The sequence below is a fragment of the Lingula anatina genome, chromosome 10 (genome assembly GCF_051362555.1).
Source record: "Lingula anatina isolate TDL-2025a chromosome 10, LinAna3.0, whole genome shotgun sequence".
NCBI classification, from domain to species: Eukaryota; Metazoa; Brachiopoda; class Lingulata; order Lingulida; family Lingulidae; genus Lingula; species Lingula anatina.
Genome location: NC_141776.1, coordinates 7,957,603 through 8,203,410, shown reverse-complemented (window position 1 = coordinate 8,203,410; position 245,808 = coordinate 7,957,603). Strand labels below are relative to the sequence as shown.

Below are 245,808 nucleotides of genomic sequence, written 5' to 3'. Positions count from 1 at the left end.
ATTATTTTAATTTGTTAAATCGTGATCTTATTGTTTTTATATTCAAATAATTAAATACTGTGGGTAAAATTGGTCTTCCACTTCTTATTTGCATTTTTCCTTTACTACAAGATTATTTTGGAACAGTTGCAGCATTAACAATTTAAATAAATAGCAATCTGAAAGAAGAATTTTGCATAATTATTAAATGATGATAGGAATTTTGGATTAAGAGATTAGTTAAATACTGAGTAGTGATATGGTCAGTCAATTTATGTAGAATCTGATAATCTGATAAAATACTGATTGAATTCTTGACCTTGCACTGGGCAGTTTTACGTTTGTGCCAAGTGCTCTTTTTGGACTCCATTGTACAGTGGTAAAAAATCTTCAATTGCCATGAAATTTTTTAATCAGACTCCGTATGTTACTGCTATCAGCTGGTGCTATCGGCAACGAATTAATTTCCCTTTGTTTCTGAGTGAATCTACCGTCTAAAATCACTATTACTGAAAATATTTGCGTTTTGCTGAGGGTAGTCTAGGCAAAATACGGCAAACTTCTTAGTACGTGTGTACAACAGAATTTTTTTAAAAACCCTAGCGATATTTGGTCAGGAGTTGCTTGAAGCATAGCACAGCGTTGCTGTCTATCGGCATCAGGCCGTTAGTTTGTCAATTCTCACGCGCGAACCCATTCATTTTCCTATGGCAATCTAGCAACTCATTAAAAATGCACGCATGCGTAGTGGGCTTGGCGTGACGTTATGCAGTACATTTCTGGGGATGTAAAACTGGAGGATATTTGAAATATTTTGGGGGTACCATCTGGTAGTAATAATAATAAAAAATAAAAAATAATAAAAAGGGAGCGGGCTGATACCGCAGCATAGGTTACATACGTTTCTGAGCATAAGAGGTTACAACACGTATCACTGACCTTCCAGCAGCCGTTACTATCATTGGTGTATACTGAAGAGAAAGTCATCGCTAGAATAAAATAATTTCATAGTTAGAAAAAAAAAAAAAAAGATTGGACCTTGCGTTATTCATTTGACAAACCATATCACCGGGAAGAAGAAAAACCGCGGTGATAGTCATGAAGAAGGGATAATTTTGATGGAAAAACAAATTCTGAAATTTACCAAAATATTAACAGCCTTTTGTCATTGCCTCACTTTGTTCCTCACGACAATATATCGACTACTACTGTGGAAAAAGTCAAATGATTTCATCTGCTTCATTTTTTTTTGTAGATGACGGTAAGGTACCCTGAGCGTCAGAGCAACGTAAAAGCTAGCTTGCTAAATATACCTTGTGGTGGAGTCGCTTTTGCGACTATAGGTTATATATGAAATCAAGATCGAGCTGGCAATACCGGAATCTAGAACCTGGGGTACGGTAAGGCGGTGTGCCGAGACATTTCTGTCTGTATCTATAATCAATGTGAGTTCAATATTCAAGCTAAAACGTTAGCACTTTGGCTTGTTTTACTGGTCTTATGCATCCTTTACGCCTTATAGAGCCCTAAAATGTGACATGATTCACCTGTCTCGGTCTGAAATATTATTCGAGGTTTGCTCAGTTGGATTTAAAATAAGGTAGACAGATCGCACACTGTCAACGGTTTTGCATGTGGTCGATCTTGGAGACGAAAGAAAAAGTGTTGATATTCATAGAAAAAATCAGTTTTACATTCGTCATCATAAACACCATTTTCTTTATCTCATAGTAAGCCTACTGCTCTTCAGATTCACCAATACTGGCTCCATATAGCACGCCCAAATGTGGGTGCGCGAACGCCTGCGCACGCATGTGTGTATGTGTGTGAGAGAGAGAGAAAGAGAGACCAATTAAAGAAATAAAAAAGACATCTTACTTGAAAGAAAAATATACGACATGAAAAAGCACATTGAAAAAAACCCCGAAAACATTCAGGTATTTGTATCTTTATATGTTTAATCATATATTTACTTATTTATTCTTTCTTTCGTCTTTTTGTTTGTTTGTTTGATCGGTTTCTTATCCAAAACCGTGTTTGTTTGTATGTTAAATTGTTGATTTATTTGTCTTTATTTTCATATTTTTATTATGCTTTTCCGAAGCCAATGTCCATAAATAACGTATCCCTGATATCTGTCGTCCATCAACTATTTATAACTGTGAATGAAAAGAAAAACTCAACGGTTTATCAGCTCCGCGATGCATTCCCAGTGCTTCTTTTTTCTAATTTCTCTCTAATTTCCCCAGCGCACGACAAGCCCTTTGTGATGCATTTCATGTCACACAGTCATTCTTCGAGAGCTTTTTAATTCCCTTAATTCTACATAACAAAAGATAAGCGCGGTAATAAAATGTCCTTTCATTTGTAAAGCCTTATACAACGCGGATGAGCGCGTTCTTCTAAAAGACCTGAGCCATAGTTCATATCACAAACAGAATACACCCAAGCGTCTATCTTTTTTTCTAAACCGAGAGTTCTGTCGATTCGACACAGTGATTCTTGACAAAAAGCTTCACTTTCCTTCTCAACTAAACAAGTTCGTCAAAGCTGAGGGCGAGTTTAAATTTCCTTGCGTTTTCAATGTGAATTGATTATTTGCGGTGGGGCTTTTAACAGCATTGAAAGGAAAAATGAAAGGGTTGGTTGAGTGGTAATTCTCTACCGCCATTCAGTTCGAATTGCACTGCAAAGAATGGAGAAAGCGGCGCATCCTGCAACTTGCATTGTGCCCATTGTTCGCGGCTACAAAGGCATATATCAACACACACAAAAATAAGCATGATAAATGGGTTGGAATTCAGAGACTCTTTTATCGTCGACATTAATATTGCATAGTAATTTCCCATTTCAGCGAGATCTTCTATAGTCTTGCCACACTACTCCAGCGCCGTTGCCTGACTCTACGTTACGACCGTGGCACTGAGAAAAAGATGCATGTTTCACACACGTCAAACTAACAGACCAGGCCTCGTAAGCCTTGTGCTCGGTCGATTGACTAGTCCTCGGTGCGTTTGTCTCTGATTTGACAACGTCTTGCGGAGCAAGCGCGTCGAGTCCCCGGTGTGCGACGCGCACTGAACCCGGCGTCTTTCCGCATTCGAAGGGCTTCTATCGCACGCTAGGTATCGCTTCATGACTGGGACGACCGCCAAGGCGTCAACCACTTACAGCGGCACAGATTCCTTGAATGGAAACGGCACGCCAGTGTCGCACGAAAGTCAAAGAGACGGCGACCCAGAGGATCGACCTAGCGTCGCCCGTGTCAAACAAGAGGAGGTGGGTATCAGTTGCCGTGTGTTCGGTTCAAGCTGTTTAGTGTCAAGTGCCAAGCTAAGTGTTAGGTCGCGGGGGGCGCAGTTCATTTGCTCTTTGTCAACTTACTGTGCCGCTGCTGTAATTGTTTTTGTTATCAATAATGCAAACTTCATGGGAATCACATCGATTTGATGTTGGGTTGTTCAGTCTGGAGGGAATATCGCTGAATAAGGGAATGGGAATGTAAATAAAACTTACGTGTGTGTGTTTGTGTGTGTGTGTGCATGCGTGCACGTGCGTATTCTTTAAGTACAGTAGACTTAGAATAAGTGTAAAATGGTGTTATCTGTATCCGATCCTGCTGCATCTCAGAATCAGAATGGATTAGATTTGAAAATGTACATTATGGATAACAGCCTCTTTTATGTTGGTTGTTGACGCAGCGGAGCAAGTACCTTATACATATAACATGCGTATTTTACGTAGTGTAGATGTTTTGATATGCGGCCTTGTTGACCTGGTGTCATTTTGACAAGTTAGGGGGGACAGTTTGACAATTGACAGTGTGTTTATTGCTCTCGTGACAACCTGGAATATGCAGGACTGGCACCTGGCACCTGGCATAGGGCAGCTGACAGTTCAGCCAAGTACGAATTTAGTGCGAGTCAGGAGCGGGGAAAGTACATCTGCTTTACTCTTTATCCTTTCACTTCAAAGCCGATCTCTCTCTCTCTCTCTCTCTCTCTCTCTCTCTCTCTGACCCCAGTGAAACACACCGCAGCAGATTCAATTTCATTTTAAGCACACTTTTCGCTCTTAAACTGCGAAACACGATGGCCGATTAGTAAGCCAGAATGAAATATAAGGTGCTTAGTCTGATCTTATCTGGCGTTATTTGTTAGGTCGCGCTTCCTGCGTCACTATTTTTATGAAAGTGACAGGTGCGTTCCAGTCGGATTAAAGCAATAGTTGGCAAAAATGATAAATCTCGAGACTATTAGTTGAACTGCGGTTAGCAAAGTCCTGATGGTTTACAAAAGAATTGAGTTAATAAAATTACTCAACCCTCACAACAAACAAGTGTATTCATCCCGTGTACGTGTGTTCGGGCACGCATGTGTGTGTGTATGTGTGTGTGTGTGTGTGTGTGTGTGTGTGCGCGCGCGCGCGCGCGCGTGTGTGTGTGAGAGAGAGACAGAAATAATATAGTAGGCCTATATTCTGTTTAGAAAAGTGTAGTACGTCCAATTTCATCGTCCCGTCTGATAGTTAGATCATCGTGAGTATATGACGTTTAACAGCTGTTACTGTTTTCTTTGTATTTTAATTACTTAATTAATTAATTTATTTATTTGCTGTACTCTTCTTTTCCGATCTTTTTCACCTCTCTCTCTCTCTCTCTCTCTCTCTCTCTCTCTCCATCCGGGCTCTTATATCTTCTCTCCTTTTCGACGCGTTGAACAACCCTAAGTAATCCTAACATTTTCTTTTCATTTTGCCTACACACGCGCATAAACAAACACGCGTGCCATGTGAAAACAAACGCATTGCTCTCTCAACCTACTCTTGACGAAAAAACTGCGGTCTTCAGAGCAGGCTAGCTTCGATCTTTCTCTCTCGTCTTGAAGTAGAAGGCATTGTTCAAAATCACATAGTTCATTATGCCCCTTTGAAATTATCACTGATACTTCTTTACCTCGATTCGCATTCAACGGGCGTAATTAAGCGAGAGAGTTAAATATCTAACATAAGAATTGCGAAGTTGATTTTCAATCCGCATTTCAATGCTAATCATATTGTGTTTAACCCCGGGGTTGACGAGATTAACGGATACGTGAATACATAACGCAGTCACACTGAACTTATTTGCGGAAATGTCTTGAAAGCAAGTACTAGATGTTATTAAATCCAACACAGAGGTGCTTAATAGGCCGCATTAAACCCCGGAGAAACGCTGCATTGTCCGGTCCCGCTACTTAAAGACCGCGTATTCAAGCGCGTTCAACGCTTTGACGCAAGACGAGGCTCGCATTGAAAACGAAGAGCCGCATTAGCCGGGGAGCATTGAATGCCAATAATATGTTTTGTTTGCGCCTATTCCAAAGGGAAATTTATCAGAACGGTCCTCTGATAGTGGATGAATAGCCTCGACAAAAGAACCTATATTTCCTTATGCGACTGAACTTAAGTCACTCGAATATCTTTTTGCATTTGAAAACGCTTCGCTTTTGTTGGTTATCTACTCGCATTGAAGGCCCCCTGTACTCAATCATAGCGCCGCATTGTTCCCTCTTCAAATACACAAAAGCTTGCATTTCAGAGACTCACAAAAACGACCAATGAAAAGAAACAAAGAATTAAATGGCTGCGGTTATCATCCTGTCGAATATGATTATGGATCTCTTTTCATGCTAGTTGTTATTTCCCGTTACGAACAACGTACCTCCCACAGTTCGTGTTGGAGAGACCGTTGAGAGAGGGAGAGACGCAGGTCGCCACGTCCCGGCTGTGATCGCCGCCCTCTCACAGCCCGTATATCTCTGGAACGAAGCGTGCGGTGTCGTTTAAACACTTCAGCGTCGCTGTTATTATTTTTTTTGTTCTCCTTTGATTCTGTATAATGGCGATGAAGACAGAGAAAGAAATGGTTATCTACGTCTTACAGACCTTCGTGCTGCTGCGTGAAATCGGCGTCCTCTCTCCGCACCGTTCACTCCGAATTCTCCAAGCGCCTTTGAGTACGTACACAGTAAGAAGAAGACCTATTGCTAGTCCAGGTTAATTCAAAAGCTACGTATGAGAGCACAAGTCAAACCACGAAGGATTCACGGACATTCAAGTTCAGCTGGTCGCTTTAAATAGTGCCAAGGACCCATTTCTGCACTAGGTGAGAGAACAGCGAGGGACTGAGTGCGTTTAACTGTGAGCATCACACTACGTGACGTCGCGCGCCGTTACGAGTTTGATTTGTTTACTTTGTTCAGGTGATCAGTTATGAGGGAAAGGAGGACAGATTACGTCCCCGCTAACAAATGACTGTAATGATTCATCCCAATCCTTTAAAGCCAGTTTAAACCTTTTTTTAAAGAAGTGAGTATTCTTAAGCTTACGCCGGGGTACGGGCGTTGAAGGCTCTGTCACACCTAGCGAAAACACGTACGAGTATCGTATATGACATCAGTAATACGCACAGCTTTGAGCGTATGAAATTAGCCTGTTTACATCCAGTTTTTACATGAAGATAAAAGCTGCGAATGAAATTATTTTTAAACATGCTCAAAACTTTCTTCAAGTAGGCCTATATGAACCAACGTTTGCCAGCGAAAACGACAAAAGTTTGTCTGCGTATGGGTAATTTCTCTCATACGTTAGTGCTATACGCTAGGTGTGATACTGCTTTACCGAACGTGTGTGTGAGAGAGAAAGTCATTTTGATCGACGAGCTTTGTGTGTTTTTATTATTATTATTATTATTATTATTATTATTATTATTACTCAAACTCAAACCTTTATAACCACCCTCGTATTACCGTTCACACCAAGGTATTGAATATTTCCATATTCGTCCCTTCTACATTATGAAAGCCACCGGATAGCCAGCCAGACAGACGGACATACAGAGAGTCGTGGTAGATAGTACAGTAGAAATGGCACCTAAATCCCTAGTATTTGCTCTAAACCACCCTCCTCGGGGCCTCTTCGCGTGCTTCAGAGCCACTGCGGAGGAAATCGTTCACTGATGTTTGTCGACTAGTCATCGGGGATCTTTGTCACTCTGGCGATTGGTAGCTTATCCTGAAGTGATATTTACACAAAATCAGTAATCTGTTTGTGAACTTGTAATGAATGTCAATAGATGATTAATATAATACTATGGCGACGTTGCATCACGTCTTGGACGAATAAGGACGAATAAAACAAATTCGCTCCATTCGTCCAAGATCTCGTGGACTTCTGCTGGTCACTGGGTCACCTTATCGATGGCCTGACCAGTCAATGTCCAGCCTATGTGACCAGCTCAAGTGACCAGCTCAAGTCCTCGTGAGAAGGACGTAACGTCGTCATTGCCAGCGTTATGATCCTGTATTAGACATTACGAGTCCAGAAATAGATCACAAATAATAATGCTAGACCTAGTCCTTCTTTTCGAGGAAGACTTTCTGTGGGCTACTGGTGTTTATTAGTCCTCAAATAATATGATGCTTACAAATGATATATTAACTCAGCCGGGCGTCTAAAATTTCTTTATAAACGTCCCTTTTAATGCTGCCTGTGTGGACTTGTTAGAGATAATATAGGGGAGAACTAGAAGCGGGCTGAACGTTCGCAATATTTATCAGAAAAAAGTAAACAAGATGTTTCGGTATATTTGATCCACAGTAAGCTATAACACAAATTACACAGAAAAATAAATAGAGAAAGTGAAATTGAAAAGATATAGAAGTAGGAACAGCATATGTCAAGTATAAATACTAATAAACTAATTGATCTTATTGGAAATAATGCAACACATATAAAGCGGGAAATATACGTGGAGGGCTGTAGGTAATCGGCACAAATTGGACTTTTGGGGAGCGTTCCCACAAACCCATTGCACTAGCTGGATCGGCCTACCTCTGTGAAGATTCTCGATAAATTGGATTCAGTGTAAGCGACTTAAATGCCTGGCACGCCGATTCAAGCTGCTAGGGGGTGATTTACGATAGTTAGTTACCACATAGTTACTCAAGGGGGCGTGCCAGACAATAAAGCTGATAACACTGAAAGCACTTTATCAAGAAGCCCCGCTGAGTTAGATCGTTCTAGCTAGTACGATGGGTTAATGGGAACGCAGTTTTAGGTCTTTTTCACAGAGATTGATACAGATTTATCTGTATCGCACCAGTTTGATAGGTCTAAAGGCTGGTCTGTCACGTCTAGTGGTGGAAACCCCTTCGGTATCTGAAAAAACTCACACTCATATTTCCCTCTTTGAATTAGAATTTTGACTAGCTGATTTATAGTACAAAACTGTACCAAATGGCACCATTCGCCCTCTAAAATACCCAATTTTTCGGGGCCATTCAGCGGACCGGGGGAGGGGGGGGGAATCGGCTTCGCATCCGCGGACCCCCCTTCGAATAATTCTGGATGTGCTCCTGGTCACACCTAGCGTAAAGAGGTACTTATGAGCACCTTATGTGACATTGATTATACGCACACCTTTGAGCGTATGAAATCATCCTGTTTCCACCGTTTTAAAATGAAGGTTGGCTACAAGCAGCGTACCAGGGCGACAGATTAAATAGGGAAAAACGGAAAAATCCACACAGGGCCAAATGACTGTCTATTTATCTAGAGACGTATCTGTGAATATCTGTGGAAAATCAAACTGTTGCCCTGGTAGAGAGTACAAGCAGCGTATGAAATTGGTTTTGGACATGCTCAAAACATTTTTATCTCCCTCCAGGTATGCGAGACGTGTACGACGCAAGTCAACGAACTCCTTGCGTTTGTCAAAGTGTGGTCAATTTTTCTCAAATGTTAGTGCTATACGCTAGGTGTAACAGTGTCTTTTACACGTTATTATGCTTCAGGTTTTTAATTCTCTTTCATGTGCCCCTAGCACTTATCAAGATCAGTCTGTATTATCGGTTGTGTCGAGTGGAGGCTCTGTTAAAGTGATTTCCTTATGTAATAACCATACCGGTAAGTTGTCAACTTCTCAAACTGTTCACTCCACCTGAGGCCAACTGAGTGATGGCGTCAATTCTCGCTAGACTAAAAAAGTGCACATAATAAGCCATTGGCATTTCTGTGAAAATGTAGAGATAAATTCAATCTGTAACCCTGATAGAGGGTACTCAACCTCGGACGGGACAGAAAACTGCACCACTGGACGTGAAAACGGATTTTATTCAGACAGAACATACGCAGGGTGGATGTCAGTCTCGCTTAAATTACACCATACAGGTATTCTCCATTCAATTCACATATAATAATGCCATACATTGATTACCTATACACTGGTTGATCAACTCCCGGAGAGAGGACAATGCTCCTTTTATTACAGACAATACGTAATGTATTTTAGAGCTTCTGCTTTTCTGTTTTGTAATACGGGCAGTCTGTTCCTTCTGTAAGTCTATATGAGTGATAATTTGAAATATCCCCCGTTTCCTGGATTTCCATTGGTGCTGTATTGTCGGTAAAGTACCTTGTATGTGCTGTGATAGGCACAGAGTTAGAATGACTTTGTATATGATATGATAAGAGCACCGAACTCATGTTGATCGTCTGTCTGCAGTCTTACGACAAGGAAACACTTCCCACACGCGGATCGCCAAATGATTCTTTATGCTGAAAATGTCACTTACCACTGGGTGATTTTGCAAAGATATTTTCACGAAATTCATTGACGGGATTCATCAGGTATGAAATCAACAGGATATAAATAGTTCTTTTTTTTCCACACAACAATGGCTGCCGTGGGCGCTGTGGCGCTGCAAGTAGATATTCTGATCTTTTCAAGGAATACCGGTCAAAATGACCACTGGGTTGTTTAATACAGGAATTGCCACAGTAGACTAATGATAGTCTTCAATGAAAATGCATTATTAAGTATAGAAAGGACAAATTACAGGGTATTTGACTACAGTATATGCGTTATTATGAATGAGGGAGGGAGGGATGGGGGTCCGTCACCCCACTCCGAACCCACCCCCCACTCTGTAGCCCAATAAGGTTAAATTAAAAACGGAAGCTAAAAGTCATCGATTAAAAATCTGTTTTACTATTAAAAAGAGATGTGGCAGTTGGATTAAAACGTTTTAAGGCCGTTTGCTCTCTCTTTTAAAAAAGAAAGTCTGTTTTAAAAACCAGTAGTTAATGTTGTTAATGTTTATGTTATTTCAGGTGTAAACGTTTAACAATTACAACTTTTTCAGTGTACATGTTTTTCCGTTTTTTTATTCTTTCTAGAGACTTCCAGAAGATTCCAAGATCGTCTGATCTTCTTGTGATTGGTTGAAAACTAGATCCACGAAGCTGCGCTTCCACTTATGAAAGACAATGAAGGCAGATGATTCTTGCTAAATAGCCAATATTTGGGTGCAGTCTATGAAATTTTTCGAAAAGCAAACCAATAACTGACTTCGGTTTTTAGTTCCATATATGTTTTGGTGACACAAGGTGTATAAGTCCTCTTCGAAATCTCTATCTCGTTTTATTACATTTTGACGCTAGGGACGCAAAGGTCGGCAGTCTTCGCTTGTGAAAATTGAACCATCCTTCGGGTGACGATCATCTTTTTGGAAAAAAAGTTTAGTTCTAAAAAGGTTAGTTGTCAAAAGGAAATGTAACTATAAGATCTACAAATAAAACTTCAGTTTTGAAAAAGGAGGAAAAACTGCTACATGAATAGGTTCCTACACTTCCTTGGTGCTACACTTCTGTGGTCTTGAAAACGAGATCAGTGGCTTGCTAAATAATTTACGATGTCGATTCTCGATATCTATAGTTTTAGTACCACATTACTTCAGGCAATACGCGAGAAACCGTTTCTGCAATATATATTTTTTTGGAAAACTAAGCAACAAGACCTAAGATTTATGTTAAACAAAAAGAATGATGACTCTGAAATGCGATGGGCAAATTACGACACCTGATATTCAAAGAATTACGAGGAATACTAGCTGTAATTTATATTCGAATTGCGTCTGGGATCAATTCACGAATACGTTAGTCCGGGCAAGTTTTACCGAAGGTTAGACATCATTTACATTTTGATTTTTTAAAGTTGTAAAAACACATATCTAAAATTGTTAAACGAAAGGACAGAGGACCTACCCGAAACATCTTCACGTCAAAAAGAGAATAAAAAGGCTCAGTTGAAAATGAGGACGGAGACGTAAGATACGAGGCTTTCCCCTTCTGTGAAAGATTTAGCATACAACCGAGCCACCATCCTCTAATAAATCGATTCACAGAAACGAAGGAAAGACAAGTTAGGGAAACTTCAGACAGGCAGTGTTCGCGTCTCACAGAGAAGTGGTGTACGGCCAAACGACCCTGCACTGTTCATCTCACATGGAAATGTCTGACGCAAACAGTTTACCAAGATTATTGCTGTTCACCGGCGCCATCTTGCCTTTTATGTGACCAGCAGGACAGGCAAAGAGCGCACGCGGATTGCCCTTCGACCTAACCTCTAGGAGTCGTGTACAGAGCTCAAAGTAAACTCTACCTGTTTACCTACATTTGAGGGTTGTAACAACTGTCTACAGCGCTATCTAACAGTTTCAAGGTTGTCAAGTTGTCGGAAGTTTCCGTCTTAACCCTGTATTTCAATTTTCCTCCATTCCAATAACCATGGAACTATTTGGACTGCGATCGCTCATCGAACGTCTGTGCGTCTGTACATCTTGTTTGTATATCATTTCCCGAAGAAAAATTTCTCGAAATTCAGGTTGAATCCAGAGCCGGCTTGATGATGGGTCCTCTGGTCAGATGAAAATTGACAAAGAAAGCTCGTCGTTAAGTTAAGTAACGAGCGTTGCCATCACATTTCTTGGAAACTATTCCTCGGAATTTTACCCCTTTGGGAATTCGGTCCAGAAACTACGTTAGTACGCTGCTCAACCAACTTTCCGCCACAAAAATACGGATATCTACGACGATTATAGTGTTTGGCTGTATGGAATTCCCCTGGTTAAATTCAGAATCTTCGCTCTACGGGAAACAAGGCATTATACTTCGTTCATGCGACAGCGTGCCAGAAATACGGAATAATTTTTAAAGGGCCTCGGCGCATACGTCATTTTGACATTTATAGGATACACATTCTGCGAGGATACGTCTCTTAATGGATATGAATCTTTATACTAACGTTTTCTCATTTAGAAAGGTAAGTTGTAGATATTTTTACATTTTTAAAAATATATATATTTTTAAGATAAGAATGTATTATGCTTTCTACTTCAAACTCTTTCTATCACTTCTCTTTCAGCGCGGACACTTACATAAACTTTTACTCGAACTCAATTTCCATAAAAATATTTAAAAATTGTTTTAAGTAATATGTTATTCTCACATAAGGTTGGTTTGAAAAAATTTGTTTTTTCTACGTTATGGTTGGGCTTACGGGGGTTGAATTGGTGAGAAGTAAGGGATCAGTATGTGACGTCATAATTACATGCTTAGACTTGGTACCCCTCGGAACTGAGGTCTGTAACTTAGGGACCATTCCCACAGATATTTGGGTCGATCCATTTTCCTGGGGAGTCTCACAAAGTTGCTATCAACGTAATCGGCTTAAATAATGACACGCCTGGAAAAGGTGTTAGGGGGTAATTATCTTTACCCCTAGCTGATTCGGTAGGCGTGACAGACATTTATAAGTCTCTTGAGCTGATAGCAATTTAGAGCGAATCCCCAGGGAGTTAGGTCGATCCAGATGGATCGATCTAAGTATGGGAACCCAGTCTTATTTTCTTAACTCTTGTGTCCTGATACACTCCTACGTATCACGGAAAATTGTAACAAATATCACCTTTCTGTGAAAATGTTATTAATTGTAATTAATTTGACGGAAAAGATATATTAGTTACAATTGAGTGGACTCCTTCACTGACTTTCGGAAATGTCACATGTAATGTGCTTACATGGTACAAAATAGCGCAGTTTTCACCTCTGCTGGTTATTTATAGAACTTCATGTATTTTTTGCATTTTTCATAGTCTGAAATCTCGTTTATTTTCCTATCTGTTGCCAAAAAAGTCTGTTGATGATGTTTCAAAGACATGTAAACCAATTGTTAGTTTGTGTGTGTGTGTGTTGGGGGGGGGGGGGGTACATGTACTTCGTTTGCTTGAGAGTCGTGTTTTACACGGATTGCATGTAATCATTTGCTTAAGGTATAGCATACGTGTTTAAAAATGTCCCAAAGTCATATTTCTATGTCTAAATATCCTGCAAAGCTGCATGCTATAACCAATTGAAGAAACTATTCGCGTATTTCGTCTATCTGAAGCGGATTCTTAATTTACAATCTACACAGGGTGTTGGTACGGAAGTGCTAAGAGTCCTCCATGATGCAGGGAAATTCATGATTTGTTTATTTATTTATTTGTTTGTTTGACCGATTGGTTTTATTTCCGTTCCAATTTTCCTGTTCTTCGTCACTTACCTACTGTCTAACTGTATTTCAAGTTTTGACACTCTTTCCTGGATTTCAGATTAACTCTACTTGACAACGTTGCGTCTTCCTCCCCAAGACCAACTATAGGCTAAATTGTAAGCTCAGTAACAGTCTTAAAATTTTATCTATGTAAAACTGAATCTACAAAATCTCTCTCCCTCTCTCTCTCTCTCTTTATAATAACTTTCCTAAATCTGTAATAGCAGAAAGTTTACAGGGCTATAACCTCGGTCCAAGGAAGAAAATAAGCACGAAAACACAAGCAAAAAGTGATAGGCACATCTATACTATAACATTGGCAGTTCATGTTCGCAAATCACTTTCTTTTCCATTGCCCTGACATTTTTCGCCCGGTTTGTGAAAAACCTGTGTACACTGCATTGAATTGTGGTCGCAGGGCGACAAAAACGCGTTGAATAATAGATACAATAATCAAAACTACAAGAAGGGATTTCAATCGAAACCTTGGTATTTGTAAATTAGTTCTTGTATCACAGTGCGTATTTGTTTAGGTGTAAGGATAATTAACTTATTAATTAATTAGCAGAACAATCAAACTGTCGCAGCGTCAGCGTCTAGGACAGTTAAAACCTTGTTCTACACCTAGGATAGGGGACCATTCTTCAACAAATCAACAACTTTGGATTCTTAAACAAAACTATTATAACTTTTACAGCTCCCGAAACGCACCGAAATTTTCAATCAGATCTATGTACATATTTAAAAACTTTCCTTTCAAGAAAAAAGTAGACAAATTTATTCTTCTGAGTGGAATAGGGGAGTATTATGATACCTAATGCGATTAATCAAATACATTTTAATTTATAATGGGCGGTATATTTACTGATTCTTTTGATACAATATGCAGGATTGTGTGTATGTGTAATGGGTTGATGTTGCATTTTATTGTTTATTGTCACTAAACCAGAATACGACAACTTTCAGTGAAGCTTAACGTGGTTGAATTGTGGGTTCCAATTAAGCTAATTTTGCTACGTTTTTATACAGGGAAATACGATTGTTTGTTTGGTGATTTTTCTTTCTTTTTCTTTAACTTTTTTCTTTCTTCCTTTTGCTGTTTATTTATTACTTTATTACTGTTTTATACCATAAAGACAATACGCTTGAAATTGAACGTTTGGCTTTCAAAATTTTCATGCATTATCCAAATACACACAAGTAAATGTAATTTCTTGGGAGCAAAATTTTCGAAATATTTTATTTAGTAGTTTAAAGACAACGAAAAAATATTTGTTGTTTTGAATAAAATTGAAATAGACTGTGGTTTGACACAGAATAGGATAGGCGAATATTTCATGCGTAGCCCTCATGTTTTGTTTCATTAATACGCTGATAACAAAGACGAGTGTAATAAGTGATGAAGTTAATTATGTGTTGATGTTGTCTCGAAATTAAATGGCTAGAGTGTAGTTATACTAAGTTAGGACTGCTAGTCATAAGTAAGGATATTTTTAGTCTATCTCTCGTAAGTGTCTTTTAATAAGTAACGAGGTTAATTGCGTTTCAGTTTTGTCCGGGTATAGTTAGACTATAGCTACAATAAATTTGAATTGGTATTGAATTGGAATGGTAGGAAAGCGTTCTGCCTGATATTTAAAAGATAATTTTGATTTTCTTCCTAATGATAGTTTTCGCTTAATGCTTCAATTTATGTCGACTATAAGTGTGACTTTGGGTTGGATGTTTGGTTTGCATTGTTAGATCTATTGCAATAGCAATGGTCAAAACGAATAAGTACGGGATCTTTCGCTATAACAAATCTAATTGACAAAAAGGCTCTTCTTTTTTCTCCTTATTACTAGCCTTATTATTACTAAATCGTTTTTTCATAATGTGTTTCTTATTGTTGTGATTTAACGGTAACAAATAATTAGGTCTAAAAATAAATTAAAAATGGGGCCATCCACTTTGAAACTACTCAGAACATGACGGAAGCCATCTTGCCTATTAGACAAAATACAGACCTAAGGGTGGCAGAATCACAAGATGGGGACATTTCAGTATTTGTCGCAGACACCAAAAGGCTTTCAAGGTGTGAAGTTCCATCCGCTAACACCTATCTGTCTATCGTGGTACGGATATAGCTTTTACACTGAAAAGTAATTTCTAAATTAGGGGCTCAGCCTCTTTGGAATTACCTTGCAGCGCAGACGATCTCCCTCGTCTTCCGTTTATTTAGAAATTAAATTTATCTGACAGGCATTGTTGATATAGAATCGAAGGCTTTGAACTTCGGGGTTCTATGAATTATCGTTAAAGCAGTTTACAACGCCTGTTCGTATTAGTAAGGTTAAAAATGGGTGCGGCAATCTCCGCAAAAGTAGCCTGCATTACTCAGCGTCGCTTTCGTCCCCTGTTTAGTAAGAACCCATAGAAGACTAGTTTACAAGTGCCGTAGATAAGGCGCAGTTTTCCCTGATACCCGGTTGCGTGAATTTATTGGCTGGATTCTTTGCCAACGCCTGCCGCATTGAAGGATGCTTGTAAAGAGTTTTTGTGTTCTATTCATTGCTGCGGTTGAGATGGAGGATTCTCTGAAGCATTGGACTGGTAATAATGTAGCAGAAAGCGTCTGTTTTTATGAGGCGATATGTTAATTTTTTCGTGGTGTAGTTGGGTGTGTGTGTGTCTCTCTCCTCCTTCTTCTTTTCTCTCTCTCTCTCTCTCTCTCTCTCTCTCTCTCTCTTACTTTGTACGTTTGTGTGTGTGCGTGGGCACTTGTTCGTCTGCATGTCTGTCTGTGTGTGCGTGTTTGCATTTTTGTGCACGTTCGTGTGTTTGCTTGCGGTTTTACCTGTAGGTGCTGTGTGTGTGTGTGTGTGTGTGTGTGTGTGTGTGTGTGTGTGGAAAGACCGCCGCCCGCGTTCGTTCTGACGCTCATGAATGCGTGCGTGCGTCATTGTTTGTGAGCTTGCACGTACATATGCTTTTGGCTTGTTTGGTTGTGGATTTAAATATTTCTCAGTACTAGGAGAAAGATGTCCACTGCCTGTTCAATCCTCCGTGGCACCGGTGACTACTCTTGTGAGGGAATAGTATCTGACAAAAGGAAAATTTGAACCTTGAAAAATATCTTAATCCCGAAATAAAAAGTCTCCGAAAAGTTGCTATAAAACCCTGCAAGGATATAATTCCAATTCTAAAACTACATTTTAGTTCAACAGTTGATGTTTCTTTGGGCACTTAGTGTGCTAAAACCTTACACTGTTCACCCAGATATTACTCTTCAAATTTCATAAATTTAAGCAAGATCTTCTGCTCTTAGAAGAGGCTTGCCATATCACAGAAAGGAAACAAACTAGGTAGTCTAAATATCTTATGAAAAACACGACAGCGCCTAATAACGCTGTGTACAAAAAGAAAAATAACAGAATAAAAAACGCATAATGTTCGTTTCTACCGTTGTCAGGGCAACGGCTTGTAGATAACCTGGCAGCAGCGTTCTGGTATTGAATTGTCTTTTGTTCTGTTTGTATGGTGAACTAGAGGGCAACACGACGTAGGACAAAGAGTGATATTGATCCGTGTGAACACAACCTGCGGGGAGAAGACGGGCTCATGTGAGCTTTTGATTGGCTGGCACGCTGTTGACGTATTCAGAAAATTTGCGCGCGTGTGTGTGCGTGTGTGTGTGCGCTTGTGTGTGTCTTTCTCTTCATATATATATATATATATATATATATATATATATATATATATATATATATATATATATATATATATATATATATATATATATAAAGAGAGAGAGAGAGAGAGAAGAATCTATCAGTGCATATGTATAATATCTCAGTTGCAGAGGATTTTTCCTGCTACACTTACACGCCTAACATTGCCCCTATTGTTTTTTCTTCATCCCAGAAGTCTCATCAAACCCCTTTAAATTTTTTTTGCCTAAGTATATGTCTGTCAAGTTATGTCTTTCCGAGACTCCAACAATTTAAGTAAAAATGGTAAAAAGGCATTTAGAAAGAATTCTGTCCCCGAAGATTGGCCCACGGCAAAACAAAGATGCTAACTTGATATTAATTAATTAGTTAATTGATCCGAATAGTCTGATAAGAATAACCTTATGTAAACAGATTTTTTACGTGTTCTCTTAGATGGGTTTACCTTAGGTCGAGGCATTACGCGCATCATCAAGTTTCAAATCTAGCGGCAATTCTATCCGTTTCTTTTAGGAAGATTATCTAACCATGAAAATAGCGTGCATCCCCGTAAAGTTACCTGACTAATCTATTGTTATGATTTTTTAACAAAGACGACTGACATTATCATTATTACTCCCGAGAGATTGGAAAAACATCATCTCCATGTAATTGAGATTTTGATACTGCTTTGGAGGCATGTATTGCTATTTTTGAATCTAGCCTTTCGTGTTTTTGAGCTGTACTCTCTCTCTCTCCAAATGTATTTCCTTTATTATATTATATGCATTTTAACATTTCATTGCATTTCAATTAAAGCCATAGAATCTTAATCATAAATTTGATTTGACGCAATTCTGGCTTGTTGACGACCATAGGCAACTGTGTTAGCGGAGACCGAGAGTCTCACCTGATTGCGTTTGTTGCTGCGCATGGCCAAGTGCAGAAGCACATTCCAGGTAAACTTGAAACCTGTAACCTCACTGCTTCAGAAAAAAAGCTTTCACATAGGCAGGAGAGAGAGTTGAAGTGGGGACTAGGGGGATTGAAGGGGTGTGTGTGTGTGTGTGTATCCTTCCATTTATTGTTTGTTTCCTTTTATTATATATATATATATATATATATATATATATATATATATATATATATATATATATATATATATATATTTTTTTTTTTTTTTTTTTTTTTTTTTTGCAATCACTTCGGTCAAAATGCAGAAGGCAGAACAGCTACGGAGAATTAACCTCCGTGCGCTGTTTTATTTGTTCTAAGTGGTTACCTACCCCCGCACACACACACACACACACACACACACACACACACACACACACACACGTGCGCGCGCAATTAGAATGTTTCTCACTCGCCTGCTTAGAACACGAAAAAAAGTGACATTATTTTATGAAGTCAAATAGTAAGATGTTATCAAACAGGTGGATATAATTTCGTGAAAATTTTAAAACCTTTTAGTTGTGCTGGGTGCATAAGATGTATTTTTGGTATAAAAGATTGCAATTTGTGCATTTTGATCACCAGGCTGTACGTATAACCTCATTTATTGTTATCAGTGGACGTATTTGTTTTTATCCTCAAAATAATTGAAAATGTGTTACGATTATGATCAGAACTCTGTTTGGATACATAGTATTTTTATAAGCACATCCTCGAAATTTTCAATGTTCTTTGACCCGCCACCCCCCCCCCCCCAAAAACAAAAAAGGTAGAAAAACAAAAGAAAAGATTAAAAAAATAAATCATCATAATGACAAAACTTCTTTGAAGTTCTTCATGTGACACCTTCTTGTCGTCTATCTCATTAAAAATACTTGACACAACTATTGCTCAAAAGGATATAAATTCACAAACAAAATTTTAGATGGGAGAATAGATAGAACTCCCTTTCTATGCAGCTTGTAAATGACTTGACAAATAAGTCGGCGAAATACAAAAAAAAAAAAAAAAAAAACTTCATACACCTGTGTTCTAAAGACATGGCACAGTTATTTTGTATACAGTTTACATTTCATAATACATTACTGAAAACTAAAATGTTTACAAATTACATTTACAATCTCTCTACACTATTATTAGTTTCACACATATGTTTATACAAAATACATGAACAGTTAACTAAATTAGGTATGGGGCCTAAAACAGCTAGACTGGAGAGCATCATACTCCAAACAAGAGCAGAGAGAGAGAGAGAGAGAGAGAGAGAGAGAGAGAGAGAGAGAGAGAGAGAGAGAGAGAGAGAGGGGGGGGGGTTGTGCCTATTATTGTGACATGCAAGCTGACATTTTTATTTCTCATAAAAACCTTCAATATATGCACGTTAGGAGCGGCAGTTGAATGGTACTCGAAAAAACCCGGTACAGATTGTTATCAATTCTTCTTTATTAGAGAAAGGTTTCATTTTGTTAATGATCTGATCTTCATCAAGGCATTGTACTTGACTGAAGTTCTGTCTCTGTAGTTTTGTTTGCACCTTCAACTCTTTTTGTCCAAATCAGACTTAATCTCAATCAGCGAAATTGCAACCCGTCATAATCCACTGAGTTAATCCACAAAGTTGCGAGAATTAATTATTAATCCGCAAATGGCGGAGACAAATTAATTCCATACATTTAAGATGAGTGGCACTATTTTGAAAGAATATTGCGATAAAGTGGTCCACTCATCAGGGATAAAGCAATCCAGTCAGAAATTATGCCTATTACCTGGCATATCTGTTATATGTACTAACATAAAATGGATGGAATTGTCTATACCCGGGAAGGGCCTCGCGGGAAGAGTAGCGCGCCCGCATGCGGCATACGTAACAATTTCAACCGATATTTCCTCTAGCAAGACCAACGAGATTGTTGGTATCAATCAACCAAGACGTGTGTTTTAATTACTTTAATGGTTCCCTGTCTTTGGAGAATACCCATGTATTGTGCTGATTAATTGTTAAATCTGTACAGGTATTATACGTGGACTTATGGTAATCGACAGCGTCGTCGTAAGCCCAAGAAGGAACTAAATTAATCAGGCCGATGAGATCAGAGTGAAAGGGCAATGATATTTTCCTTGTTTGCGGCATTATTTCTGCTCGAGTTCGTCCGCCTTTGAGTAGAGCACGCGGCAGTTCTCATAGCACGTAATTCTATATTGTCATCTAGGTGCTGGTGTTAAAATGACACCAGAAAACAGACGGAAATTATGGCGAAAACGTGTCAAATGGGCTTACGTTTTTAATATTGGCAATATTACGATAACAAATACTGGAAATATTAGACTTAATAGTACATTTCCTCTAGCGCCATTAGATGTTCAACGGCTGAGGTTGCACTGCTGTATTTTGCTTCAGTAATAACTGGGTATTTACGCAGTACCATACGTCGGATTTGAATAATATGATAATTTTATTCAGCCAATATAAATAAAGTATACACTGAAATTTGGTTTCTATTATAAGTGAGATATAAAATATCAAAGTTTAAGATATTAGAATAAATTGTTTCATTAACTGACATATCAAAAAGTTTTAAAACGAGATCCAGCTGAAGTTAAAAGTCTATTGTTGCTTGGTAAAAATTTAAACAATATATGATAGCAATAAAAAATACCAAGAACTCTTTAACATTTACAACATTGGAACGATTTTCATGCATCTATATGTACTTATAAGTGTTGAAACAGCATACTTCTGGAAGTCCTGTGGTTTTTCTAGGAAGGAGGGTTCAAGGAGAAATGTATTTGCTTCGCTTTGCTGCCCAGAGTACTAGTCGACAACACTTTTACTTTATAATGTAGATCGCAGGATGGAAACATTGTTGTTTCGTCTAGATACATTTTGAGGAAGAGAGGTACGTGGACCATTGTGACCCTCCACTCCCCCCCCCCTCCACCCCCACCCCTACTGCGCTAAGCCATCGTCCTATAATGTGAAGGGAATAATGTTCTTATCTGACATGGGCGACTTGCCTTTTTGGACTTGTTTTCCAGCTGGTTCTTGATTTATTTGGTTCGTCGGAAATGGATTCGTAGATATGCAAATAAATATCATTATATCAATAAAGAAGAAAAGCCATGTAGATTTATATTGTTTTATTATAGAGTTGAAGAAACAAGAAGAGGGGGAGGAGTGGAATCAAAAGTATCAAAATTTAAAACAGTATTCTATTGCAGTTTGGAAAAATAGTGACATTATTGACATGACATGAACGATTACGCAATGCCACGAATTTTGAAATAAAAAATATAGAAATATGGCCTGAATTTGGAAAGCTGCAAAGGTAAAAAGGCTGAGGCAGAGTGTTTAAATTTATCAACCTGACAATTCGATTATTTTTTATGTTTACAAGCTCAAGATAATTTAATGCCCTTTTTACATCTCTAATTCCGTGGATTTCACTGAAAAAGTGAACAATACCATTCTTAACCCCTTAAGATACATAGCACTATTAATGTTACGATATACCTTGCCTGGAAGAAAATTAAGTCGTTATTGGGACCGCAACCGGAAGTTGGAGGACGGATCACCTGTGTGGTAATTTAATTAGATTAAGACAACTGCTGCACACCTGCCGAAATCAACAAATGAAATATACACGAATGAAATGTGCAGCGTTTATTAATGAATAATTCCTGCATCGGACAGCAATAGTGGAATACATAGAGGCAATTAACTACACAACTTACAGAGATTTGGTTTGAATTATTTGTACATTATCTATGGAATATTTCTCTGGGCGGCATGTAGTAATTATGATTCAGTATTTCTCCTAAGTATGCTACAGGAACAAGGACGGAATTCAATTGAAATACACGACTGCTGTTCAAATTTTATTTCATTCCAAAAATATCCAATTCAAACTCCTGTTCAGAAACTCTTGTTCAGATTTAGTTAATAATTTTAACCTTTTAACAAGAGCTACACTGGTATTTTTTTACAAATAGAATTTTGGTGGAAAAAATCGATTTTATAGTATGTATATACATGTACCCTCGCGAATAATCGAACTGCTAAAATCGTGTAATGAAATATGAAACTAATATCTTTTTCTCTTGTACTGTATAAAGCAAGCAAAAATATTCGACTTTGTATTAATATAGTCCTTATCTCACTATTTGTACGTAAGCAAAAAAAAAAAAAAAAAAAAAAAAAAAAAATTATGGAAGCTTCCGCGTTAGCTTACAATTAACAATCTTTGAATCCATCTTCATCAAGACGTTTTTATTTGTTTCTATTCTTATAAACAATTCATAAAACTATATTTTCAGTAATGTTTTACATAGTAGCAATTAAATTAAGACCATGTCGTCGCACCTGTCGAAATGTACGAGTGAAATGTACAAATGAAATGTACAAATGTAATGTATCGGACTACAATGACATGTGCTCCCACCGAAGAAAACAGAGGCAGGTGACGAGAGGGATCGCTGAGCGATCATTTACCTTTTGTAATGTTTTCCCCCCCAAATATTTCACCTTGCAAACAAAAACTGAAATGTGCCATGAATCAGATTACAAATCAGCTAAGCGGCGTTATGAATACTTGAAGTAAATGGTGTGCGTGGAATAGAAGTCAATCAGGAGAAGCAGTGGTGGAGCAAAATCATTTTTAACCCCCCTCCCCTTCCGACCCCCACCCACCCCTCACAGACACTGTCTTCTCCCCTCCTCATACAGAAATATCTCATGTCTCAGAACGCATGTAGGCTTTAAAATATATTAAAAGTCGGGTGATACATTTTTTCCATTTTGTCAGTTTTTCTATAAAGAAAATATTTTTGTATATGGAAGTTCTGTAGAAAAGGTCCCCCCCCCCAATCCCCCCCACCCCCACTTAAGGCCACACCCAACGGGGATGATATGTCGCCACTCTTCCTGTACCCTCTACCAGGGCCGTAGTTAGTATATGTGGACATTTTTGCTGAGGAGTACAGAGATTAGCCATCCATTTAACCAGAGACATATCTGTTAACATCTAGTGAAAAAAAATCAATCTGTGGCCCTGGTAGAGGGTACTGTTCATACTGGTTTCACTCGTGTTAAGCAACGCTGTACCATGCACAATTTATTTTATTTGAACTTGAAAGTACAGCTCACCCTGTCTTACTTAACCTCTGATCTTCGGCCATTCCAGTTGTCAAACTTATTGCATATTCATTTTAAGAAAATGATGAAAGCGTGATACAAAATTGACAATGAAGTGCATCAGCTGGTTTACCAACCTTAACTCGCCGTTACAAAGCGCCTGTACGCCCATTTAATAAAAACATTTCTTGTTGAAATCAAAAAGTAAAGTAACATACAAACATTCACATTATACACATCAATACAACACGTTTACTGATAGTCGGGACTGCCAGAAAGCATCACACTTCACGTCACTGAATACAAATACATAACAACTAATTAAAGTAGCACATATCGCAAAGGCAACGGACTGTACCATTCCCATTAATTATATTTTTGAATGATTCTTTCAAATTGAAAGAAAAAACACCAACTTCATATTTATTGCATTCACCGCACTTCAAAACCTTATATCCAGCGGTTTTTAAAAGAAAGTATTTCGTTGCACTGAAAATTTTACGTAATGTAGAAATTTTTGTGGTTAAAAAGTGCAAACGCGTTCAGTTAATGGCCATTAAGTGTTAATAAGCGTGTGCCACAAGGTGATTATCGGGAGATCTAGTCTAATAAAAGGCACGATTTTTGTCTTGTTTTTTGCCGACTGAGATTTCTACATGCAATACATATGACATACACTATTAATGTATTCTTATAAATTGCTAATAAAATTAAATGCAAGTCAAAACCTGCTTTTTATTACAAAACATCCATTTTATAAAGCTATGAAAGTGTGATGTATGTATGAGAGAGAGAGAGAGAGAGAGAGAGAGAGAGAGAGAGAGAGAGTATTAAACAGAAGTAAGCTATTAATTTTTTGTCAGAAATAGATACATTGAGAATGTTGCTATATTTTCCCTCACCGTCATCAACAAATAAAAACAAGTAAAAACAAACAAATAGCCCAGCTAAGAAATCAACCCTACAGCAACACAAATGAAACAAATCTCAGCATGTCGTGTCGCCGGTAGAAAACAAGGAATCATATTATTACACATTTATTACTGTCAATACAGTCCTCACTTCAAACAACATTAATCTCCTCTCCTGCGTTGCGATCGCAGTACTCACGCAAAGCTAACGGTTCGCTCGGGGTCCGGTTTCTCTGCCGAGAACATTGATGCAATTATTTCAGCATATCGTCACACCTGCCTCGGCTTCCAAACTATGTTTTAATATCGATATTACGGTCTCTATTTCACAATCAAAGGAATACGAAGCGATGGGAATATGCATTATCCATTTCAGGGCGCCTTTTTTTTTTTTTAGTTTTTTATGATGTTTGGTGATACGCGATTGAAAAAAAAAACGTACTGGTTGGGAGGTTAATATGCATTGCGGCTTTAGTGTTATTTTTCATGTTGTTTGCAGATTATGTAGATTGGGAGAAAAGTAGCAATTGCTCATATCCACTTTACGTAAGCTCAGTCTGAGAACTCACAGCCTTCATTTTACAATCATGCTAGCTTTGTTATAATCGAAGACATACATTCGCTTTTTTATCTCATTTGTTAATGACCAGTTTAAAAAGATAATAATAATAATAATAATAATAATAATAATAATAATAATAATAATCAAGTGATGATAGTGATGATAGGTCGTAGTAGCATTATATGACGTACTTACTTTATGGTGTTTATCGATGTACAAGTTTTATATAGAAAAAGAATGAGTTTACCAGTATTTTGGGCTAATTGTTCATGTTTTCTCTCTCTCTCTCTCTCTCTCTCTCTCTCTCTCTCTCTCAAAGACCCCCTTGAATTCTAAGTATAAATAATGCCCCCCGTTTGCAGTGAGTTTTAGTCTATAAATAGCGCCTTATGTCCATTTGCATATGGTTACATATTATTACACACACACACACGCACACAGACACTCACACACTCACACACGCACACACACACACACGAACACACTTATACAGCGACACGCGTGCTAAACAAGGTAGAAATTATCTAAACGCTGATTGGATAAAAGTTTCTAGCTTTCCATCTTTTAAACACAAGCAATTGTGATTATCAACGACGGGACCAGTGTGTTGGGGGGGGGGGGCACAGGACTATTCACCCCTTTAACGTCCTCACTACTTCCATTTCTCCCCCCTCCCCCACCAAAAGAAAAATAAAACATGCGAAAAGGACAAAACCAATCAATCCCCCAACTTCTTGTGTTTTTACACTGAAATTGCGCTGGTCTGCAACTTCACTCGACAAAAAATACTTCCCACCCCCTCAGGAAGATCCTAGTTCTTCTGTCACCGACTTTCCTCATATTTGCTGCTTCCCAATCAATGACACGAAGACTCCTCTGGTTCCTAAGAATGCGTTTCAGGGCCTACAAGAGCAAGCGTGAATTGTTGTGTTTTTCTAACAGCCTCGACGCAGCAGCAGCTGCGTTCTGGAAGCTATCAACTTGCAATTTGCATTGTTAGATGACTGGAATTTACATTTAATTCGAGGCGGCGGTCCTTTCATAGTGCTTGTAATATTTTATTCAGTGATGTTTGAAAGGTGGTCCGCATTACCTTATGTTAGGATACCATTTGCTTTGTTGGTGTATTCCTCTGTGTGTTTATTGTTCTTTTTGCCCCTTTAATATTTCAACTTTACCCTTTTCACATTTTTTGTGATTTTTCATTCTTTAGACAGCTTGTTGCTGACATTGCACATTACTTGATTGGCTTTTATTTCATTGATCAAAAGTCCTATTGTCTCCGTAACACATTGTTATTAATGTCATTATTATTTCATTAACTTCCGTATTAGTGTGTGTGTGTTTTTGCATTTTGTCCCAGATGCTCATTTCTACATTGATTTATTTATATTACTAATAGCATTATCAGTAGCCAGTTGTTAAACTTGATTTAAGTGCAATAGATGGGTATAGATGAAAATTATTATCATTAAAGATGCCGTGAAATAATTTTTAAATGGATGTTTTTGGACAAAACATACGAAATTACAAACCAATACTGCTAGGCGGGCATTAACTTCACATTTGAACATTCTCTCTCTCTCTCTCTTTCTCTCTCTCTCTCTCTCTCTCTCTCTCTCTCACACACACACACACACACAAACACACATCTTTGACTTGGATATAATTTTTCCTCTTCACTTTAGTTTTCTATTTCGTTTTGTTTGTTATTCATTGTATTTATATTTTATTTATCTATTGGTTTGGCACCACAACTGAATGATATAGCCGGTATTAAGTATAGGATATCAGTTTAAAGTGACCTTTCGTTATATATATATTTTGTGTGTGTGTGTGTGGTGACTAGTGATCGTCTAAGAGTTCGGCATCAACTCCGCAGTGTGCGCGTATCATAGTTAGGCGTTTAACGACAGTAGAGGCCGTGTTTGATCTTTATTCTACTTGAGTTTGACATGATGACGAAGGAAAGGATTGGTACCTTGACTAAATTTTCGAAATTCCCAAAATACAAAATTACTGTCTGCTGTCAATTTTCGTGGAATTTTTACATTTCAGTGAGTAGAAAAATCGACCTTTCATGCTGGTATTTGGCGCACCTAAATATGATACATTGAAAAAAAAAACCTCTGTGTAGGTCGAGTACCTTTCTTGTTCTTTTTTTAAAACCACAATCTCAATTTTTTGTTAGATGAAACAGGATGGGGTCAAATAAATGATTGTGCTGCACCTCTTGTTGGCTACTTTGGCTGTATATTCTACTATGTTACATGCTGAAAAATATGAAAAGGATGTAAAAATTATCAACTTCTTGACAGTTTCATCGATTGAATTTTTTTAAAAACTTTCTTTCTTTCTTTCTTTCTTTTAATAGGTGATGGGGGATTGTTTACAGCAAAATGTGTACAGTAAAATATAAACAGTAAAAAGAAACTATTAGTATGTTTATTCCATGAATGGAAAGTACTGTAAATAGAAAATAATCTTATCTTGTATATTTTGTGGACTTGGCTTTGCATCTTTGTGGCATGTTTTGCACAAAGTTCTACTTAATTATAATTGAAACGTACGTGCACAGTTTATTCTGATGCCCGCTCACATGGTACTTGTATATAAGCAGTACACTAAAACTCAGAAATTTTTTCTCCAATTTTTACCTATTACTAACAGCTTCGCTACGGAGGCACCTTAGGTTTGACGTTTCGTCTGTTCTTTCTCTTGTCTACCGATCTTAGTGTCGTCTGCCGAAATCTCGTGGCTTAAATAACAGACCAAATACCTCAAATTTTTTCCATTGTCATTTATGGCTCTCTTTCCCCCAGCGGCGCTGAGTGTGTCGGTAGGTTTTATTTTTAGTGGTGATAATTCCACCTTGTTGGGAATTTTATTACTTTTTAGCTTCAGTAACACTGTATCAAATATATAAAGCGTTAAGACTTGTACTATTAACCTGTTTCTAAGATGATTTAGAAAGCAAGGTACATGTATGCTTACCATCAAGTCAGTGTGTCTCCTCATTTCATAGATTTGTTTGTTTGTTTTCTTGTACTTTTGCCAGTTTGATGGTCTTGTTCAGAAGTTGTTCTACTTATTCAGTGTATATAGAATATATGGAGGTCCTCTAGGTGGTAAAATGTCACAGACAAGATTTTCACTTGAAATTTCGATCGACGTTAAGCACAGTTAGCGTATTTGTTTCGCATTTGATGTTTCCAACACGCAAAAGATTTTATAAAATTCCCAATGCTACAACATCAGATTAATAAAATAAAGCGTTCTTTTTAACCTACCCCCCCCCCCACACACACACACCATGCATCCAACTTGTTAGAAAACAATCAAAATCGAACTGTGTCACTGAATAATATATGCCGTCCATTTTATTCATCAAATTTCACTTAACAAAAAAAGCAAACGATCGTGGCCACCGTGCGAGCGTGGGATTGCAGGCACATCGTATGCGCGATCATGCTATCTAGATATTAATATGACGGAGGGTTTCCCCTTTTTAAACCCAATATCTGGGTTTACGCAGCCGGTTGTCGTCCCGCATTGCGTGCCTATTGTTCTCTGTTTTGCGCTCCGTTCTCGCACGCTCTGTTCTTTTCTTACCATTGCGTCACGGACTTCGTATCTTTGAAATGCATCCGACGCGAGCGCAGGGTTATGTATCAGACTTTTCGGCTCTGCTCACTCGAATCGGTCCTGTACCACAGAAAATTAGGTCTGACGCGGTCAGGGAAGGCAAGCGTTCTTGTAAACTTCATAATGATTTCAGGCAAACGAGAAAAAGCACCTTATTTTGACTTTTTGGTTTTACAACTACGTATCGCTTGAGTCAGACAAGATTTGCGCCAATCATTTCGTTTTTGGAGCAAACTTGCAGAACGCAAGAATTCGAATACATTGCAATTCATTTCACACTCGTGCACAGTTCACAGCACGGGGTGAAGCATTCTTTGTGTATTTGTGAGTTGGTGATGGCTATATATTCCAAACATATGTCACAGATTTCCGGTTTAATATTCTAGAACGAAAAAAAAACAAAAAACAAGACAAACAAATACGTTTTTTTATTCCGAAGATTACTCCTGCTTCTACACTCTTAGTTTTTTCAAAAGCTGATTGCATTCAGTCACGAGTTGGCTAATTTAGTGCGCGCTGTATACCTCGCTGAAGAAGCGCGTTTAGAATTCCCCGCGTCGTGCATACTATACGGCCGTGCGAGAGGAGCCAAATAATTTACGTGTCTTTTCTGACAAAATGTCGATCTTATTAACTTAAGGAAATTATGATCATGAGGAGAAGGCGGGCGAGTTGTGCTTCAATTATCGGTGGTTCTTTTCATTTTGAAATGGTCTTTTCCCTGAGAAAATTACCTAGACTTGTATTCTGTTAATTGCATACGGGCGATTTAGCGATGTGTAATTAGGCCTATGTTATTACAGTTATGTTATAAGAATAGATCGAAGTGAAGGAGGGAGCGGGCGAGTTGTTAGGGAAGAATGAAGAGATGAAGTTAAATATTTGCAAGGTAACATGCGCTCCAATTTTTTGTTATTTTTGACTGTTTGTTGTCCCGATATTTTACGACCTGGAAATAGGGAGAAGAAGAGAGTGATGGAATTTTTAGGAATAATCAGAATAAAGTGAATATTATATGATACTGTATGTGCATTGATTCTGAATTTTGGAAAGAATATATTTATTACATTAATTTCCTGGAGAGTTGTGGCACGGGTAAACAGAGCAAATTTGTGAGATAATTATAATTTTGAGAACGTTAGAAATAGGGGAAAAAACAAAAACGTATTGATCCGTGTGAAAATGGTGATAAGTTTTCTAATTATTAAATATTTTACCTAGTTCTGACTGTAGATTCCTTCTATATTTTGATTATAATAACATTTAAATGACTAACATTTGGAAACTTGGAAAGCTGTTAACCAGTATTGTATTAGTATTGCGGCATGGAAGGAAGGAATGTGGTATATGTTTGAAGGGATGAATGAAGAGAAACAACTGGAGTAGATACAAAAGGCAGATTATGTTGAGATCGATATTAATTGTACTGTAATAGGGAGAATGGCGGGTATTGAGTTACCAGAAGCAGGATAGAGTGTAGTAGAGGAGAGATTAGAGCTAGAAACCGATGCACCAGTTACCGAATTTCTGAACATGTCTGAAAGAATTAGCTGCAGGGTAACTCAGATGCTAGTTTATAGCGTTGTGGATGTAAGTGATTAATACTTATTACATACCACAATGTATTTACCCACTGAATCAGTTTACATGGACGAGAAAGAATTATATCAGTGAATGAAAACGGTTTTATAACGAAAAGACAAAACTCAATGACGAAAGTAATAAATGCAAAGCTGGAACATGGAAAAGGGAAATATAAATGGAAACATAGACAAATCATCAAAAAATTGTACAAAATTGTTAACAAAAATGGAAATATTCTGGAAACAGGAGGCGGGCGGGGGGGGGGGGGGGGGTAAGAATACAAGACGCTATAGGTTGTCCCATGTTTTAGTAAAATATTTCTTTGTAAAAATTCCAACGTCATGGCTCTTTTACTTTACATATGGCACATCTGGCACTGTCCGGATGTCTTTCGGTTTTATTTCAAAATTAAACAGTACCCCTATGTGTGTGGACGGCAGAAATGATACGTTCAAGATAGAAGGTGAGTTAAAGGGAAAATAAAAATCAAATTTGTGGAAAAAAAGATTTAGGACAAAAGCATGCACCATCAATTTCTTGACTGACGTTTTCTGGGGTCCAGTCACCGTGTAAGACGCCCGGGGCTGGCCGAGATCAAACACGCCGGAGGATACCATGATGAAATGTACACAGCGGCATTGGCGGGTCAATATTGATAATTGAATGATTCACGTGAAATGCGAGAATTACAACATGATTCAATTCGAGAAAAGGTCGCATTGTCACGCCTGGTGTCACTGTCAGATTCTCCAGAACAAACATCGTTTTTCTCGTGATCAAATTAGCATCTGATTCATTGACCCAAAGGCCTGTGTGTCACTCTTGACTTCTAACAGTGCCGCTGAAATTGTTATTTGTTTTGTAAAAGAAGTAAAAAAAAGTTGTGGATCTGGACATTTCATGAAAATAATAGGCCTATCAAAGATTATAACATACGTGCTGTGGTGATGGAGGGGTGTGGGTGGGTGGGTGGGGGGGGGGGGGGGGGCAGGGAACCTTAAGATTTGATTAAGAGCAGCCACAATGATGTGTTAAGCAGATGCATAATTTTGCCAGCTGCAGATCTTGCTTTGCGTAGTTTCATTTCGTCCGTTTGTATTGGATGAAACTTAAAGCGATAAGACGTGATCTTTATGTCCGCAATGTACAATATTGCTCCATTTTCTGAAAGAAAAAAATAAGAGCAAAATGTCTTAATGTGTTGGTATTAGAATTAATATCATACGAGATCTATTACTTCGTCTTCTGTAGAGAAGTGAATCAGAAAATGAATAAATGAAAGAATAAATTGATGAATTTATAAGTACTGAATTTCTTGGTATAAGATACTGATTCACCATCAGACCCAACTATAGCTAAGTAAAGTGTCTGATTTGAGAGAAAAAAAATCTTTGACAATAAATTATTGATCAAATTAACATGATTCACACCAATTGAACGCTCACAAATCCGATGCTTCTCCATCATGAGTAACATGAGATCGTAAAGAATTAGCAGGAAGAAAGAAATATGATAAGTGTTTGTCTTCCACTTTCACTTTCGTTTTTGATTTTTCTTTGATTTTTTTTCATCTATATATCAACACATTGCTCTCCCTTTTGTTCCTGTTTATCTACTACTATTATTATTATTATATCCAAGTAGAGTAATGTAGCCATCAACATCTGCCCCACCCGAGGAGTCACGACACGGAGATCGGTGACGATATTTCCGCTTTTTTGTTGTGTTGTGAATCATGTTAAAGATATCATGTAGAAAATTGGACAGTTTTCAGTAATACGAGCTTGAGTCAACAAAACCAATGAGAAGACAAGTACTGCTACCTGAGTCCTCGACGACCCCTCCCAACCCCACCCAAACCCTTAATCCCCTCCCTTTTTCTTTGCCACAAGATTTAATTAATTCCTCAGCAAGTAATTCTGTTTATTCTGAAGATGGCGGTGTCTACGTATACGGCAAGAATTATTACTTTCTGGTACCTTTCCGACACTTTCTGCGTTTTGTTTTAATATAAATCCTCTAGATACATTGAAATCACACCGCAGAATTATTTCAGTGTATTCTCGTACTCTTTAAACGGTCGCTTTTATACGCACTCATAGTATTCATCAATTTAGAAGGGAAGTGAAACAAGAGTATACCGAATTGAATATCATGTTACCACCAGCTTAATATAACACCTTTGAATTCCTCACAGATGGACTTAAATGAGAATAAATGATAAAATGAATGCAATTACTATTTGACAGACGAGGAGAAATCCCTTGTTCTGATTTTCCTCTTTTTTTCATTTCATACAATATGACTCTTTAAGGCACAGAAAGGGAGAAAATCGTCCAAAAGCTGTTGTAAGAGTACGCCTCTCTCCTCCAATGAGATTTCTTGAAATAGAATATTTATAATGTGAAAAGTTGATAGCGTTGATCACGGCCATTTGAAGAATAATATTTCGATTCTTTACCTGCATCGTTATTCCAATAAGTTTCCGGGTTTTTAGATATCAATAACAGCCAAAATGAACAAAAAAACGATAACATCCTAAAAAGATGAACGGTTTACAAACTAATGATTTTACATAAACAATGATTGACCATTTGTAGCATTATTTCGGTGGCCTCTCTGATTCGTTATCTACATGTATACCATGTGGGACATAATTGTTTGTGAAACCTGTCCGGAGGGGTACGTCTCTTAACGCTTTTGGCTACATAGTTTGGTCTATTCCGAAATATTCCGTAATAACTCGTAATAACTCAATCAATACGAAATATTGCACCTGTTTAAGCAAAAAATGGCCAATGTTTCAGACCAATAGGTACTTTATTCTAAAAATCATTACTTTGAATAGATCCTGAACTAAACAAGACTATTTTTTGACTTAAAAGTAAGGCTCCATTCAGAATAGGGGACTAACTAGTGCGAGGATCAAATATGGCCGACCCACTTGAATACTTCCCGACGGGATATCTATTCAGTGTTTTTTAGCGGATTACCATATTTGGCCCTCGGACTAGTTAGTCCTCTGTTCTCAATTGGGCCTTAAAGACCAATATTTCAGGTTTAAGTCCGGTTGTGCAACCTGCCCCGGGACCTGCAGGGTATTAAGAGACGCCCCGCTATATCCAGGGTACCGCTGACATGGTTACCTCACCCGTTCTTAACTATGATAGGTAGTTAACCCCCTAGTAACAGCTCCACGTCCCCAGATTAATATTTCCCCAGTAATAACAGTGATTTGGCCCATTGGTCATTTCTTAGTCCGACACCCACGCCCATCTGTTGAACACGTTGGTGCCCAGGGGTCAGTGCGCCAGGTGGTCAGTGGTCAGCGGTTTGGCCGGATTCCCTCACTGACCACCGCGTTGTGAGGTTCAAAGTTGTAATTTTCTCGCATTAGGCAAGGGAATCTTCCAGGGGACAATTTCAGCCGAGAAATGTGCAATCTGTCGGAAAATCGGCTTCTCTGTTTTACGTCAAACTCCCTTAAGTCTGTCTAATTGACCACTACAGCGGTCATATTATGGTCACTTAAGTGGCCGAAATTACTTGCTGGCCATATGGCTGGTTGGAGGTTTTGCTACCTGGAAGGTGCAGTAATTAAGGGACTGAGATGACTCGTTTGATAACGCCGCCCCTTTTACCGCCTTAATTCGTTTCCATAATAACGTTCTATATTATCGCTTTCCCAGTCGTGAAATTGGCAGCGGGGGAAATAAGCGGTGATTACCTATAGGGGTGTGTGCAAATGAAATGTTTTAAAATTGGATGAGTAATTCGTGAATAGCGATTACGATGGTTTGGAAAATGGCAATCAAAATGTTTCAGCATCGGTTGGATTCTTTGTGAATAGTGAATACATTTGTTCAGGAAACGCAGTCAAGATGATTTTAGAATAAGATTTGCTAATAGAACAGAATTGGTATGAAAGGAAACTTTAAAGATCCTTGAAATATTATCATAATAAGCAGCCAACTTACTATCTGTTTTGCTGATTTGAACTTATTTGTAATTGTTTAAGCGTATTAATCTCGAGTTACAGTCTCTTGTATCAACGTAAGAAGAGTGTTTTGGTTTATCTTAAATGTCGCTTACAGACGCGACATGTACATGTATAATAACCAATGCAGACAATTGATCAACATTACTACTCCCCTCCTCCCTCTCCCTACAAAAAAATGAGCTCAATAATAATTATTAATAAATTAAAGGGAAAAGGGGGAAAAGAAATAAATCTCATAGCAGTGACATGTGGACAGATATATTATTTATTTATTTATTTATTTATTTATTTATTTGTTCCTATCTTCAACCTAGACTATGATTTAAAATCTGCTAAGATACACAAGGTCGAATGATGTGACATAAACCTACCGAGGCTTATATTGGAGGAATATAGTTGATTGCGAGTAATGTTGCCGTTCATCGTCAAATAAGAAAACAGTAGATTTCATAAAATAATATGGACTTCGGAGAAGGCAATAATATGAGAAAGTTCTGCACTTTTAGTTCAATTTTTGGCGTATTTTATTTTCCAATTTTGTTAAAACGTTATTTGTACTGGTTGAACTCGACAACAACAACTACGAAATATCTCATATCACATATTCATATGGACACATCTTAGTAGCTCAGAAATACAGATTTAAGTCTACATCTACTTGAGTTATTACGACTGCTTTGGAAGTGTGAACAGAGTCCCCTGATTGATTTTTCAAGAAACGTTATTGAATAATTAGCACTTTTTTGTTGGGCTTCGTACCGACAGGTCAAAGTTTAAGAATTATTTGGCTATCAAGAACAATACAAAAATATCTTCATGTTAGTCTCTCTCTCTCTCTCTCTCTCTTTCTCTCTCTCTCTTTCTCTCTCATACCCATTAAAAAGTCAACCACTGTTCATCGCATTAAATTCAAATTGACCCTGTTGTTATAGCAACCGTATGAGCGATTGGAGTATTGTGGCAAGGAGGAGGAAAATACTGATAAGCATGCGGAAGAGTACATGACCTACTCTTTGCCTCAAAACTGAGACGATTAATTCGTCATTCTACATTTAATTAAAAACAAGCTGTGCTGTTAACGCGTGCAACTCGATTAAAATGACATAGAAACGCTGTTACGGCGATAAAGACCAATGGCAACAAAAATAGTTACAAATGGAAACAGAAATTTACATCTGAGAGAGAGAGAGAAAGAGAGAGAGAGAGAGAGAGGGGGGGGGGGGGGGTGTATAGATTCTGACTGTGTTTAGAATTACCTTTACATTATAAAACACATTCGCCAGAGGAAAACACAATGATAAAATATTGTTAACTACAGATGAAGTTATATACGAGTATGATGAAGATACTTGCATTTGTTCTAACAGAAATCTAACAAGGTTAAACATGTTTAATAGTTATGCTATAGTTTCTTATTTTGAAATAATTTCCACAAGCCCAAATGGAGGCTTTAGGAAGAGTCCCGAAATCTAAAGCTCTGATTTTACTGGTAATACGTGTTAGAAAACCTCTGTCTTTTTTGTGTATTGGTCGAATTGTGAAAGTGAGGCTAGCTAATTTTATACTAAAGATAAACAGTGAACTAACACCATGATAAGTATATTCACTGCTACTCATTTGTTCTGAAAGAGGTGATACTTAATTTGATCGTGCTTCACCATAAAATAAAAAATTTGGTCAAAATAAATTCTAGCAAAATATCATTAAAAAGGGTTTGCTGATGTAATGTTATTTTCAAATATGAAAAACAATATGATTTTCCTTGCTGCTGCAAACATGGTGTATTTGTTTACATTTTTGATTTTCACACATTTTATTCTTTTTAGTTCCTTTTAAGAAAGAAACAAACAAATCGTTTTTTTCCACACAATTCACCAAAAGATCGCCAAAACATATAAAATATTCGAAATATTTTAAAAGGTGAAGAATACTCAACATACAGAGGTGGGAAACGGAGGACAACAATAGCGAAAAATGAAGTTAAGAGAGGTCAGATCTCTCCATCAGCAACACCGTGGTCATCACACCACGAGTCGTAACCAGCAGAAATATTTTACACACCTTGGGGCGAAAATGTTGTAATTCCCCCTCCCCCCGCTGTTTTCAAAGGTGGCCCAGGCCCGCGTTAATGGCAGGGCTTTGTAAACTACCGTTACCGCCCGCTGTCTGTAAGCGGAGCTAATTGGGGTTCTCCTATACAATGCCCCATTAGCCAAGCAGCCCTGGAGTGCTTGGAAATTTTGCACAACTCGTCTCGATCGAAATCAAGTTTGAGCTGTATAAGCGTACATAATGATCTTGGTTTGTTTGTGAAGTCTTAGGTATAATTTCTTCGATCTCCAATTCTGTGGCGATCGTTAATTTTTCAACCTCACCACGGCCTTTTGAGATCTGGCTTCGTCACGAGCAATTGACGGCCTTTGTGATGTCCCAAAGAGCAAGTGCTCGTGCGATATGCTGCCAAAAGAAGTCATTGTAAATATTGTGAAAATCTATATTCACTCTCAATAAAGAGGTTGAAAAGAAATTTCTACCATTATCTCGCTCTAGAAAATATATTGTTAACAAGATGAAAAGCCCTTTTCTTCCTCTGTTATATTACGCCATTGGCTTTGCAGAGCATCTTTTAGCATGGTGAATAAAGGTTATTGAAAACTCGCATATTTTGACCAAAGACGTTTTCTTTCCCCAGCAGATGGTCACGCTACTAGGGATGGGAGAGAATCCGTCTACTAGCAATACGCCATAAAGGAGAAAGGAAGAAGTACACGGCCTCGGTGCTGTCTTGTCGGGAACATCTTCGGGAGGCATTCTCCACTGCCCCAAGTCTGCGGCACTTCGGCCTAAGACGACTATGAATCGAAACATGGCCACCATTCGACTTCAAAATTCTCCGCCCTAATAATTCTCATTCCTCCTTGGATTATACAACATGATATCCCCAAACGAAGTGGATATTCGTATTCAATTGACAGGATTTATTTACACCAATTCTGGAATATAAACTTCGAGGGACATGTCCACGAAAAGACGCCGCTCCAGACTGACCAACGTCCAGAGAAAGGTATGTTTCTAAATCATTTGGCATTATCTAATAAGATATTTGACATTGGGGTATAAAAACGGAGCAATTGTTTGTTACTACGTTCTAATAACCCTACTAACAAGTGTGACCTTTATAAAACGATTTCGAAGATTTCAAAAATAACCAAATTTCCCAAACATGTCTAAAAATGTCGCAAACATTTAAACTGTTCGTGTCATCTGCCAAATTTGGTGCAAAGAACATCACACTGTGCAGACTACCAGTAGCTCGCGAGATGTCATGTCGTCTGCTCGAGCTCTCATCTTGTGTGTCACCAGCGCGCGCAATCGATAGAGCGCGCAAACACTGTGGGCGAACTGCTGACTAACATCAAGTCAACAAACGCTATCGCTCCAACTTCCAGCAAGCCACCGCCAGCTCGATTCGCTTCTCACCGTTGACAGGCATTCTGTTTACACGTCAGAACAGCAGTGAGACCTTCTCTCAAATATCCAGAAGCTATCACACCATTTGCCAAGAGTCAATAGTCTTCACGCTTATATGAAGCTTTGGCATCGCTGACGGCTTGCTTGCTAGGCTCGGCAGTTTGTTCAAGGCAATTTCAGTTTTTCTATGCAACCCATTGAATTAAACATGTAATTAGTTTGCGTAATTGCAGAAAAGGAAGGCAAAGTTTAAAGATTGACTATTAAAGACCATTGTGGTGAGTTAGTTTAGTTCAATTGAGATGAAGGAAAACTCCTAACAGTTTTTAGATGATATTTTGGCGGAAGAATACCGCCTTAAACAAATGTTTAGCAACCATCTTTTCTTTAAATATTTTTTTTACTGGCGATCATGGGCTATATCTTATTTCATCCATCGTTGGTTAAACCAACCGTTTTCTTGACTATATTTTAGTGAAAAATTAAAGTATAAAACGTTATGCTTAATTGCAAAGACAGTTTACGCAAGAGATAAACAAATAAGACATTTTGTTTGGTAATTTGCTATGAATTATTGACATGGGATATGCAATACTGTCCTTTATTTTTCTGTACTTAGTTACACTGGCACTGACGGTCAGTCGGCGTTTATTATGTAGCTTTAATACTATGTCCACAGGGCAAAATGTAATGACCGTGGAGTGACCACTGGTATAGAATGTCCTTTATTGAGATAACCAACCACTTCCAGTGTCCAGTGTACAGAGTGACATCATTCTTTGGTGATGTCATTTCATTTTTTCTATATTTTTATTAACTTTGTTCGTGTGATTTAACTGCAAGGGTGGGACCGTTTCACGGATTGCGAGGGGGGAATAAATGGTGTCGGTATGAGTCTATTATTGGAATCTGATATATTATTTCTTGGGGCAAAAGGACGTTTTAACGAACCTATTCACAACTGGTAATGAAGATTAGGATAATTTGCCCAGTTTAGAAAAATATAACGAGTTTGCAGCTACCGTGGGAGCGGCCATTACTGTGTCCACCCGCGCAGTCAGTGTCCGAAGAGTCCGGCACGCACCTGCTGACCTAAGGTGCCTGTCAACCCGATGAAATTGACCCTCGGCTTAGGGTGACGTAACATTAAAAGCTTTAGGGAGAGTAGATTTCGTCTTAATGCAAATTTGATGCCTCTTCAGTCAATACCTGACCGGCAGTAAAACCCGCTTCATCCCCCGAATGTTGACCCAATCGCCCGCAATTCTGTTTCTTCCCTGGGAGTCGGTTTCCGAAACTGAGTGCGTGCAAATTTTGACTTTATTTACTTTGGGCTAATCGAAAATTTCCAACGTTATGCGCACCTGCCGCCAAGACTGAGTTAGGTAGTGGGTTAGCTAAGTAGCAAGCTGGCAAATGCGACAAGTTGTTAGTTAGTTAGTTAGTTCATGTTTTAGCTAGTGATTTAGTTAAAATAAGTAGTAAGTTGATCAATTAATTAGCGATCGAGTTGGTTCATTATTTAAGTTCGGTTAGACTGATTGAAGTAAGTTGTCAAAGATAGCCAGTCTATTTCAGTGGTGAAGAGTGATACATCCCTGCTTTTCTGTTTTAGTAAACGTCCGTATGTGTGCGTGTGTTTGCATGTGTGTGCGCGTGCTTGTGTGTTGGGAAGGAGGGGAGACTCCTTTCCCTCGTATCTATTCCTTTCAAAATGCATTCTGCTGCACATATGTGACCGAACTTAAGCCTCTAGTCAATTCTCTCAGTGACTTATTTGCCAGACGCTATATATGTTGACTGGCTGAAAAGCATCGATATGGAGCATGTTATAACTAGTAAACGATTATGTTTAAGGTATATATAATTGACTTTTTAGAAATAATTTATCTTGGTGTCCGTAATTGTGAATGACCCTCTTTTTAAAAATAAAATACAAGAATATATTTCAGTCGTGAAAATAAACGATAAAATATTTTACTGGACACATTGCTTTCAGCAATCCAAATAATAATAATAATAATTAAAAACTAAATAGAAAATTATGGCAGCATAGTAATAATTAAAAAAAAACAAGCAGTTTGATACTGACCAATTTTCTGAGCAAGAAAAAGTACAAAGCACCGAAGAGTTTCTTTTCAAAATGTCATCCCTGTGCACTTTAAATTGGTGATATTTAACATCTCAGTACCGTAAGTTATTTTTAAATCCACCAAGCACAAATCGCGGTCGCCGTCCTTATCGTATTTCTGAGTTGAAGTCGTCTTGTCAAACCCGTGACAGCTACTTTTGAAATTAAATTCAGACCAACTGACAGAATCTAGGGTTGGGGATTTTTTCTGTCGCATTAAATGATAATTTGAAGTCGTCTTAGGTCACGGGGTGAGCGCAAGGCATCTCCACGTTTTAAATTCGGGGTTTTAATGCGATGTTCTATATTACACCGCTTTTTTTTTTTTGGATAGACAAGGAGAATACTTGAACGGTCTGGTGAGATCCCTTGTAAGACATTTAGGGCTCAGATAGTGAATTAAAGATAACGATTCAGGCCCATTTTTTACAGTGTGTGCGTGTTTGTGCGTGTGTGCGCGTGCTGATTTTGGATATTTTTTTTACCATCTATATCATAAAGCAGCTTTACCACTTTGTAAATGAGATTTAAATTATGCCAGGTGCGTTCTAAAATGAATCACTTATTTTCGTCGCAGAAACGTATTACTTATAAGACAAGCTATGGGAGTTGATGATATCGAGAACTGGTGATATTCATATTTTGACATCGTGAATGACAAATGAGAAATCCTCTGCAAACTTTGAAATAAATAATGCTGACACGAAGACATCTATACCCTCTCTCTCTTTTGATAAACACACACACATAATTATTATATATTCTCTATAAGACACGAGACCTGTAACTGAAAAGCAACAGCAAAAATTTGTTTTTTTAATCTTTGTCACTCATTCATTCATTCTCTCTCTCTCCCCATCTCTCTCTCTCTCTCTCTCTCTCTCTCTCTCTCTCAGGCATTGCATGGATGAAAACACCGGTTCGTAATTCCATCCGCCGATGGGGAGCTTCAGGTGGCTGCGTAGGAATTAAATTGGAGAAAAAATATCTGGGTTGAAATTGACAATGCCACGTGACGATGATGTCGATTTCAGGGTAGAGTTTCAGTCGCAGACCTGGTCACGGACCGCTGCGTCACGTTGTCACTGGGACGTACCTGGGACGTGACTTGCCTTCAGAAAACTTAAGGGAACTTAAGCCTACCTGGAGGGCGGCTAATAGGGGATGTCTGGAAAGTTTCCGAAAATTTCCCCTTCGTGTAATCATCAGTTATGCACAGAAATGAAAGTCTAGTATTTGGGGGTGGGGGTGGGGAAAGGGAGGGGGTTGGCTGCTGTTATGTAATGTGTTTATCAATTCATAAACTGCGCGAGGGAAGGGCCTGGCTTTTTTCCTTCTTCTTGAATTATTTCATGTGACTAAGACTGCTGTAATATTAAAAATGATGGGGGAACACAGCATTCAGAATGGGAAGGTCTGTTCTTACTGGGGTTTTACCTATAGAATGATTCTGGAAAACAAAGGAAGACGGAAGATCATGGTCCAAAATAAAAATGATAATTTATTAACAAGAAATGTCTTCTGATCAGACGTTCAATTACTGCTGAAGCCAATACTTAAAACATTTGGCCCAGGGGACTACACATGATACACGTTATGGATGACTTGGATGTTTTTCTCGAGCGAGAAAAGACTAATTAGCAGTCCCAATACATTATGACACTTATTTCAATTGATTAAGAATTATTCAGTACAAATACTACCTTGTCTTAATCGAAACAATAGCAATTAGCAATAAGAAATTCTCCATGCTTTGTAAAAGCAACCCAATAATATGTAACAAAGGGCACCTGAAAATAATGCTACTGGAAGAAGTTCAGTGAAAACCGGAAAAAATGAAATAATTTAATAAGGCGCGGAGTGATAACTACCTTCGATACCTAGGATGACGTCACGAGCTGACATTCCGTTGTCCAGCATTCTATTTGTTGCTCTTGACAACCAAGTAATGTATGAACGCTGTAGGACAACATACACTTTTCTTAGGGGAAGTTGAAATAGTTCAACTTGATTTGTACTGTCTTCGAGGCAAGCTGAGATTTCTCTCACAGTTCGGCAACAACAATGGATTCAGGCCATTCACGCTGCTGTGGGTTGATATGTGCCTAGTGTATTATAGTATTACAATATCAAACGGGCGAAAAAATTAGTAGCAACAATTGATTACAAATATTCCTTCGTAAATTTGGCTGATACAAAAAAGAAAAATAAATAAACATTTTTTACTGTATAGAATAACTTTGTGAACCCTGTCGGAAGTGGGATTATCGCATTTTGCCAACTAATAAGGCAGAGTCCGTTTAAATGTCATTTGTGTCAAAAAACAATTAACGGGTCTTAAGACTGACGTAGAATTAAGCGAACATCGTTAATTTCAGGGTAAAACAATTTCTCGCCCAACAATTAAACTGATTTCGCATCTTAAATACACCTGCATTTTCAAACAGAACTTGACACTTTCTGTCCAAACAAATAATGTGTTCTTTTCATAGATTTTAATTAATACATTTTGTTCATATAAGAATGGTCAATTATTAATAACGATGATTTAAATGATAACTTTACCAGCATTAAGTACACATTTTGATATGCATTATAGATAGTTCAATGTTATAGTTCAAGATAATTATAGCTAGAGTACATACTGCAATACGGAGTAGACTTGTGCTACATCAAACAGACCCTTGGAGTAGAAATTAGATAACTCTCTCCCTCTCTCTCCCTCTCTCGTTATAATTTTCTATATGAGTTAGTAGAATATGTCACTATATTAGAGACACTGAGTTGGATGAATTATGTTAGTTTTTAAAGAGATGATTTCGCACATCAATATCAAGGTTAAAATATTGAATTTTTCTGTTGAATTATTTCACTTTTCCTCCCACAAATGTTCCTGCGTGTGACCTACAATCTATTCGGGGTTTTCCGCTTATTTGTATTCTGCTTCAGATCTTCATACACCACAATATCAATACATCTTCAGTGCAGCAATTTTCAAAAACATAAAAAGAAAGCAATCCAACAAATCATTTTTGTCCTTGGCCATGCCAGAGCCAGAAATGCAATCAAAACAATTTAATTTATATTTACATTTCCATCTCTGTACTAGCGACATCGATTTATTGTAATCAAGCTATTGTGCTATCCAGGTGTCTTCTTAGCCATGTTTTCAAAACTCCATGCTTCAGATATCGATTCCTATAGAAAACCTCACATCAGCATGCATTGTGCAGTGAAAGAGACCCGTGTTTGTTCAAACACGCCAAGCAGTCTGCCTCGACCTTCGTGTTCTGAGTCCTTTGGTGACTAAAACATCGGGTATCACTCCTTCTCAATGGGCATCCCAGCTCTACGCATGCATGCCTATTCTACGCATCTTTTGTCACCTATATTCTTTGTTGTTGTTGTTTTTTTCTGTATAATTCCGTCGTTGATGAAATGATCTATTATAACAATTGCATTCGAATTTTACAAATTATGTCGATACCTTCTTAATAATATTTGTGGTAGAATTTCCCCTCGTTATTCGAATAATGTCATTTTTTTAGGTCTTAATGTAATTCTTAGGTCTCAATGTAATTGCAAAACGAAATAAATAAATAAATAAATAAATAAATAAATAAATAAATAAATAAATAAATAAATAAATAAATATCATCATCCTCACTCGTAAAAAGAATCGCCACTCGTATAGGTGCAGGGCAGAGGAAAAAGCGGGGATTCCCGAAGTCTTCTCGCTTTGTCTAGCGTCTAAGGGGGACAAAACCACGGTGCTGGTTCTCCTTTAGGGTTTCCATTGATCCGGGGCCACCGTGGTTTGGGGCCATTCACTTCTTGTCCTTGCTTTACCTCAGGCGTGCTCGCACCAAATACATCGATATTATGTTCCATTGAAAGAACTTTAGTACAGCTGTAAAAATGTTTGTATTTGTGGGAGGGGAGGGGGGAGAACCTCCTGTTTATTGATTTTACGGATAACTTTATTTAAAATTCAGTGTAGATTTTAATTTTAGAAATGCTACTCAGTTGTGCTTACTCAAATCAGAATTCAATTTTAGATAATTTGATACCTATCAAAGTTAAGAATAATTCTTAAATTAGTTCCTAATTTAATGTCCATTTAATCCGTCTGATATTTGAATATCTATCTTTTTTTTTGCCAATGGTAAATTTCTGTTTTCTTACCAGACAATCAACATTACGTTACATAACTTTTGACCTGCTCTGCCTATTATTATAGACGAATTTTTGGAAAATGAATTTTCCTGAAGGCTATCAATTCATTTAAAATTGACTAAAAGCAAATAAAATTAAATTGAACATAAATCGATCTGTTGTAAAGAACATATTTTACTCTTTGTCAGAGAAACAGTGACAGTCGATAACGTATTTATCAGTGAACGGAATCGGATAAATAAGTCACTGTAGATTATCCTTAACCCCTTCGAAATTTATATCCACGTGCAGGAGGGAGATTTGTTTGTTTTTTACAAGGACCTGTTGCTGTATATCAATTTTATGTTCAGGGTTCGTCTTATATTTATATCCAGACGGGCGCTGTGTGTATATTTGATAGCAGGCTGAATATTCTGAGTTTGATACGTTGAATAGACATACAGCAATTACACTGATTGCTTTGCTTCGGTAATTATCACCAATATGTATGTTTATAATTTTTAATAAATGTGCCGTGTTCTTTGCAGGAAGTTCAATTTCGATCTTATCCTTGCTAAACTAGAGTTTGGACAAGTATCCTGTTAAGTCCATATGAAACCTTGACTTTTTCAAATATAACCTTTAAATAAGAGCGAAATTGGTGCTATATGTAAACACTGTGCCATATTAAATAAAGGACATCCGTTTGTGTGGGTGTATTTTTTATAATAAACAAGTGCCACTTTCCACATCAAGATGTCAGATATTATAACCGGACGTCCTTTTCTGCACTCGCTGACTTCTGACGAGAGCCCATCTTCATACCGCAGCATACACGTTAGGATTTGTCGCGCTCAGCCCCTTCGAGCTTGATTCCGCTTATGTTTGCCGTCTCCCGGGCGACGTTTGCCTAACACAAACTCGCTATTGACGCTCAACTCTGACAGGCATGCAGTTGGACAGCCAGCAAGCCGTCGAAGCCGAAAGTATGTTAACTAAACGGGAGCCGTGTGACAGGCCGCGCTGTGGCATTTGATTCTGTATCTAAACTGAGTGTAGCAAGTTTGCTGTCATTTTATGATTAAATGTGCATAGTTTGGTATCAGACTGCTTTGCAAACATGCAAATGACTCTTGTGTACACCTTCTGTTCTAATAATGCGCCAACGCGGTATTATATGATTAGAATTATCACCATACGATAAGGTATATTTTCTAGAATGCACATATGCTTGTTTGCAAATGAAACATAAGGCGTTAAGAAGGTAAATCAGTTATGCTTGCTGACTTTTTTTAAAGATTATGGTTATTTCTAAAATGCATACATTCCCTGCAGCTAACATGCCATCTTGTACATTAACTAATTATACCAGTACATGTATTACACAAGTGACAGTTTTTATCGGGTTTCTAAGCTTAAAATATCTCTCCTTGTTTGCACAGTTAAACTATTGAACCTTTATAAAATAATTTAAAATCGGGTTGGAAATCTATGGCAATGCACTTAGGTTAAAAAAGTAGTAGGAACATGTGACTCGCCTTCGGTGCATATCCATTAACGTTAAGTCGCTGAAATAACCATACTCACCTAGCTGCACCCCCCCCCCCCTTTCACATTGACATATTCACTCACTGCAAGCCCCGCCCCCAGCGTCTCACCTGTACATAGTGACGTCATCAGGGAACTGAAATTGACAACCACCTCTGGTGAAATTAGCATCCATCAAGGCTGTCAGAATGCCGCGCGCTGATTGGCCGAGCCGGTGATTATTTGTTCCTTTCGTGCCAATCACTGAGGCAGGGAGCGTAAGACAGGTAAAGAAAGAGCTGGGACCGGGAAAGCGGACTGTACACTGAGGTTTGAGACCCAACTTTGAAAAGAGACCCTTTCGGAGAGATCCGGCCATTATTAACCGGCCTGTCGTATTGAAAGCTAGACAACGAGGCCTATTGAGCTTCACTGTGTGTACTAAGAGAGACAGAAAGAGAGAGGGAAGGAGAGAGGCACAGCTTAGCTAAGTAGGACTGGCTACACGTATATTGATACTGTGGTGGACGACTACAACAGCACAGTAGCAGGTAGATCAACCCCATAGTTCTGTGATATTTATATTATACTCATCATCCTCAACTCTGCCATCACGTTGGTGAACTTTTTTTTGGTCAAACTTCTTTGACTCACCATCCAAGTGAATGTATCATACCATGGAAACGGAGTTAAAACCGGGAATACAGGACCCGGCCGTCACCGTCCCCCAGGTGACAGCCCAGCAACTAGGACCCATGCAACAGACTCCCACCACGATGAGTTCCTCGGCCCCAGCCAGCCAGCCTCAGGGCGGCCAGAACGGTGGATCCAATGCTCAAGCCAACGCCGCCGCCGCTGCAAAAGCCGCTGCTGACAGAGTTAAGCGTCCCATGAACGCGTTTATGGTCTGGTCGCGGGGGCAGAGGAGAAAAATGGCACAGGAAAACCCCAAAATGCACAACAGCGAAATCTCTAAACGCCTTGGCGCGGAGTGGAAGCTCCTGTCGGAGGCGGAAAAGCGACCGTTCATCGACGAAGCGAAGAGACTGCGCGCCATTCACATGAAAGAACACCCCGATTACAAATACCGTCCACGACGAAAGACAAAAACTCTGATGAAGAAAGATAAGTTTGGTCTCCCCGGGATGCCCGGAGGGCTCCCAGGGCAGCAGATGCCAGGCCGGGAGATGTACATGAACGGCTACATGCCTAACGGGTACCCAATGATGGCACACGACCCTAGCTCTTACCAGCACCCTCACATGGCGGGCCAGATGCAGATGCCGATGGGGCAGTATGGTATGTATGGCGCCCCACCGGGCCAGATGCCCCCACAGATGACCAGCGGGTCGTACATGAACGGGTCCCAAAGCTACACCATGTCCATGGCCCCTTACATGCAGCCTCCGGTCCAACAGATGCCCCAAGGGGTGAAAGCAGAAGGGGGCGCGCAGCCAGGAGGCCCCGCGGGGAGGGGACAGAGATGTCCAGGTGATATCAGAGACATGATTAGTATGTATTTACCTGGGGACTCTAATGACCCCAATATAAACGCTCAGAGAGCTGCGGCCATGCAGATGCAGGGGTACCCTGCTGTGGCCCACTCCTCTCAATCTTCATCAGAACAGGGAGTAACAGGGGGACAGGTACAGAACACAGTCCCGTTAACGCATATGTGACAATTACAGCAACAATCTCAATAACAATCCATTTTACAATATCATCATTGTTATTGTTGATTGCGACGACTCCATCTGTTCTCTGATGTGGTTGTTCTTGTGTGAGAAGAAAGAGGAGACAAAATTCGGCGGTGGCCCAGTCGTCTCGTTTCAATCACATTTCCAGTACAATCTTTATTACCAGTCCCAAGACTTTTCATTTAATTTTCTTTTTTTGAAGTGAAATGCACAATCAGCGAACTGAATTCCCAAAGATCACGCACTCACCGAGTTTTGTGAAGTAATTTTATAAAGTTGAGCAGACCAGAGAAAGAGAGACACGCCGTGCTAAGGCTCAGCTTGAAGCACCTCCGACCAAACAAACTTCCAATTAAAAAACTTACTCTGTACAAAAGAATTGACGTTTTTGTGTGACCCTTAAATGCCGTGCACTGTGAAACTCTAAGGAATTATACAGGCGTCCAAACCGACCTTGAATTGCGATTCGTGATAGGAAAAGAAAGACTGCTACAAAAAGTCGTTGATGGTTACACCTCATTTCAAAATGGCGCGAGGAGACTGCGGAAAAGCCGAACACGGGAGTTTTATCCCTGCAGTTATTTTTCCTTGAGACCGATCAAGTCTGCAAAAAAAAAAAAAAAAAAAGACTGTAAACTGACTCTTCGTGACTCAAACAAGACTTTCAACTCTCATCGGCCAGACCTCGGACTGTGTCTTCCTGTAGTGAGTACTGCACAACTGAAAGTTGACATTTTCTAAGTTAGTTCAGCTTCCTCATGCTGCATGTACGTAGTTAATATACAAAACGCATGGTCGTGAAATCCCACCTTCCCCAAACCCTTCTCTCCGCCATTTTGGTTTGGACTTGATTACAAAATTACCGCCAGTATTTAAAAGTTGACCTTAGTGGCTTTCACATCTTACTGTGACACTTACAGGCGGCAAACAATTCATTGTTTGTAAATAATCTTTGCCTGACAAGTTGGTTCGCAAATAGAATTGCCACCTATTTTTCCTATAGAGAATTTATATTGCTCTCATTGTTAACCGAGGTCAGGGTTTCACAGTGAATTGAGTTTTTCTATACAGAACTATCGAACATCTATACGGGGTTTGAAACGGGAAACAAATGCTTTATTTATTACTATGAAAACGTTTCTATTGATATTAGTACAAGTATGAGCGAGAGTGAGGAAGGGTATAAGTCTGTCTGCTGTGCGGGATATATAGAAATAGATGAACATTTATTTCTTCAACAAGTAGGGTTGAGTTCTACGCATTTATGGATTTTTATTAATTTAATTCTTTTTTAATTTCAATGCGGTGTCGAAGACTCCTCCCAAGAAATTATTAATTATAAGATTAATTCTCTGTCAACGCATACTTTTTGTTACTTAACCAGAGCTGCGTGTTAGAGCGTTGTTCCTGATTAAATACGACAAATAAGTTGAGTCTGTAGGGATTTAATTAAGATGTAGTTATTTTGTCGCATTCCAGTTAATGGTGAAGCAAGTAGTCGCATAAGTAAGATATGCATTCAGCGACTTCCCAAAACATTCCAATATTATACTCATTATTATAAATATATATATAAAGAATTATCATTCCTCTCCGACCTGTATTGTCTCTCACTAGTTTTTTTAATTATTATCTAGAATGTGCCTGTGTTCCCAGAACGCCGTTACTTGTGTCAATTAATTAATGACACGTCCCAGTTAACTGTTGATTATAATTTTAACGGGTGCCAAATAAAGCGTCTGCCGTTTAGGGTCGCTGTAAGGGCCGTTAAAATCATCGCCACATATTTGTCAATCGTTTTGAAAATGACATGTGTTGTATAATTATTATTATTAATACTATATATTTTGTTTGTTTGTGTCGTGTAGGGTTTATAAATTTAGTAGGCTAGAAAGGTTTACGTATATGCATAATGGAGAAAGATGACCTATATTTTTTCTTATTTTTTCACTCGTAAGGTTCGGGTACAATTTTACCATCAGTTTAACTGACAGTGGATTTTTGACCAAAGTAGTTACAATAAATTCAACGCCATTCGAATATTGCAATGGAATGTTCCGTTATTATCTGTGGTGTTAAGCTATGTCTCTTCTCGGTTTTTATCTATTTAATTTGTCTCCTAATTAAGTTAGGTAACTTTTAATTAAGGTGACACGGGAGGGAAAGTGACAGGTGGCACAGCTGGTGACAGAAGTGACTAGGTGGCAGGGACTTGTGAAAAACACTGAAATTGTCCTCTACGAGATTTAATCTCTCCAACCGGTAGAGTTGAGCGGAAAGTATACCTAAGTGGTCTCTGAGATAATTTTGGCAGATGTGACGTTCAAATGAACTCGTCCAATATTCCCAAGCAGAACTAAGCTCTCTCTCTCGGCGTTTTATATTTCTGTTTGATGCGTCTTTCTCACCTGCTAAGAAAAATGACCGCATTGACGAGGACCGCAGGTGTAGCAATGGCGGGTACCGTGCACACTCTCTACCTTCAGGTCCCCCGTGAGCCTCGTGAAGACTAGCAGTAAATTTATTTTGAATTCTCTGAAAAATAATTCATTTTTGCCAGTGCGAATATACAACCAGCAGCTCAGTTCACTTACTAATAAACGTGGAAATTGACTGAGCATCGTCTCACTTAAAAACAAAATTAATAATTTATCATCTGGACCAAAACTTCTGTTGGCATGAGGTGTTTTTAAGCCGGCTGTTTTAATTATCTTAGTCACTGGTCACCCAAGCGTAGATATCAACCTAGCTGTGCCACCATGTCGCTCTAACTCTCGAGATGTTCATACATGAACTGCGCTGAAAGTTAGCATCATTCTCTCGCCTCTGCGCCTGAGGCAGTTTTTTTCCTTTACGTCCCCATTTTACAGAATATAATTTGAAAACTATTTTACATATATACGTATTTTTCTCATCATCTAAATCACAGAAGTCTTTTTTTAAGCATGACACAAAAATGTGTGGTGATGATTTTTTTGGGGAGGGGGGTGGACACATGTAATCTTGGGCCCACACTTACAAATATATGGATATATATATATAGCTGTATGATATATATATATATATATTATTTTGAAAACGAAATACTGTGTTTTTTTAGATCTGTTATCAGGCCGAGGAAAGGAAATCTCCATTCCGTTAATTCAAATAAAAATGGGACGCTATCCTTATTTTGACTAAGTAGGATCTCAAAGTTTAAATATGTGGTGGTTCAGTTTTCGTCCCGTTCGCCTTAGACGTTTTTTATATAATATAAAAACTTTTCTCTCGGCTGTGTTAGTTAAGGAATCGGTTAATTGACAGTTTCCCAGGTATTCCAGCAGTTTTTGTTATTATAATTATTTTTGTAACCATCAATCTTCAGCATATTTTACTTTTTATCTGTGTCTGCCTTGTGAGCATTCCCAAACTGTTTGTCACGGATGTAATTAGCAGAGGATGCTGTATATTTTTCACTTCATGTTATTTTTCATGTATTATAAAAACATGTATAAAATGAGACCCACTGTACATATTTCTATACATTTTTGCACCATGCGTTGACTGTAAATGTACGAGTTAAAAGCATTTATTAAAGAGAGAAATGGCAACTTAGTTAAAAGACAGACTTTGAAGAATGATTTTTTCACGACGTAGCGTCTTCATTTTTTGACAAAGCGAAGACGAAAGAATAAAGTTTTGAATTTTCGTAAAATGCTCTGTGTAGAAGTTGTTTTGTTTTCCTACCTCGAATTCTGATATGTGTGGAAAATTATTTAAATTTATTCGCAAAAATGTGATATATAGCTTATTTGTGCACACCGCTGTTTCTGAATGTTCACCATGTGTTAATTAGATTTTGATTTAATTTCCTTTCTGGTAGATTTACATCATTTCAGTAGACCAAATTTCTACTAATCTGCTTATCTGAACAAAATAATTAAACAAAACAGCACATAATTTTAAAGGAATTTGACGACATCTAGCTAATTTAAGATCGGAAAATAATATTAACGGTGGAAATAAAAAATATAAACGACTGTTTTCGTATGTAATTATAATTGTCACATGAGAAATGTCAAGAAATATTTGAAAAAAATCCACATGAAATTTTCATTAACAGCAGTATATGATGATAAAAATCAGGATGCAGCACTTTTCCACACAAGGAGCGGTCTTAAAGCAAAATCGCCTGGACGAACATAAAAACTGTATATTTAAGTACAATTTGTGGTATCATCTAAGTACAAATTTACCACAGATAAGGGGCCTTGGTGTTACAAATATGATAACGTTAACGACCTGATAGTGGCGTAACTGTTACAACACAGTCACCAGAAATAACTTCTATTTTATATAAAATCTGAATTTACCAAAATAGAACATATCTCTTTCTGGCTATTAACTAAACTCTGCATTCGTCCTCGAAAGTATTTTGTGGTCATGTAGCAGTTTTTAAAAATTTGTTAATTTTTATCCTAGCATGGTTCAAGTCAAGTCGGTTTTGTTGTGAAAATGTAGTTGTGTTGTTTAAAGCGTTCCCGGTGGAGCCGTGTCGTTCAGTTTTTTTCCCGTGGTACAGCGCCCTGCGCCGCCATATTGAGCACCGAGGAGTGATTTATCTTCTCGACGTCCTGGGAGGCGAAGCGTGAAGTCAGTCTTGCCCTGCTTCACTCAAAGTAGTTACAGGTAAAAACCTGCCAGGTAGATTGAAATTAGCGAGGCGTCTCTCCGCAGACGTTGATTGTGTTCACCTTTTAAATATGTTGTATTTAAAGTAGAGAGAGAAGCGGAGAGAGAGAGAGAGAGAGAGAGAGAGAGAGAGAGAGGTACATTTCTATTACTTCAATTGAACACAAAGAAAGAAAGAAATACACTCTAGAGTTCTACCTTCTTACAAATATTATCATTCAAAAACACCATGACCTAGAATTAAAACAGCTGTTCCTTCTTGCTTCTAAAATGACACTAGCCCAAGTGAAAAATGCGATTTATGAAATCCCCCCTCGCCCTGAAACCTGATCTCACTGTCAACCCTCACCCGTTGATATAGATCACATCTAGTCCGTCTCAAATATCGGTGAGCAATCGTTATTATCATACCTGTAGGGGACGGTGACTTTGTTTTAAGACTCCAGTGATTTAATGACAAACGCGAATAAGTGGCTTCCGTGTGTTCTGAGTCAGAAATACTGCATTTTTAACGCAAATATAAGTATCCAATTCCATATGAAATAAATGTGATAAGTTTTTGAAGTAGGTGAGATTTGGGCGAAGGCATGAGATCCTGGACTAGTTCTTGTGGTGAAAACGAGGAAATGCTGAGGTGTTACTTTTTCAGACGACTGTTAGAACTTAAATGAGTACTTGTTGGCGGGACAATCGCAGGGTGATAATATAGACGACTACAGCCACGGAATTATCAACTCAACTTCCCTTTTCCTTCAACAAAAACTTCATAATGAAACAAAACAGTCCGTAACATATTCTAGGTTATTTAATATGAACTTTTTGATCCGAGTTAGTGAATAACCTCTATGGCGGTTTACTATGTTAACGACAAGCTGGCTAAATATGTCCCCTTTGTATATATATATATATACATGTATTGGTCATTTGCTATTTGGCCGTTTATTAGATTCCAATGGAGACAACAATTTTAGATATCATTTTTCATTAAAGTGCTTAGCATATAAAGTATTGGACACATGTTAAAATGGTTATAGGTAAGACCAAGAAGTGGAATTGAAATTAGACTATATTATGTATATAACGCCTCAGTGGTAGGCTCAGATCAGTTAAAATGGCCGCCACTGGCTCTGCGTTTGCCCAGGTGTGTTGGTTTCTCTGCTACCTGTCAATCCACGTTAACGCCGAACCCGTATTGACACAGTGCAGTCGGTTGGAAAAAAATCACTGGCGAATAAAGCGCCCGACCTCAGCGCCCCCAAACCCTCATCTTCGCATCGAGTTGAGCAAATGAGAAAATTCAATGGTTTTAACCGCTTAAACAAACTCGTATTAGTTTTAGCAGCGAGGGGAAAGCCCGCGAATGCTTACAGCACTGAAAGGCCTGAAAAGGTTCGCTGATAAGTAGAAAAAGAGCACGCTGAAAAGCGGCATAGAAACACAGAAAATGGAAGTTGTGTAATTTAGTTTTCAAAGCCCACCATTTCATTGCATGTTGATTGTTCTGTCCCCGAGTTATATTGAAGCGTTTTGTATAACGATGCGCAATTCGCGTATGGAAAAGACGTGGCAACAGTGGTAAAGAGAGAGAGAGAGGTCTAAAATGGAGTAGTTCGCGAGGTGAAATTGTTTCGCAGTGGTGACTAACGATGGGGGGATTTGTGTGTCAGCAAAGGGGCTTTGCCATGCTCAGCCTACACGACCGAAAACACCAAGCAACTGTTGACGGCTCTCGTGACACTGAGGTCCAATATACGCTCCCACGGCCCGAGTCAGTGGTCAGTTCCGAGGAGTTTTGGTCCACGTGTTCTAACCGACTTTATGGTACCTTAACCAGACGTTTATATTTATTTGATATGGCTGACTGTTTCAAATAAATCCCAGAAGACCTACCGGGTACACTAACCGTCTCTGAAGGCCCAGGTAACTTTTTATACATTTTATTCTATATTTATATTGCATGTACGCGCTCTGGTTATTATGTAGTCTGATCAAGAGGGAGATGCTTATCACTGTGTATTATGTCGTGAGTGTTTCACCTGTATTTTTCATTAACCTTCTTTCTTTTTTACCGAAATTTCATCCATAATTTATTCAAACATGAGCACAACGTATACGTGCTTCAAAGAAATATATATTAATAAACGCGTGTGTATTTGTCTCATTGTAAAACTGCCAGCAGTTATATTTCACCATGCCTGTCACTATTTCCGCTTCTCTTCTCAACGTTTCATACTGTCATCAGTCAAACTTCACTGTGCTTTTTACCAGTATTTCTAGCTCCATCATCGCATTGAATTTAACTTTCACTGTGACTATACGCTGTTAACTTCTAATTCCAATATAAGTGCATATGATTTGCTGAGCAGGGATTAGGGGTACAGGAGCGTGACATTGGTTTCAGGCGTCAGTACTGACTGACCGGCTTAAAGGTCCGAGCGAACAGGTTCAAGTCCGGTGCAATTTTCTTGTGGTCAACAAATATGTGGACGAAGCGTGAACTAAGTGCGTCGGTGTTGAAGCAGTAATCTTAGTTTAATAATGATCATTTTGGTCTGTGTTATATTTGGACTAGAATACTCAGTGCTAGTTCGTGTTATTATTGCCTCTTATTGCGCGGGTTACATCATAGCAATTGCGTCTGAATATTCTCTTGATTAAAATGTGCCATCATATGAACTGACGACCACGATTATTTCTGCTACGATTAGTTCTACTTCTTCTACTTTTGCCTACCCCTACCAGACATTAGCTGGGCAATGACGTCATTTCTGAGAGACAAATATCCTATGTGGATATCTTGTCGAATATGAAATAAAAGAAAACAAAAGAGAAAAAAACTCCCCGTGTCTCTGGTAGAAGTTACCTTGCGTCTACTTCTGCTGCTGTACTCTTCCTGCCACTGCAGGCACTTGACAGGGACCTCTCTTAATTTAAGTGCTTATTGACAAAGTGAAACTTTAACTGCTGGTGAAATGCAAATATGGACATTGGGTTTTGTTGTCAGGAGAATGAACTGCTTGGAAAAATTAACAAATTATATGTTTACTAAATTGAATTAAGTCTTTACTATGAATAATTTGCAAGCGAGATAGATAGAGCTTATAATCACTCTATGTAAGAGCTACGCCTGTTCCGTGTTTTCGTCTTGTCCTCTGTTTCATCATCTTTCAGTTTCATTTTGTGACGCACTGAGCTGAGCTCGTGATTCCCAGGGTCAGATTTTCACAGGTAACAATTTCCTTAAACCACACTTGACGCCCAGGGAGTCTTAAAGGTACAGAGAGGGGGTTAGACAGCTATTTTCTTTTTTGGATTCTGTTTCACTATTTTTGTGATGAGTCAGCTGTCGCATTTTTCTTCCTCTTTTAGTGTCACCATGACTTTGTCGAGGTGTTCGTCGACTGCTTGGCATCGATGTCGTCACCTGTAAAGTAGCGACCCTCGTGTGCACCTTTAAGGGGCACACGCAAGGGGCTACATAGATGCGCGGTTTTCATTTGTGTCAACTGTCAAGTGTCACCCCTCTGGGCCTCAGAGTCACCAAATGTCCAGGTGCTTGTCGCCCCAAGCGCACCTGATCTTGTACCCGTGATTAATTGCGTTTTCCCCTAATTAAACGACACCCCAGGTTTAGCTGGGGCACTTCAGTAATAGAGGTTGAACGTTGTAAATTATACGTCGCCGTCGGTTGGGGGAACCGGCAAAACGTTTATATCGGCATTTATCTCCCGTGCTCAATGTTGCAGCCCTGACAATGTTTTGGTAGCGAGGAGACGTATACTTATCTACCGGGAGGCGGCCAAGGACCCGTTGTTAAGATAGCAGAATTAAAAATTGGACAAATCCGCAAATATTTCTATCAGTCAGTGTTGGAGTAGTTAGGGCCGAGACAGAGCTGGTGCAGTGAGAGTTTACCAGGTTGAAAATTTATGGAGTGTCAAATTGAAGTCACCTTTCGTGATCTATAGGATTGTGGGGCTCTGGGTCGCTCTCTTCCCCCCTCCCTCTCTCTCTCTCTCTCTCTCTCTCTCTCTTTCTCTCTCTGAAATATCAGAAAATTCTTGTTATACTTTAAATTAAAAAAATTAATGAATGTCTAGAATAATCTCATTACTGCAATATTCCCTCCCATCCTAATTTTGAATTCCCTCCCTCTGAAAATAGACTTTATTCTTCCTAATATATTCAGTGCATATGTAAATCGAAGACAAGTTTATGCCGCAGAGAATGCCGCATGTTAAATCATCTGCGACCGCAAACATAATTTCCTCCGACTGTAATCTAACCCTATCTGCCCCAGTGTGCAGACGACTTCGTAAAGCAGGGAAAACGTCAGAAGTTTGGAATTAAAGACAAGGCAGCTATTTGGTTGAACGCTATCTTTTGATTTCATCTTCATCGTGTCCGAACAACATATTGCAGACTTGGTGACTAGATTTAATTCCAAACCCGTGAATTCTCTGACATGTCATTAAAAAAGAAAAAAGCACAAACCCGCAGAGCGTCAAAAAATAATTATCAAGTACACAGCTTTTGTAATAAAATACATGGATAGAGGTAATTAATGATTTGGTTTGTTGTTTGATATAATTTAGGAATTGCTTTATTATCAGGAGTGCTGTAAAATTAAGATTCTGATGTACTTGTATCTTAATTTGAGAAATCGAGTTAAATATTCGGATCATTTCGATCTTTATTTATTTTTGTTTTTATTTTTGTAAAAAGAATAAAATGTTTTAAGTATTTAGTGGGCTGTGAAACCATGATAAACGCGTTAAACATGATATTCCCATGTCTAAGGTATAGGGGCGTAGTGGTGGAGTCTTCTTTCAATGTCGCAGCGTGGAAACTAAAGATATTTAAGAAAACACGCATGCTTTTTTGTGGATATCTAAGAGAACAAGCATGTTTTTTTTTTTTGTTTTATATCTGCAGTTATAGATAGCCAACATTTCTTTTCCAAAGACATGATATGGACGTTTAGACAGATGAAGTAAATACCCCTGTTGAATTTCAATACGAAGTGAAAATACCAGAAGTTCATGCATTCACTTGGTTTTACCTAAGTGAAGGGAAAATAGGTCTGAAATGGCATATTCACTGGATAATTCTATATTATGGGACTGTATAGACGATTGTTGGAGCCAGGGAATATGGTGTTGATGGCAGCAGAAAAATGGCTCAAAATGTATTAATTTTTTTATTTAATTTTTTTAAAGAAATCCCATGGACAGCCTCGTCCTGCCCCCATGGTTTGTCATTTGAATTATTAATGACGAACTGCTAGCGTCATTTTGCTACCAGCGTTTCCTCTGGCCTGTGTGTGAGAAGTCGGCATCAACGAATTATGTTACAATGCAGGTACAACACGCAAAACAATATTGTCATTTTTGTGAGTGATATTGCACGCGAAGGCGTTCGAATATTACATAGGTTGCTATTGTCCAAGCTTCTTTTTTCTCTGTCCATACTTCTTTTAGTAGATAATATATGGGATGAACCTTTCTCTTGCAAGTAGTTAAAAATTGCACTTGTGTTTTAAGCTCGTTTAATATTGATACAGATGTGCTGAAATAAGTTTTGAACGAAAAGTATTAAATGTATGTTAATATAAATATGACATTCATAAACTCTCTCTCTCTCTCTCTCTCTCTCTCTCTCTCTCTCACACACACACACACGCGCGCGCGCGGATGCAATAAATCATTAACTTGTTTCCACAAAGCCACATTATCTAAGCAGCAATTACAATCTCCCAGGCTCTGTAACGAAACTGTTAATCTTTGCATAAATGTGCAATGCAACAGTGTGAGTAATTATACCAATAGGTTTTGAAACGGGGGGAAGGCAGAAGCATCTAACATGTTCGCTACTGTACTTAAAACCAATGTAACATTACTGATTATTTTACACGTCTGTTTCCACACTTCTTATGTTTTATAGGGATTTTTCGTTTTACCTAAACCAATATATTTCCGCCCAGGCACGCCCACGTTATCGATGCATGGATGTACATATCGCAAGATATATTCCGTGTAACAAGTGAGATCATGAACGTCCGTACTTGTTACTACGAAATAATATGTCGTGGTGGTGCGTTTATTGGTGTGTGGACGCTGCTAGTTTGTTATCTTCATATAAGTCTTGAAAGAGTCAGACTTTCACACTAACTCTTCTTCATTCACAACTATTCTCACTGTGTGAAAAAGTGCGTTAGGGTGACTTGATTGCAATACGCCATTCACAGGAATCCCCGCTGATTCTGTCTGTCTTTTAGAGATGGAAATTAAATTTCAATGGAAAGTTGAAAATCCCTGAGTGTTATAATTTGCAAATATATGTCAAATTATTAATTTTTCACGAATGTGCTTATCAATGACCTTTTCGATAGAATGGATGTTATTGGCCTTTGTCAAAATTATTCGACAAAGACCTTTAAATTGAAATGTTATTTTCTTGAGCGAAAAAGCAGGGTAATCGTTAGCATATCCTAAATATATACTCAAGATATTTTATAGCAATAAGAAATCCATAAAATCCATAAAATCCGTAATAAGATTATCACATATCACATTATAGTTAAACGCCCTTACAAAGTTTTAATTGAACTTCATAGACGCATTTTTAGCTTAATTTATAAATTTATGAAGAAAAATCAACACGGTGATTATGATGAATCTTCAATAGTCACATTGCAGATTCTCTATATCTTTGATTAACTAAGATATTTTTAAAGCTTATATAAAAAAGCACACGTTTTAGTTAATGAATGATTTAAGTGATACATTACAATTATGCGCGTATTCAGAAAACACCGGATACAATTTCTTCCAAAGAAGAATCCCTTTATTTCACCACTTATCTTATAGCCATCTAACGACTTAATTACATGATGTACAATTACCGATTAATTACTATATGGTCTGAAAAAACAATTATCAATCCATTTGGGGTTGATTTGACAATTAAAGTCTACACGCTTACCCAGCTATCCTGAAAAGGGCTAATTGTCTTGAAGGCGTTCGAGAATTGATAAAATTAAGGGTTTAAGTACTGAGGCGATTATTCTCCCATTAAAGTCGGGGATGTATTGTTTTATTATCAAAATAACACGGCGTTTGCCCTGCTTTGTTCTAGAAGTCAAAGTAGGTAGAGTGTTCTCGTTCAGTATGAGAGGCAAGGTTGATATTACATGATGAACTGTTAGGAGAACCTTGTATTAACATCACGGGTGCGTGGTTCATTTTCACTTAGGATAACGGTACAGATGTAATGTACGTTTTGTTAAATGGAATTTTACCTGCTATATTTTTTCGCCTCTCTCTCTCTCTCTCTCTCTCTCTCTCTCTCTCTCTCACACACACACACACACACACACATAATTCTCCCCCACTTTCCATCTCTCTCTCCATCTGCACACAATCTCGAACAAAAGCTTTGACCCTCCTGTGAACATCATGTACTTTTTATATGCCAACTTCCTATTGTAACATGAATATGCTTATTGACATGGCTATGGCAGGTCTATTTCAGTAGAAATATGCTCATACACTCACTCTTTGACATCCGAATATCTTCAACTGAGCACGATTCCCCAGATGTGAAAATGTCATTTCTCGTTATAAAATGCCGCCGTGTTAGAGGAGCAAATATTACCTTATGTTTCCTGGCAATTGTCAAAAAGGTGCGTGCTTTACAATACGATTCACATTTTAAAATGTTGTTACATGTTGGATCGATTCCATATGTCAGGACTGCTGAAGTCTTAGATATGTATTTAAATTTAGCATTTAGATCAGCGAAATATTTTATTCAATGAGCAGAATTTAACCTCAAAGACGATTGATTTCAAATCGAATAAAATGGTGTCCTTAAGGGTCAAATACGTCTGGATATTTTTCGCTTCTATCTTTATAGTCGTGTCGGCAAAAATGTATCTAAATTAAATGTTTTTAAGTTATCGAATAAATTCCTGTTTGTTATTTATTTTTATTCAATGGAGACAATTCAAGTCGGGAATAATTAACGACAGACTAAGCTGCATATAGTTGCCTTTCATTGCAGCATCTCGCCATGTGAAAGTAGTTGTAGTGACATCTTTATTTATTTATTTATTTATTTATTTATTTATTTATTTTTTGGGAGGCACAGTAGAAACATATTTGCTGGACAATTTTCTTCTCGAATTGCTTGAAGGGACTTGTGCTTCAGAAGAAAATTCTGTGGAAGCTAAAAAGAGGGGATGGGGGGGGGGGGTAACCGCGTGCCTCTTGCCTTTACCAATAATATAAAACACCAAAATGAACACTTTTACTGAGTTTTAAACGGAATGACACGTCTCGTCATCAAATGCATAAGATGTAATGTTTGTATGACCGCATATAGCGCCCTGTCTATGAGCCTAGGGCTAGAAATAAAACTATAAACGCAGCCACGTTACATAGCCTATAACAATTAAAATGTCCAAATTTTGTCGGGTTTATATTCTGTGTGTCATTGAAATGTCACTTAATATTGGCGAATTGTAAACGACACTTGATATAATGTCATTTAAGTTGGGACGCAGATATGTTTCCTTAATGAAATCCTATCAATTAACGTGTCCAGACGCCGAGGGATTTCAGCATGTTGTTTCACTTTAAGTGTCATCTTGGGATTGGTTATGGATTAAACACGAGTAACATTGTTTCAATAAAAAAGACAAGGCGTTTCAGCATTTTAATTCCAATTACATATGTAGCTTTATGTTAAGGACGACAAATATGATACTTTCTACGAGTGCAGATATTTGTTAATCGTGTTTTGAACAATAGAATGACAGGGATGGAATCGAATGTCAAACAGAAATGAGTAGAATACTCGTGACTGAGAAGATTTGACGTCACAGTGAAATTTAATAGACCACAGTCGAGGTCTGCAATGAAAAGGGGGGGGGGGGGGGTGAAATGTGAAAGGGGGGGGGGGGCAAAATACAGCAGGAAACGAGCCAGGTTTAAGAGGAGTAAGGTACACTGAGGCCTTGCATGCTCTTTTTCTACACGTTTTTCTCGGCCTCAACATTTCAAGAATATCACAAATTACTCTGTTTTATTAATTTTATTAATAATAGAGGAAGAAGGGTGAGGTTGGGAACAAAAACAAAATTGATTCCCCCTTCCCCCTTCTCGCTTTTTCCTATACAATCTCTGGACAAGGTATGCAGATAGGCGGCAGCGGATACCAGGAGTTCTTAAAGATGAAACCGTAATCTGTATAGATACGATATGATATTAATGATCCCCAGCTCCCAGGCTTTTGTCGGTAGATATCTCCCTTTATTTCAGGCCGCTGATGACCACTTCAACCGCCTATCACATCCCTACGGTCAATGGGATTTGGCCGGATTAGGACGGATTTATCGCCGGATTTATCACTGCCCAAGACTGTAAACACTGTCCTAGCGTATCCATACAAAAACAAAGGGGGGAGATGATAGTCCAGTAATGAGCAAAGAGGGATTAATCTTCTAGGAGGACCGGGGATGCTGACAGAGGGAAATAGTTGTGTTGACTGGTCAGTACTCGTGTGGCCAAGGCTGGCCAGTGGTCAAAGGGTCCGTGGAAGTGGACAGTTCTTGTTGTATGCATGGTTATGGTACCCTGTACCAGGGCCTCAGTTATTATTATGTGGACATTTTTGGCTGAGGCGCAGTACAGAGAATAACCCTAAATTTAACCAGAGACATATATGTGAATATCAAGTAAAAAATCAATCTGTTGGCCTGGTAGAGGGTATGGTTTTGGGTTTATATACTGTTTTGAAAGCGCTACTGGTGCTAGCTAGTCTTCAGGGCCGTAGTTCCTTTCACTTTAGATGCTTAATTTCATTATTGTTATAAAATAATGTAAAAAGAGCACGTTGGGTTATATTTGAGGGAAATTCTTTGGCCACGTTATTCACCTCCACCAAGCGGTTTGCTCTACATACATTCACACTATGTCCCGGAGCGGACAGATTTATGAAATATGGAAGCCTTTCTTCGAAAATGTCACATAATTATTATAATCGCGATAACGTGGAAAAGACGGTTATTCCGCCTTGAGGTGGAACACTCCCTCCCCTTCACCTTAGCTGTACTCCTAACAACAGGGTCAGCTTTAATGACTCCGAAAGATATAGCTCTGGGTTTCACTCGGGTTTTCTTTCTTTCGCGCCAATTATTTTACTAGAATTCTGTTTTTACATGCAGAAAAATGTTGTCATATTTATTTATTTTGGTCATGCGTACTACGCCCCATTTCGCTCATTTCTCTTTGACATTGATTTTACTCGTCCTTCAACGTACTACGGTCGCATCTTATTTTATTTATTCTGTCTAAGCAGTAATATGTTTGGCTGACCGAGAGTCTATACAAATAGACGGAGATTCCTTATTATTTATTCTTGACTTAACAAGTGACTCACACCACTTTTTACAACAACTGAGTATTAGTTTACAACTTCCGTCTATATATAAGGTGTATAAATCAGTATAAAATTATATAAATGGGCAAAGTGCACCTGTTTTCAGTCATGTCACCCAAGCGAATGTCCCTATCCTTTTGGCACAGGCCATAAAACAAGCGCGTTTTAATTTTACAATTTTCATGGATATCATGAATTTCATCATTCTACACATTGTCAGGTATTTTACTGGCCGATTCATAAACATTCTCTCTTCTACCTTTCTTATACGGTTGCCAGGTAAGCAATATATTCCGCTAGTTCGAGACAGCTGTAAGTCCACAGTCTTCTTCAACAATGGTTTTGATTCACTTATATATTTCTAAAGAAGAAAACAAATAATAAAAAAAAAACACATGGAAGATTGTTGTACATGTAGTAACAGGTACACTGTACACGTGTAATTGACCTGACTAAAATATCGCTCAATACATAATTATACGGCTCCGTACTTTTTATGGTATTTAGTGAAATAATTGCATTGTGCAGGTACAGGTACTTTTCATCCAAGGTTGTAAATTTTTTAAATTTGTGTTTAATATAAGCGTTCATTTGTCACGAGTTTACTGCACTGTCAGGTATTTGTCATGTATATGGCACCCGATTAGATGTTAAACAGAGTGAAATAGATCTTTGTTATCCAACATCACTTAGCACAGTTTAATCACCTCTCATTCTGACCCTTTACATTTCTAAAATATGCACGAAAATGAATAAATAATGCTCAGTCAATCCAAAAGGTGGATGGCATTCCTATATGTTGTTCATAATGATTGATACGTATTGTTTTTAAATTCAATGACGATAAAATAGTAATTAATTCGATTTATTGGCAAATATAATCCTGTTGTTTATTTCGTATTATTTAGCCACTTGTGGCTCTGCAAATCATCTTTCTCGATCATGGTTATTAACTATTCGATACTCTCGTATTATGTTTCAAATTCTTCTATTTATTATTTTTAATTTAGTCTATTTTATCTACCAATCTAAAAATGATCTTTTGAGAGCTTAAAGTCAACACTCGCTTTCCTCAGGTAACGAACAGGTGTGAAAAAAACATCCGACCCTCTCACCTAATTTCTATCCTGAGCAAACAATATCCGGCAAAAATGTAAACAAATACAAAACAAATACAGAATAAATCAAGTTAGAAGAAACCGTGACCCACACAATAAAAATACGCCCCAATATATCTTATTTTCATAACCTCCTAAATTTAGAGGGGCCCTCGTCTCTTCTCTGTTTATTTTACCGGAGTGTGAACGCCTGATTTGCGTCGCCATGGCAACGGCTAATAAAGGTGCTCGGTGTGGTGTTATTGTATGCCTGGTCCCTTTTGAATACACGGGGCCCAGGGACGGGAGTGACTGCGCGGGGAAGACCTATTCAAACGCCGTTTGTTATTCCATATACGCAATACCCGACTCTGTGTGCCGCGTAACCCCTTTAGGGTCGGTCCAAGAAGGGGGATATTTTCAAATTACTGATTATACTTGGAAATGTTGATTGGGTCTTTTAGATGGAACTGGCATTGCATTCTGTCTATATCCCCCTGTATCTGATTTCCTGGCTTCAAAAGGCCACAAAAGCATGGTTGGTTTTTCTGTAAATGTGAGGGTTTTCTCTCTTTTTTTTTTTTTTAAATGGGAGTCTCGTGGATTCTATAAATGTGCGGCACTAAACGTTATACATATACAGTATATTGCACTGTTAGTGTGGATGTGCCAAAAACTGAAATGGATTCTATGTAAAATTTTTATAATAATGCATTTCTTACTTTTGTTTTTTTTAAATTATTATTAATATTTAAGCTTCATTTAGGTGAAGGAATGTAGATTGAAAATACTTCAAGGATTCTAATAATCTATTGTAAGGTTAGCAGAGAAAAAAATCAAACGTTATAAGCTGTATGTTTTGTGACAAGATTTAAAACCGACTTTATGCTAATGCGCATATTTCTCATTTTATTCATTCTACTCAATATCAGATTTATTCAGTTGAATTATGCGCAGAAACGAAATACCATGCATAAAATAAAGACCATGTGCACGATAATTAAATCTATATATTCTTCAGACTTAGAATGATTTGATCTGGGAGTCACTAAATTGAGTATTGGAATTTGATAAACATTTTGAACTGAAATTACTTGGAACGATAATATAACTTAATAAAAAGCATAAACACAGACTTAAATAATCAAGCTCACTCTCATTATAGTTCAGAATTTCCTTGTCCCTATTTTAATATCTTCATCGATTTATTATAAACTGTACTAAGGCAGGCACAAGGAGTTTTTCTATTCATAAAGTCTACGGATTATTTACTAGTGGGACTATTTACAAGATCGTCTACTGCGCGCCAAGCAGTCTGGGGCAGACGATAGGCAAACCAGACGTAATTCACAAAACACAAAAGAAATCCTTGTGTCATTCATTTCACGTTTAGCTACAATTTCAATGGAGAATCGAGCAAGCAAGCAAGACGGTGTTATATTATATCGGTAAACGGACTGTTTACAAATCCTTGAGAATCTCCTACCGACTGTAGGTGTGAGCACTAAAAAAACTTGCACCTGCACTAAGAGCGTTCTAGATGACACTTCTACATTTATGACGTATCAAATTCCATCTTATATTCAGTGCGGGTGAGGTTGAGATGCGTGCTTTTCTTCGTTTTTTTTAATCAACATCGTCCTTTACATGCAAACGCGGAGTATAATTGCACAGATCGAAGATGAGAGACGGCGTCTTTACTTTGTCGTGACGGTAACACCTTTCGTGTATTTTAAATTAATTGATTTTTTTTCTTTCTCCACTCTCAGTTTAATATGGCTGTTTACCTTTAGTGAATATTCCGCTAAGATCAAGCCTTCATTGCCTGAGAAAAGCCAGCTGAAGAAAATCTTGAAAAGACTTTGCACAAGGGTTGTTCATGTAACAATCCAAGAAATGAGTCGGGTTGATTAAAAATCTTGAAAATATAGTATGACTTTAAGGGGAAGGATATAATTTATAAGAAAATGTGAATCACAGGCGGCGTTTTTCTGAAAGAAATTTTGGTATGGTAGGAAGTCTGCGGAGTGAAGGGAGAGTGAGAGAAATGAGGACTAGAGTAGTTTGCTTGGTGTTATAAAAACTAATGTCACACGAGTAACATTGTTTCAATAAAAAAGACAAGGCGTTTCAGCATTTTAATTCCAATTACATATGTAGCTATCATAGAAGCATTGACGTTTTGTGACATTTCAGAATATATGTTTTCTTCATCTTCTTTCTTCTTCTTCCCCCCCCCCCTCTCTCTCTCTCTCTCTCTCTCTCTCTCTCTCTCTCTCTCTCTCTCTCTCTCTCTCTCCATAGATGACTTCAGAATACATTGCCCTTTGTCTATGATCTCAGGTCCTCGGGGGTTTGGAGTCCCAGTGGGGCTAGCGGGTTTTTATTTACTGACAATACCTTTTTCAATTTCTCTCCCCACTTCTTAATGAGAAAGGATGTAGATTCCATCCCACGAGTGACGTGTTGTCGATTTGTCGAAGAGATTTCTGAAAATGAAATTACCGCGTGCACGAGGCTCAAACCCCACCACTATCAAGACAAGCCAATCAGGAATCCGCCATATTTCCCCCGTCGTCTGCAATTTAGATGAAATCTCGTTTCTTTAATTTCCTGAGTCGCTCAACGGAGGCGTGCTCCCGAGCAGCCTCTTATTAAAAGTTTAATGTGTTTTCTCTTCATGTTCATATCGTAGCGTTGAGTGACATGCGATTATAACCAATGCACCTTTTAATAACTGGATAACTGACAAATCTGCCAATATTTTCTTCCCAAACTTTTCTCTGTCAGATAACTATTTCAGTATGATTCAGGTATCATTTTCATTATCCAACTCGCTACAGTATACAACCCTTCAGCTCGACAATCTGCTATCATTGTACTCGGCATATGGAGCGACGTATGTGACGATCAAACCTTGATAAAACCTGGTAAAATGTTTCCATACAAACCTACTTCTAGGTCGTAAGCGTTGTGGTGTTTATACGGAGAAACTGTCACAGTAAGCCAGTTGATGAGGGGGAAGGGGGGGGCGGAGAGTTGCTGGCCTAAGGTGTCCCTTTCTTCTCACTGTATGATGATTATATGGGGCAGTTTGTTTGGCGTATGCTGGGTGTTTTTTTTATAAGTTCTGCTCTGTTTCTGTCTTTTATGTAAAACATCCCTGATGTTGCCAAAACAAAACAAAACAAAACAAAACAGTCTCTCGGGGCGTGAATAACGAAAACATGGTTACTACGTCCCAAACAATAACCCTGTGAGCATCCCCCCCTCTCTCCCTCCCTTCCGCCATCTCTCTCTCTCTCTCTCTCTCTCTCTCTCTCTCTCTCTCTCTCTGAGTCGACTCATCGGCAATGTCAATAGCAAAGGTTCAGCGCGTGCGAGCAAAGTAGACCGTCGTCTGAGCGTGTCAGTCACACCACCGCCCGTGACCACTCGCTGCTTGATTATCACCTCTCCATGGGGAGTGTTCGTTAAAAACGAAACACCCACTTTTTAGCACACTCAACACCTTCGTACGAGATCTCATTGTGGGCGCTAGTAACACCTCGTGTGCCACTCTAGTCTGTGAAATACGTTTGTGTTTTATTTTCTGCCTATTAATAATCACGTTCGTTGATTGAAATTAAACCAGGTGATATTCATATAACGCTGTTACGCCACGGCGATGAGCAAATACTGTTAGCAAATAGTTCGATAGTTCAGTGGTATTAAGTGACCGTCTGCTAGGAATGACCGCAGTGAAATAGGGGACTTGTTTGCTTAGCTGCACAGCAGAGTGGGAACGGTTAAGAATTTGAAGTGAAGATTAAGAGAAAAGCTCTAAGAGAGTTGTTCGTCTACTAAGACCAGGCGTTTCTTTACCTTCCCATTCTCAACTGAATACAACTGTATTAAATGATCGCTGTTCTCCTAGCCGCCTTTGATCTTTGATGGTTTATCTAAGTGTAGGATTTCCCTCACCGCTGTAGTGGACATTTTAAGTACATGTTTCTGGGGTTTAGATTAAGGCTGGATGAAATTATTCACCTTGTCCTGCAGTATAAAACATATATGCTGAAAAGATTTTCAGCATTTCGTGCAAAAACTGCAGGACGCCATGTAAGTTTCTGTTGACATATACATTTCACAGGTTTTTATTTTATTAAATAGCGAAATTACAAACACGCCCGCAGCTATACCTATTCCCATTACTTGGATATAGACACAACGGTGTAATTGCATATATTATCAATATCAAAGTTTGTTGGAGGCAATTTACTAATTACAGCTTGTCGACATTGGACGTGATTAAGGGAATCAAACCTTTGCTTCACTTTGTGTGGCGGTGACGACAACGTGGGCAAAACCGAATACATTGGTGATACATGTTTACACATTTGATGAAAATCGAGAAAGCAATCAAGAAAACTTAACGTTGAATAATTATCGAAGGCGGAAGGTAGCATGCCGAACGTTGCCGCTACCGAGAAATACATAGTTTGCATGTGAAGAACTCACTTTCAGTTTTGTCAAACAAATTAGTTGAAATTCATTTCTAACATTTTTTACGTATTTTTTTAAATGAAGCAAATAGGAGGGTTGTTGTAATAATTGACACCGCTATTTAAGATTGACTAACCAGATGCGTTACCTTGGAGATGAATTTTCTTCGATGCTTACTTGAGATATCAATAATGTATTCTGCAAACGCCTCTATTTTCATAAAGTGTGATTAGATATGATATTGTTGAGACACGGATTGATGCAGGCAGGGTGACAGAAGCAGAGTTGTTTTTCCATATTTGAAGAACGCGGTCTCATTACCGCTTGATTTCTTCATCAACGGGGAAATGGTGGCTTGAAAGATATCAAACATTCTATTAAATTATTCAGCTTTATTAATTTCAAAGATGTTTCTTTGTCTTCACCTTTGTCACTGTAGAAGGCACAGCTCATTCGTGTCCCTCTGTAATATCAAATTACACGGAAAAGATAAAATAGAAAGTATTTAAACCTAATCTTAAAGCTTGGCGTTAATGCGCTATCAGTTTCCTCTTATTCTGACAGCCAGTATGAATACGAATCAAAGGGAATTTGTGAACATTATTATTTTATTACACAGCTAATGAAAACATAACGTATTTATATCGCGTTCTAATTTCACCATTAAGGCGGGAAAATGTGCTGGCACACCGATCGTCTGCCCGGATCGTCTGCTGTCGACGAGTAAGTGGTTGTTTAGATGCAAATGTAACTTATTTAGGCAGTATTTGTCTGTTTTAGTTCATGGCGAATATCAAAACCGATATATCGAGGCAGAAGCGTTTAAATTTCATATGCACAGAAGAAGAAATTAAGAAATACAGGCAAGCGCACAGTGGGTGACTCTGAGCTCAGCATAGCTTGTCATTGTTTATGTATTTTTTGGTTTATGAAAAGAGAAAATTATACCTGTTTTTTAATGTCTGTTTTAAAAGAAAATCAAGTGTCTCAAAAATGGCACCGTTAAAGTTATTTACAATTGACGGTTTGCAGAATATCAAACCAGAGCACTTATATAAACAAAATATAAATGGAGAACATATATGTATGTGTGTTTTTTTAATTTATTTTCATACTAAAATCCCCTAATAAGACTCGACGTGAAATGAAATTGTTTGAGGAATCGTCTATTATTTAAAATATGGTATTTGATGTTACAAGTATTATCAAGTTGACAACAACAGTATTATTTCTTTAAATGTTCATGGCATTGAACCAGGTATTTCTGAAAGAGAAAAAAGAATGAAAAACCCGAAAACAAGCTGTTTCTACGTGTTAAATAGAGTAACGGTTGCAGAATGCGGGACAGGCGTTTGCATTAATTATGAGCTGTGAAATTTAATCACTATGGTTTACTGCCCGTATCCTTCGTTTGCAGCATGCTTTATTTTTTCCTGTAATTTTCTGTGGGTCTTGGTTTCCTACACAGGATACAAAATGATCTGAACGTATGTAAAGAACATTAATGGCGCTAACTGTGTCTAAAATGTGTAATTGTCATAATAAGAACAGGGCTAAATTAATATGCTGTTCAAAATTATGAGTGATTGATCATAAACACACGTTAACTATCCGAGCTTTCAAACTCGTGATATCTGGCGCCTATAACTTTATACAGCAACAATATGTTTGGACGGATATAAAATATATGAACTCTTGTATTCATTCCATCGACGTGGGATAAAAATGTGCACTGTTTTATTACTGAGACCTGAGACTCTTTATTAACTCAAGACGCAAGAATATCTTCGATACGTACTATTTAAAGCTCTTCCCTAATATCGCCTTCTTCTTTAACATATGTTTTCCTGTAAATAAATATGTTATGGGGCTGAGATCAAGCACTCAAATTTCTTGTGAATTCTGAAAAAGAAAAATATGTTAGGAAAAATTTGATTTGTCACCAAGTAGCAAAATAAAGCTTTGTTTCTGTATTTTTGATTCGTGTTTTAAGTTTTTGTTTTTATTTATGAAGGCAAATAATAACTTAAAATAATCTGACAAACACTGGATACCACTGAGGCAAAACGTATCCAAAATGAAAGAGGAAGATCGTTTTACAAATTCTATCAGTTTCAATAATGAAAAAATGATGCAGATAATTTCTACAATCATCGGCGACATACTGCCACTTGAGTAGATGACAAATATTGATATTGGTATTACATAACATTTTTGATAATAATTTTTGATTATTGCATCGTTTTTCACAAATTGTATTGTCAGGTATGAATGTATGTCACAGAAGAGTTGTATATTTGTGTTTCCCATTCAAACGTTATACATATTAAACAGTGCATGACACCCTTTTCACTTCACCCGCAATGTCAAAGACTTACGAGGTGCTTCCTTTCAAAACTCTCCATCGATCGCAAGGTCGAGCTGATCAATCCGAGGCATTTTGTAACATTCAAAACAAAATTACGAAAACTAGGTCGCAAGCAACAACAACAAGAGGTAGTTGGGGCAAAGCAGCGGTTTTCCATAATGAATGAACATGTCGTGATATTGATGGAAAAATCATTGGGTTTCATTGATGGGACGACAAAAGGGAAACAACGGGTCGAGGCAGATTAAATTATTCTTAAAGAACTCGCCTTTTGACTAGAGGCCAATGTTGTTGGGGGCAGTGAAGGAGGTACGCGTGTTCAACCGAATAGAAATATTTAAAAGAGAGTAATTTTGTTAAAGAAGGTGGCTTCGAATGAACGACAAATAGAGTTAATGGCAGTAGGACGGTTCAATGCCCGGCGCGTGCTCTAGGGTTGACAAATTTTCAATGTTGCTTCGCGCGTGACCCAATTAACTTAGATCTGATTTTTCTCACCTGCTGTCGCGTCCCATGAATTTAAAGCCATTTAATTATAATTAGACATATGTTAGAGTCACACAAAGAATTGGCCACCGACCGAGACCGTTTAATGCACTCATCAGTTCCTCTTTGTGGGGTTTTCTATTACATGATGTTTTTGATATATTTTCCATAGAACTTATCCTCGACCGTGAACATTTTATATAGAAAATATTGATATTGGTATTATATAGCATTGCGTCTCTCTCTCTCTCTTTTGTCAAACAAGAGTGACATACAAAATAATAATAATAATAATAATAATAGTTAATATCATTAGTATTATTATAGTTATTATTTTGAATGAAATTAATTAAGTGAAACAAATTAAATAAGAAGATTTATTTCAACAGAGACCAAAAATAAAAAAAAATGATAACTTATTAGTAATATCAAAATAAACTCCGGACATGGAAAGAGGTATCCGTATGTACATGATTTAATTCTCTTAACCCTCAGAACGCCCAGGGCTTCTAAGGCTATTGGGTTTATTTAGAAACAGCCTTGTCTTTATTTAATATCAATTTGTATTCCAGTAAATTGGATTCTCTAATTTGGATGCTGTAAGAGCCTTGATTTGATCCAGTAATCTCACTTAGATAATGATTGGTCTCGATCCTCTTGACGCAAGCTCCGTTGATTACCCTGTCGTTAACAATCTGGGATCTTCGCCGAGTGTCTTCATTTAATTAAAACAAAGGCCAACCGCGCCCCATCAATTATACAGCAATAGATGAGCGACCGCATTAATTGGACGTGACAGAAAATGACTGCGTCTGCCCGCTGGCAGAGTTTGTATGCAGTCATCAATTCAACTCCTGTAATGTCGAACAGGATTGCCGTGCAGCACTAGCTTACATGTGTACGTGTCTAAAAGCTAATTGTAAATTGTTTTATTACAGATAATATTACAGATAATTTCTGAGCAGTCCGCCTCTGGCAACGATCTTTCGCTTTTGCTAGTTGAAGCATTTTATCGCATCTAATTATCAATATCAAGTTTTTTCAATAGATCACGGAGCAGATCTGAAAACACATGGCGTTGCTGTTAATATTTCAATACATAATGTCATTCGCACGTGAGAGATCATCATTTCGACTGTATTTCACAAAAATCGCACACGGCTGTCATTTTAAGCTTTTGTTAAAACTCTTTCTCCTTTTTTTGCGGTTAATTCAAGATAATTTGCACATGATACTTTATTTTTTATATAAGTACTGAGGAAAAAGGTTTATCTTTCTATACAAATGAAACTCGTTTACCTGAGGCATGACGTATCGAGTCCTCAGCTGGTATAGCCCCTTTAGTCACCCTTTTTACAATAAGAAATTTCACCATAGATGCTATTATTTTTATTGTTGTTGTTGTTGTTGTTGCTGTTTTTGTTTTTGTTGTTGTTACTTGAAAACACCGCTTCTGGGCAGTGCTTGTCGCTCAAAGTCGTGTAATTACAATGAATATCGCTGTAACATCCCCCACAGCTGTCACCGACACGGAGTAGCAAATTTAAATGACTCTTGCAGTATTGCCCTGAACAGACTATCACCGTTAAGTTAATTGTCGTAAGTGAAGAAGACAGGTATTTAATGGGACAGCCCGTAAACAGGAGATGTAAGCGTTCGCCAGCTTAAGGTTGAATTAGCACAACGTAGCTGTTGCTAAGGCAACGCTTCACCAATACAAAACATTAATATAAGTGTGTTCCGCCCGGAGAGCTCTGACTTCCATGTGGTAGCCTTTTTTAGTCCAAATTGACTGAATTTCTTATCTTCCCTTCCCAGATGTCTATCTATCTATCTATCTATCTGCCAGATAGTTTTTATTGAAATTTGTCGGCTGGGATAAAAGTTGTATATAATTTAACAAATAATTATCAAACAAGTTATTTCTTTTGGAGATAGATTCCTAGTTATTCTAATTACTGTGAGTGTAAGTTATATCTGTAACACAGGCTCTGATATTTAAGAAAAACATCAGACTGGTTTCACATAATACATTGAAAATATTTTTTCTAGTGTGATGGGAAAGTACAACAAGTTTTTACCTTTCCTTTTTTTTTTTGTATTTCAGGCAAGCACATCAATACAGACAGAGTGGGAGAAAACTGCCTGTAGAATCATGAAGTGATGACTAAAAGTTACACAGAAGTAAACCACAAGGCAAATGGATATTCGGACAATGGCACCATTATGGCAAGTATATCTATTCTTTTGACATTGCACTTCTTTAAATCACCATTTACAGCTATCAATATAACTGACATTGGGACCCTGCAAATTCTAGATATTTATGATGTCGATTCGGTGCTCTTTCTTCCCTCCTTAGAGGAGCCGAACATTTTTAGTAACAGTCCGAAATAATGTCTTGAAACCAAACAATTTGCAAAGATTTTGGTTTTGCATTTTATATTTGTCTGGTAGGCCTAACCACCAGCTTTGTGGACTCCGAGACAGAAGAGCGCCGCTTCGCTAGAAACATTAACTGCGTTCGTTCATAGTTCTATCTCAATCTATAACCTGCCATTAAATCAGAGAGATCGAGAGAGAGTGAAGCACGTGTTTTTGATCTGTCCTCTGGGACAGAAACCATACATCATGCTCATTTCAGCCTTGTTAATTTCCAACTTGTCAATTTCGATTTGTTCATTTCATCAGGTATTATTGCAAACGTGTTTATATTGCTTGACATAACAAGGTGTCATGTTTGGATGCTGGTTTCGACAACCAAACCCCATTCTCAAACATGCACACAAACACACACACACACACACACACACATTTTCTCTCTCTCTCTCTCTCTCTCTCTCTCTCTCTCTTTCTCGCTCTCTCTTTCTCTCTCGCTTCATTTGCATACATGGTTGATGTGGTCTCTTGCCGGTTACGACTTTATATTTCTTTTCGGTGACTTATATACGTTCACACTAATGCATAAGTCACAGCTTTTTGTATCTTTTAATTCATTTCATTTCAGCTCAGTATCTCATCCCATTCGATCTCTTTCCTCCACAATCTCCACACTTTGTTTTACTTCCCCCCTCTCCCAATCTGTTCGGTTTACTTTGATAATATAAACTTCTCACGTGCTTTCCACGCGGCATGTTCACCTGTTCATTTCACACTGTAAATTTCACCTTGTCATTTTCAACCAGTGCATTTCATTTCGGTTCGAACATCTATCTATCTGCCCGACCGGTTTCCCCGGGTAAAAAGGAAATTAAAACGCCATTTGCCCGGCGTTATCGAGAGCCAGGCATTCCTGGCATGCAGGTGTCGCAAGGAGCTCTGCCGTGTCGGGTTACAGCGGATGATGAAGTCGGTTAAGCTACGATGAAGGTGTCATTTTTTAGTTAGGCCCAGGAAAATAAAACACCGACTTCATAGGGGAAAATACAAGTAGATACGGTGACTGTTGATTAATATTCCGATTACTTGGTATATGTGATCCGTTAGCCACTACATTGTTGTTTTATTTAAAAATGGTTCGAAGAGAGAAAGAGATTATATATATGCAGACCCGGTCAAAGTGTTAAGACGACAAAAGAGTTCTATAACGCAAGAAACAAATAACAGACAATGTTTCTGATATTAATTATACCATTTTACATTTATTAAAACGGATGAAAGAGGCTCTGAGCTATGATCATATGCAAAAACAAAAACTGCAGTCAAAGACCCCATTCCCAGAGATTAGATCGATCTACTTTAGATCGACCTAACTCCCTGGGGGTTCACGCTAAATAGCTGTCAGCCGAGCGTACACGAAAGTTAATTACCCCCTTACAGCTTGTAGTAGGCGGGACGGACATTTAAGCCGGATTATCTGACAGTAATCTAGTGAGACTCCCCGCGGGGATAGATCGATCTAAAAGCTCTGGGAATACGCCCAAAGGTACCATTGTTATGAACGGAAAAAATATTTTTGTCGTGCACCTATATGCACAGAACCTTCCATGACTGGTTTTATTAAAACGGCTCAGTTTCTGCACTCCACGCGTGACAAAGAAAGACATGAGACTGTGAAACAAAATCCAGACACTGATATCTCTCCATTTTTTTAAATTTTATTTCGGGAAACGATAATGGCAGAAAAAATTATCATTAATATAAGTCATATGCGACAAATATGACAGTTTTTAAGTGAGATAGATGCAATCGTAATATATTATGATATAATGAATACACTCCAAACTGAAATTTAAAAAGTAAATATTAAAATAATTTTCAAAATACGATATTGATAAATTGATATTTTTGGACCCTGACATAAGAAAACAGCCAACAACACTTTACATTGACCGAGAGAAACACATATTCCATCACACGTATTGTAGGTTGAAGCATGAATTTTTTAAACTTCGTTTAACTTTAAAGAAGACACGGAATTTTTTCGTTATTGCCTGAGGCAGTCTATTCATTGTTCACCTCACTGTCAAACTGTTCCCCTTTTTGGCTGTGGAGAGAGAGAGAGAGAGAGAGAGAGAGAGAGAGAGAGAGAGAGAGAGAGATTTATATTGATTTTTTGCATGTATATATTCATATCTATTTATCTATTTCGTTTATCAATTCATTTGGAAGCATCTTCTCTGTGATGAGTTCTGCCAAGTAATTAAAACGCTGCACTGCAAAATACGGGTATTGTGACGTCAACATGCCACAAACTGAACCACGCAGACGATCCACTTTATACAAATTCTTTGCCATCAGACCAAGACAAGCCATGACAAGTGTGGAGGAGTCGCCAGTTATGTTAAGTTTGTCACGAACGGATCCAGTATTTTGTAAACGCAAGGGAGAGGACGCCATGTCCTCAATTATTTCTTGAAATCGCCAAAAATTTCTATTATTTCTTGTGTAAAAATGCGCGTTTGACCAAGTCAAAAAGTGTTTCTCTTCGATGGCAAGCTATGCACCCTGAATCACCCGACATCCCTTACGAGACAAATAAGTAAATAAATTGACATTTTGTTTTCAGTTCATCGACTCGGTTAACAAACTAACCAAACGAGTCCTTAGCGTGTCAGCGCAGGACATAATGATTAATTGCGTGAGTCACATTGCTGGAATCCATTAATTCTTCCACGGATTTCAGAAGATAATGTTTTTAATCCGCGCAATTATACACATACATTTTACGTCTCTCAAGGATGCAGCAAAGATGAAGGCATAAGCGACAGATTTTACCTTACACACGCTATAGTTGTATCAATCAAAACTACACCAAACATTAAGAAAAATAACGAATCATTGATCAAATATAATGGATAAACTCATAAAAAGAATGCACAATAGGTTAATGTTCAATCTTTTTATACGAGTTGACAAATACCAAGACTAAAAATCAAGCAATGCCAAAGATCATCGATCATAAGTATTACGTACTTATTTTAAAAACGTTTACGGTTTGTAATCTACAGTTTGTCTGCACGAGTGACCTCAATTAACTAAATAAAACATATATTAGTGTACGTGTGTTTACTTTGCGGATTCTAGTAAACATTTGAGGTTTGGTTCAGTTTGAGACAGTAAAATGTTTATGATTATTCTTTACTGACTTTTTCGAAACTATGTGCATTAGCATGGAGAGCAAACCCTTTCAGCGAAGCCTAACCCATCGTATTGTGCCTTGGATTTGGGCGATTTTGCATCTTTCTTTTTTGTTTGTAATATTGAGTATTAACCCGTTGATCCCTTTTTTTCTGATGCTTAAGTCTGTTATTTTCGGTTTTGTAATATCGTTTTGGTTTAAGGAGCATGGGGAAAGTTAAAAAAAACGACATAGCCTTTTTACATCCATAATTCTAATACAGGTTTACAAAAATTATAAGTAACAGATCTAAATCAATCAAATGTCAATATCGCTTAGTTAGTAGAACCAATATAATCAAGTCAGTTGATGACGTAATTTAAACCATTTCATGTTTAATTTGTCTCGGCTGTAAATTGTTTAAAGTGCGTTCAGTGAAAAAAACCGTTGCAGGGCGTTGATCCCTTAGGGCGGTAGACGACTATACAGCGTGTTGAAACAGTCTCGCCTGCGGTCGTCATTCCCGGAACTTTGGCAAATATCAGTGTTGTGACTAAAATTTGACAAACATTCAAATGTCAAAATCTGGCATTTGCAATACCGTAACCAGAAACGTGCGCATCATAATGGTTCCGTCTCTCTCTCTCTGATTGTCACCATAGTGGTCTAGATATTGTCATTTTGGTCCCAACGATGCCATTGGACATATGTACATCTTGGAAATAAGACACTATAATTATGACACCACCCTCGACTCACGTATCCGTCTTAACAAACACCTGCGCGTTGCCCCTGAAAAGAGGACAAATCTGGGCATTTTTTTTGTGACGATGTGTCTTTCTCTAATCAGTAGTTATTAACGTTGGGACGTTCCCTAAAATTTCGATTATTTTGTTTTACTGTTACTCATTTTAATAATTGTAGCTTTGTGGCCAAAGTCAAGTGAAGAGACCGAAACCTTGGATGACATTTTGTATGATTATAACCTGCAAATTGTGGCGAATATGAAATCCTGTAAAGATGAGCTTGTGTATTAGTATTTGTTTTTATTTCTTTATCCTGAAATCTAGGAAACCTTTTCGCCCCTTTTGACTAAACATTACTTTTTCTAGTTGATGTAAAAGAGCCAGTGGATGGATATTTGCCTTAAGCGCGGGAACTTGGGGTTTGTCTGTTTCGTACAAAAGTACAGGTAAAGCGTGACTTGACGCATCAAAACAATAAAGGCTGCGGTTCTTCTAATCCTAACCTAGGCTGCTACTTCCTGGACTATGAATCAAAAAGCATGACATCCCCCACCTACCGCTATCACCCCCTTTGGGCTATTAAATTTCAGGATGAAAATTTCAAAGAAATTAATACTTCGAATGATTCATCGTCATAATTGGACATAAGGTTACCCATGTATATGTGCATGAGAAAATAAGAACATTTTTCGTGCGTTTTTTATCTTTTATATTTGCGCGCCGTCCTGTGCGCCACCCACTTGATGTCAGACTTTATTGTGCGTAAAAAAAGTCTAAACTCTTTTTACCTGTAATAACAAAAAATACAATAAGCAAGCACACCTGTTATCAGAGCTACTGATCTACGTTGGTGAGGAGAGAACTTAATTTGCAGAATTTATACGATGACAAAACGATGTCACGGAAGGAATAATAACGTAAAATAGTATGTAAAATCTTATAAAGTAAGCTTAGCGTATAAACTTATATAGTGTTTCGACTTTACGGTAAATATAAAACATTAAAATAAAAGTGTTTACAAATAAAATAAAGGTGTTGATTAATTATAAATATTTATTATTATGAAATATGGTTTTTCTTTTAGTTTCGTGAAAAATTATACATGGTTTATTATAATGATTATTTATCTTTTTTAATAGTTCACGCGCGTTTTAAAGGATATAATGTAGACCATAAAAGATAAAATTAAAATTAAATTAAGTTGGTTGAATAAATATCTCATTTAAAGCGTGTGTACAGATTATTGGATGCAACCATATTTTGACCATATGTAGAGACTAATTCAATAGAGTAATGAACATAAAAACGAAAATGCGTGCATAACACCATGAATATAACAACTCATAAAACCGAATGCAAAACCAAAGAGCAATACTGATTCTTGCAAATATTTAAAGAAACTGGACAGATCGTACATATTGACGCTTTAATTGACCTGGGCATCAAAAGGTGATTTATGATGTCAAATAGTAACTTTACAAAAACTCTCCAGCGCATGACTCGCCACAGTTTCTGCTAAAAGCCATATATGATATAATATAAACGTCAGAGAAATCAGCGACCACAGAAAAAAACAGACAGGTAGAAAAATCCACTGAGCCGTGTCACGGTCTGTTGAACCGTACTTATTATCTTCACTTTTCAACCACAACCAAGAAGCTGATGAATTCCGGTTTGTCTTTGTCTTCGGAAAGGTGTTTTAGTTCAGCTGCGTTCACCCGCGACAGGGGACCGTCTCCAAAGGTGGAGTAACCTCAAGGGGCCCTCTTCCCTCAGGCTCATTAGTGCTGCTTGGGCAACCACGGCCCTCTCTGCGGTCCATCGCTGCGGTTTCTATACCACGGCAAAAATGTCCATAAAAAAAGGATAAAAAGTAGATAGAAATAAATGTCAAAAGTTTGTATGGTGTTTCTCTCATTCAGTATATTAGTCAATAACACCAACGCAGTTCTTCCTTCTATTTTTGGTTAAAAAAGAAAAAAAAATGAAGAAAATCATCTTTGCTGATTTATTTGTTAGCGACTCGATTGAATTCGTTATTTTGACACAAGTTGACTGTCTACGTAAAAGAATATGGTGTTTAGTTAGTGCCTTCCGTCAGGTCACATCACTATCGTCGAAAGAGGAAGAGTAATTCCATTTGATTCACGTTTAATCACTTCTCTTTTCTTTTCAAACAATAATTTACACAGATGACTATTTAAAAAATATTCGGCTTAAATGTTGAAAAAAGCACCACATTAAAAGATATGTTAAAATGAAATAATATACACCAGTTAATCCGGGCCAATGCTACCTGAAAACGTCGATTAAGTGGCAGAAATCTTATTTCACTCACGTTGATAAGTGCTTCAAAACAGGATAATTGCTAGCACTTATCGATTGAGCCTTGGAGTGAAATAACCCTAGCTTCCTAATTTTAGAAGCTTGTTAAGCTTAGCTAATGGCCGGTGGAATTATCACAAAGTAACGCTTGCTTGTAAAACTTAAGCGTTGCCCGGGCAACTGATGTTTTTTTCTCCACTGCCATTCTTTTTATATGTGATTTCTTAAAGTCATGATGTATCGAGGCGCTCACGCTCAGCAGAGACGAATATTTTTAGTTGTAGGTGGCTTTTGAGAAGTAATTAACAATGTTAACTTCATAGGAAACTGTAGCGTCCATGCAGCAGTTGCATTACCGGCACTGGGTGTGAGGGCGTGCAAAGAAGTGCATACAGTGGTTAATATCAAAATGAAACGATTTAAGTCTGTACATCTGGTTTATTTTTCAATGTGTATATCCGAGAATGAGAGAGAGAAAAAGGAAATAGAGATGAGACAACATGTGTGTACGTGTGCAACTGTTGGGAAAGAAAAATGATAAGTTTCAAAAGTGATTTATGTCAAAAACATCTTGCAACTCTATGAAATTCTTTTGACTCTTCCAGTTTTCCTTCTTGCATAGCATTTCAATGCTGCCTGCTGACTGTCAATAGTTCTACCCTACAAAATATTTATACATGCTAAAAACATCTTAGAGTGAATAGACTTCTACTGAGCCCAGTGACCTTCACCTTGTACTGACCTTGACCTCTTTGTTATACCCCAAAATTGGGAAATCCGTGTTCTGCGTGACATGTAATTTTCAGTGTATAGTATTTAAATGAATACAAACGAAATAATATGATATTATCACTTGCTGTAATGATTTAATTACTGTTCTCTTTCAGATACCATCAGGATGACAAGCTGCTGCTACCGATCCCAGGCGTGCTTTGTTTGACTGGTAGAACATCTTCGAAGCTTTCGTCTCTACCACGTTGGTGTTGCGTCATTTTGTGACGTCAGAAATTCGTTCAGAGGACTTTTTACCTGATTGAGAATGGATTTATATTTGTCTTCGGTCTTGTTGGCACACTTCAGCGACACACAGGTCCAGTGACGTCATGGTTACGTCATGGCTCCACGAGAAGACTCAGCGGTTAAAGGGATTCTGTTTTTTTTTTTCGTTTTTTTTTTAGCACAGAACTCGTAATGTTAATTCACATCTTTTATTTGAAACACACCACAATATGGTGAGTCACATTAAAAACAGATGCTGAACTATTTGGGCTGTGTTTCATGATTCTTTCGGTGACAGACTCCTTGAACATTGAATTAGATACAACATGAATTACAGAAATTTACAGGAAGTATGTCACAACGCGGCTCTCTTTACAATACTAGATTAGTACTCGCCACTACTTCTTTTTAATTCCAGGTCTATTTGTCGAAGGTGATATCTATTTATTATCTCTTTTTTATTTAAAAGTGGAATATTAATGTTGTATAAAGAAAATACAGTCTGTTGAAACTAATTAAAGATAATATGTACATTCTGTCTCGTTGTCTTTATTAAAGCAATTTTGAGAGTTCCACTCTCTGTATAACGAATATCACCATTATTGGACAAATATTTGAGACATATGAATCTCCTGTCTCGCGTACGTTTCACTTTCCCTGTATTGGATTATGTGTAGCTCTTCTCAAATAAAGATTTCTTCTGAATAGTCGAGATGGTCATACGTCTGGATTGATCCTCTCGCCGTACCTTCTTTCGAAAAAGAAATATTGGAAACATTCTTTCGATTGTCAGAATTCAATAGCACAACAAAAGAAGAACAGCTCAGCGTTGTCCGTGAGATGTGTTCAGTGCCTCTTCACCTTATTTGAACTTGTTATTTTGATGATTTTGCCAATAATTTCTTACTTTAATGTTCGTGTTACTTAGTACACCCCCGTTGAAACGTGACATAAGAGGTTAAAGTATTTAAAAATGCAATACAATTCTCAGAGCTACTTCAGTTCGAAAGAATCGACTTTTCTAAGTAATAACAAACAGAGCACGAAAGACATTGATAATATGTGACACGGCACGCATATTTTGTATTAATCAAAAAGCACCATGCACCTTACTATTTAAAAAAATAGTTTCTGATTCGATTCCCAGAGATGACAAATCTGTATAGAGTAGCTGGCTTGACTGGACTGAGCTATGAGTTTTATACAACTAAACCCTGCTCTTGAAGTGAACTTTCATGACTCTAGAAATGCTTTGACAGTGTATACACAAGGAATACCGACGATTCAGGTCTAATCTAAGCTCGATTTCCGAACACATGTTTATGAGGTGCGACACACAAAGAGACGTGGGAGGTCAAATGGCAAGGGCGCAGGGGGCTTTGACGTGCCTCTAGGAGTAACTTTTTAAAGATGGATTCACACGGTATATTTATGACATCTGTCTCTCTCTCTCTCTTTCAAACACACACACGTGCGCGCCCTTGCACCCGCTTTATTCTTTAGCACATATTGCAAGACAGCCAAACTATCAGTTTAACTGGCATAGGCTATTTGTCGTCATCAGAACTATGCATATATATATTTTTAATTAGTCCCGATTTTTGCTCTGCCTATGACGCAAGACTACAGACTAAATTACTTACCAAAGTGATAAATCATGGAAATTACTATGCAAGGGACATGTTTCTCATACCCGCCACTCAGAGTCAGAATATTACAAAATTTAATCAATGCCACAAAATTTACATCCGATTTGAATTCCGGTGATTTATGTGAATATAGGTACACCATCGTTCTGGGACAAATTGAAAGTAAAATAAGACATGGGAATATTCTTTCACGGAGATAATATTTTACAATTTGACTGAAAGAATGCTCAGTGACATCAACATTACATAAAATTTGACCTACGTGTTATATTTCTGTTTACAAAGTGATCGTCATGTTGGCTTGCCTTTAAAAGACACCGCACATTGAAACAACTCCAAATAATAACGATGCTTCAAAATGGAACAAATATGGAAACAACTCTTATTATGATTGCAAGTCGGAAGTATCAGAAATATATCAGATTAACAAAATTCTATAATAACAAAGCAGAAAACATGTCCTATTTTGTTAAACACTGCTATTGCACGTGGCTCTCTCACTTAGGTGAAATCGACACCTTCAATCCCAGTCTCCCCAAACTAAAGAGCGGTCTGACCCCGAGGGTCACGGGTATTAACTGCCTCTATCATCTAGCCCAAGGTTCCCTTCACAGGCCCGGATCTCATTTCACGTGCATTCAGCTCGCGCCAGTGAACCGCGTGAGCTCTTCTTTTGGCGCGCTCAGTCGCGCGGAAGACCAAATACTTCGCCCTTATATTCCCTTTTTTCAGCCCCAGCGGGCTCATCCATTGTGAACCTGGAAGGCATGGAATTAGGTTTTGAGAGAATATTTTGCGTTTGAGGATTTTCACACCTCCTTCAAACAAGACCATACAACGTGAGAATGAAAATCTGATTGCTTTAATTCAGCATGCGAGTGAGAACAGAGAGGAAGCGTTTAGAAACAGAATGGGCGGAAGTCTACCAGCAATACAGCTTGCGCCTCGGATTTTGATTTATTTGTAATATTTTGGGACTTTATTAACTGTTTCATCTTGGTTATTATGGCTTGCCAAATTGACATAAACGCCCCGGCAAATATATTGTTTCATTTACAAATATTGCGGAAGTTACTGGTCACAAAATGACATTCTTGGGTCAAGATTACTCACCATAAATGCAGAATAATATAATCAAAATTCAAATTTATAACTATTCTCTCAGCTATAAAAATGTTGCTACAATTGCTACACGCTGCATAGATATTATTTTTGGTGTTTTTTATAGCTGTCAACATGATGATGACTTTTCTTTCTTCCTTTTAACAATCTACAATTTAATCTATCAAACCATTACACGAACGAAAGGCAATTCTTTTTTTTGGTTCTACCTGATAATATTGGGAATTCATGCATTTGTCACCTTTGCCCTTCACATAGGGACTTTTCACGCCCTTGTCCTTACATGAGCCATAAAATTTCCTTTCATTTTTCTTCTTTTATTATTTTTATCATTGTCATTACAAAGACAGCTATGTCGTTGCTCTTCCAAAAAACACTTACATTAAGGATCACATCTTCAACGTTTCTTTACATCATTAAGTAGAGTATTTCATATATTCTTTTATCATGTGCACTTGCTCAAAAGCCAATATCTCACACGTAACGCTTTATCCCAAATCGCCCTATATCACCTGAAGTGAGCGACGAGCTACATAGAATGGTATGAAAGGAGAATTATTGTCGGATCGCTTACAAATCGCAACAAAGCAATGTTGAAATTAAGTGCTGCCTTTCTTACAATAATAATGCACATATTTGTGCCAGTAATTCGTCCAAGAGAACACTCCTTTTGTGCGAAGTACACATCTTCATGTATATCAATGCAAATTAATTAAATTTAATTTAGATATATGGGACCTTTTGCGACCTAAATGTCCGATATTTCACCGGATGACAGGTATTCTGATGCTAATATGACCATCGTTTTATAATTCATGGAATGAGAGGTCTTTTAAATCTAAACAAGTGTGTGATAATTTCCCGTTAGAATTATTTCCTTATTTTCTCTAAACACGTTATAAAAGAGAGTTTATGGTATTATTTTCAAAAGGTGGAAAGTTGTGTTTGTGTGTGTGTGTGTGCCAGAGAGAGAGAGAGAGAGAGAGAGAGAGAGAGAGAGAGAGAGAGAGAGAGAGAGAGAGAGAGAGAGAGAGAGAGAGAATTGGTAGTATGAATTTTTTAAAATCTGTCATGGCATCGCTGTTGATTCACATTTAACAGTACAAATCAAGAGTATTTTTGCCATTGTAAAAAATCCTTTCTTCTTCTGTCTGTAATAAGCAAATGGCAGCAGTGTTCACATTAAAGAATGTACTAAATAAATAAATAAATAAATAAATAAATAAATAAATAAATAAATAAATAAATAAATATGAATAATTTACGGAGCTACAGCACTAAAATACTTTCACAAAGTGTCCTGTTTCTAGTCTTGATTTTTCAGTCCTTATTGACCCTAAACCACAAAACTCGTGCATTTTAGACATAGTCAGGGATTTGGAAAAACGTGGCGTTCCTTAAGTCATATGAAACTAACCGTAAAATAGCGTCAAGGCTGTACTAAATGACCTTTCACGTCTCCCATGTCTTACCAAACGAAAGTCACAAAACGACAGTTGTAATTAAAAGGTTGTAACAGTCTAAATTATTATTATTATTTTGTAATGTTTATATGTAGACGTATATTTTCCTGGCCTAAAGAAAATCATTAAACTGAATACGCTTGGTGACACACAAGGCATTGGCGAAACCAGGTTGTCATTTTTAAACGCCTTCTTTAAATACAGTCGTTCCGTTTATTTATTCTTTTGCTATTATTTCGACTGTCACGTGTATAAATATTTATATATATTCTTGGGGTGTCATTGTGCAATTTTTTTCTGAAAATTTATTAAATAATTATAATGACATTACTGGGCGTTCCTTTTGGCGAAGGTACAGATTTGTCGACATTCAGAGGCACTGTCGCCATCCAGCCCCCCCCCCCCCCCCCCCCAAATCCCTGAATACCACTCCGCTTGAGCGACAGGACGTTTTGTCCGGAATTCATAGGAGGCGAAACGAAATGTGCAGATTTCATTACGTTGGTAAGACTTTAATTTGCGTTTAATGTCATTTAATATCCCGGCTGTCACTTAACCTGATATATACATGTCAAAAAATGGGGCGACGCACCGACAGAGAGAAGGGTTTAGTTTCAAGAAACATGAATTTAGTTGCATTCACTTTTACAACATTAGAACGGTACTTGCAGAAATTGAAATGCCTTCACAGTGAAATATGAAGAGAATTAAATCAGTTCACCCTAGGTATACCGGAGGGAAGCAAATCTTCATCTGTCTTCACATGCAGTGGCGAGCTACTGCTTGGCTGGCAACTATCGCACTGCTGTGACGTCAATCAAAATGTTTTGATCCCTGTTTAATTTTTGTCCGTTTGAACACAGCGTTTGGTCGAGAAGAAATTATATTTGCACAACAGGGAAATGGAATTTTTGGCTGGAGGTTACTGAGTAGGCAAGGGGACCGCAATTGATGTGTTACCCTGTTATATGTACTTACAAATATACGAGAACGATTTTAAAGTACTGTATTTAGAAGTTTGTAAAATCAACATTTACCTCCTTTTCGAGTTAACTTTTATACCAAATAGTCAAATAGTCGAACTGCAATATCTTTTTTTAATTGACCTAGCTGTCAACGAGGTTGTCGTTTGGAGAAAATATGAAATGTTACATGTGACCGAATGTTACAGATTTGATCACCTGAATAACTAAAAGACAAATACCTTGATTCTGACACCAAATATAGTCTCCTCAAAAAATAACCCAGAGGAACCAAACAATATTCAACAAACAATTTCATTCAATCTTTCCATCTGACCGATCTTCAACATCTTGAATTTGTTTGAATGTCTTAAAATTTCATTGGTAAACATGTTTATTTTTTTACCTCTAAATATAAACCCACATCCCGGTTAGCCCGGGGTTGGGAGTTGGTATAGACAGTGGAACATCTACATTTACAGTTTCTATCTGTATGTTATTTTATATGGTCCAAGATTCTTGCAAAAAGATTTTAAGAAAACAGAAAACAATAACGCAAATATAATCAGAAAAGTACAAACGAAGCTTATTAGCTGCTTCGCTCAGAATTAAAAAGGATTTAAGATTGCGAAGAATGCTACTTTTTTTCTTGTTTTTTCTCCATCACCCGAAGCTTGGTTATATCATTACATGGGTCATGTTTGAATAAAGTCGAATAACAGAGAAGTCTTATGGGCCGGTTGGATAACATATCGCTATGTCAGCAAAGTGCATTGGCGCAAAATAATTCTACAAGAACGGGGTTTGTATGGTAAATAAATTAATATGTTCTAACTGAAGTGCAGACATTAGCAGCATGGCCGCAGGCACTGTATTCTCGCACCTGTGTGGACGCTGTTATTTGACGAGGAATTCTAATTAAATGCTTGAAATTACCCCGTGTGGTGAGTTTTTTTGCGTCGTCATTTTTATTTCTTTTTTTTTCTTGTTGTGTGACGATATATTTGCAGTGTAATTACACTGAAGTGAAGTCTGTTCAGATTGACCTGCAGTGTAGGGAAACTAATCTGTTCTATATACCCTTGCCAAAGTCGTGTTCCAGTGCTGTGTTTAACAAAATGTTTGCATAGAAACAAATTGCCTTCACGTTAACACGTTTGTGAGGGGAAAAACTCTGAATTCTATGATTGTAATTTAATAGAGTTTTTGTTCACACGAGACCAAATTTTCTCATGAACAAAATATTGAAGAAAAGGAGTTATATGTCACTAATCTAACTAGAATTGGGGCAGGTAACCGATTTAGACCTTTCTTTTACAAATATGGAAGTGTTACGTGAACACTGTTATTGTTTAATGCTGTGCCAGCGCAGATAATTTAAACCCGGCAATAAGTGTATTTTGTAATCAAAACCATTCTCCATTTACATACATATTATCTAGAAGCAATAAGCAATATTTTTGATACATTTCTAACAAAAATTCAGCTCAAACACTGTGAAAGACTATTCCACATAATTTGGACTCAATATTCAGCCCTAGCACCTAATAACATGAAGAACATAACCCCAGAAAGCATCATCATACCATTTCAAGAGAAGTCCTAAAAACTTTGCAATCAAAAAGGTGCTCAAACATGATCAAGTCCCTTGTAAAACCAAGTACATGCAATTTGATACCTACTTCTTTTGGTAAAACATCTAAAATCGTGTAATACATGCACATCATGGCAGTCCTGGCATAGAATAGATTCTGGGATACGCACGATCATGTTAACATTGTCAGTTATGGGATCACAGCAGCCGACATGATATAGATACAATGTAGTAGAATGAAATGATTGTATGTTAAGTATTTTTGAATCGTTGCAGATCACAGCTCCTAGGTAATAAAATGATGCGCCAAGCAGGAGCACGCACGGGGAACCTTTTCAAGGCAAAGTCGTTGTCATGCCTTAATATTATTTTGTTTTCATAACTGTGTGGTGTGGATAGTTGTTTACTTTTGATAATTTCTTTCATATTTGTTGAATGCAATGCTTTCACTTCCGTTTGTAGAAAGAGTAAAGCAAAATAAAAAAAAAATGAGATACAAATATCGTCAACCCAGGCATGATGTAATGCTAGATTTATTATGTACTAGCAATAACATGTTAACAACAAATTTAACGGAATGACTGATTTGATATATTCCATGTTAATCCCCTAATTATCTGCGCTACCTAGATTAGTGGGGAGAGATTGTCGTGTTTGTTTTCTGGTACCTTGCTTTTGTGTTCACCGCGTTGGAAATGTCTTGCCCCGTAGCCAAGCTTAAATTGCTGCCGAAATGATTTTTCCGACTTCTGAACTTGAAGCAAATGCAAAAATCAAACGACTTTTGGTCCCATAAAGCCGGTGTCGTATTCATTGCGAAGGGCTAAGTTGAGTTTTGTATATTTGCTCTAAATTTGTGTTCTTTAAAAAGGCTCAAAAGTTGTTCTAATTATTTTTCTCCAATCATCAAATCTACTGCAAAAATAAGTATACCACAGTGGCACAATAGACCTAATGCAATGGATTAATATAACCATAATATTTATGATAGATCAAAGAAATACGGCGATTGAGCATGGCTTTGTGTCTGTCTGTCTGTCATCTTTACATTACGAATCACCGAAACCGAAAAAATACAGCAGATTTTAGAAACAGCTTTGAGACAATTTTCACCAAGTTTGTTAGACGCAAAGTTTGGATAAGCATGCTAATATCTATTAAATCAAAACATTTTAAAACATATCACAAATGTTTAATTATAATCATATTTTTAAAAAGTGCAATCATTTATCTTTCTAAGTGCAATTTAACTTAGCCAGACTTACATACTAATATTTCATCTCCTTTTCGTCTCCGTCCCCGATATAAACAGTATAGTATGTCACAACGGAATGACGCCCAATAAAACACAACCGAGGAGAATTTTTAAAAAGATCGAAATGAGCAGAATTCCAAGAATAAATAAATAAATAAATAAATAGATAAATAAATAAATAAATAAATAAATAAATAAATAAATAAATAAAAGAGATGTGGCGCTTTCTGCTCCCGGTTTGTCTACAACCGAGGTGACAAGTGTACTATATCTCGCCATGTGCAGCGTGTGACTGGATCTTTTCAATAGAATCATGCTATCAAAGGAAAAAGAAAAGATCACGTGGTTGTTTATTTGTTTTTTATTCCTCATTACACACGAAAGCACACGCAGGCTCACACACACACACACGTATACGCACACAAGCACACGTGAACATGCTTTTCTTCTTTCGTTGTCTCCCTCTTAACTACTGGACATGAAGCTATTCTAACTTTGCAGTCGCAGATATGTGGCCATCATTAGCTTAAGAAATCTTATTATGCGTAATCACAGTGTTAGCTTCAACTCCATTACCTCGCACAGCGGACGATAGCGAATACCCAATTACAGAAGATGAGGCGTAATTGGCCGTCATTTTCCATTGCATCCTACGGAGTTGATGCGAAGAAATTGCCTGGAAAAAATAAACTATGCAGAAGTCCTGGATACAAATTCTATCGAGACAATTTCAGAAAAGAAAAATGCCCACAAATAATATCTCCTTGCTTAAGGAGTAGAAAAAATCCCTAGTAGTTTTAAGAGTGATTTTTTAAAAGAGGGATTTTTTATTTGTCGATAATTAGTAGTGTCGTCATGCACTGGCCTTTTCTCTAGTATCTCTAAATCAGGATGGGGATTGAAAATTTAAAGACGACAGCGAAAGAGGAGGTCGCTGGTTTTGGAACAAAAAACTTATGAGTGACATCTCTGGTCCGCGCCGTGCAGTCCTTCATGGTGAAAATAAGTGCTTGGGGAAGCCATCTCTCTCTCTCTCTCTCTCTCTCTCTCTCTCTCTCTCTCACACACACACACACATGCACACACACGCATGCACATGCACGCGTTCACATCACAGCCAGAAACTACTAACAAGCTGGACAAGACTCGTACCACGTGCAATCACTGTCACCCATGCTTTTTGCTATCAAAGCAACATCATTTCCGTGGCAAAACCTTGTGATTGAATTACAAGTGATAGTTGTGGGATTTTTGTTGAATCATGATTGAATTCCGCAACAAACTTTGTGTCAGTAATAGATGATGAATGTGTATGTATCCAATTATTGTAAAACAGCATAGTTGCCAGAAGTAAAATGTCTGAGCTGCACCCTTTCTGAGCCCGCTTTTGACGGAAAAGGGAGAGCAGAAGGCTTAGCAGACGCCACTTTTCCACATATATTTTTCGCTCCTGTTTGCCTTCAGTCTTCTGGTTTTTATTTCAGTATATTCCAATTCCTATTTATATACGTAAGGATTTAAATTTTGCAGCTTCCGATTTTTATGACAAATACAAGGAATTTATAACTGATGTAAAATTTATAGTAATTGTGACTGCTAAATGTAGAAATGTAACTCAGATATTGGGAATAATATAGAAGAGGATTTGTTATCTTTTTTGAAAGAAATATTCTAGATATCAGATCTTCCGTAAATAACAATATAAAAATATAACTGCAAATTCAGCTCTGGATACCCAGGTATGAGAAATAATTTCAATCAATCGACAAAATCCTTGGGATACTCAGCAGACGGCAGAATTGATGGCAGACGACAATTTCAGATAGCAGCAGACGACACCAGTGAAGCCTGCTATCTGTACCACCAGATGTCTATATTAACTTTGATTTCCCTGCAATAGCACAGAAAATGTTATTTTCTTTGACACTTCTCTTCCAGCTGCAAATACATTTGATATAAAAAAACAAGGACTCATTATTGGAATACGATAAAAAAGTCAATTTCCAACCAGGAGAAGTGTCAATCAAAGCCTCAGTGAGGAACAAAAGGACCAGCAAATTAAAGCCGACCAATAACACGTCTATGTGATTAGAAGCCACGATGATATTAGCAAGGCCAAGGGATAGGCAGAAGTTGTATGTCTTGCTTTTTGTTGAAATTTATCCCAAATTTCTTTTCTTTTTTAATCCAACGGCGTTCAATTTAAGGTAATTTTACGATTACCACAGAGTAGACAACATAAGTCGAATGTAAGGGGGTTTGTTCGCAAATCATTTAATTGTATAACATGCATTAGGATACCTGTATAAATACATTTATTTGTGTTGATTTTGCTTGACCTGTCGAGTTTATTATTTTAGTTTATCACAGAAACAACAGTTGCACAGTTCATCTTCAAATAAGTTTTTCTTGAAAATATTTTTAACATGGATAGATGGCACGTTCCTACCTAATTATTATTTATCTTAAATGGAATTTTAAGGTCGAACGTCCAAATGCTAGACATCCTATGTTGTCTTTTTTGTCTTAGGGTTTGAATTTCAGAAGGGGGTTCCACGTCTATCAGCATACTCAAGACCAAACTCGGTAAAATTACGATCAAATAAACACCATTACTAAATTTATCTAAATCAAAAACATTACAGTATTATCACTGTGCATCAAGTTAATCATTTTACGATAAAGAAATATGACAAAAGTTATTGTCTAAGTACAATTTCCAATTTCTGCTGGTTGGTGGCTATGCTATTTTATGTCGAAAGTATTGCTTCTTGGGTTAAACTAGAGATTCAATAAGGGATAAAGTAACGGAAATTGTCCACAATAAAGTAACGCGACCTGGCTGTTACGAAGAGAATTTCCTGTTGCAGAATGAGATTTTCTCTACTGCCTTTCCCCATTTTGTGTCGTAACGTCCAATCTAAAACTGTCCTCCGCCCTTCTCGAAATCCAATTAACCTCAAAATGTTGACAATGTTCTTCAATGGAGCGCTAAAGTTAAAGTAGGAGAGCTACTGTTATGGCATAATTGGTTCTTGGGTAACCTTTAATACTTTATCATGACGGGAAGAAATAGTCCACATTTGAGACTGGACCATTATGAGAAATCTAAATCAGGAATATGTACCATCATTTCAATATAACTCTGTTACCATACTTCGTTTTAGCCGTTCACATCGAGGTAAAGTCAGCGAATTTTCAATATTAAATATTTGATTGGAATGATTTTATGTTCATTTATATACCAGATGTAGGTTGATATGGCAGATTGATCTTAATATTCTTTTTCTTCGCCGCCAGTGTCTTAAGATTTTGAGGACCAGTTTATTAAAATATATATCTATAGTTTTCGTAGAACTTATTATTATTTTGTGTCTTAATGAGTAATGGCGGAATGATTTCATTTTGTTCTCTCCCTCTTGCTATAATTTTTTTAAAAAGTCTTCTTAACAGAATAAGGACAGTCCTCCTAAGAAACACATAACTTCCTTTCCTCTCCCTAGCGAGCTCTTGTTTTTCACCTTCGTGTCACAGAAATTCAATTTTCCCTCGCTAATGAAATCCATTTGTGACTTGTTTCCAAGTCTTCCGCTCTTTATGCAATAAATCAAATTATTTTTCCATTGATTGCTACAATTCAGCCATTATTTCTATGCTAATTTTGAGGGGGGATTTTCCTACTCTAACCTGTCCTTAGAGAGCACAAGTGAAAATTGTCATCTGCCAGATGAAAAGTTTGTCGTCTGCTGCCCAAAATCGGCAAGATAAATCAAATCGTGTATAGTAACATCATCTTGGGAAGTCGGCAGTTATGAAGATTTCTAGGTGACCTATCGTCTGTTACAGGAACAAAACTAGTTCTAAGTAAAAGTTTAAAAAAATCAGTCAAAAAATAAAACTGCATGCATGACGTCATTGACCATTAGTCAATTCGTTGTGATTTTACAAAAATTGTTTGTAGAAGATTTTCAGAAATGTTTACAAACTGATATAAACCCAGTCATCTAAATCATTCGTGTATCATAGAAGAAACTGCCAGAGGCCTAAGTTTGAAAGTCGTCCCCTGTAAGCAAGGGACCTCACCAAAAGTCACAAAGTTAAATAACCCTCATGGTTATCTAAGTAAATGTCAGGTTACGTGTCGAGAAACAGCTGAGAAAATATTGACTTAAAATTGTTAGGAAATGTGATTAAAATCGTGAATGCTTATGCTGGTTGGAAAATATCAAATTTAACTTTTAGAACTATATGTTCTAATATTACAATGTCGCCTTGTGTACGCGTGTTAGTGTAATGATCGTTCAACATCTATTATTTGCTTAATTTAAATTAGCATGAATGTTTAGTATTGTAGGAGCAAAAGCAGACGCTGGTTATTTTTGGAATTGGACAATTTCATCCCATCGGCTGTTAAGGCTGAAAACCAAGGATATGCCGTGTCTTAGACAAAATTCAAAATGCTGCCAATAACTATTTTTTTCCAAAACATACCTTTAGCACGGTAGGAGGGAAGCAGCACCTGTGATGAAAAAATGACGCTAACATCCAAATTTATATATGCATCGCAAATCCCAGTACGTACAAGGACCTTGCATTTATTCTTTAAAAAAATCATGAAATGTGATTAATCAAAATTGACACTGAATGTTATTTTATCTAGCTAATATCACAAAAAAATACCACTAGCTAAAAATCCCTGCCAATGAAATTGTCTACATACATTCTACCACAATTGTATATAGTTACATCGGATGAAAAGACCTACAACGCATACCATAATACTAATACATTTCTAACAAAATTTTGTTGATTTAATATCATAAAAAACGACAAGCCAAAATAGCCTGCAATGATATATATCTTTCAGAAATCGTGTTTATAATATCACAAAAAAAATTTTGCCAAGCCTAAATCGACACGAAAGCGGCCTTTCATATGTAAATGAGCACTGGAAACCCATCTCGGTAAGGGGCGGTCGGGGTCGGGGCCGGGGTCAGAGCTATAGGGTGGGAACAATACCAGCTAGGAAACCTCATTACCAGAGCGGAGAAGAACTTAGTACCTTAAAAGGGGCGCCTCTCTATCGGAGCCGTAAACTCCGTTCGCTTTAATCATTTGCTATGACAGCATGACGAAGCGCGAGAAGACACTTTTAAATGATCGGCCATATCGTCACTTCGATTGTAGTTCTTTTGCTTATTCCAATAAACTTTTTTTCCACCCCTCACAACATCAGAATATTAAGTGTCGTTTGGATACCGTTTTAATTACATCTTTTCTAACTACTTCATGAACGTCGTCGTATAACACATTTTTCACTTGTGAGAGATCTTTTTAGGTTTATTATCCCGTGTCTAGGTGAGATCGACGTGAGAGCACGGGTAACATTCCTTTGTGAGTTAGGTCATATTTTTTCATCCAATTTGACGACGCATTCGTTTGGCACAGATCCAAATATTTCCACGTCTCACTCCTACGGCTTGTCGTCGAGTCTTTTTCAAGATGGCGACCAACATTGAAATATCCCATCGTTTATCTTGTTTGAGTCGTTTTGAAGTTTTTCCTTCGGTAAATCCTATGAGTTTAAATCCTGATTCGAAGCGTTTTGTAAGATCCTAAATTGTTCTATGTAGTATAAATGGGCCCTTTTTAAACCGTTATAAGATGAAAATATATCTAAATGAACAACAACTTAAAATACATATTCACTTCACGACATTCTTTAAAAGATACAAACCGTTCAAAAATAAATCCCAAACTGCCCGCCGTAGTTGTTGCCTGCGCCGCGTTTCCATCTAGACTGTAACGAATACAGAAACCGCACTGAATTTGTGTACAAAGTTGAAAAACCTTCATCAATAAACCGAACAAAAACCTTTGATTGTACGATGAATTTCGCCCCAAATGATCCGAATTACCCATCAATACTAAGTAGAATGCACGCTATTCGATTTACGCTAAGGCTTAGACTCGAGCTATTGAGGGCCTAAAGACATTTTTCATGTAGTGCAACGGTTTTGAATAGGAGAGGGTGTATTTGGTGTTGTACGGCAAAAGAAGGGGATTGAATCAAATTGTTTATTGGAAGGATAAAGCCGATTTCTCAGGTAAATACTACACCAGCGGTTGTGTTTTGTGAGGTATTCATTCTGCCACGGTCATGGAATTCGCTGCTTGTTAGAACTATCGTGTAAAGCGACCTTTTGTAACTCTGCTGAAACGACAGTGCACAAAGGACTCGGACAAAAGACGTGCAAGATTTATAGCGCTCGGAACAAGTCGAGTTTTTATTGATTTGCAGAGTGGGAATACCTGGCCGTTTTATGCCCGGTACCTTGAAACTTTCCTAAGCCGACGTGTACATATATGCCTTTGGAACGCGTCATATGTCTATAATATTCTTCAGGGGTAGGTTTCTTATGGAGTTTTGAATTTTGTCGGCGAATTTCTCTCGGATCTTTGCCGGTCGTCAAATATACACACACTGTTGAATCAACGCTTTTGGTGAGGAAAATAATGAATTTGGGAACAATACTACTGCGGGTCATGGCCCCCGTTTGGTATTTCAATATAAGAAAGAAACCCGACCCGGGGAACTCATACGGAGGCAATTTCATACCCTTTCAAACACATTGAAGCGGAGAAAATACGTATTTTGATTTTGATGTTATATTTGCATATTTTCAATTAAATTCCTATTCATTGAGGGGCGGCGAATTCAAAGGAGACGGAGAGGAAACTGAAAAGAGATGGGGAAGGCACAGGTGAGATGATTTCCTGTGCAAACAGAGCTACATGTCGGAGACAAATGTGACTTGGCGAGATCCACTCTTAGTAAGCATACGTCAAAGTTTTCAAAATCGTATCTAGACGACATTATGGATCGAAACGCGCGCAAAATTCAATGACTTCTTCTGTTCTATCCCACAGCCGTGAAAGTGACGTAAGGAATGTTGGGAAGGGGAGAGGGGGCGAATCCAAAATAAAATTCGGAGTGTGCATACACAAATTCTGAAGACAACTTCTACCAGCAGCTCGAAATCAGCCTCGTGAAGCTGTAGTCCCAGCCCCGCTAAGCCCCTCCCCTTCCCGGGGCTGGGGAACGCCCCTCGCGGACACCAACCCAGAGCAGGCAGGGTTAAGTCTTTCGAATCCCGCCAAGATTGGAACTAAGAACTAATAAATTGGTATTTACTGAGAGCTCTCAAGTGCGAGGGGTCTGAAAGATGATTAGAGATTAGGGGAGCAGGGCTTTCAAGATGCTCATCGGGCCGTGTTTTCCCTTAAACCCAGGTGTGCGGGGAGCGGTGAGAATAAGAATACAGACGTGCTGAAATAGTTGTGCGGTCATGCGAAAGTGACGAGGCCGGGGAGAAAATACCCTGACATTGTTTGACTAACGATATAATAAATTCCGCTGTCCCGAATATGCGCTTCTATTTGGGATTAAATAATGCACGTTTTGGAAATTGGCAGTCAGGCCCGAAATTGTAATTATTTATGATTTTGCTATCGAAAGCATCTCCTTTGTCAAATTTGTTTGGCGTTGGAAAACATTCCTCCCATATGATTTCGATTTTTATTTGGAGAAAATGTTCTTGGTTTCATTGCGTGTATTCTTCAAATATATTTAAACATTATACGCATGCTTAGAGAGTGAGATTACATGTACCTAGGTTTACACAAAAATGTAAAAATTTTTCTCTCAAAGATGGATGATATCAAAAATGCCAAATCACATGCTATGAAATAAAACAGAGGACGACAACTTTCTATCCTGCTTGCATATTCAACTTTTTACAAAAATTGTCACTTTTCATTTTAATGTGTAATTATGTCTATCACAATTGCTTGGTTTTTAATTTTACGAATATGTATCCAAAATAATGTAAGTCAAGCACAGACAACTTTTCTGATGTTGTAAGCAATTCACTGAATGTCTTTTTCATTCTGGTCTCTTTACTCTGTTACCCAAGCTTTTTAAGTACGATATGTACGTAAAATAAAAAGAAAAATAAATAAATAAACACTCTCACGAACCTACAAACTCACACATGAACTACTACAGAATCGGGCAGGCTATTTGTCTTGCCGTCTGCACAAAATGGCTTTTAAATTACACGTAAATATGAGTACATTAATTCTATTACGTAGAACGAATGATACAGAAGTTTGTAAATACCCAAAATGTAACCTCGACGTAAAACCAGTAGCAGACGACAATGTCGCTGAGGTCAAATTTTCTTATCGTCTGCTCCAAATCCCGATAGATCAATGGAAAGGCTTTTATCATTTGTTTGCATCTTCTCGTTCTTCCCTAATCATAGTGTGTACCGGTCTCGTCTCGCCATTGTTACCGTTTGTTGCCGTACTCAATAATTCTCTTATACCTTTGTGTTCTTCTTAAAATGATACTTAAGGTTGGAGTAATTATCAGATAAAACGCTGATTTATCTACTAAAAACTGTGGACCGACTCAGTGGCTTTTGGAGCGTGCATAACGGTATCAGAACCCACTACACAATGCCGTCACAATAACCACACAACATGACCATACAAAGATATATGTTTGACGAGTTTGTAATCATTCAACAAGAAAACGATATCAGAACTAACCACACAATACAAACATAATGCCAACATAATGTTACACATTAGAATCACACAAAGATATATGTTTGATGACTCCAGAGGCACTCAGGTAGAAAGTCATTGTATGTCCAAGAAAAAGAAAGGCACGAGGTTCCAAGCACTGGCTGCGTGTCAATTAGATGTTATACGGACCATTTGAGGAATATTTTTTCCGTGATATTTTCGCCGCAGGTCGTTTGAGTTCCATTGAACATCGGTTAAACATTTAGAATTAATCTCTCCTCTGAGAGTTTCGTAAAAGTAGAGCTAAGAATGCCACGTGATAAGCCAACGGAGAAACGCTACTTCATTTACTAATGCTGAATCAAATAATTCAACATGTAATATATCAATTTCAATGCCAATGTAAAGAATACCCTTACATAGGTGTAAATTCGAATTATGACATTAATAAAAACTGAAAAATTACATACGTAACGTTAAGGTGAAGCAGAAATATTTCAAAACAAGTATAAATTGAAGGCAATACGCTGTTTATCATATACTAAAAATTCATTATTGAAAGCGTTTAATTTCATGTCTTTCACAGCGTACCAATTGAAAAACATTGAATAGAATAAAATGAAAATAAAATTAATTAATAAATTAATAATTGAAAACAGATTTGAAATAATTAAGGACATACAAATGACAAATCTCATACTATTTTCCACCAATACAAGCGATTAACTTAAATCATATTTTCTTAATATATGCCAGACCAATTAAGCTATTTAATTGAGAATTAACGTGTTCCTAATCTTCACATTTAACCAGGTATGTTAGGGGGAATTTCTTTGTTTTTCAATTTAGCAGAGCACAATTAATTCATTAATCAAAACAAACGGAGACACGCACGTCATTTACCGGTGGCGGTAATTGCAACGGATAACGAATTACGCGTCGTAATGTAATGTAACTGCTGTCTGACCGTAATGGCTGAACGCCTGTGAATGTCCGCTGTCACCGCACTTGACGTGTGCCAGAGATAACACTGATTACCGTCTCTGTCATTGGGCTACCGGGGTGGCCCATCGGTTAATAGGTACATTTCACTGTGGAAAATGATTAGGTCCTTTAATTTCTGTGGCACTCCCCCTCTCCAGTGTTTTTCTATATGCACAACTTAAAATAATGAAGTAGGGATATTTCACTATTTTTGGAGTAACGTTTTTGCTCTCTCTCTCTCTCTCTATCTTCAAACTCTTATGTAAATCATCCCCGTTTTCTCAATACATTAGACTTCACTCTTTACGATCTAGACAAAAGATACAGTCAAACACATAAACTCCTCTTTTCTTATTTACAATTTTTCTGCTACAATGCGTTATCTGATCCCCAAACAAGGTTGTCCCCAGCTTTTAGTGACAGGAATGACGAAAGCTTTTTTTTACTAATTACATTCAATTTCGTGCAACTCTGCCGTCGACGCTGATACGAATCTCCACTTAATTTTTGTCATCCTCACTTTCCTGTGCCGGAGGGGAACAAGTAAGCCTCATGTTCAATGTTTGGACAACCATACCTGTGTTTAAGCTTGCCATTGAGTGTTGGCATTTCTCAGCCAATTAAGTCAGACTTTTAATGACTTGGGCAGTTTAAGTACACACGGGTAGATCTGCTAGTGCGTTTATTTTGTCGTCGTTTAAGTAGACCAGTTATGACGTAAAATATTATTCATTGTAAAACATTTAATGTGGCGTTAAAGCAGGGAGGTGTCACTTGCGCAAACATTTTTATTGTCTTTCGTTTTGGTTGGTTGGCTGTTTGGTAACAACTTTATAATATAATACTGAATTTTGAAACAAAAAAGAGAAAAAAACTAATGTTTTAACCATCTATTATTTATGGTAATTCACACAGTACCTTTGTTACGTTAATTCTGTAAACGGATTTGCCTACTTTTCCTAATATGGGGATAAACACACACTGTGCTTGTATCCTTTTTACCATTATGATTACATTATATTACCTGTAATCATGAAAATACTTCACAATTTGGCCAACTTCTGCAAAACCATTCCCTATCCGTACTTCCCCGCCATAACATTTATCGTACATACTACAACCACTTCAAAAGCCTTCTAATTAGTTACTTTATTTTTTGGACAATTGTATTTAGATCTAATGTAAATGTCATTTCTATTATGTTTTTTATTTTTAATTTATAGTTCTTTTCTGTATTTACCAATTGCTCTATATCTGTCTGTGTAGCCAATGGGCAGATTGTCCCGAAGCCAAAGAAACATAAAGTACCTAAATCATTTTTGTTTATTACTGAATCGGAAGTTATCAATAATTACTATCAACTTTATCTCAAAATTTTAAATCTTGTTTTGGTCGTGATTAAGCCTGATACAATATCAGTAACGCCTAAATCATCCATGTTTGCCTCAACTCTTTAAGACGTCATAATGTGGACTTTAAGGTCATAAATAGCATGAAAGTGGCTCGCAGTAAATTGGTTTTTTGTTTGTACAGTACTACATAAATTACTACGGTGTGAACAAAGCTAGCAACTGACTATAAATCTTTCTCAACGGACTGACACGACCCGAGAACCAAAGCTGGTTCAGTGTTATCAATGTGTAAAATTTTTCTTACAGACAATATTGAAAGATTGGAATTGTAAAACCAAAAGAGAATGACAGAGAAAACTTTAGCAGCATATTTTACTGTTTGATTTAGGCGAGGACCCATCTAGGGTCCATCAAGCTTTTGTTAGCATGGAGGGTCTTGGATTTCTGATACCATCCCATTGCACTGGCTGCAAGGCTGCAAGGCTGTCAGACAGACAGACAGACACACACACACACAGACACACACACATACAGTCAGGCAGGTTTATTGATGAGCTTATTGATGAGCATGTACCTGTTGGTTTTATCACAGAAATTTGTTCCAGCTGTCTTCTGGGGTTAGAAAAGATGCCATATTTTCGCTGAATCGCCAGCTGTGAGAGGTTCACCTGGATGACAATCTACAGACATCTCCCCCTCCCCCCCCCCCCCCCACGGTAAACCCATAATTAGCCTTTTTTCCCACGCATTCACCTGACAGTCAGTACAGACAATAGAAAAAAAAGCTGGCAGAGTAAAGAATAAACAAAAAAGAATTCAATTAAACAACCAAATGTTCAGTTTCAGTTTCGTCACCTTTTAACTCAAAAACTGATATACGTGAATACAGTTATTCTTAAATTTTATCATTTTTTATAATATGAAAAGTGTTATTTTAAACGCCATCAAAAATGTGAAAATTCCATTCTGACAATTGTACAGTCAACCCATACGTTACCGGATATTTTGTCTGGCAAAACTTCATAAAAAATGAAAAACGAAAAAAACAAGGACGTCAAAACGGCATATTTGAGGATGCTACCAGCTAGTGCGCAATTTGTGTCATTAAAATGTACTGAAAGTGCGACCCGAGTCGTTGTGTGTGTCTGTATGCTGGCCATGTAGATAGCTCTCGCTGGAACCCCCAGCCGTGGAGGGTAGAGCAAATATTTGAGCGGTTTCTCCACAACCGCTGTATCCTTTCATTTCGTTGACTTTGCGCTTTGTTCAAATAATGGAAGCTCTTGCTCGTCAGGATCTTCCATTAACGCTCTACAACTTAGTCAATATTTTCGCGGCTAAATGCATTTCGAATCGTTGTTGTCTGTTGACATGGACCAAGTTTCTTGTATTTGTATTTATTTCTCAAGCTTCGTCAATGTCGCTATTGTTCCCCGGCTAGCGGAGATGACCGAAGGTCCCCGAGGGGGCGAAGGGAGGAGTTCGGGTCACGTGACCTCAGCGGTGTCGTCTGCTTTTTTTCTGTTTTATAGTTGGTCTAGCTAATGAGAACCCCGCAAGCAAGCGTTGATGTTCCCTTTCCCAAATATCGAAATGAAAATAAATAACAAGGTGAAAATGAAATTTATAGATTATAACTTGTTAGTATACCTTCTCTCACGCCTCGATGGGCCTTCACAAAGGAGTCCCACGGAGCCCAAATTTGCTTCGTTTAGGCGGTGTTTACTTTACATTATATCTTCTGTTTGCCCGCTGACGCATTCATAGCTGTGGCTTATTTATTTGTTTTTGTGCATTTTAATGGTATTTTTGTTGCGGCAGGATAAAAGGGGGGATTTATCGGTGTTCAATACCTCCGTTCAAAGCGCGCCCTTAGAATAACACCTTCTATTGGTGCGGATACGTGTAGAACTAACAAGACGGTATTCAATACCCGCGGACATGTTATGATATTTTAATTGGTGTGAAAGGTAATATTTGAAACGACTAGTTGGAAGTTATTGAACAAGGTGCTTTTTTTGTCTTCGTATTGAAAACGCTGTTCGCCCCACTACACCTCTGTGTCTTCAAATTGCACAATATCTTCACTGCTTTAACATAATCACGGTAAAATAATACGGATGCGATGGGGACAATCCCCACTCTTACTGCGCACAATGATTCAAATCTGTTAGGCATCAAACATTTATTGAGTGTTTTATAACTTCTGATTCAGTTTATTTGCCAAAGCGTAGGGGCTATTCACCGGTACTAACTTGTGTTTCGTCTCGTTTCATTTTCTCATGCAATTTGAGAGGAAAACAAAACGGCTAATTACCTTAAAAGCAAATGAAATGAAAATAAAAAAAAAGGTGATTAAAAATGAAAAAAAAGTACAGCAAACCACATTGGAAATATGAACTGGTATATTTGGAATGAGGGAGAGGATGAGAAAAGAGAAATGAATGACAAGTGAAGGATTTATTTGAAACAGAAAAAGAAAGAAATAAATGTAGATCGAAAACAGAGTAAAAATACTGAAACAGAAATAAAAACAAAGCCATCAAAGGGAATTTCAACATTGTCAGTGGTGATGGGATGGAATGAGTGTGAGAGGGAAGAAAAAATGGAAGTATCAATTATACAGAGCGTACGCCGAGCCGGGGCCAGTCAGATTGCCAATTAACGGAAATCATTCAATGACATATCTAGTTCTATGTTTCATTTAGACCTAAATCGAAGAAAGGTCGATACAAACACTCCCCCGGTTGGTCAGAAAGCAGTGTGCCCAGCGGGGGGTGCGGGGGTGCGGGGGGGGGGGGGTGGCGGGGAAAAGATCTGCTGTGGAGAACTTCGGTTACGCTTTTGTATGTCACCCACATACAGGGAGAGAAAGAGAAAGAGAGAGAAAGAGAGAGAGCAGCAGTCACTTTAATAATAATAATAATAATAATAATAATAATTTTTTATTTGAGAGTTTTTAAAGTCAAATCATTTTCCTTAAAAAGATTTCCAGACTTTGTCAATGTCATTATACATTGTATTAATTCATACATTTTTTTCTTTCCATTTTTTTCGCGAATTGTGTTAAGTTTTGTATGGGTAAACGTTAAATTGAAACGTATGTGCCGCCAATGTTTGCAAGGACGCGCAGAGTTACTTGGAAATTACTAATTTGGGAATTAATATCAAAACATGAATGCTTATTTCAAAATTTCGCCATTGCAAAGGATCTCTCTCATTCTCTCTCTCTCTCTCCTCTCCTCTCTCTCTCTCTCTCTCTCTCAGTAAAGTAATCATCTCTCTTCAAATGAATTCTCTTGGTACCCAAATAATAAAGCAATCATGACCGCACACGTGTGAACCATCCGTACACGGCGCGATCACTGATAATGGCATTGTTCGCGTAAACTCTGTGAAACGTGATTACGTTATTGAAAGTGTCAATTTCAATGAAATCCCTGGAAACACACGTCCATTCAAGCGACACTAGCGAGCGACCTGATTGTATCCTGTTAGCGAGTCCCAAAAGCTTCGCGACGGACCCATTTGCTGCTTATCGTCTGCGCACTTCAAATATGTGCAGAAAAATTAATTCATTAAAAATGAATGGAGCTATTTGTGCCACAAATGAGTATTAATCCACTGCAGTCACTGAGTTCGTTCAATTTATTCGCTTAAGCGTGATCGGGAAGCGATACAGCGATATTAAGAGTTGCATCGGCAGACGATACCCGGGCGCCTGCGCACCCTCGAGAGCGCGCGCTTTAGAAATTCAAGGGGTTGATGCGATTGTTTCCTCGTTTCCAGTTGGTTGATTTGACTGCTCAACATTACGTTTTAATTTGTTTGACATTAAAATGCGTGTGAAATGTAGTAGATATAATATGCTTGTTGCTTTTGCTTTGAACAGTTGATTGAAGGGCAGATCGAAAACAAGGAAATTATGTTGAGACATTAAAATGTTATGAAGTGCTTTTAGAAGGGAAGGCTTTTAGGATATTGCTTAGAAAAATTAAAAATCATGTTGGCAACATTGATGTTTTAAAATGTATAGCTTAGTTGAGTGTTTTATTTGAACCACCAAGATTTAAACGTATAGGGTTTTTTGTGCGACATAAGTTTAACTTAATTTCAAATCTGTATCTTCAATTTACGAATATTGTATGTATAAATATAACAAAAACTTTGGGTAGAAAACGCATTGCTTTTTTCAATTGTCTTTTATTAATTTGCCTTTTTAAATTCCACACGCCGAATACCCAGTATCTGTATAACATGAAATTTACATACGCTTCATATCTTTGACATGAAAAATTCATAAAACCACATCAAGCACATTTTAACCTTTTTGTTGTATCAAAATCATTATGTAAAATTTAAATTGAAATTTTTTTCTGTTGTATTTTTTTGTTCATCAATATTTCAGACATTCGCGTAGAGAAGAATCACATGGCTATCGTTCGTGTCTTTATTTGCAACGAGATCCGGATTACTGCGCTGAAACGGGAAGGGGAGGGGTGATGAGATACTTATAATTAAATATTTAGAATAGATCGCCTACATTTGGCAGCAACATACTCAAATATTCCAGGGTGTAAGCTTTCAAAGGATATCTCAGTATCCCTTGGGATAGCACCATCTCCCTCGGGATAGCCGATAATCCTTTCTCACGGCAGACGAGCCGGAATCTCATTTCGGGGTATTGTCCCCCTCATAATCAGTACCTTGTAGCTTACAAAAGAGCAAAGGGATATTATTATCCTCTAACAAGGAAAATGACAATACATTTGCGGATATGAAGCGCCGAAGGCCTTCCTTCTGATTGGTATCGGCTGTCCAGGTCGATTGGCTGCTGAAGAGATCGTTGATGGAGCGTAGCAGCATGGCTCGAGAAAAGATGACGTTTGCTGCTGATTGTCATGTCGTTGTTGATAATGACAGTAATGAGAATCTTAATGGGGAAAGCAGTAGATCTATGCATCCAACACGAAAACTCCTAAAACGAAAAATAATGATTATATAGTAATGATTATTATAATTATAATCATAGTAATCTATTGAGCCCTGAGTGATATGATTGGTACTCCTGTAGGTTCTCTGTACTACGGGTAATACAAATACATATAAATTATGGCTTCATGTTATATTATATTATATTATATTATATTATATTATATTATATTATATTATATTATATTATATTATATTATATTATATTATATTATATTATAAATCTCAGCTGTTCTACCCTTTGTCAGTAGTACGTGATTACTATCACTAAAACATCAGGAAATACAATACTCTGGAACCATGAACATTATTATTATTATTATTATTATTATTAAATCTTTTATTGTGTTTATGATGTAGCCTATCGTGTAATCTTCAGCAGAAAATACATGTACAATCTTCAAATCAACTCTATGATGTAGGTTCATTAGGGAATCATTGGGCATCTAATTTATTAGATGTATATCTTTTTTCTCTGGATCATATCACTGAAACACAGAGTACATTTGATTTGTAAATCTGAATTATACACTTAGGTTATATCACAGAAAATTATTATGATCTGTCAACAACTGGGAGTCTTTTTTACAACTAATGCCAACTGCAATGAAGTACTGTTCCTGAAAGAAAGACTGCGGCGGTTGGACAGCTCAAATGTACTATTAGTGATATGACCCTGGTAAAAAATATACTATAAATCAATTGTGCTATGTTTAAAAACTGTTTCTTCAAGATGTATGTACATGCATTGTTTATTTTCCAAAATACACATTCTACAGTATGTGTAGAAAAATTCATTTATTTTCCTCAGTGATTCCTCTCAAAATTCTGCAAACAGAGAACGCTGTGATTCCAGGCAAACTAATATTTTGAATACGTTGTTTTTGTGTTCTAATTTTTCTTCTGTCGTTGTTTTGTTTAGTGTTTGCAACTATTCTGGTTGGATCACTGAACATATCGAATAAGTTGACATATACCCCACTATATGGTACATTTGGGTGGTCGTTAATGAGGTCTTGGTGCCACAACTTATTTCCTTTTTTATCTCGAATTTTTTAAAGATTTGGAATAATTACGCTGTGGACTTTAAGGTGAACAGATGCAATGCAAAATGAAATGCAGTTTCTCATGTAGGCGGGTAGTTCATTTTTTTAACAATGTTTATTCGAAAGAAATGGAGGCAAAGCGCTAAAAGCATTAAATGCTCTCCACAAAATTGAATAAGTAAATAAATAAAACAAATGGATACAACAGAATATATATATATATATATATATATATATATATATATATATATATATATATATATATATATATATATATATATATATATAAAATATAAGAGAGAAGAAAAGGATCGCAACTAATTTACGTATACAACACAAGTAGCTCATTAATGGATATATATATATTAAACAAAGCCAAGTGATATCACGACTGCAAAAATACACAACAGATTTAATTAATAGATAAAGTTAAAAGATACGCCCAATGTTAAGGAAACAAATTAAGAAAATTAATGAGAAGAAAAAGTAGAAACGTGAACGTAAACGCAATCCGCACACACAAAATCTATCACTGAGTTCAACATTAACGTAGATCGCACCAAGTGTAATGTGCAATCGAAATGACAGGATATAACACATCGTGTTCACAAATTTGAAAAGTTGTCATAAATATGTTCTGTCTTACTTTTTGACAATAACAATGTGAAAAGATATAATATAAAAAAAGAATATGTCAAATTGCTATCGACAAAAAGGAGTTGTTTATATGAAAACCTCTAACGTGTTCAACATTAACAGTGAAAAAAAACCAAGCTATGTTCACAGGTTAGAACCACCAAACAGAATTTAGAAGATGTGTGTGAAATGTAACACAATGAAATTAACTGAATTAAAAAAGAAAAAAAAGGGAGACAAAATGAAAGTAAAAGCAAAACCTTGCTCAATATTAATACGGCTAGAACCAAGAACCGTGACGTAGTAAAAACCTCTTGCTCTCTCCCACTACGCCTTCCACTAATGTCATCCATCTTTGTCATACCCAGAGTAGGTTTTAATGGTTTGTATCGCGTCCAGAGAGGCAGCTTGTTAATCACAGTGTCAAATCCAAGTAGGTAGGCAAGCTGCGGTTGATAGCACACGCACTACGAACACATTTACAGCGTTTTTTCCCATTACCCACAAATATGAGTAAAAAAGATACTGAAAATGCCTCCAAGATTACATGGGTTTGTCGTTAATGACAATGTATGTGTGCGTGTGGGTGTGAAAGTATGGGTGCGTGTTGGTGTATATGCGTATGTGTAGTGAAACATGCTTAAATAATGTATTGCAGAGAGAAAGAGAGAGAGAGAGAGAGGAAGAGAAAGAGAGATTCGTGTGGAAATGTACAGTACTCACGCACCCTAAAACAACATACATTCTAAAATAACTAATCAAGAACAGCTTTAGTGACTCAAACATCTGCGCTATGTTCAAAACCCGCATCTAATTTAAAAAAAGGCATTAGCGTAATTTCCCGCGCACTCGTCAATTAATTGTCTGTACAACACGCACACGCTACGACGCGGCCGCTTCTACGCATTCTGTTCAATTATCAGTATCACTCCATGGATTCTACTTCTAATGCAACACGATTGATTTCATTAGATCATTTTTGTCTCTGTCGTAGCACGGTGCAAGGGCAACGAGGTCTCGCTATCCATTTGAAGCAAATGGAAATAAAGAGCATATTAATGAATTCTACATTCGTCTAATTAAGAAATCGTCGGGACTCTCTGGCACTCAACTCGGCTGATTTAAGAAAAACTGAATCAAGGAAATTGCTTTGGAAGGATGAAGTATGTTTTTAATGTAATCTTGTTTACGCCTTTCATTTCTTCATTGTTTGGCGTGATATGACATAGAATCGTTTTAATGAAAAAAAAAAAAAAAAAGAACAAGCAAAGAACAAAACAAAAAAAGAAGAACAACCCAGCTAAGCTTCAGAATAATTTCAATGATTGTCTGCTGAAAATGCTGGTTTGAAACGTTTATTTCAGCCGCTTTCTTTCCTATATGATGCTCTGATACACATCTGCAAACACACGCGCGTGCTCGCACGCACTTACCAACGCTCATGTCCGTATGCATGGCCAGTGGCACTTTCAAGATCTAAATCTCAAGTTTAGGGCAAATATATCGCTTATGTATCTTCATTGTGTAGCCTCAACTACAAGTCAAAAATAGTATCCGTAAAAACAAGAGATACAAAAATCTTCAAGTCAGAAAGTTAAAGAAAAAACATAAACACGGCATGCAATAATCGTAAATCTTAAAAAAAAAAAAAAAAACATCGTAAAATTCACAAAAATAGCACAGGGCGTCTTGAAACACAGCACTTTTAGTCAATCAAATGAGCAATAAAATAACTCTCTTAATCTCGAGCCTGCCTCGGGGACTTGATGGATTTCAGTACGATGATATAATTAGTATGTTCTGGAAATTCCAGGTGGCACTTGACAATGAGACAGAACATGATTTTTTTCTCTCGATTTCTCACGACTTAGACGTCAAGCTGAGGCAAGGACAAGAGGTGGTAGAAGGAATAGAGGTTGCTTCCTCCTTAGGTTACCAAATAATAATAATAATAATAATAATAATAATAATAATAATAATAATAATAAAAGGAGCCCCGGTTTTTTTTTTTTTTTTTTACAAAAAAAAACATTGTTTGTCTGCTTATGCAAATTTGTCTTCAGTGTGTGTGTGCGAGTGTGTGTGCACTGTGAAGACACAAACTCCCCCCCCCCCACGCACCATCCCCCCCCTTCTTCGTAAAACCCTGCATTATCAGTAAAAATGCTGTCTCCACCTCTGACTTTCTGAGAGGACTCCACCCGCCCTTTTACGCAACGTCACCCCTCCTTTATACATCAAAAAGTATATATATAAAAAACTTGGATTGTACGTTATAATGTCACCCCTGTTCTTCCCAGAACCTTGAGAATGGTGGCGAAGCCGCGATAGTAGTAGTGCCATCTTGTATCTTGTCGTAAAATAATTCGCCCGATTAGTCCGTAAATCAACGAGAAGATTTGCGATTCCGCGTCATTGCCGGCGATTGTTGAAGCAATTAGAGAAAACTGACATCTTTGTTATGGAACCGAGAGTGATCTTCGTGGTCGTGAGAGAGAAAAGAGCGACTGAATGAAAGTGCTTTAGGTTCAGCATGTATTACAGTGCTACTTGAATAAACGGCCTCCTATGGTATAACTTACAGGACATGTATTTGGCCCTGCCAAAGATGTAAAATATAAGTTTGTATTATGCCGATTTTTTTTATATTTTAGTGCTCATGTCACTTCTTTGGCATCTCTTTGTGAAACAATCGCAGTTGTTGAAATCATGCATTCGGTTACGACTTCTTGAATAATTATGTGAAGTTGGCAGTTAATGGCCGCGTCATGCCTACATGTTATTTCCTCCGTCCTCAAGCAAGACACGCAAAACACGCGTACGGGAATAAAGTTTACAGCGCAGATACAATGAAGATCGAGGCAATATATTTAGTAATCCGTCTTTCCGATTAATTTTTTTATCATATTTATTTATTCGTCGACTATATTAATTTATATATACATATAAAGGTGACAAGTCACTATCCAGAATACAATCAGAATACAATCAGAATACAATCAGGATGCAATCAGGATCATCTTCCTCTTGGCTTATTTTTTAGTTAAATTATCATACTGATCTTCATCTGTTGCGCAATACTATCACTTATCATTCAATATTCACGTTTGATCTAGTAAAATATATGGGCAAAGTACTAATTAACTCTCAATCGTATTGTCTCACTCCTTTAGTTGTCTTTGTGTACATACATATATACAAAATTAATTGTGAAGAGTCCGTAAATGTATCTGTAAAATTTTAGTGCTCAGTAAAGTATCAATGATATCTAACGTGTATACCTTCCTCACATTCTTTTTGACACAAAATGGACAATAAAATATGTGGATAATTTCAATCATAAACACAGGGCTCATCTATAAATCTCACAGCACTTAAAATCGTTAACTATATTAGATCAGACCGTATGTGGGATTTCACCTCTTCTGATGACGTTATGTCGAGAAATTGATAAATACAAACCAAAAAAACTAAACAAATTACAAAAAACACACTTACTGCTCTTGCGTGTGCTTGTAAATCTATCCTTCTTCACGATCTAAGATAATATGCTTATGAATGCTATGATGCTGCACAATGTTATTAAATGTGAGTTGGTAAACCAGTGATCAGATGATTATAAAAAAAGATAACACCCCATCTCTCAGATATTGTGACACTGGAACAAATTCATAAAGACATATACTCTGTAAGCATTTATATCATTTGTTAAATAATTCTTTCTCACAGTAATATCCATGCAGCAAATATTGGTTATTTTTTAAATTGCAGTAGTTGAGACAGACCAAGCGACTAGGATTGCGACAGGGAAGATCGGGATAAGCCAGGAAACTGGCACTAGGCTCCTTTGTGGGAGAGAAAGTTCCATAAAATGCTGACCCTCCCTTGTATTTTTTTGCTTGTTTGTTTTTTGTTTATTAAGATTTTGTTGGCTCTTTTGGTCATTGCCAAATTATCCTGTCTTTTTTTTTCTGAAGACAGTGTTCATTTCCCTTAGAATACCTAATACAACAAGAAGATGCATATACGTATATAGCCATTGAAATAAAAGAAAATAAGTGCACATAAAGATAAAAGAATAGACATATAAATAAATAAATAAAAGGGCTAGAAAGCAAACAAATACACAAGCAAATAATGACCGAAAATAATCACCTTGGCAATTATAATGACTATGAATCGAAAAAAATTTAAACAAAAACAAAAGGAAATTAAATTAAATTCTTTCAAGCTTCCTCAATTAGAACCTATCACCACAGACCCCTAAAGTGACCAGAAAACAGGTTGACCACGGCTGCGGTCAAAAACCAGATTTATGTCCTAAATGGCCGGATTCGCGCCAAACTGACCGCGACAAATGTGCACTTAATTTTAACGCTCTTAACCATGCGTCCGTAATGTCCGGCGGTAGGAAAACAGGGTATTAACGGCACTGTGAGTACAGGTAACACTTGTAAACAAAAATAAGTATAAAGCAACTCCTCCAAATTGTTAATTCAGGACGAATGAAAAAAGTTAAAATAGTCAGTTGAGTTTTTTTTCTATACGGAAAAACCTTTTTAAAAAAATAAGAAACGGACTTTCTTACCGCATATTGTTCAATGTAAATGACAGTGCCACACGTAATATCAAATGCCCCCTGAAGAAATTCTTAAAACACCAAAAAAATATACAACATACTAGGTAAAAATACACGAAGAAAATGTTAATTGTCGTCTTCAACGTCACATAATCGTCTGAACAATTGTTATGTCAGTGGAGCACATTAGTCCTGTCAAACAGTTAACAATTTACAACCCGGTTCTCTATATAGCCTTGAAACCGTATAGTTCAGTAATACTACTACAACTCTGTGAATCATGTTTATCATATAACAAGTCTGACAATTTTTCACGAATTTCTCTTGGAATGTTCTACAAAACAAATGACCATATACAGATTGGGGCATCACCTCCACAACATATTTACTAAAAAAAGAAAGAAATGTAAGGAGACGACTTCGTATTATACGCGTAATATCAAATTTAGTTTTAACATGATAATCAATCCGAACATAAATGAATACATCAAAATACAATACAATACTTTCGCGTCATTTTGAGTCATCGTGGAAGTAAAATAAGCAGTTCTATAAACATGTTACCTTTTGAAAATGAGACACTTAAAGGCTGTAAATATAATTGTATAATGTTTTTAAAGGTGCAAAAGAAGATAGGAGGAGAGAAAAAAAATACATGCTGCCAAAGCCTGAGTTCACCACGTCGCGCTCTGGTGAGTGCGGCGGGGTCTAATTTCCCAGCCCCGGGCCAGAGATATGACAAACGATGCGGTCGGTTTCGGGTGAGGGCTTCCCCTGTCAAGGGTCCTGATTTACGGCTGTTTATCTCCCGAGATCAGACGAGGCGAGAGACGCGCTCAACCTCTGAGGCTACCTACAGGGTTACACCTGAAGTATTTTAGCTGTAATTTCGTCTAGGACAAAGACAGTAAATCCCACACCTCTTACGTTTTAATGGACGTGTACCGCTGTTCTACTAATAACCGCAATGCCATGTTTTTTGGTCTATGTCTAAAAAACCTAAAGGCCATACTTGTCCAGGGTAGAGACATTCCATCAAGTTTGCCCCACCTGCAGGTCCGAAACTCCCTCAGTACTGCCTTGTCCAGCCCACAAAACTCAGTCCCACTGTGTTGGCAGGACAGTTCGGCTATTCCACAAAGGAACTTCAGTCAAAAGTTAATTTGTCTTAAATCTACGACCGGAATTTTGTTTCTTTATTTTACACCTAAGGGAATCGTGCCTGTGTAACAAATATAAAAAATTGGCTTGTGTAGAGAGGTTAACGGTATGTGCGCTTCTTTTCATTACTAACAAGGGCGGATACTGCTACTTTTCACTTTTTCTCACATTATATTGTCAAACATGTCTATTTACACGCAACAACCAAGATTGTGGCTTGGCACGCGTAATAATGTCACGACTGCGGTTCTAAAGAATCGACTCCATCCAAATTCAAAAAGATAATAAAAGATATTAATACACATTGAGAACTGAATAGTCCTTGAGCCACAGTAAGCGATAGAAAACGTCACTTTGCTGTTGTCATTAAACGTCACCTTTGAATACTTTTGTTTATTAAACCATGGGCTGGAGACGGACTTGAAATCATTAAGATTTAAGCAAATTAAGAGATAAAATTTTACCCTCTTCCAGGACCACAGATTGATTTTTCACTAGATATTAACAGTTTTATGTATGTCTCTGGTTAAAATAGATGGCTAATCTCTGTTTTCAGCAAAAAAAAGTCCACATAATACATGTAATAACTGCGGCCCTGGTAGAGGGTATGGGCATTTCACGGGACACGGTGGCTCGCACACGTGTGCTAAGGACGATAACAATGTGTTATCAGTTGCTCTTCAGCCGTTTTTTAACATTGTCCAAGCAATTTGACAAATTGCTATCTATGGGCACTGTACGTAACAACGGTAGTATAAATTATCTGACATATACAAAAAGCCGTCAAAATGTTTCCATTGAAATTCAGATAGTGACCATAATCATATCTGTAAAATCAGTGGCGGTGCCGTACGTAGTTATACCAGACAATGCTATCAGTATATGGGGTCATGTCCAACAAGTTCGACATGGTCTGGACAACACACGCTCCGATATCAGGGCTCCTAAAATAGTATACAAAATTGCAGTGTCATACAACATTACTGTAACATAGGCTACTACTAGCGCACGTGGTCAGAGCTAGAGTAGGACGACATATATATATACATGTATGTATATATGTGTAACGTAGAGATGGTCACGAACGCAGTGTGAGCCTCCTGCTGAGCTGGTGAAGATTTCATCGTCTGCGGATCTTGTGGTGTACCATGATTAAAGTGAAAAGGGTTTATTCAGTCGTTGTATATAATATACATGCATAATAAAATACATATAAAACAAAAATTATATTACCATTCCATGTTTGAAAAGAAATGAAATATGAGGGGCTTAAAAGAAATGAATAAAAGCCATCAATTAAAATGCTGTTTTACTGTGAGGAAGGGATGTAACAGTTGGATAAAAGCATAGCCTACATAGACTATAACTAAGACTCAGACTAAGAACACGATGTTTTTGTTTCAAAAATTGTAAACGCAAAAGCCATCTTGAGCAAAGTAAACTTGTTCATCTTTTATTTTTATGTACAATCGGTATAAGTTCCATAGTTTTCTGGCGATAACGATTTCTGACATAAGCAAAGACCGGGAAAATGTTTTCAGGTATAATGGATCGGTAAACCAAGAGTGATTGAATGATATAAAAATATACAATTAATTCGGTAGTTGGCTCAAAGCTTGAACAATACATGTACATGTATGTCAACTCTAGATGTGTTACAAATGTACACTTTTTTTCTACCGTGTATGGTCTGTACAAATTAAACAGCCACTACTTCATACTCATCGATACCGAAGTTCATGACTTAAAACCTGTGCATAGAACGAACATATTAATTTCTGTACTCCATAGAGTTCAGTCATCCAGCGTTACAAGTCTATATGTTTACTGGCATCCTTTGGTTAATTTAAAACTCAAAACATGGCAGTTGCTAAATGTCAAGAAATCTGACAATTTTTGGGGAATTTCAGTCAGTAGTGGCATGTAGGGAATTGTTTGATCAGTTACTAAACACACGTATCCCACCGATATCAATATCAGAGGAGATTACTAACCTCTGGAGGCGGGGCAGGATGAAACTGGAGCCGACCATTAACGGAAAGTCACGAAGGAGGACGGAGACGGGCGGATAGAATAACGGCACTTCATTCCCGTTCAGTCAACTAAATGTGTTTCGGTTAGATTATGAGAGGGATGTTTTCTGGAACGATGCCACTCAGTTTAAAGTACCTTCACGAAAAAAAAAATCAAAAACATAAAAAATATCCCTAAGAGAGATTATGGTTGGTTTTGAAATGGACCCGTTTCTTGGATCTTACGTGTTTGACACAGAGGTCACAATGTTTCGGCCTTTTTACGTTAAGAGAGACTATCTTAACATTCCATCCACATGAGAACGGTAAAAAATAACACAGAATTAAAAAAAAAACGTCGATTGCACAGTAACTTTTCTCCATCAGGATTACATCGACATAGACATGTAAGCCTTTGTCATAAACGCCCACATTGTGTTGTGTTGGCTATTATATTCTAAAGGGAGAGAGGGGGGTGGGGTAGGTGAAACAATCAAACCAGCAAAAAAATTAGAGAACAAAAATATCAATATATCAATCTAAGAAACAATGCCCATCATGGGGCTTTTAGCATCATTTTCTTTCATTTTCACAAATCAAGTCAGATAAAACCCAAGAGCAGGCATACGTATTTGATATTGTGGCTTATTCAACTGCTATTGTCAATGGCACAAGGCAACAAGGGTAATTAACCGAAAGACAAGAAAATTGGTGTTTGATATTTTGGCAATGTTTTACTGCTATTGTTCCAAACATCTGCATTCCTGGCACGTCGGGGCCTTAAAACCACGCTTGTAATTAACCCGTGCACATTGCAACACGCGACTCGAACATTTCCAACGAGGCACCCCTGTCCTGGGGCGAACAGTGCCTCCGCGAGAACAGGTAAAGAAGGTGTTTTTAACACACCTGACACATATGGCAGTTAACGCTGCGTTCCTGGCACTACTTGTCCACGCTTAAAAATAGCCCATCAAATAAGTGCTTTTATTCTTTTTGTCAAAAAATGAACTCCGATGTTTGGTTTGTGGTGATTTTTATAGAAGAGAAGCTGATTTAAGCATGTTTTTAAATTAAAATTATCATTGTTCGGAGATGGGTAGTTATTGGACGAGATCAATTTTCTTTGAAAACTTTAACAAGTTATTTTTTGTATTTTTCTAGGTAATATCGCCTCTTTTGACCCTAAAAATAGACAAGAACACTTAATAAGATTGTGTAGAAGTTTGCCGAAATACCGGAGCTTTATAGAATGTTCAACCGTTAAATAGCTATTTCAAAACGTTATTAGCGCGTCAAATATTTTAACATTTTTCTGTCTTACATACAGAAAATTGATAAACAATGAAAATATTAACATTATTGTGACAGCGTAGAAGTCCTTTAAAAAGAACTCTAGATCTTGTCTCATCCAGTTGTCCTTACGTCTACGCCAAGCGTTTCTTCTCTATCACCTTCAAGCCTTGCGCTCTCGACACTGCAGCACGCTTTAAACTTTAAAGGAAGTTTGTGCTATTTTTCGAATAAAAAAGTATTCAGCATAATGTCATATAGGAAAACTTGGTAGGGGCTTTAGTATTTGGTTTCCATATATTCCATGGAAGGGAATCAGCCTGATACAGTCATTCTTCTAACCCCCTCCCCCTCCCTCCCCCCCCCCCCCCCCCCAAATTGCCTCCTTTCAGCAGGTCACAGTTACTCGTGAAATGATTTCTATCAATAGACTATAGTAGAGGACAAATTTACAAGTCCTAAAAGCCTCTAATATGACAGCAACTTTTCAGGCTTTTTCTATGGGAGTCGCGTGGGACGGACCGAGCCGCAACGTTTTCTTTTATGCTCCAATGAAAGGCTGAGTCATTTACGACATTATCTTAACTAGCCTGAAACTACGTCGACTCTCTGTCAGGTGGGAGATGACAACCCTCCCCGAGGCGGTGTAATATAATCCCAGGCAATTTCCAAGTCATTAATTTTGACCAGAGATATATATAGAAATGGCAGGGACTGTGGCAGGCCATGATGCGTCAGGATACTTAACATGAGAGACATGGGCTACGACAGAGATCTATGGTGTACCCGATTCACCCCTTTGTCTTTGACAGCCGCGACACAGACCTTACGTTGTCTTCATATTTTTTACTTTCCGAAAAAACTGATTTATGAAGCTTTTCTTTAATTGTCATTAAAAATGTGTGTTAATAAATTATAAATCGTTTACCATACATCAGTATATTTCTATGCTATTTTTTATTATTTATATTTTTTCTACGTGCAGTAGTCGCCCTCATCACAGTCTTGAGGGCAATATGCACGGTATAATAGTTCGTTTGAGTTTTAACATGATGGACTGTCTCGTTTTAGAGAGAGAGAGAGAGAGAGAGAGAGAGAGAGAGAGAGAGAGAGATAAAGCACAGAAAAACAGTTATAACTAATATCCGTCACACCACCCCATTACACAAAATAACCAGTGAGTTTATATTTGATATCCATCCTTCCCTCAGTAAAACAATTACCCACAGCACAGATAGTCTGTCTCTCTAACATAGATACCCTTAGAAACCCAATACCTCTGCTCCCAATAGGGACGATTCCATCAAGACCAAAACCCTTTAATCACAATCTATTGGAATTACCTTCAATTTTATTACGCCACACAAATGACAAGGCAGCACAAAGAGGACCTGTTATCCACCCTCAGAATGTGAAGTAACGGCAGAAATCACCCTGGAACAGCGCAGCGGTTTGACGGCGTATCGGGGCCGATAACGGTATCGAGTTGACCAGCTATTAAGCGGGCTGCAGTGCACCTGTGGTGTGTATAGGGCTGGCCGCTGAGGTAGGAGCTAGCCCTTCGCTAGTCGGGCAGAGATGGATGGAAGGAAAGAGAGATGTGAAGGAAGGGGGAGAAAGAAGGAAGGAAGTCCACTGAATGCACCCCCACCCCGATCAATTCAATTGTGTATACTGATTCACATACATAAATGTCTGAATGTAGTCACCCATCTCTCAAGCACGTCCTATACACACCCGCGCCTAATTCATTGACAAAGACCTTAAGTTTTTTACAGCACACACACACACACACACACACACACACACACACACACACTGATTCTTCGATTATCAGTTCATACTTAATATGATAACCTGAAATATCGTTTAAAGTACTTCTTCGGCTTGCACAAATGTGCTTTTTTTACATTTTTATGAAAACTTAGCAGAGATGTTCACATCGGTATATCAAAGTTTTAAATTTATTATTCATATGCCCTTATATATAGATAAATAAGCGAATAAATTAAAATAAACAGATAATAATGACGACGTCCCCAATGAAGCTAAAACTTTAGTAAGGATTAGAACCCATAGTTGTCACTATACTGCCTTTATTTTTGTAGTTGGTTCGTTAAATCACATATAGTCCACGGTGCAATAAAGATATGACAACATAAATAAAAGGCTCAAACACTTCCACCATTTCCATCACTTTCAGCATTTCTATAACTAGTTAAAAATTTAAAAAGTACATGGCCATGTGCCAACAGCTTTACTAATCACACATTGCTTTATAATAGAAGCTATATCATCTTTCACGGTGAACATCACAACGGCGAATGCGCAGAGAAATCCTCGCCAGCTTCGCTATCGCAATTAGGGAGGTTGGGGAGAGACCTATCAAACACATTGGCAATTATGGGAATATGCGAGATAAACTCAAGACTCGCGGATTAATTGATTAATAAGCAAGCTTTAGTGGGATTTGTCGAGAGTGACCAAGAAAAGATTTTGAGCTGTGATTGTTGGCATGACAGGTCTGAGTGGTTAGAAAACAGACAGCGTGGATGGGGTCATGCATATCTATGTAGCTGTTGCCGTGATCATCTCAATTAAAACTAATGTTGTACTAAAAGAAGTATCATTAAGTTTCCTTTCTAAGAAAAAGAAAAAAAAATGATGACAATTTTCATGTGTTTGAAACCATATTTGAAAATAAATGGCATATCCAAATGTGAACTTGAATTTAGCCTTTTACTTTTTTTACTGTGGAAGTTTTTTTTTCTCAAATTTGAAAGCCTTCTACCTCTATAACTATATGGGATACATCTATAGTTACAATTTAATTCAATAAATGTATACATACATAATACGATTAAAGCATTTCATTTCTACCCTCTTGTCGTCTGCGCCACCGTCTTTCTTTAAGCAATAGTTCTGGAAAAACGCAGATACTTTTTCCAAAATTTAATTTGACAGGCCCGTAGCCAGCTATTTTAAAAGGGGGTGGGGGGTCTTTTTCTGAAAAAGTGAACCTTTTACCCTGAAACCTAGAAAAAATGTACCCAAAGGGTACCTTTTCCTGGCAAAAAGGGGGTTTCTTTTGAACCCAATGAACCCACCCCCCTGGCTACAGACCTGTTGAAATAGGGATGTAAAGGGGAAAGAAACTGCTTTATTCTTTATACGACGTGCTGCTGAATGATTGTGTCTTCCATGCCCCAATTTGGAAAAAACGTCATATCAGAATTTACATGAGGATTTTTAGAGATGGAATTGTGACTGTACGTCATGTTAAATGGGATCGGAGGCGATTCTTCCAAGATTTTTACTCCAATCTCTTTATCCAAATGACGCATTTTTTAAATAATTCTGCGAACGGAGTGAGGAGCTTAAGAAATGAAACAAAAAGCAGGAAATAAAGTTACTCATATCCCATATGAGATTAAAAACACAATGAACGCTTTATAAAATGTAAAACAGATATGTCATCGGATAAGAATATACCGTGAGACCCTTCTGTAATTCGATAGGCACGAGAAATGAACGTGAGATAACGTTGACAGGATGTTTCGCTTTCCTAAATAGGCCCCTATCTTTTATCCCCCAAATCCCCTCTCTCGCTTCGCAGATATTTTCTTCACTATGACAGCATCAATACCAGATACCTAAACCTGGCGTCATTTTAAGCAGGCAACCTAAACTGAACCGATCATTTTTTTCTATCATTCACAGTCCGCTGTTCGTTGACCATGTAAAAAGGTTTTTGGCTTTCTCTTTTCAATGGTAGTAGCACGTGCTTCGTGCTCCCGCGGTTGCCATAGACGCTGGATAAGCCAATCAAGGACGGCGTCCTGGTTTACAGAGAACTCCAACCGCAGTTTTCCGATTATAAATTTTCACCCAACTTTTTTTAGCAGCGAGATCCGGGATTCTGCAGTCACGCTGAACGTTAATCTGACAGCGTGTGACACTAGTGGAAAAGCTACAGCCCAGAGCCCATCTAAATAAGTTGAGACAATTCTACAAGGCAGTGTCCATGGTATCGATACCAGTGGCCCCAATTTGTGTAACGAATTGGCTGATACGGTGAGTTCACGTTAAGTGTTCAAGTTCATAGTTACAATCACCAGAGCCCAGAACTGTTTTTATCATAGTTGACCGAAAAGAGTAAACAACATCAGCTTAAACAAGTTGTCTGTTGACATGTAGTAGCTTATAACCAGGGACATGTCACCAGTCATAGGCTTATATTAAAATGGCGTGATATTAAGTGGTCGCATTTTACAGATATACTGTATGTTACAAACTGTCAAGGTTAAAAGGATAAACCAATATTACAATACAGCCAGCTTTTAATTTTCCATTTAGCTGTAGCTGTCACAATCCCTTGACCTACTTTCTCGATTATTTGATTTAGATTTTTGATAACGGTATCAACTTTCTGTCAAGTTTCTCTTACACACTGAATATCGCTTGGCCTAATTCTCTCTCTCTCTCTCTCTCTCTCTCTCTCTCTCTCACACACACGCACAAAAAGAAAAAAAAAGAAATTAGAAAAAATACCCAATTTTTGCTTCCAGTGAAGAGATGAAAGAATCGAAAATATTCCATTTTTTAAATTTTTGTTTCAAAATTGAAAATTTTAAAAGGAACTCTGTTCATTTTTCTGATTTTCATTTCAGGAATGAAAACGGAAACTGTCATGGATAAAAAGGCTTTAAGAAAGAGTTAGTTATTATTATCTGTTTTTTTTTGTTTTTTTGTTTATTAAGATATTTAGAGAGATAATATAGGCCTACCATTATCTTAAACGACACCATTAAAAAATTAAGCTATTCTCTTCGATCTCAATTTTCATTTGGTTAAGATTCTAATCATTCTTATTTCTTATTGATTTATTGAAGCACGTGCTTCCTTTTATTTGAAAGTTTTTTTAGCAGTTGGTAGGAGAAATAAATATTGCAACTTATGTGGTCTTAGCATCTGTCGTTGCTTATTCTGCGAATGCTAACTGTAACTTTTTTCTTTGCACAATTTTGGACTTTGATCGAAGTGCATGTTTGCAGAATTGTATTTACGTTAAATATGTGTTCTGGAGAGTTGTTTTAGAAACAAGGTTGCCTTGTGTATACAGTGTCTGTTATTTGAATTTTTGAATTTAACAATTTGCAGTGTAAAATTATACAGGTCAAAATTAAATAAATAAAAGAATGCCATTTGTGGGGCCAATTTGCGCTCTTATGTAAAATTCTAAAACTGCTTGGCTGGCGCTCATCTGATGACATCATAGACCATATGTGGGTAACTTTTTTTCCAAATGATTCTGTTGTTTCAGTAGTTGATTTTAATCAATTAAAATTGATTGATTTAGACGTGGTTAAACAGGCGGAGAAAGCTGTTAAGAAATCGACAGAGATCTCCCCTTGCCTGCCCCCTCCCGGCTCTCTTATTATTAGCAAAGAATGAAAGAAAAATAAAGGATAAAAAGAAAGAAAGAAATGAAGCTGTGGAATCCGTTTTGTCTCTGAAAATGTGTGTGTGTGTGTGTGTGTCTTTGTGTGTGTGTGTCTGTGTGTGTGTGTCTGTGTGTGTGTGTGTGTGTGTATGTGTGTGTGTGTGTGTGTGTGTGTGTGTTCGTTAAGAGTTGGTTGGGCAAAAATGAGTGATATATAAAACTATCATAAAAACCAAGGACTTCATCAGCACATTTCTCTTGGCACACCACAAATAGGACTTCCCCCATGCAGTCCAAGCCAAACCTCTTTATATAGAATTAAAAGTGATGTTTTCACCTCCTCTGGTAGTCATCTGGTGCATACCTTAGTATGTCGACAGATGATAATTGTCATAAAAGGTTAATTACTGTTGGCGAGATCATGATTTCCTGGTTGTTTAATTACGGTATATTTCCCTTTCCCAAGAAACTGACGAGAACGCAGGTTAAAATTGCTCTTGGGACGTATGACTGATTTTATTAAAAGAGCACAGTAATCACGAATTCCTCGATTATTTATTGCGTGTATTTATTGGATGGTAACTAGGGTTTTTAAGTGATTTGTTTTGAACAGGCAAATTACAATGTGCCTAACTTAATGAAAGATTTCGCCTTTATGTCATTATTGCAGAAATTTAAAGACAAGAGAATCGATAATACTCTGATATTTCTTTAATGCCAAAGAGTTAAAATAGTATAAAATGTCTTAAGCTAATGCCAAAGAAAACTGACATTTCATTTTCTGAAATAATGTGTACTTTTATTGTTTAGAACTCGTCGTAAATTAATCTTTTCATTTGTTTTATTAAGGTGTGATAGAGGACGCGATACCAGCTGGGAGGCGTTTGCCGGACTTCTTCATCCGTATATGTGAACAATCAAAGAACAGTGAAGTATGCCACAAAGATTCTTACAAGGCAACTTTAATACAGCACGTTTAAGGATCATATGAAATTTGCCGGCCACAAAAATGGTGTTAAATATTTGGCATAAACCAAAGCAGGAGAGCGTGACTTACTTTTTAACCAGTAACAAAACATCTTAAGCGCCTAAGAAAAAAAAATTGAATAAAGAGACATTTTCATCCAGCAACCTACATTAAGAAGATAGAAAAGGGCCGTCAATAAGAACATGGACGCCAACTCCTCTTGCGACGATATGAAAAACGTCTCCTCTTCTTCCCAGGACGCAGGCGATATTTTTGCCTTCGTGGTTGACACTGTCTTTGTGGGCAGCATCAGCTTTGGTGGAATACTAGTAAACGCGTTCACGTTCCTCGTACTGTGGAGTAAAAGGAGACAATCTACCACGTTCTACTTTTTACTTGCGTTAGCCGTGGCAGACAGCCTCTACCTGGTGCATTGCCTTCTTTTCCAGGTTTTCCGATCCATCTATCCGCACACTGGGAATTTCAAAGAGTATGAATTTTACTTGATTTCTTTAGATTAAGTGTACGTTCGTTTGCTTATTTTTTTGCTTTTTAACTTATGACATTATTTATTCGTTTTTATATACATATCCATATATATATATACATATCGTGCTGCCCAGGCATTTGTGACGTCTACAGTAACATTTGTGACGTAAACTTTACATTTGTGACTTAAAAGGCCTATACATAGTTCTAGGTACATTTTTGACCGAAGTGTACAAATGTTGCGTGTGTCTCATAAGTTGTCTGACTTGCTTTCACTTCACACTTGATATTTCTTAATATTGCTACAAATGCTTCTAAATCACGCGAACCGATTTTTTTTCATCTGAGTTGCGAGATTGTGCTGTCTAGCACAGACGAAACATTTTTTAAATTTATAAAATAGATACTAGGTACAATCAAAGACGTACTGAAGTACTAGCAGAGGCAAATCAAGAAAACAACAAACAAACAAACTATAACAATTTTTACAAAAAAAAAAAAAAAAAAGATTGTGGTGTTCTAAGAACCAGACATTTTGTTTGATTTATGTAAATCTTTTGAAAATGGTGTCTTCTTCTTTTCAGGTATTTCGACGCCTGGCCTTACATGGAGCCGTATGAGTATCCATTTGGTATGATGTCCCTTACGGCCTCCATTTGGCTGGTATCACTTATGGCGTTTGACCGTTGCCTGCACTTACGGTTCCCCTTCCTGTTCCAGAAACACAACGTCTTCCGTCACACAAAAATAGAGTTCCTGATACTAGTCATTCTAGACGTTGGGATGAACAGTGCCTGGTTTTTCAGGCAACGGACCGTAGAGACTTGGAACGCCTGTGAAAACGTTACACGCGTAGAGATAATCCCGTATGCTATTGGAGAATCTCGCAGTGGACGTCTGGCCCACACAGTGGTCTTTCTCACGTTCGTTTACGGCCTCCCCCTCACCGTGATGACGCTTGCCAATGTGCTGCTGATTTTCGTCCTGCGAAGTCATTCCGAGTTCCACAAAGCGTTGATCGATAAAACATCTACGACGAAATCCCACAAACCGAATGGGAAATCTCCGTCTAAGTCCGGCAAACTGTTTCAAAAAAATTCGTTGAAGTCCTCCAGCGGCTACGTCCAAGGGGAACGCCGCATCACCGCAATGCTGGTTGTGATGATAATAATATACTTGGTCTGCCAAACTCCGGTATTTGTGAATCACATACTCTACGCTCTAGAAGGCAAGGTCGATCTGGGCCCGAATCACAGATACTTCAATGTCATAACAAATGCCATGGTCGCTCTGAATTCTGCCACAAACTTCTTCGTCTATCTCATCTTTGTTAAGGGGTTTCGAAAACGATCTCGTGACGCCATTGCCTCTTTGTGTCGTACTTTACGCTCGCCTGTGACGTCATGCAAATATGGTCGACCGAATTCCAACACTGAAATAACTGAAACTATGGAGGGGAGTCATTCTAATTTTCCAATAATGAGTGATAGTGAAGACAGGGAGGGACACTCTATCCAACTGACCGCGAAAAATGAAAACCCTGATAGTGAGGTGCATTTGACATTGTTAAAGTCTGATGAGATTAAACTCTAATGTACAGATATTTGGAAAATAGTAGCTGGTGACTTGTGTCCCGTTCAAATAGGGGCGAACACATTAGGAAGCATTCTGGTATCTTATCTCCTGTCATGAGAAAACTTTACTAGTACATAGGGTGTACACAACTCTGGCGTGGGACAAATGTTACGTAGTCTGGTGACGTCACATCTGTCTGGTGACGTCATATCTGACTCTACTTCCGCTCTTCCTGTGCCCTGGTGTGAATGCATTGGCAATAGCTATCATTTGGCTGTTTAGCAGTCATAATACAAATTGTGACTCTTTAATACTTGGATTGTTTCTCTTGTCACAAACTGCTTCGTGCGAGAGCAAAAAGTCTCAAAATATAACGTCCACGTTGGAAGGGGAATGCTGTTGTCGCATATTATATACTCTTATCATTTAGATGTTTATTGACCAGTAGAAACGTCGAAAATTAAAGAAGTATATATGCGTACATTTTTGCATAATTTAGGCTTCAAGTGAAAAAATGTCAAGGAATACATGTCACCTGTGCATTGATTGCCTTACTGTGGGTATATTCAAATGTATATGTAACACTGCACAACATGAAGGCCCGTAGCCAGGTGTGTGTGTGTGTGTGTGTGTGTGTGTGTGTAGGGGGGGGGGGGGGGTCAAACGAACAGTCCTTTTTGCCGGGAAAAGGCCACGCTTCTCAATAGCTGTACCTTTCAAACATGAAGATTAAATCCTAGTGACGGAGTGGTCGAAAGTTTCAAACGATCAATATATGCCACAGAGCACATAATGCTTACATAGTACATATGATTTTTATCGTCATATAAGTATAGACATTCCTAGCGGAGACTAAGGGTGGGAGGGGGGAGATGCCCCTTCTTCCCCTTGACCGAATAGGCGTACCCTGGATCTGTAATGTGAAAACAAAGATGAAATTATTCAAAATAGACAACTTGCATTATACATATTATTGCATTGGGAAAGGTTTGAAGCAAAATGCCAATAATAATATACATGTATGTGTTGCAATTGCAAGAGATATATTGCCTTGGCTGTTTATACCGATTTCCGTTAAAGCTGGGCTATTTAAAACCACAAAAAAAGTAGAAAAACAGAAGAAATTATTACAATTCGATGCTCACCCAGAAGTAGAAGTATACATAGTCTGAGACCGGAGGGCGGGTGGGTGGGGTGGGGGCTCTAACGGTCCCGATTAATCACGAGTCTCAATCAGAACAAACAGGGTAATTGTATTCAGGGCCACGAGTAAGTCTAAAAAATTGTCTTTTAAACTCTCGGCATGGTTTGTTTTCATATAATGCAAGATTCTTACCGAAATTCGCAAAAATAAAAGGTATCAAAAACGTGTTGTTATGTTATGAGAGCTTGATCGGATGCAAACTTGGCAATTTAGGGAGGCAATAAATAACACTGTTCCAATGCCATTACTGTTTTACTTTTTTTTCCCCATCCTTCTTTTACCCTTTAGGGTGTCGAGGGGAGAAAGAGTTGGAGTTTTCAGTCTCTGACGAGCTGGAATGCTTGGTTGAGTGGGATGTTGTTCAATTGCAAGATCTCACGTAGGCCTACTCCATCTACCCACTTCTTCCTCGGTCTTCCTCTTGCTGTTGCCTTGAAACCGGAGTGTTTCTTTTAACAATCGACCAAAAAAGTTCGGTAACATAAAATTGTTTTTCAATATGTAATGTAGTGGGAAAATCTTCATGAATATAAAAAAGTAACGGACAATGGGTGCATTATCTATCAGTAGGTTATTGGCTAAAATATGTACCTTAGCCAATATGTTGTTTTTCTACTTATTAAAAATAACGATGTTTCCAATCTTTTTCGGTCGAATGAATATACAGTAGTTACAGATTTTTTGTCAGGGTGTGAATGCGGTACACCTGTCGCAATGAGAATCCCCAAATGCGCATGCGCAAGTCAGACGACCTTGACCCTTTTTAACATCAACAAGAAAAGGAAGACGGATTTTCGCATTTTTATAAGATATTTGAGCGTGTGCCAGTTGATGGAATGATTTACTCAAATGTAGCACAATGAGAGAGAGAGTTAAACCTGGAATAGGAGTCAAGTGCGTCGTAGCTGTTAACGGTATGCTTTCATTGCATTATCTTACACTTCGTCTTTTAAATTAAATCGACCCGTCGACAAACGATTTCGTTGTAAACTTATCACTATCAATTCACTATTAGGCCCTCTGTATAACAATAACCATTGTGCTGAAGGCAGGTCTTCGGCTCCAATTCATATCCGTAAACCAGTTTCTTTTTCTTTTGCTGAATTGTAGTGAGGCTTAGATCAAATGAGTTACTAGTAAATATTACCACCACCAAGGAGGCTTGTTTTAGTTGTTTCATGGGTCCTGGAAACAGTGTACATACTAGTATAACAAGAGGTCCCACTGTTATAAATTTGACAGAGATGCCTGTCTGAGCAGTTGTATTCAGATCCAGTGTGCACTAGCATAGAAAAAGGCCTCACTATATGTACTAATTCTGTTTACTTCCAGCATGAAATGATCAGGGAAAGCAGCCAGGAGCTACTCAGAGGTAATTACAATGACAGTTCAGGTGACTTTTCCCTGTCACCTTCCCCAGTGGCCCCAAGTACAGATGTTAATACTGGACCTTCTGGTCTCTCTGGACACAGAGGAACTGGACCCTGGTCAAGTGGTGGCCAGACTGGAGGCCATCTTCAATGCTGCCTGTCCCCAGGACAACCTGCACCAGCAGCAAGAAAGGGAGAATCATACTCAGCCAGAAGAGAGATCCAAACAGGAAGTGCTGTCACAACAGGAAGTGACATCACAGCAGGAAGTGACATCACAACAGAAAACAGGGTCGGCAGAATGTGATCATAATATTGGAAAAGATGGAAAGAAAAACAGAAAAGGAAAACAAAAGAAAGAGCTAAATAAGAAGGCTGGTGACAGAGCTAGGGCAGGGTCTAGACGTCGAGGTGGAAATGCTGACAACAACTCGGTGTTTAATGGACTGCAGTATTTCCTAGAGGTGACAGCCTCTCTCCATGAAAGAGAGGTATTCATGAAGACCACCCTGCCCACTGTACTAAAGCTGGTGTTGAGACTGGAGGAGGTCCTGCCAGAAGATGGAGTGGACATAGCTGTCCAGCAGCACGGTCAGTCTCACGATGTGTTCTCAGTTTTCCTCTCTTTTTTTTTTCATTGCAAAACGAAAGATCACAATGCACTTAATGTCATTGTATGCAATTCAGCAGCCTAAACATCATTATTGTGACTGAATTAACTTATATTGTGAGTCTTTTGAAATTTATTGAAGGTATGAGCATCAAAGATATGTTTATCATTTTATTCCCTGGACTGTTTGTAGCTGATTATGGAAAAATGTGGATGTGTTAAAGAAGGATAATCCTTAAATTTGTTTTTCCAACTCACTTAAATTGAAATGATTCGAATAATTTTTTCCTCTTTCAAAGAAAGTAAATCGTCAGAGTTGGTCTTCTGAAATCTAGTTATGAGAATCAAGTCATAGAAACATTTGACATCATAATAAACTTTCTATATTTCAGCCTGTACGTTGGCGCTACAGAAGGACCTGGTTTCCAGTATCATCGCCTGTGGCTTCCTGTGTCTGTTCCCTGATACAAGAGACAACACAGGGGATACAAAGTTGCACAGCATCAATTTTGACAATTTCTTCACGTATCTTAAGGGATCTAGGAGGTAAGGTGCACAACCAGGACATGCTTTATTAAAGGACCTAAAACTCAAAGTCAAAATACGGATAGTTTTTTCTTTATAGATTGTTTTAATTTTTGCGAGAGTTGATTTGGCCTGAAAAGGACCCAAAACCCCAAGTCAGAATATGGATAGTTTTTTTCTTTATAAATTGTTTTTTGTCTGTGAGAGTTGATTTGGTCTGAACATTTGGTGTAAGTGAATTATTCAGGATTTTAAGTGGAAGTGGGAGGGAGTCTAGGTGGGTGGGTTTGGGAGGGGGGGGGGTAAAATATATGTTTATGAAGGCTTTAGTTTCAAATTTCCAAAAGAAGAACCAACGAGTTGAAGCCCATTAGTGTGTTTGGTTGTCATTGCAGTTTTGTCTGGTGTAAGTTATGAATACAATAATTGCGCAACATGTGACTCCTAGTGTGCTTTATGTGTGTGAGTTATGATTCCATGTGATCAATCTTTACAATGTCTGTGTAATATCCACTTGCTTGCCTGAATATGAAGTGAGTATGGATTCCCTATAACGCATATTAACTACTTCTACAAGTTTCTTATATGGCTCAAGTAAAGTCAACATGCCCAGTGATTGCGAAAGCCGTCGGACCACGGCCATATGCCGGCAAAAATTCTGTGGGCTGGAAAACCCTTTTAACTCATCGGCCCACATGTCCGACGGACTAAAGTCGGTTTCTTTAACAGACACCTCGCCTCATATTTGAACTTATCGTAGAGCTCTTAAGTACGCACTGTGCGCAAGTAAAACTTTAACTTGCGCCATACTGGTGCGTACAAATAGCATACACTATTTTTTGTAATAAAGGTCTATGTACATTTAATGTCGCTCGAAGTGTGCGTAGCGATGGTGTGAGGGCTGACATGTGACCCGTTTCACAAAAAAATGTATCGAAACTGAAACAACTACAGGTCAATGAAAATCGTACTGCTCACGACTCTGAAAACAGGTCGCTCAAACTGCTTACGACAGGCCACGCGCGGACCTCTGAGAACACCTAACTACACGTGCTGGGTAAACAAGTATGGCTTCCGTCGGACTGCATGTTGAGTGAAAAGGAGAAATATTCATTTGCTTTTTAGATGGGTGCTCTTAACTCATTTTAATGGATATTTAAGTAATATTGCACCTTTAGCGGTGCTATATGTCAAAATGAGGGACAACATCATTTTCAATGCGGAAAATCCGCAATGGCACAATCAGGGTGCAAAACTGTCCATTATATTCATCTAAACGAACTAGCTTAGATATTGAATAAAGATTCTTTTCAGACTCTGGCCCGTACCCAGGTATGGTTCAGGGGTTTCGAAAGAACCGCCTCTTATGCTGACAAAAGGTCCACTCTTGGTAAAATTCTAGGTACATGGCGTTTTTATGGAAAAAGACCCTCCCCCTTTTAAAATTGCTGGCTACGGGCCTGCTATGAGAGCAATAGCTTTATTTTACAATAAAAATGGAATTTGTCTACCTTTTCCATGTAGTGCAATTATTTGGCATAGTGCAATTATCAATTCTGAAGATTTTTTCATTAAATACTGTACAATTTTTTGGACAGTATGTTTATTTTGGAAGATTTTTCCACACACTACAATTATTTAGGACTTCAGAGTAGTAGCATCAAGCCTTTTTTCATTGAATTTAATCATATAAAAAATATTGAAATACAATGAATTTTCTTTAAATAATTCACGGCACGCATTTTAAAAAAATGGCCAAGTGGTCCAAAATGGCCCAACCAGATTTTGACCCAGGACAATCCCTGCTAACAAACAGACAAGCATTTTTCCAAGAGTGAAAATCTAAAAAAAGTTAGATAAGTTGGAATCTCCACTTCACTATGACTTACATTTTAATTTTAGTCAAAAATTGGAATAAAATTTACAAAGGATACATGATCTTGTGTTAAAAGATTAGAAATTAAGATAAGCAACCCAGATATAAAAAGGATAAAACTTAAATGCCAGAAAGCAACCAAAATGAAAGACGTTTAAACTTAAACCTTTAAATATCCTATTACATCTGGCCTGAAAATTAAAAAGCAGCGATTTAAAATGCCAGACAATAATATTCATCAAAAATGAAGTGAAAATAAACAGCTTAATTATTTTGTTGTGGGCCGGTAAAAAAAGGTGTGGGCTGACAAAATTTAATTTGCTCCAGCCCACATGTCTGGTAAGTTTTCAATCTCTTTCGCAATCACTGTCATGCCAAGGGATAAACCCAATAAATCCATCCATAGGCCAAAGGAAGCTTTTGAAACTGTGCATTATTTTAATTTTTAGTCATAAACCTGACTTATTTACCCCTCTTTCAGTTAATAAAAGTTCACAATATATATGATGTAGTTATGGCCCAATACTGCTACAGGGCCAATAGCATAATTAAATTCAAATAAGCTATAGTGAAAGACCAAGGCTTACTATATAGCCCAAATACAAAGTGGAAAATATCCATTCAATTTTTTTATTCTGAAATGTGAAATCATGCCATTTCGTATTTCTTTAAGTTTTAATGTTATTTGAAATGAAACTATGGCATTTGGTTGGGTTTAGTGGCCAAAATTGACTTCATATTTTGTAACTTTAAGTCGAGTAATATGTCTGAAAGTCAAATCACTTAGTTTTCACTAGGTGCTAAGATAGTATAGTCAGGTATTCATTGTGTAGGACAGATTTAGAAGAAACTGTTTTATATTAATTTCAAGAAGCGAATGAGTGCAATGCTGTTTACAATTACAATTCAACTGTACAAAGGCAGATTTCTCTTTACTGCAGATAATAAAGATAAATCGCTCAGCAGTAAGCAAATTCCAGTCCTTCTTGTGGCCTTGTGATAATTCTGATTCAACTTTTGTCACAGATGTTTCATTTCTTATAAAAAATGCAGAGATAAGCAATTATACTGTCTAGTATTGCTCTTGTCATAGACGTCACGGACACCCATGTCATCACTAGAAGTGAACTGCAATTAGTAGCTATAGACAGTTCAACATTTACATGTTATTTTGATGAGGAATTTTTACTTTACTCACTGCAGACCATGTCTGGTATTGCTGTTCTTTTCTTCAACTATTGATGTATTAAATCCTACGACATTGTAGATACTAGTAGTGATAAGTTAATATAAATGTTGGAAAGAAAACAACCTGAAAAGAGGCTACTTTGACTTAATGAAAATAATGGAGTTGCAGATCTATACAGATGTAATATAAATGGTAGCTCAGAGCCCCCTCCCCAAAACTCTCTCTCCTAACATAAACTAATATTTCATATATTTCTATTTTTATTTGCCCACTTTTTTCTCTGAAATTCATAACTGTCAGTTGTGGAAAGCCACTTTTGTACTAATACAGGAGCATAAAAGAGATGAAAGACATGCAGGCATCAGTCTCTGTCAATTTTGGCAAATGAGAGAAGAAAGGTCTCATAAAACAGGTGGTAAAGAAGAGAAACTTGCATTTAATCACTCTGTTTTTTGTGTGAACTGAAGGAGAATTCCTAAAAGTAAGCCTTTATGGTAATTACTCAGCAGTTTTGAACTAAGAATTTAGTAAATATGTTCTATAATATTTCTTATTATATATATATCTAAAAAATATATATAATGAATGTTCTGAAAAGTGGGTTGGATGCAATTCAATATACATAAAGACCAGTAAGTGAAAATGAGACATTTTGAAAGAATAAAATATTGGGGTAAGGTACTAGATGTAATAGATGGAATAAGATGTTTGAAATGTGTGAAGTATTACTGTGTGCTGTTCTGAGGTTTCTTTCCTATACAGATTGTAGGTTTTTAAAAGGTTTCTTCAATATGTCCAGACTCCTGGCATGTTTTGTAAGGGCTCAGACAAACATTATGGCAAGTTGAATATGTTCCCTTTTAGCTAAGATTTTCAGTATGGCTAATTCGCAAAGATTAGTTTATGTGTTACTACTGCTATTGTTACTTAAGTGTCCAAATTTTTATTTTTTAATCATTGGTAAAGAATTAAACTTCGGCACATGCTGCCTGATGTGTCCAATTTTCCTACGTCCATGTTGTATAGATCTGATATGCTGGTGCTGGTTCCGTGCATTTACTTGACAAAAAAAAAAAAAAAAAAAAAAAAAAAAATATGGCATAAAAAAATAAAACACAGAACTTCTAAAAATCTAATTTGAATATTAAAATATGGTTATCAAAGTTAACTAAAGTTCCAAACCCCCAACTCATTTTACAGAAAAAAATGAAGAAAGTACAGCTCTTCTTCAGGAAGAAATGATAAAATAATAAGAAGTTATAAAAGATATTTGGATAAGACAGATCCATATTTCTTCACATTTGCCTTGTGGCAGCCACATGGAATATATGCCAATCAAATTACTGCATTACTTAAACAAGATATCAAGCAATTACACTGAAGGCATGATATTGTAATCAGCTCTGTAAGTAGAGAAGTCTTTGTTGTTTGTGTTGGTCAGTATTTGTCTGTGTTTTGTGACAGTTGGGCACATGTGTATGGTAGCGTTTGCCATTGTTGATTAGTATTTGTTCTGGTAATAGTTTGATTAAAGACGGTGGGTCAATTTTTAACTGGACTGTCAATGCCAGGGAGAGAAGCAGATCTTCATTATTGTGACTGAAGGTGACAGCTGTAAAAATTAAGATGTATAGTTCAGGTTGAATGAAAGTAGTTGCCACATGTAAATGTCTTGCTCTATCTTTCTCCCTCCCTCCCCTCTTTCCCTCCCTCTCTCTCTTTCTTTCACACACACACAGACAGACACACACATATACACACACACACACACATACATACATACAGAAAGACACACGCACACACACATGTGCGCACACTGTGACATATGTGCGCACACATTCACAGGATCAATTGATTTCAGACAAGACCAGAAGTGTATTTGTGTATGGCCTTAGGCTGTAGTACATAAGTATGATGTCACAGAAGATGGCTGTGCCAGTCTCTTGGTCTTAAAGGTGATAGGGAACCTTCTAGGGAGGAATGCTAATTAAATTTAAACACTGGGACAAGTTTAGACCAGGCCTAAGTTATGTTGTAAAACACTATAGACAAGTTCAAACCAAGCCTAACAGCCTAACGCTGGCCCAGTGTAACATGAAAATCTGACTCCCCTAAAAAGAAAGCATGAAGCCCTGGCCTAAGTTATGCTGTAAAACACTGTAGGCTAGTTTAGACCAGGTATAAGTTATGTTGTAAAACACTGTAGGCTAGTTCAGACCAGGTATAAGTTATGTTGTAAGACAATGTACTAGTAGGCAAGTTCAGACCAGGTACTAGTATGAATTGTGTTGTAAAACACTGTACTGTAGCCAAGTTCAGACCAGATGAAGTTCTGTAGTAAAACACTATACACATAGACAAGTTTGAACCAAGCTTAAAGACAGTCTCAGCGCGTTAAACCCTTAAAATAGCACGAAAATGAATTTTCCTGGAAATCTCACCAATTTCCCCATAATGACCAAGGTATATCCTATCCAAAACCGTTGAGAAAATGAACCTACCTAATACCGTTTTTAAGTTCCATTAAATAATAAAAGACGACTCGTCTTAAATACTCAGCTACCACCTCACAGTACGGCTTCAGAACGCGCAATTTCTCGCTAAGTATCGCGGTTTACTATGAATGAAGTACTACGGCTGAGACCCGGATGTTACTATTTGGCGCCAAAACAGCAAACATGGCTCAGACGCGCGTCAAGTCTGAAGAGGAGAGCGACAAAAGGGGACGAAAGAAAATAGCCACTCCAGTTCGAAAGATACGAAAGAAAATTAGAGACAGACGAAGAAGCACTCAGACTGTGTATGTTGGGAGGGAGGTGGGGCGGTGGAGGACACTTAAAGCTGAGTTAGGACTCACATACGAGGCAATGGCGAAACAACTCCTCGACACGTGAGTATGCGCTTCACAGGTCTCAAGTGTGTCTGATTATCATATTATCCTGTTCACAATAAATGACAATATTTGTGCTCATACAAAGTTGGTTACGTGTATAAGAGCGTTTTGGGCTTTACGTTGTCTATTTTTGATCGGTACATGTACCGGAAAGATGGACAGGCGGCACTTACATGTCTGACAAGTTTCGCTGTGTTGTCGTGACGTCTATCTCATTCTGACTGAAGCCTGCTGTGATTGGTCGTAAGCGTGGGAAAATCGAGGTCGTGACCTTGAGCCGGAAGTACTTCTGGCTGTGCTCCGAAATCATGATAAATAGTTTTCGTTTTCTAATTCTTTATTCTAGTTGTCTTAACAGGACTTTTGTGACCCAGACTTATTAATATAATAATAAACAATCTCACAAAACACAAATCTGATCAAAGCTTTACATAGAACCTGCTTCTATACATTAATCTAACCCACTGAGACTGTCTTTAAGTTATGTTGTAAAACACTGTAGATAAGTTCAGACCAGGCCTAAGTTATGTTGTTAGAATGCAGGTATAATTTTAAAACCACAGATGTTACTCGGAGCAGATTGTGACTTGTATTTGGCTGAGGGTTGATAACAACTGTCATGAAAATCCAACAAAATGCATACAGTATATATATATATATATATATATATATATATATATATATATATATATATATATATATATATATATATATATATGTATATATGTATGTATGTATGTATGTATGTATGAGTGCCTGTTATCAAAAAAAGTTGTCTTGGACTTTTTTGTTAATTTAATTTTTTTTTATTAATATACATATATATATAAATGATTAAATAGCAGTATGTCAAAAGTGAATTATAATGACCTGTTAACAGTTAAGATAAGAGTTTATTTAGCCAATTATAAAAATCGGAAATCATTTTCCTTTTGGAGCAATATACAGAGTAAAATGCTGTGCTGTATCGGTGCTGTGTATTTTTTTCCAGCCCTTCCCAGAGTGCCAAGCTGAGGTGTATACTCCACTACTTTAACAGGGTAGCGTTGGCGGACTTCCACATGGCTGGAGATATACGCTACATACGAAAGGTAAATCAGATGTACTGATATTAAGTTAAACTCTAATACTGGACATTCACATATCTATAGATCTGAACTCTGATACTGGATATTCACATAGATCTAAACTCTAATAACGGACACTCACATAGATCTGAACTCTAATACTGGACACTCACATAGATCTAAACTCTGATACTGGACACTCACATAGATCTGAACTCTAATACTGGACACTCACATAGATCTAAACTCTGATACTGGACACTCACATAGATCTGAACTCTAATACTGGACACTCACATAGATCTAAACTCTAATACTGGACACTCACATAGATCTAAACTCTGATACTGGACACTCACATAGATCTGAACTCTGATACTGGACACTCACATAGATCTGAACTCTGATACTGGACACTCACATAGATCTAAACTCTAAAACTGGACACTCACATAGATCTGAACTCTAATACTGGACACTCACATAGATCTGAACTCTAATACTGGACACTCACATAGATCTAAACTCTGATACTGGACACTCACATAGATCTTAACTCTGATACTGGACACTCACATAGATCTGAACTCTGATACTGGACACTCACATAGATCTGAACTCTGATACTGGACACTCACAGAGATCTGAACTCTGATACTGGATACTCACTTAGGTCTGCTAGATGTTTTGCAGGGACTTTGTGGTGACTGCTAGGTGACAACTGCAATACCACCAGCAGTGTCACCTGCAGTGACAGTTCCCTGAACATGTCCTTGTGATAAAGGACAAAACATTGGAATCTCTGCATAACATCTAGCAAAAGGTTAAGTTGGACAAAAGGTTACTAGTAAGTTGACATGCAGAAGACCAAACAACTGGTAACATGTGCACAGACATGGGGAATACTTTAAAGATACTGATGGTCTTGAGGACTTGCACTACAAGAAATGTAAAAAAAAAGTAAAACAGATTTTATAGAGAATGGAAAAGAAATAGAGACTTTGATTTGGGTTTTTTAATTGCAATAGCTGAGAAAAGCATTCCCAAGCTAAGTGGCAGGAGGAGCCTTGATTGTGATATATTATATATAAACCAGTAGTTTCTCTGTATACAAGACTGCTGTAACAGCTAATGCAATGATGATCAATTCTTACACAATTGGGACATTGGATGTGCCATGAATTGAATGTGATATTGATTAGAACTTCTGCACCAGCTTGTACTGGTGAAGAATGATGAGTAAATACACCATAAGGTGACACTAGACCACAATAACATGACACTTCACTACAATAGCATGACAATTGAAACAGGGTCTGAATAAAAAAAAAGATGACCACCATGAAATCTTATACTTGTTATCCTTCAGGTGTTTAGAAAAATGAGACACCATGAAATCTGTTAATTGCTTCCTCAAGGTGCAGAAAAAAGATGAGACATCATGAATTTTGATAATTGTTTTCTTCTAGGTGCTGAAAAAAGACGAGACACCAGATTTGACTGCCTGGGTGGACTGTGAGAAGCCTCTGTGTCAGATTCATGTCCATCATGACGGGAAAATTGAAGATGTTGGATCAGAGGCAATACAGGTAGAGTTGTGTGTGTGTGTGTGTGTGTGTGTGTGTGTGTGTGTGTGTGTGTGTGTGTGTGTGTGTGTGTGTGTGTGTGTGTGTGTGCGAGCATGCACGTGTGTGTGTGTGTGTTTGTGTGTGTGCATGCTAGAGAATGTGTACATGCATATGCACACTGTTTGTACTTTTTCTGTACACGTTATTTTGAGGAAAGTTCTTGACTTACATGTAAACAGAGAATATGTCAGGACATTTGCTTTTGTTGTTGTTTATCCATTAATTAATATTTTAATAGATAATGATAAATAGGTTTTCTTTTCGTAGGTCTTTGCTTTCTGGGTGAATTTCTTGTCAATATTTGTTTTATTCTAAACATTTAGGTTGATTTTGCCAACCGGTTCATAGGAGGTGGAGTCCTAGTTGGTGGTAGGGTCCAGGTAAGTGACCTTCACCTTAACCTTTGATTTTTAATTGGAAATCTTATAGTAAGCTATAAGAAGCAATGTTTGTAGGTGTCAGAATTTTGCACCAGTCTATAGATTTGTATCTTTGAAAACATTAGTAACACTTGTGAAGATGATTTTATGTACAAATAATCCAAACTGAAAGTAAGTTTTGTTTTTTCTCGTCAGCTGATCTCTATTAATATACCAGATGTGATGAGGCTGATGCATTAAACTGTCATTCAAAAATTGATTTTAGGAAGAAATCCGTTTCTGCATCAGTCCAGAACTGATAGCCTCTTTGCTATTTATGGAATTCATGATGGACAATGAGGCGATCAGTATGGAGGGAACCACCCAGTTCAGTGACTACACGGGATATGCCGAGAGCTTCAGATTTGCTGGTGATCATCATGTGGAAGAAAAGGTGAGACTGATTTGACTTTATCCTATATAAAAACAGAAGTTTTAAGCATTAAGGTTATGACTTTTGAGGTTTATCATTTCAGGCACATTTGTTAATTCCATCAAATCTAACATCCAGAAAAAAAATAACTTTGTGCTTACAGATTGCTGTGACAAAGATATGATTGACTGTAAAAATTAATAATAAAACAAAACCAAGGAGAGGTTTTTCCTTAAACTTTCCTTTTAATGGTGTTTATTATCAATATTCAGCACTGATTACTGGCTTACAGCCAATCTTTCAGGTTTGATATTTTTATAAGATATGAAATGAGTCCAAAAATGATATTTTACAGCAAGATGTAGTAGTGTGTGCCATCGACGCCACTAGATTTGGCCACCAGGGGGCGTACAAGCAGTACACAGCAGATATGGTCCTTCGAGAAGTTAACAAGGCTCTTGTAGGATTCAAACAATCTGAAATTGAAACAAGGCAGACAGTTGGTCAGTTTGGGTCATGTGACTTCTCATTAAGCCAATCAGAAGAGTCAGAATATTTTACAGCAGTTGAAGAATTGGTGGAGGGTTGGTATAATGAATAAAGTTTCCCGAAATTACTTAATGTGATTGAATTTGATCTTGTTTAAACTATCATTGTAGTGAAAGAGCGCCACATTCAGATGAGTTGAAAATGGATATCTCTGTTTTCCATGGCACTAAATATCTAGTCTGCCCTTCTTCTCTTTCCGTCATCCTCTGCTTACCTTTTATTGCCCAGAACTGGTACCTGACAAACACCTCAGTCATAATAATAACTGTATCTGGTACTGATTTCTAATTCTGATTTGTTAGACGGACAATATTTGGTATTTGACAGTAAGAAAAATGCACTGAAGTTGAATAGTATTTATAATTAACTATTTATATTTTCCATTTTTTTTTTTGTTTGATGTCAGAGCTTAGACGACAAATTTAATAAGATAGGGGAAGTTTTAGTGAAATTGATAACCTTAAAGTATGACTTTAATGTGGTTTGTTTCAAATCTTCAGATCAAAGGTCAAAAGAAAATTAATTTTAAATTCTGACATCAGGATTGAGAATTTATGAATTTTGTTTATGCTACCTAGGACAACCAATTTAAAATTGGTGAAGAGAAATCCATTTTGTCATGGTGCTCTTTCTTTTCCCCCCAGATTCTTCAGTGACCTTGACCTTGGCTGATTTCACGTCTACTCTTGCTAAGGCCATCCTTGCCTCGGCCATGGCCGATGCCATGCAGCTTTCAAAGGTAGGGCTTGAACTGTTTTTCATAGAAAGTCAGTGTATAAAATTTTATTTATGAAAAATATGAGCTGTATAATTTTGCCAGTATTTTGTTAATATTTAAACTTAAAAACCTAAGGTTTATTAGAACAATTATTTCAAGAGGTTGTCAGAGGTGATGACTCATACCATGCATCCTGTATTAAAATTCGGTGCAATCATGTCTTATTCTTTGATGTGGGGTAATTAATAATTGAGTTCACTGACATTATTAGTATATAATGCGTCCCTAGATATCATTTCAAACCATTTTCATTTTCACAAGTGTAATTTCTGTGTTTAGATTTTGCTAAAAGAATTATAGTTATTATATTGCTAAATAATATTGCTATCATAATGGCTAACCACACCTAACGTCCCATATATCCCTAAGTTGTCAGTAAAAAGCATACGGTATACCTTTTTGTTTTTTTGGAACAATTTATACCTTTTGACCAATAGGAAGGTCTATATTGCCATTAATAAGGCTAATTTGACCTTGCTCTTTTTGTAGAGATTGACTTGGTTGTTTAGCAGTGCTCTACTAGCTTTTCTATGTTAGGTCACAAGAGATGAGGTTGTAAATTGACTCCTCCTATTGGCTGACCAACTCACCCCATTGATAGAGAAAAATGTCTAGTCTAAATGTTTAAATTATGGCATATTGGGAAGTAATATGAAGTTACCGGACCCAAAAGTTATTACTTTGGGACATTCGGGATTTATAACACTCATAATATTTTACACTCGCAAACATGGAAAAGCATATTCATTTCTGAGCAAATTTTCCTTCCAGACCTTATGGACAATATGTTTTCCAATACGTCTCACTCTGTTAGTCACAGTTATCAAACTATGCCCAGTTATACGTCTTCATCTGCCTCACGTTTTTTTTCCTCTCACTGGGCCCTAGTTATTTCTGGTAGTACACTGACTCCAGGCTGTTTGTGTCCTGTTTGTTTATTATGTCATGTTTTATGGATCATAAGATGACTTCATTCATGTCACAGGCAAACCTCTGCTCATGAACATCCCTACTTGCAAACAAATTGGCTTTTGAAATATGTTTTCGTAGTGCAAATGTTGGTTTGGTTTACAAGCAGTGCTTCAGGCAGTGAATAAAATTGTATACCACCTCAATGATGGGCAAGCACTCAAACGTTGGCACAATATACACACAACTAGTATACACAGACATGTCTTCAATATGGTGCTTCATTCATGTGCCTCAGGTACAAGGAAGAAAATACTTCCACTTCTCTGAGTTGTATCTGCTGACAAAAACAGAAAATAATAAATAAATATGTTGTGTGGTTTGAAAAGGAGGTTAATTATTACACTTCATACTGAGAAAAAACAGGATGTTGTCATAACAGCATCTGCCGTTGTCCCACTTCATACTGAGAAAAAACAGGATGTTGTCATGAACAGCATTTGCTATTGTCCCACACGGCACTCAGCATTTAGATTATGTAAATCAAGGGTAATTTTTCCATAGGTCATTGCCCAACTGCTCCCTCATTCTTATGTTTATTTCTTGGGCAGAGATCTGGGATCTGCTAAACCAGCAAAATTTTACCTAAATATATATATCAAAGTGATCTCTCTAGTAAGAGGTATGGAAGCCAAATTACTAGAGATCAGACTGAGACTTGAACAAGGAGATGAAGCCATAGTTGAAGTAACTCAGAACTTTTTCCAACTAAAATAAGTCTCTAAAACATTACATGGTCATAGCATGGCCACAATGATACATCTCTGGGGCCCTTGTAAAATATGTTCTCATATTTATCAGTCATGAAATGTGCACTGTAATGATAGTTGAAGTAGGCGTAAAGTTCCTGGTCTGGCAGTGAAAGATATTGTTTGTTTGCTGGCTTTTAGTGCCTTGTACAGCTACTAAGTTGTATCCTCCCCAGGGAGGTGAGATATTCTCTACATGCAGTCTGAATCAGGGCCATGTTATGGTATAAACTTGAAACTTAAGTCGGTCTTGAGCATTTTGTTGGAAGAGGATTCTCTGCCGAGGAAATTTATTTACTTTGAAAATTCCGACTAACTTGAAAATGGGCCTCTCAGTTATTTTAAAAAGTTTACCTAGTATGGCCAAGTCAGATTCATGCTTTTTAGATATATATTAATTAATTAATTAAATAACAAGAAGCAGTAAAGTTGCCCAGACATTATCAGAGATATTGACAGAATTTGAATGAGAACATGATATTTGTTGCCTGTCCAGTCTCTGCACTCTCAATATTCTCTTACACACAGGAAAAGTACCAGACAGACAAATGAAGGGACATGAAGTGCAAATTTTTTAATTAAAAATGTGGTAAACATGCAGTCAGTATTGATGCAAGTGGACATGAATTTCATAATTTCAGCTCAGTTATTCAACAATGAAAGTCATTTATTTTTTAGTCCCAATTAGCAGTTTGGTTAATGAGGCATATTGTGGGCAGAAGAAATCAGTATGTAAGATTTACACTCTTTATGATAAGGCCTTGATAGGATCTGGGGTAGTGCTAACACGCCAATTTAGCCAAATGCTAAAACTGATTTAAATTGGCTAAAGAAAAAGGGCTTGATTTGACATGTTTTAGCCAAATTATAACCATTTTGATAACAAATTGACAAAAATGTGGTGATTTGGCTAAGCGAAAAAAATTGCTAGCGCTACCCCAGAGGATGTATCATGTCGTTTCATCATTTGATAATTGACTTCATCACAGGCAAACAAGAGGATATCATTATAGTTATCCTGTATTTTGGGGTTTCCTTGACAAAATTCTAAAACCTCTTGGAGTTGCATCCGCAGACAGTGCAGGAAATCATAAAGTTAGTTTTGTTATCAATTAAAAAGGAAGTGAATTATTTCACCTCCCCAATACACCAACGGGTTGATGTGAATGGAGTGAGGAGGATGCATCACAATGGACATGTAATTATCTTTTGGGTATTTTTATCGCAAGGTCATTGAAAGTCATTGGCCTTCTCATGTGTTATTCCTGTAAAATTTATACATGTAGACCTTTCGTCTTACTGTTCCAACTCATTATTATTTATACTGTTGAATTTTGATATTTGGACAGTGAGTCTTCCCTCCTCCCCCTCTTCTTAGCCCTCGGATGTACAACAAGAAAAGCAAGTTAGACAAAACCAAACCATTTTTACATCCTCTAACACACAATAAAGCAGTACAACTGTCTCTGTTTACAGTTAACAACATATATTTTTGTCTTCTTGGATTCTGCATATCGTTCTATCAAGAAAGCGCCTCCTTCAGTGCAAATGATCAACTATGTTCTCAAAACTTAATGAAAGTTTTTTTCCCCTTATTATTTTTTTTCTTCTGAATCATTTGCTGTATATGAATTTTTTAAAGTAAATTATTTAATCCACTTTCAATACATACAGTAATTTAAAGCAAAAGCTTTGCAATTAATATGGGTATTAATATTAATTTTAATTTATTTAATGAAAAATTGATTTTATTTATTATTATTGCATTCATTTTGGCAACACTGGCCCTGTACTACAAAACCATATTTCGTATTACTCTGAATTTGCTAAGTTGCTCTGTTCAATATAAAGACAGGTGCCTTTCCCTAGTGCACCTGAAAAGGTCTTAATCTACATTTTTGGATCACAAGTGATCTTATATGGTCTTAATGACTGCATTCAAAACACTAGATTTACTAGTCTGTGGGTCAGATATCGCTACCTACTAAACAGCTTGCCATCTTATCCCCTAATAGGCACTGAAGAGATTTCCCGTGGGGAAATATTCAAGAAGGTCAGCCATAATTGACCCTCAGACTAGTAAGTCCACTAATCTGAATGCGACCAATAATTTAGAAATTATTTTTCCATGGACTATTTCTCATTTTAAGATCAAAATGATCTTAACCTGGATAAGTAAGAGTATTATTGGGCTGACATCTAGTTAAATGGCTAAGCAATTATAGAGGGAGACAATTGCATAAACAACGTAATAACTGGAAGTCAGTCCAATGAAAGTCTTACTCATTGATTAACACTGTGTAAGATCAGCTGACTTGTGTTAAAAAATCAGCATATTTCTTGTAAACTTTGTAGTCTAGTTATAACATCTTTAATTATTTATTTTAATAAACTGATCTTTAAACCTTAGGCTATTTATCATTGATTTTATTTATTATTTTTACTATTTTATTATATTTAAAATAAGCTTTGTATTTGTTGTTTGAATTTGCTTTAGTGAAGCATCATGATTACCCAGTTCAACTTTGAAATCTGTTTCTTTGTTTCTAAGTGTTTTTCTTGTTTTGTTAAGAAGTTTACAGATTCTGTTCTCTTAACAAAAGATAAAATGGTAAAATATGGATTAATACGTATTAAATAGTAAATAAATAAATAAACGAAAGATAGATAAGTGGATTTATGGATACGAGGATCAATAAATAAATGAAATTAATAAAAAAAGTTGAAAAAAATGAATGTTCACCTACATTTGAATCTTTTAAGGGTACTAAAGAAGAGATAGAGGAAAATGAGAATGACAATATGGCAGCAGAGAATGACCTTGCCAACCAAGCACCACATGACCACCTTCAACCAATAGGAATCTGCAATCACAGCCACTTAAACGTTCCAGTGGATGTTCAGAGCCTTTGGATGAACCAGTTTCGCAGACGAAGCTCAAATTTAAGTGACATTTCCTCACGGCGTAGCAGCTACAGCACACGCCAGAGCTCAGACTTCAGTACAGATTTTGAGGAATATTACGAAGGATTTCAACAGAAAGAGATGAAGAAACGCCACAGTACTATCAAAGAAGAATCGAGCACCTCTCAGCCGAGACTCTCAGACTTCGCCACAGCATTGATCTCGCAGTTAATGGAGGACAGTTGGAAGGTGGTGCAGCAGAGTTTGGCAGGGGTACAGGCCTTTGACAGCTGCCAGCCTGCTGTGAAAATGGTCAGACCTCTCCCAACCCGCGGGATGAAAGGGCACCAACTGGCCGCCATTTCACAAGAGTCGTCCCAAGACCTCAGTAACAGTAGTGGCGACTCCACCACAGAGGAGGAGAGCACTGAACAGGAGAGAAAAGTACAGTTTGATCGTCTTGAAGGACCTCATATTGAAGAGTCCACCAGGGAGTATGTGAATTCTCTTGTAGAGGGGGCTGTGAGTATCCTCAGAGCTAACCAATCGAAAGACCTGCTTCCACTGGTACCTGACAGTAATTCTGCAGCTGTGAGTAGAACTGATATTGATCCTCAGGACACTTCAATACCACACATACAGGGGAAACACAGGACAAATTGTACAACTGGCAATGACCTCAGCAGTGACCTTGACATTGGTGATGACCTTGGCCTTTGTGGGAAAGCCAGTTCGACCAAGAAGAGATTGCATAGTTCAACTTCCACAGGCAGAACAGCTCAGCCTGGAGGCAAAGACACATTTGCTCAAGTTCTTCTCCAAAAGGTACTTGGCAGTGAAGCAGGCTGTCAAAAAGAAGAGGAGTTAAGTGCCAAAGGGGTGGAGTCTTCTCCTGTCAATCAATGTACTGACAGCAGTACAGGTGGTATGGTTGGAGAGATTTTTTCTAAAACATTGAATGAGGCAACACAAGGCATTGCAGCAGTTCTACGAGGACCAATTGCAAGTGGGGATGAGCTGCATGACCTTTATGAATTTAATGACCTTGACCTTAGGGGCACATGCCCAGTTGACCTTAACCCTGAAGAGAGGTCTTGGCCTCCTCCACCCAGAGCCTGTGTTGGAGAGTCATCTATGCAGCAGGACAATGTGCCAAACACAAACTACGCAGACCAGTGTCAAATGAGCAACTGTCTAGCTTTAGGCGAAAGTCATCAATCATTTTCAGTTGGAACAGAAGTTGTTGATGGTTCAGAGATCTCACAGGCTCACCGCAGTCATGCCTTCACAACTCAGTATAGGAACTTGGACCAGTATTCTAGTACATGTGCCAAAATAGTTCTCTTGGATGCATTCAGTGTGCTAAGGAAGTTTTACAAGTTGCACTCAGACTGGAAAGATAAACGGCGAGGGAGTGTGCCTTTAACCAAAGACTCCAAAAACATTGGAGCTGAAATTCTTGCTGGAGAGTTTGCCAAAGGTTTCCGGTCAGATGAGTTAACAAGGTTTGCATGGTTTACATATTATAGCAGTATTAAATTAGGCTCTGAGCATTGACGCTTACCAGGAAGGTTGCAGTAAATTTATTTATGTATGACCTTATTACATTCTCTTTGTAAATTATCCATAGGGAACTTACTTTATCTCAATAGTGAATACTTTAATTGCATGGTTCATGCATAAGTAAAAGAATTAAAGAAGAACCAGATTCTACAATTTTATGCAAAACACCTCCAATAAAATGAATCAAGTATGATGAAATTAATGTGTACTGAATATCTTCAGATTTGCAGAGGACTTGGTCAAAAGAAGTTCCATGACAGAGCTAAATAAACTCCCTCGGCGAGGAAGTTGTGGATTCCGAGACGTCACTCTCTCAGACTTTGCCGAGCAGCTCATGCACAGTAGCTCGGGAAGCCCATCATTTGAGATGTTCCAGAAAGTTCAAAACCGGTCTGTTTCAACTTCCCACAGGAAAAGTTTTGATTTTGGTAATTTAAGCCGTGGTGGTGGTGGCGGCAGCAACGGGACATGTCTTTATGATCAACCTTCTGTGGTGTCAAGAAGAGGTAGCACAGGTGGTATTAAGATGAGGGATATTTTCAACCTGAAGCCGTTCACAGAACGCCTGTCTGATTATGCAGATGATATTGTGAACGAGGTGATTCACGATGTCTTTGTAAGGTTAAGTCGTAGTGAGACATGTACAAGTGAGTCTGAATATGAGGACCATGACTGTAGTGCCTGTACCCATGACAGAGACTCTGATGTCGACAACAACCAAGGACCAGCACTGAACAATATGGCGGCAACCGTAAATCTGAATGATAACCAAAGCGTTTCAGTTTTAGCAGATACTGTCGATAACTTTGCCCAAACTTTATCAAGTAACATCATTCATAGTGCAGTTTCTGAAGTGGTTCATGAATTCTTGCCACTTGCACCCGAAGAGGCATATGGTGTCCCCCACAATGTGTCAGGTGACCAGGAAACTGACCAGTCAGAAGATGAGTGGTCAGATGCAGCCTCTGGCCCAGACGTAGAGGCTGTTGCCAAGGAAGTCGTTTCTGCAGCAATAAATACAGGAGTAGAGAGATATATTGCTGAAATGGTAAATGTTTTTTATGTTTCATTGCTGATTTTTAATTGTTTTATTTACAGCATTCAAATTATTATGGTGTACAAATTGTCAAACGTGTGGAATTTGTCAATTCTGCAGACTGGTTATTTGTTTAACCAGGAAAAGACATGAATGGACATGATAATTATTGTTGAAGTGAACTGTCCACAATTAAAGTAACTGGAATAAGTTGGATCCCATCACTGGACCATGCTGATTTCTGATCTCCTCCCTCTCAAAATTCTGCAGCTCAATAGAATACATTTTAAAAATCTTTGTTTTTCAGGACATTCAACTTCCAATAGCCACGGGTAACTGGGGGTGTGGTGCATTTGGAGGAGACCCCCAACTGAAGGCGATGATCCAGTGGATGGCGGCCTCTTCTGTGGATGCTCCTTACCTTGCCTATTTCACATTTGGGGATGAGAGAATGATAGAGGTAAGAAACAACTGGTTTGTCATATTGGCAGGAGTGGTTATTTAATAAGTGAAATAAATGAAACCAATGACTTAAAAATGTTCTGATATTTGGCGTTGTGTGTGAGTTTTCTCTGAACACTATTCATCATTTATCATGAAGGTATTTTGTGTCCCATACTTTCAGTTTGAAGCAGTGGTGAAGTACATCTTAGGTAAAGGTTGGGCTGTGGGAGATCTCATGCAGGCAGTCCTGAACTACTGTGACCTTGCTACCAGTGAATATGAAGAAAGTCACATGGTCACAACGCAGTTTTTCCAGTACATATTCATGTTGTGAGAGTCCAGCCAGTTCAGTCACATTTCGTTGTACAGACTTAACTTGCCACCGGTGAATGAAATAAAAGGAAGTTTATCATTGATAGTTACACCAATTTATCCAGTTTATTAGTGCTTTTCGAGTGCACTGAATTTGTTCACTTCTTAGTATTAAGGTAGGGAAACTATGCCTGCCTGTATGGCTACTACACATATCCCAGTATTTTTAAATCATTTGTGAAAACAATGTACATGCAGGCTATAAAGATTGGCACCAATCAAGTAGGCCAGTACATACTTTTCCAGTGCAAACTTTTCCACTACATACTTATCCTCGTGCTTTGAGAGTATGCAAGTATAAGCTCATCCTCATTCTGTAAGAGTGCAGTAAGTTTATCCTTATGCTTTTAGAGTATATACTCTATAGTGAGTTCCTTCTCATGATGTTAGAGTATAGTGAGTTCATCCTTGTGCTGAGAGTATGGTGAGTTCATCCTTATGCTATGAGAGTATGGCGAGTTCATCCTCATGCTGTGAGAGTTTAGTGAGTTCATCCTTGTGCTGTAAGAGTACAGTGAGTTCACCGTCATGGTTTGAGAGTATAGTGAGTTCATCCTCGTGCTATGAGAGTATGGTGAGTTCATCCTTATGCTATGAAAGTACAGTGAGTTCATCCTCATGCTGCGAGGGTATGGTGAGTTCGAGTTCATCCTCGTGCTATGAGAGTATGGTGAGTTCATCCTCACGCTGCGAGGGTATGGTGAGTGCATCCTCATGCTGAGAGTATATTGAATTCATTTTCATGTAGTCTGATCATTTTTATGATCACATAATAGGAATTTATATTGCAAACTTAAGAAAATTCTCTGTTAGTTTGGGTATTGGCCAGAGTTTAAGGCAACAGTAATCACATGCTAATAAGAAGATATTTTATTGTAGTTTTGTTGAACAGAATTCTGTTTTAAAACTGCATGCTGCCTTGAATTTTTTTGCCCGGAAGTATTTTTATTTCCAAGCAAGAACTATAAAGAACACTACACCTTTGAACCATGTGATGTTGCAGTTGTTAAGTAAAAAATGCATTGATTTTTTTTCTTTTTGCTCTGCTTTCTTGGACAAACCAGTTGTCTATCACCTTCACAAATATTAACACTTCAGAGTTATGTGGAAAGTCACAGTGACCGTTTCTGTGTTAAATGTTATAGGTTACTGTGGTCGTGTTTCATAATTATCATACGTGTCTTGGAAGCTTTATAAAACCACAGTATCAGCCAATTAGATGAAGCACCATGGCTGTTTATGCCTGAATATACTCATCAAAACCTGTTGCTTTAATTTACAACTGGTGGCACATGCAGAAACGTGAAGTGCCATGTTCAAATCACACCCAACTTGGACTTCACTTTTGTTCATAGTTGATTGGTGATTAAATAACTGTTATAGTATAATCTTGATCTTTTCAATTGTGGAAATTGAGAATTTGACAGGTACTTTATTTTCTAAGTCAATTTTTTTTTTTAAATTAGAACATTTTTGTTGAGTGGTAGCAACAAAATTAAAAAGGCTACTCTATAGTTTTATTCCATGTGGTCTAAGCACAGCAAATGCTTTATAGTCTATTTCTATGAGAAAGATTAAATTTTTGTGATTTTATGAAATGACATGTCTGAAAATTTGATAAACTTTGCCTGCTGGAAAGAGAATCATAAATATTCTGTGCAACAGCAATATGGCCCTTGTCAAAGATGGCCCTCTGATTATGGTTCTCTGTCCATAGCAATGTGATCTATTGGCATTTGGTAAGCTTAATTTGACATTGATTGTTATTTATTGCAAAGTCATGTCTGTCATCGCATTTGTTTCTCAACAAAAGTCTATCACAGAAAACTAAATATATTCTATTCCTCAAAGTTTTCTTTCCAAGTGCTTGCCAGGAGTAATGGGGCTAGTAAGGGGCCTGAATGTGAGAAGTCGGTTGGGAGACAAGTACGGGGTGCATTTGTCAGGAACCAATTATAATCTTATGATATAGTTTGGCGTAAATTAAGTGATTTAAATTTGCAAGGAATTGGCCTGTTCTATTTTCATCTGTGTAAGCGGCTTGAAACGTGCTACATGTGTATTTACATAACTGTGCTACATGTGTAGTAACATAATATAAAAGAGTAGTTTACAATAATTTAATTTGTATCTTGCTTGAGGCAAGTTTTTGAAAGGTGATTTTCACCATTGAAATTGTGCCACATTTTTCATTTATTAATGTCAATTCTGAAGACATTGTATTATGTTGACTGTGTACTGGTATGGCTTTATGTTTTGTCTGATGCCTCTAACTTATATTATGTCTATTGAGTTGGTCATTTAGAAGATGTTCATATCATCAAGTGAAACAAAGTATCATTTTACTATTATGTCAGTTTTGCAGAAAATAAATTTGACAACAACAGTTTCTTTTGAAGGTTTTTAGTGCTTTTAGGTATAAAATTCAAGTATGAAGTTCAACACAGACTTCAAATCAATGTGTTTGAAACACCTAACTACTATAACTGTACTGATTTAGACAAATTAAACACTAATGGCAAAAAATTCGTATTTATCCCGCAAAAAATTCATATTCAGCCTTTGTGATTAATAGCACACATCAAAATGCATTTTGAATATGTCTTGTCCACTGTTCATCTCACAGAGTGTATTGTTTAAAGGCATTTGATTTTACTCTGAGTCATAAGGCTGATATTATTTATACTTACACTGAAAGTCATCTGCACATACTAAAAGATACATAATTTTACAGGCATACAGCACTCGTTATATCTTTGTAAAAGGAAAAAAAATCCTGAAAATTACACACACGTTCCCCTGCCCCAAGTTCTAATATTCTAGTTTTATAGTGACTGTCACTTTTTTCTTGGAGATAGAGGGTGGTGATTGCCACTACTGATGGTAAAAATGAGATTTCAAATTAAATTAAATTAAATTAAATCTAGAGTCATAATAGAAGAAATTTTGGGACTTATGCTGTAAGGCTTCATTCACATGCAATGTCTATTTTCTAAATTCTATTTTCTATTCGCGGTATGTCTTATGATCACGGTCTGTGCCCCGAATATCCCGCAGCGTAATTACTGGCAGCGCTGCCAGTAATTACTTGGTGGGATATTCAGGGCACAGACCGTGATCATAAGATAGTGCGAATAGAAAATAGATTTTTAGAAAATAGACATTCCATGTGAACGAAGCCTTAGTCTACCCCTGAAGTTTCTGGGTGTTATCAACTTCCTTAAGGTGTTTTGTGTCCATGTTTTGTGTCCATGGTTAAAAAATGACCTGAGAACATTCAATTTGATGCAAGCATTGATTATTTCAATCTTGTTTAATGACCCCATTCCACCCTCCCCCCCCCCTAAAAAATAATAATAAAATAAAATAAATAAAAATCACTGTCACACTGCATAATTTTTCAGTATTTATTCATTTTTGTTGAAGTGTTCCATCAATGCAAATGCCAAAATAATTTTATGTTAGCAGTTCAATAGTTCTGTCTTATTATATCAGTCCAAATACAAGCTTAGAATAAATTAGGGAATGTGATAATGATCGACTTAAAGGCTTTAAAAGATTTGCACCTTTACATTACAAGTGTGGCAGGCAAATACTTTGCCTTTGGAATCACTTTCACAATACATAATCTTGTGGGATTCTTTAAATTCAGATTCAATAAAAATAATGATAAAATAAATCATGCAATTGCCATAGCACTTCAGTTCTAGTTATGTGGCAACTACAGTAACATAATTATTTTTCCATTTATCATTTAATATGCTTGGAACATTTTCAGCTGGGACATTCTCGTTTTCACCTCTGTACCAGTTCACATCTTGCTGAAAGCATAGTCAGAGTCTCGCCATTTCATGTTTCACACTGTTATACCAGTGAGGCTTGAAGCAAGAAACAGTCGTCTACCAGAGCCAACACATGGCTCGTCAACACACGTGGACTAGCAGAGCTTACGGTACACTTTCAGGGGCAGATCCGGAGATATTTTCTGACAGTATTCCAAATTATCTTTGTTGATCCAACCTCCATTTAAGACAGTTTATCGACAGAAAATTACACACCTGTCATGTAAACCTGAAAAATTCTGTCTCCTTTAAAACAGCTACCATCGGCCCCTGAATTTTTATATTCAAAATCAAAATAATATGATATGAAGATAAAATCTCTGTCAGAAAATGGAAACGAATGTGAAGTAATTGCTTATTTATTACATGGACTCCACTGTATACCCACACACCTATTCCTACCTTGGAATTATTTTAAAATCTGCTTAAGTCCCAAAATGGAAGAGAGTGCGAAGTGAAAAACCATGATTGCAATGTGCCCCTAATTAGAAATGCCATCTTTTGAAATTATTTCTGTACAAGAAGTGCAGTCACGTAGAGAGTCTTGATATCCTGTCAAAGAATAGTGTACTGATATATGTAACAAGCCTACAATTCAATTTTTCAGCCTCAGCTACAATTGTTAAAGTAGTTATTTAACTTCTGTGCTTGTTTTGATAACAGAATCCCTGACTCATATGCTATTGAGTGTCTTGGGAAACCTAGAGTTGAAATGGACCAATTTACTTTTATCATCATCGAAGACTATATATATATATATATACAAGCCTTAAAGGTTGCTTTTTATCACAAATATTTTCACACACAGCATGTATATCTGAGAAGCGTCTACATATAACATCAAATTGAAACCAAACTGAGTGACTATATCCTCAGTGGGTGAAGTATACAGTGTAAAGAGACTTCGACCAAGCTCAAAGCCTTGTGGCACACCACAAAATACATGTGGATTGCATGATTTGAAAATGATGCTCAGTGTCACATCCAGTTAGATAAGGAGCTGTTCCCATAACCCTATCACACTAGCAAGATCATTCTATCTCAGCAGGGATTCTTGCTAAGGCAGAGTCAATGTAATCAGCTGTATTGTCTGGCACGCCCCCCTCACGAAGCAACATAACATCATGTTCCAGAAAGTTTTCCTGACTTAAACCAAGTACTTTCAGTTACAAAGGGGGGTGCCAGACATTTAAGCCACTTTAAACTGTATGCAATTAAGAGAGAATCCCTGAGTTGCATCAATCCAACTAGCATGATAGGGTTATGGGAATGGTCCCTAAGCCTGAAACCTGGAGAGAATTGTACCAGTTATCCCAATACATTGAGCATAGGCAAACAAATAATGCTCATTTCATCTTTGTGTAATAGAAAAAAATACCCTGGAATGGTCAGTTGCGTCCTCCCCCCTTTCCATCTCCAAAAATTGTAATATCCTACTTTTGAGTCACATTTATCATGGAGATATAATATATGTTGATCACCGCTACTGGTGGTGAAAATTGATAAATTAAAATTTATATTATGTCTAAACAGAGAAATGATTTGTCATAATAGATTAAAACCTTCCAAGCCAGGATTTTCCTGCCAAAAACTCATATTTAGCAATTTTTTTTTTTTTTTTTTTTTTTTTTTTTTTTTTTTTTTAGATATTGACTAAGGCCATTTATATGTCAAGTTATGCTTTAAAAGTTTTTACTGTCCTCTGGTAAGTTCAACAAGAAGCAAGACTATATACATTCATGTTCTTAGAATATATTCAATATTTTGACTTGTATCAGTTTAATTCATGAATTTCCTGGATGTTACCATACCCTGGAGAGACCTGCTGAGCAATTATAATAACAAGGCAATGCTAACCACAATCTGGTTTAATGAAATCATATTCTAATGTTAGGGTAATGACGTATAGGGCAAAGTACCTCATAATGTGTCATTAACATAAATTTTATTCTAGGAATTAGATGTTGTTGAAGTCTAACATATTATAAAATACAATTGCACATTAAGGTATGCAATCAAAAAGATCAAGATTTTACCTGCAGAAATCACTTTCACAATTATGTAACATTCTTTAGATTAAATTTCAAATCAACATGTGCCAAAAATAATTTTAATGAAAGATCAAATGTGCGTCAGTCCTTGTCCCAAATTGCATACACCAAGTGGGGGAAAATTTTCCTTGCAAAGATTGCAGGAGATGCAGACACTTTTGAACTACTTACTGATAACAAGTCTACAAATCAATTTTTCAGCCTAAGCTATGTTATCACTAGTAGTTATTTAAACAGATTTCAATAATGTGTAACAATTCATTGAGTCCAGAAGTAGATTTAGAGACAAAATAATTTGAAATTCCTTAATCTCACTCACTTCTGTTTCACATATCATGTTGCTCCCGATGCCCTTTGAAAAGTAATTAATTATATATATATATTTTTTTTCCTTATATATTCTATCTTAAAGTCACAAGCTCTTCAGATGAAGTAGGGTGGATGGCGACTGTATCATCAAAGTTCTTCTTGGTAGCCCCCATTTTGACTGCGACTGCAAACCCCTGCATCATCTCATCAACGCCGTCTCCAACGAGATGGAGTCCGATCACCTGAAATTATATTTCTTTTACAGCCATTCATGGAATACAAACCTTTGCTTATGCCATGGCCAGCGCTTCAAAAAATAGGATAATTGCACTTGTATTTGGCTTACAGGCTCGTTTAACCTTGTATTTTCATAAACTTTGGTTTGTTCATCCTATTGTTCTAAGTGTCAGCCGTGGGATAAGTCCTGTTTAACTACTGGCCATCCACTGTATGCGATATACAAGAGCAAGTTATATCTTGGCTGCGCCTTGATACAATTACGCTCTTGTGTGTCCCATATTTGGATAACTCGTGTTGTAACTAGTACATATATATCTGAAAGCTGTTATGCTTCTCTCTTTCTCACACACAACCACTCATACACAAATTTCTTCTCTCTTATTCTTTCTCTCTCCTGCACACACACACACACACACACACACACACACTCTCTCTCTCTCTCTACCTCTCTCTGTCTCGCACAATGTCCCTAAAACTAAATAAGATAAATTTAAACAGAATTAAAACAAATAACATTTACCCGATTCCCCTTTTCTTTGCAACCCCAAAAACAAAATAAAATACAAAATTAAATAAAAGCACCAATTCATCTATAGTGTTCTTCCTCTTTGTTATTAATATGTTAGGATAAATACAAGTAAACAGGGATTGTTTGTGTCTGGGATCACTGATATATTTTTTGTGTTATTTTATGATGTCACACTGTGGAAGGCACAAAAGTCTCAAGGCACTCTTCACGCAGTGGTTTGAGAGTTTGACAACTTAATAGATGGGCAGGACTAGTGCTAATATACGAGAGAGTCAACTAATAATAGTCTCCCATGATTGGCACAGCCAATTGGCAGGATTCATTTTGATTGGTACGTTAAAGCTTTGTGGAAGAGAGCCCGCCCACTGCAGCACAATTTTGCATTATGATTGGTCAAACGAGTGCCATAGAGAAAACTGTACCTTAGGATGTGAAAAGGGCCTCAAAAGTTACTGCAAACTAAGCACGACTATCACCAACTCATAGCAGAGGCAAGCTGGCAGAGAAGGTTGTTTTTTAGTAATGTCTGATACAGAGGTTGTTGAAAAGGGTCTATCAAACCATCTTACCTTTTCCTGGGGGAGAAGGCACACCATCTTCATGGCACATTTGGACTTCCTCTGAGTGACGGCATAATACATGGGTGTAAAGACAGTTTTATAGATCTTGATCTTATCTTCTCCAAACTCCTTCACAGCCTCCTCTGAAAGACAGTTACAAATTAAATGTAGAAGCTAAAATCAGGATGCTATTATAATCAGTCCATGTAACAAACAAGCTGACCCATATAAAATTTCAAGATTTTAACAAGTTGAACTTAAATTTCATGCACACAACTCAATTTCAGGTGGGAAATTCAGAAATATATTTTGAAATATATAAAATTCAAATAGTATTAAAATTTAGAAAAGCACTCAGAGAGCCCAACTGCAGTCAAGACAAATAAAAATAAGTCATAACGATTGAAAGAACAGACTGATTAATTAATTAATTAATGGGTCATCACCAAAATCTTTCATTTCTCCCTTTGACCATTTCTGACCTATTCTGAAAATTTCATAATATTGGACCATTTCCAACTTATTCTGAAAAATTAATTTATTAAACAATTAATTAAGTTAATGAATTAATTGATAAAAAAAATTAATTCATGGATCAACTCCAAAATCTTTTTCTTCCTTGGGCTATCTCTTTCTTCCTTCTTTCTTTTGTGACCTATCCTGAAGATTTCATCAAAATACGTTCATTAATTTTTCTGTAATGCTCTCCACAGACATATGCTCTTACTGTGACAAAAATATTCACCTCCTGCCTTGTTGCAATATAAAAATACCTACTAGAATAAGTTTAATAATGCTATTTCATAATTAATCTTTGAGGTTGTCACTTTAAAGTGGTCTCTTCCCTGGTGATTGTGACAGAGACAAAAACAGGACGTAATCAAATCTTTCATTACTAAACTCAAACTTGGATAAGAGAGCAAGCAGGGATGCTGTTCAGAGGTGTCACTTCCCTATCGCGTACCAGTGTGATAATCAGAGGTATCATTCCGCGGTGAAAGGAAGTCGTGACAGAAGTTGATGAAATACTGAATCAAATTCAACAAACCCCTGATGAGAGAAGTTAGCTGATTAAATGTTATTTGTGAAGCAATAAGAGCTCTAAAAGTCAGCGTGAAATCCCTGTCAGAACTGCAGAGTGGGTCAATGCCCAGACTGGAAACTAGCAGAAAGCAGATGTAAAAACACATGAGGGTCTCTAATTCCGAAATGTCTGCTTCTATAATGAAAAGTAATTTTTAAAATAATGTAAGCCTAAATGATAAAATGCCACCGTACTTTCAATGATCCCTTTTTTAATTTCAAATAAAACTTTCAACTTTTCCTCTCAACAAGCAATTCAGCTATTGTTTTAAATTTTTCCATTTTTAGGTACTGGTACATGCGTTACTCTAGAGTTACAATGATGACAAATAATAGTTCTAATGACATTGTGTATGTTTGTTGGTTGAGAAAAATAAAAATAAAAGAAACATATGTTGGGCAGTGAATGCATGCAATGAAACCACCAAGGAGAAAACTAGGCAGGCTGAAGAAAAGATTTATGGAAGTTATCAACGAAGATATGCAGGAAATGGGAGTAAAGGACTGCCATACACTGGACTGGCATGGGTGCAGGGTTGCAATCCCCTGTGGCGACCCCTGAAAAGGGACAAAGTCAAAAGCCGGAAGTGGCGGAAAAGGAAGAAAGGGAGACATAGGAAAAGAACAGATCTGTACTAAGCTTAGTAGTGCAAGTCAATGTATGTATTGAGTAAATCCCAACAAAAAATAAAATATCATGGAAATGATATAACAGTAAAGTCCAGCAACCGCTGTCGCACACTCAGTCCCACACATGCACACACACATGCACACACAGACAGACACAGTAGACAGTGTTTCCTCCCTCTCACCTTCTGTCATTCCTACGGTTCCCACGGGTGGGTGGCTGAATACAACTGTTGCGATGTTCTCATACGCCAATTTCAGATCCTTCTCATTATTGAAAAGTCGATGGACAAGACGCCTGCCAGCTGCTATAGCAACTACAAATGTCATACCAAAATTGTTATTCTACTTAAAGATCTCTGTATTAAGGACATACACATAATTTATCAAATAAAAATGAAATAATGCACATTATACGTAATGGCAGGTTAAAAAAAAAAAAAAAGAAAAAAAAAAACTAATATAATTTTATTTCAGAAGAGGTCTTTTCATGCCAAAAGCAGTCTTTAATGAGACAGCTATCAGTATGTGTGCTAGATAGCTAGACTTTGCCACTCTGGGGTCTGAAGGGCAGGTTTTGCAGAGCAACAAGTAATTATATATACCTGGAGTAAGCAGGAATTTTCCACAGACGTCGCCCAAAGCATATATCCCCTTGGCAGATGTGTTTTGAAACTCGTCCACAATGATGTGCCCCTTGCTGTCCATTTGAACCCCCTGAAGTAAGAATGCAAAGTTCACTGGTTTATTTCACAGAAAAAGGTCTACTGAGGTAAAAATTGAGGACTTATTCCCAATGACACTATTGTTCTACAAAGATCTATCCGTCCTCGTTTCCAACTTCTCCTCTTGTTTCCAAAATACTGAATTAATATATTCACCAGTTTTTCTGTATTCATCTCAATGCCAGGAGGAGGGGTGTTTATCTGTTTATCTGATTGCATTCAGCAGGAGTCCCCGCAGAGTTGGATTGATCTACGTAGAATGTTAGTTTTACTGGGAATGGGCCTTAAACTCTAAATTTGTTAAGCATATCGATTCTAGATAGCTAAGAAAAGTACAGCTTTCCTCAGACAGTTTCAGTCATCACTGACTACACTTTAGGTTTACTTATAAACCCTTTTAGACGAAACCAGGCTAATAAAAACTATGTTCTATAGTCTACAACTGGTTGTTATAATATTATCATATAATATTCATGGGTAGTCTTCAGAAAAAGTATGCTCATTAAGCTGATGACGTCATATCAGTGGTTGTTTTGAGAAAGTGCTGTTTTCCATTTCTTGATGTTTTCATACCTGGGCTTGTTTCAGAAATTTTCAACAGCAAATAGTACATAGCCATGTGTAAGTACTATGGGGCATTGCAACTGGTTTTCTTGAAGGAATGCCATTTAGATATTATCACTTGTAACTATAAATTTCAGGGTATTTCAGGGTATACAACCCTAAAAAGTAAAAAATGCTCTAATAAAAATGAATTATTTTATTGCAAATCCAACGGCAAGCCATTGACTTCACAGCCTTCAGCTTTTGTGCTGTTTGCAATTTCTCAGTTTAATTATGATCTGTATCTTTATTTATTTATTTACTCAGGTAAAACAAGAGTTGTGCTTGAGGGGCATGCAATAGAGACAACTGACCAGTTTTTCCACACCAAACTTTGTGCTTGGTATCCTTCCTATTGCCCAAATGAGACATGTTACGCCAGTAATTTGTCCACCAGAGGTCTCTAGTGTAAGGGTGCCATCCGCTTCTTTGGTCACAAGTTTTGTCTGAAAAATTATACAATCTTACTAGTGATCACTTTCTTTACACTAAAATTGTTTTACATAATAATGGGGAGGTAAATCATAAATTAAAATTATCTTTAAGAAAAAAGGGAAACAAAAATGCATGTAGAAATTCTGGGCCAAAGTACTGCAAATCTCAAAACCACATTGACAAAATGGGGATAGGAGGATAAATTTACACCTTTAGCCATTCTATGCACCTGTAACCAGATTTCAACACCTGTTACACATTCTAATGTTTAAGTGTGAAAGTGTTAAAGGTACATATGGACTGAGCATCTGTGGGGCGTGGATTCACAGTAATACACATAAACCACTTTTAGTTTCTTATACGACTCAAATAAATTGGAAATGCCAGGAATAAACCTAAATAAATCACTCACTCAACCATAAAAGAGCTTTAAACTGTTCCTCTCTTAAAATTTTTGGTCATGAATTTAACCCACTTACTTATCTGCCTTTGGGCCATTCATACAGAGCAAAGAAAACTAGCAGAAAAATCTTTTCGGGTAATATTAAATAATACGTTTGGCAATTCTCTTAATAATACTATTTGAGATGATATGCTGGCATTTGGTTGGCTTTTGTGGCAATCTTTGATTTAAGGTTCATCCTGCTTATATTAAAACAATACATTCCAATTTCACACTGCAATAAAATAATATGAACATATACATAATAAATTATGTAGAACCTACGGCCAACATGATAATAAAAATATTAATAGTAATAATAATAATAGTTACTTATTCAAAATTATAAAAACAGACAAGATTTCTGGCATTTCAAATTAAAATAATGTCTAATTTTAAACAAACTATTTTATATTTTATGAAAATATATGAACTGTCAAATGCATATCATTTAACCTCTCCTGCAAAGCATTTCATAACTGCAAAATATCATCAATTCATCTTTGATGGAAATAAATTTATAGCTTAAAATATTATAGAGAAAATGTACGGAGTGAAACAGTTTTGAGCAGCAATTGACATCCAACCTCTTTTTTAAATGCATATTTATAAGCTGTCCATGATGTTTATTCAATGTTGCCCTTAGGTTTGTTGTTAGACTGGCAAGACTTAGTTTTCAATTTGTATATCACGGCAGATTTTATTATATTAATTTTTTTCTTTGCTTCAATTTCATAAAGCTGACCAAAGCAAAAGGTAAAAAATGTGTCAGGAGTGTAACCCTTTATGCAACGAACAGTAGCAAAATTAAAATTATGAAATAAAATGACTCTCATTTGATTTTAATATCAAAGAGCAGAGCTTTTTGTCCAAAATTAAGACACAGATATGATCTTCTGGGTAAAGAGGGAAGAACCTAACCATAAATCATAGTGCTGGTATAAAACACCTGTTTTTTTTTCCTTTGGCCATGTTTTCTATTTAGTCACCTGTTTATTTTTTTTAATTAATTCATGCATGTTTCGAATTCATCTACCTGTGTTTTCCTGAGGACTTTCACTCCAGCTTCTTCCAAGTTTTCTGTGACTGCGGCACTCACCATGGAGTCAAAGGTGCGGAGAACCTGGAAAAGAACATTCAAATTAAAGGGAGTTTAATATGATAATAAACAGGGGCGGATTTGGGCCGTCTTCTGGGTCTTCAAGAAGACGGTCACATTTTCAAGTTGACATTGACGTGTGTCTAATTTTTTCTGTTGGAAGATGGTCAAAATGAAGAATAATTTGGAAGACTGTCAGAAAATATCTCTGAATCTGCCCCTGATAAAACCTTACTTAAATCACTTTTCCCCCCACGTCTCTTTTGTATAAAATGCAATCTTAACATTAGTGAAATAGAAATAAACATTTCAGGAGTAAAACTCCCCCTTTTGTTGTTTTAGTCATCACCCTACATTGGTTTTACATTATTTACTACTTAGTACAGAAAACATGACTTACACCCCATTTCCATAGATTAGATTGACCTACTTTAGATCGACCTAACTCCCTGGGGGTTCTCGCTAAATAGCTGTCAGCCGGGCGGACACGAAAGTTAATTACCCCCTTACAGCTTGTAGTAGGCGGGACGGACATTTAAGTCGGATTATTTGAAAGTAATCTAGTGAGACTCCCTGCGGGGATAGATCGATCTAAAATCTATGGGAATAGAGCCTAAGGAACATCTTTAAATACTGTTAGTTCTATCGGACTTGCCAATCTGAGAGACATTTCAGAGGGAAAAATTGACATCACTTACTTTTACGGCTGCTATATGAAAGGAGAGGAAGAAATTATTTGCTTAGTTCAATAATTGGTTGGTGTTGGTGACAAGAGTGGGAGTCACCATGTGTTGCTTGAGCAGTAACACCTTGACAACCGAGCAGCGCAATACACTTTCATTTTAAGGGTTTTATTGTTTTAAAGGTCTGAATGGGGAAGATGATTATAAGTACCTGTGCAGAATACATACACACTATAGAAAATATTACTTAGGAGCATTTTGTAATGCAGATGGTATACCATTTAGTCTACCATTCCCTGTATAAATCTTCCCTATTAGAAACATGCACAGAGAGAAGTCAATGTAACTTAGTAACCTAATGTAATGAAACATCTCACAATTATAATTAGCAAGGCTCAAGCTGCTACTAAAAATAGCACTGCATTCAAACCACATCCTTCCTAGCTAGTGGGCAGATTGCTACTGGTTATCTTTTGCTTCTGTGTGCCTAGAAACCCCCCAGTTGTGATCCTGCAATGATTTTTAACAGCTGCCATATCAGCTCACTTATCAAAAAATGAAGAAAAAAACTCTTTCAAAATCTTTAAAAGAAAAGCAATGGGGCCACTCTCCCAGATCTCTCCTTGCCATGATTTGTAGAGATGTCACCATAAAGGAGAGGAGGGGGGGGGGGGGGAGGGGGGGACTCCCTATGGCACCTGGGTCTTCTTTTCCTGATAAAGGTGTCTTAAGCTGTTGCTTCAATTATTACTGTAAATAGAATTGGGGTATTATCTTCACTGTTTGTGTGTATATATATATATATATATTTTTTCCCCCTGGGGTGGGGGGTGGGGGGAGGGGAGAGAGGTAACTTTCCCACTTACCTTATCATATCTGATCATTATAGATGTATCAGAACCCAAAGCATTCAGAATTCCAGCAAGTTCCACAGCAATGTAACCAGCTCCAACGACTACTGTCTTCCTGTTAATAAATATTTCCCTTAGATATATGTCAGTTTATCATTTTATAAACATATCACTGTATACTGCAGATTCATCAAATTTCAAATCATTTTCGAAGTGGAAACTTTTATCAGGTCACATAACGTTTCAAGTTAGTTCATCTGATACCAAATAAAAATCTTTCCAAATATTTCTTCGTGATAAATGATAATTTTAATAAATTTAATTAAAATTCGATTTTTAAGGTGATAAGTCATGCAGACTATATTTCCAGCTATTGCAAGGATGCAAAAAAGAAGGGAAAACATTTAAGTTTCAATTCAAAAGATGATTCTTCAACATAAGATCATTCTTCATCATAAGGCCAGCACCCATAACTTGCTTAAAAAATAAAGAAAGAAAGCAGCAAAACCGTCAAATGGACAGAAATGTGAATGACACAACTGATAAAAGTGTTGTACAAATATTAAGATATTCATTTATGATACCTTTTCAAATAAAAAAGCCAACCTTGTGCTTGCGTTTATCCTGTACATATGAAGTAATATCAAAACCACATAACTTTCAGAAAAATAATCCAGTCAGGCTGGTTGTCAAACTACATCTGAATTCTATATTTACTTAACCCTAGAATTCCCAATTGCAAAATTGAGAATGACAAGTTACAACCTTTTTTATATAATGCCGTTAACAAGAAAATGCAGGTCTCAAAGCCCAGACAACATCTGTCTATATATAAGCAACAGAAATCTTAAGTTATGACACAATTTTACATGCAATTTATCTCACTCAAACAGAAAAACCAAGAACACAAGCATAGAACACTGTTTGATCACAATACATATGGTTTGGTTTTGAATTGCATTAACAGTTGTGTCAATTTTTATTTTTACCTCATATTTTATAATTTTTGGTTTAGTTTGCAACATTATATCTACTGTATGTTATTTTCTTTAAGTTGATTGCTTATTACCCCAAATTACAAACTACTCCCTGAAGAGAAACTTACTTTGGCAGATCCTCAAGTTCAAAGAACCCATCACTTGTTATTCCATGCTCAGCACCTTAAAAGTATTCAATGAATTTGATCAATTATGGCTATAAATATATGAATAAATTTCAGCTAACTGATAAATGACCACTTTACACATTTTAAGACATACCAAAAAAACATCAGATAAATTCAAATTATACAGTGATAAATAAAAATCTGTATGCCACATCTTGTCCTTCTGTAGCAGCTAACACACCGCCATATCTAACACACTGTCACACCTAACACATTGTCACACCTAACACACTGACACACCTAACACATTGTCACATCTAATACACTGTCACACCTAACACATTGTCACATCAAACACACTGTCACACCTAACACATTGTCACACCTAACACACTGACACACCTAACACATTGTCACATCTTATACACTGTCACACCTAACACATTGTCACATCTAACACACTGTCACACCTAACACACATGAACAATTAACACACTCTCACACTTGACACATTGTTAAATCTAACACATTTTCACAACTTATACAATTTCACATCTAACACACTGTCACACCAACACAATAAGCACACTTAACACACTGTTACATCCAACACAATTTCACAGGTAACACAATTTCACAACTATCACACTGTCACACCTAACACACTGTCACACCAAACTCGATGTTGATCACCTGGTATGTCTGGAACTATAGGACTTCCTCCTGTAGCAATGAGAATGTGGTCAGCGGAATATTTCTGACCGTTTACTTCAATACATTTATCATCAGTGACTGTTGCATGGCCAAAGATTCTTTCAACTTTGCTCTGGAGAAGAGGAAAGTTCTATATTGTGAATGGAAAATGCTGTTTGCTTGTTTTTCTCAGACTGTTTCTCTGGTTGGTTGTTTGGTTGGATGGTTGGTTGGTTATGTATTTTCTTTGATTTTAAAATATATATCCTAGGTACATGTATTTACGTAAGAAAGGGAATTTATTTATAATTTGGTTTTCTTGCATAAAATTGGGCCTACAGTAACAACTCCAATATATCATATACCATGGATAAAGACATCTTAAGTTTATGAATTAAGAATGCTATATTAAGGTCATACCAACATATTTTCTTCATAGATCTTATTCAACCTTTTGATATAGTTGTCTCTGGACTTCTTGATTATACTGAAAAATAACAAACTTGTTTTATTATAAAATCAGAACCCACCAAACTATTCCTTATTTGAATGGTTAACATTTATCTACTTTGAAGGACACACAATGAATTGTAAATATTTTATTTAACAAAATCTCATTTCTCTGGAAAATTTTTTGTATGTTATATTATATATTTTAGCTCAAAGTTTCTCCTTTTTGATTCACACAGGCTTATAATGGTGATACTGGTAGATGCTGCTGAATTTGATTTGTAATATGGTAAATAGTAGAAATTAAGTACTCTAAAAATAAAAAAATTTCTAAACATTTTGACATAGTATTCCAAGTGATAAAGGAAAATTTCTGAAATTTCCAAGTAAATTTTGTAAACTCTACAATAATTATCATCATAATCATCAACATCATCATAATCATCACCATTATTATTATTATAAGTTACGTGTTAGTTTTATGCCCAATGTATGCTTTTAAGGATGCCTTCTCAATAAAACAATTATACAAGGTAGGTCGACCTAACTTTGCAGGGACTCTAGCTGAATGCAAATATGACTCTTCTTCCCACTGCACCCATACTGATGCTAGTATTTATATCACCAGCTTTTCTGTATTCTAATCAACACCAGGAGGAGTGAATTCAGCAAGAGTCCCTACAGATAATTGGAATAAACTTCCTAATGCCAGGCCTACCCAACTACCAGACTCAGCACCGAATGATCCACAATTCACCGGTAGATCAGACCAAACCACCCGTTTTCAAGGTGTGTGTCAGATCGCATTACACAGTATCATACCCTGAACAAATTTTGAGTGGTGATGCAATGCTTTTCAACCCCGCTGAGAATCGTCACTATCACATTGCGTCCTAGGCAAGAGCAGTGTCGCGTCTGATACTATGTAATGCGATCTGACACACACCTTGAAAACGGGTGGTGTGGTCTGATCTACCGGTGAATTCTGGATCATTCGGTGCCGAGTCTGGTAGTTGGGTAGGCCTGAATGCGATAGTTTCATTGTCAATGCACCATGGGATCTTCTGACTAACCTCCAGTCAAATGCCTTCCTCTCAACGTCAAAACCATAGTCCTTGTAGTCAGGGAGGTGTTCAGCATGGCTAGCTGCCATGAACATCACTTTCTTGGGAACGCAGCCCACATTTACCTGTGTTAACAAGACAAGGAGTCACAACATGTGCTGTTGTCTAATATTTTGTACTATTGTTGATTCATTAAATTGTCTTAAATTTAATTTTTCAGATTTCCCTTTCTTTGTGGAAAGCTGCACTAATTAATGTGCCATCATTACAAGAAAATAGAATCAACAGCCAGTTGAAGACACACTACATGCTTTAATTAACTCACAGTGGTTACCCAATTATGTGATTTACATATATATATATATATATATATGTACTGTTTGACTGGCTTTACACACACACACTCACACACACACACACACACACACACACACTAATACTGTTCCTCAGTTTAAAATTCAATAGAGCACTACTATACAGTACATTTGACAGTACGTCACACACCGTACAGGTCATGTCCCTAACTGTCTGACAGTTACAAAAAAAAAAAACAAAAAAAAAACAAAAAAAAAAAAAAACGTAAAATCCTAATTCATGTACACCAAAATCTTGTCAATTTCCAAGCTGCAAATTATCCCTCCTGACTAATACATAATGAGTCTATCAAGGCACACAGCAGCTAGCACAACACCCTAGGAACCAGAATCCAATCCCAGGCCTACTAGTACATACATGCCAGCTATAAGGGTCATTTGGGGTCGTTGCATGTAGGTACACGTGTTTAAAGGGATGACAAATTTTCACTTTGGTAGGAAAAGTGCCATTTACCTGGCGTTAAGAGACAATTTTCCATACTTCCAATGAATAATGAATCTCTTCCGACATTTAAAGTAGTTAGTTTTTTTAAGTGTGGTTTTTGTGATAATATCTTAGATTATTACAGAGGGCAGCCATCTGCAAAGATTCGATCAGCTTAATTGTCTGGCATAGCTCCTTAAAGGGATAATAACTCTTCGTTTCGGCCCAAAAATGAATTTTCCTGGAATAAACAACAATTTTCCCATACTTACCAATGGTTAATGTATCCATTTTTACATTCAAAGTTAGTCCCTGTTTTTTTTCTAAAAAGTTTGGTTTTTTTGTTAAAATCTCTTAAGAGATTTTAACAGAGTATAGCCATCAATGGAGGTCACGTGGTCTAAAGAGAAGCTCAGATATCAGAATAATAGCTATAATTGCCATTTTTGTGGTAAAACAGAATATATTATATTTCTATGAGTTATTCACAATGTTTTTATTGTGAAATTTAGATCTCATACAAAGAGTTATTATCCCTTTAAGCAGCTGGGGGTAATTACCCCCGTCAAGGAGGTTATGTTTTCACCCCTGTTTGTCTGTTTGTTTGTCTGTCATCAACATAACTCAAAAAGGTATGGGACGATTTTGATGAAATTTTCAGGAACTGTCAGAAGTGGGCCAAGGGAGAGATGATTAGTTTTTGGTGGTGATCTGGATCAATAATCAATCAATAATCAATAATAATCAAAATCGCTGCCTTGGCGAGTGATTTCTAGTTTACAATATATATCCCACTGTTTAAAAAGCAATGTTTTCTTCTTATATACCACACTACAGCAAAGTTAACAGATGCCTGGTCATTTTTTGCCCTGATATATTGTGCGTGTTAAAATTGTTTAAATTGTACAAGTCATAAAAAGCATGTTTTTTTTTTTTTTTTTTTTTTACTCAATCCAGTCTTTTTCTTTATATGGCATTTTGTTTCATGTTTAATATGTACAGTGTTAACTTAAAGGTGCTAATCTGTAGTGCAGTATATACAGAGTGATCTAATTGCTGCATTTAAGATAAGTTTTGGAATCTGTGAAGCAGCTAGCTAGAACAAGTTGCCAGAGCACTCCCACAACATATTGTGAGAGTACCCCCGCAACCCTTGCCGGAAGAATATTTTGTCAGTAAGGTTTCTGTGTGCTGATTTAAAGCGGATTCCACTGATTGCACCCAAACCAAATATATAGTTGTATTTCACATGCTGAATTATCAATAGAAAAAAAACATAATAATAATAATAATAATAATAATAATAATAATAAATGGAATAAATTCCAAGTTGTATTCAACTTTTTAGAACATATATATGTGTACAAAACAAAAATCCAAGGTTGTCTCAATTTTACGTAAGGAGCCTATAAATGGTAACTAGTACTAGTATGTTCTATACTAGCCTCATTCGATCAGAATAGAGGACTAACTAGTCCGAGGATCAAATATGGCCGACCCACTTGAATACTTCCCCATGGGATATCTATTCAGCGTCAATTAGTGGATTAGATGGCAAGCTTTGTATTGGGTAGCCATATTTGACCCTTGGACTAGTTAGTCCCCTATTCTTAGTGGGGCCTATGATGTATGGATGCTTTTGTAAATATTTAAACTGTAACGCAAGGGGTTTTGCATTATGGCTAACATATGTTCCCCAGAAAAATTGTCAGAAAGTTTCATCTTGCTGACTGAAAAAAAATCATATTGTGATTCCATGAAAGTTTGACATTTCCAATATAATATTTGGACCATAAATGGAAAATAGTTTATTTAATTCTTATTTTACTGTCAATTGGGTGTATTTAATAATAATTATTATTCAGTAACAAGCACATTCAAGTCGCTCAAAAAAATTAACCGCTCTCTATACAGAAGATAATAATATTTTTTTACAACTTTATATACTTGTAAGAGATAAATTAAAAAACAAAACCGGTGACAATAGAATTTTCACAGTGAGTAAAACATTTACACAGCTGGACATTTTGCATTTGTGACATTAATGCATGTTCCTTTTTGGGGTAAGATGATGTGTTATTTTTTAATAATTCATGGTTGCAGGTGATCGAGTGAAACTTTGATACAAACTTCTTCATGTGGATTCCTAAAACAATCAAACAAAGTTTGTAATCTGTGCACTAAACATTTTTAGAGCATACCTGTGACCTCATTCAGTGGCGGATTGGGGGGGGGGGGGAGGGGGTCCAGACCCCCCCCCCCCCCCCCCCCTTCAATTTCTGGTCCCTCTTGAAATTTGAATTTTGACTAGCTGAATCATAGTTCTACACCGTACCAAATGTCACCGTTCGCCATCTAAAATACCAAAACCCGAATCGAACGCCAAGTGTTGGGGGGGGGGGGGGGGGGTCGGCTTCGCATCCCCCTTCAAATAACCTAGATTTGCCCGTCATTTGCACCTCTACATTGGGTTTGGGTGTTTAGCGAGAATCCCCCGCAGAGTTGCTCGTGGTCGACCCAGCAAGTACGATGTGAGAATCTAAATGCGCCCTACGTGACTATGGAATCAGCGTTGGGTGTTGTAGCTGCATGGGTAGATCTATAAGTTGAGAGTCATGTACAGTACTAACAGTAGGGCCTAACGTCTATTAGCCTACACTGCCCACAATCTCTCTCTCTCTCTCTCTCTCTCTCTCTCTCTAGCTGTGTGTGCGTGTGTGTGTGTGTATGTGTGTATGTGTGTTATGACCGTTGGTATAATTTTAAATCCTTGGCATACTAACACAAGTGCCGCCCCATCTGCCGTGTTCGATTATCCCAATCTTCAAACTCCCGTCCTTAAACTCTGCCGCCCTGCGCGCGCTAGCTACACCACCAGATCCGCCGCCGATCACAAGATAGTCGAACTTCTTCACAACGGGAGGCATCCTGGAGAGCCTTCTAAGAAAATGGAGACGCATGCACGGTCACGCAGTAGACGCCCTGAGTTATTAAAGAAATGACAATATTTGCCGAGTCACTCTACTCTCTACTGAGGCTCTGCTGCTTTGGCGATCTTTGAAAGTAGGTCAATAGCGATGGTATAATACAATTTCATTAATCGGGCTTAGTTATTTCACAATTGTAAATTGTAACTTAAGTATCTATGTTTAGATGTCTCCGCAACTAGCTTATCACACATGATTGTAAGAAGTGTAGAAGATATACATAAACCCACAAAGTAAGTATCGTTCAGCATTTATTTGTTCCGGTTTGTACAATCGGTGCATATTTGTGAATAGAATTAGGTCAGTTGTGTCAAGGCCGGTCAACCTAACTACATATCAACTGCGTCTGTTTCACTTATATTAGCTTCACTAAGTTATCTCATTCTATGCTTATCTCAAGGTTACTGTTAGTGCGCAGTTATCTGGTTAAATCGGGGAAAGTCGGACTCAGTAGCATTGTGAACAACGTAAGTACAAGTACGGCGTGTTTGGCGCTTTTTGTGGTATACATGTATGGTTTGTCAATAGAAACTTCGCAAGACTTTCAAATTGAAAGTCATTAGTCGTTTAAAATGGAACTCCTGTGAACAGTTTATCAGTGAAAAAAATGGTCACCTGTCTACTCTTACATAGCATATTTGCACTAGGAGACATCTACATGTAGGCTACCGTAGGTCTGCAGATTTTGAGGGGAAAGCACATTGACAGGTGCATCTGCTAGCTCTGTCAACATAAGGTTCACGTCACCTTTAAACACTGCAAAGAAAAGTGTTGAATTTAAGGCAATCTATACGGGATTACCTTCCTAAATGAATTTTCCCCGGAAAAAGCACCTTTCTCTTACAAACAAACTATTGCATTCACAGCACTTAAATATACATCTGAGCTCGGAAAGAATGGGAAGTTTCCAAAAATAACACTTAAAACAACTGGTTACTATTTATAACGCCCCCCTCTTTTGTGTTACTTGAACCAATGCATGTTTGCCCACTGCGTTATCAACAGACAATTAATAGTTTTGCTGATTCATTGCAGAATGGGGTATTATCCCCTGTCTAAACAGACTGTGACTAGACTGTAAAACCCTATAATCTATAATTATCACTGTAGATAGTTATACATTTGGTAACAAGAGGTAACAAGCAGGTTACAATCTGGTGCGTTCTTTCTGAGCTCAACTGTAAAAGCTAGAAGTTCGAATAGCAACTTTATTGGATAATTTAATTTTTTCCTAAAGTTTATTATTATTATTATATTATTATTATTATTATTATTTAGATTTGAATTGTATGTATTTATATAATTCTGTAATTATTCACTGATTGCCATTTTCAAGTTGTGATTTTAAAGCCCCATGGGCCAGTTATATTTTCTGAATGCTCACATCAACAGTATGTTATTTATGCTGTTAAATATTTTTGTGACTGTCATTGGTATCTTCTGCTTTTTATGTCTGCACATTTGACAGCTTTACTGCCTCGTTTTTTTAAAGTTTAAACAAACGAACTAAAAGAATGAGACTTAATTTGTTTCTTAGTACTCCAGAGCAAGCATGGCGACTGTGACATTTCAAACTGAGAATAAACTGGGCGATTGTCCGGGGCACATGGTGGACGTCCCTGGCTGCAAGAAGGGACTGATTGTCCTGCAGGAGTGGTGGGGTAAGATCCTCTTGATCCACTGGTCACAGAGCGTTTTACAGTGTCGTTATTAAAAATCAACCAAAAGAAAAACGTACTTATACTAGTGCTACATTTTTATATAAGATATTCCGACTTAAAAAATGCTGTGGCATTTTGTAATGTTTGACAATAGAAATATAGTAATATAATTCTTAAGTTGGAGAAACGTTTCTTTTGAGTTAGAGTAGGACGGGGCAGAATCTCTGGACGTATGTAGGTAGCACCCTCTTCCAGGACTTTAGATTGCATTTTTCACTAGATGTTCATATCTATAGGAATGAATGACCAGAGATGATTTTTTTCAGGAATCAATTGCCAGAGGTTGTATTTTCAGGAATGAATGACCAGATAAAGCAACAGGCCACAAACCTCTCCAAAGACGGACACTTGACCACTCTCGTGCCGGACCTTTACCGAGGCAAAGTCGCCACTGACCGTGAGACGGCCGGACACTACATGGGCGATCTGGACTGGCCTGGGGCGGTCAAGGACGTTCAAGCAGCAGCCAGGTGCGTTGGGGATCTGGTCTTATAGATCTTGTTATTTGGTTGTGATTTTTGTGCATTTCTTTGTTTATAGTTAAGAGAGAGAAGCATAGGGAGAGAGAGAGGAGCTTTAGTGGGAGGGAGAGAGAAAGAAGATTTCGAGGGAGAGATTTACAGAGAGAGAGAGAGAGAGAGAGCGAGAGAGAGAAAGGAGAATTAGATTGTGAGAGAAGGAGAAAGATAGAGGTTTAGAAAGAGAGGGGACTAAGATAGAGAGATTTAGAGAGAGAGAGAAGATTTAGATTGCGAGGGAAAGGAGAGAGAGAGATTGAGAGATTGCGAGAGAGAGAGAGAGAAAGACAGGCAGAAACAAAAATCGGCGAGTCTCTCTGCTGTAGCATCAGTTAATGTGTGGAAACAAATCAGACAAGCATTCAATGCTACTTCTATCCATTCACTCATGGCACTTCAATCCAGGTTTCTGCAGTCCAAGGGCTGCGTCAAGGTTGGCGTGACAGGCTTCTGCATGGGCGGGGCGTTGGCGTTCGCCGCAGCAGCCCTCGTGCCGGAGATCAGTGCTGCCGCACCCTTCTATGGCATCCCGGGCCAGCAACTGGCAGACCTAACTACGATCAAGGTATGCGATCTCTTTTGTATTTGATATACCCTCGACCAACTAGACCCCAAAATGTCGGAACCATGATATTGTTTTTCAATTAAAAGCTTTGTTATGTATTGGGAAAATCTTGATATATATATATTAAAAAAAAAGAATGATTGGTGGGTGCATTATCCATCAATATTTGGTTCAAATATTTACCTCAGCTCATATGGTTATTTTAATGCTATTCCAAATATCGGCGTGTCCGAACTCCTTTGGTCGAGTGCATATACATATATATATATATATAGGATCCCGCAAAAGTTCTCTGTTTTACTCATGAGCACCAGTTTTCATTTTTTTAGTTATACCGACCGGCATGTCTTATATATATATATATATGAGTCACCTTTTACATAATCTTTGTGATGTGCATCTTTGTATCGACAAAAATTGCTCCTGTTTGTTCAAGTCCTTGAAGTGTCCTGGATCTTTTTAGTTCAGGCTAAAGCTTGATTAAAAAGTAAATCTGAAACTGCTTCGTTTCAAACAAACAGGCGCCTGAGTGGGTTGAAGACACCCACAGTGAAACCGGTCATTTTCTGATTAAAAAAATTCTGTGACGAGGAATTTGTCTGTGTTAGAGTCAAATTTTGCTTTATGTTTAACTTAAAATAGACAGATTGTTATCACTTCACCAGCCTTTATGCAGATTTATCTTAATACGTTATACAATTTTAGCAGGCTTGCTATTTTATAGTGATAGAATTACCCGATATTCGAATAGATATAGGGAGAAAGAAAAACGATGAATTTATCTGTCATTTTTTCCACAGATTCCTGTGGAAGCTCACTTTGGCAAGAAAGATACCCTCCAAGGATTTTCCTCACCGGATGATTATCGACCTCTTGTCGAGAAATTAAAGGCAGCAGGCGTGGATATCGTTCTCTTGGAGTACGATGCTGGACATGGCTTTACTAACTTCCAGAACCCTCTGGGAACATATGACGAGGAAGCCGCCAAACAGGCCTTAGGGCGCATGCTGGAGTTTATGAATGAGAAGTTGGAATAAGCCGTAGATAATATGCTAGTTAATTTGTTACTGCAGCAAAATTATGTCTTTATTGGTTAGCTGATACGACCTGTTGGAATAAGCCGTAGATAATATATTAGTTAATTTTTTACTGTAGCAAAATTGTCTTTATTGGTTAGCTGATACGACCTGACAGCGTCCATATCACGCTGGAGAACATCTCATTTTTGATATTCAAACGGGAAATTTGAGGTTAAATGTATAAGGAAAGCAATGGTTAAATTACGAGATAATTATATATCATGTACCCAACGCTCATTCGTTTAATAAATAAATTTTACGTGGACATGGGTTTCAGTATTCCGTTTTTTATTTTTCATTTTTTTATGTCAAAATGATGTATTGTGCACATTGATATGCAGTAGTGTATATGGCTACCTTGGGTTCGCATCACCTGTGAAATGCTCTGCTTAACAGATTCTTTTGAGGTTCTAGATGACAGGCGACCATAGCGTCTCAGGTAGTTTAAATTTACGAAGACTTCAGCTAACTTTATGTCATTCTAATAAACGTCATAGTGCACAATTTAATTTACCAGTTAAATGCAGATTTTCTTGCGTGTGCTTTAAGTTCAAAGCTCGGGTTTGGCGCGGTAACCGTTACTGACCACTATATCGAATATGTACTATCGGTGGACATCCGTCTGTGGCTAATGCCACTGCGCTTGAATTCAATTTGTGGAGCTGTTAATTGTTATGTTTTAACCACCCGCCCCGTTCTCGCCCCATCTCGTAGGCGTACCTTTCTGTGCCGCTGCACAGGAAGAAGTCTGGTAACGAATCCGCTTCCTGCACCCTTAGCAATGAATGGACCAACTTCTTTGAATGAGCTGCGCATACTTACTACGCTATAACTTGCCATTTTTAAAACTCTTTAAATTGGTTGAAATGCAGTTCAATTATCACATGCAAGAGGTTGATAACACAGAGAAGATCGTGCTGCAGTGGGATCTCATGCCGTCTTCTCATTGGTTGGTTTAATTCAGCCTAGAGTTCGGAAACTTGGTTGGAAACCTATAAAAACTTGACGCCGGACTGACTGGGGCAATCTTGCTTCTAGATATTAAACCACTGGTTTCTACTCTCAAAGGGAGCTAAGCTTACTAAATTCGTTCTTTGCTCTTCTGAGTTTTGAAAGAAATATCGCCTTAACAAGGGTAGGTGACAGCGAGCAGTGCAGCGCAGACGACCCATTTCAAGAAATTGACTGTGCTGAAAAGGTTGTCAAGTCGGACTGCAGTAATCGGGTGAAGTTCTCTCCAGCTTGCACCGAGATTAAATACCCGTGACGATGAAAGACCGCATGGCGGAGCTGTTGTGCTGGCAGGAAAACGTTTGGGGAGAAAGTGAAGAAGCGGACACCGACACTGAATGGCCGCAGGTTGTGATGCCGCCTGAAGAGTCACAAGCGCTACTCATGAACACTCTAAAAACAATCACAAGTGTGCAAAACAGCGTGGAAAGCATGGCACAGATGGTAGAGCAGACGAAAAAATTACACAGCGAGCTGGAAGTGGCATCCTTCGGGCTCGTTCAACTGAAAGAAAAACTTGAGTTTCAATACGGCCGTATTTTTGCCTATTGTACCGACATTAGAGCCAAGCTGAATGAGATGGAGAAAGTATTGGAAGACGACCAAACCAACGCAGGCTGTGGCAGCGCCAGAGCGAAAATTTGCCGTGCGCAACACCAGAGCCTATCGACGCAGCTGTATTTGATACTGCGGGACTTCTACGCAGCCCAGGTGACCCACGAGGAGCATGTGAAGGGGCGCTTGCGTCGCCAGCTCAGCATTCTGGGCACGGAAATTTCGGATGACGAATTGGACGACGCCGTGCACGGCGGGGGCTCGACGCTTTTTTATTGCAATATCCAAGTGAATGTAGCCGAAGCCGAATTCAGATTGTCCATGACCGAAGAGAGACATAGACAATTTACTGCCATGGAAGACAAGCTGCACGAGCTACGTAATCTTTTTTTAAACGTTCAGAATATCGTAGCACAGGACAGCGAGCTGATTGACAATATTGAACACAATGTTTCCAAAACTGCAGACTATATTCAAGAAATTAACGAAGTCCACACATATAAAAAAGCTGTGCTGGTGAAGAAACGAAACCTTCGTGCAAGGATTGTGTCCATCTCTCGAGAAGGATTTAACAAAATCTTTCATAAAAGGCTAAGAACTTAAACTTTAAAAATATTCACCATAAACGCTCAGATCTTAGTACTGTATAGACTATAACAAAACTTAAGAGAGTACGATGAGAAAAAGTTGAGAAGTTGTAACAATACATGCACATTTTATGTCTGTTTTCAATTAATAAAGGTAAAATTGTTTACATTAAAGAAGCTTTTGTGATGTCTATCAGTTGTTTAAAAGAATCGTCTGTCATTGCATGGGGAAGGGATGGGGAGGGGGGGGCGTTTCCATTAGATAAAACGCATAGCTTAGTGCCGCATGGAAATTATCTAATTATATAATAACCGTAGATGACACAAATACCGGCAAATGCTGAACATATTCACAACCATTCAGTTTTGTGTGCCTGCTGATATCCGCGTGATTTTTACCCTTGTTGAAATGTCAGAAATACAAACTCTCCGCAGCTACCAGTATTGTCATAGAGGGGCATTTATAATTAGGAAAAGTTGATCCGCAGAATACAGGTCAGTGGTCTTAATATGAAAGATTCACTTAAAAGCAGCGCTGACTAATTCCCTGATGTCCTCCCCGCTTCCACATGCTCCATCACTGCAAGGAGTTACCGTAAGATAACAAGGTAAACAAGACAAAATAATCATTTTCCGTCCTTGTGCTCACAGCGAAATTGTTATCGTAGATTGTTTGATTTTTGCTGAGCTGCGCGAAACAAAATTTTAAAACCTGCCCTTCCTCCGTTCTCATTCTAAAGAAAATATTTTATGTTAATAAAAGCTATGATAAAAACATTGATGAATGACCTTTATCAGCTGTCTGAATTCGCAACAAAAAAATTCTCTGTTACAAATCTAAGCATCAAAGTCACCTTTACATCGACCAAACACACAATGCAAAATTCTTGTTTTTAAATGAAAAAAAGATGCAATCACATGCTGAGGCAAATCACAGAATTGTTACGTCTCAGCAACCACACTTACATATAGATACCATGCGTACCATGCAGTGCTTCATACAGCTAGTAACCAGAAACACATTCACGTGTCATTACAGTTGCAGAGGTTTTATAATGAAATATTGCATTTGTTGAGGTTTAGAGAAAATATAGAGAAGAAAATATCGTGCATTTGCACCCAAATGTTTGCACAAATATCCCAAACAAATGCCCTTCAAAAGGCATAAATTAGAAAAATACGAAAGGATAATTATTTCATATTTTCCTAAATAAAAAAAAAAAATATTTGGACTGATTTTTTTTGGCTTTTTTTTTTCTGTGTTTTATAACCCTGGTCGTTTTTTATTTTTTAATTAATTTGTTTTTTTTTTAATCTAAATTTTTAAAAAATATATATGCAACTGCGCTCGCAGCTACACCTATATGTTGGGGAGCCAATTATGCTATATTTAGATTAGATTTTTATGAATTACAATGGAATATACATATATAATTGGTGTAATAAAAAAAGATGCCATACTGAATACAATCGTTGGATGCTGAGATCTTGAAAATAACAAAAACAGCGAACTCTGTTTAAAAGTTTTCATTCATCTTGTCTGGATATTACAATTAATCGAAATCAAATTTTCTTCAGCACTGAATTCTGCCGACCTTGCGTTGTCAGCCGGAACCTCACGCTGCTCACTGGGAACTTGGTCATCTATGAAACAAATGATTGTATAACAAAAACTATTTACAAAGATGACATAACGTTTATAGCAATATAAAAGAACTTTGACATGGAGTGGACTGAAAGTCAATGTCTTATTTAATTATTCATCCATGTGTTTATTTATTCAGATTGAAATCTAGAATGTGTTCCTTTTTATTAATTTCCATAACTGCACGGTGTATGCATAGAGTATACATGTAGATCTAAACCCCCTATAGTCCAAGAAATTGGTGCAGAAAAAAGGGTGAATTGTGCGTTTTTTACCTACAAGCATGAAATTTGGCACAGTTGTAGATAACGGAATTCTAAGCCATTTTGGATATATGGGCATGTCTGAAAATTCCAATATGGCCGCCAAATCCAACATGGCCGCCACAAATACTCTTTTAAATTAAAACCTCTAATATATAGTCCTATAATGGTTTAAAATATCATTTTATAGTTGCAAAATACCATGCTATGAATGAATTATCAATATCCGCTTCTATAGGTGTATAGAAACTCAAAATGGCCTCCAAAAGTAAAATAAGCAGTCTACTTACTCAATATATGCAGTAGTATGGTGAATTCATCAAGCACTTACAATTACAAGCATAAAAATTGGCACAGTTGTGGAGAACATGATTCTAAAAAACGTTGGACATAGGGGCATGTCTGAAAATTCCAATATGGCAGTCAATTTCAATATGCCCCCCCCCAAAAAAAAACATTTCATTGTGAAAGTTATTTGTATAGTATTTTATAAAAATACCATTTAATGGTTAGAAAATACCATAGTATGTATGTAGCATCAGTATCTGCCTCTTTAGGTTTTAAAATCCAAAATGGCCTCCAAAAGTCAGCGGGCCACATGTATTGAATTGTAATCACTCGTGAATAGCCATGTGGGCTTTGCAACTACCTGTATAATCAGCATATTCCTATTTGTGCAGGAGCTATTCTACAGAGTTTGTAAAAAACATCAAGCATGATACATTTATTATGTACTGAAAACAGTCCTTCTTTTGCTTAACCAACATGAGTAGTTTGACCTTTTGCTCTGGATTCTCATTAAGATCATTTCCCAGTTAGCAATCTACTTAAATGGCACTCATGGGCGACCCCCCCCCCCCTTTCTAAGAAAAAAAATCCAAAAAAAAAAATCGTGCAAAATCCATAAAATGTGAAAGAAACACCAAAATAACTTAGCCTCAAAGAGGCAAGTATAAAAAAGCTTGGGGTGTACCAATTTTGTTTGTTGGTTATGATTCTTCAGCTAGATCAGTGCATGGCGCTTCACAATATAAATGTGCTGTAAGGACGGATTTTTAAATCACCATTCGTGATCAAATGTTCACAAATATTACAAAAATGACAGCTAATCAAACATACAGGTCTCAACAATTTTGGTGTGGTGCATTGGTAAAGTACTAAAAGCAGGGGCATAGTTGCACTCGGTAATCTTATGATGTTATCTTGTGCTTCAAAAGTAAATTAGAAAAGCTTCTAATTTCAGCTCTAAGAAATGGATTTAGTACATTCACAGTAAGGGCTACTGAGAATTAAGTGAAAACTGATGAGCAAAGAAATACCCCAAACAGAGGGCAGGTGTTGATACGTGCTCTATCCAAGAGTTGCATAGCAGGCTTTAAACTTCATGCACTAAAAAGAAGTAGGCTCCAAACTTTGGGTTTTCATTTGTTCATTTGGCAACTATTTTAGGTACAAACTTATACTTTCAAATAACTGAACATGATAATAAGAGAATTCAAATCCTTCAGAAAGTTAATACATATAAAGCTTTAAAAATTCACGGTGTATTCTGAGGATTATACCAGGAAATTAGTGCAATATGGACGTTAAAAGGTACAGATTCATCGCGATTTCCGGCATCATTGTCATTTTGGACAGTCCAGAATGAAGCCATGGGGAGTATTCACTTACCCAGATAGCAAAACTTACCTTTCGCAGGTAGCTCCTACCACATTTGTTCGTAGTTATGTGTGCAATTGCTAACTGTGGTGAGGGGAGTCAGAAGCATTGGAAGACTGGTCCTATATGGGTTCACACTAATAACCTACATTTACAAGTATGCACTACCACACTTTCATATTCCTATTGTCCCACATGCATGTAAACTGATGCTTTCTGGTGTTAAAATGACCAATCACTCTTGGTATTTTGTTGGGGAAAGTGAATTACATGTAGAAGCTATAGCTTTAGGCAAATTCTGAGAAAGCTGAGGGAAACACAACTAAAGCTAGGCACACATGAATAAATGAAAATTATTTAACGAAATAAGTAGAAATGAAAAATATGTGACATTTAAGTCCCTTGCAAATTGAATGAAAACAAATAAATGTTTTAAAAGCATATGAACTTGCAATTTCGGTCTAGCTAGCTGCTATCTTCTGTTGAGAAATTGTCCATTTACTTAAGTAATAGGCTGATCGCCCATAAAATGTGCAACACCTACTTGATAAAATAACTTTCGTTAATTTAAAACTTATTTGTGAAAATACCTTGACATTTTCATATTCTTTGGCAACTATAGAATTGCTGCATGTGGTGTCACAACTTAATCAAAAGGAGTCCTGTTGCACTTTTTACGGTCATTTGGATCTTAATGTAACTAAAGGAGCGGTTTTTGATAATTCATCTAAACTGAGCTCTGTTTTCAAACCAAAAATATAAAAGATTGTTATAAGATTATGAAGTAGAATTCTTACTTTAAAAGGGTTGTGGTGGCCATATTAGAATTTTCAGATATGTCCCTATATAAAAAATTGCTTAGAATCCTGTTCTCTACAATTGTGCCAATTTTCATGCTTGTAGTTTTAACTGCATGGTGAATTCACCATACTGCTGCTGTGAGTGGCCTGTTTTTCTTATTTTTGGAGGCCATTTTGGATTTCTTTACACCCAAAGATACAAATATTGATACTTCATTCAAACCATAGTTTTGTCTAACCAAAAAATGTTGTCTTAAGCTAGTATAGAATTATATACTTGAAGTTTTAATTTGCACGGGTATTTGTGGCGGCCATATTGGATTTGGGGGCCATATATTAGAATTTTTAGACATATCCATACATCCAGAAGTGCTTGGAATCCCGTTTTATACAACTGTGCCAAATGCCATGCTTGTAGTTTGATGAATTCACCACTCTGCTGGATATCTTGGATAAGTGAACTGCTTTTTACTATTGACGGCCATTTTGGATTTAATACTCCTAAAGAAGCAGATATTGATACCGAATTCATACTGTGGTGTTTTTTAACCTTTATATGATATTTAAGCCCTTAAAAGACTATATACTTGAAGTTTGAATTAGAAACCATATTTTTGGAGGCCATATTGGATTTGGTGGCCGTTTTTGAATTTTTGGACATGCCAATACATCTAAATTTGCTCAGAATTTCATTGTCCACAACTGTGCCAAATTTTATGCTTGTAGTTTTAAGTGCATGATGAATTTACTATTCTAATGGATATCTTGAATAAGTGTAGTGTTTTTTTTACTTTTGGCGGCCATTTTGGATTTTATACACCTGAAGGATTCATACCATGGCGTTTTCTAACCTTTATATGATATTTTAAGTCACTAAAAGACTATGTACTTGAAGTTTTAATTTGAAAAGGTATTTTGGCGGCCATCTTGGATTTGACGGTCATTTTGGAATTTTCAGACATGCCCATATATTCAAATTTGCTTAGAATTTCATTGTCCATAAGTGTGCCAAATTTCATGCTTGTAGGTAAAAAATGCACAATTTTTCACCAATTTCCTGGACTACTAATAATAATAAGTCATGTTAACATGCTTACCTGGCGACAAATTAGACCACAAGAAGAAAGAATACGCACACATAAGTTGCGAATCACGTGGCCATGTAACGAAAATCTCACGTGACTCAATATTGCTATTTCACTGTAATAACAGTTAATTTAGCCTTTTTTATATATTTGTTTCTCAGATGATTTTGTTGATAACGATTTTTTTGAAAATAAAAATGGAATTTTCACCTATCTGTATCACTGCAGTTCACGGACTGATCTCCTGCCAGAATTTCTGCATGCACATACATCAATATATTTCTGATCACTGAAAAGGAAAGGCTTAGATCATTCCTTATCCTCAGACTCTCCAACGTATTATGTCCTGATTCAGAAAGATACATCGTTCTAGTTGGGTCGGCTCAACTCTGCGGGGATTCTTGCTAAGTGCATCCAGAAAAACCAGCTAAATTGTCTGAAGCGCCTCCTCGAGCAGCTAGGGGGTAATGAAGCCGAGCGCGCATGAAATTCTTTTTCCCTCTAGCTGAGGGAAAGTCATGTCATTCAGTTAACCCGTTTGCATTTAGCAAGAGGCCCTGCAGGGCTGTTCCGATCCAACTAGTACGATTTATTTATCTGAATGCTCCCTTATAGGTTGCCAGGATATAGTTATAGTATCATAGTGGAAATTTTATAATAAATATACTTATACAGAAGGCCCCAAGGAATACAGCATTGTGGTTATTTCACGACCAAATTAAATTTTAGAAACTTATTCTTTAACAAATTATGTAAAAGTTTGATAAAATCATGTAGATGTCTGAGTTATAGTAATACATTGTATTACCTGAATCTCTAAATGTGTATTATTTGTTGGAGAGATCTAGAACTGCTATAAAGGTTTAAAAGATGTTTTCAGTTTTAAAGAATTGTCAAATGTTTTACAAGAAGGTCGCACAGGTTAATTATGCGTCACTCAAACTAATGTTCAACAATGTATTCAGCGTGAAAATAAATGAATGCATACCTCTGACGGAAGATCTTTTTGAAATAGAGCCCACAATCTTTCCGACACCCTCCCTTACAGGCGCAGCCGAATATATTGCACTTCCCGTATCCACAATATGGAGTGGACTGAAAGTCAATTTCATAGAGAAATACATAGTGCCACCTGAAGAAAAGCTGTTTAATTAAAAACGTAGATTCAATAACTATATGAACAAGTTGGAAAGAGTACTGTCATTAACACATTTCAATATTGATATAATCTTCAAAATTTGAAATTTCAATCGTAAAATTTCAGGTGAATACTGAATATAGAAAATGAAATTTGCCGTTGTTTTTTTATCTTCTTTGGCAAGGTGATGCCACAACCACGTCACCAACCAATTCAACCGCCACAACCGCACCTATAGCCACGTGAAGGGGGTCGATACGTTAATGATTTCCTTACCCGGTGAGATAATGTAAAAATTAACACAGTCATGTTAATACTGTCGCCCGAACAGCAGACTTATCAGTACTGTTTTGCTGCCTATTCCATCACAACAATAAATGCTTCAATCTGGTGCAAGGAAATATACTTCAAAGGCTTCTCTGTACTTCTCATTTTATAGTTGCGATATGAAAGGAGAGGAAGAAATTATTTGCTCGGTTCAATAATTGGTTGGTTTTGGTGGCGATGGCGGGAGTCACCCTGTGTTGCTTGAGCAGGAACACCTTGACACCGAGCGGCGTGATAAATTAATAAAATACTGAGATACATACTTGAGCGTTGTTGCATGCTTTGTACCTTAAACCGCCATAACCGCTTCAATAACTTATTCACAACAAGAGACCACTACAATTTTCCCGTACTGATACCTTTACAACAACCACGTAACAAACCATTTCAACCGTTTCAACCATTGCATTACTCCCAACCAATTCCACAATCACAGATTCCCTGTGCATGCTTTATTCTGATAGTTTTTGATGACTTACAAAGGTACAATCCGCACAAACTCCTCGTTCCACGGACTTACAGCAGGCAGCTTGACATTCTTCGATCCCGTTGGCTATAACACACGCTACCAGAAGTAAAGCGACAAAAGACCCAGCCATCTTCTGAAATATCAGGCAGGGCGCTCATTATTATTTTAGGGCGCAATGAGCGCACTCAGAACAGCGGACTAGCAGATCCGTGGATCAAATATGGCTGACCCACTTGAATGTTTGTTGCGTAACCCCCGCGGGGAATCTGTTCACTGTCTAATCGGGAATTAAGGGGCAATCTCCATATACAGAACCGGTAACTAGTCCACGGATCCAACATGAAGCGCCCCACTTAAAAGCGTGGCGAGATTTAATTGTCCTGCCCTGCTGGGACGGTGCGCGTGCCAGGCAGGAATCCATTGTCAAGTGGACGCCATATTTGATCAGCGGACTAGTAAGTCCGCGAATCAACGTTGTTGTGAATGCGGCCTTAGTAGTGAATATGATAGGCCTACTACGCAGCGGAAAATTTAAGGGGAGCTGGATGTTTAACGAGAGGTATAAAGTGCTGTCCCTGGGCTATGGACTCACTAGTGTTACAGGTACATGTAGTTTGGAGGTTGACCAGACGCAGTTAGTTTGGGATTTTACAGATAGTAGACCTACAAAGTGTTAATTTCCCCTAGTTGACACAACACATACACATTGAACATACTACATGTAGTAACACCCAAGTCTTGTGGCGGTGATGCTTGTTGTGTAAGATAAGGTACCATCGGGTCTTTTGTGTGTGTGGGGATCAGGGGTGTGAAATATCTTTTTGGGTTTTTCGTATGGCATAGGGGAGACCGGGGCTAGTTGGACCCCGGTTGGCCCCCCATCAAGTCTCTTTATTAAAGTTACTTTAAGATGCTAAATTATTTCATTTGGACTGACTGCCGACTTTCTTAGCACTATTGGATACGGTCACTTTACAAAATGATGCGATCTATTTTTTTACCCCATAGTTACTTTGTCATAAATTGATGGGGGGGGGGGCAACTTACCCCGGGGTCCAATTAGCCCCGGTCTCCCCTACGTTTAAGAGCGAGGAAAAGATGCCGTGTGAGCGAGAGGACTGTGGGACGTACATGTACCCCGGTACTCCCCCCCCTCTGGAGCAGCCATTGTGGGTGACTTTTATCTGTTTGTACTAGCTCATGTCTTTCTACACTTTCTTGTTTCTTTTCAACCCCTTTTATCGACAGTGTTGTGAGCAAATAATAATAATTATTATTATTATTATTAAACTAATCATCACTAAAAATAAACCCATTTTAAGTTAGCCCATCTTTGACCTTTCCTGAAAATTTCATTAAAATCCGTCAATAACTTCTTGCATGACATAGTACACAGACAAACGAAAAAAAAAGCTTATAAAAAGCGGAGGTAATGCGGGCGTTTGCCTTTGAAGTAGCTGTATCAGAGACTGCAGAGACTTGCCGGTTTACAGCAGTGAGTCACGTAGCCCCGCAATGGAACATTAAATTCAGAATAAACATTTTACTTGAAACAGAACTCTTGTTGCTGAACGTTTTTATTATTGTAATATCTTGGATATAATGAGCTCATGGCGATCCTGAGATATAGGGAATATTCATCATATTTTCCAAGTGCATCCAAAATATCATTTTTAAATGTGATTTCCACGTACTAGGCAATTCATTCATTATGTATGCCAGGCACGAAATGTCAAGCCATGCATTCTATATCTATCTATCTGTTTTTGTGTGAGAAATTTCACATTTTAAGGGACTTGTAATTTTTTGTAATCGCTATAGTTTAAAAAGGACTAGATTTAAGAAACACCGCCTTAACAAGTGACTGATACGAGAAAGTTATACCAAAGAGAGTGGCATCATTTAGACAGGGTACATGTATTTCCAATTCTTTCGAAAATTGATAAAAATAGTTTTCGTCACATTAGTCAACACACAAGGCACCAAAAGCTTTAGAGTGCATTCCCAGACATCTAAATAGATCCATCTGGATCGACCTAACTCCCTGGGGGTTCACGCTAAATTGCTGTTAGTCGAGCGCGCACCATAGTCAATTACCCCCTTACAGTTTTTAGTAGGCGGGACAAACATTAAAGCCTGTTAAGCTGACACCAATCTAGTGAGACACCCCCGGGGGGTAGATCGATCTAAATATCTACGGGAATGGGGTCTTAGACTGAATGTAAATGAAGCAGTTGGAAAATTTTTTCTACAGGTAGATGCTGATTATTTCACCATCAAACAAGCTACACAAATTTAAATGTCGATTATTGAAAGACTTTGTAACTACCAGTAAACAGAAATGAGTTACGAAGCTCTTGCATACAAAAGCAGAATGATAAAACTCACTCAGCTAATTATCTTACTGCACTTATTGGCAATAATGTTCAGTTTTCCTTTGTCTCCCTGCCTTGCACCACCAAACCATTGTAACAAACGTCAAAATACACTGTATCGTAGCTTTGTAATGGTTGATAAAATGCATGTACTTGGCGTGCTACTTTAACCATTAAGTTTTCTTAAAAATAAATCTTCTGCCATGCCTTTTTAGCTATTTGTTTCAGGAGTTATGTGCCAGTTTAATTCGGTGTTCATTTGGATTCCTTACAGTTTAAACTCATCAACTCTTTGTACATCAGTATCTGTAATAAACAAAATTGGTGACTTGATTTTTGTTCTTTCTGAAGTCCTTTGTTTTGCTATCATTTAAAACCAAGCCTTTTGCATCACACCACTCCACTGAGTCATTTGTCTCTCTGTAGTTCACTTCAACATTCTCTTATACATGCCCGTAGCCAGCGATTTCAAAAGGGGGGTTCTTTTTCTGAAAAAGTGGACCTTTTCCCATAAAAAAACTTCATGTACCTAGATCAAATTTTACCCAGAGTGACCCTTTTCCCAGCAAAAGGGGCGGTTCTTTCGACCCCCCCCCCCCCCCCCGACTACGGGCCTGCTTATATAAGAGGCGTGGTATCATCAGCATATTTAATCAAAAATGCACCTTGAGCATTTGTTACACAATCGTGCGTAAAAAAAGGAGGAAATGTCTACCCTGACAATCTGCATCTTTTCACTAGGAAAATCTAGAATCAACCCGCACGAAAACGCAGTAGATACTCCAGCGCAGTAGACTACTGCAATCATACTGCAACAATGCCTCAAATCTGCTTCGATTTGAGAGCCAATTAGCATACTTGAAACATGCTTTTATCATGCTGCTAATCTACTGCATTAATGTTCCTCTCTGTACAAACCTATGTACTTTTTGGAGTAGAATTGCAGTAGGCTATGCTGCATTTCTACTGCAAATATGCACCACACCACTACTGCGTTATTTGTTACTTCGATACTACTGCATTTTCGTGCGGGAAGTTGCAAATTAACAACGGGAAACTAAGGCTGCGTTCACATGAAAAATCTATTTTCCAAAAATCTAAAAAATCTAGTCTGTGCCCTGAATACCCCACGGCGTAATGACTTACGCCGAGTGTTATGTCAGTATTCAGGGCACAGACCGTGATCACAAGATACCGCAAATAGATTTTAAGATTTTTGGAAAATAGATTTTTTCATGTGAACGCATCCAAGATTGCTTAGTCCGTGTAACAGACAGTCCGCCCTCCATTTAGTTATAATGGTTAGACTAAAGTTGGCCAAAATCTAGGGCGAGGCTTAGCTGTACAATAAATGGGAAGCGCACTCTCTATCATGGGGGACTCTCTGTCACGTTACACCGGGTAATTTTCGAATGTTCAATCCCATGAAATGACATTGCATCTGCAAGCTTTAAATAGTTAGTAGGGGTGCTTGAATGCCTGTCTGTTCTGTTCTCGGACGACTGTTATTGATCGTTTTGTTAAACCGCGAGTAATACTTTAAGTATAAAGCGAACTTAAAAACATATGGAAAGGTATACTTTAGGAGCTGCAGTGTGTATCGAATGATCATTATAAGTACTGTAATAACGAATTGGCAATTTTGAAATAACAGTCTTGCCTGACATTTACCGGTGATTTGAAATGAGCCTTCAGGCAAAAGTATCTATGCACAACCTCAAGGAAACGAAACTTCCCATTGATCGGAATAACTCATCGATTTATTTTGATAGATTTAAAAGATTGTGCATGGTTCTTAAGTAGTCCCTACTAGTATTTCTCAATATTCTCACGGCCACGAAAATTGTGCGGTTTAAACGTTTCGATAATTTAATCTGTATGGAAAATAGAATATTGTGCAAATTGCGTAGAATAAACCTATATGTACGCAGCAAAACATTTAAGTTAAACTTCAAAGCAATGAGACAATATAGACAATAATACAATCTTACCTGATAGCAGTGAGTAGGGTAGCGAGAAGTTCTGGGCCAGACCTTCAGCAAACGAAATATCCTATGATATGGAGAAGGTTTATAAGTACCCTATGTTGTATCTGCAAGCTTTGTGACTCACAGTTGAATGCTGGTACTCACAAAGTCTCTCATAATTCAACATAAAAGGCAGGCCTTTTTTGGAAAAAATTGTTTGATGATGCAATGCCCAACATTTACAAAAAATTACAAAGGCCTCTTTTATGTTCGTCTCTTTCACAGATGTTGGTGTTCAGTTGGAAGAGTTCTCTGGCTGCTTCATGAGGCTTGTTGTTGTTATTGCTATCATATTCTTATTATCAGAATGAGTCTCGGTAATACAGGGGGATCAATAGCAAAATGTGTTCCGTTCCTGAGAAGTTGATCACGGGTGACTTCATCCGTGTTATTTCATATATACAAGAACTTATCAGGGTTTTAAAACCATAACTGGTCACAAATAGTCGTATTAACTAGTGTCCTATTGTCTTTCACAGCTTTATTATTATTATTATTATTATTATTATTATTATTATTATTATTATTATTATTATCCAGAAACACAAACAAAATTGAAAAAACTTAGTGCACTACAGTATATATCTGTCAGCTTTGTCCCCGGTGTGCTGTAATTGCCTGCACAATCCCAGAAAAGCTCTTGCTGTTGATTTAAACTGCTTCATACTATGTCGTCTTACAGTGGAGAGTAAAGGGCCTTAAGGTGGGGCTGTACTCAAATAGGACTAAAATTCACGTTTTAATAGATAAAATCAACAGTAAGTCTCCGAACCCCTTTTGTTCAAGTGTTATTATATCATTTAAGGCATGTTTATAGCTGTCCAGGTGCCTGCGAAAATCAGGAAACCTAAATGTTTTCCCCAAAATTCTAATATTACGTCACACGATGAACTTGGAGCTGTGTTGCAAGCATAATTAGATGTTTCGAAGATACATTAGATGAATGCAACAAGAATAAAAAAGCTAAGACCCTTAATTTAAGATAAAATCTCCAACCTGCAGTCCTACCTTAAAGTCCCAACTAAGTTCACGTTTTAACTTTAGCCCCCCTCCTCTCCCAATAAAACCCTTAGTCACAAGCCTATGACAGAAACGAATAGTGCCATCATTAATATCGACTTGAATCTCGTGAAAACTTCTGTTTTGGCTCGGAGGCAAAATCATTTCAACAGTTGCCAGTGGCTTCGGCTTCCGGGGCAATTGTTTGTTTGACGGACGAAAATAAGCAACATTTACAAAACAAACCCATTAAACATTCATTGAATGCAAGCAACTTAAAGCATATGTCAGTTATTTGTAATACTCTTGTGTTGCATGATTAAGTCGTTAACAATGACTCCAAGAGCGCGAAACACTTTGGGTCTGAAATCTATCTGCATAATTCATTGCAATCAATCGGTTGTTTCGACCAGCGATACTTGAATGCTTACATAAGGTACCCAGGACGACAAGTTGGATCCAGAGTTTTTCGGGTCTAACTCGAATGGCTGACGTGAATTGAAACGGATCACATTCGGTTTATGAGCGTGATTCTCAAGTGATTCTTCATGCTACCCAACATTAAGCGAGTCTGAATTCTACATAGGCTGCCATTTATTGGGGACGCAATGCAGTTTTGCGAGGAACTGTGAATGTTTTTGGACTTAAATGTTTCTCTAAATGAAAGTAGAATTAAAATAATTCTTTTAAATATCGTTTTGTAACACCCAGAAAAAAACGCAGGAACAATGGATGTTCTGAAAATCCAACTTCTCTGTCCGATTTTGCTGTTTGTGGGTGGCTTGTCTGTTGTGAAAACACAAAGCAACATTGCGCTTCATTCAGGTACGTAGAAAATATCACACAGTATATAGGCTACACATAGGAAAACCAAACGCCGTGCTTTTAGTTTGGCGTTATGTCTTTGTATTCATTTGTTTATTCATTTGCTTATTTTCATTCCGTATTACTGGTGGTTTACTGAATAGTTAAGGAAAACCGCACGTAAACTGTACAAATTAGATAACACTTCAAACAGATTAATATAAAACATGTGGGTAAAGAATATGTTGTACAGGACAAAAATCGGGACCGGTGGAACAATGCAAATTCCATATGAACCAATTAAAAGTTTATAAAAACTAAGAAAACTACAGAAAATGAGAATGAGAATGAGAGGGAGGATGAGAAATAAGAAACGAATGTGCTGAAAATGAAATCAACAAAAATGTACAAGAAAGTGAAGATAAACACGGACAAAGATCAACCTTCTGCCTCGGCCAAAGCCGTGTAACAGAGAGTCCGCCCTCCATTTAGTTATAATGGATAGGGTTAACCTGACCTTAGTGGGTCAAAATCTAGGGCGAGACCTGTACAAATGAATGGGAATAGGTCTCTCTATCATGGGGGACTGTCTGTCACGTTACACCGGCCCCAAGGGAAGGGGCGTGCCTCAACCGTCTCACTCATACGCTCTCCTTCCTGAACAAGACAATATCGGCTCTTACTCCTATTTAAAATGTCAAAAACGGCAAAAATGGACACCTGAAGAAGCATTACAAATTGTCACCTATGTTAGTATATTTAAAAAAGAAATTTTAAGATAAAGAAAAATAATATTCTGGAGTAAGGATGTAGCACAAGTCGCTTTGCCAAATAATTTTTTCCAATGATAAAAAAAGGTAAATATCATTTATAATTATGTTAAAAATAGTAATCATTATCATAATATTATTAATAATATCAATTATTCTCATTAATAATAATCAATAATAAGTGTCAGTTATCAATAAATCAATCACCAATCAATCACTTATCAATATAAATTATTATTTACTCTTTTTTTTTAAGACGACCACAGGTCTGCATAAATCTGTTACTGCAATGTTAGTTCCATATATTTATAAGCAGTAAAAAATGCCAGGTAAAGGTGTTCTATAATAACCCCAATGATCTGAGATCAGAACTTTCTTTAATTACTTCCAGGATACGCTGTAATCTATCCCGGAAAACTGGTGGCGGGCTCTACCGACCACATTACTGGCTTTCCATTGGACGTCTGCCTGGATAGGTGCCTTTTGAACTCGGACTGTCGCGCAGTGGACTACGCCCATGACACCTCCACCTGCTATTTCCATGGCAACGTGACGGCCTGTGACGTCCTTGTATCTAACGCCAACTTCACTCATTACGGCAGGGAGCTGTGTGACCAACCGATCTCTGGTACGAATATTTTTTTTCGCTTATCGGTAAGAAACAGGACGTATTCTTGAAGCGAAAAACTTGTTGAAGCTGTTTTTGCTAGCGCCGTAGATGCCCTTCTTTCTAAGTGCTCTACTGTCAACTTTGCTTAAATAGTATTGTCTAAATGTCACGCCTAAACGCGTTTTTTACTTCAAACATTCCCGAATTTCGTACTTTGTTCGTTTTCAACAAAAAGCATAAGTCGCCACCCTCTGGTTTAGACTTCTCCGTCCACCAATATCAACCAATGAATATGCAAATTTTTTATCACTTCTTGGAGACGAAAACACAATTTGCTTTTTTTTTCATTAAAAATCCACCCCTATTTTCTATTTCTTAATAAGACGATTGGTCAGGTGTGATGATTTTCATAATACTTAGGTCTGAAAAAAAAAATCCATCGTCTGTATTATTTTGTTTGCTGGGTGATAATTAAAAGCATGCCTTTTTATTTCAAATTAATTTTGAGCCTCATGGACAAGATAAAAGTAGATCGTTAGGTACGTGCTCTAATACTGACTTGACGTGTAAATTTAGATCACAAGTTTAAGTGACCTGAATGGAATTCATATTCATAGTGACGTCATGTATATCATATTTATTGTGACGTCATAAAACGTTTTCATTTTAGCTTGCGGTGCTGTGATCCGAGCTCCATCTGGCGTGCTGTATTCCCCTGGCTATCCGCTCACTTATCCTGCCTCAATACACTGTACGTATACCCTTTTACCACCCGCGGGACACGCCAGGATGACCTTGACCTTTCAGCTGTTTGACCTTGAAGAGTGTCAGTCGTGCACCTGTGATAACGTCACGGTGAGTTGCTGCTACTTGTACTTCTTGTATGGCTGAAGATTAAGCAACTGACACCGTGTGATAGACATGATAGACACCAATTAAACACGCATTTCAGTAATATGCCATTCGTAGTATATTACAGTACATACGCGTATATCTCTTGTTCGTTTTTTATCATCTTCTGTTTTATTTTCTCTTCAATCTGTGTCGGATATTTGTGCAGTTAACTTCAAACAGATAAGTGTATTTCAATTTTCAATAAAATGAGCAATCTACAGATATGGAATCAAATTAGGCCTAGGTGAACTTAAATAACCTCGACCCGTCCTTTATTCAACTGACATCTTGTAATCACATTATCTTGTGTAGGTGAGAGAAACCACGCCGTTTGGTGAGATCTTCATGAACTCTGTGTGCGCGGAACACAGTTTACCCACCATGGAGTCGTCCACTTTCCAGCTGACCTTTGACACTGACCACGCCACCTCGGGAGCGGGATTTGTAGCACGATTTGCAGCCTCGACGGGCAGTAAGTTCGTAAATTATTATTAATAACGGCCCCAGTGAATTTTACAGTGGTTTCTACGTGTATAAATGGAAATACTTTTAAGTATACTTTTAAAAAACCAATAGAGGATCTACGAGTGGGTGATGGGGCAGTGGCACACGTTTCTCCTTCTTTACCCCCCGCCACCGCCCCGCCTACACAAACAAACACACCCACCCACACAAACACAGAGAGAGAGAGAGAGATTATAATCAGTGAATGGACAGAACGCCATGCAGCCTTTCAATCCCTATAGCTGGGCACAATGGTAGAAATTATCCTTGTCGGTTATTTTTTAATCAAAATATCTCCCGATGTGCAGCAATGTGAAGAATCCCCCCCCCCCCCCCCACACACACACACCAAAACTTACTCCGCCATTGAAATCGTGTATAAATTGTATGAACATTAATCGCACACATTAACCAATCATATGAAAACAATGGATGAATTAACTGGGAGATACAAATATAAGATCGACTTAAAACTTAACTAATAGCCAAAGTAACGTTCATTTGTCATTGTTGAAAAACTGGGTCCATTCTTTTTCATATTTGACCGGACATCTGAAACAAAATTCGACCCGCCGTATCGATTTTATAATTGCAAAATTGGAGCACTTACATTACTTTATGGCAACGGCACAAGTTTAGACTCAATATAATTGATGGCATATAGGACACTTTTTATTTATTTCTGTGGTTAGTGTCAATATAACTACAGGGACGCGCGACGTTTATTAACTGATGTAAACCCTGTTATATATTGCAGTACATGTATGTATTGAGCATTAATTCCGTGTACAGGTACATGAAGGCTGTTGCTTATTCTCTTTGTTTAGACCGGAACCAAGCACCGATTTCAAGTAACGGCCGCAATGTAGGTTCCCACCCCTTCGTCTTCCTCAGTAAATACCTAATGCACACAGCAAATACTTCCGACTTGACGTCCTGGGTTACCTGTCCCTTAGATATGTATACAGCATTCACTCCATCTGTGAAGAGGGAAGTTGAAAAGTTTATCTAATAATGCTGAATTGTCCTCTAATGGGCATTAAGAGACATCAAACTGTAGAATTAATGGACGCATTTCAATCAATAGATTGACAGATGGCGTGCAACATTGCACACAAAGAAAAAATTGGTATATCATTAAAACGGAATGCTCATAAATATTAGAAGCAAATTTTGATCGCATTTTTAATACTTTTCCCAATAAACGTTATGAAAATTAACCTTTTCTTTTCCGCCAAGAAAAGGCACTATATGATTTAAGCCCCCTTTACACTGGACGGCGTCCTTTCTGCGCCCCGTACGTAGTACGGCCCCGTTTGAGAGGAAAGAAACACCCCATTTCCATAGATTAGATCGACCTACTTTAGATCGACCTAACTCCCTGGGGGTTCACGCTATATAGCTGTCAGCCGGGCGGACACGAAAGTTAATTATCCCCTTACAGCTTGTAGTAGGCGGGACGGACATTTAAGTCGGATTATCTGAAAGTAATCTAGTGAGACTCCCCGCGGGGATAGATCGATCTAAAATCTATGGGAATAGAGCCAAAGATACTTTATGTGCCGACAACTGGTCGATCATTGAGCATTCATTCTGCAACCAAAGCGATGCTTGTGCCTTCTTCCTTTCTACGACCACAGCTATGCCAGTTTCGTGGGCGGACAAAGGACGCCGTCCAGCGTAAAAGACGTTTTAGGTACTACCTTTCGCCAATGCTTTCCCCAATGAGCGAGAAAGTTTTCTGCCGCACTAAATTTGCTGGCCCTTACGTGTTATTACGCTTCGCAGGTTTTACTTTCTTTCACAATCACCAATGCACCAATCAAAATACACTCGGCTAACTGGCAGAGTAGAATGCAGGGGCTCCGATAAGGCGATTCTCTTACAGGCCATTAAGTTGTCGATTTCTAGAAACGGTGCAAAACAGAAAACCACTACACTTAATGAAAATGGTCTAAAAGCAATACGAGAAGTAATGAAAATGACAGTTTATTCACCTATAATGTTACATGATAACATCGTTGGCTGTCTATGCTAGTTCTAGCACGAGGTGCAGTCAAAGTTCTCATCGTGCGCATATCCGCAATATAAAGTAACAATAACAGGACAACTAACACTTTCAGTATCAAGTGACAATAGCAGCAAAACTAACACAACCATTATCAAGTGGCATTAGCAGCATAACTAACCCAATCAGTATTAAGAGGCAATAACGGCACAACTTACACAATCAGTATTAAGTGGCAATGGCAGCAAAACTAACACAATTAGTATCAAGTGGTACATATAAGAAAGACACAACTATCACAATCATGCAGTGACTAAAACAATATTTCAGGCGATTGCGACCGCTACATATCTGACTATTCTGAGACAGTGACGTCACCTAACTACCCCAGTTCCTACCCATCCAACGCTGACTGCTGGTATGTGATTGAGCCTTTGGGGAACGGCTCTGCTCTGCGGTTAGTCTTCACCACCTTCACCGTCCAGGGCTCCAGTTCCGGCTGTTATGACCGGCTTTCGGTAGGTTTATACGAGGTGTAAGGACCACGTTTTTTCTTGATTTCCATGCACTGGCACTATAAACTGTGGTTTAATACTCACACCGATGAGTACAGTTATTTTACTAGTGACAGATGCTTTGCAGTTTGAATGAGCAGAACCGTGACATTTTGGGAGTTTTCTGAAATCAGTTTCAAGAGACAGTTTCCCTTCTCTAGTTTTCAGTTGTATGCTCCTGTTAATGAGAAGGACATTTCCGTCCTACTTTTCCAAATGCTGTGCAACAGGGCAACTGTCTCTCGTCTTGTAGTTATTTGGGGTATGCCATACATGTACTACATGTGAAGAATGCTCCAATGACACGTACCAGTATCACTTCCATTCAATTTATTGTACCCATACTAGTTTGGAGGCACCTAAATGTATGGCATATGTTTAATGTTGGTGTCACTTGAAGGCACCAAAATGTATGGCACATGTAGGTGTCACAATGTGTGTGTGTGTGTGTGTGTGTGTGTACGTGTGTGCATGCCAGTGCTGACACTGATAGAGTGGATACCGAATCATTTTAACGTTTTAGTCAGTTTTTGATTAAAACATACTTTTTCGTATCTTCGTTATCAGGCAGACGACCTTGTATACGGACTGCCTGTTCTCCACATGGCGTGTGGAACCCAACACGGGCTTTCTCTTCTAAGTTCCACGGGGTTCAGGTTGAAATTTCAAACTAACAGCTATTACAATTATAAAGGATTCGCAGGTACTCTTCGTTCTGAAGAAGGTGAGTTGTTACATTAAAAACAGGTCATGAATAAAAGAGACAACGTAATTGGCAATGGATAAAGTTTTTGTAGATCATGTATAAGACCTTGTCTCCAATAAAATGCTGCGTCCTTTTGACATAAAAATCGCTTTGCACATGTAGTTAAGCTGCTTGTAACTATTCACTTAGTTCGAGCCATATGATGAAAATGTGATGTTGGGTTTTTCGTTACCCGTGAAAGCCACTTTTTATGTCCCTAGATGCATGAATCGCTTTTATTACTAAGTGTGATCCTTGAAGCACTTCACTCTCGTGACACGTGAATGCGGCTATTTATTCTTCGTCCTTCGTGAAACGAAAGCATTAACACCTGATTTTCAAGATTTTTGACTTGCATAACCGGTGACATATGAATAAACTTTTATTAAATGCGATTATTTCCCGTGATGTACCTTATAACGATTCAACAACATTCTAAACACGTGGTCTATAAAAGGAGGTAATCACGTGGTCCAAACATCACGTGTTTGCAAAAGCGCACATCAAACACCCAACAAAAATATGGACAATTTAAAAGTCAATAATCAGTTAATGCCCCGCTATTTTGGTTTTATTTATTTATTTATTTATTTATTTATCATTAGATTTTTGTATTTAAGCTTGCGGGGGGACTTACCACGCTGGTCATGGTATCATTAAGTCACGAAACTATCCGTCAAACTATGAGGACAACGAGCTGTGCGTTTTCCAGTTCTATGCCAGTGGAAGCGAGGAGGTGGAGGTGGAGTTCTTGGATTTTTACCTGGAGTATCATTCTGCTTGCAATTACGACTACGTTGAGGTGGGTTTTCAACCAAAGATACAATAGTGACAATAAAGGGTAAGATGATATACATGGCCTTGTGTTTATCTGTGGGGTCTCTTTTTCGCAGAAAAATCATGATAGGCAAAAGGAAACATTATGCATGGTATATTTGTCCTGCATTGTCGAGAAAAACTATCACAAAAAAACCTTGTGTTTTGTTTTTATAAAAAAATATTTCAGTTAGAGCAATGACATGAAATAGCATTTTGATTACTCTTAAACCACACAAACTTCTGTCTTATTTACGGGGTGTCTAACTGTACATGGTTTACTTGTTCGCTTGATATTTATCATGTTCTGAAACAATGTTTTAGATCAGAGAAAACGCTGTGGATGGTCCTGTCTTGGAGAGGACATGCGGCACTAGCGCCCCTGACGTTGCAAAGGCGAAGACACTGTGGATTATCTTTCACACGGACATAAATGTCAATGGGAGAGGATTTATGTTTGAGTACAGAATTGGTAAGCACATACTCTATACTAGAGGCCAGAGTGATGAAGTTATTTCCATGCACAAATTCTCTTTGACCACTTACAGTTGAGAAAAATGGCATGTATTAGCCAAAGACATATTTGCAAATATCTGGTAAAGAATTTATCAATCTGTGGCCCTATAGTGGAGGATTGTAAGCACACCTCCACCGCCAATACATATCCATAATCGCATATTCTGGTACACAATTGTATGTTGTTTTGGCTTAATGGTTAATAGGGGAGCTTACTTGTGCTGAACCTGAATAGCCTAAACATACATCTGTCTATTTCTCTCTCAATAAACATTTTCAAACACCGAGTATTTCCTTTTTTCTCAATTCCGAATTCAGTTTTAGAATCGATTTGTGTATTTGCACGTGGATTTTATTTATTGATTTTTGTGATTTATCTTTCACAGCAGGACATATTTATTCCTCTACCTCCACGTCCACAACCAGCTACGGGACCACCTCGCCAAGTCAGTATCCGTCCTTGTCCTCGCCAGAAACCACGTGGTCTTCGCCAGAAACCACGTGGTCCTCGCCAGAAACCACGTGGTCCTCGCCGAAATCCACCCTACAAAGCACAGAATCCGCTTCCTTAAGCCAGTACAAGTCTTTGAGCGTTTTACCAGTGCCTGTCGGTGTTACATCTTCAGAGGTCCTGTCTAGCAGCGACTTAATTGTCATGACACCGTCAAAAGTAGTTATTGCGACAACAGATAGTCCTGTACAAGTTGTATACAGTGGTTCAGCGCACTCTGAAGTAGTGGTCAGCTGTGAAAATAGTGACGTCCCTTCCACAGGCTCTACTTTGACGTCTTCTATATTTGGTGCAAAAAGTGGCGTCCCTTCTACAGGCCCTACTTTGATGTCTTCAGTCTCTGGTGAAAAAGGTGACGGAATTTCCACAGACCCTACTTTGACGTCTTCTATTTCTGGTGAAAATAGTGTCTCCTCTTCCACGAACCCTATTTTGACGTCTTCTGGCCCTGGTAAAAAGAAAGCAACAGAAACATCTCTTCTGTCGATTCCTGTGGGGCAAATTACGTCATCGGTGGTCACGACTGTTTCCACGGCAACAAGATGGTCATCAGGGAAAACGTTCACTGCTGGTCTGGCGGCCTCGGCGTCCTCGGCGTCCGGCACGTCGGGAGAAGGGTCCTCTCCTAAACATTCAACAGTTAAGGACTCCTCTTCGCTATTGCCAACCGAATACTTGACTTCAGAAAAACAAACTCTGCCAGCCATATTTGGAACAGAAAAAATCAGCCTAGACTCAAGCAACGCGTTAATATCGTCAAGTTTTCTCGACACTGGAACCGATTGTATCCCCGGTACGTCATCAGTGGGTGACGTCACAGGCTGTCCTGACGTCACAGACTGTCCTGGCGCGCCGAGCGTTGACAATGCTTCAGGGATGCCGGCAAACATAACGGCAGTGGGGTCGGTGGTCACTTACATGTGCAATACGGGCTACACCACAAGTGGCGGTGAAACTCTCGAGATCGTGTGCCTGAGTAATGGAACATGGAGCTATATCTCAATTTCGAGTTGCAAAAGTAATGTTTCCTTTTAAGAGCCGTATAGTTTTAAGGGGCACATTGTATGGTTTTTTGCTTTTCATTTGTTTCTGTTTAAAGATTACAGTGATTTTACCTGTTAAAACTTAAGATACAGAAATGACATTATTGGAACAGGCGCATGTAATTAAGCCTTTTTTTCATTAATAAAGTATTTTCACTGTCACTGTGATGTATACATTTGCATATCTAAAGTCCAAATAATCGTTCCTGGGCCATAAAAAAATAAATTATATTATGAACACTCATTATCTTATGAATAGAATCTTATCTTTTTGTCATTTAATTTATTTGGTACATAATATAGATATTTTACCTATTTTCAGTCGTTGAGTGCCTGCTGTATAACGTGGATAATATCCGGATGGATAACGGGGAGAGCACCACATATAACAGCTGGATAGAGTACTCGTGCACCAACGGGACCGTGTTCCCGGATGGAGGGACCACGAGAAGCTCCAAGTGTTCCCCCACCGGATTCTGGGTACCGGATCTAATCGGATGCAGTTGTGAGTTTGGATGTCTCAGGACAAACCAAATATTCATTGGCCCACAGGCTGCTTTTATCTCGAAGTGAAATTTGTTCCAACAATTTTGACGAAATTTGGCGATTTTACCGCCTTTTTGCTCGGGTGAACATTTGGGACGTATTCATAAGGGGGGAGGGGCCTCTATTAGCTCAGCCCCACCACTGCCCTCTGTTACCCCACCCCACCCCCCACCATTACTGTCAGCCAGGCAAGGGGCTTCCCGTGAGAGTAGCTGTTAAGATTGAAAAATAGTGTATGCACGGCGGGCTGGGCTGATTTAAACCGTCACAAGTGTGCTGGGAATGCGTCCATTAAGACACCAGATAAGCTTTATCAGTACATGTATTTTTTGTTTGAGACAAGATAAAGACTACTGACGTGTTGGACACCCTAAGATGAATCCGTTTACCTGCTGTATAGAGAAAGAAATATAAATCAACTAATAAAATCCTTAAAGTTAAGGTCAAATCCGATACAGGAGAAACCTACGCGCATTCTGCCTGTAACTGTCAGACTCACTGTTTAATTGTTACTTTTTATTTCTAGCTGCTCGGCTGGAAATGCCGTTGTCTTCCAAGCAACGAGGAGAACCGCCGAGAGAAGCACCTAGAGCTGAAATATTTGGGAGTTTTGCCATTTTGTTGATCGTCGCTATCGTCTGCCTAGTAGTAATGCTAGACTTGGCCACCATTGGCAGACAGCTTAAGACAATGAGACGGAATATCAAGATCTGCATGAAGAAGAGAAGATCAAGAAAGTCACTCTATATGTGATGTTTATTGATTTATTGATTTTTACAACGATGTAAACTTTTCGCGGGAGCTCACACGCATTAAAGGATTCCAGTATTAGGTGTGAAATCAATGGGTAGCATCATTCAGGAGAGAGTCTACCTTTAAGCACGAAAACGAGCTACTGATTCAATCAGTCTGCGTCGTGATGAAGCTCAAATTCTGAGATCTTATCTGAATAGCTGGCTACGATAATTTAAGTTAGGCTAAAATGTTGAACGTTTGAAAAATACAGCAAACTGTTGAAAATAAAATTAAAGAAAGAGCATGTCACATCACAAATGATGAATATATATATATATATATATATATATATATTTTTTTTTTATATAAACAGACAAGAAAAGCCCTGAGATAATTTTTAAAAAAGTTTCATCGGAAACTACGTTTGTGATTAAAATTCAAGTACACTGTAGTTGTCACGGCAGATTCAAAAGCTCAAGATATCATTTGCAGTTTTAGTACTTTAAACATACATCTTCTGGTTTTATTTCTGTTCTTTTTGGGATCTCATCCACACCTGCCTTTCGGAAAAAGTCCCAAAAATGAAAAGACGCCTCTCGGTATCTGAGGATAAATTCTGTCACTTTTGTTCGTTGCCGCACAGCACTTGATAGTCTGTCAATATGTCAGAACCCACTCTCCCTCATATCTCTCGGATTCTCGCTAGTTTTAACGTTAAGTTGCGAAGGTTTTGGCTATATGGGATGACTCTATTGCAATCATCTGTTCACAATGTGCCACACGGTGAAAGGATGTTGACGAAATTGTAGTACAAATGATTGCTGTATAAAAGTGGACACGGCGGGCTGATTTCTCGAGAAATTTGAATAAAAGGTAACGCGAGGATTTGTTTTGTGAAAACAAATGACATTCTACTATTCATTCAATCCAAAATGATTTATTGTGAATAGAAACACTTGACAGATTGAGTAGAATTTTCTCTAGTAAACTAGTTCTTATATGGTGCCTAATTTTCAATTTCACAAATAGAGTATGCCTTAGGAGGGCTGCAGGTATCGTCATGCTTGTACAATTTTTTTAAAGCTAGTAGATTCTCCACACAGCCTGCAATCATACCAAGGTGCTCAATTTTCCATTTCACAAATAGCATGTGCCTTATTACTGCAGGGTTCGTCATGCCACAGATATTTGCGTTGAGCATACAGTATCAGACAGTTCGAGCCTCTGCCTCCGTCCTGATGCCAACGACTAAAGAAGTCCCAGCCTAAATATCCTGAAAGGTTCAAGTAGTCTTGTAGAGTCAAGTACAGTTCCACGCAAACTAGTCCTAACTAATAGTGATACACAACCATCCCAAACTGAATTATGAAGTACATCTACTGGGAATATAACCATCAGATTATCGTTGCATACATGTATTATTTTCCCGGAGGAGGGAGGCTACACAACATCACATGGACCAGTGCCTCTAAAATGTTGATCTGCCGAAAATAATGCAACAACAGCAACGATAAAATCATTAATGCAGCAAACTGAGAAAATAATCGGCAACACAAATACAGCGCATATAAAACTGAGTAACAGCCATTGAAATCACTGAAACGCCATATCTCACCTTGGACCAAAGATCCGTCAGAAACCCATTGCCAAATCCCTTCCATTGCCGCGTCTGTTGCTCCAGCGTGAAACCCCTGAGCACTAGGGAACAGGTCTACAATAGATAACGCACACTAGCCTTATTCCGTGCATTGAATAGGGAATCCCAATTTTACAAAAACGAAAAAATACCAGTAAAGAATAGAGACAGTGGGAAAGATTGTACATGTACATGCCATAAACGTAGGCATAATTGATTCAGAACCAAATTAATTGGCACCAGTATCTGTATATCAAATGCAATAAACAGATAATGTTAAGGTAGCGTCTGTCACCTTTGTGTGCGGTTATGTGGTCCAGGATAAACTTCTGCTCTTCCCAAGACTTAATGGACACCAGGTTCGCCCCCATGGTACGACAGTCATGCTGTGCCTGTTGCCACGTCTTCTCCTCTCTCACAAACTTGTAACAAGAGCGTTTGAACTTCACAAGGCCAGATGCGCACTGGATCTCTGTTAAAAATTAGAGAGAATAATCGTAAGACATGTAACATGTATTCTGTGGGCCGTACTGTTGCAGGTAAAACACTGTGTCACATGTCTTGTCTGTAAGAGATGCATGCAAACAACACGTGTACAATATTAGAAAATATCTTATTTCTGTAGTTCTCTATTGTTTAAATGGTTTATCAGCTACTTACGTTAAGGGTTTTGTCGCTTTTCGCCCAAAACTTCTTATTTACAGCCTTACATACATTCTTTGGGATAATAGATGAATCTTCAGTGTTCAATGGCTTAACTAATTAACATTTAAACATATGTTATCTTACAGGTGATGCCATAAGTGGGTAAAAATAAAAAAAATCAAATTTCTCCTTTACCTGAGCACCCACGATCACAGCTTTAGCGCCGATTTAATGACACTATTAAGTTCTCCAAAACCCTGCCAGCGATTTTCCTTATAAGTCTTACTTCAGATGTTATCCTTGACAAAGCAAAATAATGTCTTTGTTTAATGAAAATATGAAGTTAGGTGCTCATAACTCCATAACAAGATCATTTAAACCAAAACGACGGAACGAAATGGTAGCTCATACACTAATGGTAAACTCTGTCAATTTTCGTGATAAAATCTTGTTCAGGGATAAAGTTACGCCCCATACCGATTGCTATCTCACCTCAAAATAGAAAAGAGTAAAAATGAAGATGAAAGCTTTGAGTTGCCTATGCTCATACATTGCAGCGAGAAATAAAAACGCAGATATTTTAGATTTTCGTACTTTTTCATATTGTTTCCAATCTGCACAAAGATAGATGCATTACTGAATAGTCAGATGCAAACAAAACCTCATTTTCGGTATCTGAATGATAATAAAGAGTTACAATATCCTTAAATAGAAATGTAAGGGCTTATTTGTCAATAATTTGAGAAACAAACTGACATTACAAAATAAATTATATGCTGTGCTCCACTTTGTATAAGGTGTTAATGAAAGAGGTATAAAAGTAAGTGGGTGTTACCAAAAAAGTGGTTGAATTTGTGGTGGAATACTTAACTATTTTGATGAATGTTTTATTACATGAAGAAAAGGAAGTTGTATGCTTTACTTGGCTGAAAAAAAGATGATGTTCTTATAGGAACAAAATTAAAAAATGCGCTAAAGTTTAAATCAGAGCAGTAAACTTTGCTGTGCTGAACACCAATTTTATCAAAAGCTCTACGAAGTTCAATTCACATCGGTTCGAACTTGAATTGTTTTCAGAAAGAGAAACAAACAAATCGCCAAGTTTTCATGAAAAATGATATCACTTTCTTCAAAACTGTACTATCTGAATCAAAATCTGTGATTGTTAGGTCTTCATTTACAAGTACTCAATATACTGAAACTAGTATTAACAAGGCAGCAAAAATGTCAAATGTACAGACAAAAAACAGAAAAAAAAGATGCAAAATAGGTCATTTTGTCAATTTTGATGCATAATAAATAATGCTTATAATAGCACAGTCAGTCAACACTGATTTTTAATCATGCACAACAGGTAACATGGTCAATAACAGGAGCGGATACAGAGATATTTTCTGACAGTATTCCAAAGTATCTTTGTTGATCCATCCTCCATTTCGATGGTCTTCCAACAGAAACCCATTAATATAAACTTTAAAATCTGACTGTCTTCCAGTAGACCCAGAAGATGGTCTCAATCCACCCCTTCAATAAGATTACAGTTTCAGGACCATGAGAGTTAAAATTTACATGATGAAAGTCCCAATATATGAAAAATGATGACAGTGCATAAAATAATATTACATAGTGTTTAAAGACATAAATACCTATACAACTGCTTATGTGGAAATACTGAAAATGTGCAGAGCCTCAGGTGGATGGGAGTTAAAAGTCGTGACATCTTAAAAATGCCAGTGTTGGAGAAATAATTAAAAAGAAAACAACAAAAATATAATTCCAATGAAGCTGCTATTCACTGCTTCCTTATCATGGACACTATGTTATCTAGCAGAGAGCTTAACCTTTGGGAGTTTACAGGGAAACATCAACAAATGTGCTTTATGAAATCTCATTTAATGGACACTTAATCAGGCAAATGAATTTATAGCACTGAATACCCAAGGGGAATTTACAGACTGACCACACAAATTTGTCTATCAAAGGTCTTCAGGCCCATAAGTCACACCTTAAGAAAAGCAGAAAGCAATAATGTACAAAAACAGGAGACTGCCAATTCTGATGCAATAATACATTATGTTTAAGTGCACAGTCAACATCAAATTTTAATTATGCACAACAGGTAACACTGATGAAAGTAAAAGCATAAGGCTTCAGGCCCATCAGAGTTCAAGTTTACAATTAGAAAGTGCCAGAATGAGAAAAATAAAAATTTCACAAAAAATGCATAAATTTAATAAAAATGATAATCCAATAGAGCTGGTTTTCTAATATGAGCTGTATGTCAATCCTAAGAATCATTCTTGTAAGAATAGTTAAAAAAATAGAAAGTAACACTTTACTTTACATAATATTAATGGTGGCAGAGCACAAAGTAGGTTTTTTGTCAATTTTGATGCAACATTACATAATGATTAACTGTATAAATACCACCAATTTTAAAATATCTACTATTAAAAACATGGACATTAAGAAAAATTGATTACCACTGGGCTTCATGCCCAAGGGAGCTCTAAGTCCCACATTGAAAATTGCAACATGTGAAAGATAAAAATTTTCACAAAAAAAAACTGTATTACTTCCAAACAATTAACTAATGAGACAATTTTTCAACTGAAGCTGTAATTCAGTCCTATGTTTCTTTCCTGTAAGTGTGAGAAGAGCAGGTGACATGGTTTTCCTTTCACCGCCACTACGGAGGCAGTGCCCAGAATAGGGTTTTGTTCAATTTTGATGCAATATTACACAGTGTTTAACAGCATAATAACCATAATTTTTTTAATAATAATATAAAAGTATCATGGATATTCAGAAAATGTGCCTAGCCCATAGATTTCAGTCATACTTTGAAAATCCCAAAATGTAAACAAGAGAAAACAGTATTGAGTTTATTTCCATTTTCAACACCTTTTTTACATAAAACAAAATAATCAATTTACTGTCATTTTTATATGATCAATTAAAAAATATGTTGTCAAAGCAAAAATATCAATAGAACAGTGTTAAATGTCCAACTTGCTCCATTCTGAGATTCTGAACATATTGAATGGTGGAATCTGACAAACTGTAAAGATATGAGTTTTTTTTCCATTTTTGACAATTATTACACAATACACAATATCAGGTTAACCATCATTTTTATATAATCAACTAACAACGTTGTAAAGATGCAGAAAATGTCAAAAGAACAACTTAACATATCTAATTAGTTCAAAAATGAGACTGTTAATAGCCTGAGAATTAAAATTGAGGAAAAAACACTTATATACAAAAAAAGGCATAACTTCACCAATCTTTAACTGATCAAGCTTATTTTCATAACTTTATCTGTATTTCAGTAACACTGATCACTACTGTGAATTTCAAGACAATTGGCCAATCGATTTTCCTTAAAATGTGTTATAGGTGTTACATATATGCTGAAAAAAGTGGAAAAAAAAGCACAACTTCCCTAAAAATGGCCTGATCATGCTGATTTTCAAACTTGACCTGCGTATTATGAATATTCATCACTTCTGTAAGTTTCAAGCCAAAAGGTAAAATGGTTTTCCATTTATCGTGTTATCGGTGTTGCATAAATGCTGAAAAAAGTGAAAAAACAGCATAACTTCCATATAAATGGCCCGATCATGCTGATTTTCTAACTTGACCTGCGTATTATGAATATTCATCAGTTCTGAAAGTTTCAAGCAAAAAGACAAAACGGTTTTCCACTTATCGTGTTATCGGTAAAAGTGCACGGCGACGGCGACGACGGCAACGACAGCGACGACGGCAACGACGGCAACGACGGCGACGGCGACGACAGACGCAGGTGATGGCTATATGTACAGACACGTCTGTGTCTGTACATAAAAAGGAGTCATCGATTTACAGAATGAAATAATATGAGACTCAATGCCACAACAACAAAATTTATGACCATAAATTTTACATAATCTGCACCGAAAGTTCAATCAGTTGATATTAGAGAGACTTGTGTCAGTGGTGTTTCTATTTTCAAACGTTTGGGTGTTTTCATTCCCAAACAACTTATATGGTCTGAACATGTTGAATACATCTATAAAATGGCATGCGTTCCGTTGTATTTTCTGCGCCAACTTCAGCGTGTCTTACATTCCTCATCAGATCTTGCACAGGTTTGCAAAAGGTTAATTCGCTTTGTTGTTAAATACACTTCTCCTATGTGGCACCCTAGGATACCAACTGCGCAGTGCACTCTTACAAAATCTAATTCTATATGTTCTTAATTATATTTCCTGGTTTATATTGTATTATATCGATACCCTGGTACCGTAGAATCAAAACTAGCAACCTTGCAACATCAACCTATCGGCTCATATGATTTTAAAGAAACTTATCATTATCATGCTGAAAGTATTTACATACCTGATATATTACCTCGTGATTAAAGATCGCAATGGGAAAACCAAAATACCGAGAAATTGATCTGGTACTGTGGTTTATATTTAGAAATCGATCTTCTTGAGAGAAAGAAAAAAATGAAAATAATGTTCTTGGCGACTAACATCGGAAAATCAGTATTCCCTTGAATGGGAAAATTTCGCACAAAAAAATCCTGGTCTTTGTCTAAAAACGACAGTTGATAAGTTTGGCTGTTTTTTTTTCGATTAAAATACTTTGCTGCGCATCCCGAGATCTCCTTCGTGAGTTCCAGTTATGTGAACTATAAACTGTTGAAATATATGTTCATATTAAACAGGTATAAAAATTAATGCAACTCGCTTTTTGTCGATAGCAGCTCGTTCCGTTCTTGGTCTTGGCTCTGTCCTTTTAAAAATACGCAAAATCTAAAATATATTTATAAAATGCTAACAACCCTAAAAAGTGATGGAATACAATGTAAATTTCTGAACAATATGTTGTCAGATTAGAGTAACTCACCTGTTGTCGTTGCACCAAGGCAGGTATCAAGACTATTTCGCACAGAAAAAAGGAGATTGTTCAGTTCTGAAGTCTTGGTCCTAATGGCATCTACCTTTGAGCGTACATCGCTAGTGCCGTCTCTTAGGGAAAGGACTCCAAGGCCATCTGTTGACTGGACGAAAGTGCCCAATAGAGCTAAAACCGTGATCAAGAGACACATCGGTAGCACAGACATCTTCATAAAGTGAGACACGTCAGCACGGCGTGTTGCTGGCGGCGGCGTTTTTATAGTAGCGATCTACCCTGTCACGTGACAAAGTTAAAATTGTATAGAAAGCTATGCCCTTATTAGGTAAAAGAGACGCTAAAGACCGTTTAGCAACCCGTCGAGTATGAACTGTCAACATTGTCAAGTGGCCACGTTAACATTTCACAGAAATTTCTACCCATATAAAGTAAAGCAGGAATCAGTGGCCTTATGATCACGTGACCAATATGACATGCAGCGCGAGTAGAAAATGTAATCTAGGCTTAAGACTGGGTTCTCATCCCTAGATCGATCTAACAGGATCGGTCCATCTCCACGGGGTTACTCGCTAACTTTCTTTCAGCTTACATGGCCTAGATGTCTGGCAAACCTGCTAAAGCTGCTAAACGACAGTTAATTACCCCTTCAGCTTCAGTAGCCGTCAAATCTAAGCTGCTTAAGTTATTTGCAATTAAGAGAGACTCCCCTTGGAGATCTAAAGTTATTACAATAATCTCTAAATCGTGCACATATTCCATTGTCATTACAAGCATTCCCTTGAAAGATGCGATCACTGCGCCTGAGGCATTCGGATAACCCTGCAATATAAAATATCTGGAGCGAAAAGAGGGGTTCTATCTTTGATGTGAAATCAAGTTACTGATTTCATTATAGTCATATGTTGTCATGAAGCTCGGGTTTTGCAGTTTTGTCGTAGAGCTTCGTCATTGGTAATGTAATTGTACTTAGTTTAAACAAGGAGTTATAACAGACTCCTTGGTTTAAAGAGACAGAAAACGTTCATAGAATGAATGGAAGCATTGCACGTACCTGCACAATGATGTCTTTGATTTAGTTACTTTGAAGTTTGTTTATTTCTGATAAAATTTATTCGCTTTATTTAATAATTTACTTTTCTAAATATACATTTAAATCAGTTGTTGCAGGGGTGGACACAAAATTAGCGACTATATCATCATATTAAGTTTCCATTGTGCTGCGACTTATGCGACATCATAAAATTGTCGTTACACTCCCTACGCTAGTCCACCGTGTTAAGCCCACAGTTGCCTACGAATGGAAGTGATGCAAAGTGGAACGCTGTAGGAGACTCTCCGGGTTTAAAATGATTATAACGAGGTCTGCTGAGGTAAATCATGTTCCATGCCGATACAACTACAGTGTGAAGAAAATTGGATCCACTTATGATGTACACGTATGATAAGTCCTTGGTAGCAACCAAGAGAACCGGATCCGATCGTTAACTTGAGAACGAGTGATTCAGTGTATGTCGTTATGAGGCTCAAATTCTGTGATCTCATCTAAACAGCTGGTCTAAGAAAATTAAATTGTAGTCGAGTGACTGAAGCATGAGTTTGAAAAGTAAAGAAAACAATTGTGAAGACAAAAGAACGACAGGCGTTATTTTACACGATAAATAAGTTGATGCTCTTTATGGACAGAAAAAATACTTTAGAATGATTAGAGATTTATTGGGTTCTTGTTGTTGTGCTTAGATGTCAGTTTTGACTACTGATTCATATTATCGAGAAGATGGGTTTCCGATTTCTAATTGCCCTCCCTTCCTCCCATTCCACCATGTCAAAGCTTTAAATGTGTCATCTCTTCTTTCTTTGACGGGCAGGTGCTCTTTTCCACTTTTATTCTCGAAAAAGGCCCCGAAAGTGAAAAGACACTTCCTGAGGTATTTAGTAACAAGGTTATCTACTCTGCTTATAAATTAATTTGAAAACTCCATTGAATATATTCTGTCAGCCAATATTCGTTACCACACCGCGCTTGTTATTCTGCCAATATGTCCGACCCCACTCTCCGTCAAATCTACGAATTCTAGTTAGAGTTTACGGTAATTTGCGAGACTTTGCCCTCTTTCGGCTGACCCTTATTGTAATTGTCTGCTCACAATATGCCACTCGGTGACACGATGTTGACAATCTTGAAGTATAAATGAGTACTGGATTAAAGTAGCTAGAACGGGCTTATGTGCCGGGAAATATATATAAAAGGTAACGCAAGAATTGGTTTTGTGAAACATATATCAATAAAAATCAACCATTTCATTCATGCAAGGTATGATCAGATGATTTATTGTGAACACAAGGAGTCTCGTGTACAAGGTGAGCGTAAGGTATCTGGTTACAATTACATCTGATTTTACAACTTCTTTTTCCTTAAGTAAGCAGATTCTGCACACAGACTGCAAACATATCAAGGTTCTCAATTTTCAATTTCACAGATAGAATGTGCCTTATTGTTGCAGAGCTCGTCATGCCACAGATATTTGCGTTGAGCAAACAGCAGCAGACAGTTCGAGCCTCTGCCTCCGTCCTGATACCAACGATGGAAGAAGTCCCAGCCTAAGTATCCTGAAAGATGAAATTAAACTTGTATACGACAGAGCTCTGTGTTGTAAACACACTGACACATCCTAACTAATAGTGCTACACATCCATCCAAACTGAATTATGAAATACAACTAGTAGGAATATAACCATCAGATTGTCGTTGCAGACAATTTTCGGGAGGAGGAAGGCTAAACAAGATCATACATGTATAGACCAGTGGGTTGAAAATGGTGATCTGCCGAAAATAATGCAACTACAGCAACAATAAAAACACTAATGCATGAAAACTAACTAAATAGTTGGCAATACATTTACAGTAAATATAAGAGTGAATAACAACCATTGAAATCATTGAAAAGCCGTATCTCACCTTGGACTAGAGATCCGTCAGAAACCCATTGCCAAATGCCTTCCATTGCCGTGTCTGTTGCTCCAGCGTGAAACCCCTCAGAACTCGGGAACAGATCTGCAATAGGTAACAACGCATAACACACTAGTCTTATGTCGTGTATCGAAAAGGCAACCCCAATTTTACAAAAACGAAAAAATTTCAGTTTAAGAAAAGAGATAATAGGAAAGATTGTTCATGTCGTAAACGTAGGCCTAATCAATTGAAAACCAAATTAACTGACACCAGTATCTGTACCTTACATGCAACAAACGGATAGTGTTGAACTATTGTCTGTCACCTTTGTGTGTGGCTATGTGGTCCAAGATAAACTTCTGCTCTTCCCAAGACTTAATGGACACTAGGTTTGCCCCCATGGAACGACAGTCATGCTGTGCCTGCTGCCACGTCTTTTTCTCTATCACAAACTTGTAGCACGAGCGTTGGAACTTCACAAAGCCAAATGCGCACTTGATATCTGTTAAAAATTAAAGAGAATGCTCCTAATATATTCACTGAAACATGTATTCAGTGATCCATACAGTTGCAGGTAAAACATTGTGTCACCTGCGTTGTCTGTAAGAGATGCATGCAAAAAACAAATGTACAATATTAGAAAATTTACACGTGACGTTATAATTGTGATCCGGGGGTTAAAATGAAAAAAATAAATTTCTCATTTACGTGAGCACTCACGATCACAGTTTCAACGCCGACAAAACCCTGCCAGCGATTTTTCTTAAAAGTCTTAGTTCAGATTTTATCATTGATAAAGCAAAACAATTTCTTGTTTAATGAAAATATGAAATTAGGTGCCCATAACCCCATAACAAAAGCATTTAAACCAAAACAACGACACGGGATGGTAGCTCAGATACTCCTGCTAAGGCGTGACAAATTTTGTGATAAAATCTTGTTCAAGGATAAAGTTACGCCCCATACCGATTGCTATCTCACCTCATAATAGAAAGGTGTTAAAGCTTTGAGTTGACTATGCTCATACATTGCAATACGAAATATAAACGCCGATATTTTAGATTTTCGGAGATTTCTTATATTGTTTCCAATCAGCACAAAGATAGATGCATTATTGAATAATTAGATGCAAGAAAAACTTATTTTCGGTATCTGGGTGATAGTACAGAGATAAAGTATCCTTAAATAGCAATATAAGGGCTTATTTGTCAATAATTTGAGAAACAAACTGATACTTCAAAACAAAGGACATGCTTTGCTCCACTTTATAAAAGGTGTTAGTAAAAGATGTATAAAAACAAGTGTTAGCAAAAATGTGGTGGAATACTTAATTATTTTTATTTATGTTTTATTTCATGAAAAAAAGGAAGATGTATGCTTCATCAATTATAGGAATAAATTTTTTAAAAAATGCGCATTAGTTTCAATCAGAGCAGTAAACTTTGCTGTGTTGAACACCAATTATATCAAAAGCTCTACGAAGTCCAATTCACATCGGTTCGAACTTAAAGAGTTTTCAATTTCAAAAAAAGGTTGTCCAGAGAACCACACAAATCGCCAGTTATTTATGAAAAATGAGAACACTTTCTCGAAAACGGTGCTAGCAGATATTAAACAAAGACTAAGGTTCTGTGTTATCTGATATACAGTATTTTTAAGTTTGCTTATCCATATGTTTGTTTGCTATGTGAATACTCTACAGAAAATTAGCAAAAAAAAAAAAAAAAAACCGTAAATCATATCAAGACGACTATGACAACAGAAAAAAATGTAACATGCATTACAAATTGACGGAAATAACATTATAAAAATTAGCATAACTCACTTTTTGTAGGGAGTTCAGGGAATAAAACGAAATAAGAGTAGGTACGATAGCAAGTCGTTCAGTTCTGAAGTCTTGGCTCTATCTTTTTAAAATACACAAAATCTCTAAAATATTTTTAGAAAATTCTGACAACAGCAAAGGGTGATGAAATACAGATGTAAATTTCTGAATTACATGTTTTTAGATGAGTGTAACTCACCGGTTGTAGTTCCACCAAGATCAAGACTATTTCGCAAAGACAAAAGGAGCTTGTTCAGTTCTGAAGTCTTGGCTCTAATGGCATCTACCTTTGAGCGTACATCGTTGGTGCCGTCTCTTAGGGAAAGGACTCCAAGGCTATCTGTTGATTGGACAAAATTGCCCAAAAGGGCTAAAATCGTGGTCAAGAGACACATCGGTAGCACAGACATCTTCACGAAGTGAGACACGTAAGCGCGGCGTGTGGCTGGCGGCGGCGTTTTTATAGTAACGAGGTGGCCTGTCACGTGACCACGTTAACATTGTATAGAAATGTGTGCCCTTATTAGGCAAAACAGACGCTAATGACATCTTGGCAATCCGTCGAGTTTAACCCTTAACCTTGTCAAGTGGCCACGTTAACATTTTTCAGAAATTTCTACCCATATAAGGTAAAACATGAATCAGTGGCACGTGACCAATATAACATGCACCTCAAGTAAAAATGTAATCTAGGTTTAAATCGCATATTACATTGTCATCACAAGCGTTCCTTTGAAAGCTGCAGTCACTGCGCATGCGGCATTCAGATAACTCTGCAGTATAAAATATTTGGAGTGAAAATAGGGGCTCTATCACCGTAACAAGAAAATCTTATAGGATCCTACAAGGTCCTGTAGGATCCTAAAGGAAATTGGACATATAGTACCTAATTTGAAGTTTGTTTATTTCTGATAAAATTTAATTCCTTTATTTATAAAGTAACTTATCTAAACAGGCCTATAATTTTTTTTAATTTTTTGTTGCAGGGTTGAACACAGAAATAGCAACTATAACATCATTTAAGGCATATTAAGTTGTCATGGTGCCAAGTCATCATAAAATCGTCGTGACGCTCCGAAGTAGCCCACAGTTGTCCACGAATGGAAGTGTATAAAGTTGCGAGCTTTAAGAGACTGTTATCCGGGTTTAAAATCGTTATCACGAGGTCTGCTGAGGTAGATCATGTTCCATGCCCATACAACTACACCGTGAGGAATATTAGCAGCAACTTGGATCCACGTGTGATGTATGATGTGTCCTTGAATTGGTAATAACAAAGAGAACCGAATCTGATTTTTAACATGAGAACGAGTGATTCGATCAGTGTACAGTGTATGTCGTTATGAGTCTCAAATTCTGTGATATCATCTAAACAGCTGGTCTAAGAAAATTATATTGTACATGTAGTCGAGTGACTGAAGCAGAAGTTTGAAAAGTAAAGTAAACAATTGTGAAGACAAAATTACGGCAGGAATTATTTTACACGAGGAATAAATTGATGCTCTTTATGGACAGAACAAATGCTTTTGAAGGATTAGAAATTTGTTAGATCCTAGTAATTTTGATCATGGAACTTAAGTTTCATGTTGTGATTTAAGTTGCCCTCCATCCCTCTCTTTCCACCCTTCTTTCTTACAAGGGCAGGGGTTTCATTTCCACTTTTGTTTTCGGAAAAGGTCCAGAGAGATAAAAAGACTCCTCCAACCAATGAATATATTCTGTCAGCCAATATTCGTTGCCGCACCGCACTTGCTAGTCTGCCAATATGACATTGTCACTTAATGTCAGACCCCACTCTCCCTCAAATCTACGTATTCTCGTTAATTTTTACGTTAAGTTGAGAGACTTTGCGCGCTCTGGGCTGATCCTTATTGTAATCTTCTATTCACAATACGCCACTCGGCGACAGGATGTTGACAATATTGTAGTATAATTGACTGCTGGATTAAAGAAGCTACAGCGGGCCGATTTTTCGAGAAATTTTTGTAAATAAAAAATGAAATAAAAGTTTTGCAATTTGAAATAATTTATTGTAACTAGAAATAATCTCATTTACAGGGTGAGTAGAAATTCCATCTGGCTTACAGCAAATTCTTATCTGGTTACTTACATCCGCTTGTGCAATTTCATTTTTAATAAGATAGAAGACTCGGCGCACAGACTATTAATACGCCATGGGCTCAATTTTCAATTTCACAAATAGAATGTGCCTTAAAGCTGCAGGGCTCGTCATGCCACAGATATTTTCGAGGAGCATGCAGCAGCAGACAGTTCTGGCCTGTGCCTCCGTTCTGGTGCCAACGATTAAAGAAGTCCCAGCCTAAGTATCCTGAAAGATCAAATTAGTCTTGTATATGACAGAGTTCTGTGTTGTTACCACACTGATTAGTCTTTTAGTAAAAGCGATACACAACCATCTGAGACTGAACTATGCAGTACATGTAGTAGGAATATAACCACCACATTATCGCTGCAAACAATTTTCGGGGAGGAGGAAGGCTAACCAAGATGATATAGACCAGTACCTTGAAAAAAGGTGATCTGCCCAAAATTATGTGACAACTACAATAAAAAATGAATGCATGCACACCAACTAAACAGTTGGCAACACACACACACACACACACACACACACACACACACATATATATATATATATATATATATAGAGAGAGAGAGAGAGAGAGAGAGAGAGAGAGAGAGAGAGAGAATGATTGATGACATATCTCACCTTGGACCAAAGATCCGTCAGAAATCCATTGCCAAATCCCTTCCATTGCCGCGTCTGTTGCTCCAGCGTGAAATCCTTTAGCACTCGGGAACAGGTCTGCAATAAATAACAATGCATACCGCATTAGACATATGGCTTGGATAGAATAGGCAAGCCTAATTTTACAAAAACGAAAAAAATATATCAGTTAAAGAATAAAGATAATGGTAAAGATTGTTCATGCCGTAAACATACGTATAATTCAAAATTTAGCTGGCATCAAGACCTGTATCTTAGATACAAATTATAGACATTCTGTCACTTTAAAAACAGATAATGTTGAAGTAGCGTCTTTCACCTTTATGTGCGGTTATGTGGTCCAGGATGAACTTCTGTTCTTCCCAAGACTTGATGGACACCAGGTTCGCCCCCATGGTACGACAGTCATGCTGTGCTTGCTGCCACGTCTTCTCCTCTCTCACAAACTTGTAACAAGAGCGTTTGAACTTCACAAAGCCAGATGCGCACTGGATCTCTGTTAAAAATTAGAGAGAATAATCGTAAGACATGTAACATATATTCTGTGGGCCGTACTGTTGCAGGTAAAACACTGTGTCACATGTCTTGTCTGTAAGAGATGCATGCAAACAACACGTGTACAATATTAGAAAATATCTTATTTCTGTAGTTCTTTATGGTTGAAATAGTTTATCAGCTACTTAATTTTAGGGTTTTGTCGCCTTTCGCCCAAAACTTCTTATTTACAGCCTTACATACATTCTTTGGGGTAATAGGTAAAAAATTCAGTGTTCAATGGCTTAATTAATTAACATTTAAACATATGTTATCTTACAGGTGATGCCATTATTGTGATCTGGGGTAAAAATAAAAAAAATTCAAATTTCTCCTTTACCTGAGCACCCACGATCACAGCTTTAGCGCCGATTTAATGACACTATTTAGTACTCCAAAACCCTGTCAGCGAATTTTCCTTTTAAGTCTTAGTTCAGATGTTATCCTTGATAAAGCAAAATAATGTCTTGGTGCTCATAACTCCATAACAAGAGCACTTAAACCAAAACGACGGCACGAAATGGTAGCTCATACACTCCTGGTAAACTATGTCAATTTTCATGATAAAATCTTGTTCAGGGATAAAGTTACGCCCCATACCGATTGCTATCTCACCTCAAAATAGAAAGGAGTAAAATTGAATATTAAAGCTTTGAGTTGCCTATGCCTATACATTGCAGCGAGAAATAAAAACTCAGATATTTTAGATTTTCGGACTTTTTATATTGTTTCCAATCTGCACAAAGATAGATGCATTATTGAATAGCTAGCATACATAGATGCATTATTGAATAGTTAGTTGCAAACAAAACCTCATTTTCGATATCTGGATGATAATAAAGGGTTACAACATCCTTAAATAGAAATATAAGGGTTTAATTGTCAATAATTTGAGAAACAAACTGACACTTCAAAACAAAGGGATGCTCTGCTCCACTTTGTAAAAGGTGTTAATGAAAGATGTATAAAAGTAAGTGAGTGTTACCAAAAAAGTGGTGGAATTTGTGGTGGAATACTTAAGTATTTTGATGTATGTTTTACTTCATTAAGAAAAGGAACATGTACGTATGCTTTACTTGGCTGAAAAAAAGGTGATGTTCTTATAGGAACAAAATTAAAAAATGCGCTAAAGTTTAAATCAGAGCAGTAAACTTTGCTGTGCTGAACACCAATTTTATCAAAAGCTCTACGAAGTTCAATTCACATCGGTTTGAACTTGAATTGGTTTCAGAAAGAGAAACAAACAAATCGCCAAGTTTTCATGAAAAATGATATCACTTTCTTCAATACTGTACTATCTGAATCAAAATCTGTGATTGTTAGGTCTTCATTTACAAGTACTCAATATACTGAAACTAGTATTATCAAGGCAGCAAAGCTGTCAAATGTACAGACAAAAAACCAAAAAAAAGATGCAAAATAGGTCATTTTGTCAATTTTGATGCAATAATAAATAATGCTTATAATAGCACAGTCAGTCAACACTGATTTTTAATCATGCACAACAGGTAACATGGTCAATTACAGGAGCAGATACAGAGATATTTTCTGACAGTATTTCAAAGTGTCTTTGTTGATCCATCCTCCATTTCGATGGTCTTCCAACAGAAACCCATTAATATAAACTTTAAAATCTGGCTGTCTTCCAGTAGACCCAGAAGATGGTCTCAATCCACCCCTTCAATAAGATTACAGTTTCAGGACCATTAGAGTTAAAATTCACATGATGAAAGTCCCAATATATGAAAAATGATGACAGTGCATAAAATGATATTACATAGTGTTTAAAGACATAAATACCAATACAACTGCTTATGTGGAAATACTGAAAATGTGCAGAGCCTCAGGTGGATGGGAGTTAAAAGTCACATCTTAAAAATGCCAGTGTTGGAGAAAAAATTAAAAAGAAAACAACAAAAATATAATTCCAATGAAGCTGCTATTCACTGCTTCCTTATCATGGACACTATGTTATCTAGCAGAGAGCTTAACCTTTGGGAGTTTACGGGGAAATATCAACAAGTGTGCTTTATGAAATCTCATTTAATGGACACTTAATCAGGCAAATGAATTTATAGCACTGAATACCCAAGGGGAATTTACAGACTGCATGACCACACAAATTTGTCTATCAAAGGTCTTCAGGCCCATAAGTCACACCTTAAGAAAAGCGGAAAGCAATAATGTACAAAAACAGGAGACTGCCAATTCTGATGCAATAATACATTATGTTTAAGTGCACAGTCAACATCAAATTTTAATTATGCACAACAGGTAACACTGATGAAAGTAAAAGCATAAGGCTTCAGGCCCATCAGAGTTCAAGTTTACAATTAGAAAGTGCCAGAATGAGAAAAATGAAAATTTCACAAAAAATGCATAAATTTAATAAAAATGATAATCCAATAGAGCTGGTTTTCTAATATGAGCTGTATGTCAATCCTAAGAATCATTCTTGTAAGAATAGTTAAAGAAATAGAAAGTAACACTTTACTTTACATAATATTAATGGTGGCAGAGCACAAAGTAGTTTTTTTTTTTGTCAATTTTGATGCAACATTACATAAAGATTAACTGTATAAATACCACCAATTTTAAAATATCTACTATTAAAAACATGGACATTAAGAAAAATTGATTACCGCTGGGCTTCATGCCCAAGGGAGCTCTAAGTCCCACATTGAAAATTGCAACATGTGAAAGATAAAAATGTTCACAAAAAAAAACTGTATTACTTGCAAACAATTAACTAATGAGACAATTTTTCAACTGAAGCTGTAATTCAGTCCTATGTTTCTTTCCTGTAAGTGTGAGAAGAGCAGGTGACATGGTTTTCCTTTCACCGCCACTACGGAGGCAGTGCCCAGAATAGGGTTTTGTTCAATTTTGATGCAATATTACACAGTGCTTAACAGCATAATAACCATAATTTTTTTAATAATAAAATAAAAGCATCATGGATATTCAGAAAATGTGCCTAGCCCATAGATTTCAGTCATACTTTGAAAATCCCAAAATGTAAACAAGAGAAAACTGTATTGGGTTTATTTCCATTTTCAACACCTTTTTACATAAAACAAAATAATCAATTGTCATTTTTATATGATCAATTAAAAATATGTTGTCAAAGCAAAAATATCAATAGAACAGTGTTAAATGTCCAACTTGCTCCATTCTGAGATTCTGAACATACTGAATGGTGGAATCTGACAAACTGTAAAGATATGAGTTTTTTTTTCCATTTTGACACTTATTACACAATACACAATATCAGGTTAACCATCATTTTTTATAATCAACTAACAACGTTGTTAAGATGCAGAAAATGTCAAAAGAACAACTTAACATATCTAATTAGTTCAAAAATGAGACTGTTAATAGCCTGAGAATTAAATTTGAAGAAAAAACACTTATATACAAAAAAAAGGCATAACTTCACCAATCTTTAACTGATCAAGCTTATTTTCATAACTTAATCTGTATTTCAGTAACACTGATCACTACTGTGAATTTCAAGACAATTGGCCAATCGATTTTCCTTAAAATGTGTTATAGGTGTTGCATATATGCTGAAAAAAAATGAAAAAACAGCAACACTTTTATAAAAATGCCCTGATCATGCCAATTTTTGAACTTGACTTGCGTATTATAGATATTAATCAGTTCTGTAAGTTTCAAGCCAAAAGGTAAAATGGTTTTCCATTTATCGTGTTATCGGTGTTGCATAAATGCTGAAAAAAGTGAAAAAAAGCACAACTTCCCTACAAATGGCCCGATCATGCTGATTTTCAAACTTGAACTGCGTATTATGAATATTCATCAGTTCTGTAAGTTTCAAGCCAAAAGGTAAAATGGTTTTCCATTTATCGTGTTATCGGTGTGGCATAAATGCTGAAAAAAGTGAAAAAACAGCATAACTTCCATATAAATGGCCCGATCATGCTGATTTTCGAACTTGACCTGCATTTTATGAATATTCATCAGTTCTGTAAGTTTCAAGCCAAAAGGTAAAATGGTTTTCCACTTATCGTGTTATCGGTGTTGCATAAATGCTGAAAAATGAGAAAAAACAGTAAAACTTCCATATAAATGGCCCGATCATGCTGATTTTCGAACTTGACCTGCATTTTATGAATATTCATCACTTCTGAAAGTTTCAAGCCAAAAGAAAAAACGGTTTTCCACTTATCGTGTTATCGGTAAAAGTGCACGGCGACGGCGATGACGGCAACGACAGCGACGACGGCAACGACGGCGACGGCGACGACAGACGCAGGTGATGGCTATATGTACAGACACGTCTGTGTCTGTACATAAAAAGGAGTCATCGATTTACAGAAAGAAAAAATATGAGACTCAATGCCACAACAACAAAATTTATGACCGTAAATTTTACATAATCTGCGCCAAAAGTTCAATCAGTTGATATTAGAGAGACTTGTGTCAGTGGTGTTTCTATTTTCAAACGTTTGGGTGTTTTCATACCTAACAACTTATATGGTCTGAACATGTCGAATACATCTATAAAAAAGCATGCGTTCTGTTGTATTTTCTGCGCCAACTTCAACGTGTCTTACTTTCCTCATCAGATCTTGCACAGGTTTGCAAAAGGTTAATTCGGTTTGTTGTTAAATACACTTCTCTTATGTGGCACCCTAGGATACCCACTGCGCAGTGCACTCTTACAAAATTTAATCCTATATGTTCTTAATTATATTTCCTGGTTTATATTATATCGATACCCTGGTACCGTAGAATCAAAACTACATGTAGCAACCTTCCAACATCAACCTATCGGCTCCTATGATTTTAAAGAGACTTATCATGCTGCAGGGCCGTAGCCTGAGCAAAATGCCAGGGGTGGCAGTAAGCGAACACGAGGGGGCGAAGCCAACGAGGGGGGAGGGGGTTTCCCCCTACAAGTGTGGAAAATTCTAAATCCCAGGGGGGGCAGCTGCCCCCCCTGCCCCCCCGGAGGCTACGGCCCTGTGCTGAAAGTATTTATACCTCATATATTACCTCGTGATTAAAGATCGCAATGGGAGAACCAAAATACCGAGAAATTATCTGGTACAGTGGTTTATATTTAGAAATCGATCTTCTTGAGAGAAAGAAAAAAAATGAAAATAATGTTCTTGGCGACTAACATCGGAAAATCAGTATTCCCTTGAATGGGAAAATTTCGCACAAAAAATCCTGGTCTTTGTCTAAAAACGACAGTTGATAAGTTTGGCTGTTTTTTTCGATTAAAATACTTTGCTGCGCATCCCGATATCTCCTTCGTGATTTCCAGTTATGTGAACTATAAACTGTTGAAATATATGTTCATATTAAACAGGTATAAAAATTAATGCAACTCTCTTTTTGTAGATAGCAGCTCGTTCCGTTCTTGGTCTTGGCTCTGTCCTTTAAAAATACGCAAAATCTAAAATATTTTTATAAAATGCTAACAACACTAAAAAGTGATGGAATACAATGTAAATTTCTGAACAATATGTTGTCAGATTAGAGTAACTCACCTGTTGTCGTTGCACCAAGGCAGGTATCAAGACTATTTCGCACAGACGAAAGGAGCTTGTTCAGTTCTGAAGTCTTGGTTCTAATGGCATCCACCTTTGAGCGTACATCGCTGGTGCCGTCTCTTAGGGAAAGGACTCCAAAGCCATCTGTTGACTTGACGAAAGTGCCCAATAGAGCTAAAACCGTGATCAAGAGACACATCGGTAGCACAGACATCTTCATAAAGTGAGACACGTCAGCACGGCGTGTTGCTGGCGGCGGCGTTTTTATAGTAGCGATCTACCCTGTCACGTGACAAAGTTAAAATTGTATAGAAAGCTATGCCCTTATTAGGTAAAAGAGACGCTTAAGACCTTTTAGCAACCCGTCGAGTATAAACTGTCAACATTGTCAAGTGGCCACGTTAACATTTCACAGAAATTTCTACCCATATAAAGTAAAGCAGGATTCAGTGGCCTTATGATCACGTGACCAATATGACATGCAGCGCGAGTAGAAAATGTAATCTAGGCTTAAGACTGGGTTCTCATCCCTAGATCGATCTAACAGGATCGGTCCATCTCCACGGGGTTTCTCGCTAACTTTCTTTCAGCTTACGTGGCCTAGATGTCTGGCAAACCTGCTAAAGCTGCTAAACGACAGTTAATTACCCCTTCAGCTTCAGTAGCCGTCAAATCTAAGCTGCTTAAGTTATTTGCAATTAAGAGAGACTCCCCTTGGAGATCTAAAGTTATTACAATAATCTCTAAATCGTGCACATATTCCATTGTCATTACAAGCATTCCCTTGAAAGATGCGATCACTGCGACTGAGGCATTCGGATAACCCTGCAATATAAAATATCTGGAGCGAAAAGAGGGGTTCTATCTTTGATGTGAAATCAAGTTACTGATTTCATTATAGTCATATGTTGTCATGAAGCTCGGGTTTTGCAGTTTTGTCGTAGAGCTTCGTCATTGGTAATGTAATTGTACTTAGTTTAAAGAGACAGAAAACGTTCATAGAATGAATGGAAGCATTGCACGTACCTGCACAATGATGTCTTTGATTTAGTTACTTTGAAGTTTGTTTATTTCTGATAAAATTTATTCGCTTTATTTAATAATTTACTTTTCTAAATATACATTTAAATCAATTGTTGCAGGGGTGGACACAAAATTAGCGACTATATCATCATATTAAGTTTCCATTGTGCTGCGACTTATGCGACATCATAAATTGTCGTTACACTCCCTACGCTAGTCCACCGTGTTAAGCCCACAGTTGCCTACGAATGGAAGTGATGTAAAGTGGAACGCTGTAGGAGACTCTCCGGGTTTAAAATGATTATAACGAGGTCTGCTGAGGTAAATCATGTTCCATGCCGATACAACTACAGTGTGAAGAAAATTGGATCCACGTATGATGTACACGTATGATAAGTCCTTGGTAGCAACCACGAGAACCTGTTAACTTGAGAACGAGTGATTCAGTGTATGTCGTTATGAGGCTCAAATTCTGTGATCTCATCTAAACAGCTGGTCTAAGAAAATTTAATTGTAGTCGAGTGACTGAAGCATGAGTTTGAAAAGTAAAGAAAACAACTCTGAAGACAAATGAACGACGTTATTTTACACGATAAATAAGTTGATGTTCATTATGGACAGAACAAACACTTTAGAATGATTAGAGATTCATTGGGTTCTTGTTGTTGTGCTTAGATGTCAGTTTTGTCTACTGATTCATATTATCGAGTAGATGGGTTTCCGATTTCTAATTGCCCTCCCTTCCTCCCATTCCACCATGTCTAAGCTTTAATGTGTCATCTCTTCTTTCTTTGACGGGCAGGTGCTCTTTTCCACTTTTATTCTCGAAAAAAAATGAAATAAAACATAAATAAAAATAATTAAGTATTCCACCACATTTTTGCTAACACTTGTTTTTATACATCTTTTACTAACACCTTTAATAAAGTGGATCTGGTTACAATTACATCTGATTTTACAACTTCTTTTTCCTTAAGTAAGCAGATTCTGCACACAGACTGCAAACATATCAAGGTTCTCAATTTTCAATTTCACAAATAGAATGTGCCTTGGTATTGCAGTACGTGTCATGCCACAGATATTTGCGGGGAGCAAACAGTAGCAGGCAGTTCTGGCCTTTGCCTCCGTCCTGATACCAACTTTGAAAGAAGTCCCAGCCTAAGTATCCTGAAAAGGTTCAAGTAGTTCTGTATACGAGTTCTGTGTTGTAACCACACTGACTAACCTTTAACTAATAGTGCTACACATCCATCCCAAACTGAACCATATGGCGTACATCTTTTAGGAATATAACCATCAGATAATCGTTGCACATAGTTTTCGGGAGGAGGAAGGCTACACAGGATCATATATAGACCAGTACCTTGAAAATGGTAATTTGCCAAAAATAATGCAACAACAGCAATAATAAAAACATAAATGTATGCAAACTAACTAAATATTGCAATACATTTACAGTAAATATAAGAGTATATAACAACCATTGAAATCATTGAAAAGCCGTATCTCACCTTGGACCAGAGATCCGTCAGAAACCCATTGCCAAATGCCTTCCATTGCCGTGTCTGTTGCTCCAGCGTGAAACCCCTCAGAACTCGGGAACAGATCTGCAATAGGTAACAACGCATAACACACTAGTCTTATGTCGTGTATAGAAAAGGCAACCCCAATTTTACAAAGACGAAAAAAATGTCAGTTTAGGAAAAGAGATAATAGGAAAGATTGTTCATGTCGTAAACGTAGGCATAATTAATTGAAAATCAAATTAACTGACACCAGTATCTGTACCTTACATGCAACAAACGGATAGTGTTGAACTATTGTCTGTCACCTTTGTGTGTGGCTATGTGGTCCAAGATAAACTTCTGCTCTTCCCAAGACTTAATGGACACTAGGTTTGCCCCCATGTTACGACAGTCATGCTGTGCCTGCTGCCACGTCTTTTCCTTTATCACAAACTTGTAGCACGAGCGTTGGAACTTCACAAAGCCAGATGCGCACTTGATATCTGTTAAAAATTAGAGATAATGCTCCTAAGAAGATTCACTGAAACATGTATTCAGTGGTCCATACAGTTGCAGGTAAAACATTGTGTCACCTGCGTTGTCTGTAAGAGATGCATGTAAAAAACAAATGTACAATATTAGAAAATTTACACGTGACGTTATAATTGTGATCTGGGGGTTAAAATGAAAAAAATAATAAATTTCTCATTTACCTGAGCACTCACGATCACAGTTTCAACGCCGACAAAACCCTGCCAGCGATTTTTCTTAAAAGTCTTAGTTCAGATTTTATCATTGATAAAGCAAAACAATTTCTTGTTTAATGAAAATATGAAATTAGGTGCTCATAACCCCATAACAAAAGCATTTAAACCAAAACGACGACACGGGATGGTAGCTCAGATACTCCTGCTAAGGCGTGACAAATTGCGTGATAAAATCTTGTTCAAGGATAAAGTTACGCCCCATACCGATTGCTATCTCACCTCAAAATAGAGAGGCGTTAAAGCTTTGAGTTGACTATGCTCATACACTGCAATACGAAATATAAACGCCGATATTTTAGATTTTCGGAGATTTCTTATATTGTTTCTAATCAGAACAAAGATAGATGCATTATTGAATAATTAGATGCAAGAAAAACTTATTTTCGGTATCTGTGCGATAGTACAGAGATAAAGTATCCTTAAATAGCAATATAAGGGCTTATTTGTCAATCATTTGAGAAACAAACTGATACTTCAAAACAAGGACATGCTTTGCTCCACTTTGTAAAAGATGTTAGTAAAAGATGTATAAAAACAAGTGTTAGCAAAAATGTGGTGGAATACTTAATTATTTTTATTTATGTTTTATTTCATGAAGAAAAGGAAGATGTATGCTTCATCAATTATAGGAATAAAATTTTAAAAAATGCGCATTAGTTTCAATCAGAGCAGTAAACTTTGCTGTGTTGAACACCAATTTTATCAAAAGCTCTAAGAAGTTCAATTCACATGGGTTCGAACTTAAAGAATTTTCAGTTTTAAAAAAAAGGTTGTCCAGAAAACCAAACAAATCGCCAGTTATTTATGAAAAATGAGATCACTATCTCGAAAACGGTGCTAGCAGATATTACACGAAGACTAAGGTTCTGTGGTATCTGATATACAGTATATCTAAGTTTGCTTATCCATATGTTTGTGCTTGCTATGTGAATATTTCCTAAGAAATTGGCAAAAAAGTGTAAATCATATCAAGAAGACTATGACAACAGCAGAAAAAAATGTAACATGCATAACAAATTGACGGAAATAACAATATAAAAATTAGCGTAACTTGCTTTCTCTAGAGAGTTCAGAGAATAAAACGAAATAAAAGTACAGACGATAGCAGCATTGAAGGTTTGGCTCTATCTCTTTAAAAATACGCAACATCTTTAAAATATTTTTAGAAAATGCTGACAACACCAAAGAATGATGAAATACAAATGTTAAGTTCTGAACAACACGTTGTTAGATGAGCGTAACTGACCGGTTTTAGTTCCATCAAGGCAGGAATCAAGACTATTTCGCACAGACAAAAGGAGCTTGTTCAGTTCTGAAGTCTTGGCTCTAATGGCATCTACCTTTGAGCGTACATCGCTGGTGCCGTCTCTTAGGGAAAGGACTCCAAGGCCATCTGCTGACTGGACAAAATTGCCCAACAGAGCTAAAATCGTGGTCAAGAGACATAACGGTAGCACAGTCATCTTCACGCAGTGAGCGCGGCGTGTTGCTGGCGGCGGTGTTTTTATAGTAACGAAGTGCCCTGTCACGTGGCCACGTTAACATTGTATAGAAATTTGTGTCCTTATTTGGTAAAACAGACGCTAATGATCTCTTGGCAACCCGTTGCGTTTAACCCTTAACCTTGTCAAGGGACCGTGTTAACATTTCTCAGAAATTTCTACCCATATAAAGTAAAACATGAATCAGTGGCACGTGACCAATATGACATGCACCTCAAGTAGGCTTAAATCGTGCGCATATTACATTGTCATCACAAGCGTTCCTTTGAAAGCTGCGGTCACTGCGCATGCGGCATTCAGATAACTCTGCAGTATGAAATATTTGGAGCAAAAATAGGGGCTCTATCACCCTAACAAGAAAATCTTATAGGATTCTACAAGTTCCTGTAGGATCCTATGGGAAATTGGGCGTATAAGATCCTATAGGATCACATAGGACTTTTTTCTCAAGGGCAGTTATTTTCTCATGAAGCTCGGGTCCTGCGGTTTTGTCGGAGAGCTTCGTCTATTGTGATGTAATGCAATTCGTAGTAGTTGATTTAAAGAGACAAAAAACGTTCATAGATTAAATGAAATCATTACATGTTCCTGCACAATGACAATCTTTAATTTAGTTTGAAGTTTATTTCCGATTTGATTCATTTCCTTTACTTATTAATTTACTTATCTAAATATATTTTTAGAAATTTTTTTTGTTGCGGGGATGGACACATAAATAGCAACTATACCATCACTTAAGACATATAAAGTTTCCATTGTGCCAAATCATCATAAAATTGTCGTTATGCTTTTAAAGTAGCCCACAGTTGTCCACGAATGGAAGTGATGTTTAGTTGCGAGCTGTAAGAGACTCTTATCCTGGTTTAAAATCGTTATCACGAGGTCTGCTGGTAGATCTTGTCAAGTGCCAATACAACTGCACTGTGAGCAGGGGTGTAACCAGACCTTTTAAAATTGTACGCACAGATTTTGAAAATTCCCAGGTACAATTATATTCCGTGAAAAATACACTGAATTTATGGAGAATAATATCATGGTTGGCTCAAAAAATTGTACGCACAGTGCATCCGTGCGTATGCCTGGTTACGCCCCTGGTGAGGAATATTAGCAGCAACTTAGATTCACGTGTGATGTATGATGTGTCCTTGAATTGGTAATAACAAAGAGAACCGTATCTGATTTTTAACGAGTGATTCGATCAGTGTACCGTGTATGTCGTTATGAGTCTCAAATTCTATGATATCATCTAAACAGCTGGTCTAAGAAAATTGAATTGTAGTCGAGTGACTGAAGCAGAAGTTTGAAAAGTAAGGTAAACAATAAGGTCGCGCGACAAGGTTATTTTCAGTTGCACCCTGGATTACGCACGCTTGCTCCGCAAGGTGGCGCCTGTGGTGGGGGGGGCAGCACAGCCCATATGGTTACTGTGGCGAAGGTGACAGGTACTTCCAAACATTTTTTCATAACTGTCATTTTTCCTCATTCTATTCATGAATTTGATATTTACGGCAATTGAAAATGTGGCAACGGCAAAAGTGAATCTTGGTGCGTTGACAGGCCGCACAGGTGTCCCCAATTAACCGCCACCAAAGAAGAGACCCCAAGCATTAAACAACACAACCTGTAGATATTGGAAATTTGGCGAAAGTTAAGCAACTGAGGCTTTATTAGATTTGGGCAGAAATCGAGAGGAATGTCCAGTGACATGCCAAACCCCAAAGTTCAAGTCTTGGCCCTTGACACCAGTAACGCACCCCTTAGTCAAGAATCTGAACAAATCGCTGTTGGACAGGTATGCTCTATTTTCTACAGGCGTTTTGTGATTTTATCAACTTGATTGCCAAGTGCCAGACCTTTTCTTCCCAGGTACTAGTAGCAAACTTTATCAGATAACAATCTGACACTAGCCAAGCTGCACTAAAAGCGCTGTAAACTCAGTTATCAATGCTGTCATCTTTACCTGTATCTTTACCGCTATTATGCCAGTGGTACGTTTGATACATTTGAGTAAGGAAATATGTTTTAATGCTTATGAAGTTATGTTCATTTGTAATACGTTAGCATCAACCTGTTAATAAAAACTTGGAAACTTTCAATGTTATTACACAATAACAGTATAATGATGGGAGATGTTATGATTAAATGCTTAGAAGAATAATAAAAACAAATTATGTGAAATATAAAATGAATTGATTTTATTTGGGTTATTTATTTATTTATTTCAAACCAATTAATTATCAAACATGAAGCTTATTTTTGGAAACATTCACAGATATATGAAATATAACCCTGCTGGTACACAGATCTACAGTTCTAAAATGCAAATACCAAGTACCGTTCACACACCACTGATGAGATGTGAATAATCATATGTATAAAGTAGTAAAAATATCACAAAATGTGTGTAAGCAAGATATTTCTGCAAGTAACCTCATTAATCAGTCAGGAAACTTCATAATGCACCCAATAAATGTAGAAATTTGAGACAGAGAAATTCTACATACAGGCATGACAGATTTACCATATATTGCCACCAACCCTTAACTGAATGGGCATTGAAAGAACAAAGTGAGTCTCCCTCCCATTAAAAATGAAAAATAAAAATAAACAAATAAAAAACAGATACTGTCATTCTTAATACTGAAAAACAATGGCACCTTGCAGCCTTCACTGCCTCTCTATTTGCAGACAATGCTCTAGTCACTGTAACTGTGTACTTTTGAGGCATAGATGCAAGAATAACTTCTTTGAAGTATATTGTGAAGGTCTCTTTTGTCATAAATCTGCCATGTATAACCTGAATGTACAACGATTCACACCGCAGCAGCTTGTCTTAGTAAGGACTCAACCAGTTTGAAAACTTGTGGCATAGCTTCAGGGACAAGATCACACCATCTATCCTTGCTGTGATGATGGATCTACTAGTACATTATCTATGTCTTGTCCTCCTAGTTTCTCTAATACCATTTCCCCTGATCTATGCTCACATCAATCTCTACAGCTTTACCAACTGCTACACAGTTGTTACATCTGAAAGTATAAAGCAAATTTGTAATAAAGCACTATCAATTTACTTGTTAGATATTGATTTGAGGGCAAGAGAAAAATGCAGAAACCTCATATCATAATCAAGATAATTGAAAATCAAATATGCATAATCAAATTAATAGCTTTAATTGTACATACTACTGATAATTTAATCTTTTAAACTTCAGCATAAATTTCTCTTGTTAAAGCATAGCCACTTTATCAAAATGTGTTTGAAAAAATAATAATAATAATGATAACAAAAATAAACAACCTGCACACAAGATGGAACATGGAGGTCAATTGCCACAAAATAAATTGATTTGTACTTGGTAGCCTGAGAAATAGTATCAGGTATTAATTTGAGCAGTAAATTGAGTAATAATACCACAGAGTTAACAATGACACAAGCATATGGTGTTGTGTAACAAAATTCATGCATTACTTGATGTGGCAGTGTCCTCCTCAACCTATCGTGCACCGCAGGTTTTGATTTTCAATGTCATCAAAAAATTTTATTGTTGTTAGTTTGATTTATGTATCTGCTATTCAAATAATATCCTTTGGAAAATAACTGACTGATTTAATTATGCTTTTGCAACATGAAATTATCAGTAACTTTGCCGGTTCACGTGTATACAGTACCTTGTTATCAGTGCTGCTCTTTTCTCCCCAACTCGCCACTGACAGGCTAACCACATCGTTTCAAAACAACGTTGGTATGCTCCTTTACTTTTGGTGTTGGCAGTTTCGCCCTGGGGACATCGTTTTTGGTTAAAAACAACGTATCGTTTTCACCCATCTATGCTTTGCTCGTGTACAAAATGGCCGCTTGCTGCCCCCCAAGGGAAAAATCGTAGCACGCGGGTAGTTACGCAAGACCTGTGACGTATAACGCGCGCAAGGTTATTGTGAAGACAAAAGTACGGCAGGAATTATTTTACACAAGGAATAAATTGATGCTCTTTATGGACAGAACAAATGCTTTTGAAGGATTAGAAATTTGTTAGATCCTAGTAATTTTGATCATGGAACTTAAGTTTCATGTTGTGATTTAAGTTGCCATCCATCCCTCCCTTTCCACCCTTCTTTCTTACAAGGGCAGGGGCTTCATTTCCACATTTGTTTTCGGAAAAGGTCCCGAAAGTAAAAAGTGTCTTTAGTTTTAAGGTTCCCATCTTTTATCTCGTCTCTTTATTAATGAATCTGAAAAAACGCACATGGCTATATACTGTCAGCCAAAATTCGTTGCCACACAGCAGTTGCTAGGCTGCCAATATGTTAGACCCCACTCTCCCTCAAATCTGTCAATTCTCGCCAGTTTTTACGTTAAGACGCGAGGTTTTGGACTCTATGCGCTGACTCTTATTGCAATCGTCTGTTCACAGTATGCCACTTGGTGACAAGATGTTGACAATAGTGTAGTGTAACTGACTGCTGGATTTAAGTAGCTACAACGGGCTGATTTATCATGAAATGTGTATAAAAGGTAATGCAAGAATTTGTTTTGCAAATAAAAAATTAACTAACAACAATCTACCATTTCACTCATGCTATTCAAAATGATTTATTGTAACCAGAAATAATCTCGTTTTCAGGGTGAGTAGAATTTCATCATGTTTACCCCAAGTTCTTATCTGTTACTAACATCCGCTTGTACAACTTCATTTTTAATGAGCTAGTATAGACTCTGCACATAGACTATTAATACAGCAAGGTGCTCAATTTTCCATTTCACAAATAGAATGTGCTTTATTGCTGCAGAGCTCATCATGCCACAGATATTTGCCTTTTGCAAACAGCAGCAGACAGTTCTGGCCTCGGCTCTGGTGCCAACGATGGAAGAAGTCCCAGCCTAAGTATCCTTAAAGATGAAATTAAACTTGTATACGACAGAGCTCTGTGTTGTAACACAATGACACATCCTAACTAATAGTGGTACACATCCATCCCAAACTGAATTATGAAATACAACTAGTAGGAATATAACCATCAGATTGTCGTTGCAGACAATTTTCGGGAGGAGGAAGGCTACACAAGATCATACATGTATAGACCAGTGGGTTGAAAATGGTGATCTGCCGAAAATAATGCAACAACAGCAACAATAAAAACACTAATGCATGAAAACTAACTAAATAGTTGGCAATACATTTACAGTCAATATAAGAGTGAATAACAACCATTGAAATCATTGAAAAGCCGTATCTCACCTTGGACCAGAGATCCGTCAGAAACCCATTGCCAAATGCCTTCCATTGCCGTGTCTTTTGCTCCAGCGTGAAACTCCTCAGAATTCGGGAACAGATCTGCAGTAGGTAACAACGCATAACACACTAGACTTATGTCGTGTATCGAATAGGCAACCCCAATTTTACAAAAACGAAAAAATGTCCGTTTAAGAAAAGAGATAATAGGAAAGATTGTTCATGTCGTAAACGTAGGCCTAATCAACTGAAAACCAAATTAACTGACACCAGTATCTGTACCTTACATGCAACAAACGGATAGTGTTGAACTAGTGTCTGTCACCTTTGTGTGGGGCTATGTGGTTCAGGATAAACTTCTGCTCTTCCCAAGACTTAATGGACACCAGATTCGCCCCCATGGTACGACAGGCATTCTGTGCCTGCTGCCACGTCTTCTCCTCTCTCACAAACTTGTAGCACGAGCTTTGGGACTTCACAAAGCCAGACACGCACTGGTTCTCTGTTTAAAAATTTTATTTTAAAAGAGAATAATCCTAAGAAGATTCACTGAAACATGTATTCAGTGGTCCGTACTGTATTCCATCGGAATACAAATGTAAATTTCTTAACAATGTTGTTAGATGAGCGTAACTCACCGCAGGAATCGGGAATATTTCGCACAGACGAAAGGAGCTTGTTCAGTTCTGAAATCTTGGCTCTAATGGCATCTACCTTTGAGCGTACATTGCTGGTGCCGTCTCTTGACTGCAAAGCCATCTTTTGACTGGACACAAGAGACACTTGGGTAGCACAGACATCTTCACCAAATGAGACACGTAAGCGTGGTGTGTTGCTGGCGGAGGCGTTTTTATAGTAAGGTGTGCTGTCACGTGGCCACGTTAACATTTCTCACAAACTTTTACCCATATTAAATAAAACAGAAATCAAAGGCCTCATGAGCACGTGACCATATGACGTGCACCTCAAGTTGTAAATGTGATCTATGCTTAAATCGTACACATATACAACTGTCATCACCACCGTTCCTTTGAAAGGTGAGATCACGATAACTCTACAATATAAAATATCTGGAGCGAATAGAGTGGTTCTATCTTTGTAGTAGGCTTGTTAAGAGGTCAAACGCTGCATTTTGTAGTACAAATGTCTAACTTGGCATAAATGTTCCTTGGGCCAAAAGAAATTTTTTTATCCAAAGAGACGCCCTCTATCGATACATTAATTAGCATAAATTATGCAAATTATGTGCCAAAATATATAATATTTCATATTTCCATTAATTTTTGGCCTAGAAACATGTATAGATTATCAAACCTGACTAAATTAGGGACAAGGAACCCATTTTTGATCATTTGGAAGCAATTGGTGGCCATTTTGTGCCTCAAATCCAAGATGGCCGCCACCCGCCATTTTGAAAGTGGACATAATTTTGCGATTTTATGTTGAATTTTGAAGCGTTTGGTCTAACTATACTTGATATATATATATATCGATTCTTACTATTTTGGGGGTGCAAAAGTCATTTTTGATATTGTTATGGTGATAGTAGGTGATTTGAAGGAACAAAGAGGGTGTTTTAAGTGCCTACCAAGATATGTGTGAACGCTGCAAAACCATGGATATTGATAACCCGCATTCAAATATATCTCAATGCAATTTTTTGTTATATACCATCGCTATTGGACTATATTATGAGCAAAAAAAACACATTTTTACCATTATGGAGGCCATTGGTGGCCGTTTTATCCCTCAAATCCAAGATGGCCGCCAAAAACCATTTTGAAATTGGGCATAATTCGCTATTTTGAAACTATATGTATTACATCTTTGTACCATAATGGTAAAAATGTGTTTTTTTGCTCATAATATAGTCCAATACTCTTGCACCCCCAAAATAGTAAGAATCGATATATATATCAAGTAAAGTTAGACCAAACGCTTCAAAATATAACATAAAATAGCAAAATTATGTCCACTTTCAAAATGGCGGGTGGCGGCCATCTTGGATTTGAGGCACAAAATGGCCACCAATTGCTTCCAAATGATCAAAAAATTGGTTCCTTGTCCCTAATTTAGTCAGGTTTGATAATCTATACATGTTTCTAGGCCAAAAATTAATGGAAATATGAAATATTATATATTTTGGCACATAATTTGCATTATTTATGCTAATTAATGTATCGATAGAGGGCGTCTCTTTGGATAAAAAAATTTCTTTTGGCCCAAGGAACATTTATGCCAAGTTAGACATTTGTACTACAAAATGCAGCGTTTGGCCATTTTTTGGTCCTTAACAAGCCTACTATTGATGCAAAATTGAGTTACTGATTTCATCAGTTATATGTTGTCACGAAGCTCGCGTTTTGCAGTTCTGTCGAAGAGCTTCGTTTATAGTGATGCAATACAATATGTAGTACTACAGTAGTAATACGTTTAAAGAGAAAGAAAACACTGTTAGAATAAATGAAAGCATTGCATGTTAGGGATAATCTTTGATTTAGTTCCTTTGAAGTTTGTTTATTTCTGATAAAATGTGTTTCGTTTATTTATTAATTTACTTATAATTATATATACACATATAGTATTTTTTTCTTGTGGGTGTGGACACAGAAAAAGCGACTATACCGTCATTTAAGGCATATTTTAATATGTGTCCATTGTATCAAGTCACCATATACATGTAATCCTCGTTACACCCCCTTAAGGCTGGGTCACACTGCGCTTGCGACCTTTTTGCAACATTTTTGCAACCACAAAATCTGGCGGTCGCTTGCGATCACTTTGCAAGCTAATTAAGAAGCTCTGGTCAATTTTTATCGGCAAGCAGTCGCAAACCGGTTGCAACAAGGTTGCAGTATGGTATCTGCAACCTCTTATAGACCATCTTCAAGTTCTAGGTTACCAGTCGCACACTGTTTGCCGAGCGATACACAACCTGTCTGCAACCACTTGGTGACCGAAAACCGGTTGCAGGACTGTAGCAATCGCTTGTCAACTGGTAGCCGCTAGGTCGCACAGACTATATATGTTGCCAACTTGTGACAGTAGCTGCTTTCACATAAATTCCCCTCTCACAAAAATGTTCTAGTAAAACGACTCCTTTTCAAAAAGACGGGACTGCTATAATCATTGACTTTATTTACCTAAGAAGTAAAACGAGTAAAAAAAGTCGAAAATACTGGGTGAACCCGTGGATTGCAAGATGCCCCTTGTAAGGCGATTACAAACATTTGATGAAAGAACTTCGAATTTAAAATCAGGAAGTTTTCATTTCCTTCCTAAAAATAGAACCAACAATGTTTTATGAACTTTTGAAAAGACTACACCCTCACCTAACGAAACCAGTGCTGTAATAAAAACATAAACTTGCATACGTTTTAATCCTTATTAATCTCATAATACTCTTTAATATTTTCTTGATCAAATACTTGGTCTCTTTGAGATTGCAAGACCTGTGCAGTTACGGTCACACCGAAGAAAAAACCTCTTTGCGACTTGCAACTATCACCGGTTGTAAAAAGGTCGGCGACCGGTTGCAACAACTCGCAAAGTGGTTTCCAAATGAACGCTGGGCTAATATCCGGTTGCGCCGGTTTTCGGTGCAGCACCGATAACCTCCTGGCGACCGAAAAACCTACTTGTGGTATCCAACCGGTTGCCAACAGGTTGCCGACTGCTTTGCAACTGATTTACAACCGAATGTGTGGTTTTCCCTTTGTCTTTTTAATCCTAGGCGTTTGCCACTTACAATACAACGTAATTAAATCGTGACAAGCCATGCGCATCGTGTACTTTTTACACTCTCATCCTTGTAGTGAGGATACCAAACACTGGAAAGATGTTAAATTGTTTGTGTTGAAACTATTTTTATTTAAGTCTATTGGACACATTTTACGATTTGTTTGTGGATGATTTTGATTGTTGAAATTATGATATTAAATAGCAGTTATACCTTGCTGATTAAATCGCTTTTATTTTCCGTTTTCTCAGCATTCGTGTATTTGTTTCATTGTTTACTCTGATAATATGGGTTTGCAAATTTTAAATAACTTACAGCGATATATAATTGAGGTTTTCGGCATTTTACCTATGATTTTCGTAAAATGATAAAATAAATAAACGTCAAAAAAGCGTACATTGCTTTTATCATCACATTTTTTGGGTTTCGTAAGTGTGAAATACCTGGTATATGAAAGCCTTGGCAATTGGTTTAAAATGTTGCCAACAAATGCAATTTATGTTTACTTTTTCTAAAGTATTATAATTTATGACCTTGATATTTAGAAGGCTTACATAACATATTATGAAAAAAAAGTCTTTGCCCAAATAGACCACCATCCTACGCCTATTTTTTTTTTTTTTTTTTTTTTTTTTGCAGTCGCTTGCAACCTTCCTGCGACATATTTTCGAACGCCTGCGATCGGCAAAAAACCTGTGAGCGACCAAGATACTAAAGACCGTCAATCGACCATGCAGTTACAACTGCAACCTTCTAGCGACCTGCTGCCGACTACTTGCGACTGGTAAAAAACTTGTAAGCGACCAGTCGACTAAATACGCTCAATCGACCATGCAGTTGCAAATGGTATGCTGCTGGTTATAGCAACCTACTGACAACCAAGAAGAGACCGATAGGCAACCTTTAGGATACCGATAATTTTCATCTTTAGTCGCACTGGTTGTCGGTGCACAAAAAATGGCCTTCATGTGTCAACGATCGCAGGCGACCTGTTTGCAACCTAATGCGACCACTTTAAAATCTTTGGCAACCTCCCTGAGACTGAGGTTGCAAAGAGGTTGCCAAAAGGTTGCAAGCGCAGTGTGATCCAGGCTTAAAGTAGCTCACCTTGTGTAGCTCATAGTTGTCCACGGATGGAAGTGATGTTAAGTTGAGAGCTGTAAAAGATTCTAATCCGGGTTTAAAATAGGTATCACGAGGTCTGCTGAGGCAGATCATGTCTCATGTCGATACAACTGCACTGTGAGGAATATCAGCAGCAACTTAGAACCACGTATGACGTATGATGTGTCCTTGGTAGCAACCACTGGAACCGGATCCGATTTTTAGCATGAGAACGAGTGATTCGATCAGTGTATGTCGCTGTAAGTGTCAAATTCTGTGATCTCATCTAAACAGCTGGTCTAAGAAAATTTTGCTGTAGTCAAATGACCGAAGCAGGAGTTTGAAAAATCAAGAAACAATTATTGTGAAGACAAAAGAGCGGCAGGCATTATTTACACCATGAATAAATTGTTGCTCTTTATGAACAAAACAGACATAGGCTACTTTTTAATGATAAAAGATTTATTATAACCTAGTTCTTGTGATTTAATATCAGCTTCTACGGATTCAAATTATCATGTAGAGGGGTTCCCGATTTCTCGTTGCCCTCCCTCCCTCCCTCCAATTCCTTCTTATATACGCTTTATTGTGTAATTTCTTCTTACTGACAAGGTCAGGAGCTTAATTTCTACATTTTTCGGAAAAGTTCCAAAAGGTAAAAAGGCAGGTCCTGGTGTCTTTAGTTTTAAGGTTCCCATCTTTTATCTTGTCTGTTTATTAACAAATTTGAAAAACACCCATGACTACATTCTGTCTGCTAATATTCGTTGCCACACCGCACTTGCTAGTCTGCCAATATGTCAGACCCCACTCAACCTCCAATCTACCAATTCTCGTCAGTTTTTACGTTAAGTCGCGAGATTACGCTCTCTGGGCTGACCCTTATTGTAATCGTCTTTTCGCAATAGACCACTAGGTGATAGGATGTTGACAATAGTGTAGTATAAGTGACTGCTGGATATTAAGAAGCTATAGCGGACCGATTTTTCGAGAAATGTTTGTACTAGACAATGCTAGAATTTGCTTCGTAAAAAATCAAATAAAAATAAAAAATGAAATAAAAATTTTGCTATTTGAAATAATTTATTGTAACTAGAAATAGTCTCATTTACAGGGTGAGTAGAAATTCCATCTGGCTTACCACAAGCTCTTACATGGTTACTTACATCCGCTTGTAAAATTTAATTTTTAATAAGATAAAAGACTCTGCGCACAGACTGTTAATACGCCAAGGGGCTCAATTTTCAATTTCACAAATCTTGCTGCTGCAGGGTTCGTCATGCCACAGATATTTTCGAGGAGCATGCAGCAGCAGACAGTTCTGGCCTGTGCCTCCGTTCTGGTGCCCAGGATTAAAGAAGTCCCAGCCTAGGTATCCTGAAAGATAATATCAGTCTTGTATACGACAGAGTTCTGTGTTGTAACCCCCCTGATTAGTCTTTTAATTAATAGTGATACACAACCATCCCAAATTGAACTATGAAGTATATGTAGTAGGAATATAACCACCACATCATCGCTGCAGACAACTTTCAGGGAGGAGGAAGGCTACACAAGATGATATAAACCAAAACCTTGAAAAAGGGTGATCTGCCCAAAATTATGTGACAACAACAATAAAATATGAATGCATGCAAACCAACTAAACAGTTGACAACACATATACAATATATATATATATATATATATATATATAATGAATGATAACTGATGAAACCAATGAAACGCTATGCTATATCTCACCTTGGACTAAAGATCCGTCACTGCCAAATCCCTTCCATTGCCGCGTCTGTTGCTCCAGCGTGAAAGCCATGAGAACTCGGGAACAGGTCTGCAATAGATAACAATGCATAACGCACTAAACTAATGTCGTGCAACCCTAATTTTACAAAAACGAAAAAGTATCAACTAAATAAAAAAAAATTATGGTAAAGATTGTTTATGCCGGAAACGTAGGCATAATTATTTCAAAACCAAAATTCAACCGGCATTAGGGCCTGTATAGATGTAACTTAAAAACATTCTGTCTCCTTATAAACTGATAATGTTGAAATAGCGTCTGTCACCTTTGTGGGCGGCTATGTGGTCCAAGATAAACTTCTGTTCTTCCCAAGACTTAATGGACACCAGGTTCGCCCCCGTGGTACGACATTCATTCTGTGCCTGTTGCCACGTCTTCTCCTCTCTCACAAACTTGTAGCACGAGCGTTGGAACTTCTCAAAGCCAGATGCACACTGGACATCTGTTAAAATTAGAGAGAAGAATCCAAAAAAGATTCAATGAAATATGTATTCTGTATGCAAATAACAAAAAATTAAATTCAAATCTTATTTCTGTATTTTTTATAAATTACATCTATTTAATTGCTGAAGCACAGAGGTAGAGGTGTTTCTTTCACGGGAATAGTGCCCAATTCCTATCAAACTTCATGCAATATTTAATAAGATAATCAGGCCACGACCCTCTTTTCTTCGTCCTGGAATTCTGTATCAGAGAGAAATGCTGCATTTTGCTCGTCCTGGTGAAACGAAACTGTAGGTCCATGTAACAGAAAACCCGCCCTCTATTTAGTTATCATGGTTAGGGTTAGCCTGATCTAAGTGGGTAAAATATCTAGGGCTAGACTTTCCTATACAATTGAATGGGAAGCGGACTCTCTATCACGGAGAACCGGAATCAGTTCACGAGATTACAGAATGGTTTCTCAAACGTGGACGTGATATCCGGGTTAAGAGTAATTTGACAAATGCAATAAAGCAAGATTTTGTACGCAGACATTTTACTTAAAAATGAGTTAAAATTCCTTTAAAATATTTTAGAATACTGACAACACAAAATAAATGATGGAATACATATGTAAATTACTGAAGAATAAACTGATAGATTAGCGTAACTCGCCTATTGTCGTTTCATCAAGGCAGGTTTCAAGACTAGTTTGCACAGACGACAGGAGCTCGTTCAGTTCTGAAGTCTTGGCTCTAATGGCATCCACCTTTGAGCGTACATCACTAGTGCCGTCTTTTAAGGAAAGGACTCCAAGGTCTTCTGCAGCTGCTGACTTGACAAAAGTGCCCAATAGAGCTAAAACCGTGGTCAAGAGACACATTGGTGGCACAGACATCTTGACGAAGCGAGACACGTAAGCGCAGCGTGTTGCTGGGGGCGGTTTTTTATTGTAACAAGGTGCCCCCCACGTGACATTTCTCAAATCTTGCACCCTTATAAGGTAAAACCAAAGTAAATGGCCTCATACCCACGTGACCAATATGACCTGTGAAGCTAAGTAGTAAATGTAAACATGCAGATACCCCTTTGTGATCACAGTTATTTCTTTGAAAGGTGCGATCACTGTGCATGCGGCATTCGTGTAACTCTGCAGTATGAAAAATCTGGAGCAAAATGTGGTGCCTTATCTTTGATAAGAAATCGAGTTACTGACTTCAAAATTTAAGCCGGTATGTCGTCATTAGGCACAAGTTATGTGGCTCTGTCAGAGGACATTTTTCTATGGAAATGTAATAGTATTTATAGTTAAAAGAGATAGAAAACGTCCATAGAATAAATTACAATATTACAATTTGCTGGAAAATGAAAACCTCAAAGAGAAACTGAATGATAAAGAAAAGAAATTAAAAGATCTAGAGGAAAGGGTCGTTCAAAATCATACTAGATCAACTGAAGCAATTAAACAAAGTAACCACAACGAGCAATACTCAGAAAATTAAATGTAAGAGTTCTACACTTCCCCCCTCGCAACAAAGAAAATTTAAGACGTGACTTCCCTGAATTTCTCAAGAAAGAAATCAACATTGAACTGGACCCCCATGATATAACTGCTATTCATAGAATCCCAGGCAGAGAGGGACAACATCCACCAGTCATTGTAAAATTGAGAAATAATGACATAAAAAGATCAATTATGACCAAGAAAAAGGAAATACAATCAAGTGTGAGGCTCTACGATGATATTACCCAAAGAAACCTGGCCCTTATGTCCAAAATAAGGCAGACTGGATTAGTGGACTATGTCTGGTTCTACAATGGAGGAGTTTATGCTCAAAAGTCCACTGGGAAAAGAATAAAATTTGACCTTTTTGACAATATAGAAGAAAAAATAAAGAAGTATCGTGGCTCATAATCCACCTACATTTACAATGTAAACAGTAGACTGAATACAGTGTACAGGGGGTACTTATGAACTTTGGTTAACGAAATAACTATAACTTATTGCTTCTTCTACCTGAAGAATACACTGTGTTTAATTTACCAATAATGTAATATAGTAGCCATATGTATATTTATTGTATCTAATATTTTTCAGATTACTTTCTCCTTGATGACTATTATCTGGTTGACTGACACAGCTTGAGCTGCAAGACCCGAGTAGATATCACTCCGGTTGTACTGTATCTATTATGTTCCCTGTGCAAGGGTATAGAAATTATTCATTCATGCGTGTGTGTGTGATTGTGTATGCTTGCGTAAAATTATGGTTGGTAGCACATTACTATGAGATGCTCACTGTTAGCTTCCTAGCTTTGTTCTATTGTGAAGAAAAGAACACTCTTACATGTACCTGTATATCACGGCCTGTTAGAATACTTCTCTCAGTCATACTATCATTGCTGTACTCGAGCATATTCTCTTGGAATAACATAAAAATGTACCTAATCATCGTATGCCCGTGAATAGCAGTGTTTTATGTTTTTTTACCACTTAGCATGAGTTCAATTAAGATCGCTTCTATTAACTGTCAGGGCCTGAGAGACTCTACAAAGAGAAGAGATATTTTTCACTTTTACAGATCAAAGAAATATCATATAGTATGTTTGCAGGATACCCATTTTGACAGCCATGATGAAAAAAGAATCTTATCAGAATGGGGTTACAAAGCATATTTTAATTTCTTTTCTACTAACTCTCGGGGTGTTGCAATTTTGATAAATAATAATTTTGAATTCGAGTACCTTAAGGAATTTAAAACAAACGACGGCAATCTTTTAGCTCTTGATGTAAATATAGAAAAAAATAGATTCACATTAATCAACATTTATGGCCCGAACAGGGATACTCCAGATTTTTATGAACAGGTACGAGATATAATCATAGACTTTGATAATGAAAATTTCTTGATCTGTGGTGACTTTAACCTGACTTTAAACCCGGATATAGACACAGAAAATTATGCAAATGTGAATAACCCTAGAGCTAGGCAAAAACTACTTGAAGTTATGAATGACCTAAATATAATTGACTATTTCAGACTTCTCTACCCTGACGAGAGGAGATTCACATGGAGAAGAAGGAATCCTAGAAGGCAGGCTAGACTAGATTTCTTTTTAATTGCGGATAACCTTCAAAATTCAGTTTCTAATATTTTTATTAAGGCATCATACCGATCCGATCATTCACCCGTAATTTTAGAATTAAAGCTTAATAAATTTATTAAGGGCAAAGGCACTTGGGTATTTAACAGTTCCCTCTTAAAAGATAAGGAATATGTAAGTAAAGTGAAGGACATAATTAAGAGAACAAAACTACAATATGCAGTTCCGGTGTACGCCGAAGAAAATATTACAGAAATTCCGAACGAACAAATATCTTTCACGATTGATGACTCCTTATTTTTAGAAATGCTTTTAATGGAAATTAGAGGAATGACAATTTCCTATTCCACTTTCAAGAAAAAACAAAGGGACAGGAAAGAATTAGAACTAGAAAGAGAAATTAATGTAATGGAAATGTACCACCCAAATGAAAATTCTTTGGACGAACTTGAGGCTAAGAGGGAGGCTTTGAAAAATATCAGACAAGAAAAACTAAAAGGAGTCCTCGTCCGAGCAAAATGCAGGTGGATTGAGGAAGGAGAGAAGCCTACGAAATATTTTTGTTCACTTGAATCCAGAAATTATGTCAATAAAACTATTCAGAATTTAGAACTACCAGACGGAACTACAATATTTGATCAAAAACTCATATTAAATGAAGCAAAGTTATTTTACGAACGCCTTTACTCGTCAAAAACTAATCAATTAGAAGAGGTAGACCTAGAATTAATTTTTGCAAATTTAGATGTCCCCAAATTAAGCGAGCCTGATAAGGAATACTTGCAAACCGAAATTACCTCAAAGGAACTTTTGAGGGTGCTGAAAAAAATGAAAAATAACAAATCGCCTGGATCTGATGGCTTTACTGCAGAGTTTTATAAATTTTTTTGGAATGATTTACATAGTTTTATAATTAGAGCAGTTAATGAAATTTTTATCAAGGAGAAAATGATGGCAAGTCAAAATCTTGGGATTATAACCTGTATTCCAAAAGCCGATAAAATCAGAAAATTTATAAAAAATTGGAGGCCTATAACCCTTTTAAATGTTATTTATAAGATGATCTCGGGCTGTATAGCGGAAAGAATGAAACTCTATCTTGATAAAATTATTTCTAATTCTCAGTCCGGGTTTATTGCCGGAAGATATATTGGGGAAAATACAAGATTAATTTATGATCTAATGCATATCGCAGAAAAGAAAAATATTCCTGCTTTACTCATTCTTATCGATTTTGAAAAGGCCTTTGATTCTGTAGACTGGGGTTTTATTGATAAAGTTTTAGACTTTTTTAACTTTGGGGAAACTATAAAAAGGTGGTTTCATATCCTTAATTACAATAGCAAGGCCTCTGTTACACAAAACGACCACTTGTCGGAGCCTTTCAAAATCTCGAGGGGCTGTCGTCAAGGGGACCCCTTGTCTCCTTATATCTTTCTCCTTTGTGCTGAGATTCTCGCAATCATGATAAAGAATAATGAAAATATTTGCGGAATAAAACTTGGTGACACCGAATTTAAAATAACCCAGTATGCTGATGACACCACCCTTATATTAGATGGTAATAGGTCTTCTTTCTTAGAATCTTTCCGTACATTAGACTATTTCTCAAAAATTTCAGGTCTCCATATCAACAATAGTAAGACTAAACCAGTGTGGATTGGCTCAAGAAAATATAGTCGGGAAGTTTTTCACCACGTTAGATGGAAACTTGAATGGGGTTCGACGCAATTTAATCTCTTAGGTATAGAATTTTCGGTAAATTTAAACGATATGGTCACTTTAAACTTTAATAAACAAATCCCGAAGATAGAGGGTATGATTCGGCATTGGAATAGAAGAATACTTACCCCTATTGGTAGAATTACTATCTTAAAAACCCTTATCATCCCAATGCTGAACCATCTTTTCATTTCTCTGCCAAATCCAGATCTAGTATTCATCAAAAAACTAAATTCTATTTTTTTCCGATTCATCTGGGGTAGCAAAATTGATAAGGTAAAGAGAGGTCAGATAGTAAAGGATTATGAATATGGTGGTCTAAAAATGACAGACTTAAGTAAGTTCATAACGGCATTAAAATGTACATGGATAAGAAGACTATACCTTAAAAATAACGTTTATAACACTATTCTCCAGAGCACCTTTGATTTACAATCTATTTGGAATATATTTGACTATGGAAATGAATATTTGGATATACTCTTATGCAATTGCAATAACAGGTTTTGGAGAGATGTCATTATCTCCTGGAAAGAACTAACATACGGTATAGAAAATATGAAAAGCAATATTGCTCTTGAACCTCTGTGGTATAATAGTAAAGTAAAATTGGGTGGGGTATCATTATTGGACAAAGAATGGTACAATAAGGGTATAAGAATAATTGGCGATCTTTTCAACGAAGGAAAATTTTTAACCAAAGCTGAACTGGAAAGGAAATTTGGATTTCAAAGAGTATGTGATTTAAAATATTTTGGAATACGTAACAGTTTAAAATGTAGATTAAAAGAAAAGAACAATGAAGAAATTTTTGAAGAAATTTTATTTCCTTATATTCCTCAGCCGGTTCAGCTACTTATAAAGAGTCGAAATGGCTGTAAAGATTTTTATCAGGTTCTCATGAGTGAAACTCCTGAAAACTTGGTACACGAAAGGAAATGGAACCTAGATCTAAATATAAATATCACTTGGAAGTATGTTTACAAGAATTGTTTCTTTGTTACACGAGAAACAAAACTTCAGTGGTTCCAATACAGAATAATTTTTAGAATCTTACCAGTTAGGTCATATCTGAAAAGAATCGGTATTGAGGTGTCAGAGAAATGCTTTATTTGTGGAGCAGAGAGGGAAGATTTGCGACATGTATTTTTAAATTGTTATCGAATAAGAAACATTTGGACTGAAATGGAACGTTTGATTGCTAACAAAACTGGTGAAAGAATTACACTATATGATGAAAATATAATTTTTGGAGTATCCAAAACAAAATTCAAGCCTCTAAATTACATTATTCTTGTCTCCAAATTTTATATATATACCTGTTTTAAAAGAAAAATCCAGCCGACCTTCCCTTCCCTTCTCTTATACATCAAAAAAAAAATTCGAATTAGAAAAATACGTTTCTCAAAAAAACCTTCAATTAGGCCTTTTTCTTACAGAGTGGAGAACCTAGGATTCTATTTTTGCCTAGATTCTCCACTCATAAATTTACTTTACTTTTTCGCAAATTTCTTCTATGTTAAATGTTTGTATCTTGTTATGTGCAGCATCACTTGTAATATACTGTTTTGTACGTAGTCTGACTATCTACATATATTTCATGTTTACTTAATGTATAATGAATGTCTTGTGTGTTATTGTGTGTGTGTGTTTGTGTGTGTGTCTACATATGTATTTTTGTTTGTCTTTTTGTGAATAAAAAAAATAAAAAAAAAAAAAAAAAAAATTACAATATTACAAGTAAAATCACAACTCTTGATTTGTTAGTTTGAGGTTTATTTCTGATTTATATAATTTCGTTTATTCATTTATTTACTTATTTAAATGTACATATCTTTATTTTGTTGCGGGAGTGGACACAGAAATAGCCATTTTGCCATCATTTAAGGCATATTAATCCCTGTGCCAGTTCATTATAAGACCGTCGGGACGCTAGCTTAAGTAGCCATCCCTGTGTAGCACATAAGTGTCCACAACTTGAAGTGAAGAAGTCAGCTGTTAGAGAGCCTTATCCGGGTTCAAAACCGTTATAGTATCACGAGGCCTGCTGAGGTAAATTATGTCAATGTGGATACTACTGTACCGCGTGTATATTAAGGCCCGTTCCCAAATAAACTATCGTTCTACGCACAAGTACATTGATCCAACTCTTCGGGGACTCTGAATGCAATCAGTATAAAAGATAAATACGCCTCCTTTTGTTTCCAACTTACTAGTACCTTTACTCGTATAATCACTGTTAATCTATTAATCTCATTGCATTCAGCAAGAGTCTCCGCAGAGACGGATCGATCTTCGTAGAATGACAGTATAATTTAGACCCCATTCCCATACCTAGATCGATCTAGCAAAATCGACCCACCTCCGTGTAGATTCTCTCTAAATTACACTAAGCTTAAGCAGCTTAGATGTCTGGCACGCCTACTGAAGATGCTAAACGATAGATATTTACCCCCACCTTCAGTAGGCGTGCCAGACATAACAGCCGCTTAGGCTGAGTGAAATTTAGCGAGAAACCCCTGCTAGATTGATTTAGGTATGGGAACGGGATCTTGGTAGTAACTCGTACCCATGTGCCATGGGTCTTATAGGTAGCAACGACGAGAACTGGATCCAATGTTTGACAAGAGAACGGATGGTTCGATATGTGTATATCGTTATGAGGCTTGAATTCTGTAATCTTATCAGAGAAGCTGTTCCAAAGAAATTTATTTTTCGTCATGTGACAGATGCAGAATTTTGAAAAATGGAGTAAATATAGATCATAACAAGTTCGTACATGGTGCTTTACATCTACATGAACAACTTCTTTTTTAATACGTTAGTAGACTCTGCACACAAACTGTTAACACATCAAGGTGCTTAATTTTCAATTTCACAAATAGAATGTGCCTTAAAGCTGCAAGGCTCGTCATGCCACAGATATTTGCGGGGAGCATACAACAACAGACAGTTCTCGCCTGTGCCTCCGTTCTGATACCAACGGTGAAAGAAGTCCCAGCCTAAGTATCCTGAAAGATCAAATTAGTATACTTGTATACGCCAAGGTTGTAATTTAGTATACTTGTACATACCAAAATTCTGTGTTGAAACCAGAACACAGTAGTATTTTATTATCAGTGATACAAAACCATCCCAGACTGAAATATGCAGTGCATGTAGTAGGAATATAACCACCACATGCAGACATTTTTTCGGGAGGAGGAATGCTACACAAGATCATATAAACCAGTGCTTCATGCAAAAAGGTGATCTGCCGAAAATAATGCAACAACAACAACATTAATGCATGCAAACTAACAAAATAGTCGGCAATACATTTACAGTATATACACTCTTGCCCAAAATGGTTGGTACACGGAAATTTTGGGAGGCATATTGCCCTGTTTCTTTCATTATTATTGTTATTATCAAATTAATACTGTTTATATTGTTAAATATGTGAAGCTGGAGGATTGGTAAAGTCAAGGAGAAACAAACAATGCAAATGTGAAAAAAGCGTAAATTTATTTAGGGTATTTTTTCTCATGCCCCCAAAAAGAGTACTTTTTTTGCATAACAGTACCAAGTGAAAAATTAAACATAAATGTATACTGTGATTGACAATTAATATGAAATTAGGGGATATTGTCAAGAAACATCTTCAGAGTTCATTATTAATCTAAATAGCGGGCATGCCCACCCCGAGCTTGGATTATGGCCGCCAGACGGCGTGGCATACTGTGAACTAGAGTTACAGCTCTTTGAAGAGGAATTCTGGTCCATTCATCTTGCAGGGCATCTCGCAGTTCATCTAGATTTGCAGGGGGCACGTTTCTCCTCTGAATGGCACGACCAAGTTCGTCCCACATGTGCTCAATTGGGTTTGCACCTGGGCTTCTTGCTGGCTGTGGCATCGGCTGAATGTTGTTTTTTCGAATATAGTCAGCAATTGAGCGGTCTGTTTGGGGAGTTGGATTGTCATGTTGCAATCTAAACTTGTCTCTGTATATTCCTCTTGCGAACGGCTCCAGGTACTGCTGGAGAATGTCTCTGTATCTGGCAGCGTTAAGGTTTTCATCCAGAGAAGCAATGGGCAAATACCGTTGCTGCAAATGGCACCCCAAACATATACAGAACCACCTCCTCCAGCTATGAGAGTACGTAGGCTCCCTGGGGAGAGGCTGTTAAATGAAAATATCCAGGAAACAATAGCTGGAGGGGGTGGTTCTGTACATGTATGGGGTGCCATTCGCAGCAACGGTATATGCCATTATTTATACCATAAACGTAGGCATACCTGTAAGTAATTAAAAACCAAAGTTCAACTGGCATCAGGGCCTGTATTATAGGGACCATTCCCACAGATATTTGGATCGATCTATCTCTCTGGGGAGTCTCACTAAATTGTTGTCATCTTGGCCGGCTTAAATGCCTTGTAAAATACCACTTTGGGTATTTTAGAAGTGACGGGGACGTTTAAAATTAAAATAATCGTAAAGTAACGTGGACGTTTAAAATTAAAATAATCTTAAGATAAACTTAGAAGGGGACAGTCAATAGACATTCAGGAATGATGATAACCGGAGATAAATTCAGGAATGCCTTTGAAGGCTGAGAGGGGTGGGAATGATCCAGGAAACACGGTGACTGAGTGGAGGCAGAGCCGGAGACGAAAGGACTGCGCTCAGTCAAGTGTACGTCTTCCTGGATTATTAAAATTCCTGAATGATCTATAAAGGCTGCCCTCTTCTAAGGTGAGGGCATATCGTGTTTTGGCCTGACGATATCGTTATACCTTTTGAACTGTCAGTTACTATGTAAAAACGAAATCTATGTATATTTTCCAAAAGACCGTATTAAATTTCCACGTGCATCAAAGAGGAATCTTATTCATTTGACTTGATTAGCTGGGCGCACAACAACAAGGCCCAAGAACCGGCGCGTTAACGAACGTTACATTGTTTTCTTGTAAAGTCTAACCGACGAAGATTGAGACTTAACAATGGGGAATACCAGCCCGCTTGGCGCCAGGTGTCGCTAGTGTGAATTCAGTCCTTCCTAGGTCGCCATGTTGGATATTGTATACGTTGGACTGTGGTACTGGCCTTAATAAACATGCCTCAGTATTGTTGTGTACCTGAATGTCAAAGTCGGCAAGGTGGGCATAATTTTCTTGAGGATTCAGGGCTTCGTTTGAAGTGAAGGGTTGCCCATGTCAACACACCTTCCATGTTAAAGGGTCAGTTACAACTTGACCCAGGAACAGTAATTAGGCCCCTAAAGATAGACGAGTTGCCTCAAAAAGAATACACGTAAAAAGGTTAATTGATCTTGGCAAAACTTATAAAGTTTTGGAAAGAGAGCTCCATAGCAAGAAAGTGCCCCTAGGAAGTATGATTTATCAAAGTGCGTTTTCTTATGTCCGTAATTTCAGAAGAGTTCTCAGTAAATATATATAAGTCCCGGTAGCCTACTACCCGCATAAGGTTGTGTTATTAAGTAATATCCTTTTTTATTGATGTATTGAGCATGACCGGTAATGTTCATTAAATAATTATTTTTATTTAAAATCATTATTCAGTACCTCGTAAGAATCATAAAACTAGGTATAGTTAGATAATTTATTTGTTCATGTATAGATGCAATTTCTCAGCCAATGGAATAATGCATGTTTGGAAATCTTTTTGTAACAGTTTAAGAAATAAAATTTAAAGAAAGAAAACATTTTATAAATGAACAGTTTTTGTTCTTTTTTTACAAAATAGCACTTCTGAATTGTTTTACTTGAGTAGAAACACCATATTATTTCATCGCTCTGAAAATTCATTAAAAAGCAGCAAAACCAAATATTTTATTTAAACAAAATAATTATTCAGTCCATAGTAAAAACCATGAAACCATATAATACTTAGATAATTTATTTGTGCTATAACTTTCCTGAATATATAGCTGCAATTTCTCAGCCAATGGATTACTGTAGGTATGGAAAACTTTTTGTAACAGTTTAAGAAATAAAAATTAAAGAAAGCAAACATTTTACAAATTAACAGTTTTTTGTTCCTTTTTACAAAATAGTACTTATGAATTATTTTACTTGAATAGAACCACCACATTATGTCATCACTTTGAAAATTCTTTAAAAAGCAGAAAAACCAAATTATTTGCTGTAAATACAACTAGCAATTTATTTCATCCCGCTAAAATACTTTACAAAATAGCATCATGGGTTTTTTTTTTCATTACAGTTAAATATTATTAAAAACAGCATAAACACATAAGTACTTTTTGTAAAGAATATAGCACCGCCAAATTATTTCATTTTAGTGAAAACATTTTTTAAAATTGCACTTCAAAATTA

General features: G+C 37.4%; 12 protein-coding genes and 3 long non-coding RNA genes across 26 annotated transcripts; 7 read left to right on the top strand and 8 right to left on the bottom strand.

Moving 5' to 3' along the window:
- Window positions 1-2,575: 2,575 nt before the first annotated feature.
- Window positions 2,576-80,561, top strand: LOC106166717 (uncharacterized). 8 transcript variants are annotated; one of them, XR_015331503.1, is made up of 4 exons: window positions 2,576-3,258; window positions 10,198-12,121; window positions 36,562-36,933; window positions 72,508-80,561. It is a non-coding gene; the product is annotated as an uncharacterized LOC106166717 (long non-coding RNA). The 8 variants fall into 8 exon arrangements; XR_015331508.1 differs by lacking the exon at window positions 2,576-3,258 and adding an exon at window positions 5,294-6,124; XR_015331504.1 differs by lacking the exon at window positions 2,576-3,258 and adding an exon at window positions 5,295-6,327.
- LOC106166716 (transcription factor Sox-3) lies at window positions 45,410-50,544 on the top strand. Its single transcript, XM_013545359.3, has one exon. The coding sequence runs from the start codon at window positions 45,819-45,821 to the stop codon at window positions 46,830-46,832; it is 1,014 nt and encodes a 337-aa protein (XP_013400813.1). The 5' UTR covers window positions 45,410-45,818; the 3' UTR covers window positions 46,833-50,544.
- On the bottom strand, window positions 80,163-99,016 carry LOC147759501 (uncharacterized). The gene is made up of 2 exons (XR_015331511.1): window positions 88,086-99,016; window positions 80,163-82,437 (listed from the first exon to the last, which is right to left on the bottom strand). It is a non-coding gene; the product is annotated as an uncharacterized LOC147759501 (long non-coding RNA).
- Window positions 99,017-118,414: 19,398 nt separating this feature from the next.
- On the top strand, window positions 118,415-124,647 carry LOC106166731 (FMRFamide receptor). 2 transcript variants are annotated; one of them, XM_086997801.1, is made up of 3 exons: window positions 118,415-118,799; window positions 121,042-121,625; window positions 122,209-124,647. In XM_086997801.1, the coding sequence occupies exons 2-3, from the start codon at window positions 121,339-121,341 to the stop codon at window positions 123,215-123,217; spliced, it is 1,296 nt and encodes a 431-aa protein (XP_086853927.1). In that variant the 5' UTR covers window positions 118,415-118,799; window positions 121,042-121,338; the 3' UTR covers window positions 123,218-124,647. The 2 variants fall into 2 exon arrangements, with proteins under 2 accessions (XP_086853927.1, XP_013400832.2); XM_013545378.2 differs by having other exon boundaries at window positions 121,018-121,625.
- A 497-nt stretch (window positions 124,648-125,144) lies between these two features.
- Window positions 125,145-148,103, top strand: LOC106166730 (uncharacterized). 2 transcript variants are annotated; one of them, XM_013545377.3, is made up of 13 exons: window positions 125,145-125,317; window positions 125,736-126,364; window positions 126,776-126,929; window positions 133,858-133,957; window positions 135,403-135,522; window positions 135,885-135,941; window positions 136,207-136,374; window positions 136,709-136,856; window positions 137,547-137,641; window positions 142,162-143,807; window positions 144,088-144,913; window positions 145,209-145,361; window positions 145,527-148,103. In XM_013545377.3, the coding sequence occupies exons 2-13, from the start codon at window positions 125,785-125,787 to the stop codon at window positions 145,677-145,679; spliced, it is 4,200 nt and encodes a 1,399-aa protein (XP_013400831.2). In that variant the 5' UTR covers window positions 125,145-125,317; window positions 125,736-125,784; the 3' UTR covers window positions 145,680-148,103. The 2 variants fall into 2 exon arrangements, with proteins under 2 accessions (XP_013400831.2, XP_013400830.2); XM_013545376.3 differs by having other exon boundaries at window positions 136,709-136,937.
- Window positions 148,104-149,110: 1,007 nt separating this feature from the next.
- On the bottom strand, window positions 149,111-166,866 carry LOC106166735 (glutathione reductase, mitochondrial). The gene is made up of 12 exons (XM_086997270.1): window positions 166,690-166,866; window positions 163,118-163,233; window positions 162,015-162,081; window positions 161,595-161,727; window positions 160,902-160,956; window positions 159,812-159,911; window positions 158,200-158,286; window positions 156,601-156,732; window positions 155,564-155,675; window positions 155,144-155,275; window positions 153,258-153,391; window positions 149,111-152,161 (listed from the first exon to the last, which is right to left on the bottom strand). Exons 1-12 carry the CDS (start codon window positions 166,864-166,866, stop codon window positions 152,012-152,014), a joined length of 1,395 nt encoding a protein of 464 aa, XP_086853396.1. The 3' UTR covers window positions 149,111-152,011.
- LOC106166668 (uncharacterized) lies at window positions 166,798-171,047 on the top strand. Of its 3 annotated transcripts, none has more exons than XM_086997272.1 (7): window positions 166,800-166,969; window positions 167,294-167,360; window positions 168,431-168,554; window positions 168,910-169,084; window positions 169,538-169,697; window positions 170,498-170,804; window positions 170,885-171,047. In XM_086997272.1, exons 3-6 carry the CDS (start codon window positions 168,446-168,448, stop codon window positions 170,732-170,734), a joined length of 681 nt encoding a protein of 226 aa, XP_086853398.1. In that variant the 5' UTR covers window positions 166,800-166,969; window positions 167,294-167,360; window positions 168,431-168,445; the 3' UTR covers window positions 170,735-170,804; window positions 170,885-171,047. The 3 variants fall into 3 exon arrangements, with proteins under 3 accessions (XP_086853399.1, XP_086853398.1, XP_086853397.1); XM_086997271.1 differs by lacking the exon at window positions 166,800-166,969 and adding an exon at window positions 167,071-167,126; XM_086997273.1 differs by lacking the exon at window positions 167,294-167,360 and having other exon boundaries at window positions 166,798-166,969.
- A 966-nt stretch (window positions 171,048-172,013) lies between these two features.
- On the top strand, window positions 172,014-173,074 carry LOC106166704 (syntaxin-like). The gene has a single exon (XM_013545350.2). It carries the CDS (start codon window positions 172,046-172,048, stop codon window positions 172,943-172,945), a length of 900 nt encoding a protein of 299 aa, XP_013400804.2. The 5' UTR covers window positions 172,014-172,045; the 3' UTR covers window positions 172,946-173,074.
- A 5,513-nt stretch (window positions 173,075-178,587) lies between these two features.
- LOC106166710 (uncharacterized) lies at window positions 178,588-184,782 on the bottom strand. The gene is made up of 4 exons (XR_001238835.3): window positions 184,682-184,782; window positions 180,326-180,448; window positions 179,370-179,476; window positions 178,588-178,670 (listed from the first exon to the last, which is right to left on the bottom strand). It is a non-coding gene; the product is annotated as an uncharacterized LOC106166710 (long non-coding RNA).
- LOC147759500 (uncharacterized) lies at window positions 180,819-197,069 on the top strand. Its single transcript, XM_086997476.1, has 11 exons — window positions 180,819-180,918; window positions 187,682-187,918; window positions 188,571-188,755; window positions 189,107-189,266; window positions 191,637-191,824; window positions 192,428-192,584; window positions 193,226-193,407; window positions 193,746-193,893; window positions 194,324-195,466; window positions 195,814-195,996; window positions 196,564-197,069. Exons 1-11 carry the CDS (start codon window positions 180,819-180,821, stop codon window positions 196,788-196,790), a joined length of 2,910 nt encoding a protein of 969 aa, XP_086853602.1. The 3' UTR covers window positions 196,791-197,069.
- Window positions 197,070-197,693: 624 nt separating this feature from the next.
- On the bottom strand, window positions 197,694-204,204 carry LOC147759499 (perlucin-like protein). The gene is made up of 4 exons (XM_086996456.1): window positions 203,956-204,204; window positions 198,704-198,880; window positions 198,388-198,483; window positions 197,694-198,045 (listed from the first exon to the last, which is right to left on the bottom strand). The coding sequence occupies exons 1-4, from the start codon at window positions 204,176-204,178 to the stop codon at window positions 197,897-197,899; spliced, it is 645 nt and encodes a 214-aa protein (XP_086852582.1). The 5' UTR covers window positions 204,179-204,204; the 3' UTR covers window positions 197,694-197,896.
- Window positions 204,205-206,271: 2,067 nt separating this feature from the next.
- On the bottom strand, window positions 206,272-209,188 carry LOC106169301 (perlucin-like protein). The gene is made up of 4 exons (XM_086996941.1): window positions 208,939-209,188; window positions 207,240-207,416; window positions 206,921-207,016; window positions 206,272-206,571 (listed from the first exon to the last, which is right to left on the bottom strand). Exons 1-4 carry the CDS (start codon window positions 209,147-209,149, stop codon window positions 206,423-206,425), a joined length of 633 nt encoding a protein of 210 aa, XP_086853067.1. The 5' UTR covers window positions 209,150-209,188; the 3' UTR covers window positions 206,272-206,422.
- A 1,561-nt stretch (window positions 209,189-210,749) lies between these two features.
- Window positions 210,750-217,787, bottom strand: LOC106169273 (perlucin-like protein). The gene is made up of 4 exons (XM_086996939.1): window positions 217,542-217,787; window positions 211,808-211,984; window positions 211,471-211,566; window positions 210,750-211,068 (listed from the first exon to the last, which is right to left on the bottom strand). Exons 1-4 carry the CDS (start codon window positions 217,762-217,764, stop codon window positions 210,920-210,922), a joined length of 645 nt encoding a protein of 214 aa, XP_086853065.1. The 5' UTR covers window positions 217,765-217,787; the 3' UTR covers window positions 210,750-210,919.
- A 1,717-nt stretch (window positions 217,788-219,504) lies between these two features.
- Window positions 219,505-222,327, bottom strand: LOC106166678 (perlucin-like protein). The gene is made up of 4 exons (XM_086996940.1): window positions 222,086-222,327; window positions 220,399-220,575; window positions 220,079-220,174; window positions 219,505-219,734 (listed from the first exon to the last, which is right to left on the bottom strand). The coding sequence occupies exons 1-4, from the start codon at window positions 222,300-222,302 to the stop codon at window positions 219,586-219,588; spliced, it is 639 nt and encodes a 212-aa protein (XP_086853066.1). The 5' UTR covers window positions 222,303-222,327; the 3' UTR covers window positions 219,505-219,585.
- An 11,166-nt stretch (window positions 222,328-233,493) lies between these two features.
- LOC106167785 (perlucin-like protein) lies at window positions 233,494-235,593 on the bottom strand. Its single transcript, XM_086996938.1, has 4 exons — window positions 235,318-235,593; window positions 234,485-234,661; window positions 234,162-234,249; window positions 233,494-233,795 (listed from the first exon to the last, which is right to left on the bottom strand). The coding sequence occupies exons 1-3, from the start codon at window positions 235,538-235,540 to the stop codon at window positions 234,179-234,181; spliced, it is 471 nt and encodes a 156-aa protein (XP_086853064.1). The 5' UTR covers window positions 235,541-235,593; the 3' UTR covers window positions 233,494-233,795; window positions 234,162-234,178.
- Between the last annotated feature and the right edge of the window lie 10,215 nt (window positions 235,594-245,808).

What these genes read in the sequence shown, in the direction of transcription:
- LOC106166678 (XM_086996940.1), bottom strand. Translation starts at nt 222,302, where the DNA reads ATGACTGTGCTACCGTTATGTCTCTTGACCACGATTTTAGCTCTGTTG. An exon ending in CCTTGATGGAACTAAAACCG is followed by an intron (nt 220,576 to 222,085) that starts GTCAGTTACGCT and finishes AATTTTTAACAG; the next exon opens with ATATCAAGTGCGCATCTGGC. An exon ending in CCACATAGCCACACACAAAG is followed by an intron (nt 220,175 to 220,398) that starts GTGACAGACAAT and finishes TACCTATTGCAG; the next exon opens with ATCTGTTCCCGAGTTCTGAG.
- LOC106166731 (XM_086997801.1), top strand. Translation starts at nt 121,339, where the DNA reads ATGGACGCCAACTCCTCTTGCGACGATATGAAAAACGTCTCCTCTTCT. An exon ending in CACACTGGGAATTTCAAAGA is followed by an intron (nt 121,626 to 122,208) that starts GTATGAATTTTA and finishes TCTTCTTTTCAG; the next exon opens with GTATTTCGACGCCTGGCCTT.
- LOC106166735 (XM_086997270.1), bottom strand. Translation starts at nt 166,866, where the DNA reads ATGCGTCTCCATTTTCTTAGAAGGCTCTCCAGGATGCCTCCCGTTGTG. An exon ending in TAATGATCAGATATGATAAG is followed by an intron (nt 158,287 to 159,811) that starts GTAAGTGGGAAA and finishes GTTCTTTTCCAG; the next exon opens with GTTCTCCGCACCTTTGACTC. An exon ending in GCCTTCTCCCCCAGGAAAAG is followed by an intron (nt 152,162 to 153,257) that starts GTAAGATGGTTT and finishes ATATAATTTCAG; the next exon opens with GTGATCGGACTCCATCTCGT.
- LOC106169273 (XM_086996939.1), bottom strand. Translation starts at nt 217,764, where the DNA reads ATGAAGATGTCTGTGCTACCGATGTGTCTCTTGATCACGGTTTTAGCT. An exon ending in CCACATAACCGCACATAAAG is followed by an intron (nt 211,567 to 211,807) that starts GTGAAAGACGCT and finishes TATTTATTGCAG; the next exon opens with ACCTGTTCCCGAGTGCTAAA. An exon ending in TGACGGATCTTTGGTCCAAG is followed by an intron (nt 211,069 to 211,470) that starts GTGAGATATGTC and finishes TTGATCTTTCAG; the next exon opens with GATACTTAGGCTGGGACTTC.
- LOC147759500 (XM_086997476.1), top strand. Translation starts at nt 180,819, where the DNA reads ATGATAGGCCTACTACGCAGCGGAAAATTTAAGGGGAGCTGGATGTTT. An exon ending in GTGTGACCAACCGATCTCTG is followed by an intron (nt 187,919 to 188,570) that starts GTACGAATATTT and finishes TTTTCATTTTAG; the next exon opens with CTTGCGGTGCTGTGATCCGA. An exon ending in GCTGTTATGACCGGCTTTCG is followed by an intron (nt 191,825 to 192,427) that starts GTAGGTTTATAC and finishes CTTCGTTATCAG; the next exon opens with GCAGACGACCTTGTATACGG.
- LOC106169301 (XM_086996941.1), bottom strand. Translation starts at nt 209,149, where the DNA reads ATGTCTGTGCTACCGATGTGTCTCTTGACCACGATTTTAGCCCTTTTG. An exon ending in CCACATAGCCACACACAAAG is followed by an intron (nt 207,017 to 207,239) that starts GTGACAGACAAT and finishes TACCTATTGCAG; the next exon opens with ATCTGTTCCCGAGTTCTGAG. An exon ending in TGACGGATCTCTAGTCCAAG is followed by an intron (nt 206,572 to 206,920) that starts GTGAGATACGGC and finishes TTCATCTTTCAG; the next exon opens with GATACTTAGGCTGGGACTTC.
- LOC106166730 (XM_013545376.3), top strand. Translation starts at nt 125,785, where the DNA reads ATGACAGTTCAGGTGACTTTTCCCTGTCACCTTCCCCAGTGGCCCCAA. An exon ending in ATATACGCTACATACGAAAG is followed by an intron (nt 133,958 to 135,402) that starts GTAAATCAGATG and finishes GTTTTCTTCTAG; the next exon opens with GTGCTGAAAAAAGACGAGAC. An exon ending in GGGATGAGAGAATGATAGAG is followed by an intron (nt 145,362 to 145,526) that starts GTAAGAAACAAC and finishes CCATACTTTCAG; the next exon opens with TTTGAAGCAGTGGTGAAGTA.
- LOC106166716 (XM_013545359.3), top strand. Translation starts at nt 45,819, where the DNA reads ATGTATCATACCATGGAAACGGAGTTAAAACCGGGAATACAGGACCCG.
- LOC147759499 (XM_086996456.1), bottom strand. Translation starts at nt 204,178, where the DNA reads ATGAAGATGTCTGTGCTACCGATGTGTCTCTTGATCACGGTTTTAGCT. An exon ending in CCTTGGTGCAACGACAACAG is followed by an intron (nt 198,881 to 203,955) that starts GTGAGTTACTCT and finishes AATTTTTAACAG; the next exon opens with AGATCCAGTGCGCATCTGGC. An exon ending in TGACGGATCTTTGGTCCAAG is followed by an intron (nt 198,046 to 198,387) that starts GTGAGATATGGC and finishes TGAACCTTTCAG; the next exon opens with GATATTTAGGCTGGGACTTC.
- LOC106166704 (XM_013545350.2), top strand. Translation starts at nt 172,046, where the DNA reads ATGAAAGACCGCATGGCGGAGCTGTTGTGCTGGCAGGAAAACGTTTGG.
- LOC106167785 (XM_086996938.1), bottom strand. Translation starts at nt 235,540, where the DNA reads ATGTCTGTGCCACCAATGTGTCTCTTGACCACGGTTTTAGCTCTATTG. An exon ending in CCTTGATGAAACGACAATAG is followed by an intron (nt 234,662 to 235,317) that starts GCGAGTTACGCT and finishes TAATTTTAACAG; the next exon opens with ATGTCCAGTGTGCATCTGGC. An exon ending in CCACATAGCCGCCCACAAAG is followed by an intron (nt 234,250 to 234,484) that starts GTGACAGACGCT and finishes TATCTATTGCAG; the next exon opens with ACCTGTTCCCGAGTTCTCAT.
- LOC106166668 (XM_086997271.1), top strand. Translation starts at nt 167,086, where the DNA reads ATGATTGTAAGAAGTGTAGAAGATATACATAAACCCACAAA. An exon ending in TGTCCTGCAGGAGTGGTGGG is followed by an intron (nt 168,555 to 168,909) that starts GTAAGATCCTCT and finishes TTGTATTTTCAG; the next exon opens with GAATGAATGACCAGATAAAG. An exon ending in CAGACCTAACTACGATCAAG is followed by an intron (nt 169,698 to 170,497) that starts GTATGCGATCTC and finishes TTTTTTCCACAG; the next exon opens with ATTCCTGTGGAAGCTCACTT.